Source organism: Mixophyes fleayi, chromosome 4, assembly GCF_038048845.1.
Source record: "Mixophyes fleayi isolate aMixFle1 chromosome 4, aMixFle1.hap1, whole genome shotgun sequence".
Taxonomy (NCBI): domain Eukaryota; kingdom Metazoa; phylum Chordata; class Amphibia; order Anura; family Limnodynastidae; genus Mixophyes; species Mixophyes fleayi.
The window spans coordinates 213,796,635-214,035,208 of record NC_134405.1 but is presented as its reverse complement, the minus strand read 5'-3'; the positions used below and the strand labels follow the sequence as shown (position 1 = coordinate 214,035,208).

The following is a 238,574-nucleotide window of genomic DNA, read 5'->3' as shown; positions in this document are numbered from 1 at the left end:
GTCCCCCATGGATGAGAGAAAGTGGAATTTTCATACTTGCATTAAAGCCTTGTCTCAGAGTCTGATGGGGAACACTGGTGTCCACCATTTACGCTCTGGTGTCCACCATTTACGCTCCTGTTCTGGTTCATTCTTCACTGTTCTCCTTGTTTAGGTTCTTGGACCTGTTGCGGTTAAAACCTTGTTATCTCATCTGCTTCATGTTCTGGTTCAGTCCCTGGGGCTTTATTAGAAAAATACTCAAGTCCCATGAGCCTATGGCAGTAGAGAGTAGGCCAAACTTGTACTTTTGGAGAGAAATTTAAAGTGCTCAAGCATTGGACTCCGAGAAAAGGAATCAATGCATGTGTAAAAATCCAATTTTTGATGGAGAGCATTTCTGGTAAGAATGATATATATCAGGCTGTTCTTGGGTTGTAGAAGACAATAGCTTTCATTGTTTTTGAGATTATGTCTAACAGAGCACCAGCTAGGAGCATGGATGAGAAGACAAGACAGGTTGAAATAATGTATTTGTTTTATACATTTTTACATCTGAGGATATGACATTTACAATATTTGATGTACAAAAAGTGCGCATTTACACATATACACACACATTTTCATCCCATATCATTAATATAAGTTTGCAAATTAATTTATCTTCATTTACATTATGGAGAAGTTACTCCGACTTCTGGTTTGCATGGCTTTAGTTATCTCAGGATATACATCCTTTTGTATTCAATTACTGGATACTGGGAGATTTACACTATTATTTCTATCATTCGTAATATTAAACTACACAAATTAGCTGTCCAAAATGTATTCCGTCCATTTACAAACAATGATAAATGGCTTCCAGTTCTCCCGTTTGTGGCTTTTTGCAGAAGGTGAAGCTCCAGATGTGCTTATTTTCCATGCATCTGTAAAGTGCTGCTACTGCCACAGTTATAAGTATCTGGGACTAAAGTGATCACTCTTCAGTGGGGAGTGCAATGCCAGTATCCAGTCCCTTGCTTTTACCACTTCTGGTAATTAACCATCCAAAATCAACATTGACAGATCAGAAATGTTCTAGAGCTCCATGGCAAGTTTCAAAGCAACATCATTTCATAACTGTCTCTGAGGCAGAGGAGATGACAGGAAGGTTGTCGTCGTTTGCTTTAGACATTAAAAAAAGAAAAAAAATATTAGGTTGCAAAAACGATTGAAAGACCCTTCACAAAAGTGACATTATATCAAAACACATTCAAAGTTTAAAAACAACAAAATCGCCTTGTGTATATTACTGTAAATGCAGAAAATGTATTACAATACTGACTTTCCCGATGTATAATGCCCCCAGCATGTTTGTGTGATCATGCGACACATAATCTGGCATGTTAATGGAGTCTGAGCCCATGTAGAGGGATGGTGTTACCTTAACCATCACATTATTTTGTGTGTATTTATGGATGTTCTATATGGACACTCATATATACAGACAGACATGTTTAAAAACGGTCCAAAACTACAGCAAATTCATGTGAACTGTATTTGTTTGTAAGTATGTTGCACACACCTTCCTTTTCTTTCTTCTCTAAATTTTCTTCAGCTGCCGTTTTGTCTGCTCGAAAGAAAATTCTTGCACTACTCAGTGAGAAGTAAAGAAATTCAAATTCCTAAAATGCAAATAAGACAATTTGTTACACATTAATTTTTCATTTAATTTAAAAACCTAGAATTTGATGCTGGGCAAGAACCAACCAGTCCAATAATGTGCTCATTACCATGCCTATTTTAGTTTCATCGGGTATTACATTTAAAGTCTCATCATACAAATAGAAATGGAGGTCATACAAATAGAAATGGAGGTCATCCCAACTCAAAAATCTACATCTGGTGCAGAGAGCTTGGGACGAGCATTTCATTTAACATAAAATAAGGTGATTTTTGTAATTATTGTTGTGTCCCTTTCTCGGTGGCTGTAGACGGACACAGCAGTGGGTTGTGATCTCCCCAAAGAAGGCAGTGCAATAAGGATGGGAAACAGACTCTTCCTCCCTGCTGCTCTTCCTTTTATAATTAATCCAGCAAGGAGTCAAAATAGAAATAGAGTAGAACAGAAACACATATTCCTTTTGGTCACTCTCTCTCTCTAAAGACTGAGAAAAGGGGCGTGGGTGCTCCCATGAGGGTAACTTTATCCATATATGGTGGACTTGTCCCAAACTCTCGAACTTCTGGGCCGAGATCAAACACCTGATCCAATCGATTATTCAGGTAACGATTCCATTTGAGCCTAAATTTTTCCTCTTGCCCCTGGGAGCGCCAGCGGCAACTCGGCATGAGAATAAGTTAGCTAGGCATATCTTATCGGCAGCTACCTGCCAAATAGCAGCAGACTGGAGGCAGCAAACTCCCCCTTCGCTTCAAGCCGTTATCAATAGAGTCTGGCAGGTCCACCGCCTGGAATATATGACCAGCATTATCATTAGGACATCAAGATCGTTCACTAAGGTATGGAGCCCATGGCTCTCATTTTTTCAGATTTATCCCCCTTTCACTTGACTCTTCTTTTACACATGTCCGTCCTCCTCCTGTAAACCCCTCTCTTTCTCTTTTCTTCTCTCTTTCCTTTCCTGTTCTCTACTGTACTAGTCTCTCTCCTTTTCTCCTCCTGCGTCATACCACTCTCTGTTGAGGCATTTCGCCCCCTCCCTTATTTCCTTAAAAATCCTTGGTCAACTACCACACACGCATATTGTTGCACTGATTATTTATATCTTTATACTGATTTTATGCTTTGTTACCTGTGATGTGCTTCTATTGCTTGTTTTTTTTTCCTACTGACAGTGCATGTCGGTTCTGTTTGTTACTTGACCATTCAAAAATAAAAATTATAAAAAAAAAAAAAGACTGAGAAAAGGATCTCTCTTTCTTGTTCAGCAGTAGGGGGCAGTGACAGTGGGATATACCAAAGCCAACCTCAACGGGAGAGGAATGCATAAACACAGCCTGCCACTTGGAGGCCCTTCCAACCAAGAACAGCCTCCACAGCAATATCCACGATGTATAATATTTAAAAACTGCAGGGAATGTTGTAAAACTCTCCCTATCTTTAGTCAATAGTTCACAACTCCTTAACCTCACCCCATGGCAGCATAATATCTGGTTTGACTCAAGGTACATGTCCCACACCAGCTCTCTCCTTTTTCAGACCGTTGTACTAACCAGACGTACCTGTTAAGCTGCATCGTTTTGTTTCAAATATGTCTTCCGCCAATATGTTTGTATTCCATGCTTATCTGTCTACTGTTAAACTTCATATTTCAAAATAAAGAGATTGAAGAAAAAAAAAAAAAACAAAAAAAAAAAAAAAAACTTTGCAGGAAAAACACCATGTGTTCATTCTACAAACCTGAACCGCTGATGTATAAAATGAAAAATGAAGTGAAAGAACGTCCAAATTGCTCAACTATACTGTGAGCCTATGGGGGACTAGTACCCCAGCCAAAGAACAAGTCTGCAATTCTGATCCAGCAAGCAATGCACAAAAGGAGGCACCTAATTCTTTCCCATAGATTGTAAACTTGCGAGCAGGGCCTTCTCATCTCCGTTTTACCCAGTTTATTAGTTTACTATGGTTGTCCCCAATTGTAAAGCGCTACGGAATATGTTGGCGCTATATAAGATGATTATGGTAATGATGGATGATTGATGATATGGTCCCAGTAGTAGACATGGCATCCAAACAATGGACTTCTGAGTCCTGGACAGAGAAACGCTGACAACGCACACTGCATCCAAGAAATGAAGCTGTGCTTTTTTCTTGGTGTTGTGAGGGCATTAGAATGGCACTGCCATCTGCTGGTTGATGTGAAAATTAGTGACAACGTGAAACAAGACAACCATATAAACATGTGTTTTTTTTTTGGAAAACCAATTATGGAGCTCAGAGACCTAGCCAAAGTAATACAATGAGAAAACAGAAAAAAGGGGTAGAAACACCATGCAAGACCTTCAGAACCAGGATTAGGTCCCACTGCGATAAAGCAGCACCAGATACCTTCACTTTGACAGAACTCCGAGACAGGCCATGTTCCAGGCTACTTGACCTGGTAAGATATGCAAACTATAATAGACATTGAAAGAAGTTTCTGTGCCCACAGCATGGTCAGAAAAATGGAGTCCGCAAGGCCATTTCAGTTAAAAATAAATAAAAAATAATGGCTTCAAGAGTAAAGCCATTAAAGCAAGTTAAATGATCAACTAATCATGCATACAATGACTCCCTGGGACAACTGGGGGAGATTAGTTAGGGATAACAGCCAGTGGAGTTGGAACAACCACAGATCTGACAGCACGTCAATGAGATGTGGCTTAGTAGCGACACATTTCCAGGGAATCCCAGGTCTGCAGAGAGTCCAAAATATTTTTTGAAAGAAAAGAACCACTAAACTGGGTCCAGGAATTGACTACTCAGGAAGTCTGCCTCCTTGTTGTATCCCCAGAACTGTAGGTTGTCACCAAACTCTCTAAATGTCTGGGTGCCGACAAAGCCCTCCTGATGGTTCCAGAAAGCCACCTCTGTGGCATAGTCTCTCTGGACCCCGACAGCATGGCCCTTAAATGGAGATGTGCAGGTGGTCAGGACCAAATAGATGACTTTGAGCTCCGGTACATCGATCATCAAGATGAACTGCTGGATTTGGTGATGTTGGAGAACCGCACCCCCGACAAGAGTCTGGCGTCCGCAGTGACAAAACCGGAACTGACAAGATTCTCCCTGAGATCAATCCGCCAACAAGGGATTATAAATAAGATCCCAATCACAAAAAAAAAAAAGTGGATATAGTTTCATTAAACACGAGTATACAAAACCTTAAAAATACAGCCGTTTTGTAGCCAGTTCACAAATGCCTAACTCAACAAGTTACTCTTAACAACAAGGAAAAAAGGTGGTCTTATTTTCACCAAAGCCAAAACATTTGAAATGTTTTTGGTATTTGACCTTTTGTGAATTTGTTGATGGCTTGAAGATCCAGTCTATGCCTGAAATAACCACCTTGCCAAGTCAACAGAAAGAGACTGGAGTAAAAGCCAATGATATGGGCAGTGCAGATCACTAAAGCCTCCAGCAGCACTTGAATGATCAAGTGGGAAATATTTCTGCACTCCGGGTCTCTGGGAACCTGAGAGAGGACTGACACTTTGGAGAGAGCTCTAAAAAGTACATCAGATGGTACATAGCCAGGGATCAGCTGCTTCTTTTCCCCTTGGGTCATAAACTTTACCGCTCTCTCGCATGGAAATCTAGAAAAGCTTATTTTTGGTCTCCGCTGCCCAAGACGAGGTAGCATAGGACCTCAAAAGGATTGTGTTGACGACTGATGAGCTTTTTCGGCGTAAGTTAGCTTGTTTTATTCTGCCATAAGTGCCATTTAATTACCTTTTTCAAATAGCGCTCAAAAGCATTGCAAAGAAGGGCGTTTTGGAAGTGTTGTCTAACAAACAAGATATGAGCCAGAGGATTAAAGAAATGGCTAACAAAGGTCTGTTTCCCCTGATTAGGACTATACTTACATGACATTGGAGACAAGGTGCATAAACTGCAACCTGGAAATATTCAAACCTTCCAGGATGAACCTCATTTGCCACTTTCCAAGACAGATAGAAAGATGATCCTGGAGCCATCTGTCCTTGTTCGGCAGCACCACTGTGTCCCCTAGAATACTGGACCTTTGGTGGTCGCTGTACAGGCGAAACAATGTCTGGAGATTGTAAGCAATATGGAGGCTGTCCCTTAAATTTTGTGTAAAAAGCAAAAAAAAATAAAAAAAAACACACACAAAAAAAAAAAAACCTGAGGAGGAACAGTAAGGAGTGACTGATTCCTCGCTCCAAGGAAGAAACATAATGCACCACTTGTTGCCCCCTTTTCTGCTGAAGGAGAAAATGTTTCCAAATAACCCTCTCCTAGTAGAACCACAAGGGACCAATGCTTATAAATTACAGAGCTTGAGTGGTTATCAGTGGAACCGATTGAACTCCCACTTCTAAAGGGAAAAGAAAGGTTATTAGCAAAACATAGCTCCTAGTAGAGTGACGCTTTAAACTCTTACAAGGCATTGCCAGTCAGTAGGTTCCAACTTGCTTTTGACTATATACAGTATCATTTTGGCCCATATTTTCAATGTATGCAATATAGATGTCAAAGTAGCAGAACTAATTACCTGGAGATAAATGTCCAGTCTCTTCTGTGTTAAGTTCATTGTCTGAAGCAGCTTTTCATCCTGATTATTTGTCTGTACATGCTGCTGCTTGGAGACTGCTCTCTTCTCCTTAAGGTACTTTTCTCTTACAGACTGGAACCAGTGTAAGGAGTCAAACTCTTGGTACTGGTCCAAAAGCTTTAGGATATAAGCAACGCCTGTAGGCAAGAAGACAAAATTATAGGAAAGTGGACTACTTAGAGCTAAAGTCAGACAAGGACCATCGCAATTACAACATAAGTTTCTTCATCTTAGAGACAATATGACAATATTGACGTTCACCAATACATTATTAAGGAGGATGCTTTGGAGAACTGAACACTCTTGAAATGGGTTGTCTTCAACAGAAGCACTTTAATTTCCAAAACAGGAAAATCCATGGTAAGAGAAGAACACAGCGGAGAGGCACACAGAGCTATGTATGAAGAACTAAAGTCTAGCTTACAGTGGGACCATGGTAAAGACTACATTACCGGGTCCCCAATGCAAAACAAGCTTCAGGGGAAAAATTTGTATTCCAAAATTAGTTGTAGTGTAGTATAAGAGGGGTTATTACATTTTTTAGGGCAGGATCAGAGATCTATTAGGGCTCAGGATAGTTTTCGAGCTTAAGCTTGGTTTATGGTTACAGCTGCAGTAGGCCTTAAGCAAGGTCAGGATTAAAAATTTGATGTAGGATTAGATTTGGGACTTTGTATGAGAACTTTTACACATATATTTGTGAATCCCTTTTCCTATTACTAAACTTTTCAATTAGTGTTTAAACATTAAAAAAACAGCTGTAATAGAATGTATTACAGTCAGTCTATTAGGTTCAGTGTATGACTTTACATCATCTATTGTTTTTCTCTATATACGTTAAGTCAACTGAATTATTGCTTTCATGTCACAGGGCAAAAATATACATCTTACCCATTGCAAACCCATCATCAGTAAAAGCAGCGCCAACCTTATTTTTCTTATTCAGCTTCTCCTTACAGTTAATAGAATGCTCAACAAAATTAAGTGTCTGGAAGAAAAAAAAAAAAGTTTCTTGAAAGCAAACTGCAGCAACATTTTATAGAAACACTCATCCCCCAAAATAGATGAACAGCCGGCCAAAAACCCCAACATTTGCCTCAAAGTTCTCTGACCTGTATAAAAAAAAAAGCACTGATACTTTTGTCTGGTCAATGAACTACTCACTGGCTTCTTTTCTCTTAACATTGGTAACCTGCCTCTACTGACCACAACCCTACTGGTGCTATTTGGCCACTGAACACTAACCTACTAAGTGTCAACAGTGCACCAATACAGTGTCCCCACTTGTAGAAGAGGAGTCGCTGCCGCCACCACCACACTCCTAGTGTAAAGTTGATACAAAATATATACAAATGTATTCTTCCCCTGCAGCGACTGTACTTTGCAACTAGTAAACATATTATTGTCTTAGCAATGGGTCAGTTGTAAGAGTTGTTCCAAAATATATTCCAAATATGTTTTAATGAGGTTGGAAATAAATCCAAAAGTCTTTCTTCTGTGATTACCTCTTGGCGATTATTATTACTATCATTATTAATGTATAGAGTGCCACAAAATATCCACAGCGCCACACAGGGTACAAACAATAGGACAGTATAAAGTAGAGCATTACGGTACAATGAAAATTTAACACTATAACTCAGGTAACTCAAAGCACAGCTAATAAGAAATGCTGAATGGGTGAGGGTAAAAGAGGGTATTCAGCACAAGCTGAAAACCTGTGCCCGAGAGTGTGGGCAGAGCTAACAGGTTATGAGCCACTGAAAAGCAGGAGTGGAGTCAGCCCAAGAGGGAGGTGAGCAGAGCAACTGGAGAGCAAAGTTAAAAGTGGTAGAAATAGGAGGAGAGAAGGTCCTGCTCAAAGGAGCTTATAATCTAATGGGTAGAGCAGATATACCAAAGACACAAGGTGTGCTACCCACCAGTGGTGGAACAATACTGTAAAAGTTCCGAAGGTGTATGTTCTTTATACTGCGAAACTCAGGAGCAAATACGTCCACAAGCATTTTGAAATACTCTGTACCTTCAGCTGAATTTCGTGTTAGATCGCTGAGAACAAAGTCAAACTGTCTGGAAAGGGAACATAGTGTTAATAGGAAACATTTAAACTTTTCTGTTTCAACAAACCTATTATCCAGATATAAAATTGATAACTGTCATGTTTATAGAGTGTACATTTAGATAATACGGTTTAAATAGTCAATTCGCTATTAGTTCACCATAGTCCTGCAAAGTTGTTACCTCACCTTGCAGCCTTTTGCGTTTCTTCGGACAGAGCTTCCTCTTTTACCAACTCTTCAAAATTGACTATGTCTTCTAGGTCTGGGACAAATCTGAGAAGGCAATTTTTGTTTGTTGTCAAACCATTGTAAATATACTGGGAATAACAGAGGCGTTTTGATACTGAAATACACCCACACAGCCATGGGGGAATTGATTAAACTATAAGAATTTAAAATCTTACATGGAATCATGTAATATCATAAGTTCAAACATGCTTTAACAGCTGGGGCACTTTAGGAGAACTTCTGTGGGTGTGTTCCTAGCCCAAATTGCTCTCTCCCAGTGTCAAAGCACAATGATGAGGTCTTGTGATGTAGAAGTGCAGCTGCTTCTGCACTTACACAGCAGGTGATCCAATACCCAGGAACCTCTTCTGATGGTTCCTGGTCAATGTAATAGGCAAAGTGCAGCACAATGGGAACATGAATAGGTAAGGTAGCAAGATGTACTCAAGTTCTATAATATTGGAACATAGACGCTCCTGCCAAGTAGTAAGACTAATGTGCCCTGGTTTACAAATTTTAGGAGACGACAGGTAGATGCTGGTAATTAAAAGCAGACATTTGAAAATGTGATCTGGGTCTGCCAGTAGTATTATGGTCCTACATCTTATTCTGCTTACTTAATGCCAGAAACACACACGCAGGATAATAGTACTCAGAAGAGTCAACATAAATTAACTACTTGTCTTTCCATATACAAGTTATCTCGGTCCTAAATACCTAAGATTATGTATTCCACTGTGTCTATCCGACAATATAATGTAGGTTCTTTAATCTTGTACATCATGCGATAGAACCAGATATAACTATGAACTAGAAATCAGCTAAACAGGAGTAACTGTCATACAAGACCATAGAAAATAGAATTTAAACTTCCCACTTAATGTGTCTCCCAGGCTGACAAGTATTAGAAAAGCCTCATCTCAAATATATGTATTTTCTAAACACTATAAAGTACAGAATATGAGTGATAAAACCTGTAACTAATTTCAGGCATTAGAGGCCTCTATATCTACTTTTGCTTTACTCAGAAAAATTAATGAATACCATTTTGTTTTGTTTTTTAAAGAAATTGCACTATAAATCCAATCATTTATACCTGATTGCATTACTACAGCAGTGAAGCCCTCCAGACCGGATCATCCTGACATAGCCCATAGCATTCCCTGCAAATAATACTTATACTGATCAGCATCAAGAGGAGATCAAAGGCAGATACAAGCATAGGAAAACTTGTTGCAATATGTCACAAGATTTAAAAAATATCTATGCACATTTTCCATTAAAGATTTATCTAAATAAAAGGATATAAAATAGGTGAATAGTTAAGAGCATTCTAAAATTTGGCAGGGGTCTCACTTAAATTTGTCTAGAACAGTTTAACCAAGTGACCTATTGTAATGAAAGCAGCATATGCAAGCAAGATCGATGTGCATATTGGACAGGACCAATATACACATAAGGGCCCATTTACACATTATATTTAGGTGAAAAATGTAAATTAAACTATAGCAACCAGGCACAAATTAGCACTAAATAGACAATAGCTAACGGCAGACTGTTTTTTGTGATTCAGTGAAAATAATGCACTTAAATGCAATGTTGGTAACTGATCCACATTGCCTCTAAGCCAAATTAGCACCAGCCAAAAGGAAAATCTAACAACATTGCATTTATTAACTGTTGCTCACCTATTTGGCTAATGAGTTGTCTGAACTGATCAAGATAGCTCTGTCCATCAGGCGTGAGGCCAAGCTTCCGAATTCCACGGTTAAATTTTTCTGCTCTTTCAAAAGGATACTATAGGAAAGTATCACACACAAAGATTATATTAATGACGGTTTTGAAAGGTTAGTTTTACCTATTGAGCAAGCAAATAAGGAGACCATTAAATGCAAACTAATAGAGAATCTATAGTCATATAGGCTGTTGACAGAGAGATGTAAGCACTGCGCTGCAATGTTGGGTATTGACGGAGAAAATCATGTTGGGTGGATGTGTCCGCGGGTGCAAGGGGGGGGGGGGGTTCAAAATGTTGCTACAGGGCTCAGTAGTATCTACATGTACCTGTGATATAATGCAAAGTAACAACAGATAAACACAGTCTAAGTCTAACACATAATATGATATCAGGGCAAGTCAATGTCAAGGGCTTAAGGGCTGACTAGACCATTTATTTTTGATGTTTTCAGTTACCAGTATGCCTGTCAATACAGCAATCATTTGGACTGTTACATATATGCTCAAATAGAAGTATTCAAATAGTCAGTGGCTCTTAAAGTAAGATATTTGACTTTTGACTACACTGACCTAAATAAGGCCAGTTCAGCAATGCATTCAGCCGAATTAATTTGTGATTTAATTTGATTAACATTCTGGTATTTTGTTTCGCTGGCAGCCATATGTCCCATAGCAATCTATTACCAATTGCATTGAAAAAAATTACAGAGCCAACAGAATATTATTAAGAAAGCAAATATAATAAAATTAAATAATATATACAAAATAATTACAATAGTATAAAAAATAATAAATGTATGACAATAGCTGTTCCTTTTAAAGGGCTATTAAATGGGCACATGGGAAAATTTGTAATTACCTTCTGATCATTTTGGTCCTTAACTTCTCTGAAATATCGAATGTCTTTGATCAATCTGGACTTTATGTGTTCATCATACATAAATTGGCTAAATATATAAAACTTCTTTCGCAGAAACTGGTATGTAAAGTTTACCTAAATAAAAAGGGAAAAAGTTTGTGATTGTTTATGATTGACTGCATAATAGCTTTTTGCAACACCATGTCCTTTTATCTATTACTTACTGATTTAAGGATAATGTCCTCTTAGTCCATTAGGGGGGACACTGTGATACAATGGGTTATAGTAGGTGGTCCTGGAGTCAGGGGAACGACAATTGAAAAGTGCGGGGAGGACAGATCCCCTACTACGCCCCGCCCAGCGGGAAGAGTCCTCAGTTTTTTTAATAACAAGAAAAACAAAAACAGAAAAAAAAAAAAACAGGAAACCAGCAAACAAGCAAAGCCAAGTGTGTAAACGCAGTGTTCCCCCAATGGACTAAGATAAATGGATTTTACAGTAACAAAAATCCTCTTTTCTCTGGCGTCCTATTGGGGAGACACTGCAATACAATGGGGACATTCTAAAGCTGCTTGTATGGGAGAGATTGCTCTGAAATGGCTCTATGCAAAACCTTGCGCCCAAAGCATGCTTCCTGAGATGCTAAGTCCTGTAACATACAGAATTTAGCAAAAGTGTAGACAGATGACCACGTAGCAGCCCAGCACAACTGTTTGGCCGAAGCACCGTGACGCACCACCTGCAGAGCAACAACAGCCCTGGTCAAATGAGCTTTCTGGCCCACCGGCATTGGCTTACTGACTTGAGTGTAAGACAACCTAATAGTCGAAGTGATCCAACGAACAAGAGGCAACCTAGAGGCCAACTAACCATGCTTGGCGCATCATACGGCACAAACAAATCGGTAGTCTTACAAAACAAAACGGTAGGGTTTACATAACACCGAAGAGCCCGGGCCACGTCCAAAAGCAGCAAGGACGCATCAGAAGGCTGTGACTGAGGAGAAAAAGTCTGAACAATGATCTCCTGGTTTCAGTGAAACCGTGAGACCACTTTAGGCACAAAGGAGGGTTTAGTGAAAAGCACTAAAGTGTGGAAACTATGTGCCTCACACCAGAGAGCATATACCATTCACACCCAGTAATAGTTTGCAAATAAGAATGTTTTCTAGACTTTATCATGGTCTGGAAAACAGAGTGAGAAACCCGTAGATCAAAGAATCAGGGTCTCAGTAACCACGCCGTCAAAACCAGATAACCTAAAGCAATGAAGTGGGTCGTGGATGAGAAGGTCAGGATGAAGAGGAAAGCAGAAGGGTGGGCCTATGGTCATCCTTAGGATGTCTGAGTACCATGCCCGGTGTGGCCAGTCTGGGGAAACCAGTTTGGCGGCTACTTTCTCCCTCTTCAGCTTCTTGAGTACCCACCGGAGCATGAAAGGAAACAAGTACAGCTGACAAAACCACCACGTAATTGTAATGGTATGACCTCCCAGATGTCCACCACTGGGATGAAGATTGCCGATATCACGGGAAAATTATATTAGGTCCAGGATATGATCCTCAACATTTCCTTCATGGCCATGGCACTACATGTTCTTCCCTGATGGTTCAGGTAGGATACCGCTGTCGCATTGTCCGACTGAACTTTCAGGGGATTGCCCGCCAGAATTCTCTAAGTCTGTATAAGCGCCCTGTAAATCACGCAGAGTTCCAGCACATTTATGGGCAGCATCGTCTCTAGAAGTTACCAGAGGCCCTGGACCCAAATAGCACAGACAACTGCGCCCCACCTGGACAGACTGTCATCTGTAGTGACCAGAGTCCACTTCCAACACTGTAAGGACTGACCCATGGTGATATGCGACCAATTAAACCACCAGAGGAGGGACTGGCAAACTGACACCTGATGAACTGTCCAGATAAAGAGGGGACTTTGATCACATCCGGAGAAGCTCCCTTTGAAAGGCTCAAGAGTAAAATGAAATCTCTCAAACATGGATACCATGGTTCCCAGCAGCTTCATGCAGCGGAGAAGGGACCTCCTTTCTTGCCAGGAGGAACTTGTTCTTGGTCAGAACCAACAGAACCTTGTTCTCTGGAAGAAATACCCGCCACCACCTGGTGTCGAAGCAGAGGCCCAGAAACCACATCATTTGCGTGGGAATTAAGGACGACTTGGGCAGGTTTAGGATCCAGCCACACGTTTCCAGAAAATACATCGTCAGGCAAAGTTGGCGGAGCAGGACAGAGTGACATTGGGCTTTTAACAGGTCATCTAGGTAAGAAACAAACGTGACGCCATGACAATTAAGGAGACCGGCCATGATAGTCATTACCTTTGTGAAAACCCTTGGAGTGGTAGCTAGGTCAAAAGGGTAAAGCCCGGAACTGACAAGGGCCTTGCAGACCAAAAAAGCAAAGTAGACGTTGATGTCTAGAGAAGAAAGTAACTCCCCCTGTCCCATGCTTGCATTGATGGACCACAGTGACTCCATCTTAAGGTCCAGGACTCAACGCATTTGTTGAGGATCGGACGGAATGTGCCGTCCGACTTCAGCAGCAGAAAGAGGTTTAGGTAAAAACCCAAACATCTTTCCAGAGGAGGGACCGGAATAATCACACCTGAAACAAAGATTTTCTGGATTGTATCGTGGAGCAGCCTGCGCCAGAGACTGCAGGATGGCAGACCCGTGTTAGAGAATCTGTGACTAGGAAAATGCACAAGGCAGATAACAACCTTTAGTGACTGCCCCTCAAATCCAGGCATCAGGGAATAATGCCATCCATATGTCCCGAAACTGCATGAGATGGACCCACACCACAATACCGTGGCCATGAATCCAGTCACGCGGATACCGTCTGTGTCGGCTTGGGCTTTCCAGGCCTGGCAGACCCATGACCCCTACAGAAACCACCCCTTGAGAAAGTGGGCTGTAGCCTGGTGGGAGCCCCCTGTGACCTGCTAAAGGGAAGACGGGACCGAAACCTGGGTTGTGTGGCCACACGTGGTAAAAGCTCAAAACCAAAGTGATCTGGTCCAACTGGGATCCGAAGAGTCTTGGCATTAAAAGGTAAAGATTCTAGCGTAAGCTTTGAGTCAGAATCCGCTAACCACGAATGTAGCTATAAAGAACACCTGGCCTCTATAATGAGTGCAGAAAGTTTAGAATTAACCGAGATCGTATCCAAGGATGGCTGACCCACAAAATCTGAAGCCTCTCTAATGTGATCAGCTTACACAAGTAAATAAACCCACGGACGATTTTCTTGTAAACCCTTCGGCAATTGTTCTACCTATGCCTAAATAGCTTTGTTTATCCAGGCAGTAGATATACCCGGTCTAAAAAGACTGCTCAACATCACATAAGCCGAGCGAAGAAGAAAAATCGCACTTCTTATTCACGGTGTCCCAGAGAGAAACACCACCCTGCACAGGCTTCACCTGACCAACCAAATGGGGTCTGAACCTGAAGAAAAGACAACCTCCCATTATCCTGTAAAACCAGTGTTAGATGGAGAGCACAGGAGGCTGCACTTTGAAAGAACCAAAAAGTGGAGTCTCAAATTGGAGCCAGGTAGCGAAAGAACAAACAACCAAGAGAGCCAGCACAGGGACATGTGAAAGCATTGTGATTAACACTAAGCGCTGTACAATTTCCAGACCAATGAGAATGGTGCGGAAGATGCTACACAGGCTGCATTCAATGTGCCCAGCAGCCTCCTGTGAAGAATCTCTTGCCTACAACCCTGGTTTCCAACACAATAGCACCAAGCTAGACAAGATCAAAAGAGTGGCAGGAGAGGCCCCTAAACTATAAGATCTGCCATTGGAAGGCCAAGGGGTGTTGTCAGCACCAGCCACCGAATGTATGAGAACCATGTTCTGCGAGGCAAACGAGGGTCCACCAGGTTAGCTGGAAGCCACCCCCTTTAAAAACTCTCTAGAGCTCATGAGAACATGAGACATGGAAGAGACCAGTACACCAGTCCGAAGATCCAGGTAAAAATCCTGGCATTGGAAAAATTTTACCTGAGGGTCTTACAATCCTAAGCATTAAAGGGTGACCTGAGAATTGAGTATGGACGCCCTGGACTCAGGCCATAACCTGGACTCCTCTCACATTTCCCTCATGCCACGTGTTCCCCGTTTGATTGTACAGATATGAAACAGCCGTGGAATTATCTGACAATGTCTAGAGATCTCCTGATTAGGAACAGCTGAGCCCGATGAAACACCTTGTGCAGCTGTGAGCTCCAAATCTCAAAGAACAGTTCTTTAGGGAGGTTCAAAAGACCGTGGAGCCCTGAGGATCCTATTAATCCACCTCCACCTAACAGACTAGCGCCTGTTATGACCAGGGTTCAGGCCCTGGTGAACGACTGACCTCACTCCTGACTTATTTTGGCTAACCACCACAAGAAGGATGTACAAGTGGGTTAGGACAGAGTGACAGGGTTAGGACTGTATGCCCAATAACACGGGAGTCAGAACCTTTCTGAAGAGCGTGCAAACGTTACTGCCTAGAACATTGGTACCCTGGTTTCATGAAGCCTCATGCAACTGAGAAGAGAAACTTCTGTCTGCGCCAGGAGCATCCTGGTCCTGCGCTGAAGTGAGAGGGCCCTGTCCCCTGGTAGGAATACCCTGTGAGTCACAGCATAGAAGATGGACCCGGAGTAGGGAAAGTCCACAGGTTGTCCACTCCTGGGGAAGTGTCCTTGAGCTAAACACATAGAAAAATTTTAAATAAAAGGTACATTTAAAAACAAAATGTAAACAAAAAAACAATCCAAGACAAGAACCCTAAAAGCATGCCAGACTTCAAAGGGTACTTAAAATAAACTGAGGACTCTTCCCTCTGGGAGGGGCATAGTAGGGCTGGAGCTGTTCTCTCAGCACTTTCCGATTGAAGTGCCCCTCACTCCAGGACCACCTAATATATCCCATTGTATCGCAGTGTCCTCCAATAGGACTAGAAAGTAGCAGCTCTAAAAACCTGAGCAGAGTACCTCAATGTGTTGAATAAAAAAAATACAAACAATAGACTTTATAGAAACGTCATGGGTCACCAGATGCTAAAAAGAGTAACATTTAATATCGATATATAAATCAGAATACAAGTGTAACTAAATATTAGACTAAAAACCAATACATACAAAAAAATTAAACAATGCTGTAAGACAATAAAACCAAACCAACATAAAAAGCCAGTGATTAGCTGTTCTTGTACATATAAACGCTGGTGATTCTTGGAACTCTTATGATGTTGATTAAAACAAAATATTTATTATTTTACAAGTCCATTTTAGCTGGAGGATGTTGCTGGTGTAACAGTGGTTACCTGTTAGATGTTGTGACTGGATCACTGATAAATAACTTCTGGTATGAATTTATTTAAGGGAAATAGCGCAGGGCCAATGCACTTATTTTTATTATTGTATATTTTCTGAGATAGGAAATCGTTACTTCTGAGACCAGGGTAGAAACTGGTTTTTCCTGTTTTCACCTTACTAAAGGATAAGCCTTATTTCTGATGCATATATCTGATACAATAGGCCTTTGTGGATGGAGGTCTTGTGTGTATTGGGATGTATTTAGTATGCAAGTGTCATTGTTTAGGATTTGTAAGGTTGCTAGTGGAAACCTCCAATTAGGCATATGTGCAAGGGAGTCTGATAGCAGGAAGTGCTAACAAAGTTTTGTGATGAAGTGTCATGCCTGCTCTGGCCAAAGGCCCAGCAGGGGGTCGTTATTGTGTGGCCTTTGTCCAGAGTAAATTTCATAGATAAGCGCAAATTTTGTTAGCTTTGCAATGCATGTAAATCCATGTGTGTGTAAATAGAGTGTATCCTGATGCTAAAAATAGCCTTGTCTTAACTGTATAAAAGATGAGCTCTGTGAGCATGTAATGTGTTATTCTGATTTCAACATTTGACCTGATCACACTGGTACCTCAAACCAGTGTGAGCAAATAAACATCTTGCTTCAAGACCTGCTTGAAAACATCTTCAATATTGCTGTATTCCTGTGATCTACAGATTAGACCCTAAATCTAATCCGTTCGCCGGCTGTCTGAGGTTTGGACTCAAGCTTTCCAGTACCACCGCTCTGCCTGCTACCCAGCAGTCCTGGTCAGTGTGATAGGCCAGGGGGGAAACCATTCACAGCAACCCGGATCCATAGTAAGAGGTCTGGAGTACCAGCCCAGGTACACCAGCAACGAGATACGCTAGCAGCGTCAGTTACCCAGAAGAAACCTAGTACTGGATGTCGGTAAGGAGTCCAGTGGTGGCAGCTCGTGTAAGCCTCTCCTACTGCGGCAAGAGGGCGCATTTGGGATAATGAAAGGTAACGGTAGCAAAGTAAGCCCAGCTGGTCCCCAGCAACAACAGACAGGGTGGCGTAGGAGGTCCATTCTGTCACAGATGTGGAATTTTAATTGCTCCCAATACAGTCTCAAATTTCAAAATCGCACTTATGTTCCAAACATGATTAAATTGTATTGAAGAGACATTAGAGCATAGATTGTATTGTTAGTATGTGGGGGTATATGCATTAACCCACTTGCAATGGAAGAATATCAACCAGCCGAATCCACAGGAAACTCTATTGCAATGGCTGTATAGCGGAAACAATATGCTGCACTGGCTGAGGTCTCTGCGAGGACCCACCGGCAGCTCCAATAAGATGCCAGAGAAATGTGACATTTACATTGTATCTATTTTGCTCTTCTGACATATTCCATGTATGAACAGCACTATACTATAAAGTAACATACACTGATTTATTCGGGTACAAGGTATATATTCTGGAATTGGCAAATATGCAATGGGTGTTTACCAGTGATATTAATTTACTAGTAGAAGATAAGTGAAGACTTACAGTTGTGCTCATGATCCCAGTGCCATGCGTTCGGATGGAGTTGGCAATGTGCCGGATATTGATGGTGTTCAGGTGTTTGTTGTTACTGGTCCTCTCTACAAAGATCTGCAGAGAAAGTAGTATAGGTACATTACACAAATCTTCATACAGCAGACTGTTGGACAAGCTGTATATGAGGATACACAAGTAATTCCTATACAGGAAAGGATAAAAGGATAAGTTCTGATGTCATTCCAATGTTACCTAGAAAAACGTGGGACATAGAAGGACCAATACAACTCTACTGTAGATTACAGATACTTTAAGTCACCTCTGATTACCATGTCCTATATAAAAGCACTCAACATGCATATCATTTACAGTATGGGATATATCAGCTCACATATAACCCAAGAGACAAAGTAAGAATTCTCATACCTGATTATTGAGATTGTACAGGTAGCGGGACACAAATACGTGAATATTTCTCATGATTTCCAGGACATCCAAACCCTGATATAATACAAAGAGAACAAATGAGTAATGCAGAGATCTGTTAGTTATTTTCTCCACAGAGGTAATTTTAGCCATGGTGGTCAGGTGAGATAGAAGCCATAACTAAAGTGATCTTGCTTATCTTAGTAGAATAATTCCCAGACAACAAATTGTCTTCTAAAGGGAGAGTGTTATATGGCAACCAGCAAAATGTGTGATGCATACCAGTTCCAATAAAATATTGTAAAGTTAGTGCAGTTGATTAAAGTTGATTTGTTTAGTTCGTATTGTGAGCAAATACAAGTAATTGAGATGTGGGTTAAAATGGCAGCTTAAATGTTCCTTTTAATTCACAGGATAGGAATAAATATTTAGAATGACTCTGGTAGAACACTATAGAAGAACCATAATCAGGAAACCGAGAAACAGCACCCACACACAAACATTTTCCATCAGTTTGCACCATGCAGCACTTCGATAAAGATGCTCTTGCAAAGATGACCCATTCATGGATTCTGGATGAGCCAGTCAGACCCTGCTATTCAAGGTTTATGTTGGCAGTTTGATGTGTGGTTAATGGTACTATATCAGTTTACAAAAGTAATCAAGCAGGGGTGGGTTTTGTGAGTTAGGCATGAGCTGCATCATAGCAAGATATGGGTCGTATTAAGGTGGGGTGTGTGTTTGGGGTCTTCGTAGCAAATTCCGACAATACCTGCTCCAAAGTTTGGCTTGGCAAATGAGGCTCCGTCATAGTTAAGCCATAGCGCTGGGTTGCCAAGTTTCTCATCTCACTGTATGTGGCCCAGTCATGCAGGGCTACAGTTGTCAGGTTATAGAAAGTTTTATCCAGATAATGTGTGACATAGGCTGCAGAAAAAAAAAAAAGAAAATCAACTATTATTACGTTTGCTATCCTACAAATAAAGGTAGTATAATGCTACCACATAAAAAATTAAATACAATAGGAATTATTCTGTAGGATTATACAAAGGACCAGATCACACAACTGTTTTAGGTAAATACTGCAATGGTCCAGTAGTTAATGCATTTGGGTTACTTGACATTACCTTTGATATCAATAAATCTGTCGAAGAAGCGTATTGGTGTCAATGAGAAGAAATAGGCCAAGTCCTTCATACCCGTTTTAAAAGGATTTCTTTCATCGAGCTGAAGGTGGGTGTGGACAGACAGCCGGAGATCCTTCTCTATTTCTTTACATAGCTTATCTAACAGATGCTTAAAACAAAAAAGGTCTTATATATACACAATTAAAATAGGAGTAAAAGTCATTATTATAAAAATACAATCACTATAAACTTTAACAGCACTTGTGTAAACCAGTCTACTAGGAACGTATATGGTGCCACCAACAACTCTGTATCCCTTGTTGATTTTGCCACTGTGTCTTAAGAAGATGCTCTGAAAGCAATTACATGATTTTAATGGCCCAAAATTAAATAAAGTAAGTGATACAGCAAATGCTAGAGTCAAAAACATAAAAGATACATACTAATACATATAGTTTACTTAAGATAAATAACAGCGCTTTACAGCATATGTTTTAAAATACTGTAATAAATAAACCAATAATTGTCTTTTTTGTGGGCACATGCATAGCAACTGCCAGAGTATGAGTCACAGTTGATCCCATGCCATCAATATATGTTGCAAAACATAGTGAGTTTCCAACAAATCTGTTTTAAACCCAGGATGTTACCATGTGCTTAAGTTCATAAAAAGCCAACTGCCTATGGAGACTTGGTTATGTGAGAAGTCAGAGGCATATTATTAGCACAATAAGAACATTATATTATACACTTTATATGAGCAAATTTTAAAAATTGTTTCTAGTAGAAAAAATATTTAAGAAGAAGAATCTCACTGATGACAATATGCCACATTGATTTATGACTGCAAGGCCTGAACTTACCTCTGTCAAAACATCCATGATTTCCTTGTTATAGCACTTCAGTAACACTTCATGGGACTCCAAGTGTCTGGTGTGCATCATTGCAGGGACACAGCTCCACAACGCACTGAACATATACTAAATGGGAAAAAAAATTGCTTTTGATATTTTTTTTTTTGATGGCTACCACCAAATTTATATACAGGATGGCTAGAAGAGGATGCGAGGGCACTGAATAATAAAAAGGGAAGAAACCGCTGGTCTGAGGGAAGATCTACCAGACTGAGATATAACCTAACATGAGCTGCACATAAACTATAGGTGGCTCCCCAGTGTGCTTTGTGGCATCATTTATTTATTTTTTACAATTTTTATTGTTATGAAACAGAAATCTACAAAACAAGAATGGAAAATCCACAACAATACTTAATCTCAACAATACTAAGGTACAATCAGGAAGCAAGCTACTAATAGCATAAAATTTGTCTGGACAGCCACAAAAGATGTTAGCTTGTATAATTCTATGAAGAATTCACCAACCTTTTCCAGAATGCCAGGGAGGGCAGACCAGATTAAAACACTGTTGTTTAAGTGGAATTAAGCACAGAAAATAGCATAAGGGCTACAAGAACGAGTATACAACCTTGTGGCCTAACCTTCCAACTCATCTGTCAGATATATATACCCTAGCATTCATGATATTATGAAGCATCAAAGTCTCTTCAAGAAAAAAACAAGAATAATCTTACAATAGTCTTGGATTTTATAGCACTACCACACCATGTGGAATACAGAGGCTTAGCTGTAGTTTGGGCACTTCAAATTTGGCACTAAAAAAGTCTGAACTCCTCTCACAACCTGCTGGAGACCGTTATTTTCTAACCAACCCCAAAGATCAGAATGAAATGAGAGGGAAAAAAACCCAACAGTATAAAAATCCGTCTCTCTCTCAAAACTGGCCCTATGGAAAGGTACACTTAGAAGATGCCGTGTTTAGCACTTTCTGTTGAAAGAGGACATGTTTGGATGCAAATATGATTAATCTGTAAAACTTTGTGGATGTGTGGACCATAGACCAGGTGGCCATCGACACAGCTGCTCAGCCGAGGTCCTGTGTGATGTCACCAAGGAAGAACTCACTGATTTGGTAGAATGTACAGTTACAATTGCAAGAACAGGCTGCTCTGCTCCAATGTAAGCCATAATTATCAAAGTAATCAACCTAGCATCGGTCTACTTGGACACGCTGGACAATTTTTTTAAGTGCATCACAGAGGACAAAAAGGTAATACACTCACATCATGGGTCTTATGAACATAGGTCCTCAAAGCCACAAAAAATCCAGAGACTGAAGAGAGCCCTCTTCTGCCAAAGAACAACAATGGTCTAAGGTCAGAATCACTATGTCCTGACTAAGATGTAACCTCGAAATCACTTTGGACTGAAAAGACGGACAGACCGGTCCTCATGAAAGATAAGATATGGAGACCTACATGACAGAGCCCCCAATTTCGAAAGTGTGTGTGTGTGTGTGTGTGTGTGTTCGACATCCCTGGAAGGAAGTCTGCACTTCAGGAAAAGTGCCAATTTCCTCTGGGGGGGGAAATCCAAGAGGGCTGAAACCTGAATTTTCAGGGAGCCAAGTCTCAAACATCAGGATCCCCCTGCAAGAATAGCTATACACTGTCCAATTGAAAAGAAGAGGCAGGAAAACCTTTTCCACAACAGAAAATATGTCTTCCACACCCTGCAAAATTTCTTGGGCGAAACTGCCTTTCTAGCCTCAACTATGGTCTCAAACTACCCTGTCGGAAAAACAGCCACACTAAACCTTGGTGATGCTAAGGGCCCCTAACGTAACAGGTCATACTGACTCCACAATGGGCCCACTGCTATTTTGAGAATATCCATGTAGCCAGTCCAGCGCTACCTAAATCACCTGAATCCTCTCTGATTTTACCATATGCCATCATGTCGACATCTGACTAACCATATTTTTAATAATCTATTGAAATAACATTGCCAGGGGTGTAGGGCATGCTTGTTGAGGTATGTCACCGCCGTAGCATTGTCTGTCTGGATTCTTATGGCAAAAGATACTGTCCTCTGACTGACTCTTTGAAACACCATGAACTTGTTCTGTTCCATACGGTTTATGACAGACTGTAAACACTCCATCTTGAACCTGTACACTTGAAGCTGAAGGACTTTATGTTCAAAATAGACCAAAATGATCAGTTTATCTGGACCAAAAAGAGATTTGAGTAGAAACCAAACTACTGAGGAGAAGAAGGACTTAATGGTTTACCATAGGGCGAAACATTTGGTCTTCAGGAAGCCTGGTGGTAAAAACAATCTGTGTGGGGGATTCAGGGAGATACAGAATATATATATATATATATATATATATATATATATATATATATATATATATATATATATATATATATATATATATATATATATATATATCTGACTTACAATCACAGTCATCCAGGCACTCGAGGTGGAATCAACCCATCAGTCCCAGAAAAGAAGCAGACGGGTTCCAACCATGGGAGTTCCCAGGTAAGCAACCTTTCTTTCATGCTGATGGCATGTATGAGAGCTTGGGAGCTGGATGTTTAGGTGCCCAAGCTTGCCTTCCTCTCTCCTGACCTCTGTGTGGAGTGGACCCTGAGTTCATCTCCCAGGTCCTAGTTCAGAGGGCAGGGAGTGCCAAGACAGCAGAGGCTGAAATCCTAGCCCCAATGAGCCCTGCATCTCCAGGTATTTGGACGTTTCACAGATGTGCTCATCCAAGGTTAACAAATCTGATCTGTGCCAACCTGGCTGAAAACCCTACGCAAATTGCTTCAATCACCTCCGGAAACACGAATTGTCAGGAGCGTCTGACTCTATGCTGTCCTGATTACTTATAGTATGCCATGACCAATAGTCTGCACCCCTTTCCAGCAGGAGAGGGAAGACACTTATCTGGTCACTGAGCCATTGGTGCGTGATCTGGTGCCTAAATAAAAGGGCCCAGCTGCTGCAGGTAAAAGTGCCAAAATTCCAGCTGAGCATCCCTATACACTCTGTGTTCCAGTGTCCCCCCTAGAATGAAAAAAGGAACTTAATTTCTATAGCTATCCTGCTACTACAGGTATGGAACAAGCACGCAAGAGTCCTTGAAGATAATTAACTTAATAAATCACCAAGGGCTGTGCAGCTTTTATATTCTATTGTATGGTATGAATCCCAGGCCGGACTTGATTCCTGCGTGTAGTGTGTTAAATGTTTTTATGATTTTATATTCACAGATGTTTCTTTTATACTTTTAAATAGCATGTCATCTAAGATTTATTTGTAATATGCCAGGCCTTAGTACAGAGAGTGCTTGCAATAACTTTCTATAGAGTTAGCACATTTTATTTATTTTAGATTGTCTGTGTTTATATTATAAAAGTGTTTTCCACTTCTTTCTTATAACAGCATCACCCTTTATTTCAACCATAAGGATTCAAAATAATTGACATTGCCCTGACACATACAACCTTTAAATATGTGACCACTTATGAAATAAAATCGAATCAGGAATACTAAGCAACTCAGGCAGAGCCTTGATGTACCATGAAAGAGAGGATTCGCATAGGCAGGCCCTAAAACTGCTTTCATATGGAGAATAAGGAAACATCAGCAAGTGAGCACTTCCAGAATTGGCTAATCCCTTCATTGACACCGCTTCTAATTGTTTTAGAATTATCCAAAGAAGGGGCTAGACACCAATGACCAAAAACTAAAATTCCCAGCTAAGAATTATAGTAAGAAATTATAACCCAGCATCACATGGGAGTTGCAAGGTATCAAAATGAGACCGGAGAAGAGCAAACCCTCATATAACCTACAAAATCGGTCCAAGGATAAACTTACAAAGAGACACCTTTGAGCTGTGTAAGAAATAAAAATATTGAGGTATCCTTTTTAATTTTAAATAAAAAATACCCCAACAAAGAATGGGTGGGACAGCCATCGCTTAGCAAGAGTGGCAAACATTGTATTTGCAGGTAAATGTTGTCTTCAGTATTAATCAGAGAATAAATAAATGCAAAATATTTAAACTCTGTAACCCATCTTATTTATATGCACATAGGTAGTTTGTAAGGTGGGACTGGAATCAAAATGGGGCACTAGATACTATTTTTAAAGGACACCCCAAGAACAGTGGATTAGAAATGACCATGACTGAACACACTAAATGAGAGATAAAGGTTGTCACTATTTTAAAAGATAGTGGTAGGGTTGGTTTTAGGTCACAAACCATGGCTAAGAGGAATATAACTATGGCTTTTAATATACCAGGTCCACTACAGTCTACTCTATTTCAGACTTCATGCAGTATATTGTGTAAACATCTAAGTTTTTCTCCTGCAATACTGGTAGGTTAATTGGCTTTTGAGAAAACTAACCCATGTGTATTCGTTTGTGTGGTAGGAAATTTAGACTGTAAGCTCCACTGGGGCAAGGACTAATGTGAATGATGTGAACTCTGTAAAAAGCTGCATAAAATATAGGTGCTATATAAATAACTCAATAAATAAGTAATCCAAGCAGGTCAAATTCAAGTTAATGGTATAGAGATGATTTTTCATATTAGATATATGGTGAAACTGTTCAAAACCAAATATTGTTTACTCACATGTAACCTGGATGCATCCACAGCATTTTCATATACATCATCCAGATAAATTGGGAATACTGCCCTATGCCAATACAGGAAGCAGCAATCACACTGTGCCCGCACTCTAGAATTAAAACACACACCGATTAGATGACCGACTACCCAAGGCAAACATTACCATGTGTCTATGATGGGAGGAACAAAATGAAAAAAACGGACAAATAATCAACAGAAATTCTGCTTTCTTTGTATCGATTTTGTCCAAGCTGAGCTATTGCATCATCTTCTCAGCAAAGTTTCTGCGGATATTTAACTTTCCGAGATACAGCAGGATTTGTTGTATTCATTTAGGCCAGGATTTAAAGCACGTCCTTTAAAAAATTCTGCCCAAAAAGCAGTTGTAAACGTTATAATCCAATTTCTTTACCTTTCCCTTAATTCACTTATGAGGTCCAGTTTCTTCATAACAAGCTGCATTGGTAAAAGCTCCTCATCTTTAAAGGTTTTCTATAAAATACAATAGTAATAGTTACAATGTGAAAGTCTAGCTATCTACTCTCTATTATTATTATCCATCTGTGAACATCGCAAAACATCTACCCTTCCTTTACAACGTTTCTGTAGAAAAGGGGACGAGTACAGATACATGTAGCAGACCTTAGATAAACACAAAACTGCGCATTCTAAATGAATGTCACTTAGAGGGACTGAAGTGAAGATACAGGTTCCATGACTAGAACTTTAAAGAACATGATGTAAAATAGAACTTGTTGAAGTCGTACATAGTTTTACGATCACAAGTGATAATATTTAAGATGATTACTAAGCAGAAAGTCAATATAGCTCAAAGTAATTTGAAAGTCAATAGTAATAAGCTCTTACCATCTGTGTTCCCACACTTAAAGCTAGTGCAACCACAAGCCTCCTCTGCCGTGTGCAAGGGCCATTTAGGGTATTCTCAGCAAGTACTAGGGCAGAGAGAACATCCAATCGCTGCTCACTGTATTTCTTGTCAGAAATGACTCTCTTCTGCATTAACAAAGCAAAAAACAATTCAAAATATGGGATAGGAATGAGTAACCACACAGCCATTAAAACAGTTATACCAGTAACACAAAAAAATCTAATCAATTTAAAAACAAGAACAAAAACATGTAACCTAACTACAGTGGTTGAACCAACCCTGGGAGACACATCATTCCTGACAAGTAGTCTAGAGAGATAATCATGAAGTTAGTGGAGACCATCTTGCTAGGCAAAGTCATCAACAAAACTGCACCAACCTACATCTCCTCACTTGTCTCAAAATATCTCCCAGCTCAATCCCTCTGTTCTCGCATCCACACTCTACCTGCTCCCATTCCCGAGTTACAGAACTTTTTTCAGGCTGCACCCACTTTGTGGAATTTTCTCCCTCGCACAAGACATTCCATTAGTCTTCAAACCTTCCCTGAAACCCCACCTCTTTCTCAACCACCCTCTTAATCTCCCTAGGGTTCCCCATTACCACCCTCTACACAGTTCACACACAACTTGCATGTATTCTTTTTATACTCAATCAATCTGACCCCGGACCGACATTGCTGTGTGATTGTATCATAATATAGCTCATAATGCACTTTCTACCTTCTTACTGGACCAATATACAATATGTAGTAGTTACCCTCATGTATCAAACTCCTCTTGTCGTATAGATGATAAGTTTATAAGCAGGGCCCTCTTACCTATCTGTTTGTAATACCCAAACTCATTTTTCTACACAGTGTTATTCCCAATTGGAAAGTGCTAAGCAATACGCTGGTTCTATATAAGTAAATGTTAATTATAATATGCATATAAGCTATATAATCTGTCACTCTGTTGTTTGGGCCATAGCACCTGCACCAATCATCTGAACCCACTACGTAGGACAAAGAACCAGCTTCAAATGTCCTGGCAGCCTGAAGTCTGCATTCACAGCATTGTCCTGGCAGCCTAGAGTGGGTTCTAAGGCTGTGAAGTTCTCTTTTCTAAATGCTGACGTGTGTTTTAAACAGATATGTTAGTATTTGGATTAAAAACAAAAGATTATGTTCATTGTGTTTCAATCAAAGAGCTTCTTCACACCACAGTGCTGGAGAATGCAGTGTTTGTGTTGGGCTTGCACCATAGGCACCACAGGCAGAACCTGCTCAACAAGTCTTTAATATGTCAGCAACACGAATAGGTTTTGTCAAAGCAATATAAGGATCTTTTATCCATTTCCTTTACGAAAAAATGTAGATAAGGGTGTCCTCAACAAATATAATACATATCAGGATGGATCCATCAACAAATATTGTTAACTCTCAAGCTGCAGGAGATCTGCATTTAAAGTTCTGACAGAAGCAGACAGAGGAAACGCTAAACACTTACTTTAGGTTTAAATAATATTACCTTTGCAACAGCAATGGCAGCAAGAGCTTGGTACTGGAGGTGCTGAGTGATATGGGACACTGAATCAGCAACCACCATACTCCTTCTGTGGAAAGTGTGCTCAATAGCCTGGACAACAAACAAAAACATTACTTTCCATGCAACCAAAAGTACACACTTTTCTATTTTTTAGGTTTTTTATATTTTTGGAATTCTATTGCATATGTTTAGGCCCTTGTGTTTATTGCTGAATCAATTCCAGCATTAAAAGGAATCTGTTAATGGGGTTGGAACATAATCACCCTTAAAGGAACTATGGAGGTCACCTTCTGACTGCATTAACAAATGTGCTAGATAATGGTCTGATCAATTTCAATTAGAGTATAATTGGGCACCATGGTAATATTCAGGTGATAAGTTGTGACGTTGGCCGAAAATGCACTATATTAGCTGTAATGTAGCACAGCATAAGATGAACATAACATACAATCTTTACTTCCAAGATAAAAAAGTTAATTATATATTAATAGCAGTTATATTTAAAATTTTACATAGGTCACAAAGACAAAAAAATACAGATAAAAGACTGCACCTTGAGGAGCTCTACAAGTCTACACAATGCTTTCACCGATGTTTTGGTCATAGGTTTCTGCATAGACATGTACAAGTTCATAGTGGTTTTGATGATGTTACTAAGGCCACAGGCATAAAGAAAACCCTGGAACAAGAACACATACAGAAATGTTGGACTATTAAATGAAACACAGAGAACTAATGTTATTTTAAAGGACAATGTTTGAGGAAAGGATGTGAACAATGGTACTATCTGGCCAGGTTCCAGACATTTCTCTCTATACACAATAGATTGTTGGTATCAGTTGCAGCAGTCCCAGAACTGAAGGATTTGGAAGTAAAGTAAAAAGTTTAACTATATTCTTGGACATCAAATGAATTCTTATAGCTAGACCATTATCAATTCTGATAATAAAAAATACCTGTACAAATATGTTACATCTGTTGGTCAGATCCTCAGCAAATTTTTCAGCCTTCTGCTCTTTTGACAAAATAGATTCCATTTTCATCATCCAAGAGCTTACCAATACATAATATGACTGAACATCTCTTGGAGAGACAGAAATATCGAATTAGTATTATGACAGTTTAAATTATTACCCCCTACATTTTTGGTACTTTTTAACAAGGCAAATGCCCGGGTGATTAACAGATCTGAATTTAATGCTGACCACACAAGCCAATAGGTGGCCAGAGCAGACACAACCTGGCTCTTTGGATCATCATTGGACTGTTAGTTGGGAAATCATACACAGATCAATAGTAGTCAGCCTCTGACTGTATTTACCAACATGTCTTATAAGAATCAACTAGATTTCTACTGGATTATTATGTGTCATTGCAGTTGTTTTTGGGCCACACTTGTTGTGATATAGTGGCAAAAGCCCAATAATGGCTGTGATACTGGTGTGTGCGACCAACATAAGACTACAGTTTCTCCATCCGATGGACATCCTTTCTAACATTAATCCATCTGCATGATTCTAATGTGTTCTTGTCAGTCACAGTGTAGTAAATATTGTACATAAGAAACTGTCCAATATTAAGACAAAATGTAATCTCTGTAAGATATGAATAAAGGGTCAGGTTCTCAGCACTACATTGAATATTGCTCTACTATAAATTATATTTAAAATCATGGAATATTTGGGAAGCACTTCTATAAGAGAGCAAAATTGTGTAGGGTTACCAAGTAAAGGCTAACAGTGTTTAGCAATTGTTTTCAAATCAACCTACTTGGTTAGAGATTGAGCCTTTGTTTGTAGATAGCTTTCCCTCTGAGTCTTTATGGAATGTAAACTCTTCCGATCCATTAATTTGGCAGCAGCTGGAACCTTCTGGATCAGAAAACTATCAGCATACCAAATTACATTGGCAGTTAAAGTGATTGCTGGCACCTAAAAGCAAAAATAGATTATAAGAGAGAATATAGAAACTACACACAGATAAGGCTCTGGTCGGAATCAAACCCATGACCCCAGCACTATGAGTAAGCAATGTAATCTACTTTGCTGCCAGTTGCATTTATGTTGAAAACAATGCAACTGGCAGACACCGGGGACATTGAGGTATAATGGTAGTGAGGTAGGCATGTGGCACTTAAAGAAAGTTGTTAGATAGTTCTAGCTCCTCCCCTCTATACCCCCCCCCCTTTCTGCTAGGCTCCAGTTAATGCATAACCAAGTCCCACAGTAAAGGAGACAATATAGAAAAACGAACAGAAAGGAAAAAACATTAACTTTTCATGAACAAAGACGACAACATGTCAAATTAAAAAAAAAACCTGAGCGTCAAGGGTGGGCGGCCCGTGTCCCCCAATGAACTAGGAAAAACGGATTTTATATCCTTTTCTCTGATTCCTTCTGGGGGACACTGCTTACCATGGGTTGTGGAGGGGAGCACGGGAGTTGGCACCTAGCTAGTTAATCTTTAACACTGCTGACAGACCCCTCCCCTCTACAATCCCCCTGCCTCTTCCTCCCCAGTTAATTAAAAAGCCCCAAGGAGATAGATCAATCAACCAAGAGCATACAGAGGAAAGGCAGAAGGGAGGGATCGCAGTGTCCCCCAGACGGAATCAGAGAAACGGATTTAACGTAAGTACATAAATCCTCTTTTCTCTTTCATCCAGTCTGGGGGACACTGCTTACCATGGGGACGTTCTAAAGCAGCCCCCTAAGGGTGGGACCGCTCTGAAAACCCCGCTCGTATAGCACTACGAGCAAAATTTGCATCCGCGGAAGCGAATACATTAAATTGATAGAATTTGGTAAATGTATGGACAGAAGACCAGGTGGCTGCCCTGCAAAGCTGGTCAGCAGAAGCCCCATTTCTTGCTGCCCATAACGCCCCTACCGATCTGGTGGAATGGGCCGTAAGTCTCTCTGGCACAGGAAGGTTAGCTCTTATGTAAGCCTGCCTAATAGTTGCCGTAATCCATCTTGCAATGGACTGTTTAGAGGCTGGCCAGCCTCTTTTGTTAGATTCATATAGGACAAACAGAGAATCGGTTCGTCTAATTTGAGATGTTCTTTTGACATAAATACGGAGAGCCCTAACCACATCTAACTTTTCCATAGACTGCAGATCATACCGAGAAGTAGATGAAAAAACCGGAACTACAATTTCCTGGTTCAAATGGAAAGAGGACACCATTTTAGGAACAAAAGAAGGGAGTGTTCTCAAAACCGCTCTGTCCTCGTGAAAAACCAGATAAGGTTCCCGGCAAGACAGAGCTCCCAATTCCGACACCCTACGTGCTGAGGCAATTGCCAAAAGAAAAACGACCTTCCAAGTCAAACACCTAAAATCTGCCACAAGTAAGGGCTCAAAAGGAGGCCCTTTAAGCATATCCAGTACCAGGTTAAGATCCCATGGTGCTGTAGGCGGAACATAGGGAGGCTAAATATGTAAGACTCCCTGAAGAAAAGTCCTAATATCTGGCAAATCCGCTAATTTCAGGTGAAAAAAGACTGAAAGTGCCGATACCTGAACCTTTAGGGAACCTAAATGAAGCCCTGCTTCCAGCCCATCCTGAAGGAAAGCCAATAAGCGAGGGAGACGAAAGGAAGACGGATGACCTGTCCTATCTTCGCACCATCTGATATAGGCTCGTCATATCCGGTGGTAGATGCGAGCTGAAACTGGCTTTCGAGCTTGCATCATAGTGTTCACTACACTGGGGGAAAAACCCCTAGACCTCCAGAGGCTGGCTTCAACAGCCATGCCGTTAAACTGAGCTAAGGTAAATTCTGGTGACGGAAGGGACCTTGAAGAAGGTCGTCTCGTGACGGAAGACGAAATCCTTGCCCTACCGCCATTGAGATTATATCCGCGTACCACACTCGGCGTGGCCATGAGGGAGCTACTAGAATTACCGTCAGATCGCCTTGCCTTACTCGTCTGAGCACGCGAGGAAGCATGGGAAACGGAGGAAACAGGTATCCCAACCTGAATTTCAATGACCGTCATTACGTCCACCGCTACCGCTAAGGGGTCTCTTGCCCTTGCGCAAAACCGTGGAACTTTTTCGTTGTGTCTGGAGGCCATGAGGTCCATATCCGGAAGACCCCACCTCTGAACCAGAGACTGAAATACTTCCGGATGGAGAGACCACTCCCCCGGCATCATTTGATTTTTTATTCCCGGAATGAATACTGCCGAGATTGCTGGAACGTACTGTTCTGCCCAGGCAAAAATCTGAGCTGCAATTTTCATTGTGGCTGCGCTCCTGGTTCCTCCCTGCCTGTTGACATATGCCACGGCCGCGGCATTGTTGGACTGAACTCTGACGGGGTGGCCCTGAAGGAGGGTCTGAGCCCCCCTGAAGGGCTAAAAGAATTGCTTTCAATTCCAACACATTTATTGATAAGGCTGATTCCTGAATTGACCAAAGTCCCTGGAGCCGGAGGTGCAGGATTACCGCCCCCCAACCTCTCAGGCTGGCATCTGTCGTGGCTATGATCCATGAGCATGGAGCGAAGGACCTGCCCTCTGACAGATGAACCTGATTCAGCCACCACTGCAGCGATTCTCTCGCCCTCAGAGACAGCGAGATCTTCTGCAGATCCAAGCGTATGTGAGATCCTGACCATTTCTGTAACAGATCCCACTGAAGCATCGGGAATGAGCCCGACCGAAGGGGATCGTTTTGAAGGAGGCCACCATCTTCCCAAGCAGACGCATGCACAAATGAATGGAGGGCTTGGGAGAGGACAAGACCTGAATTGTTGTAGCCCGGATTGAACTGATCTTCTCTGTAGGCAGGAATACCTTCTGTCGACTGGTATCCATGATGAGCCCCAGGAAGACCATCTGGGATTTTTTTAAGTTTATCAGCCACCCATGGCTCTCGAGGATTGCCAAGGTGAGTGATAAGTGTTGACGTAAGCCAATCTCTGAGGAGGATTTGATGAGTAGATCGTCTAAATAGGAAACGACCTGAACTCCTTGTAGGTGAAGACACGCTGCCATCACCGACATGATCTTCGTGAAGACCCTTGGAGCTGTGGAGAGGCCGAAAAGAAGGGCCCAGAACTGATAATGGGAGCTCCCTATCGTGAACCTGAGGAGGGACTGATGCTTGCTCCAAATAGGAATGTGGAGGTATGCATCTTTTATGTCTATGGATGCCATAAACTGATCCTTCTCTAGGCCATTTATCACTGACCTTAGGGACTCCATTCGAAACTTGTCCACTCGTAAGTGCACATTGAGGCTCTTTAGGTTTAGAATGGGTCGAAATGAGCCGTCCGGCTTCTTGACCAGAAAAAGATTTGAATAAAAACCTTTTCTTTTCTGGTTGTCTGGGACCTTGCAGATGACTTTTTGCGAAATAAGAGAGGCGACACAAGCCTGCATTGCCTGTCTTCTTTGGGGATCTCGGGGTAGCGAGGTTACAAACAAACGCTGAGGGATTGGTCCCATCAGATCTATCATGTACCCTCTTGAAATAATTCCCCGAATCCAAGGGTCTTGGGATGACGCTGCCCACTGTTCCTGAAAAAGAGACAGACGTCCCCCCACCAGCGCTACCTCCTGGGGAGTATGGGGGCAGTCAGGACGCAGCTTTTTCCTGAGTCTTGGAGGCCTGGCGTCTAGCTGCAAAAGAGGACCTGCCTCTGACGGACGAGCCTCGTGAATTCGGGCGTCTACCCTTAAACGACTGCCCTCTGGGTAAGGATGTACCCCGAAAGGGCTGACGAAAGGAACTAAACCGTGGGGTCCGACTTCTACCGGAGAAAACCGGCAAAGAGGTGCTCTTGCCCCCTGTTGCCTGGGAAATCATGTTATCTAACTCCGGACCAAACAGACCTGCAGCTGAAAAAGGAATAGATTCCATAGATTTCTTTGACTCAGAATCGCCTTCCCAGGATTTCAGCCATAATGTTCTTCTGGCTGAAACCGACGCAGCCTGAATAGAGGAGGACACAGATGCTGAGCTCTGAGCCGCCTCATAAATATATCCTGACGCTTCCTTTAAATGTAACACCAGATTAGCCAACTCTGGGTCCTGTAAGGACTGTGCTAGTTGCTCTGCCCATGTCTCCATGGCTTTGGCAACCCAAGCTGAAGCAAACGTGGGTCTAAAGGAAGAACCCGCTGCTACAAATATAGATTTTACCTGGGATTCCACTCTGCGGTCAGTGGGATCCTGCAGAGTTGCTGAGACAACAATTGAGTAGATTGGGAGACCATCTGTGCCAAAGAGGAAACCGACTGTGTCAGGGAAGCTACCCAGGCCGGTTCCTCAGTCAGTGGGGCTGGAAGGAGCTGGGTCTGTGCAGAGGGCACCTCTCCTTCACAGGCTGAGCAGAGCGCCAACGGGTCCTTCTGCCCATTAGGTAATTTAACTTAACATTTAGAACATTTTTCCATAGGGCCTTTTCCCTTTTCTGTCATTTTAAAAGGAAAAGCACACCAAACACACTTAGATAGATATCCTAAAAGATATTTTCTGAGAGACAGAGTTTATAACAAGAAACAGACTATTGTGTAATAAAAGCTGTACTTGTATGTGTGTAACAATTAAAAGATATATGTGCAAGTAAGAATATATTTACAATCCTACTAGCCTCCCTCCTGTAACCACATAAACAGTCAGTAAAAGGTTAAAGAAGGGTTTTTGGTACTTAGCCAAAAGGGCCACTCAGGGGAGAAGTCCAACAGCAGTGTCCTGGTGTCTGCTCCCTTGGAGATAAGTTCCTTCCCAGGCTTCTGTTTGGCGCCAGAGTCCGGACTGTACCATCTTTGCTGAGAGCAGGGGAGCTCTTGTGATAGTTCCCCCTCTGCAGCTTTCTGTCTCTCTTTTTTTTTTTTTAAAAAAGGAACTTTATCGATGAAATTTGGCAGAGTTATGGAGGCCTCTTAGAGGTCTCCTGCAGCGTTAGTACCCCGATGCCCCCTCCTATTCACCTGAGGGGGGATCTTGGTATGGCCCTGTTTTTTTCCTCCTTCTTTCCTGTATCGCCGCGGTCCTTGAAAAAAAATCAAGATGATACGATAGGCGGCGCTCTGTGCCTAATGGCAGCGCCGGTTATTGTGGAGCCTCCTGGAGTGACAGAGGTCCGGTGAGACCGCTTGTCACTCTATCCTGTGACCGTTAATGTTCTGCCATTGAGAGCAGTCTGCTCTCTCTGACAGAGTCCAGTCACCGCTGCCCAGTTTGTGTGAGTAGAACACACTCCCAGCTCTGCCCTAAACTGACTAAACTATAAAAATTTAAAGAAAAAATAAAGTTATATACAAAAATAAATAAAATAAATCACTAGCTATTTCTAATAAGCCCAACTCCTTTGGGCACCTAGAAAAAACTGGGGAGGAAGAGGCAGGGGGATTGTAGAGGGGAGGGGTCTGTCAGCAGTGTTAAAGATTAACTAGCTAGGTGCCAACTCCCGTGCTCCACTCCACAACCCATGGTAAGCAGTGTCCCCCAGACTGGATGAAAGAGAAATCCTATTTTTTTTCCCCATATCCTATTGGGGGACACTCCAAAGCCTCAGTTACAGGTGGGAACGCTCAAAAGAAACAGCACAAAGCACCTTTCTCCCAAAACTTGCATCCCCAGATGCAAACACATTGAACCTGTAAAACCGAGTAAACATGTGAACGGAAGACTAGGTGGCCGCCCGCCACAACTGCTCAGTCGAGGTACCATGCCGTACTGCCCAGGAAGCGCTCACCGACCTCGTGGAATGAGCCCGAAGAGGATTGAGAACAGGCTGTCTTGCCCCAGTATAGGCTTGTTGAATTACAGCCGTAATCCATTGAGCAATAGACACTTTAGAGGCAGGCCAGCCTCTCTTCTGCGCATCATAGAGGACTAAAAGATCTTCCGTTTTGCGCAAATGTTGGGTCCTACGAACATAAGTGCATAAAGCGCAGACCACATCTAAAGAACGAAGAGAAACCTAGTGCTCTGAAGACCTATATTTTGTAAGAGCAGGAATGACAATATCCTGATTGATGTGGAATCTAGACACCACCTTAGGGAGGAATGAAGGTTTAGTCCGAAGAACTGCCCTATCCTCATGAAAAATAAGAGGAGGAGACTTGCAAGACAAAAGCAGCAAGCTATGAAACTTTTCTAGTGGAAGAGATGGCCAAGAGGAAAACCACTTTCCAAGTCAAAAACTTTAATTCCACCATGTACAACAGTTCAAAAGGAGAAAGCTGTAAAGCATTCAACACCATGTTCAAATCCCAAGGTGCAACAGGAAGAACATATGGAGGTTGTACAGGAAGCACCACCTGAATGAAAATCTGAACATCCCAGCATCATAGCCAGACGTCTCTGAAAAAAGACAGAGCACTGACACCTGACCCTTAAGCAAACGAAGGCGCAAACCAGTGTCCAACCCATCCGGTAGGAACATAAGTAACCTGGACACCCAAAAAGAAGACATAGGATACCCCTTCCTTTCACATCAGGCAATATATGTCCTCCAGATACGATGATATATCTTGGCTGAACCCGGTTTGCGAGCCCCAATCATGGTCTGCACCATGCACTCAGACAGTCCCTTAAGCTCTAAGGATCATGGCATCATCAGTCATGCTGTTAAAGCCAGACGTTCTAAACCGTGATGATAAAACGGTCCTTGACTTAACAGGTCTGGTCGTAACAGCAGACGCCACGACTGTCCCCCCCCCCCCCCCCCATGGAGTACCAAGCTCTCCAAGGCCAATCTGGGGCCACCAGGATGACCAGAAGGCCCTCTCTCTTTACTTTCTTTATTACCCTCGGAGGCATGGCCATCAGCAGGAATAAGTAAATTAGGCGAAACAGTCACTGAACGGATATGGCATCCACAGAGAGAGCCAATGGATCCCTCACCTGGGCGCAGAAGAGCTGAGCTTTGTGATTCAACCGAGACGCCATCATGTTGTCGTCCGGTTGACCCCACCTGTATACCAATTGGCGAAACCCCTCCTTAGGGACCATTCGCTGGGATGCAGAGTCTGCCTGCTGAGAAAAATCGCCAAAAACCCAATTTTCGATGCCTAGAATAAAAAGATGGCCATGGCCACCTGAACATGGGCTTTGGCCCAACGAAAGATCCTGTGAGTCTCCCGCATGGCCAAGGGACTCTGTGCCGCCCTGGTGATTTAGGCATGCCACGGCAGTGGCATTGTCTGACTGAATCTTCACCATTCTTCCCTGCCACAGATGTTGCGCGCTGATGAGAGCACAGAACACTGCCCTTTGTTCCAATACATAAGTTTGGATTCTTTCAGGGTCTCAAGACCCTGAAACCAAGCGTGAAGACAGACGGCTTCCCAACCCCAAAGATTGGCATGCGTCGTGAACAAGATTCAATGCAGAGACCCCTGCAGAGGTTGTTTGTTTGCAACCACCACAGGAGTGACTGAATCTGTCTGGCCAGGTGTTCCGTCTGTCTCATCGGGTGCGTCAGATGAGATTTGTTCCATTTCAATAGGAGTTCCAACTGGAACTCCCGTTCATGAAACTGAGCAAACTAGACCACCTTGAAAGTCGATACCATCTTGCCCAGAAACCTCATGCCGAAATGTACAGAGGTCTGTTTGACAGCCAACAGAGATTTTACCATCTTCCGCAGGGCCAGAATCTTGTCCAGAGGCAAGAACACCCGCTGTTTTGGGGTATCGAAAGGGAGTCCCAAAAAAAAAAAAAAACATTCGCTGGTTTGGAGTCAACTTTGACTTCTTCAGGTTGAGAATCCAACCGTGGGATTCCAAAGTCCGAGTTACTAATTGAATATGAGACAGGAGTACCGCCGGAGACTCTGCCGTCAAAAGATCGCCCAGATAAGGAATGATCGTAATCCCTTTGGCCGTCATGATTTTGGTGAAAAAAGTGCCTGAAATTGGTAATGATCTGACTGAACCGCAACCTGACGAGGGACTGATGACCCTTGCAGATGGGAATATGCAGGTAGACATCCTTGATGTCTAAGGCCACAATAAACTCCCCCTGTTCCATACTGTGAATCACTCACCGCAAAGACTTTATTTTAAACCTAGGTACTCTGACCTGGGTGTTCAAACATTTCCGATTCAGAATTGTTCTGGAGTAACAGTCAGGTTTTGGAACAAGAAAAAGGTTGGAATAAAACCCCAAATCTTTTTGTGACTCTGGAACCGGAATGATCACTCTGGAAGCCAATGGCCTCTCGCAGGGCCAGACGCTTTCCCAGACAATCGGGAAAAAAACGCCTGCAAGTTTAACCGAGTAGATCAATCATGTACCCCCAGTCCATGACTCCTCGAACCCAGGCCCTCGGGATAGGAAACTGGACATCTTAGGAGCACCGACAGGAAGAAAAGTACTTTTTCCTCCTGTTGCTTGACTAATAATGGTGTCAAGCTGTGGTCCAAACAAAACACCCAGAGAAAAAAGGAGCGTTTCCAAAGCTTTTTAAGACTCCACATCGGCCTCCCAGGACTTAAGCCAAAGAGTCTGTCAACATGAAACCGCCAAAGCAGAGATCCACACCCCAATGAGTCCCGTGTCCAGGGATGACTCTCCAAAGAAATTTGTCGCCCTCTGAATCTGTTCCACCAAAGAAAGGAGTCCAGAACACGTGTGCACGGCCAACATACCCTCAGAGAGCTGCTCTGACCACAGTTCAACTGCCTTGTTGACCCATGCCAATGCAGGCTGCAAGGAGGACCCTGCTACCACAAAAATGGACTCAAGGTAGCCCTCAACCTTACAATCTGCATGGTCCTTAAGAGTCTTGCAACTGGAGTGCCCACACGTGAAAGCGCCTCTCATTTTGCAAGAACTTCAAGGGGAAAAGAATAACAAGACTGCAGTAGACACGACACCTGGAACTTACGATCCGGTGAAGACCAAGGCTCACAAACCAAATCTTCTAATTGGGAAGAAGATGGATAAGACAAAGAAGTCTTCGGCCACTTTGCAAAAAGAGAAAGCTTCGCTGTCTCAAGTACAACCGCCTCTGGAATCTCTAGCATCTGGCGTACAGCCTGAATCAAATCGTCCACCGCCTGACGTTTATAAGGAACCTGTTCCACAATGGAAGAATCAATTGCTAATTCATACTCTTCCTAGGAATAAGAGTCAGAATTTGACTCGCATTCCCGTAGGGGTGCCGCCACCCTCTTGCGCTTGCAAGAGGAGGATGGCGTAGCGAAGTGCAACATCCTCACCAAGGAGGAAGAAACTGAAACCAATCCCTGTACCGAGGATGCAAGACTGCAGATCCAGGGTGATTCCACAGAGTCCGCAAGCACAGGTCCAACCGGGCCCTGTCTTTACGAACCAGCATCAGAACCCACCCCACTCACTACAGAAGCAGGAGGGTCTGAGAGAGCAACGCCCATAGGCTGAGTTCGCACCAATTGGGCAAGCTCAACTACAGTACTGGACAGTGACCGAGCCCAGGCAGGTTCCGCCGAGTCAGAACCAGAAACCCTTGGCGCACACAGCAAGAGATCCCCTAACTAGCAGGCTGCGCACTATGCATCCGCGCTTGACCATCTTGATGGCAACTTGTGTTATACAAGGGACAAATGAACTTCATTATAGAAGTCACCCGAGCTTTAACTCTCAAGGGTCTCCCCTATCTGACATGCTACAAACAGATGGCACAAAACACAGTAATAAAACAAAGTGAAATCAAAGTTAATAAAACTAGCAGCACACAATCAACACAGAAAATGAGCCTGCTATACAGTCAAAGAGCCCCAACAGATTATGCATTGACGCGGCTGCAGTGAACCGCTGATGCAGTTCAAGCCCCCACTAAACAGCAGACACACTGGCAGTACGAACAGTAAAATATTATACTAAACAAATTAAAAATAAAGGCTGCTAGCTGCCCAACGTCCTACAACGCAGGGCACTTAATCTAAACTGGAGCCTAGCAGGAAGGGGAGGTATAGAAGAGAAGAGCTAGTGCTACATAACACGCCTACCTCACTACCACTATACCCCAATGTCACCAGTGTCCCCCAACAGAATGTGGGAAAAAGATATTATTCAAGTATTATAGACAATACTGTACCTTCTTACACACATCTAGGAGAGATTTGTAAAATTTCTTATCCACTGTACGAAAGATCTGGAAGTAAAGGACAAACAGTCCGCAAAGTCCCACATATCTCTCCCGCTGATCAATTTCAGAAGCTTCTCCTGTAGATAGAAAAGACTGATCAGCTAATGTAATCAGATCATACAACAGAAGTAAATATATTTTATTATTTGTGAGAAGAGAACTTACCAAGTTTGGCTTCAACATTAGAAAATATTGTGCGAATGGTATGTGCAAACTCTTCTGCAAATGTCCCATTCTTTGAGACAGAAACACCACCATTGGAAGAGTCAAACTGTTGTTCAACACATCCCTGTGAAACAGGCCAGAATACTTAAGTGTCACACCTATAAAATACTTAAGAAGCCGTTCACATGATATGCCAACTACAGAATTTCAGACACATTTTTACAGATATTCTGTAATTACTCATTGTATTCATGGTCTGCTATTGTACCTGGAACAGCATGCCATCAAGTAACTGGCCTTCTAGTTTTAAAAGTAGCTTCTCAAAGGGTTTCAGTTTGTCCTCATGAATCCCAAATTTCCCCGGATTATGATGCACCGATTTTAAAAGCCTTTAGAACAAGAATAGAAAGACTCAATTGGCTTATGAAGCAACAAAAAAAAAAAAATACACACATAAAGTTATGTGAAAAAAAATAATCAATCATTTCACATTGGGACACAATTTACAATCATCTAGTCCTCACCAAGTGCAACAATGAGATAAATCATATCTCGCATATATATATATATATTATATATATATATATATATATATAATATATATATATATATATATATATATATATATATATATATATATATATATATATGCGCCAACAAGAAGAAGCAACCTTCTCTTACATCATATTTCAGGAATTTTGGAAAACTTGGCTGTGACCTGGCCATTCTTCTCCCACCCCAATTGCTACAGTGCATTAGGGGTTAATTGTTCAAACTAGGATAATTGTCAAAGTTTCATTGTGTTAATGTATGGTGCCAAAGTGTAAAGTGCTTTTAAATTGTTACATATTAAAATATCACTCTGGTGGTCCAGTGGGCATTTGGGTCCACAGGCACTATTGTTGTGCTAGACCAAACAGGACTGCTTAGAGGAGCAGGAAGGCCTGAAAATCTGATAACTTCATGGCCACCAGAAAAACTTAACTATGTTTGAACTATATTTAACCAGATAACCAACACATTGATACTAATTGTATATTTTGCTTTTATTTTTATTAATTGTATTTAACCATTCATTACTCCATATTAAAAAAAGATTTTTAGAAATATATATGAAAATATAGAATGACTGTCACAAAAATGCATGGCGAAAAAACACTACTACTGCTATGAAGCAGAAAAAGGACAAAAAGAAAAAATTGTGTAAAAAAAAGTATAGTGATTTTTAAGACATTTTAAGAACAATTTCAGATTCATCCACTTTTATAAAATTTACCCCAATGTGTACAGACGAACAAACATTTTTATATAGAAGTTTCTATATGTATTACAACAATCGCCAATTTATATACCCCAATCTGTTTTTCGTACCATTGACAGTCATAAAATCAAACTTAACACAAGTTTGTTTATTTGCACACTAATGAGGAAATAAAAACTGTTACTACCCCTGCGTGGGTTTAGCTTTAGTTTAATGTTATTAAGGGGTTTTGTTTTTTTTATAAAAAATTTGTTTAGACAAAAAAAAAAAACAACAAAAAAAAAAACACACTTTTCCAGCTGCCATGACGACCCTGATTTTGAGCTGGTGCTCATATCTCCAGAACATTGAAAGACATAACAGGGAATGATTTTTAAATTCAAATAGAAATAGCTATGCATGACTAAAGAAATGTTAAGAGAAGATGGAGTTAGTATACAGAATGTTATCTCCGTTTAGAAATAATGCTTTAACATAGCAATTTTTGCTTTGTCATGGTTTTAAACCAAATATATCTTTCCAACCTTTTATACATGGTCCAGTGATCCTTCAGAGTAGCGTGGTTTTCTATGATTTCATCCAGGGTCAGTAGAATGGTTAGCAGCTCCCCTAGGTGCTTATACATAGTCTAGGGAAATAGAATAACATGGATTTTCAGGCCAATGGATGCCTCACAATTAAAATACAAGACTTAAAAAGGAAGTACCAGCATTCAGACATAAGTAGTAACATACAAGAGTTCACCGATAAAAACCAGGGGGTATATTTACTAAAATGCGCATTTGAAAAAGTGGAGATGTTGCCTGTAGCAACCAATCAGATTTTAGTTATTTATTTATATTTAGTGCATTCTACAGAATGACAGCTAGAATCTGATTGGTTGCTATAGGCAACATCTCCACTTGCTCAAATCGGCATTTTAGTAAATATACCCATAGAACTTGTTGCTTGCAGTTGCACAAATTTTCTAGCTGCATAAGCCCAGTTAACTGATGTGTGCAAACATTGCAGTTTTGAAAGCAGAACAGAAAAGGTGCTTTCCACACCCACCTTATTATTTTAAAGATTTTCATTTTTCCAGCAATATATTGATTGCTCAGTTGATCACATATATTCTCCATTCAACTACTAATATGGATTTTTTTAAGAGTTTTTTATAATTACATTAAATCTTTTTCTCTTATTTCATTGGGGGACACTGGAACACTGAAGTAGAGGCTCAGAAATGGAGTTTGGGCACTTTAAATTTAGGGTGGAAACTCCACCCCCTCTATACACCCACAGCCTGCTGGGATCTTCTGTAGTTTTTTTTTTGTTTTTTTTTACATAGCCTTAAAAAGGACAGAACAAAGGAGGAAGAGGGGGAGAGAAAAGGACACGATTCTTCAACAATTCTTAAAGCAGAACTTTTAACATGGAGAACAAGCATTAGAACTAGTGGGACTCCAGTGTTCCTAATTGACTAAAAAAATGGATTTTTCTACTTCCTTTTCTCTATCTCATCCTATGGCAGACCCTGGAAGACTGGGTATGTCACAAAGCTACCCTTACAGGAGGTTATGTTCAGAAGTTTCAGTGCACAGCACCTTTTATCCAAAACTGGCATCCTTGAACTCAAAAATGCATTAGAGGACCGAAAGGTTATTCATCCTGTGCACGTCACAGGTCCTATGAACATAGATTCTGAAAGCCGTGAAAATGTCCAGAGAGTATAAAGAGCCCTGTTCTTCCAGAGACCTAACACAGTCTAATGGTGGAATCACAATGTCCTGAATTAGGTGGAATTTGGAGAACACTTTGGGCTGAAAGGAACGTTTAGTACGAAGGACAGCCCTGTCTTCATAAAAGATGAAATATGGAGGCCTTCAAGACAGCTCCAAAATTCTCTTGGCTGAACAGATATCCAAAGAAAATGTTCCATTCCTGGAAGAGAATATAACTCCCGAATTCATCTCTAACCACCACCCAGACCCTCCTGCAAAATCAACAATAGACAGGCCAACTGAAAAGAAGAGGTAGGAAACACCTTCCTTTCACACCAGGAGATGCAAGTCCTCCACACCATGCTATAATTCCTGGGTGAAATTGGTTTTCTAGCCTTAAGCATGGTCAAACACTTAGTCACAGAAAACCTTAGCTCTAAGGATCATAGTTCCAACATTTAAAAAGGAAAACCCTGAAAATTGCAGCAGGCTGCGGGGCATAAAGAGAGAGTAGGGGTTTAAAATATTAGAGCCAAATATAAGTTTGAACATAGATCCCAACACCTCATCAATCGAGACAAAAGGTGCCCACAATGCTCAGGGGTTGGTAAAAGCTACAGGTATATTTGTGTGGATCACAAAAAAAAAAAAAACTCCAGGAACACGTTCATATATTAATAACCCTCAACCCTTTCTGAATAATTAAATATCTCACCATGCAAAGCAAATCTTGTGTTTCTTTGATCAGATACGTAGTCTATCAAAATAGCCTCTCCCAGACCAAATCCCATTATCCGACAAAGATATACTCTTTCAGCAATGAATTGCATTTTGCCATGTAAAGCCATGATCGGTCACATCAAAATAGCCAAATGAATGTGGAGATCGCTTTTAAACAATGTGTTTGGGCATTTCATCTACACCTATTGCCAACAGGTGTATAATATCAAGCATACAGCCATGCAATTTCCATAGTCAAACAGTAGCAGTATTATGGATTGAAGAGCTCAATGACTTTCAAAGTGGCAATGTTCTAGGATTAACCTCTTCAAACAGGTCAGTTCATCAAATGTCTGCCTTGCTAGAGCTTCCCCAATCAACTCTAAGTGCTGTTATTGTGAAGTGGAAAAGTCTAAAAGCAGCAGATCACACAAGCTCACAGAATGGGAGCGTCAAGAGCTGAAGCTCGTAGCATACAAAAAAAACAACCATCTGTCCTCGGTTCCAGCACTCACTACCAATTTCCAAACTGCCTTTGGAAGCAACGTCAGCAGGAAAACGGTGTTAGGAGCTTCATGGATTGGGGTTCTATGGCTGAGCACCAACACACCAGCCTCAGGTCACTAGGAGTAATTTCAAACGTACATGGAGTGCCGTCAAGCACGCTGACTATAGACTTTGGGTTTGGCGGATGCCAGAACACTTCCTTCCCGAATTCGTACTGCCAACTGTAAAGTTCAGAGGAGGAAAAATGGTCTAGGCCTATTTTTAATAGATTGGCCTTGGTCACTTAGTTCCAGAGAAGGGAAATATTAATGCTACAACATACAATGACATTCTATAGAGATTTGTGCTTCCAACTTTGTGGCAACAGTTTGGGGAGGCCCTTTACGGTTTCAGCATGACAATAGTCTTGTGGAGCCCATCGAAATATAGCTACCAGAGTTGTGTGTGGAAGAACTTGCCTGCCCAGCACAGAGTTCTGTACTCAATTCCAAAAAAACGCCTTTGCAATTAATTAGAACGAATACTGTGAGACAGGCCTTATGGCCAGCTATCAGTGTCCAACTTCACTAATGTCAATGTGGCTGAATGGATGCGAACCCCCACACCCATATTCCAAAATCTAGTGGAAAGTCATCCCAGAAGCATGGAGGACTTTATAGCAATAAAGGGGGAACCAATTCCATATCAATGCCCATGGTTTTGGAACGAGAGGTTCAACAAGCACATGTGGATTCACATAGTTTTGGCCATGAAGTGTATAAGAACAGTTGACCCAGTAGTGATATCCAGGTATCCAGTTCACTGCCGATCTGGACATTATTAAATTTTTGATAACTGCAGACAGTGGTTGAAGGCTGAAGATGGTGCTTTTATGCAGTGAAATGACAGTGCACTGCAATGCTTAAATTAGTTTAAGCTGCAAGTAAAACACTATTAAAAACTTGTGTTTCTAAAGCTTTCCTTTCTGAAATATTATTTGACCAAAGGTTATTGGTAGACACTGAATTGAAGTTATTCTACCATTTTATGTAATAATATGACTATAAGATGCAGAGTCTATTGTAGACATTTAAATTTCTCATGAATCGGTAAGTTATATTGCCACCTATGTTAATCAAAACAGATGCGCAGAGAATCACCCATACGACATAATACAAGATAAAAACAATCAATACCTATGAATAACTTTGGAATATTTTTTCTTTAAATTTAGTGCAAACTGCATAAAAGTTCCTTACCAGAAAATGAACTCCTGATGTTTCAATGATCTTGGTTTCATTCCTATAAAGACAGTAATGAAGGTCACGAACTATACAAAAAAAAAAAAATCTTACGTATAAATTATAACCTTCAACATCAAAACTGTTTCTTTTTCCATTTGGGGTATACAACAGACCACTAGCAAAATTAAGTAAGCAGGCAGGGCTTCTTTTATGCTTGCAAAAAGCTAAAACCCTAGGTTTCTCCTACCCAATCTTAAAAGGGATGTCACATTTTAGAACATTTGTCCTATTTTTAATGCATTTTTTCATGCTTTGTTAAAATGATAATGAAGTGAATAGGAATGAATGATTCCTTAAAACATTAATGTATGCCTTTGTTTCTGGGCTATATTTGCTTCAGACCTTGAGTAATCTGTACATATTTCAATTACCTATACCATGTATTGCTCAATCAAGTAATATACCAGAAATAATGGAGGTGTTTATAGTTAATATGAATAACAAATTTAGCTTCCGGTACTATCCATTTGGTGAAAGCAGATATATTGTACTTCTTCAATCCTCTACGGCAACCATTACAATGGGTAGGCTCCCTGTCCAGTTTAGATAGAGAAGGTTAAACATTTCCTCAGACAGTATATAAGACAGTTCTCTTCCTTTGCCCTATGTATTTTCCGATGTATAGTTATAGATAGGTCAGATAAGCAAGTGCTTACTTTCTCTGTGGTCCCACAATGCTCTATCTGGTGGTGTTAGCCAGAGACTGGGCTAGCTACCTGAGAAACAGCAGTCTACTACCTCCTGCAGCAGATCTGGTGTAAGGATTTAAACTTTGCAACATGTTCACGGACCTCACGGTCCTCGGTGCATGCCGTCATAAGTCACAGGGCATCAAGATGGAAGCCCAGGCTAAGGCAGGAGTATGAACCACTCTAAAGTGTCCCCTGTCCAGGAGAAAGGGTTTACTAAGTTTGTGGTCAGTGCAGTCCCTAAGTTAGGGTTTTTTTTATTGTTCATGGATTTCCTCTAGTTAGTAATACAAATATATTTACAGTACTCTTGTAAAGCCTGTGAAAAGAAACAATGAGAAAAAAGGACAACAGCATAGAGTCCGTGGAGCCTGTAATAAGCCTTTGTCAGAATTTTAGGGGGTTTTTACAATATACGCTTCTTAAACCAATGAAAAAAGTCAGGCCCCTGAAGAGTTTACATAGAATTTAACAGCAGATAAGAACCACTTGGCCCATCTAGTGTGCCCATTTTTTAACCTATGGTAACCTCAAACCCTATTTGCTCCTTAGTTCTTTGTAAGGATATTCTTATGTCTATCCCAAGCATGTTAAACTGCTCTACTGTATTAGCCTCTACCACCTCTGATGGGAGGCTATTCCACTTAACCACTACCCTTTCTGTGAAGTAAGTTTTCCTCAAATCTCCTCTGAACCTACTTCCCTCCAGTTTCAGTGCATGTCCTCCTGTTCTAATACTAAGAATCTTGCCATGAAGTGGGTTTTTATGTAGGTACAGGAGGGAAACCTATGATATATTTGAAAGTTTCTATCATATCCCCGTTTCCCTTCTCTGCTTCAAACTATACATATCAGGATCTTTTAGTCTTTACGGGTAAGTTTTGTGCTGTAAGTCATGCTCCTTTTTTGTGCCCTTCTTTGGAGTCTCTAATGTAGTTTTATCTAACGTATTTAAGGAATGTAGAGCCTAGATGAAGGAGTGTTTTGTGATCAAGGAATATCTGAGTGCTATACAAAGCTTAGAGAGAGCAAGGTCTCAGACATGAACGATAGGGGAATTTGTTAGAAGATGTACAATACTCCTCTAGTGATGAATCTGGTGAGATTAAGGAAACACCTAGGATGTTTAATATAGACCATGTGGAAATTTTGCTCAAACATATATAGAAAAGTCTGGGTATGGATGAGGATGCAAATGCCAGAGGCTCATAAATCCTGTTTTTGAAGATTGTATTAAGAAGAGTAGACTATTTCCAGTTCATCAAGGAATTAAAAAAACGCTTTATAAAGGAGGTGCAATGTATGTCTGACACAATGATGAAGAGTCATAGAAGTGGAGTTGGTTCCAAATGTTGCCATAATGTCAGCTAGAATTACTATCCCTCATGAAGATGGGTATCCAGTGAGCAAACCCATGGACAGGAAAATGGAGAGTTGTTTTAAAAAGCTTCATATATCAACTGGGACCACATTGAAATCAGACGTGGCCATGGCACTTAGATTGTGGGACACGACTGGAACAGGACAAAAGGTCACCGCATCCCATCAATCCAGATAAACACCATATGGAACAAACAATCTGTCAGACGAAAGGTGTATCAAGAACCAGTCACTGTGGCTCCATGGGACCTCAATTTAGTGCTCAACACTCTGATGTCTTTTCAACCACTAGAAGAGGTTTCTGCAAGATGGATAACACGAAATGCTGCATTTCTCGTGGTGGTTACGTCTGCTCGTAGAGTTGGTGCAACCTAATGATGAAAATGAAAGAAAACTGCACTCATTGGACTTAGTAAGGGTCCAATTTCCATTTATTTATCCAGGACAGAAGATTTTAGAAGTTTGGAACAACACACTGTGGTTCCTACAGGACCTATGAAAGGATGTGTCCCTTCTAAGCATGAGCTGTTCTTTATGTGGCCCTCCCTACCACATTGCTTCAGTACATTACACTTTACTGGCTGCTAAAGTGGACTGAAGAGGAAATATGTAAATTATGCTTACTGTTAATTCCTTTCCTTGAAATAAACCGTGGCAGCTCGGTTTCCCAACCATGCTGGATACGTTACATTTTTTAAAGAAAGCATGGGAAGTCCCTCAAAGACATAAGAGAACAGCAGAAGCTGCCTTATATACTGTCTGGGAGCATTTTTCAACCTGTCTCTACCTGAATTGGAAAGAGAACCTACCCACTATCATGGAATATTTGGAGGAAAAGGAATTAACGGTAACCATAACTTGCATTTATTACTGCGCAGAAGGCAGGATATATCAACTTTAAAACCATACTAATATTGTCAGGGAGAGAAAGGACATTCCTGAAAAGGATTACAAATGGTAAAGTTAAATATATTTCATGCAAAAAAGATTTTATGAAAAAAAATTTACACATAAGTATGGGTACGTGTTGTGGGAGCTTATCAGAACTGAATATATTTCAAATACATTTTTTTAATCATGCAGAGACATTCTTTCCTATGCTGACAAGGCCTCTGGAGCCTCAGATGATAGTTTAGAGAGTTGTTTGCAGTGTCCCTGGTAATGCTCTGTACAGATTACTAAATTTACACAGCAGGGCTTCACCTGGGTTGTCGCTTCATGTTTAAAGGAGAATAACCAACATGCTCTGCTACTGGTGTGTTTTACCACATATTCAATTTTCAGCCACTAGTTTATTATAGTGTTTGTAATACGCCATCATATTTTACTTTCTAACACTAATGAAAAGGAAGCCTATGCACTTTACCTTAAGTTCACATGAAAAAACGGTTTTGCTTGTTGTCCATTAATACTACTATAGTTTTATCAGTCACATTAACAAAGGTAATTCATTTTTGAAAAAACACTTGGGTAATTTGTATATTAAACTAATTGAAATTTTCCCTTTCATGTTCAAGTAAATATCATGGAAAAGATGATACCCTCTTGGGAATATTAAGAGACTACTCAATTTTGGCAAACACATCTAGATATTGTATGTTGATTTGTAATTATAAATATTCTCATTTCTGACCAACTGCTGGGACGTGCGCAGAAATTTGAAACGAGGGATGTAAACACTGCATAAAATCTCCCTTGCTAAAAATGATGTGCTGGCACACTATAGGGACGGAAAATAAAATGAGAAGAATTACCAAACATTTCTTCCTAAAGAATCCTAAAATGTCTTATTCAAATTTTAGGATGACATTCAGAGATTTTTTTTGTACACTGTTTGTTTATACTGAAATTATTAATAAAATATTTTTATCATTCTAAGTAATTTTAGTGAATTAATCACTTTACTTTAAAAGTTTGTTACTGAGAGCAGTACATCCATATAATCTTGCAAATATAAGCAATTTTAACAAAGGAAATACAATTTGTTCAATTTGGATTTCAATAAAGGACATTTGAATAAACTACTCGCAAAAAACATTTGTTAAATGAGAAGTCCAGTAATGCTCATGGTTTATGTTGGAAATACTTTAATTAATGTTTGTGAATTCTTCTAAATAGAAAAATCACGACAAACTAACACGTGTAGTGAACAGGGAGGAATTACAGTTATAAGGTTTAAAAAATAACATAACTGGGGGGCATAAAGCTTAATCATAACTGCATTGTAAATACTGAATATCAAATTGATCCATTGATAATTTGATCTTCTGGGTAAGCGAAGGTGCAAAATGTGAAGCCAGAAGTACTGGTATGTGTTTATTTAGTGGCTCTGCCCACCCAGGGCCGGTGCTAGGGTCCATGGCGCCCTAGGCAAAATCGACGGCCTCTCCCCCCCCCCCCCGCAAAAATCGGCGCCCTCCTCCCTCCTCCCCCCTCACCCCGTCTTTTCTTACCTTGTCTCACCACCGCCGCCTCTCTGCTCCGTCTCCTCCCCTCCACTCACTGACACTAGTGAGTGGAGGGGAGGAGACGGAGCAGAGAGGCGGCGGTGGTGAGCAATAGCCTCTTCCCCCCCTCCCCGTGCATCTGAATGCTGTGCGGCGGCCGTGACAGGTATGGTCAGCGGTCGCCGCACAGTTTTAAAATTAATTTCCAGTTCTGTGGCGCCCTCCAGGTGCCCTCCAGAGCCCGGCGCCCTAGGCAAGTGCCTAACCTTGCCTAATGGGAGCGCCGGGCCTGTGCCCACCTCTGTGTTAAAAGAGAAAAGTGTCAAGGAAAGCTGAGCAGCTTCAAAGACCTCCTGGGGTGAGCTTATGTTACATACATAGTTACATAGTTACATAGTTGATGAGGTTGAAAAAAGACACCAGTCCATCAAGTTTAACCTATTTTGGATCTCCTGCGATCCTGCACTTATATTTGTAATTAATCCAGAGTAGGCAACCGCCCATCTGTTTCAATTTTGAAAATCCCCCCCAGACTCAATATTGCAATCCAATTTTTACCCTATATCCACTACTATCCTTTATTTTAAATTAACGGTCGTATCCCTGGATACACCTTTCCGCTAAAAATTTGTCTAACCCTTTCTTAAACATATCTATTGAATCTGCCATCACAACCTTCCCTGGCAATGAATTCCATATCTTGACTGCCCTTACTGTAAAGAACCCCTTCCTTTGCTGGTTGTGAAATTTCCTCTCCTCTAACCTTAGGGGATGACCACGTGTCCTGTGTATGGTCCTTGGGGTAAAAAGTTCCCATGAAAGCTCTCTGTATTGACCCCTAATGTATTTGTACATAGTAATCATATCTCCCCTTAGACGCCTCTTTTCTAAAGTAAACATGCCTAAACTGGCTAACCTTTCCTCATAACTTAATGACTCCATACCCTTTATCAATTTTGTCGCCCTTCTCTGAACCCTTTCTAGTTCCAAATTATCTTTTTTATAGAGTGGTGCCCAGAACTGTACTGCATATTCAAGATGAGGTCTTACCAATGATTTATACAGTGGCAAAATTACACTGTCTTCCCTTGCATCTATGCCCCTTTTTATGCATGCCAATACTTTGTTTGCCCTTGCAGCTGCTGCTTGACATTGAGCACTATTGCTAAGTCTACTGTCTACGAGCACTCCCAAATCCTTTTCCATTATAGATTCTCCCAAATTAATTCCATTTAATTTATAGATTGCGTTCTTGTTTTTGATCCCTGAATGCATAACCTTACATTTATCTGTGTTAAACCTCATATTCCATTTAGCCGCCCAATCCTCCAGTTTATTTAAGTCTCTCTGTAGAGAAGCTACATCTTGCTCTGATTTTATTACCTTACAGAGTTTAGTGTCATCTGCAAAAATAGAAACTTTACTCTCTAAACCATCACCAAGGTCATTAATAAATATATTAAAAAGGAGTGGTCCCAGCACGGAACCTTGAGGAACTCCACTTAAGACCTTTGACCAATTAGAAAATGTTCCATTTATCACAACTCTCTGTTCCCTATTCTCTAACCAGTTTTCGATCCAAGTACAAATTTTGATTTCTAGACCCAGTTCCCTTATTTTGTAAACCAACCTCTTGTGTGGCACTGTATCAAAGGCCTTTGCAAAATCTAAGTAGACCACATCTACTGTCCTGCCCTGGTCTAAGTTCCCACTAACTTCCTCGTAGAAACTAATTAGATTAGTTTGACATGACCTATCCCTCACAAATCCATGTTGATTCCCACTAATAATTTTATTGCGTACCAAGTAATCCTGAATACTGTCCCTTAAAATACCTTCCAGTAGTTTCCCCACTATTGATGTCAGGCTTACAGGTCTATAATTCTCTGGTTGTGATCTCGTCCCCTTTTTAAACAACGGCACCACATCTGCTATTCGCCAATCCCTTGGTACTGAGCCTGATGAGATTGAATCTCTGAAAATTAAGAATAGCGGTCTAGCTATTTCCGAGTTTAATTCCATAAGGACCCTTGGGTGTATGCCATCTGGACCTGGAGCTTTATTTATCTTAATATTCTTCAGTCGCCTTTGGACTTCTTCCTCTGACAACCAAGTATTAATTAATGGCATGGTTTCATTTCCATTTTTATGTATTACTCCTGCCATTTGTTCCTCTCTGGTAAATACTGAAGAAAAGAACGTGTTTAATATCTCTGCTTTTTCCTTAGTATCATTTATCAATTCACCCATCTCACTTCTTAGTGGTCCTGGTATAGGATGGGTTTTGACATCTGTATAGACTTTCAGGAACTGCTCAACATGTCTTACACAAGGATGATGGTTTGCTATATTTTATATAGACAAATATAATTCAGTTTTTAAAATGCAACTTACGCGGAGTGTGTAACTGGGTAATTAAGTCATAAGTTTGCCACGGGCCTTATACGTAGCTGGTGGCAGTGCGGAGAGTTGTGGAAGTGTGAACCTGTATTGGGATAGGGACCAGTTAAATTTGTAGCCTAAGAGATAGGCGAGAGTGAGACTGGAATCCGTGTGCTTCCAAGTCACGAGTGCGGATTGTGACAGGTAAAGGTAATCAGGAGAGGTTTTCTGACAAAATAGAGGTGATATATTGTGTGACTGTTTGAATATATGATAAGATACTAGATCAGGGAGTGACTGAGGCTGTTATCCCTGACAACATGCAATAATAACTTTATTAAAGCCACTCATTGTCATTGTAGAAAATATTACATTAAGTATAACCAAAATGCAAGTTGGTATAATTTTTCAACAATTACCTGTTGCTTGTGTATAAGGCTGCTAACTGATGCACAACATTCATCGCTACCTCATAACATCTTGTAACAAAACATGACAGTTCCTGAAAAGCAAAAAAACAACATAATTTACTAACAGCAAGAAAGAGACAGTCTGCGCTTGTCAATAAAAGCCGTGCTACTTTAATATAATTGGGTAAAAAATGTATATAAAATAAAGCACACTGGTCTTTTCAATGACTGTACAACATGTAAGAAAAGGTTTTGGTATAGGAAGGCAATGAAAAAAGTAATAAGATAGATGTTCTCATAAAAAGGTACATAAGTAAAAGCAAGGAAAACGTGAAATGTAACTGAATGATATTAATGCAAGTATAATTATATACTGGTAACTTAATCAGCGTGTCTAGCATTTGTATTCTGATGACACAGGCATTTTCAATTTGTTAGTAATTACATTCTTGTAAAGCATTCTCTCTTATCTTATATGTTGTACTCCATTGCTTTCTGTTACTGAAGCCAATTATTTTCCGGTATCCCTACAAGCTATTTCTATGATCTTCAAAAGACAGTTACCCATCTCCATTTGTGTGTTTCCTACTCAGAAATGTGTTTTTGTATTAACTCTTAGATGACACCAAAAGGGATTTCATGCCTTCCTATAATATATGAAACGCGACTGCCATTTACGCTCTATAGTAGGTATCTTCGTGTATTTGAATTAACACCACAGCAATATAATTTATGCAGATCTCTAATTATATATGTACGACATGCTATATACTGTATCTCTCTCTGTCACACATACATGCTTAAGGATATATTATTACAATCAATATTAACCATAGCTGGATACTTGTAAGAGGATTTATTTATCACCAAAGTAGTTGGATTTATTTTGCAGGAATATAAAAAAAATGTAAACAAAAAATAATTTGACATTATAACAGAACCTGAAATACATGGCCTTATAATGTATTGGGCAATCTCAGCAGCTTTCAGGAAACAACTGCTCAAGAATGCCTTATTTATGCATATTTATTGGAAAGTCTGCCCACATACCAAGTAATTTAAATGCATATATTAAAAGGACCTGTTTTTAGCAATGCATGATGCAAAGGTCTATTGTTTAAACAAATTCTTCAATTTGCATCAAATTCCATAATTCCTCATAATATACTATGACCATGACTACTCACAATTAGCAAAAGCTAGAAATATGAAATTAATTCTAGAACGTTTATTACTTATTCATCACATTCAAAAGTCATTCACATATGAGATGTTTTAGCACCATTTTAATTCTTGTATGAAAATATACAATAGTGGTTAGCACTTCTGCCTTACAGCACTGGGGTCATGAGTTCAATTCCCGACCATGACCTTATCTGTGAGGAGTTTGTATGTTCTCCCTGTGTTTGCGCGGGTTTCCTCCGGGTGCTCCGGTTTCCTCCCACACTCCAAAACATACTAGTAGGTTAATTGGCTGCTATCAAAATTGACCTTAGTCTCTCTCTCTGTCTGTCTGTCTGTGTGTATGTTAGGGAATTTAGACTGTAAGCTCCAATGGGGCAGGGACTGATGTGAATGAGTTCTCTGTACAACGCTGCGGAATCAGTGGCGCTATATAAGTAAATGATGATGATGATGAATATAAAATTTGCTCAAACAGTCAATAAGAAGTTGAAAAAAGTGAACAACAGAGAAACTGAAGCAGAGCAAAACTATGAAACTGGGTCTAGTCGTACAGGTAAACCACCTCCAGTTGTGAAGGGATTAAATTACATTTCTTTATAAACATCATGAACCATGTGATATTGAAAATTATGACGTTCATAAATGTCAACAAGTATAAGTCCTAAAAATAGAACACGTATCAATATTAAAGTTTAGGCAATTATACCTACATATTGTTAAGAAAAAAAAAAGAAAATCCTCTACTTGTGTCCATCTTTAGCTTGGTCACCTGTGCAAGCATTTCCTCAATTCTCATTCTATTGCTAAACTGGAGAAGTGGCTTATGGGAGATTGGAACCACAGCCTCCATATATGTGATAAGTGATCTTGCAACCAACCAGAGTACCAGCTTCATGCTTTAACTGCCAGGCTGTGGAAGTTCATGTTGGAGGTTATTTTAACATAAATGTGCAGACATATGTAGTGTCCCAATACAAAAAAAAAGTTTAATCGTTCCAACGGTATAAAACAAGAGTGCAGACATTACAAGCTATAGCAAAACACAAAAATATTAGCCAGAAAAATGGACCAGACATCAGTCTCTTTTGGAGGGAAAGTTACCTGCAGGAACGAAACAAACCTTCCCATTTGGATTTGGGAATCGCCCTCCACAATGCTCGATTCTGCAGCTTTTGAAGGAATAAATAGTCAAGATAATCATTAATATATCGGTAACAAAGAGTTTAATAATTATCAAATTCTTAAAAGCATTTACGTGTATGATTGTGCACATGTAATATATAGCAAAATTTGTTTTCAAAAAGACATATCCACAATATGGTAAAAACTATACAGCTGTCAACGTTTAAAAAAATAAATAAAACATATAGCTAAACTGAACTAAACTAAATTAAATTAAATACTCCCTATAACATATTCACACATTTTTAAGTGATAAAGGGGGAATTTATAATGCTTTACAAGTAATAGGTTTTGTTAACAGAAGGCAGAATGATTGGAGAGTGAATACAGAAATCAAAGAAAATTCAAATGAAAATAGAAATGCTTTAGCCATTTTTTTATTGATCCAATATCCAGGTTTTTATTTAGCCATTAGTGATGGATGATGGACAAAATATAGGACGCAGTGCCCTCTTCTGAATAAATAAAGCCAGTTTGATATCTGATGAAACATGTCTGTGGGGGCTTACCTGGTTCCCCATAAAATAAAAGTCCATTATAGAACTTTGTTTCTGCCTGTTACACCAAAAAAAAAAAAAAAAAATTAGATTTGTAAACATAATATCAAATACATCAATATTAAAACAAATAAATACTTGTCACAACAAAATAGCAGGTTTTGTATTTCAGCATATAAGGCTAACCACTTTTGCTGAGTTTTGGCTATTTTTGTTAACTGTGCAAAATGAACCCTATTTTGCAAATATATTCATGTACTTGTAAAGCTGCTATACACACTCTAAAACATATAGCACATAACTGTACTACAGCTCCTGCCATCTTCGGGAGACTGGCTGTGGGGTCCTCTGCCTACAGACACCCTCCACCTTGTTATCCCATTTTAGAGACTTGTGAAAACCTATCCACACTATTTAGTTTAAACCTGATGATGTTGTGTATGCAGCAGAGGGGTCAGCAGTAAACAGACCTCACTACTGCCCCCTCCCAGAAGATGCCAGGCGCTGCAGGACATGTGCTGCAGGACAGGTAAGTGCTAAAAACATACATTATATAAAAGAGAGTGCATGTGTTAAACATTACAGGTAGCGTAGGGGTTATAATTGACACTCTTAAGGTATATTTTGAACATTTAACCTGCAATAGAAAAAAAACCACAAAAGTTGTTAACCTTTAAATAGCTAAGAACTTTGAGAAAAATATAAAGTGATAAAAGGTAAATCAATAATCATATCACACACAAAAAAAACAAAAAAACAAAAAAAGAGTAGTATTTCTCACATTCAAGTCCCAGTGGCCACAAACTGTTCTAGATTTCTCGATAACCTTCTCCATGACATTTAGGGGTAGACTCAATTAGCCACGAGCAAAAAAATCAGTAGTAGCGTCAATAATGCGCTGCCATTACCATAGTAACGGTAATAGTGCACAGGCCGCACGCGGCTAATTGAATCTACCTCAGACTAAAGTTAGCCATCGGTGAACATCAGATTTGTGCCCAATTGGGTTACAAACCTATGTGCCAAACTGAACACATCTGGCAGTTAGGCCCAATGTAAAGATTCCATAGAGTGTCAGTAGTGTGCTTGGCCTATGAGCAATCTCCGCCAACAGCTGGCTTCACTTTCAGCCAATTATTAAAATCAAGATGGGTTTCAATTGCTCTCCATCATCTTTGTTCAGTGGATGGCAGCTAACACATAATACATAATATGGTCATAACTAAAGAAATGCTGCTTTGCCCCACAGAATTCAGCGACAGAGCAGTCTGTACAAATACTGCAGTTAGCTGCAGAGATTTGTTGGTTGCTCTAATCTCACAGTTTCTGGACTCATTATGAAAATAAATTGAGAGTTTATAAAAATCCAAAGCTTTTAGTTACACTCCACCTTACAAGCAAGAAGATGTTACAGCAATTTGGCTAGAAGTGAATGTATGACTTAGGGAAATAAAGCCAAAAAGCAGGTTGGCAATACTTAAAGCAGACAATGTTCCATGTTTGACCAATGACAAAACTGTCACAGCGGAAATATGACTTACCTCATACTTCAATTTCTTAATCTCACAGCACAATGCAGCATACACAGTAATTACTTTATTTAAGACCTGGAGGGGACAAAAAATGCATATAACCACATAACACAGGAAAGTTTACTTAAAAATGCAAAGAAAAAGAAAACACAACAAAGCAGGGGAGTAAACATCAGGATACAAGTTAAAAACTTAAAATATAGCAGATAGTTTCAATAAATTGCAAACAATTAACGCACAAATTAAACAGACTGCGTGTTATCATTCCTAATCACTTCGAAAAACTATTTCAGAAGTTACAATGTTTCAAACTTTACAATTATCTTGTTTTCTTAGTACAGGATACCCACTTCATAAATGTAATATGCCCAGTAAAAATAACACTGTCAAGTTCTCTCACCTGTCAAGGTAAAATCTATGTTAAAGCACAATAGACAATCTATTGGGCATAATAATGTTTCCCCTCCAATATATGATATACGCAAACATATCAATGAATGCTGTTGCAAATGATCTGCTATAACATAGCAGATTGTAACCCAGATAGGCTCACAGGAGTGTTCAGCAGGTGCAATATTAAGTATTTACCTTGTTTTCAGTTTTGATGAGCTCCAGAAGAGAAGACTGTTCAAAGGGCACAAGCTAAAATAAGATGATAAAAAAGTATTAACTTCTAATTAGTGCAGCAAGGAAACAGAAAAATATTGTTCTAGAGCAAAATAAATAAAAATTATAGCAATGTGCTGCACAGTATAGAAGTCTCACTTGCTAATGTCTAGAATAAAACCATTACTTCAGCAATCAGTTATTGGCAAACTCCATCGTGGCAGTGATTTGCTTTTAAAACTGTGAATGTGGTAAATAAACGATAAAAGACCCATGACATTTTTAGACGCATCAAATAAATAGGCCCATACAGCTTCATTTCCCATGGCGTTTCTGCAGGCCTAACACTACATTAGAGAGGTCCTTCGAATGTTTTCAGACAGAGATTGGGACAACTCCTTAGACCCTATACTTTTCTCATCTACTCCTAAGAGCCAGACTATCACTATTCATTGTGGAATGATGAGGGATATGACTGATTATTCTGCTACACAAACAGGTATATCGCAGTGGCTGGTATATTTTCCTGATCTTACCGCAAACATATTAATCAATACTTTGTCCAAATCATGTAAATGGATATCAGCTAATATATAGGAGAAGTTTTTAAATTTGTATCATGGTACATATTTGACCCCCCAGAAGCACTTTAAAATGGGTCTCTTACAGTCCATCAACTTTCGATGTCATTCTGCTGATGCAGATTTATTTCATTGTTTGTGGGGATGGCCCTAGTTCGTCCACTTTGGCTTCAGGTAAAATGCTATGCGGAAAATTCTTTATTAAATTATGTTCCATTTACGCCTCAGTGGTCCATACTGGGAATTCTTCCGGCTAACCAAAAGATATCAAAGAGAGGTAGACAGTTACCGTCAGCCATCAATGCTGCTGACGTAACACTATCTTACACCTATGGTTGCACGCTGCGCCTCCTCCCATCTCCCTGTTCAAAGAAAAACTTAATTTCATAATCAGAATGGACTGGGTTGAGAAATTGATTGATAAAGAACATCAAGTTGAAAAGTTCTTCGACATGTGGGAAAGCTACATTAACACACTCCCTATTGCCACCCAACTTAGAATACGGGAATGTCTCCAAAAACACAGCTTGGTATAAACTCCGAAATGTGGGCAGACAGCCTCCTATTCTTGAAAAAATTAATATGTTGTATTGCAATTGATGTAACTCATTATATTCTCGGGTTAGGATTTGAGACAAGAGCGGTGGTCTGCCATGGGCCCTGTGTGGTTTAGGAATGCATATGGTTTCTACTGTATTTGATTTGGTTGTATAGCATGATGTCCATGATCTTGTGAATATGACTTTGCTTGTGTTGAAAACATGTATATTCTTATGCACTGTTGTATGTATATGCATGCATATTGTCACAAGTGAGATCAATCAAAAATGTTTTAAAAAACAAAAAAAACTGTGAATGTATTATTTTTCCTGGTAGAAGCAGTCATGTGACCAGGTATGACCAGCTGATTACTGCATGTTCACTTTCCAACAGGAAACTGATCTTATGTCTAGAAACGCACTTGACCTTAAAGAGTACATAACAAGTTTTTCAACCTTTTCTAAAGTACACATTTTGCCGTTCTGAACATGATGTCTTTCCAGCAACTATTTCAGAGAGAAACAGGCATTTACCACCTTCTGACATAGCACACAATAAGAGGGAACTAGTCTAATAACTTACTATTCAAATAGGAACAGCAATACTAAAAGATAGATAAGGCAGAAAGAAAAGATTGAATAATAATATAGTTCCGTTCTCCTCCCACATTCACTCTCTCTCAGTGGACACCCATACAAATGGGTGTTCTAAATCTTTTCCATGCCTGCATACAAAAGTAAATATAGATATAGGCATACAGAGAAATATCCTAGAAATCAAAAATGCTTTAAATCAATGTCCCTTACTTTCTCTGTCCCCAGGATATTGCTAGTTCTGAAAATACCCTGAAGACAATAAAATAGTAGGAATAATAAAAAAAGACATGAATCGCGTGTTGAGTAATATAATTATTAGTTACAGTTAAAAAGACATCCTTCGTCTCAATATCCAAATTTTATTCACCCATGTTTCTCGAGCTGAAAAATAGTACGTTCCCCATATTGAATTTGATAACCCAAACACATGATCACATCTACTACAAATACAGTACGCAAAAACATACTATCTATAAGTATTTGAAAAGCATAGTACTTAACCTTTAGTGCTATTGGATCCAGACTAAAGTCCCAAACATCACCGATAGAATCGTCCAAAGCATTTTCAATCCTCCGAAGCTGAGATGTATATTCCTCAAGAAATTTCCCATAGCTTTTTAGTTGCACCTCGGCATGAATTTCTGTAGAGAAAAATACTGTTATGGGAACATACATCCAGGATTAATGACATCTGTTTGCTCTTACACTTCAAGCCATAGGTAAAAAAAAAAAAAAATTAATGAACATAACTACATTTAGCTCTTTCACACACGTTCGGCAAGCACACATATTTAGCCTGAATTCCAGGTTTATAAATAGGAAAAAGGTGTGTAGTAAGTGTGTTCTCTGCACATTCATTAATCGTAGATCAGCAAGTAGTGAGAACAAGTTTACATACAAGTACAATTGTTGAAAAACACACATTTATGTTTGTAGTGCACTGAATAATGTGTATATTACGATGAGTACTTTTTTGAAAAACACCTGTTTATTCACTTGTGGAGGGGATCTCAAATATTCAAAGGCAATGTTCTGATCGCTCAACCCCTCCACTTAAGATAAAAGGAAGCTATTTCTTTCCATAACTTCACAAGTTAACATTTTCTTTTAGTTGCTGAAATTTAGCAAAACATTTTATATACTTTTTGAAATGCATTTCCAAATACACACAGATATGTTAAAAGTAGAAAATCTCCATATTACTAAATCATACAGAAAGCAAGCTAACAATTAATAAACTTCCATCAATGATCAGGAAAGTTTATTAAGACAGCAAAAAACTAAAACCTAACCATTCGGCTATAAAGGATAATAATATCATCTCTAGCTATATAATAAATCCATGTATCTGGCCAAGCAACCAGAGCACATTCAGTAATGTTAGTGCAGTCAGTAGACACTGGTCAACTTTATCACTAAAGTCAGCCAATTATATTTAGGTATTGCTCACATTTTGAGGCTAAATGCATGGCGATACCAGCTAAAGTTGTCTATCACTTCATGTGCAACCAGCATAAGTAATTTGATGTTCATAGTGTGCATTGGTAAAAGCCAATACCATGATCAATCCTTTATCACAAGCATCTTGTTTTAGACTTAGAAAACTCCTGGCGACTGAACTAAGTTCCTCTACATTGGATACAGTTTTGGTTTAACAGTTCTATCCGAGAACCAGAAACTGTTTCCAGCACTTAGCCCTTACAAATATAAGTCTCAGAAATGTGCATTGGCATTACTACATCCATGGCTAAGGCGAACATGCAACAAACTCCAGTGACTTCCTCTAAAAGTGACAGCATCACTGGCTGCAATAGCCTGCAAGCACTAAAAGCAGAAAGCCTATTTGAATATTTCCCAGCAGGTGCATAAACGGTGTAGTATTCACTTAAGATACAGGCTGGTGTGCAAAGATTTTGTGGGAGACACAGGCTGGTTTTTTAAACTTTGTGGGGACACCGGGTGACATGTAAAGCTTTTGTTGAGGCACAATCTGCCATTGCATCATCTGTGGGTCAAAGATTGGTTACATGTTAGACACAGGCTGGTGTTGTGGTATGGCATAATGTGTTGGGCACAACACAATATAAACTTATATATAGAATTCAAGCTATTTGGGCTGTTTAATATTTTCTTGCTGTCACCTGGCAATGTGCATATTTCCACTGCTACTAAACTTCTGCACAGCTCAAAAACTTGCAATTGAAAAACTGCTGGCTCCCAACTTTTGGACAACTATGTTCAGGCCTGATCTAGATTGCAGTTTAGGTTTAGTCCCTTGATCTCATTGCTATGTTTAATATACAGTTTTGTATTTTGTTTTACATTTCTATAGTTCCATTTGGGTAGCATGGCGACTTAGTAGTTAGCACTTCTGCCTTACTGCCTCTCAACCGTGGCTTTATCTGTGTGGAGTTTGTATGTTCTCCCTGTGTTTGCGTGGGTTTCCTCCATGTGCTCCGATTTCCTCCCACACTCCAAAAACATACTGGTAGGTTAATTGGCTGCTATCAAATTGTCCTTTGTCTCTCTCAGTCTGTGTATGTTAGAGGATTTAGATTGTAAGCTCCAATGGGACAGGGAATGATGTGAATGAGTTCTCTGTAAAGTGCTGCAGAATTAGTGGTGCTATATAAATAGATGATGATGATTTCTCAGCAAGCTGTAAATGTGTTCTGCTTTAAAGATGTTTGCAGGTGTGACTGAACACTGCTAGTGTAGGTAGCACCTAAGGTTACAAACATACCATGAAAACAAAACTTTAATAAAAATATATATATATATATATATATTAAACATGTGTCATAAAACAGCATTTAGCATTTTCTATGAATACTCAAATGTCCACTGGCCTAAAGAGCTATAATTAACAGGAGAAAATATTTGAAAACAAAGGGGAGTAGATAAACTTGCAAAGAAAGAAAGTGCTTGATTCCAACTGTGTTTTCCTGAAATGAAATCAGCAGTTCCTGTTTTTAAATTTGCCTTACTGAGCCTGACAAACAGATTCTGAAGCATAGTTTAGAAATGTAATTTTGATGGCAAAGACAATAAACACTTTTCAATAAAGAGAAGTAATGGAAGGTAGAATTATGTGTTTGACTGCTCGAACAATCATTACTCTACAATTATGTAATAAAAAAAAGTTCATTCCATCTGTGTGAACATATATATTCGTAAACTCTCAATGCACTGCTGATACGAGAATAAGTCCCACAAGTAGTTTAAACATGATGTGTCAAAGACAGGATTCCAATGAGGAGAAAAAAAATAAACAAAGTGCAGAAATTAAGATCCCACTTAAAGTAAACAGAAAAGTATCAACTGATAATGATTAAGCTTATTCATAAATCACACAATCCATGGTGTGGGACTAATGTATGTTAAGAAATATGTATGTCATAAAGACATACATATTTAGAATTTACGTGCAGCTTTAAAGAACATAGATAAAAGCATAATGAAGGATAAAAGATTATGTTGAGCAATAAATTGGTACACAGCACTTTCTCTACAAAGAAGTTTCTTTGATTGGGCTGATTGCTGCCATGCCCATTAATTCAAGCCAAGTAAATCTAAGAGACATGGAGCATCTTAATTCATTCAGTGTGACTTCTATTCACAGAACAGCTGCCTTACAGGAAGAATGGAAAGTATGGGAAAGCTCAGACTGTTTCAGTCTCACATTTGTCCCTGTGCGTTTTCATATCAATGTTTAATCCAGAATGGTTTTCTTATACTGTTCAAACATCGTAACAAAGACAAAATTGGAAAAGGTTTGTCTTTCCACTTGTAATGTACCATGTCAAATTGTATTGTATTTGTAAGAACACTATTTTTTCTATGGAGCAGAAAACATCACATAAATTAAAGTCCTAGGTCTTAAAAGAAAACATTGTCAAATGGGATTTATAGCTATAATCTAAGTCTAAATATGTGGATGATTATAACCTGGATAATAAGACATAGGATACACAAGTGTGAAGTTGAACACCTTGGAGACACACCACATACTACAGCCTTGCCTGATGCATTACAAGAGTATGGTAAGGATATTATGCTCCAGGGGTCAAGTCTCCGCGAGCATGCTGCTAGCATTGTTCAGAAGTGACAGTAAATGCCACTGATAACACAAGCAGGCATCCTTCTGCACAGGACAGCAACCATAGTTTATATACATGATATAGATCAGGTGACAGTGACCCTCAGTCCTACACCCCACTGGTTACAGACACTGCCCCCGCTTACTCTGAGAGCCGTCATCAAACCGATCAAATTCCCAGTCCGGGGAGATGGTGTCAGTAGTCGTCGCCATCGCTGTCCAACCGAGGGATGACCACAAACCCCACCCGCCTCTGTGTCCCCCGTGACTCCCGGGAGCACGTGACTTCCTGCCAGTGCACGCCCCTTGCTCAACCTCCAGTAGGCAGTCCCAGGGCGAGGCGCGTCCGCGGCCATTTTTACTACGGGCAAATACGGTAGACGTATAGTAGTGTACCTTATTCTTGTTTACTATTGTTCTTTTACGATTGATATATAATTACCTTTCATGACCTAGGGTGGCTTGCGTCTTAACCACCAGATTAATTTCCAATTTTTATATCAACAACATTGTGTTTTTAAAATGTTTTTAGTCTACCCAAGGGGATTTTTGCATTATTGTTTTTTATATTAACATTTGGGGGTTAGTACAATTTTATTTCGTCAGTGCTAATTTATATATTAAACACAGTAATCATTTTGAATGTATCTGTGATTATTAACATTTATTTATATGGTCAGCATACCTTGCAGCTCTTTGCAGTTGGGAATTAATGAACTCATTAATAAAAAAAAGTAGGTATTTGCAAACAGACAAAGAGCTAAGAGAGTCCTGCTCACAAGCTTCCAATTTATAGGAAAATTAAAACATGCTTGTTGACTATCCTGGAATATCTGGGAGACTCCCAAAATGGTGGGTAATCTCCCTGACATACAAGCAGTGGGCAGAACACAGCATGATGAAACTATTCACATTATCATTCTCTGCCCATACTTGCCTACTCTCCTGGAATGTCTAGGAGACCCCCAAATTTGGGTATTTCTCCCGGAGAGCAGGCCTTTCAACTGAATCTGGCCCCCTTTCAAGTGAGGTGGTGGGATGGCCTCTCCACTTCCGGCTTGATTATGCATTTATGGCATTGTGCCACTGCAGGTAAGGCCAAAATTATTCAGTTTGCAGCATCATGCCCACCCTACACTTGCCACTTGACCTAATTAAAAAGACGGCAAGTAGCAAGTTTTCATGTAGTACAGATCTTTATTCTGCTTGGTAAATGCGTCACTGAATTTAATTTATTCTATTCTATTTATGTTATGATCTGCCCCTGTCTGCAGTACATCATCTTCCCTGTGGATTCTGCTTTGCCTAAGCCAGAATCTGCCTGTAAGGGGTTAAGCTGTCACCGTTAGTTCTGGATCTGGATCCTGATCAGCTGTGTCTGGCTTTTAAAAGACTGCCTTTTCCAATAGACTTGTGCCAGTTCAACTATCTCTGCTGCTGGTCTCTCTGAGAAACACCTGTTTATCTGGTCCTGATTTGTCTCTTCAGATTGCACATTTTCTGAAGTCCCTGTTTTCGGCTTTGTTTGACTTCGCTCTTGTTTACCCCTGATACTATTGTGATCATTCTGGCTTCTGATCTTGGCTTGTCTGACCTTTTTCCAGTTAGATTCTTCTCTGGATCATCTCCTGCTACCATAGCTAAACCTGGACATTCCAGTATCCTGTATCTGCAGCTATCCATTGTGCTTGGTCTCCAGTAACTCCTACTTCTCAGCTAGACCTGGTAATTCTGGTTTCATGTGCCTGCAGTTCTCAATTTGTGCCTGTTATTCAGTTTCTCCTCCATTCTAAGCTAAACCTTATAATCCTGGTATCCCGTTATTTCTAAGGAAGCCCATCTCTGTCCCCCTGATTTTCCTCCGACCTGCACTACGCTGGCAGCGCTAAGATTAATATGAGGGGTGGGGGGCACACTCTTATTTATTTTTAATACTGTTTGCATTGCCAATTTAATGTACAGCACAGTAACATTACTATGTAATGGTATTTTATTTTATTTTTTACTTTTTTTTGTATTACATTTTTGTTTTTTAATGTATTACACCTGTGCTGTTCATTTCTCTGAACATTGAAGGTTTACTATTTTCCAGGGGCCCTGCACAGTTTTCTTTTTTTTTTGTTTGTTTTTTTAAGCATAGGGTCAGGAGTTGTCAAAGTCATATAATTGGATGAAGTAGGCTAAATTGATATTTTACCATGCGATTAATATGCTACATCTAATAACGCAATCGCACAGGTAAACACACACCCTTACATTCACACTTACATTTTGTGAATAGTACACATTTATTAAAGTTCCAATCCATTCTTTTATTAGTAAATGTATTTGATTATTTATACATGGATAATAATACAGTAAAGGTAATTATTAGAGATGCTCGGTTTTCTGAAAACCAAGCCTACTCGAACTTAGGGGATCCGAGCAGGGCCATCTTAACAATATTATGAGCCCCCGGGCAAAGCAGTGCACTGGGGACCCTACCTACACAACCACTCGCATGAATAAAAATGAAAATTATCGATTAAAATTAAGATTATATATATTGTTACCTGAAACAAAATCAGTGTTTAAACATTAAAAAAACATGCTGGTTTTGCTCCCCTTCTGTCTCCCGTATTTCACATTGTGCCCTTCATGCTACTTTTGCTCCCATTCAGGCGCCCCCATTTCACACTGGGCCCTCCATTATTCTGCTATTTGCTCTCCTTCACTTACATTTCTATCGCCTTCTTCTCTTCTTTTTTTTTTCATTTTTGTTTTCTTTCTTCCTTGAATGTCTGGTGCGGCTCCTTTAAGTGAACCCCTCACTGATAATGTCGGGCATGATGACATCTCGCCCGACGTTCAATGCAAGTGCAGCAGGGAGGGGGGGAACTGGATCGCCACCGCAAACTGAGAAGATTTTAGTTTTTCTTAATTCCGCGCCTTGCCCATGGGCCCCCCGGGCAATTGCCCAACATGCCCAATCGGAAAGACTGCCCTGAATCCGAGTAGGCTCTCGAGCCAGCTCTGTACTTTCGCACGTCCTTGGATCTGAATCGAAGCAAAGCGTCATTTTTGCCTTGTCTGATCTCGCAGGTTTTGGATTCCATAAGTACCTCCCTCTCCACGAGATTCAGCGCCATTGCTCACACAGAAACAGGGGTAGCAGTGTTCTTGTCACTTGACTGGAAATTAATGTTATTGAGGTTAATAATGTAGGAGCAAAAAATTGTGCCCTTTATAAGGAATATCAAGCTAAATGTAAAGTTCTCAGTCCTGCAGGATGAACTGTGATCTGCAACTCCGTTTTCTGATAATCCTCTGTCAGGCAGTGCTGTTAACTAAACCTAACCATCCTGACACCTACTTTTCTGGGACGATGATTTGCTGTGATGCTGTTTCTGAACTATAGACCCAATAAAATTCATGTGTGTTACACACCTATCTCGAATTACGGAATATGTTGGCGCTATATAAATAAATGATGATGATGATGATTATTATCATCGATTTGTAGTGTGCCACAGTGTTCACAGCACTGGACTGGAAAACAGGGCGTACATAAAATGGAGACATGCAAGGTATACGAAAAAAATGCAGACATGAAAACAAAGGGAAGGGAGTGCCCTGCTCATGAGAGCTTACATTCTAATAGAAGTGCACAGGTGAAACAAGAGGAGTAAGTGTGACTCAGAGTGGTAATTGGGAAGTGGTGAGGTTGCATTAGTGAGAGTAGTATAGGTGGCAGTGGGGTAAGATATAATAAAGAAATGGGTTTACAGAGAACTTTTAAAGTTTTGAAGGGTGTGGGTGAGTCTGATCAAGCATGGTAGGGATCTCCATTAGTGAAGAGCCAAGTTGTCTTGGAGTCAAAAGTGGTTACCAGAAATAAGGCGATGTGCAGGTCATAGATAAATCTAAGAGGGCAAGACAGAGTATTTTGATATGAGATTTGAGTGGTATGAAGGTATGGTGGTGTTGAGAGCTTAGTAGGTAAAAGTGAATAATTTGAGGACACAGGAAGCTAGTGTAGGGATCTGCAAAGTGGTGCAGCAGATATAGATGAGAGAGGGAGAGAAAGATTAGTCTTGCTGCAGCATATAATAGAGATTGATGCATGAATAGATGGGTGAAGGAAGTTTCAGATAAGGGGATGTTGCAAGAGTCATGAGATGATGACAGAGTGGTGAGTTGTGGCATTCTTTTGTGAGAATGCACATATGTTAAATAGAACAATGATATTATGCATATAATAGGATATTGGGAACATAATTCCTTTATCATATTGGGCCATTAGCATGATTTCTTTATGACTGTGAGACTATTTAAGCTTGGGGTGTGGCTCTGAGTAGCCAGTATACATCTGTATAGACTCTTATTGCAATACTAAACATGTATTTATACCAATGCTCTTCATACTCAACTGCTTTCTTCCAATGGCTCATGGATTAGATATCCTACCCTCATCAACATTATATAGCAGCATACCTATGGTGTCCATTGCCTAAAGTAGAGTTCCTCTCTACGACAAGATTTACTACCAACCTTAATAAATGTGCCCTGAGTAAATATGTAACCAGGTGCCTTAGGTACATTGTGGAAAATGGCTGTCTTAAGCCATTAGTTAACAAAGTCCATGGGGTAAATTTATCAAGCTTTAGGTTTGAAAAAGTGGAGATTCTAGCTGTCATTTTGTAGAATGTACTAAATAAATGATAACTAGAATCTGATTGGTTGCTTTAGACAACATCTCCACTTTTTCAAATCCGCAGCTTGATAAATTTACCGCCAGGCTTTGAATGAGGCCCCAGTGCTTTAAACAACACAGGAGGTGCTCTTGTCTTTGGGATTGACTGGACAGTATAAGAAATGTATCTATAGATCATATTTTTCCTTCATTGCAATTCATATTTGTTTAAAAAAACTCACTTAATAGTCATTTCAGATTGTTACCATAGGTAGGCTATCCACCAAACTCCATTATTGTCCCCGTAGATCAGCTTCCACCCTCCCACTGACCCCTCCCATATTCTCTGTTCCCTCTCTACCTCCTCTGTGTTCTTCCCTTGTCATCCCCCCTGACCCCCACCCCCCAAATGGATTCATGCTCCCCACTTCCATTTGGAAAACACTTTTTAAACTTATATATTATGCGATTCCAGACACAACAGAGGTTACTTCTAGCGATATTTCTATATTTTGATATGTATGTTATGTTGACCAGTGAATAAATAGAGTATTTAAAACACAAACTCAGCCCCTAACCACATTCTGTGCATTTCAGTGTCTCTATTTCAAAGTTAAACAGGTACTCTGACCATGTCTTTCAGTCCCCAAATTTAAGTCACCAAGGCTACAGAGCACTCAATATGAACTATGGAACAGAAAAAAGTCTGTGTGGCAGCATATTAGAATATGTTATTATAATATTTCTATAAATGATTTAATAGAAAAGGGTATGAAGTCTGATCATGCAAAAGAAGCAACTCTGGTAGGCTACAGTGATGGCGAAATAGGGGACATAGGGGTAGTTCTACCTGTGCAACATGTTCAGTCAAAATCACTGGAAAGATGCAAAATGACATTGAAATAAAATTAGGCAATCCATCTATTGAAGAAGAATGTTTAGTACCACTTCTACCTACAGTTATCTCATCCAAGTGAGGAAACAAAACCATTCCAGAGCAAACATGTCTTGTATGGTGCGAATAACACCACAACCTGAGACAGTCACTGCTGATGGAGAGAAATCACTCATCCCACTCCTGACTTGGGAGCTCTCAAAGATATGGCTTTATTTTACTGGGGGAAACACTTCCTCCTATTTAAAGTACAGTCTGGCACCATTAGAGAGCCAGAGTATTGGTTCACCCTGCTCAGGTGTTCCTGTCTTGTAACTATTGCTATTGGCTCCTAATCTTGGCTTGTTGTTGACCTTCCCTGTGGATTCCGTTTTTTGTACTGCTCTGCCCGTCCTGGTTTGACCTCTGGCTAACTATTGACTACTCTCCTGGTTATCTCCGTTGTACTGTTACCATTGGGTTGATCTGGACTGTCCTACCATCCCTGTCTCTGTCTTCACTGCACTGGTGACTATCTGGGAGAACCGCAACTTTTGCACCTCACGCAGAAAAGCCCATATCTCCTTGCGGGGATCCTGGTGAACACCGAGGGTGCATTAGACTCTGTGCCTCCTTGTTTAGTTGCGCTAATACAACTCAGTGGTAGTTCCAGTGTTAACTACGTGACAAGATGTATGTCAGGTGTACAAGTATGTACACTTAGGTCCCAAAGCTAGAGTAGAGAAAGCGCAGATGCTTGACAGTGTTAGTAATAAATGTTAAAGGTACATTACCCTATTTGTACTGTTGGTAGCCATTTAATCGGCACTGAGAATGCCAACACACTTTAGAAGGACAAAAAATAGCGAGTATAACAGCGACAACCTGGATATATCGGCTTACTATGTCATAGAAAGGCACTCTTTCCAGGACGTTTAATGACCTCCACATGTAAAATGTGACTTTGACAAAAATGTACAGTAAGAAATGACATCACTTGTAATGGGCAGACTGAAACCGGCACTTTGAAAGCGGCAATGGTGGGACCTGCCGCCTGCATTACATTATACAGGCAGCTGAAATTCAGTATGAAATCATATTAAACTACATTAAATTTAAATAAAATGAAAATTAAATAGCCGCTGTACCGTTTAAAAATGAATTGTGGCGGTGACATCCCCCCATGCATTTGGTCTCACTGTCTGATATTGCGCTGTTTATTATACTCACACTTTGAACTTCTTCAATAAAAAATAAAATAATTGGGAATCGTTTTTCCTGCAGTAGTGGAAATGTCAATTTAAATAATGCGCATAGATAACTTCATATAATATAGCTACAACGCTTATGATTTAAGTACTGTTAGAGGGAAGAGTCAATATGCAAGTAGCCAATCAGAAATGATAGGAAAGGCACCTCATCATCATTATCATCATATCATTGTAGCACAAGCCCTCCAGCATCCACAAAAGAAGTCTTACAACAGACCTCTGTGTGCACATCTACTTGAGCAGCAGTTATTTGAATACTCCCTTACTATACTTGGTTCTATGCTCGCCCACCCCTTCTCTCTTCCATTTTGTCTTTTGCCTTTTCAGGTGTAAGGAAATGCGCATTTCTCCAAAATAAACAAAAATATATGTCCAACGCTACATGAGCAATTTAATTCTTACGACTCTGATCCCTCTTCTGGATACTTGGGCTTCCCTCTTTATATATTCCTTTAGAAAAGTAATTGGCTTTCTTTTTTTTTTTTTGCGAAATCTCTGTCGATGATACCAAACTATAAAACTTTTTTGTTTTACACAATCAGATGATTAAAGTGATACTTCTTATAAAGGGTTTTGGACATTCCAGAAAAAAACTGGGATCCATCCCATAAATTGTCTGTGATTTTGGATTGATGCAGGCCTGGGAATTTATATATATATTTTTTTCTTTTAGTAAAGGATTTCCCTAGGGTGACTCTTTTAAGACACAAATCTTTTTCTTTTTAAAGCCTTGCCTATATATAACTTAGAGGAAAAGTAGCACTTATTATTATTATTATCATTATTTATATGGCGCCACAAGGTGTCCGCAGCGCCGTACAATATACAGTACAGACAGAATACAAGGGTATGACAGTACAGAGTAGAACAAGTATCACCAAGACTTCAATATCTCCAAGCAAAGCAAATAGAGTGGTGTAGGAGAAGAAGAAATGGTATTGAGACAGAAGGGAAGAGGGCCCTGCTTAAAGGAGCTTACATACTAAGGGGAGGGGAGACGGACAGCAGGCACAAGGGGAGTCAGAGGGGTTCAAGTACAAGAGTAGACGGGAAAGTGGGAGGAGATGAGAACGATAAGGTTAAGTGGAAGGTTGGAAGGCCTTAAGGAACAGATGGGTTTTGAGAGCCCGCTTGAAGGAGCCAAGATTAGGGGACAGGCGGATGGAGGAAGGGAGGTTGTTCCAGTGAAGGGGGGCAGCACGGGAGAAGTCTCGGACTCTGGCATGGGATGAGGTGATCAGTACAGAGGAAAGGCGACGGTCATTGGCCGAACGCAGGGAACGGGCAGGAGTGCGGATGGAGAGGAGATTGGAGATATAAGGGGCAGTGGAGTGGGAGAGGGCCTTGTAGGTGACAGTGAGGAGTTTAAAGAGGATTCTGAAGGGGAAAGGGAGCCAGTGGAGGGCAAGGAGGAGAGGGGAGGCCGAGGAAGAGCGGCGTGAGAGAAAAATAAGTCTCGCAGCAGCGTTAAGTACAGAGCGCAGGGGGGCGAGATGGGAGTGGGGGAGGCCGGTGAGGAGAAGGTTGCAGTAATCGAGACGGGAAATAATGAGGGCATAGATGATGGTTTTGGCAGCCTCCTGGGAGAGGAAGGGCCGAATGCGGGGTATACCAATGCTGGGTATACCACAGAGAATATACCACTTAAAGTGGGTTTCCAATTTCAGATTACTTCAATTTATTGGGTTGTACATGTGAGTTTTCCTAAATATATTCCTTTATTTTCTTGCTTTCTTCTGTACTTTTTAATATGTATTTATATCATGATATAAACTTTTCTTTTGTTGCCCAAACAATATGTTTGGAGTATAAACGCTTGTGTCTTTAGCTGATTGATTTGCCACGAAAAGTGAGTAAGCTTTCCTTTATCAATTGGTAGCTATATTTTGAAAAGACATAAAGTAGCTGCTTTTTTTATTAGAATGTTACGATACTTACCATTCCACGCTCCCCCGCCGCTCCGGACTTCCGGGTTCAGCGATCACGTGACCGCTACCTAGGGCGGTCACATGATTACCACCAGGGCGGGGAATTCAAATGGGACTCTGCATAAAAACCTAGCTCTGACACTTGGAGTGTCAGAGCAACTTACCAGTTCCTGGCTCCTGATTCCTGTGTCCTTCCTTGTTCCTGCTTCGTGTGTATTGACTCCCTGTGTACCGACCCGGCTTGTTCACTCTTCTGGATTCCGTTGTCCTCTGTGTACCGACCCGGCTAGCTGACCTCGCTTCTGTTCTTGTGACCCGTGTACCGACCCGGTTTGATTGACTCCGAGACTGCTTCCTGATTCTGTCTGCATTGCCTGCCTGTGTACCGACCCGACCTGTCCGACTACTCTCATCTTGCTCCTGCTCCGCTGTACTACACCTTGGGGCAAACCTGAGGACCGCGACCTGCGACTCCTGGCAGCAAAGCCCATCCCGCCTTGCGGCGGTTCTTGGTGAATATCGGGGAGATCGTTAGACTCCGCACCTCAGGTAAGCCAGCGCTAATCAAGGTTAGTAGAGAATCCAGTAAATCCGTTACATAGAAATGGACAAACAGTGCAATTGTAACTGATCATTTTTGTTTTCAGTCTAGGCTCATCATAAATATTAACTTGTATCATTAATAAAGAATAATGGCTTAGAACAAAAAATATGCATTTATGTGTACACAAGTGTCAACTCACAGCTTGAAATTCTACATTTAAGAGTTCACTATAGAACCTGACATTGTTAGCGTTATATATATGGCAAACAGACATCTTGCTTAGTATGTGGAATTTTTGGACAAACGTAGCAATCATCAGGTTAAAAGAAACTATCACTAAACTTAATAATAATAATAACTTATTATTATTATTATTATTTATATAGCGTTCATTATTTTATAGGCATTCATGTCAGTCCCGGCCCAGTGTAGCTTACAATCTGTAAACTCATTATTTTATCCAAACAGCTATTTATTGTGTAAGGCAAAGGCACCATATATTCTGTGTTGGCTTCATCTAGTCAAATATACATATATGTGACTGTGGAGTTGCTTGAGGTAGCAGCCAATGGACAGTTATGCTAAATTAAGATAAAATAAAACATAATATATTTTCTAAAGAAAATCTAAACACTATTTCGTATATTACATATTATGTCTTTATGTAAATATATCAATAATGTTTTGGTCACTAGGTATAAGATACTATGTTGGTGTTCTGTCCAATACAGGTTTGTTGTTCAAGTAGATATTTGTCTTTGAAAAATAGACCTTGGAATTTGCATATAAATTTAACAATGAACGTAATTAGCTCTACTATATTATTTCTTAGTGCTAATTTGTGTAAAACTCTGATTTTGTTTATATTTTCACTGTATAAATAGCTGTTTATGGATGTTTACATCTATATGAATACTTTCAATCTTTATTTTACTATAGAAGAATCTCAATAGTTGTTTCCAGTCTGGGATAGTGAGCTCTTAACAAGAATGTTAAAAGATAATAAGCCTGGCTTAAAATCACACTTAAGCTCCTCTCAAACGTCAAGCAATAACTATCCATTATGGTATGTTGAGAGTTTCCAAATCTGACGTCAACAATTTCACCAGATACTTTGTCCAGGTCATGTAAACTGATTTCTGCATAAGACATATCTTACCCCACTGAGACATTTCTGGATGGGCATTTTACAATCCAATAGTATTAGATGCCAAGCACCTGATGCAGATTTGTATCACTGCCTATGGGCCTGCCCACTAGTTAGGCCATAAGTGCAGCTGCATGTAAATCCATATTGCACCTTTTGGTTACATCACACAGCCTCTCCTATATCCCTATTCAAGGAAAAATTCAATTTTATATTTCAACTGGACAGGGTGGAAACATTGATTGATAAGGATCATCAGCTTGAGCTTGAGAAGTTTTTGATATGTGGGAAGCTACATAATTGCACTTCCTACTGCTTTCAAGTCCAGGATATGGGAGTGTCTGAGACACACAGCTTAGTATGAGTTACAGATGGTGGCTGCAGATCCTCCTATTCCTGATTGACACCTTCCTCTTATCATTTTGTTAGATCCTGACATTTTTAATGTTGGAACTGCGATGGATGAGGCATTGAGCTGCGAGTCTCGTGTGGTCTAAAGATGTATGTCTTCCTCCAGGGCCACCTTAACAACAGTATGGGCCCCCGGGCACAGCAGTGCACCGGGGCCCCTATATATAAATATATAAGTTAAAAAAAAGGATATATATATATATATATATATATATATATATATATATATAATGTTGATAGAAAAAACAAGTAGGGCGCCCATTGTGTAATATCAGATAGAAATGGGGACGGTGTAATAAACTGTGTACCGTAAGGATTCAAGGATCATGTAGTATGGTAGGAGTTCCTCTTCAGAAGTAATACCTCCCCCTCGCCCGCAGGATGACAACAATGTGGAAATATAAAAAGCACATATAGTTTGGTATGGTTGTATAATGTAACACCAATTGTGATGAATCCTCCACCAATATCAATAGTGGAAGCCCAAAAACCAATTGACTTAGTATTAAGTATACACCTCCAAATGGAAACAAAAAATCTGCGTACCAGAAATCCTGTTATGTAAGCGATGTTAGTATGCTCAAATTCAGCAATCCATCATTGTGAGATCGATCAGAGAGATATCATATGCATCAGAGAGATATCATATGCATACAGACTCCTCCCCAGGTCTGAGACCTGGGGAGGAGTCTGTATGCATATGATATCTCTCTGATCGATATATTTCCACATTGTCGTCATCCTGCGGGCGAGGGGGAGTTATTACCTCTGAAGAGGAACTCCTACCATACTACATGATCCTTGAATCCTTACGGTACGCAGTTTATTACACCGTCCCCATTTCTATCTGATATTACACATTGGGCGCCCTACTTGTTTTTTCTATCAACAGTTACCACAATTCCTCCGGATTAACCATCTGGACACAAGTCATCTGTGGCTGCCGCTCTTAAATTGAGCTAGGTGTGTTTTTCATTATGGGACTGATCATCTGGTACATTTTTATACCAATTATTTATAAATTGGTGGTTACAGTGTGGTTGCTAGCGCCTTATTATATTGATTTTGTGCTTTTATATATATATATATATATATATATATATATATATATATATATATATACCCAACTTAAACGATCCATACAATATCAACTATAAATGTAAAGTCATTTTTGATTTTTTTTTAATCCCCCTCTTAACTTACCTTTAAATCGTGATAAGTTGAATCCTCTTCGCTGTGCTCCTCCATGCTGTGCTCGCAGTGAATAACTGGCGGGATGACGTCATCACGCCCGACATTCACTGCGAGCGCATCACGGAAGAGAGGACCAGGGAGTGAGCCGGATCATCACCTGACCTGAATGGTCAGGTGACCGCAAAAGGTAAGTTTTTGGGGGTTTTTTTCTCTTTTTTTTTTCTTCTTTACAGGATTTTTTTACAGCAGCAGACCTGCCAGGGCCCCCTTTCCCCCTTGGCCCCCAGGCACCTGCCCATCGTGCCCAATGGGAAAGACGGCCCTGTCTTCCTCCCTACCATGGGGGGGGGGGGCAATAACCGTCAATGTACTACTATTACACTCTGAGATCATAAACATGTATTTTATACATAATTTGTGTTTTACTATACGTATTGTTCTTTATACCAATGTATATACCCGTGTGACTTGTTATCACATACAAGTTCAAAAACATGTGTTATAAAAAAAAAATCACACTTAAGCGTGATGTGTCCTGTTAGTAACTTTTAATTTTTACATATCATTATTTTTAAAATATTATTAACCACATATCTATATTTTTATATATTTTAAATTGCTTCTCCTTTAAGAACTGAAATGTTCTATGTACTTCAGAATAACAGAGTATCTAATTTCTAAACAATGTTTGAAATATCATTCATCTACAGCTGATTTGGTTTAATTGGGTGGTACAAACTGATGCTAAACTATTACTTGGTAACTGTTTTTCTTCTCTTTATTGTAAGTCTTAACCCCCTGACCTACTACTAAGAATTACATCATACATCTACTGTCATCTAACAGCTAAAGTAATAAACTGTTTTGTCTTGCTCTAATTTTTTCATAATATGTGAAGGAGGAGCTATTGTATTAAAAGCCCATGATCTTTGTGAAACCCTTAGAACAAATTTGACTACATGTGGGTGTGCAATTCTTTTTTCAAACCAACTGGTTAAATAAACTTTTTGTAGCCTCTCTGCCAAACAGAACGGCTGTTCTCTGCCATTGAGAGAATAAATAGTACACTATAGTCCAAATGCACCTCCTTAGGAATCAGATGGGATCCCAAGCAACACCTCCACATTGACAGGATTAATGATAGGCTTTTGATTGGCGTGCACTTGACAAAAGGATTACTAAACACACAGATCAAGTACAGATTGCTTTATTAGTGGAATGAAGCAAATTGCATTTACACTGGCCATGTAGTTAAATGAGCAAAATGAGTGCAGTCATGATCAGGATCACAATAAAGTGGTAGACAGTGTCTACATGACTTAGATAGGGGCTTTACATATGATCACACATATTTTTCTTTCATTTTTTTCTTACTTTTTCAAAATAATATTTAAATATTAGTAAACGTTATCGCAATGGACTTGATAAGTCATGAACTTGTGGAATGCATTATCATGATAAAGACTGAGAAATATTTATTACATAAGTTACATATATTACATTATACTACTATGGTACAAAAATAGGGGAAGGATTATGATAAAGACGTTGGAGAGAAATTGCTAGTGTATTTTATTCTAATATTTAGAACAGAATAAAAACATTTTGCTATTTATATGAAACAAAAAGCTATTTTTGACTATTCGGTTCCTATACCAGCCAGAAGTTTATTTATTGAGGAGCTATCTATAGGTTATTTATACATATACATCTTGTATGGAATGCAGTGTATTGATTAATTCCAATGACAGCATTAATTACTGTTATTCTATTTTTTTTAGGTATCTTTAACATGTTCTAAAAATAAGGATAAATATTTCTTCATTAGTATTTTCCAAAATATATATTTAGTTTTTATGTATTTTTTTTTTATAAATATGTTTCTGGGTATATATTGTATTTGAACTATATTCATAGAGTTTTACTCTGTATAATACTTTATTATGAATAAACTAAAGATATTATAAATACATTATAAATCTATGAGTACAGAGCACTGCTTTTTTTTCTTTTTTCTTGTTTTTACCACATCACTGCTTACTCTATCAGCTGAGGTGCCACAGGCTTCATCAGTTGCTACATACTTACCCAGTCATTCACTACAATCAGCCAATGACCAATGCCTACCATCCTCCCTTTTTACCTGTTTCTGTTCCTCCCTCCATGACTTCTCATGTGTTTACCCATACACTGACTGGATTATTCCCTGGAAAACACACTGTCGTGAACATAGAGAGCTTGCAGTTATTTATAAGGGATAAATCATAATTGCAGTGTAAATAGGTTATATCAAATGAATCCATTGATACGTTTAGTTAATGTGTCAAATGTGAAGTCAGAGAGTCTGATGTAAATGTATTTGATGGCTTTGCACATTCCAGTGTGAGAAGATAGGAGTGTCACCTGGGGCAGCTTCAAGGAGCTCCTGCTGTGAGATATAGCCTGGCTGTGACACCTGAATAGATGTTTAGGTACCGCTCAGCACGTGGTCTGGCTCAAAGAGGTCATGTGCTGACATAGGCTATATGTATTATACAAAAAAGAATTTAATTTTAAAATATGCCACTTAAAATCAATAAAAGTAGTGATCAACCACATAAGGGTTTAAAACATAGATACCAACTATACAGGGAACAGCCCTAGTCACATGTATTCAGGACAAGAGCAGATATTGTTGTAATCCCATCATATTTGGTATTTAAATGTGCGGGAATTTATGACAGGTTTATTGAAGGGAAAGTTATGTCGCTGGGATATATCTGAGAAAAGCTAAGACAGGTCAAAGCTTAGGAATAGTTTTGAACAAGCCCTAGGTGACACCCAAGGGACATTCCCGCCCCCACATTAGCATTCACACTGCCCTTGTGAATGCCGCCCCATTTAAGTTTGCTTAAAAGTCTGTGTTTTGAAGGAACAAGTTGTCAGCTTCTTGGGGATCAATCTAATTGAAGGACTGTCCATCTATTCTGCCTGTCCCAGGCATACAGATTATTATATGTAAGTGATGCTCTGCACTTTCATCCCATTTGTTTCATAACTGTTTGCAATTTTTTACTTGTATGTCAAATCTTTATCTAACTTTTTTTATTCTCTGTAAGCATTGTACTTTTTGTATATTAAATCTAAAATGTAATAGTTCTGTCTTTATTGCTCTAAACAAATCGAATGCCTGTTTAGAAGAGACAGATTGCTTGGCTGGATTAACTCTTTAGAAACCAGTGTGTGAAGGGTTATTTGTATAGCTACCAGAGCACAGAGTGTGCACAATTGGGTGATTAAGTCATAGGTTTACTACAGGCCTTATACGTAGCTGGTGGCAGTTGCTGAGAGGTGTGAAGCGTGCGTCTGTGTTGGGAAAAGGGACCAGCGAAATCTGTAGCCTTAGAGAGAGGTGAGTGTGAGATTTGGGTTGGAATCACGTGTGTTCCCTTACGGTAAGCTTCCAAGTCACAAGTGCGCAGAGGGTGTGTCACGGGCACTAGGAGTCTTTACCCAGTATCACCCGCTGATGGTCTTATCAGAGCAGTTGAGTTGGTATATGATACTCTGATGGCAGGGTGATAATGGAACTGGAAACAGCAGATGGTTAGAGAATGCTCAGAAAGTCTATGACTAGCAGCACTGGTAAACAATAGGTAACCGAACACGAGGATCTGGATGGACAAGGACACGTGAGGGTAGTCAGTGGTCTGCGCACGGCAAGTTGTACCACTGCTATAGTGAGAAGAATGTCCAGGAGTAATAAGGAGGTGGAAGTCAGCGGTCTGCGTATAGCAAGTTGTACCGCTGTCTGTAGTGAAGGAATGGAATCCAGGTGAAGGTAACGGGGAAGTCAGTGGTTTGCGAGTAGCAAGTTGTACCACTGCTTATGTGAGAGGATATATGCAACTGGTGACACAGGGAAACAGGAATCAGTGGTTTGCCTCTAGCAAGTTGTACCACTGAATATATATGTGAGGAAGGACACGAGGAGATAAATGCAATGCAGAGTCTACACGGGTACACTGAACTTGATCCCACGTTGAACTGCACACAATAATAATAATGAATGAACAGCACTGCACAGATAAACAAAGTCACTCGAATAGTCCAGCAAAAGGAAACACAGTCAATAATAGCAATAGTCTCAGAGGATGGAAACTCCGGAGGAGAACAACTCAGTCCAGATGGATATGCAATACACCAGCACAGTCAATGAGAAGTATGCATACCGTGGTTCAGATGAGCAGGCTGTTAGGGATAGCTGCAGGGATACCTGAGCGGCCGGGAACAGACGAGATGAGAAGTCCTTGCAGAATGGAAGCGGCAGGTAGGTGCAGCGCACTTGTAGGTAGGCCATCAAGGACGACAAATACTCAGTAAGCAGTAGTATATCGAATAGAACAGCAGGAGACCACGGGAGAGTTGAAGCGATGTAGCAGAGCTGGAAGCCGAGGAGCGTAGACTCGATGCACAGGCAAGTTGACACAAATGGACACACTGTAGAAGCAGTAGGCAGCGGGTCAGCTGACGGCAGGTAGAATGCAGACTGGAGCGCTGAGACGAGCAGGACTCTGTAGACACGCTGAAGTAGCTAACAGGAATCAGCTGGAACAGTAGCGATGTAACACAGGAGAGTTTGAAGTAATCTGTAACTGTAGATATACGGAGACAGCGGATAGGAATCAGCTGCTGGAGTCACGATGAAACACAGGAGAGTTTACAGTAATCTGTAACTGTAGATCCACGGAGGCAGCGGATAGGAATCAGCTGCTGGAGTCACGATGAAACACAGGAGAGTTTGTAGTAATCTGTAACTGTAGATCCACGGAGGCAGCGGATAGGAATCAGCTGCTGGAGTCACTAGGAACACGAGGAATAGAAGTGGTCTGGAAACCACAAACGGCAAACAGGAATCAGCAACAGCTGAACACACGAGTAGGCACTGGAACACCTTCAGAGACTCATGAGGAATGAGACTCCAAGATCAGGCAACGTGGTATTGTCCACAGGTGCTTAATATAGGGAGTGTTGCCTGATCAGCCAATTAAGTTAAAGGAACAGAACTGAAGGTTAAAAGGGACTGCACATGCGCAGTACCTCATAATAATGGACGGACACGGTTCCTAGCTACCTTAGAAGTAGCACTCACAGTCCGGTGAGTGACAGTACCCCCCCTTTTTAAAGGTGGGCACAGAACACCTGGAACCGGGTTTGTCCCGAAATTTGGTATAGCACTTTTTCAAGAGGGCTGGAGCGTTGAGATCTTCAGCTTTGATCCATGAACGCTCCTCAGGACCAAAGCCTTTCCAATGCACGAGGAAACGAAGAACTCCTCGCGAAATTTTAGCATCCAAAACCTGAGTAATCTCAAAGTCTTCCTCCTGATGAACTTAAAGTGGCCGAGGTGCTGAAGGAGGGACCGAGAAACGGTTGATGATGAGAGGTTTGAGCAAGGAAACATGGAAGGCGTTGGAAATACGAAGACTCTTGGGAAGTAAAAGTTTGAAGCAAACTGGATTTATAACTTGAATGATCCTATATGGACCAATAAAATGGGGAGCAAATTTCATGGATGGAACCTTCAAACGAATATTCTTAGTAGATAGCCACACCCGTCTCTTTTTGTCCGCAAAAGACTTATATCTGGCAGATGTCTTCTTTAAACATGTTTTTACCTGAGCCCAAATATTTTTGAAGGTTTGACACAAAGTCTCAACCGCAGGAACTTGGGTGGGCGGGAGGGCAGGAAATTCCGGGAAAGACGGATGGTGACCGTAAACCACAAAGAATGGAGTTTTAGATGATGACTCATGGTACATGTTGTTATGAGCGAATTCAGCCCAAGGAAGTAATTCTACCCAGTTGTCTTGATTGGCTGACGAGAACATCCTTAAGAAAGTTTCAAGATCTTGGTTGACTCTTTCAGTTTGTCCATTCAATTGGGGATGGTAGGAAGATGAGAGTGCTAATCGTATGCCCAAGGTCTTGCAAAGGGCACGCCAGAATCTGGAAACAAATTGTACTCCTCTATCTGACACGATCTCGGACGGACATCCATGGATACGGAAAATTACTCTAATGAAATGTTCAGCCAGGGAAGAAGAAGAAGGTAAACCAGACAAGGGAACGAAATGCGCCATCTTCGAAAATCTATCCACCACTACCCAAATGGTGTTGCAATTCTTACTAGGAGGAAGCTCAGTAACAATGTCCATACTAATATGGGTCCAAGGCTTAGATGGAATGGGTAGTGGCTGAAGCAACCCCGCTGGAGTTCTGCGGGGAGTCTTGAACTGGGAGCATAAATCGCATGCCGCGATAAACTCTTTGACATCTCTCCTCATAGAAGGCCACCAATAACTTCGAGAGAGGATTTCAAAGGTCTTGCGTTCACCAGCGTGTCCAGAGAAACGAGAAGAGTGAAACCATGAAAGGATTTTTTTTCTAAGAGCAGGAGGCACGAGGGTCTTCCCAAATGGTAGCACTTTAGTGGAAGAAGCAGCCAGAGAAACACATTTAGGGTCTAATATGAAGTGGTTAGGACTCTCTTCAACGTCTGAGGACGCCACAAAGGCTCGGTCAATCGGACAATCCCATGAACGATGAGGGGGAAGACGTTCAGACTGAGCTTTATCAAAGACGTCTGCAAATGAAGCATACTGAGGAGGAAGTCCCGGTGAGGAAGGTGAAATGGAGGTTTGCTGTATTCTACGAGGAACAACACGAGAAAGACAATGTTGGTGACATTCAGGTCCCCAAGACGTAACTTGAGGAGTGCGCCAGTCAATCTGGGGAGAATGACATTGAAGCCATGGAAGGCCTAAAACAATCAGACTTGTAGTAACAGGAAGGAATAAAAACGAAATTTCTTCTCGGTGTAGAACACCAATCTGAAGGGTCACTGAAGACTTACTTTGGGTGATGAGACCGTTGATAATACGTGATCCATCAGTAGCAGTCACCGTAATAGGAGTCTTCAGGGTAATCACTGGTAGGGACCATTGATTCACAAGGGATTCAGAAATGAAATTTCCCGCAGCTCCTGAATCAATCAGAGCTTGGGACTCAAAAGACTTAGTAGCAAATGTAATGGTAACGTCAAATGCACAGATTTTTGATTTCGTAGAAGATGGAGAGGACTCCAGGGAACCTAACTTCACCTCTCCAGAACTAGTTAGGGCCTGGCATTTCCCGATTTTTTGGGGGCATGACTGGAGCATATGTGTGGCATCAGCACAATAGATACAAAGTCTATTCTTAATTCTTCGATTCCTCTCTGCAGAGGTTAGTTTGGAACGTCCAATCTCCATCAGTATCGCCGGAGGTGAAGCAGGACGAATTTGAGAAGTGGGACGAAGAGATGTTTTAGCTGAAGTAGTTCTCTCAGAGTCCCTCTCACGAAATCTGAGATCCACACGATGACAAAGAGAAATCAAATCTTCTAAAGACGTAGGGAGTTCTTGAGTAGTCAGTGCATCCTTAATTTTGTCCGAGAGCCCCTGCCAGAAGGCGGCAATTAACGCTTCAGTGTTCCACTGAAGCTCAGAGGCTAAGATCCTAAATTGGATGATGTACTGTCCTACTGTACGAGAACCCTGTCGTAAACGAAGGATGCTGGAGGCAGCGGAAATAACACGACCTGGTTCATCGAATACACTACGAAACATGGAAATAAATTTGGCACTATCCTGTAACAACGGATCATTTCTTTCCCACAGAGGGGAAGCCCATGCGAGAGCTTGTCCGGAGAATAATGAGATGAGATAGGCCACTCTGGAACGATGAGTCGAAACGTTTTGAGGTTGGAGCTCAAAATGTACTGAGCATTGGTTGAGGAAACCCCTACATGTTTTGGGATCTCCATCATACTTTGACGGAGTTGGCAGGTGAAGCGTGGAAGCCGTAGACACCTGGAATGGCACTGGGGAAACGGAGGAAAGCACAGGAGCATCAACAGAAGCTGTAATATTCTGCCCAGACGTTCTTTGGGAGACTAACGTCTGGTAACATTGTAGTAATAGTTGTTGACGAACATCCTGTTGTTCCACACGGGTGACCAGATGCTGCAGCATCTCTTTAGCTGTGGGTTCCGAATCTGGGTCTGTCATGGCCTGATCTTACTGTCACGGGCACTAGGAGTCTTTACCCAGTATCACCCGCTGATGGTCTTATCAGAGCAGTTGAGTTGGTATATGATACTCTGATGGCAGGGTGATAATGGAACTGGAAACAGCAGATGGTTAGAGAATGCTCAGAAAGTCTATGACTAGCAGCACTGGTAAACAATAGGTAACTGAACACGAGGGTCTGGATGGACAAGGGCATGTGAGGGTAGTCAGTGGTCTGCGCACGGCAAGTTGTACCACTGCTATAGTGAGAAGAATGTCCAGGAGTAATAAGGAGGTGGAAGTCAGCGGTCTGCGTATAGCAAGTTGTACCGCTGTCTGTAGTGAAGGAATGGAATCCAGGTGAAGGTAACGGGGAAGTCAGTGGTTTGCGTGTAGCAAGTTGTACCACTGCTTATGTGAGAGGATATATGCAACTGGTGACACAGGGAAACAGGAATCAGTGGTTTGCCTCTAGCAAGTTGTACCACTGCTATATATATGTGAGGAGGGACACAAGGAGATGAATGGAATGCAGAGGGTACACGGGGCACACGGAACTTGATCCCACAATGATAACCACAATACAATAATAACTGACAAGCGCTGCTTTGAAGTATACAAAGTCACTATAGAGATCCAGGTAATAGGAAACAAAGTCAATAGTAACAATAGCTTCAGTAGATGGAAGACTCCGGAGATGAACACAACACAGTCCAGACGGATATGCAATACAATAGCAAAGTCAATGGAAAGTATGCATACCGCGGTTCAGGAGAGCAGGCTGTCAGAGAGACGTGCAGGGATACCTGAACGGCTGAACGCCGGCAGGAGGAGAGACCACTGGAGGATGGAAGCGGTAATCAGGTTGGTGCAGCGCACGGAAGGTAACCGACAATCAACGGAGCAATACTCAGGAAGCAGTAGTAAGTGAAACAGGAAACATGATGAACACGGGAGAGTTGAGGCTGTCTGGTATCCGGCAGTAGTAGCGGAGGCAGCGGAGGGAAGGCACGCTGAACACGGGAGAGTAGAGGTGGTCTGGAATCCGGCAGTAGTAGCGAAGGCAGCGGAGGGGAGACAAGCTGAACACAGGAGAGTAGAGACGGTCTGGAATCCGGCAGTAGAAACGGAGGCAGCGGAGAGCAGACACGCTGAACACAGGAGAGTTGAGGCGGACAGGAATCCGGCAGTAGTAGCAGATAGGAATCAGCTGAGTGCAGACACGATGAACACAGGAGAGTTGAGGCGGACTGGAATCCGGCAGCAGTAGCAGATAGGAATCAGCTGAGTGCAGGCACGATGAACACAGGAGAGTTGAAGTGGTCTGGAACACGGGAGAAATGGCACTCACAGTCTGGTGAGTGACACTCTTTTAATTTTCCCAACATATGATATTATCTCCCCTCTCATCACCGCTTTCGCTGCTTGCCAATAAAGGACAGGGTTAGAGATATGTTCTACATTATGCTGCTCATACATAGCCCATGCCGCATCCAATGTATTTCTAAATTGTTGTAATGAGACCAGACCAGAATGAAATCGCCACTGCCTATGTGAACCCACATTCGGGTTAATCTCAAGACTAAGCCAGACAGGAGCATGGTCTGACAGGCAAATAGGTTCTATTCCTGTCTCAATTACCCATTGGGTGATGGTCTTTGACACTAAGAAATAGTCTATCCTAGAAAATGTGTTATACACTGCTGAGTGAATAGTATAATCCTGGGTATTTGGGTGGCGCAAGCGCCAAATATCCGTGAGTTGCAATTGCTGTTCTATGTATTTTATTCCCACTTTATATTTGCGTGTCTGGCGCTGAGGCCCTATCTGCCTATCCAGCGTTTCCGAAGAAACTATATTAAAATCTCCCCCTAAAATTACCTGTGAGTCTATATGGGTATAAAGTTTATTAATTACTTTTAAATAAAATGATTTATGGTAGATCGCTGGTGCATATATGTTACAAAGAGAATACTTATTGCCCGCTATAGAAGCTTCTACACATACCAAGCGACCCTCCTCATCCATTTGTTTACTGTGTATCGTGATGGGCAAATTTTTACGCATCAGAATCACTGCTCCTCTGGATTTGGAAGAATGTGAAGAATAGGCCACAAACTGTTGGCCTAACACATTTAATTTCTCATGTTCAGAATCTGTAAGGTATGTTTCCTGCAAGAAAGTAATATCCAATCTCAATTTGTTAATATATGTCAATAAATTCCTCCACTTAATTGGAGAGTTTATCCCATGGACATTCCACGAGCATATCTTGAACATGCTCTGCATCTCACAACATATTTATATATATATAAATTGAACGGTTGTATAAGAAATTGTAAAAAGTATGCACAAACCAGCACAATTCACCCTTTGGTTCTTCATCGTTAACTTTTCCAGCCTCAGAGGTTAAAGGAAAAAAGAGGAGATAAATATGGGGAAAAGAAAGACAAGAGAAAAGAATAATAAGAAACATTTTTCGGATGATGGATACACGAGAAAAGGAGTGTAATCCACACCACCATATTCCATCATAAACTGAGAAAATCCTCATCCTCATGTTAGCAGAGTATGAGGATAAGCTATAGTCTCCGCCACTCCACAACTTGTAAATGGAAAACACCATATATGGTGTACGTTTAACTTATATAATTCAACAATGCATAACAACTTAATGTTTTTGCAAGGAACATAGCGACGAAATCAATGTGCTTCTTAAACTCTGAACATCAAGACCCCCTGGAAATCCTATCCAGGATAACTCGCTTTAGACTGTTTATCTAAACTTCAGGTTGGTTAACAGATGTTAAATAGAGGGAGGAGCTCAATGCTAAATCTGAAATAACCTGGTTATAACTTGTGTTTTAACTATTAAAGATTATAGTTTCTAACCACCAGTATCTTTGCTGTCTCCAGTTTCAGTAAGACTCAACAAGGTTACTCTTATTTATCTATCACACTATTTAAACTAGTACCAAACAATCAAAATATTCAACTCTCCATGAATCAGACATGAGAAATCGAGTCAAGGCTTGGCCTCTAAAGGATTCCGGGAGGCCGACTAGACGAAGGTTATTGCAGTGTGATCTGTTTTCCAGATCATCGATCTTATTAAGCATTTGCCTCTGTGTCTTGCATAACGTGGTAATAACCTGTTGCAAAGTGAAGATGTCTTGCATGTGTTCTATGCGTTGCTCATTACCTACCACTTGTTTATTTGTGGTCGTTAGCTGATCTGATAATTCTTTGATAGCATCCGCAAATTTATTCGCTTTGCAATCACAACAAGGGTTCCATGGTATCACGTATAGCTCTCACTACTTCCGAATATGATAGTGATGACCCTTCTGAACCCGAGACCGTTACCTCAGATTGCTACGAATTGGTTATCGACATACCAATGTCAGAGTTAGTCTCATTATTGGTTACATTTTTCCCCCGCCCTGACATAGTAGTGTTGTTTTCACCTTTTTTCTTTTCAGGTTTAGGTCGCTGCGGCTTATCCGTGGAAGAGGAAGTATTCACATATTTTTCCATCTTTAGAACCATTTAATGAATACAATGCAGCACTGTTGAATATTGTTGTGGTAAGTGAACAGAGACCATCCCCCTTGGTCTCCTACATAATTGAAAAAGTTTTTCACCCAATGAATTTTATCCTCTATCAAACTGCAGATATATTTAGAAGCAACAGATACAACAGTAATTTACAAAATCACCAGTAGATGGTGTTATTTGCTAGAGTCTTGATTAGCCTTCGGCTTTTGTATGCAGCACAGCCCATTAGCTAGAGCAGCAAGACAGATGTAAAGAGGATATCTTCACCCCAATATACAGATGAGACGTTTAGATGTTTGTGTCTCAATGTAGTCTTGTGGACGAGCCTACACAATAGAGTCCCTGTGAATTATTTACAGATGAAAGGTGTAATTACTGCTTTCTGTAATGATTTCCTTACGGGTGCAGGGACCCACGACCCGACAACTGTTGTACAGTAATCAGGGTTCTGTAAGTCTCTCGTGCAGTGTAGGTTTTAAGTGAGCCTCCAGATCAGATCTCTATTTGCGTTTGATGTATATTGTAGTTGCAGGTTTACATTGAGGGGGTAGCAGACTCTCCGATATCTTCTTCGCCACTAGGGTTAGATGAGTAGTTATCACAGGTCTGTCACAGACTAGCGGCTCTCTGAGTGCTGGCACTGATCTTTTTTATCCCAGCCTGGATATTCTCAAATAAGTATTAGTCTGTCGCCCGCACTTCTCCGCCGGGCACTGGGCTTTATAATCAGGCTGTATCTGGGACGTAACTGATCCGTCACTGCAGCCACTTTTCACGCCAAAACTTTCGGGGACCTCTAGTGCTGCCACAGCTCGGTTTAAAACCTCCAGCTATATTTTGATCCAGCCACTGGGGGATCCGCCGTCCAGATGTGCACTGCTCAGGTGTTGTTACCGAGGTGAAAGTTGTTTAAACCTCTGTCTCTATTCCCGTTCACAGGAGCAAGTGGAATCCACGTCCGGCCATGTTGGCTGCTAAGCCACGCCCCCCGTGTGCGCTAATGATTTAACGCCGGGGGTTGGTTGAAGTTTTCTAAATTTCATTTACCCATTTTTTTCTAGATACGGCATCCAACATTCCAGGATCCAGACAAGCAACAACTGATCTAAAGACACCAGCAGCCACAGGTAGTGAAAGTGACAAGAACAGGTAGGAGACAGCGGGACGGTCTGTCAACTGTTCTAAATATGGTGGGACAGTCCCGAATTTGGGTGACTGTCCCGCTTAGTCAGGATTTGGTCTGACTGCAAGGACAGTTCGGAAGTATGTCCCGCTTCACACTGTACTGCTCGTGAAGGCAGAGCTTTGTGCACTTAACAGTAGTGCACACAGTATTGCCTGTGTATTTGTGTAAAATGTGTCTAAAATGAAAACCATATTACCTCATAGGGCACCCCTGTCTTCAGTGCCCCGGAACCCCCAGAGCCTTAATCCAGCTCTGGGCCAGGGTGTCAGACTGACACCCAAAGCTCTGCTCAAGACCTATTGCTGGCAAAAACATCAGTTTTTTAAATCAAAAGGGCTTTTTGCACTTTGATAAATCAGCCCCTGTGTTCAGTAGTGTAATAAAACAATATTATATAATCTATTGCTATAATGCGATATAAATATATACCCCATTATAATCATCCAGTTATAATATTAAAAAAGGTGTTAAAGGGGGAAGGAACATATAAAATAAAATGCAATTTAAAGTGAAGTTCATTTTTTGTTGCATTATTTTCATTATTTAAGATTTATCATATATAATAACAAAGTAACACTGGGTTAAGCAACACCAAAATAGCCCCATTTTTTTATATTGATAAATATATATTTTATCAAAAACCACCCTTTAAGAATGGAAGGCTACTTATGGGCCAGTGCTATATGCTTGCGCCCCAGGCTAATAGTATGCCAGCCAGCCCCTGGCCTATGCTGCTGGCAGTGAGTGCATGCACACTTCCACATTTGCCCAACATGGTTCTATATTTGATCATGATCTTTAGGATGTTTATAAAACCAAATCAACAGATGTGATGTGTTTTGGTAAGATGAAGCATGATCATGGGAGCGTACACAAGGTTGTTTATCATATGATGCGTACGATGATTGTATCAGTTTGTACCCAGGTTAACCATACTTGCCAACTTCTTCTAGTTGGCATCCAGGAGCTGCCGGGGGAAGGTGGGCATGCGGGGGGAGCGGGGACCCGAAGTCGTGTCATTTTGACATAATGACGCATCATTTTACAGCGGGGGTCGGGGTCAAATGCCGCACTTGCATTTTGGACCTAATTCTGCCCACTTCACTAGGAAGTGGGCAGATGCGGGAGACTGCCATACACTCCTGAGAGTCCGGGAGACCCACCTGGAATCCGGGAGTCTCCCGGATTGGCAAGTATGAGTTTAACACACACAGACTGCGACTAGAACCAGTAAGTACAGAATATAATAAATTTCTAATCTCAACAAATCCATTTACTATGTTGCAAGCTTCAAAAAACAAAGTTTGTAATAAATAAGATCACTTGCTTCGTTCAGTTTTGGATCTGGGGTCTGGTCCATTCTTGGGCTGCAAGCCAATGTATTTCTAGGTATACAGGTAAAAGCATAACCCACCAGATGCAGTGTTTGTAAAATCCAACAAATGTAATTTATTTAATCTCTCATGTTCCAGAATAAATTACCTTTAAGTCTAATTCTGACTTTCTGTTAACAAATGTGCAGATTTCCAACACATACCAACATTGCACCGTACTGGACAAATATCTTCGAATGTGATTTGAATTTGTATTCTGGTTGTAATAATATGTACACCCGCCTCCCCGGCGGTTGCATCAGTCAGTGTACGGCGCAGCCAGCTCTTTCATAGGGGCGTGTTTACTGTGGGCGTGGTTTGCGTGTTGACATTACAAGGCGAGATGAAGGGGCGTGGTTTTACATACTCCTTACGGGCACTGGAAGGCTAGTGAGGATGTGTTCCACGCCAACTGTATGAATAGACAGTAAAGTGGGCGTGGAAATATGCAGGGGGTGTGGTCTAATTGGATCTGCAGGCAGCCAGGGGCTGAGAACTGTGGCTGATCATAGCTGCGTCTCTTTGATATCGGGGTGTTATTGTGTGACGCTCTGCAGACCACTTGCAAAAATGCTGTGGGCTGCCAATCAGTTCTTCAGGAAGTTCTCCACCGCAACAGTGAGTAACCTGGCACTGAACTGGCATGATCATTGGTTGGCACTCTGTCGTTAGGTTAATAATAATCCCTTCTGCCCTAGACGTTCTTGCCATGTGGGTGAATCAATGTAAGCTTCTGCCTACAACGGAATACTGCGAGAATGGCTTGCAATGATTTTTTGCAAAAATATAAAATCACTCAACCATTTTTCATCATCTTTAGCACTGAAATACTGGTAGCATAGTAATTAGACTTCGTGCTCACCCTGTGTTGGGGTTGACTGCTGGGTGATAGATGTTGTATAATGTTGTTTACAGTAGGGAAACATAGGTTTCACTGGATAGCACTGACATTGGGGCAGGCTATGCATAAACAAATGTGTATTTTAATGCATTGTGCCATTTGGTCCACCGACTGGCTTCTAGAAGTAAATGGGTCTTGTGGAAAAGGCTACAGTGTGAACAGCTGGCAAAACAATTGACTAGATTGCTACAGTATTCAAGGTTAGGTTGTTACTGTTGCCATTTGCATTTAAGTAGTGAAATTGGATTAGAAGAAACATTGCTTGACCCTGGGCCTCAGAGCTAACTATATATCTCTGCTCTGTGTGTATATCCATACTTACATACACAGAGCGGATATATAGGTATTTATTATGTCACTATTGTACTCACTGTAATATCTCGCATTCCTTTTCATTCTTCTCTCAACTGCGAACATTGTGAGCCTTATAACTAGTGGGACTCATTTTTATTTTTTTTGCTGGAGCATCAGATCACAATATCACAATATAAGATCTGAATTTAGACTGTAAGCCCAATGGGGCAGGGACTGATGTGAGTGATTTCTCTGTACAGCGCTGCGAAATTAGTGGCGCTATATAAATAAATGGTGATGATGATGATAAGATCAAAGCAACAGCAGGAAGTGTTCATGCAGCCCAAACATTAGGTTAACCTACAGCTGGCTAGTCAATATGGTGCAAAACATCAACATCCAAACACAGATAAACCTGCTATGTATACAATGTGTCGGCACTGTACTTCATTTGTGACAACATAACCACTAGGAAGAGAACCAAAGAGGGGAAATCATGCTGGTTTTCTGATGTAGGTCGATGCAGAGTGGAACGTACGCCAGTCTGTGTAGTGTATCTAGTGTGATATTGCTTCGCACAATTGGGTCATGCATGCGCGCCTATGCAGACTTGCGCAATTCTGGCATTTACACCCACCTGCACCTGGAGAGGCGGGAATGGGATGGGAAGCGGTGTTCTAACGTACAGCACGGTGGAGTAGTGGTTAGCACTTCTGCCTTACAGCACAGGGGTCATGAGTTCAATTACCGACCATGGCCTTATATGTGAGGAGTTTGTATGTTCTCCCCCTGTTTGTGTGGGTTTCCTCCGGGTGCTCCGGTTTCCTCCCACACTCCAAAAATATACTGGTAGGTTAATTGACTGCTAACAAATTGACCCTAAAGTCTGTCTGTCTATCTGTGTCTGTTTGTCTAGACTGAAAGCCTTATGGGGCAGGGTCTGATGTGAGTGAGTAGAGTGCTGTGGAATTAGTGGCGCTATATAAATAAATGGTGATGATGATGATTATAAAGCAATCTATGCACACCACTGTGTTATACAGACATTGTGAAGGAATACCTTAATTAGATCCACACAAGTATATACACATATACCTACAGTTATCATCATCATCATTTATTTATATAGCGCCACTGATTCCGCAGCGCTGTACAGAGAACTCATTCACATCAGTCCCTGCCTCATTGGGGCTTACAGTCTAAATTCCCTAACGTACACACACACACACAGACAGAAGGCTAGGGTCAATTTGTTAGCAGTCAATTAACCTACTAGTATGTTTTTAGAGTGTGGGAGGAAATCGGGGCACCCGGAGGAAACCCACGCAAACACGGGGAGAACATACAAACTCCACACAGATAAGGCCATGGTCCGGAATTGAACTCATGATCCCAGTGTTGTAAGGCAGAAGTGCTAACCACTAGGCCACCATGCATCATTATTATTTTTTGGTAGGACACCACAAAACTCTGCAGCCACAGACACTCAGAATTACAATTAATGCAAAATGCAAATAGGGAAGATAAACAGATGAATGAAGTACATACAAGGTTGACAAAGGAGGTGTAGACATGAGACAAAGGGTAGAGAGGACCCTGCTTGTGAGAGCTTAGAGCCTTGAGCGCAAAATATACATGTATGCATACAGTGGCATTGAATAAACATACAGCAGAATACATACAGTGGAGAATTGATTAAACTATGCACAGTATTTGAAGGAATACATTTTTATTAAATCCAGCACAAAATATCTCCCTAATTTTTTTTCCACATTTTATAATAATTTAAAAGTAACTTAATTGATTTTAATTATCCAACATTGTTCCCATCATTAGCAATCAGCATCCAGCTACCTTGCAAGTATCAACATGACTTAGAAGCAATGTGGTGTCCTTCATTCTTTGTGTGCACACGTTGGCTCAGGTGTATTCACTATGATAGCCACTCCCAGATGCAGGGCCTGATTAAGGGTTCTAGCCGCCCTAGGCTAATACGGCCGCAGCGCCCCCCCCCTCCTCCGAATATATAGGTGTATAGGAACACTCCTGAATATGAATGTTCAGGTGTATTCTCCAGCATTCAAATTTAGACAGATTGTGCCATTGTCTCTTACCTGTTCTTGCTCTTCTCTCTTGCAACTTTGTTATCCTCTCGCTGGCTTCTGGAAAGTTGGCGTCCTTTTTTAAAAATGCAAAAATGTATTATAATGCAAACCCTGAATGATTAGGCCCTTTAGTTAAAACAAAACACTCCGTTATGGCCAGCTAAAAGTACCCCATTGGACAGGCATATATAAGCAATATCTGAATATTTGTTGTCAATCAAATACAAACCTCTACCAGCCCCATCTCACTAATATTTAGTATTCTAGTGATTGCTGAGACCACCCATGTGACCACCACACAATCATGAGATTCTGCCCCCCAAAGCTGCTCTATTTTTTAAAAAGCCCCTGCAGCCATTTTCCTTAACCACAACCCCCCCCCCGCACAGCCATTTTCCTTAACCCCTGCTGCAGCCATTTTCTTTACCTCCCACCCTGCATCCATCCCCCTTGCAGCTATTTTCCTTACCTCCACTCTGCTAGCTAGCTATCCCCCCCCCCGTCACATCAAAACTCCCCCAGTCACATATATCAGCCCCCCTCCTCTGCCCTCCTTCATACATATCAACCTCTCTACCTCCCTATAGATTTTCATGGCAGCCCCCCCCCTCCCACCCTATAGATTTGTATGAAAGTCCCCCTCTCCCTCCCTATACATATGCATGACAGTCCCCCCTCTCCCTCCCTATAGATATGCAGGGTAGTCCCCCCCCCCTCCCTATAGATATGCAGGGTAGTTCCCCCCCCTCCCTATAGATATGCAGGGTAGTTCCCCCCCTTCCTATAGATATGCAGGGCAGTTCCCCCTCCCTATAGATATGCAGGGCAGTTCTCCCCCTCCCTATAGATATGCAGGGCAGTTCCCTCCCCCTCCCTATAGATATGCAGGGCAGTTCCCCCCCCCTCCCTATAGATATGCAGGGCAGTTTCCCCCCCTCCCTATAGATATGCAGGGCATTTCCCCCCCCCCCCTCCCCATAGATATGCAGGGCAGTTCCCCCCCCCTCCCTATAGATATGCAGGGCAGTTCCCCCCCCTCCCTATAGATATGCAGGGCAGTTCCCACCCCTCCCTATAGATATGCAGGGCAGTTCCCCCCCCCTCCCTATAGATATGCAGGGCAGTTCCCACCCCTCCCTATAGATATGCAGGGCAGTTCCCCCCCCCTCCCTATAGATATGCAGGGCAGTTCCCCCCCCCCCTCCCTATAGATATGCAGGGCAGTTCTCCCCCTCCCTATAGATATGCAGGGCAGTTCCCCCCCCCCTCCCTATAGATATGCAGGGCAGTTCCCCCCCCTCCCTATAGATATGCAGGGCAGTTCCCCCCCCCTCCCTATAGATATTCAGGGCAGTTCCCCCCCCTCCCTATAGATATACAGGGCAGTTCCCCCCCCTCCCTATAGATATACAGGGCAGTTCCCCCCCCTCCCTATAGATATTCAGGGCAGTTCCCCCCCTCCCTATAGATATTCAGGGCAGTTCCCCCCCCTCCCTATAGATATGCAGGGCAGTTCCCCCCCCTCCCTATAGATATGCAGGGCAGTTCCCCCCCCCTCCCTATAGATATGCAGGGCAGTTCCCCCCCCCTCCCTATAGATATGCAGGGCAGTTCCCCCCCCCTCCCTATAGATATGCAGGGCAGTTCCCCCCCTCCCTATAGATATGCAGGGCAGTTCCCCCCCCATCCCTATAGATATGCAGGGCAGTTCCCCCCCTCCCTATAGATATGCAGGGCAGTCCCCCCCCCTCCCTATAGATATGCAGGCGTTCCCCCCCCTCCCTATAGATATGCAGGGCAGTTCCCCCCTTCAATTACCTGTAGTTGTGCCAGTGTCGCTCCTCTCCTCAGATCAGCAGATAGGAAGTGAAGACGTCCTGCTTCCTGTCTGCTGCACAGCAACAGGCAGCCTGGCGATTGGCTGTGTGTTGCTAACCACTGACCACCAATGCTTTTGATCGTCGAGCCCTCCACCCCCCGTGGCGACCCCCCCCCCCCCCCCCGCGCGGCGATCCCCAGCGGCGACCCCCCCTCCCCCACCCCGAAAAAAAAAATGAATGAAAAAAAAAAAAAAATTTAAAAAAAAAAAAAAATACCCACAGTGCAGCGCCCCCCGGGACCCAGCGCCCCAGGCTGCAGCCTGGTCAGCCTAGTGGTTGATCAGGCCCTGCCCAGATGGTTGCTGCTGTCTTGACTATTAACAGTGACCTTTTAATTTCTTATTCCTTTCCTTATGGGAGGTGTTTCCCAGACTGTTACTATAGATATGTTCTTTATCTGGTGCATGCATCAAGCCATGCAGAATACGATGTGTGATATCATCAGTGCTTCAGAATTGAACAAAACAGACTAAAAAGTTTGCATGTGTTTGAATTGTTTAACCTGACACTAACTTTGTTAAATAAATAATTCATTTGAGATAATATAATCATAGTGGATGTGTATCTTCAAAAGAATGTTATTGGCAGCATAGATAATCAGACAGATGTTTTGTGATCAAAAACTATAACAGAATAAAGAAAATCTGGTTACAGATTGCCCTATTTAATTAAATTATTAATAATATATACAGTATGTATAATTTATTTTAACTGTGTCAGCTAGTATTAAATATCGGGCTCAAAGTCCACAATTATAACAGTAATGTATAGAGAAAATCAATCTGCACTTTGGGCTTCCATATTCAAACTCCTATTCTTTAATTTCAACCCACTAAAGGCATATATATATATATATATATATATATATATATATATATATATATATATATATATATGTATATATATATATATACATACCGTGTTTCTCCGATAATAAGACACTGTCTTATTATTTTTTTTGCCCAAAAAAACTGCATAGGGCTTATTTTTGGGGTAGGGCTTATTTTTATTATACACAATGTATTGCGCTCAATTGCCCAAAAGACACTAGTTAGTGCTAGATCATAGATATAATTAGATGTAAAGCAGTTCCTAATAGATCAGGAATATAAATGGGTATTGTATGAGACAGTATGGGGTGGAGAATGTTACAAAGGGTATTCAGATAGATGTATAGTGAATCTGTAAATATATAACTCGGTGAACATTAAGAGCCAATCCCAACGAGGATGTGATATAAAGGGGGATCGATGTAAATTGGTGAAGGACCAGATTTTAATTTAGACAGAGGGTCATACAAAATATTAAAAATATTAAATATTAAAAATACATCAATCACAAGATTGCATAAAACAATGCCAAATCATAACAGATAAAAAAGTTCAGGTTAAATCCACAAGGGCTTAATAAGCGAGTCCTGCTAGTGGAGATGATAAACTATAGTCCAGATATCGCAGAGAAATATCCAAGGATGGAAAAAAGTCTCTAATGAAAGACTAAGAAAAACATAAATCGGTTCCTCACGAAAGTCCAGGCCACAGATGGACGGATACAGGGTACCTGACCGAAGCGTTGGATTCTGGAGACCGCGGTCCCGATGTATACCAGGCGGTTGACTACAGATGGAGCTCATAAGATGTGTCGATTTGGGATGATCAAGCGGAGAGATCAGAGTGCGTTCCAAGATGGAACGCAGGAACCGGAAGTCCTATGACGTCAGCGGATGTGGGTGTACCCAGCGCGTTTCAGATTTCTTCAGTGAACATAGGGGGGGGGGCGGAGCTGGGGGCATAGAATTGACGCGCAGGGACCGGACAAAATATGGAATTAGGTAGGTCTTACTTTCGGGATAGGGCTTAATTTAGAGCATATGGAGAAAGTAGGGGTAGGTCTTATTATCGGGGTAGGTCTAATTATCGGGGAAACAGGGTATATATATATATATATATATATATATATATCTTCATCATCTTCATCATCATCAATTATTTATATAGCGCCAACATATTCCGTAGCGCTTTACAATTGGGGACAAACATAGTAAACTAATAAACAAACTGGGTAAAACAGACAAAGAGGTGAGAAGGCCCTGCTCGCAAGCTTACAATCTATGGGAATGCCTTTAGCTGTTGAAATTAAACAGTAGGAAGCCCAAAGTGCAGATTGATTTCCTCTATACATTAGTGTTAAACTTGTGGACATGAGCTAAAATAAATTATATTTATATGTAACATCCACATCAATGAAATATAAATCATCTGTAGGAATTCTTTTCAAACACACACTGCATATCATTTGTACTTTCCAAAGTGGCTGGATGTCCCGAAACGATCGTCGGTGACATGCCCACCACTCACTGCTATGCTCCGATGGTGTCAGTGGTATACATTGCTGAGAATTCCTCTTGGTGCAGATATTTTGTGGTGTTTGTTAGAAAGGATTTTCTACATATGATTTTTATTTCATTACTTTGGATGTTTTATAATAACTACCGTATTTTTATATTCAGTATGTAAGTAAATCTTGTTACATACATCTAAGAAACATTTGCAGAATATGCCCATATCTGACACAAGACACTACCAAAAAATTTAATTCATGCACTCATTATCCTGCATCCACTATCATCATCATCTATTTATATAGCACCACTGATTCCGCAGCACTTTACAGAGAACTCATTCACATCAGTCCCTGCCCCATTGGAGCTTACAGTCTAAATTCACTAATTAATATACACAGAGAGAGAGAGAGAGAGACAGACAGACTAGGGTCAACTTTGATAGCAGCCAATTAACCTACTAGTATGTTTTTGGAGTGTGGGAGGAAACCGGAGCACCCGGAAGAAACCCACGCAAACACAGGGAGAACATACAAATTCCACACAGATAAGGCCATGGTCTGGAATCAAACTCATGACTCTAGTGCTGTGGGGCAGAAGTGCTAGCCACTAAGCTACCGTGCTTACTATTGTAATACTGTTGCATCTAACTGTAGTACATGCAGCTTGCCCTTAGTGAGCAGTACAGTGTGAAGCTGTGTGAAGCTGGACATACATCCCAATTATCATTGCAGCCAGGACAGTCACACAAAATCTGGCTTTCCCCACCAGAATCAGGACATTTAGCAGACTGTGCTGCTCTCTCTCCTATCTGTTCTTTCAGATTACAGTATCTGCGGTTGCTGGTGTCTTAAGCTCAGATGCTGCTTGTCTGGATCCTAGAATGTTGCGTACCTGTTTGGGAAAAAGGGATCGTTACATAAAATATGGAAAGTCTAGCAGTACGCGAACCATTTAGACCTCCCCCCAACCAGCTCTAACGTGAAATCAATTGAACCGAAGTTTATTACTTAGGCTCCCTGCCTGAAACCCTGAAACAAGCCTCAACATTACATTAATAATATTCACATTTAATAAATAGTCCTATTTCCCCCAACATTAAATTAAATTAATAGCATTCAGAATTAAGAGCTAGATCCCCCCCCCCAATGTTCTCTAATATTAAATAATTAGTATTCCAAGTTAATAATTAAAAGTATTTCCCCCAAATTGCCAGAATAGTAAATAATTGGTATTTACTATTAATAAATAGCCCTCCTTCTCCCTAAACTCAGACCCACATTCAATTAATAATCCCCACTCCCATAGCATTAATTATATGAAGCAATTACACCACCTTTAATTAAATCCCACCCCCACCAAAAAATAAATATTTCTTACCCAGTATTAAATGATTAGCACCCATCCTCACCATGAAAGTAATACCCAGCCTTCACCCCCATTACACTTTCCTTCTACCATCTGGCTCTGTAGATTTCAGACACAATCACACTGTCTCTTTCATTGTTTTCAAACAAAGACAAAATAAATGTATCTACACACATACATCTCAACATTTAAAAATGCAAAATTTGCTACAAAATAGGCTCCACCCCAAATCCACCCAAATTCTGCCTCTTGTCTGCCCAACCAGAAACACCTATTATGGGGGCCACACTCACACTTCAGGTCCACAAGTCAGGAATTTTGGCAGGCATATACACACATGTCAATGCATGAGTTTGCTGTTTCTTTTTTTAGCACAAACAATAAATAAAAGTCATTTAGGATTAGCTGAATTTACTAAAAACCCAAAGCAAAGCAACTACTATGTATAGTCAAACAGCAACACAGCTAAACAATACTTAGGTGACCACAAACAATTATTTCTTACTTACTTTAGCAGCAGATAACTGGGCCTCAATATCAGGTATGCACTTGAGGGTAATAAGTATACAGAAGACCCAGCATGGAATTATCATCATACATACATATATAGGCCACTAGTGGCAGTCGGTTTTAAAACCAGATGTAAGCTACACTTCATACATTTGTATAATATTGTTAGTAAAATGTATTTCTGTTATCACTCTGTTTTCCTTTCCATTGTGAAAGCTTGTAACCTTGTAATCCGTCTATTTCTACTTACAGCTGATTAAGGCCTGCATTATTTTAACTAAAAAAGTGATAAGGTTGATTGATTCATCCACTAAAGCCAAACACTGTAAGGCACTGCCCTGGGTCTTTGTACAGTGCTGAGCATATTAGTGGCAGGGTGTGTAACTAGATATTTGTGAAACAGCAACATGTTGGAAGGGCCGCCATGTGCATTATGCACTGTGGCCTTCGCTACATCGGCAGAGGTGTGTGTCAGTCATTGGCCAAAGGTGAAAAAACACATACAGTATACACATAGGGCTTTGACATGGTAGGTGCCCCCTATCCCCAGTTGTAGGCCAAGTAATAGCTGCACCTCACCTATTTATACAAGTAAAAATAGAACAAGACATGTCTCTGATACTGTTGACTAATGTATTTGTTCCATTTGTATTACACTCATAAAGGAACAGCCTCCTTCTTCACATAGCCCCAAATTTTTTTTAGCTGAAGTGCTGACGCTTACCAAGCGGTCCTTGCATTTGTGTTCTTCTTTTCCACGTCCCTGGAAGTTTCATTTTTCTGAACTCTTTGTATGCAGCATGTCTTCCTATACAAGATCTACCGATGTGTATAGCAAATGATAGTAGGATCTGACAATAAATATGTTGCTTCTGGCACTCAGGGTCAGCCCTGCCTTTTTTTCTGCATTGCAATTTCTCTCACTGTATATGTGTCTTTTTCTGAAATAAAATTATTGTCATATTTTTACACTTTTTTTCTTTTGGATCAGCCATATTAGCTGTGGACTTAATAACATTATTATAACAAAGTATAAAAGATACTGAAAGTTTCTGTAGCTGCTCACTAGGAGCCTCATTGGCCACAAACATGAAGCCTTAACGTAAATGCATACATAGATTAATTAATATTGTGCGGCTACAAGCCCATAAGAAACCATTCTTTCTATTTTTAGTATGATTTTCAGATGTTAGCAGCATTAACAGGGGATATGTGTGAGCGAGTCTTCAATGTGTGCATATCATAGCTGTTCTTGAAGTAATACAACAGACATAAGCAAGGAAACAAGTACTGCACTTGCATAATACCAGGAACTTAATTTATTGAATGTGCCATCTGGTGTCCCTGTGTATTTCAGTAGTTGTTCTAACAACATGATGGATACACTTGGCATAGGCTTGAGGTGCATCTCAACAGGCCCCATGCACTGTACCAGTCACCATCATCGTCATCATTTATTTATATAGCGCCAACATATTCCGCAGTCTTACACTTTGTGTTAAAGAAACATGATCCATCTGTAGATCTACTACTGACTAAAGTGAATACAGTTTACAGCAAAATGCACTAAACTAATTTACAACTATTATTATTATTATCGTAGATTTGTAACGGAGCTATACAGTAGAGAAGACACAAGGATATACATAAAACGGTTATACAGTTATAAGGTTACCTCTAAAAAAAGAGATGGGTTTTCAAAGAGTAACTAAAGATTTGAAGGCTGTGGGAAAGTCTGATTGATCAGGAATTCCATAAGTGGGGAGCAGCACGGGAGAAGTCTGGTAGGCAGGAGTGAGAGGTGGTTATCAGAGATGAGACAAGGCGCAGGTCAGAAGTAGATCTAAGGGGGCGGGAGGGAGAGTATTTTGATATGAGATTTGAGATGTATGCAGGGGTGTTGTTATTGAGGGCTTTGTAGGTAAGGGTGAGTAATTGGAATTTGATTAATCTAATTTATGTTGTAAAGAGTAAGAATGGCAACATTTTATTTGCGACAAAATCGAGGTGTCCACCCCTCTGTGCCAGCAGATGATTTTCCCTAGAACATATCTAAGAAAGTATTGCTATTGTTTTGTGTTACAGGTCTACTATCAAAATAAACTAAGGCTAGCACTTATTGGACAGAGCGTCTTTGGTCAAGAGGTGTATAATAATCTACGTAAGGAAGGTCACAAAGTGGTGGGCGTCTTCACAGTCCCAGACAAGGATGGGAAAGCAGACCCTCTTGGTAAGTGCTGTAATCAGAAATTTGTGTACAATCCTGAAAAACATTAAAAAAAATAAAAATATATATTATTTATATATATTTGTGTGTTTGTATATACACTATATGGATAAAATGATTTGGGCACACCTGTTAATTATTGAATTGAGGTGTTTCAATTAGACCCATTACCAGAAGTGTATAAAATCAAGCACCTAGCCATGCAGTCTCCATTTGCAAACATTTGTGATACAAAATGGATCGTTCTGAAGAGCTCAGTGACTTCAACAAGTGTGGTACTGTGATAGGATGCCACATTTGCAGTAAGATGGCTCGTGACATTTCATCCCTGCTGGATATTCTGCAGTCAAATGTAAGTGATATTATTAGGAAGCGTTTAGGTACAACAAAAAAATCAACCACGAAGTAGAAAACCACATAAAATAAAAGAATGGGGTCAACGACTGCTAAGGTGCATGGTGTGTAAACGTTGCCAACATTTTCATTGGCATTAATGAAGCACAAAAGCTGTGTGGCGGGAGCTTAATAAAATGGGTTTCACCAAGACCAAGCGTTGGATGGAGTGGTGTGAAGCACACAGACACTGGACTGTGGAGCAGAGGAAACGTGTTCTGTGGAGTGATGAATCACACTTCTCTGTTTGGCAGTCAGATGGGCGAGTCTGGGTTTGGTGGATGCCGGGAGAACGTTACCTGTCTGACTGCATTATGCCAACTATGAAATTTGATGGAGGAGGGATAATGGTATGGGACTGTTTGTCAGGGTTTGGGATAGGCCCCTTATCTTGAGTGAAGGGCAACCTTAATGCTTCAGCATCCCAAGTCATTTTAGACAATGCTATGCTTCCATCTTTGTGGCAACAGTTTGGGGAAGGCCCTTTTCTATTCCAACATGACTCTGCCCCAGTGTATAAAGCAAGGACTACAAAAACATGGTTTGATGAGTTCGGTGTGAAAGAACTTGACTGGCCTGCACAGAGCCCTGATCTCAACCCCATCGAGCACCTTTGGGATGAACTAGAACAGAGATTGCGAGTCAAATCCTAATCCAATATAGCCTCGTACCAAAAGTGAAATAATTAGAAGCTTATCTGATGTATATAGATTCTGTAGGAGATGATTGAAGAGTCTATCTTCTCAGTCTCTCATATCACAGCACCAGGTCTCAGGAGGAACTAGAACTCAGAGAAAGGGGATACCATAGTGTAGTACGTCCTGATACAAATATACCTATACCATTCACTATCAATATAGGCGTACCAGAAATATATTAGACATTATGCATATAATAGAGAAGAGCTGCCAATAAGAATAATAATAATGCCTGTACATTATAAACATAAATTCATAGCTTATCTGAATCACTCCGAAGTTGTCCCAATGTAAAGAAACAATACCCTGGCCAAGAGGAGAGTCCCAATGCAGGAGATCCAGATGCAAATCATCAACGCTTTTCGACTTTTTCAAGAGGCCAGCAGTGATGAAATGGCAGCCCTCCATGGAAAGTTAAATAGTCCCGAACCTAAATAGTCCCGAACCTAATCAATACTGTGCCTCTTAGGACAAACAACTGATTAATAATATATGGCATGCAAACAATACAGCCGATTGAACTTCCGCCCCAAGCGCCACGTCTCTTCTGCTCACACTTTGCCGAAATGAGATACAGCCGATTCAACTTCCACCCTAAGCGGAATATCACTTTCTCCCACACTTTTCCAGGATACAATCCCGTCAGACAATAACTTACATCAAACCATTAAATTATGTCAGGGACTCATCCAAACAATAAATAAATAATAAAGATATATATATAACAAACCAGCATTTTCTTGAAGATTTACTAGATAGAAATATTGAAAACGTCATTTTATAGAAGCATCATAATTAGAATGGTGGTCGCCTTATTTTGGTGATCCATACATGAACTTAATACAATTTCAACTTAAATATTCATTATTACATCAATATAAAATCAATAATGGCATAAGTATTATTCAGTCATGGTCAAAAGTTTTGAGAATGACACAAGTATTGGTTTGCTGCTTCATTGTTTTTAGACCTTTTTGGCAGATGTTGCTATGGTATACTTAAGTAAAATTACAAGCGTTTCATAAGTGTCAAAGCCTTTTATTAACACACAGATAGTTCCCCAGGGAACAACCTCGGCGCTTGTATTCAGCAGATAACCCTCAATATGGAAATGTTCTCTGGGTAACCCTACAGCTTGGACCACGGTTCATCGGACCGTGTTATAAACAAAAATATACACCAAAATGTCCCGCGCTGGGAAACACCAAAATGTCCCGCACTGGGAAAGCCTTTTATTAACAATTACATTAAGTTTATGCAATGAGTCAATATTTTCATTGTTGACCCTTCTTTTTGAAGACCTCTGCAATTCGCCCTGGCATACTGTCAATCAACTTCTGGGCCACATACTGACTGATGGCTGCCCATTCTTGTCTAATCAATGCTTGGAGTTTATCAGAATTTGTGGGTTTTTGTTTGTCCACCCGCCTCTTGAGGATTGAACACAAGTTCTCAAGGGGATTAAGGTCTGGGGAGTTTCCTGGCCATGGGCCCAAAATGTGGATGTTTTGATCCCCAGAGCCACTTAGTTATCACATTTGCCTTATGGAAAAGGCATTGTTCACCACCAAACTGTTCTTGGATGGTTGGGAGAAGTTGCTCTTGGAGGATGTTTTGGTACCATTCTTTATTCATGGCTGTGTTCTTAGGCAAAATTGTGAGTGAGCCCACTCCCTTGGCTGAGAAGCAACCCCACACATGAATGGTCTCAGGATGCTTTACTGTTGGCATGACACAGGACTGATGGTAGCGCTTACCTTTCCTACTTCGGACAAGCATTTTTCCAGATTCCCTCTAACAATCTGAAAGGGGATTCATCAGAGAAAATGACTTTATCCCAGCCCTCAGCTGTCCAATCCCTGTATCTTTTGCAGAATATCAGTCTGTCCCTGATGTTTTTCCTGGAGAGAAGTGGCTTCTTTGCTGGCTTTTTTGACACCAGGCCATCCTCCAAAAGTCTTCGCCTCACTGTGCCTGCAGATGCACTCACACCTGCATGCTGCCATTCCTGAGCAAGCTCTGTACTGGTGGTGCCCCGGTCCTGCAGCTGAATCAACTTTAGGAGTCGGTCCTGGAGCTTGCTGGACGTTCTTGGGCGCCCTGAAGCCTTCTTCACAACTATTCAACCTCTCTCCTCGAAGTTCTTGATGATCCGATAAATAATTGATTGAGCTGTATTATTAGTAGCAGCAATATCCTTGCCTGTGAAGCCCTTTTTGTGCAAAATAATAATAACTGCACGTGTTAAAGAACAATGATTTCAAGCACCACCCTCCTTATAAAGATTCCGGTCTGTTATTCTAACTCAATCAGCATAACAGAGTGATCTCCAGCCTTGTCATCGTCAACATTCTCACCTGTGTTAATGAGAGAATCACTGACCTGATGTCAGTTGGTCCTTTAGTGGCAGGGCTGAAATGCAGTGGAAAAGTTCATTGTCATGACAAAGAGGGACTGAAATTAATTGCAATTCATCTGATCACTCTTCATGACATTCTGGAGTATATGCAAATTGCCATCATAAAAACTGAGGCAGCAGACTTTGTGAAAAATAATATTTGTGTAATTCTCAAAACTTTTGGCCATGACTATACAATATAACATCTTCAATCAACTCATTCTGATTAATAACACCTTCATTCATAGCCTTTTGTAGTATCCTCTTTAATCCAATACAAAAGGTGCAGTAGGATCTCCCTCCAAGACCCTATAAGATTCACTGTCACCCAGTAACCTACTAGCCTCAGATACATAATCAGCCCTTTTTAAAATAACAATTTCCCCCTTTATCAGCTTGCTTAATAGCAATCTTCTCATTTCCTATCAGAGAATCAAGAGCTACTTTCTCATGTAAAGAGATGTTTCTCCTATATCTGACACTACTGTCCTCCCTATATAAATCCTTTTTTACCAACTGATAAAAAACCTCAAGATTACCCCCTTCTAGGGGAAAGAATTTGGATGGCAATTTTAATCCTGATTTGGAGTTTCTCAAATCCTCAGTTTGACCCATGTTGTGATCATTTCCCTTTTTCAAAAAATGTGTTTTTAATGTAATCTGCTAATACACTTATTTAAATCCATATATAATTGAAATTCATTTAATTTATTAGTGCGGGCAAAGGATAAAACTCGACTCAATAATTTAATTACAGACCTCGTGGGTTCATGATCAGAAAAATTGAAGGTACCAAGATTCCTAAGATCATCCACATGTTCTAATAATTCCGACGGTTTCTTTCCCTTGGCTCCTTCTCGTTTACCTCTCTGTCTATCTATTTTCTTATATTCTCCCTTAGGCCTAATCTTTTGATAAAATCTACTTCATCTGGGGTAGGGATCGGGGATAAAAACCCTCCTCTACTCTTCAAAATGTTTCACGCTGTAATGGTGTTTACCTATTTCCAAGTATGAGTTGTGGGGGTGCATTAAACCTTCTAGTTGTCTGTGAGCCCTCTACATTATGAGATATATCTATCTCACAAAAGGCCATAACATAGAATAAATATGTCTTTTGTGTCTGATTGGTATGAAGTTATACATTTTGTAGCCCTCGTGTACAAATTTTTATAAGAAATTCAACTTTGGACCAATTGTCTATAGCAACTGGCAACTGGCAACAGCTCCTTTTTCTCCATTCCCAGAGTACTCAAGGCTATTTAAATATATACTATATATAATATCTTTTCAGCCAATGGTTATGACAGATGAAGAGCACAAATCTGAAAGTAACTCTTGTAAAATGTGTATAGTACACATGATTCGGCATGCTGATCGGGACTTTCAGTAGTTGGTAAAATTGTGAACGATATAGCACCGGGAGAAGTTTTCTGTAGTGTGTACCCAGCCTTAAAGTTGCATTGCTGCTTTCCATTTCTTTCTCTGAACAGTTCAGTCTTTTAATAAGATTATTGTTGTAGAGTATATGATATATGACTACTGCATTCCCAGACCAATTTTAAATAATAAAACCAGATTTACTGTTCCTGTTACACCTGCTATAGATAGTGACGTATATTGCTGTATTTACAGAGGCTGCTAATGGGTATTAGAGGTTAACAGCCACTGGATTCTGATCCTGTATGTGTCTATTGACAAACTCCTGAGGCCTTCCAATGCACCAGGTACTGCATGCCAGGAGTCAATGATTGACTGCATGATGTATTCCTAGTGGTCTCTGCCTCTGCTGCAGGAGAAGGTACCCTCTTTCATCTTGGAAACTGGTCCATCACCACCAGTTTTAAAATGAAGATGTGAAACTCCAAGTGGATCTGGAAAGAAGGTGGTAGCCGTAACCTGTATGCTGTGGGATTTGAGAACACTGACCTGTCCCATATACTCTGGTGTACAAACCTTTTTGGTTAGCTCCTGTCTTCAAATGCTGCTGAAGACTCCTACACACTCCTGCACATGATTTTTTGCAGAAGGAACCGGTCTTCCTAGGCATCTGAGAAAACACACTAGAAACTGCTCAAGGGATTGGTTAGCACAATCTGTCTGTTCGACTGGGGTGCCTGGACGATATGTACAGTGAAATTCCCAGTTGCTTGCAGAAGGCCATCCTCAGAAGGCCCTCCTTAGCCACAACTCCTTGGTTGGAGACAATCTCAAAGGGAAATACATGCAGCCAGAAGACCTTCTTGGTGAAGATCTGGGAGCATTGGAGAACCTTGCCAGATGGTTGAACGAACACATCCATCTTGGCAAATGATCAATTATTCAGAAGGCTCTTCAATGTCTCTTTCATGTGGCCGTGGTGTTCCTCAACAGTGCAGTCCATCAACAAGACTGATGCCTCCAGCAGGTCCCTTAAGAGGAAATTCACATATGCTTGTAAGATGCACTGCCACATGTCGTCTGTAGCTGGTATTGCAGTGGATCCTCATATTTTGCATGTTGCAGTTGTTAGTGTTGGTGGTACACTGCCACCAGTCATCTGTAGCTAGCATTGTGGTGGGTTCCCACAGTGTCTGAATTATTGAGCTTTTTCCTGGGATGGAAGAAATGTAGTGCTTAACTTGTGAATTTTTCAATTGGTCCAACTTGCAACCTCAGTAGATTGTTCTGAGAGCTGTCATGTCTTCAAATTCGGTGAGTTGCCTGTTTATCATGCTTGGGCCGGGGACGGAAGAAATGTGGTTTTTAGCTTCTAAATAACTGCAATGGTCCAACTTGTAGCCTCCATTGATTGTGCAAATAGCATCTTGCGAGGAAAAGTGAGACTGTGGGAGCAACCCCCTCAACCATGGCTTCACCCACAGTTGTTTCAGTGGTACACAGGTACCTGCTATGTTACAATTCTAAAGCATGTACATCACCTTTCTACAGTAATGCAGAAACTATAAATAGATTTTATGATGATTTTCAGTTTATCACAAATAATGGCTGTTGTAAAGTATGACTAAAAAGAGCTTTTCTAGTTACATCAGATCAACCTGTCTTTCTCCTCATGTCTTCCAGCGGTAGCTGCAGAGAATGATGGTACACCAGTGTTTAAGTTTCCCCGATGGAGACTAAAAGGGAAGTCTATTTCCGAGGTAGTAGATGCCTATAAGTCTGTTGGCGCCGAGCTCAATGTTCTTCCTTTTTGCTCACAGTTTATACCTATGGATGTTATAGATAATCCTAAACATGGCTCTATCATATATCACCCTTCCATCCTGCCCCGTCACAGAGGAGCTTCTGCTATCAATTGGTGAGATTTTTTCTGTAAAAATAAAACACATACATACATGGAATATTAACCTTAAATATATTATTAAATATACAGAGAGAGAAAGGGACAGTTTTCTCTTTACCTTACAAATTAAACAGGTTCTGGTTCCAGTAGTTGCAGCTTTGTCACACCAAGCCATGTTGTTATTCCAAGGGAAAGTGGGTATTGCCTCATTAGTGTCCACTAATGACGCACTGGTACATTGCTTTTCATTGAAATTCCTATTTGCTGTTGCTTAAAATATGCAATTTATTTAATGAGGGATTTGAATAGCATATGGGCAGAAATTCAAAGCTAGACGCACTCTGTGTTTAGTCGTAAATGGTGCACATTAAGGATTGTGAAAACTTTAAGCATTACATAGTTGTTATAAAAATTGTAGATGTATCTCCTTTTTAAATATAACATATTTTTAATTTATGGAACCTTAACAAAAACATGCTTCTCATATACATTGATATTTATCATTTGCAGGACTCTGATTCATGGAGATAAAAAGGCTGGGTTTTCTGTTTTCTGGGCTGATGATGGCCTGGATACTGGACCAATTCTGCTCCAAAATGTTTGTGATGTTGAGCCTAATGATACTGTAGATTCTCTTTACAACCGTTTTCTATTTCCAGAAGGTGTCCAAGCCATGGTGAGTGTTTATGTCATATATCACCTGTGCAGTATATAGCATATTGGATAACATTCACAGCTTACTAAGCTATAGAATAGATCTTATTGCTTGGTTCCTAACCAGACAGTTATGTAGTTCCTTCTGATAACTATGTGATGTCACTGTTCATATTATAGTCTAGAAGAAGTTAACTTTGTGACCCATGGGTTGTAATGCAGATAATAAAATGGTACTACCATCCATAGTGTCATATTTATAGATTTGTTCATAAAACTCCACTAAAGTATTATGGGCTCCAATAAATAACACTTACAAACTAAGCCTAAATAACATTTAGCCACATGCCCTATTACAGAAGCACAAATATTTAGAAACATTCTGACCATTGCTGAGGCCACGAAGGGAATGGTTTTCTCATGATTGGCTGGGGTTTTAGGCAGGGTACCTCTGTTAATCTACTAGTTGGGGGTTCTTGTATTGATTTACCCTTGGTTGGACATTTCCTTTAAGAGATTGCACATTTACACATGATAATCCATCACCTGTGCTGTGAAGATACTGAGTTTATCTGGCCCAATGTTACCCACTTCACGCTGGCTGGCCACCCATGGGTGCCTTCCTATGCCAGGGAAGTCTGCCCAGTACCTTCTAGGGTTCGTATGGTCACTCAGACAAATGCAGTTAAAAAAATACAACAGTACATTTATTGTCATACAAACAACACTAGAATATTATGTACACACAGAACTAAATGCCAGGCAGATTTACCATATCATCCGTCCCTTACCCCACTAGCTTAAGAAATAATAGTCACCTGGCTGTCCAGACTTCACGATCCATGGATCTCTCTCAGCTGCATATATAGTTAGAGAACGACAACTCAAAAGCTAGATATTGCACCTTTATGAATGAAATCCCAGAATGAACACCCTTCCCCTTGGAGTTGTTCCTTATATCACAGGTCTAATTTCCACAGTCTTTCCCCTCCCTGGATAAACCCCTGGGTCTATTCTCCTTAACATTGGTCAGTGCTGGACTAGGGGGGGTTGGAGAGGGGAGTGAAGATGAGCTGTCCTTCAACAGAACCTCCCCTGTTAGATGGCCTGTCTGGACTAGCCTGGTGAGAACAAAGGACACTAAATAGTTTTCCCACTCCAGCATCTTACAACCTCATCCCTACCCATAATACCCCTGGCTTCACTTTAAAGACAGTGAATAGCAACCTTACTGCAAGTCATCAATATACAATACACAATATACATATGTACACTGAACTACAATGTCCCCTTAGCCACATGTTATTGGACAATGCAGTTGTAGTTTGATGAGCTGGGGAACAAAAGCATGGGCTATAAAAAGAACTTGCTATAATCCACATTATGTGAGAAATGAGACACCGAATGCTCACAGGGTTATCACACTCATTTCGTCACATGTGCTAACATTTTTCAAACTTTATAGCGATACATCCACTAAAATAATATCAATTATTATATATTAATAACGTATATTGAAGCAAATAATGAACATAATACTTTTGAGGAATAATGACATATCACATCATATCATGGAGTGACATTAGCTATAAAAACCCTGCACCTACTGTCTTCAGTGCAGGAGTTACAGAAAAAATGAATAGTCAGCATCTTTTAATATTTCTTTGGCTGGTTAGGTGAAAGCTGTACAGTTGATTGCTGATGGTAAAGCACCTCGTATAGCCCAACCAGAAGATGGAGCTACTTATGAGGGAATTCAGAAGAAAGAGAATTCTCAGGTAATCCGTGGCACTGTCCTACAATACATGTTACATGTATGTGCATTGCTTTCTTCTCTTCACATTATACATTTGTAGCTGCTACTTTGAAGTATCGATGCATTATTATTATTATTATTATCATCATCATCATCAGTTATTTATGTAGCATGGAATGTATTCTCTAGCGCCATACAGTGGAAAAAACGGAGCATAGCACAAAAATGTACAGGGCCAACAAATGATGTATAGAAACAAGCAATGGCAAAATACAGATCATGCAAATGACATGATACAAGGACGTAGAGTTGGATGAGGTAGGAGTGATTGAGGCTTGAGGAGAGATGGCCTGCTTGTGAGCAGGGCCGGACTGGGACTAAAAATCACTCCTGGCATTTAAAGTACACAGGCACACCTCAGTTCCAGTAGGAAAGAAACTGTGTGCCGATGCTGCACCGAAAAGCGCGTAACCATATTGTGTTGTGGGTGTGGCCAACATGGGGCATTGATACATACATTATAATAAAACATTACATTTATCACACCCTCCCAGCCACATCACGCCATCCCCCCAGGCACATTATGAGACCCCGAGCCCACTGTACTTATCTATGCTTCTGGTGCTGCTGACATCCATCAGGTTGGGAACTTCCCGTAGAGTAAGCAGGGAAGCTCTTAGTCTCACGAAATTACCAAATCTGGTGAGATTTAGAGCTCCTCGGCTTGTTCTGCAGTCTGTGTCCTATCCAGGGACTGGGAGCAGCTATCAGCACCCTCCTGATAACCAGAGCTGGATTAACGCTCAGGGGGTCCAGGGAATGTAAAACAGGGGGCCCCTATTATGTAACATGTTTATCATTTTAGACAAATACACAGGCAATACTGTGTGCAATACTGTTAGTTACACGCAGCACTGCCTTCACAAGCAGTACAGTGTGAAGCGGGACATACATTCCAGCTCTCCTTGCAGTCAGGCAATCACCCAAATTTGTGACTTCCCCACCAGATTCAGGACAGTTGGCAGACTGTCCTGCTTTCTACTACCTGTCTTGTCACTTTCACCACCTGTGGCTGCTGGTGTTTTTTTAGTTGCTGCTTGTCTGGATCCTGGAATGTTGGAGGCCCTGTTTGGAAACAAAATGGGTACATGTAATTTAGAAAACTACAAACAGCCTTGGTGTTTAATCAATGCAACCAGTGTTTTATAATTAGGCCTCCCTCCAGCCCCAACATTAAAATACTAGTATTTACATTTAATCTAAATAGCTGCTGATGATAAATAAATCTATTTCCCTTCCTCCAAACAACCCCAGCAATAAATAAATAGCATTTACGTTTAATAAATATACCTATTTCCCGCAAGCATCACTGCCATTAAATAATTGATACTCACATTTAATAAATAGACGTTATTTTTTTCCCAAACAGCCCCACTTTCAATCAATAGCCCACAAACCACCCCAGCAATAAATTAAAGGTCCAATTACCCCTTCTTAAATTGCTAGGTCCCAATATTAAATTAAATTGACCCACAGCATCCCACAAATAAAATAGCACCAATTAAATAATTAGCCTCCACTAAACTCCACCATTAAATTAATAGCCTACCTTCCACATTATATTAACACTCTCCCTCTTCCCTCATGCCTGAGCACATGCCCCCAATCGATATTAAACCACCATAGAGCCCACAAATCATATTATGCCATACAGTTGTGCCCCCAAATCATATTATGTCACAATAGTGCCCCAGTTCATATTATGTCACAATAGTGCGCCCAAATCATATTATACTATACAGCAGGGTTGTCCAACCCGCGCCTCGCGGGCCGCATGCGGCCTACGACGCCTGTAAATGTGGCCCAGAAGGAGTTTTGGTTGTGGCAAGGGGGCAGCACTGTTAATGGAAAAAAAAATCCTGCAAAAACAAAGAAAAGAGAATACTTACCTTGCGGTCACGTCAGCTGGTACTCTGGCTCCCTCCCTTGTCTCCTCCTCCGTGTGGTGCTCGCAGTGAATGTCGGGCGTGATATCATCACGCCCAACATCCATTGCGGAGCGCAGCACAGAGGAGTCACCCGCGCGAGACGAACAATCAGCAGCACAGAATTGGAGAAAAGAAGAGAAGAGGACAGGAGAACAAGCCGATTAAAAGGTAAGTTAAGGGGGATTTTTTTTTATTATTTCAAGGGATGCTGACCAGTGAATAAAAGTCACCTGGTCCTGGAGCATCATGGACCTTATCTCCCTGCTACATACTTCTACTTGTATTACTAATGGGGCATTATATATTATTCTCTTTGGCCCATTATAAGTTGTTATCCCTTAACTAACATAGTTGTGTAATTAGCAAAACAGGTCACAATTTGGGGTCACAGTGATGTATATGTCAGGTACCGCAGGCCTGGTCAGGGCACCCTGATATAAAATGCCTGGCTTAAATGCACTTTATTGATATTGCATCGAAACAATACAAAAAGTGATTATAGTATAATAACTAGAGAGGATTTTTTGAACAGGGCGATTGAAAGGTAAGTATAGGGGGATTTGAAAAAAAAGTGATTTTATATATATATATATATATACAAGTTAACCCGTGCATGATACTCATGCATTCTAGTCAAATCAAGATACTTAAGGTCTTAAAAAGGTTCTTGTCATGCATTTGGGCCTAGCCCAGGCCTCCTCAGGGGAAGAGCGTTACTTCCCGACGCAAGCGCCCTTTTTAATGTGTGTTCATGAGGTAAAATTACCTCACGAAAATGAGTTTGACCCCTCAACTCCTAAATTTAGCCTTTACTACCCCTCCCACGGGGGGAAGGGGGGATGATGGAAGTTAACTGACTTGACTATTCTAATTTTTTTGTCAAATAATGTCAGTATACCAAATTTCAGGTCAATTGGATGAGCCCTTTCTGAGAAAATAGTTTTTTACACACACACACACACACACACTCTAACGCACGCCTCTACACATGTGTGTTCATGAGGTAAAATTACCTCACAAAAATGAGTTTGAGCCCTACCAAATTTCAGCCCTTTTTGAATTTTTTTTCCCACACACACTAAGAATTTAGTAGGTCAATGTATAACTCTGCCCAGCAGGTGGCGCTGCAACTTGGTTTTTTTTTTTCCACACACACACAGACGCCACTAAGCATATATATATATATATATTATATCACTTATTTTTCTCATATATATATATGTTAACTATGTTTTCTATGGTTTTTTGGATGATTAGCTATCGTTATTGTTAGTGTATCTTATGTGCGGCCCAAACCAACTCGTCGTCTTCCAATGTGGCCCAGGGAAGCTAAAAGGTTGGACACCCCTGCTATACAGTATAGACCAAAAATCATATTAATTTAACACCACTAAATTTTATTTGTATAAACTGAGTTTATATAAATATTCATTAAGAATAATTATGGATTTTACAGCAGAGCATACTAACTGCAATACTGCAATATACAAGCATATTAAAATATTATGGCTTGTGGCTTCTTTTATGTCATAGTAAGTCCCCCGTTTTCTGGGTGGCATCCTTTCTCTCCCCCCCTTATATTCTGTGTGGCATCCATTCTCTTCAGCCCCCTCACCTCCGTTTTCCGTGTGGCATCCTCCCCCCTCCGTTTTCTGTGTGGCAACCTTTCTCTTCTTCCCCCCCCCCCCCCCCGCCCCTCCGTTTTCTGTGTAGCATCCCTTCTCTCGCCCCCCCTCTGTTTTAGTGTACTTACCTTTTCAGCTTCTTTTCTCCTCTTGTTTCTGCCTTCTTCTCCTGTCAGCTAGTCTGACAGCTGCCTTGCAGGACCCGGGCAGATTTGAATGTGCAGCGCTGCGCACGGCACATGTAGTCAGGTGGCTGGTTCCTGGGGAGGAGCCAGCCACCAGGAAGCCTGGTACACTGACTGCCTGGTACCCGGACCATCTGACCATTGACCCATCTGGCATTTGCCAGCAGTGCCAGATGGCCAGTCCGGCCCTGCTTGTGAGCGATTACAGACATTTAAAAAAATTATTTCCTGACTTGTCATCTGTAGGTGTTTACTGCAGAAGCAGTAGAGGCATAGGATATGATCATAATATAATTTTCTATAATATGATCTGACCTCTAAACATGCTCATAATAGAGTTTTATATATATATATATATATATATATATATATATATATATATATATATATATATATATATATTAAATACAATTCTATTACACACCTCTGGACGTAATCATATGACATTTCTCTTACGGTATAAACATCGGACATTACACCAATGCAACAAATATATTATCACTAATATATTAAAATGATGATGATCCATTAAAATGATAATTTATAAAAAATACTATGGACATTGTACTTGCAAAAACAAACGGGTCTCAGTTGCTAAGGCCAAGCAATGCCCTTACTAAAGTGTCTATTTATATCACAGATGTTATTTTAATACAGACATATATAAACATTCTTTCTAGATATGTTGGGACAACTCTGCTGAGGCAATCCATAACTGGATCCGAGGTCATGATAAAGTGCCTGGAGCTTGGACAGTTATAAATGATCAGGTGTGTAAAAAGACCTTTAATCATATCTTATTATTCAGCAAGGGAGCCGGTGTCTTATTAATTGTGTTTAAATATGTTCGACCAGATGGTGACATTGTATGGATCATCTTTACTGGAGGGTGTGGTCCCTGCAGGTGAGCCGTTACATATTGATGGAGCCTCAAAGCCAGGACTTGTCACAAAAAATGGACTAGTTCTCTTTGGTAAAGATGGGAAAATGGTGAGTTATTATTTCTTTTTCACATTAAGCAATAGATTGGAAGCCTGCAATAAATTGTACTTTACATTTTCATAGCTAAGGTAGTACAGTCATTGCATTGACTAATGTAAGTGTATATGTTCGAGAGATTCCCCAGGTACAACCCACTTCCTGGAAATAGAAAACAGTGATGAGTTCCACAGCATACTGCAGGTATATGGGCCAGTGCAAGCACTACTTGACAATTAAAATATAATTAATGGTCGCATGAAAAGCACTTACATTTATGATGATTTCTATTGTTAGCCACTTATGCTATATACATTGCCTTTCAAGCTTATGGACAAATGTTATGCGGTTTCTAAAAACATTTTGGGGTAAATGTATCAAACTGCGAGTTTACGACAGGAGTGAAAAGTGGAGATGTTGCCTATAGCAACCAATCAGCTTCTAACTATCATTTTGTAGAATATAGTACATACATAATTACTGGAATCTGATTGGTTGGCAACACCTCCACTTTTCAAAACCACCCGAAACTTGCAGCTTGATAAATTTACCCCCTTGTGTTATCTTTGTTGGAGAATATAAAGACGGTAATCTTCAGGGGAAATAAACACCCTTTTGGGCACTAAAAATCTGTAGCTTTAGGGGTGTATAGATATATTTTATTATGAAAATAATAATATAGAGGTATGAAGGGGATAATCTGCTTCAGCTACTTTCAACCATTATGGATTCTCTAGAGGACAAATAGTCCAAGGAGGAACATTAAAGATCTGGATTCCTGAAGCTCCCAATGAAATGAAAAACATGTTCTATAGTATGAGGTATTACTCATAAATGATCAAAATGTTTTTTTGCGTTACAGTTAATAGTCAGAAATCTTCAGTTTGAAGATGGAAAAATGATCCCTGCATCAAATTACTTTTCAGTGGGCGATGTGACGACCTTGGAGCTAACAGAGGAGGAAAGGGCCATGGAATCTCAGATCAGGGTAAGATGTTATTTAGCTTTTAACAGAATTATTTTTTATTAGGGTATTTAAATGATAAGGGAAAAGGAGGGGAATGGGGAGGAGTACATAGTGGGGAGCAAACATAACATAAAATACAACAAAATATGAAATTACATTGGTACATAAAAGATAATAAGCGCAGCTCTTCAGACAGGTAAATAGACTAGAACCAAACATAATTTAACTTTCAATGAGTTTTATAAAACAAGAATATGAAAATGATTTTCAGTGATTTCTCTATTGAAAAGAAACAATAATTATTTTATATTGATATTGCATTTCTCTATTCACACAAGAGGCTTTTATATTTTACTCATCTAGGACATTTGGAAGGGGATTCTAAGCAATGTTGCTGCGGTTGAAGATACCACAGATTTTTTTAAATCTGGGGCAGCGTCTATGGATGTTGTCAGGTCAGTAATAAGGAAATTTAAGAGGTTTGGTGTAACTTTGTCTATGTCCTAGAGCAGAGCTACTCGTGTGTCATGATCACGATTTTAATGTGTACACATATGTTGATTCCTAACAGTTTTATTAAAATCATAATTCAAAAGAAACAGTAAACTACTGGAACAGAAATAAACTGTTATATAAAAGCAGATTTGAAGAAAGTGATAAATCTCTAGTTTACTGCGCTTAGTTCCCTGAAACATATATTACAAGATTTATACATAATGAAACGTGTTCAGGATAATGCATACTTACCAACTCTCCCGGAATGTCCGGGAGACTCCCGAAATTCGAGTTGGTCTCACGGACTCCCTGGAGAGCTGGTGATTCTCCCGCATCTGGCCCATCTGCCCACTTCAATAAAATTACAGCCGGAGAGTACGGGCGGAGGTGGCGGGGCTGTGCGATTCTCATCATTTTGGCCCTGCCCCCAGTGATGTAATGCTTGTTTGGGGTCTTTTTACACTGTAAAAACACCCAAAACAGGCATTACATTACCGGGGGGCGGGGCCAAAATCAGGCGAATCTTGAAGCCCTGCCCCCTCTGCCCATACATCCCTCCTGCCCATCAGGATCTCCCAGACCCGGCCAACATAAGGTTGGCAAGTATGGGATAATGTCAGAAATGTGCATAATGTTGAAACCATCCAAGTAAACATTTATTTCAGTATAATCCGAAACTAGACGTTTCAGATTATTTTAAATGTGGTTACAGGAGATCTGCAGTGGTGACGAATGGTAGGGCTGGGGCTGTTGGCGCAGTGTGATAGGGGCATATTCAATTGTCCGTGTTACTCGCAAAAGTAGCACAGCGTTAAAAGTATTACGGTAATTCTAAGCCGGATTTCAGCTCGTAGCTCCCTGAGCTGCGAGCTGATAGCCGGCGTTAAAGGTACCATTATAACGGTAATTATTATTGCGAGTAACGCGGACAATTGAATATGGGGCATATTCAATTCTTGGCGTTACTGCCAAAAGTAACGTGCTGCGCGCACTATTACCGTCACTACAGTAATAGTGCGCGTAAATACTGTTATTACGGTACATTTCTCGCTGGATTTCAGCTTGCGTCTCAGGGAGCTGCGAGCTGAAATCCGGCTTACTATTACCGTAATACCGGTAATAGTCTTTCCGCGGCGGAAACCGCAGAGAATTGAATATGCCCCTTAGAGTCTTAACTCCTAATATACTCATTTATTTTTTCCATTTGTCGCTATTTAGGGAAACCTAGTTATAATCAAAAGCGTAAACATTCATGGACAGTGTTGCCTTGAATAATAACTAAACGCTAAATGAGGCCTCTTTCACTCTCAATGATGTATTTTCACAGGTTGGTTGAGGAGATGAAACAGAAATGCAGTGGGATAGAGTTACAGAATGAAGATGTATACATGGCCACCACATTTCAAGACTTTATACAGATGGTTGTGAGGAAATTCAGGGGAGAGGATAAAGAAGAATTGGTTATAGATTATGTAAGTTTGAAATCAATTTGTAGAAACTAAATATAGATATGTGGTCATCTGAGCTTATAACTAACCAGTTTATCCTAGTGTGTTTCCTACTATAAAACATACTTGCCAACTCTCCCGGAATGTCCGGGAGACTCACGCATTTTGCGAGAGTCTCCCGGACTCCCGGGCGAGTGTGGCAATCTCCCGGATCTGCCCACTTTACTAGGAAGTGCCCCATCTCCACCGCAGCCTCCCGGAAAAGAAGAATATCAAGTTGGTAAGTATGCTATACAACCTGTACAGGGACCCCCGTTACTTTACAAGTCAGATGTCTTTTCCTCATGGTCAAAAATTGCAGAAGTCTCTTCTGAAATGGTTACTCTACATATTGTTCACAGCTCTTTGGGGTCTTCCCAGACACTGTTAAAAGTTATTCATTAATAAAGGATAATGTATTTTTTAAACAGACTTTGTCAGGGAACATTCATTAATTGACCATTAATACGTAAAATCTGTAGGCGGAATTAAATCACATATGTAAAAATTTACAGTAAATTAACCTTCTTTGCAGGGCTCTTCCAGGTGAAACCATTACGTATACAATACATACTACATATCACAGATAGCAATAGCAACAGCACCACTGCCATGCTTTGGAAGGATGTAGTTAAAAGCAAATTTATTTGTGTATTTATATACTTTTTTATATAAGCAGATTGTACCGTTTAATTTTTATTTATTGAAGCAATATTATTTAATTGGGGATCCTGACCAGAAGTGTCTATAAGGCAGGAGAGGGTAGGAGACGGTTATAGCAGGAGTCAGGGAGAAATCTGATAGCATAAAGCCCAGTCATTCGTGTCATGCTCTTAGCATGAGCAGAACAGCAAATAGTTCTTTGGCGGCAGCAAACATTTTTTCACTGGAAAGTGAAACATGAGAACGTGAGATTTAAGACAAATCATATGACCAGTGAAGCAAGCAAGTATTGCAGTCACAAATGTATATGTATGATAATACATTCTTGTTTTTGTTTACTTTCAGTAATTATCATTTTATTATAGGTATCATTAAATGTAAACAATATGACTGTGAAGATGCCATACCAGTGTTTTATAAATGGGCAGTTTTTGGACTCTGACAGTGGGAAAACATATGACACCATTAATCCAACAGATGGATCAGTGAGTATGGTTGTTTTTGTCTTTTTACATATACATTTAGTTAATGCCCACTTTATCAGTGCATTCACGTACATAAAATAAATATTGTGCAATTTTTATTTCACTGGTACTTTGTGCATTGTTTACTGTTATGTTATCATCATCATCATTTATTTATATAGCGCCACTAATTCCGCAGCGCTGTACAGAGAACTCATTCACATCAGTCCCTGCCCCATTGGAGCTTACAGTCTAAATTCCCTACTATAGACACACACTCACACAAAGACAGAGAGGGAGACAGACAGACAGAGAGAGAGAGACTAGGGTAAATTTTGATTGCAGCCAATTAACCTACCAGTATGTTTTTGGAGTGTGGGAGGAAACCGGAGCACCCGGAGGAAACCCACGCAAACACAGGGAGAACATACAAACTCCACACACAGATAAGGTCATGGTCGGGAATCGAACTCATGACCCCAGTGCTGTGAGGCAGAAGTGCTAACCACTAGGTTTTATGGTTTTATGGGACACTACAATTTTCTTTATGTATCTTCTTAAATTGTACTTTTTATGCAGTTGACTTATTTTTTGTATTTTTTTCTTCTTGGGTGGCATACTAAACTCCCCCCAATTTCCCATGACTTATTCACATTATCTTACTGTAAAATACATGGGATCAGAATCATCATCATCATTTATTTATATAGCACCAGCAAATTCCGTAGCACTTTACAATTGGGAACAAACATTTATAAGACAATACTGGGTAATACATACAGACAGAGAGGTAAGAGGGCCCTGCTCGCATGCTTACAATCTATCTAATGAATAGGGAGGGCAGGTGTAGTGCTTGACTATTCCTGCTAGGTGCCATTTTTATATTCCAGCGGCATTGTGGATCCCCGACCCAGCATGCCCCACTTCCTTTCCCAGGTCCTCCCTCTGTTCGCACATTGAACGCCACTCTAAAGCTTATTGTTCCACAATGACCACTGTAATTACGCTATAATATAATATAAGTAAGCGACAGGGTATATTTTAACAGCCCTAAAGTGAGACAGTGCTGTAAGAAACAAAAGACTGAAAATTAAATCAGAAATGTAAAAGCAACACAAGGATTATTTCAGTAAATGTAAAGTTTAGCTCAAATAAACGTGTGTGTGTGTGTGTGTGTGTGTGTGTGTATATATATATATATATATATATATATATATATATATATATATATATATATATATATGCATATATATATATATATATATATATATATATATATATATATATATATATATATATATATATATAGTAAAACAGAACTTAGACCTTTGTTGAGTTGTAAAAGTTATGTTCTTTAATTATTTTGGTGATAGTGTCCCATTAAAGTGACATAACAGTTTATTATAATTTATTCATTCTAAAAAAAAAGATGTAGCTTTGATATTGAACCGTTTATCCTGATATGAAAGTGATAATAATAATGTCTATCATATTTAAGTCTACCAACAATTTTTTTTTTTTAAAACATTTCATAAGGAATCATAAAATAAAATTCAAAGGATCATACAATGAAATACTCAGATTTGCCCTAGAAAACATTTGGAATTTTAATATAATAAAAACTAATAAATAAACAGTTAATGTAATAATATTTGCTCCCAGGTAATATGCAAAGTCTCCTATTGCTCTGTAGCAGACGTGGATAAAGCCGTGGCATCAGCAAAAGATGCCTTTGAAAATGGGGAGTGGGGAAAAATGAATGCACGAGATAGAGGGAGAGTACTGTACAGGTATGTATGTGCTAGAATGTCTAAAGCTTTCTACACTACTTTTGTTTTCATCTTTTTCCTGTAATGTTTTAACTATTAAAAAATTGAGAGCCAAGTTGTAACCATGACACACACACACACACACACACACACACACACACACACACACACACCTATGACTTTAGTATTTCAAGACCATCCGTTGAAATGCAGAAAATTTGTTTGCAACTACCATATATTGTTTTGTAATAGAATATTTACATTCTTGATCCCTTATTGAAATGTGTTCACTAAATCGTATCTCCCAACATTTAAAACAAAAAAGTGAGAAAAGATAAACCGTAATCTGCACAAGACCCATTCATTATCCACCCAAACACACTTCTCATTTTGCAGAAGTTTGATGGAACATCCATCATGCATTTGGGAACCAAAAATTAATTAGAACTTTGCCACCAAAAGTATAACTTTTAGTAGGTATGCAGTAAATTATTAATACGCATGTTTACTGCATATATTGACTTGAGGGTTTTATTTCCATGTAAGACTTTCAGATCTTATGGAACAACATCAAGAAGAGCTGGCCACTATTGAAGCATTAGACTCAGGAGCAGTGTACACATTGGCTTTGAAGACCCATGTTGGGATGTCTGTGCAGACCTTCAGGTACTTCGCCGGATGGTGCGACAAAATTCAGGCAAGAGAATATTTACTTGGGGGTGGGGAGTGGGGGTGCTCTCTCCAGTTCAGTTGTTGATCTCTTACACTAAAATCATCTTGCTGTGTTTCCTTTTTAACTGATCCTCTTTTTGGTTTGTTGTTTCATTGTAATGTCTGACACCAGATTTCCAGATAAAAAGATGGAACTATGTCTGATCTTCATCTATAGCAGTCCCTATCTCCAATAGAGCAATATGTGCTCACAAGGACTCAGTTGCCACCAAATCTAGTGTGCAATAATATCTATAATATAAATGTCTAGTGGCGTGTGTTAGTCTGTCTTTGTGTGTGTGGAAAAAATAAAACCAAGCTGCAGCGCCACCTGCTGGGCGGAGTTATACACTGACCTACTAAATTCTTAGTGTGTGTGGAAAAAAAAATTCAGAAAGGGCTGAAATTTGGTATACTAAGATGTTTTTAATTTGTTATAAAGATTAAAAAAAATATATATATATATTTCTTGAAGGAGAAGTGACAGTTGGGAGTGGTTGGTGGTTGCCGGGGGTGACAGTGGGGAGTGGTTGGTGGTTGAGGCCTGGGCTATGGCCCAAATGCATGACAAGAACCTTTTTAACACCTTAAGTAGCTTGATTTGACTAGAATGCATGAGTATCATGCACGGGTTAACTTGTAGGTTTATATTTAGGGGTGATGCATACAAACAGAAAAGTAGAAACTAGATCCATATGCAGAAATCAGGTAAAAAAAAACAACAAATGATCCAATAGTATAAATGGCAACAATAAAAAGAATCCAAAAATCGGGGGCCAGTGACTAACAGAATCATCGGGGTCACAAACTCTGGTCAGTGTGAGCGGCAGACAAGAAATACAACAAGTAGGCTCATCAATGAGCAGTCTTCAAATGGAAACAGAGCACAATGCTTAGGTAGCAAATAGTATATCAGGCAATGATTCAATGGTGCAGATTGCTTTATAAACCAGTGTATCAATCAGCACAGATAGTTATGCCAAGCTCCTGAGTAACACTGAAGTCAGAGAGATGCAATGAAACAACCAAAATATAAACCGTTTAAACCATACTTACCTACTTTCTTCAGCTCCCTTCCGGGAGCCAGCCAGTGGAGGGGGGCGTGAAGGGGCGGGGTGGCCGAAATCGCGTCATTTCGGCCCCGCCCCCTGTGACGTCATGACGCAAATTGCGTCATTTGACAGCGGGGGCGGGGCCAAACGCCGCGATTCACCGGGAATCGCGGCGTTTGGGATCTAATTCTGCCCACTTCACTAGGAAGTGGGGCACTTCCTAGTGAAGTGGGCAGAATTCGGGAGATTGCCACACTCGCCCGGGAGTCCGGGAGACTCTCACAAAATGCGGGAGTCTCCCGGACATTCCGGGAGAGTTGGCAAGTATGGTTTAAACAGCCCGATTGTCAGCATGCATTGGAAAATCTGAGTCTACCACTGTTTCTTTTCCAGCCTTTGTTCACAACCGTGATAGTCATATACACATACATATGCACATATATATAATTCCCAAAGCATTGGGGAAGGCTAGGCAGCTTCTAAGGAGCTCCGAAAAATAAATTAATAACTGCATGTCAAACACTCTTGCATTTGACATGTGGATTCACTGACGTATTAGTATTTTTACTACGTTTGTACTAGTGTTTTTTAATGTCAAAAAATGCCAATGGGTATAAGGCTTTTGCTTGCTGAGGAGAAGATAAAGAGCTCTCAAGCTGCCTCCAAAGATCCCATTGCAACTTGAATTAATACTATCAGGTGTTTGTCATATAGGTGCATCTTTCTTGTAGCAAAAATGAAGTGTGTATTTTATAGTTTGTAAAGCATCTAAAAAGGAGTAGTTGCTAATTGCACTTCGTAAGATCTTTAGTGAATAGAAGTTGAACATATTTTTTTCCTGATTATCTCTATATAAACATATATTAAACCATTACCCGCTATGCCAAATGCCATAGTTTTTGTTCCTAAAGCATGGAAAACTGGTTAAATCATTTAAGCAGGGAGCTTTATTGTATCTGACATGTTTGCCGCCAAAACTGATATAACTGCATAGTATCTGCTCACTCGTATACATTTGCAGAAAGGTAGTTACATAGTGAGCGACATATAAGCTACATAATAAAGTACAATACTTTAAACACCTTTGCATACATTATAACATTGTATATATATTATAAATAGTTGATCCATAATTATGCTTATTTTTATTAGGGTTCTACAATTCCAATAAACCAAGCTCGCCCCAATCGCAACTTAACATATACGAAGAAGGAGCCACTTGGGTAAGTGTGTGGTGCTCTGCTATTGAATATATACTCACTGTTTGTTATTGTTAAGGTATCCTGGAACAAAATAAAATATGGAAACTGTTTCACATACCTTTCATTGTGTCCCGGGGTATTCTTGACTTATTATTTATTAAATCAAAAGGAAGAACAGAATTTTGGTGTAAAAAGAGTACATTTCTGCTTTTCACTATTAAACTAAGTAACTTACAACTATTGACAGATTTTATTTGCAAACTGTATATAAATATGTGACAATCTGGGTATCAGGTACAGGAATGTAGAAGACTGGGACAGCGTCTTAGATACACAAAAACAAATAGTGTACGTATGAGGGCACCTGTAAGTTCTCAATAGGACTCGTATATGACTTGGGTTACCTGCAAACCAATTTCACCAATTTGAGAGAAACAGAAGAGATGTTGCTCCTGTTTGGATAAAAAATACTTTATGGAGTTGTGTAGATGTCCTACAAACCACTTAGGTTTACGGAGGGGCAGACATTTGCACCAGCCAATGGGAGGAGTTGGGCAGGATGAAGGTTTTCCTTGCAAGTTTTATAATCGTTCCTTGCTGTGCGCAGGGAGAAACGGCTATTTCCACTCCATAATAGAACTTGATTTTGGCCCCAGCAAAAATTGTTCTACAATTTTAATAAGACGCATCTTGCACCTTCCAGTTTGGTGGAGAAGCACATTTTTAGGGGCACTTTGCCCAATGTAAAACAAAGTGTCAAACACACAGAAGTGCCAAGTGTAAAAATGGCAGTTCCAATATTCCTTTACTTTTATGACTAATTTAAGCCTTAATTTAGGCTAAACCAAGCAGTAGTTAATATTTCAGTGCCAACAGAATAGGAGTTCTAATAATCCACCTGTCACACACCAGGCAGTCCGGCTGCCTACCCGATGCCCGGCGCACTTACCTGGTCCCCGCTGACAGTTCGCTCTGTCCCCGCCGCCACCATCTTCGTTTGTTTCATCTCCTCTGCTTGTTTCCTATTGGCTGACTCATTTTGGCTCCAAATTCAAAAGTCACCTCCTCCTGGTGTCTGATGCCTGTTGTTGAAGTTGCCTGCTAGGTACTAGAGGTGGCTCCATTGCTAACCTGTTGTCTGCAGAGCTGACCCTCATCCGTGTATCCCGCCACTATCCCAGTGGTAATCCGTTGTCCTCTGATCTGACTCTTCATCATTCCTGCATTACCTGTTATCTGCTGTCGCTGACCTCTCTTGTATATTCCTCCATAGGGTTTTGCCTGGTACTCTCAGTGAGGGCCGCAGCTAAGACCAAACCGCCTTGCGGCGGCCTCTGGCCTTATTTGTGTGGAGTTTGTATGTTCTCCCCGTGTTTGCGTGGGTTTCCTCCGGGTGCTTCAGTTTCCTCCCACACTCCAAAAACATAATAGTAGGTTAATTGGCTGCTATCAAAATTGACCCTAGTCTCTCTCTATGTCTGTCTGTGTATGTATGTTAGGGATTTAGAGTGTAAGCTCCAATGGGGCAGGGACTGATGTGAATGAGTTCTCTGTACAGCGCTGTGGAATCATTGGCGCTATATAAATAAATGGTGATGATGATGATGTACTAATAAAATATGCACACACTGTAACACTAACATCCATAATTCCTGCTTTTATAATGCAGGTGTAAGTGTTATGATGTTAAACTCAACAACAAATATTTGATTTATTACTTCCTTTTAAAAGACAACCTCTGTATCTCCCAAAATAAATAGAACCCCAAACTGCTTGTATGCTCTATAGCTCAGTATCGATTCTGCAAATAAAAGTCTGTGATATTTTTCTCTGGGTTTTACCACTATCTAATGTGAGGTTGTATTCCTGTGTTCTATCCACAGTGTCTGTGCAATTGTTATCCCATGGAACTATCCATTAATGATGCTTGCATGGAAAAGTGCAGCATGCCTAGCTGCAGGAAATACACTAGTTCTGAAACCTGCGCAGGTAAATTATGCTTACCTTATCCTACAACATGTATTCTTTCCAGATTTAGATTAGTGTTTATACTGTAATGAATTAATTTTAGGTTGCGATCTAAAACAACTCTCAAGAGAGAATGCACAAATTACAGTTGGTTAACCTATTCCTGGGCAAGTTATTTACACCTAAAAAGTGCAAAAGATAAAAAAAATTAACAATTATTAATAACCATGTAATTGCGATAAAAAGTTTGATCTTTGGAGTGGGAAATAGTAAAAACAAAGTGCTAGATCAACTGATATTATTAAATATAAGTATTTCACAAAGACCATGGGCTAGATTTACTAAAGGGCGGTTTGGTGAAACCATCAGTTTTCGGCGACTTACTAAAGCCCAAAACGCCATTAAAATGTCCAGAATTTACATTTTATAAAACCACCACCTTTCAAATCACCATCCTGATTTTAACAATGATGAACATACAAACCACCGGATTTACTAAGCAGGGTTTGCAAAACCGCTGCCAAACGGCCAAAATAAAAGAGGTGGTTGCAATAGGTGAGATTGCTCAAACTGCATGTTTGTGCTATCTTGCCATTCAGAACAAGAGGAAGCACAATTGACATTTAAATTATTGGGATGATCGTTATTTGTTGATTAAGGGGCAAAATTAATTTAAAATTAACTAATGGAGGAAAAATTTAGTTTTTTTTTATTTTAAGAGGACACTGTTATTGCATTATATTATTGGGGAAATGTGAATATTTAGTAATATTAACTGATTGTTAATGGTGGATATAATTTTTTATGTACACAATTTGCCATTACATAGTGTCCGAATAATATATAACTATTCAATAATTTTGCCCCCTTAATATAATGAAAATTAAAATTTGGCCCCATAAGTTAATTTTAAAATGACATCATGTTTGAGCTATCAAGCCATTTAGAGGTAGGTATTAAAACTGTCCTTTCCTGTCTTTTGGATGGCGGTTTTGATGGTGGTTATAGCCAAAGTGCCGGCGGTTTAGCTGTTTTCAATGCGCCACATATCGCCAGCTATCTTACAGCAGTCTTAAACCGCCCTATATTAAATGCGTCGGTTTGGACCACTAAACTGCCGGCGATTTGTGGCAGTTTAAAACCGCCACCAAACTCGCATCTTAGTAAACCTAGCCACAAGCAATTAAAAGAAATTTAGTGAATTAGAATTTGGCAAAAGAAAAGTATATAGTACGTACTCCCAGCAAGTTCATATTAAAAGCAGAGTTCTCATTGCAAAATCTGACAAATAAGAAATAACGTGTAAACCCTTAAAAGAGGTTTTACTTCTATGCCGTTATTTATTAACTGTAATTTTTATAGCATTTAACAGTGAATATTTAATTATTCACAGTCCCTGTCCCAGTGGAATTTAGAATATATATCATCCCCAATTGTAAAGCACTACAGAGTATAAAGGCGGTATATAAATAATAAATAATAATAACACATAATTTTCCCCAACAATATGGATACACTTTTGGGCTCATTTGGTCAGAAGGCAATTAACCTATTAATATGTGTTTGAAGTGTGAGAAAGACCAGAGCACCCGGAGGAAACCCACGTAGACTTGTGGAGAACATACAGACTCCACACAGATAAGGCCCTGGTTGGAATCGATCTCATGACCTCAGTGCTGTGAGGCAACAGTGCTTACCACTGTGCCACCATGACCAGTTTCACACATGGACATTTGTCCTTTTTTATTCTTTGTTTACATCAGTTTCTTTCATAAATAAAATCATAATAAACAATGTTAAATAAGTGACAGGTTTGTTCATATTTTTTTTTTTTTAAAGAGTAGTAGGGAACGGGCAGAAAGGTGGGAGATGGGGGAGGGGTTGAGATCAGGTGCATAACAGGCATAATCAATACGTCTTTCCCTCATATACCAAGGGGCCCATATGTCATTACATTTATATTGGTTATCATGCAGGTAATAATATGTGATACATTCCATGCTGAGAATGTGTCAAATAAAGTTCTTAAAAACTCTAGTGGTACGGGGGTCAGGGTTTTTACAGTTATTAGCAATCAGGGATTTAGCAGTTGCAAGGATGTGGGAGATCATATTCTGGGAGTTCCCATCTTGTGGGCGGCAGGAGAGGAGAAAGGTCCATGGGTCTATGGGGATTGGTTGATCAGACAGTGAGATAAGAATAGGTAATAATTTGTCCCAGAAGGGACAATATGGGGGAAAGTCCACTATACATGGAAAAGTGTTCTTATGTGGTCACTACTCCGCCACCATCCCGGGTTGGAGTTAGGGAACATTTTAGAGAGTTTGTTTGGGGTATAATACCATTTATAGTATAACCTGTACTCTGTTTTCTAAATTTGTGTTGAAATGGGACTAGTGGCAATTCCTTTTTTCATTACTTCCAGACAAGATTCATCCGAAGGGGGTCCCAGATCCCTTTCTCACTCCCTTTCGTGACGGCCCTGAGAGCCAAGAATACTAGTAATTAGCAAGTTGTAAATTAAAGATATCATGTTTTTGCAAATTGGTGACTGTAAACATAATATTTATAAGCAGAAGTGATAAATATTTTAATTTGTGTTTTTTCCACTTGAGATTAAGGGCTAGATTTACTAAACTGCGGGTTAGAAAAAGTGGAGATGTTGCCTATAGCAACCAATCAGATTCTATTTATCATTTATTTAGTACATTTTACAAAATGACAGCTACAATCTGATTGGTTGCTATAGGCAACATCTCCACTTTTTCAAACCCGCAGTTTAGTAAATATACCCCTAAAATGTGATTGGTTCATTTCCTTCATTAGCGGCAGGACAGGTAACAGCTTGAACTCAGACTTTGACATTTGTCTTTTGTGACTTTAGTTTTTACCACCTATTCTATTGCAATGGATTGTTGTTATTTTTTTCATACATGAATTACTAATAAATACATTTAGCCTAGAATAGTTGAGTTAGAAACAAAACTGGAGAAATGGGAGCAGACAATTGTCACCTAGGTGAAATGAGTCCTGTTGGTAGCTCACTGGGGCTAGTATACTTTTTCCTAGTTGAGTAAAACTACAATGTGGTAGAGTGTGTGACATTATTACTTTTATGTTTCAGGTTACTCCACTTACAGCTTTAAAATTTGCAGAACTTGCAGCTAAAGCAGGTGTACCGAAAGGTGTTATCAATATCCTGCCTGGTTCAGGTAACACTTATGTATATTTACTGGTTTACCATCTATAAATAAGTACAATATGCTTATGTTCAAATATGACAATTTTAAAGATGATGGGAGACATGATTTCCTATGTTGGGGAAGTGGTTGGAGATCTGAAGTATCTGTTTTATATGTTCTTATATTTTGGCCTGCGCTGGTCAATCTATTGTATATCAAGGTAAAAGTACATTGCTTATTGAAAGGTGTCAATCGCTGGTGCCTCAGCATTTATTACAACTCCGTATCGTACAAGCATTGTTTCAAAATCTGAGGTTTATCCATATGAAACAGCTGTTGGATGCTTTGTGCCTGGTGAACCTGTTTACTCAGTGTAACGGATTACTGGATACACTACTAACCTTGATGAGCGCTGGCTTACATGAGGCGCGAAGTCTAACGATCTCCCCGGTATTCACCAAGAACCGCCGCAAGGCGGGATGGGCTTTGCTGCCAGGAGTCTCAGGTCGCGGTCCTCAGGTTTGCCTCAAGATGTAGTACAGCGGAATAGGAGCAGGATGAGAATAGTCGGACAGGCCGGGTTGGTACACAGGTAGGCAATGCAGACAGATACGGGAGACAATCTCGGAGTCAATCAAACCGGGTCGGTACACGGGTCACCAGAACAGATGCGAAGTCAGCTAGCCAGGTCGGTACACAGAGATGGCAGATAAACGTGTAGAGGAAGGAGCGTCAGACAATCCGGGTCAGGAGCACAGGCAATCAGGAAGGTCAGCAAGCCAGGTCGGTACACAGGGGTAACAGAGTCCAGAAGGGTTAGCAAGCCGGGTCGGTACACAGGAGATCAATACACACAAGGAGCTGAGACCAGGAGGACACAGGAATCAGGAGCCAGGAACAGGTAAGTTGCTCTGACACTTCTAGAGTGTCAGAGCGCTGTTTAAATAGGAAGTCCCGATTTGAATTCCCCGCCCAGGTCTGGCGGTCATGTGACCGCCAAACCTGAAAGTGCGGCTTCCGGGTCCGACGGAGCGGCGGGGGAGCGGAGGAAAGGTAAGTATCATTACACTCAGAGTGATTTTACACATTTAAATATAACATTATTTATGGAACTGACTATTATACTTTTTTACTCTTCACCATACCAGCTGATCAGACTGTGAATTCGAATAACAGTGTATGAATATTGCACATTAAATATGTCAATAAGACCCAATAAGACACAATTCAAAAAATGTAGCCCCAAAGTTCTGACATTTTAAGTAACGTTTTGTATTTTAACATTATTTTCCATAACATAGAAACAACCATAGGGATACAGGCTAGGATATTGACTTATAAGCTAGTAGAATATTTTATGATATTCTAATTATTTTATCCTTTCAATAGTAAAACAATACTTTAAATTAAAAAATAAAAGTCTGTCTAGCTTGGGCAGACATATAATATCACATTGCCAAAGAAAAGAGCTAAAGGCTAATTCTATAATACAAAAATGGTTTTGACACTTCTGAGTCCACATTGATATTAAGAAATGTAAAACAAAATGATAGATGTTCAAAGAGAGCAATCAAGTGGCAAAGTAGTGTTATGTAGGTGTATAACCTGTTTTCTCTGTTTTCACTGCTGGAATGATCTAAGATTTTAAAACCTGATCAAACAGTATGAAAATCCACATTAGAGATGAAAGAAAGGAAAACACTTAAATATTAAGTTAGTTTTCTATTATATTGTAAATTAACTATTTAAATGTAATTGACAATAGGTTTCATTTAAATAATTGAAGGTTTCCAAAAGAGCTTAATGGCAATGTTACATAATTGTTATATTAAGTATTTATGTTCATTTTTTATTTAAAAGTGCATTGTCTTTCTAGAAAAGAATTTCCATTTGTTCTCTTGTGGAAATTTTTAATAATAAATAGATGCAAAGAAAAACCCCCAACAAAAAACAATATTATTTATGTTATGCCATTGGGGTGTTATGTTTTTACCTGGCATCACTTAGGTGCCGTTACAGGTTCTGTATTCTAACCAGGGTGTTATTGTATATTTGGACATATAGTTGCTGACTATTGCTTTGCTCCTGATAATTGTTCCTTGCCACCTGCATTGACATATGTCCTGTTTATCCATCTAGACCAGGCCTGTCCAACCTGCGGCCCTCCAGATGTTGTGAAACTACAAGTCCCAGCATGCCCTTCCAGCTATCAACAGATTGTCTATTGGCAAAGCATGCTGGGGCTTGTAGTTTCACAACACCTGGAGGGCTGCAGGTTGGACAGGCCTGATCTAGACTACCTCTGCTAGTTTTGTACAGCTAGTTTTGTACAGTGACTTGACTTGGCTGATTACTCTTGTTGTTGTGTTGCTTACTTAGCCATACTGGTCATTGACTATAGTTGTGTGCACAAGACCTTGTGTCACCTTGGAGAACCCATTAAATTCTGTAGCGAAGGCAACTGCTAAAAGTTTAGACTCTGGCTATAGTGTCTGACCTGCTAGTGTCACTAGTGGACATTACATAGATTTCCAAAAAACGAATATAGTATCCCTTTTTCACAAACAACAAAGAGGGATTCATGGATTAAATGGCTTTAGTCTTAGTGACTTAAATAGCAAAGGATATTATGTTTTTTCCATCTCAAATCATTGGTCATGCTCTTGTATTTAAATTCACTACTTTGTAAAGATTTTAGTAACTATATAGTAGATTGCATGACAATCAATCACACCTATGAAGCTTTAGGCATCTGTGTGATGACAAATCCTTAGCAATGCAAAATAGAGAAGCTATATCCCCTAAACAGCTCATCCACATCCAACACAAGCCACATCTTCAGGTTTTGTATCCTGGAAAATAAATCCAGTGAGTTTGAATGGAAGATAACTGAGGATAAATAAATAGCCTAGCCCTCAACTAATAAAGGAATTTATTAGTTGAGGGGATATAGAAGTTTAAGGTTAGTAGAAACATTATAATATATGTTGTTCTTCTAAATCCATAAAGATGCAAATCATTGCTTTTCAGGTTTAAGTTTTTCTTTTTGGCTCCTATAGGAGGTCTAGTTGGACAGCGATTGTCTGAACATCCAGATATACGCAAGCTTGGTTTTACTGGATCTACACCAATTGGAAAGCAGATCATGAAGAGGTATTATTATAAATTCAATGTGTAATGGTGCATGGTTCTGTATGGTATAGTAGATGGTTGAAACGGTTTTGCATTACATGCCTTGATGTTATTTGAGTTATACTAATGTATTGTTTATCCTGTTTAAAGTATTTAATGTTAACAATATTTCTATAGTTGGTAGAGGTTTGCTGGGTTACATACTCTGGAGAGAGCAACATAAAGGTGCATAGATGAGAAACAACAGCTTTAAAGGTCAATGCCAGCTGCTAAAGGGTTTAGCCTTACAATTTGTTTATTGTTCCAGTGAAGGATATGTTGATTGGAAATGGTAGTGTAGAAACATGTTGGAATTAGTGGTATGTGTTGTATAAGTACTCCATGCACGCTACATCCTAGAATGAATGAATTTATGATATTAGGTGGAAGGTGTAGTATTTGTTATTGAATGCCATTACAACATTTCATGAGAGCATAACAGGTGCTCAAACTTCTAGGTAGACTACATAGAGTGGCCTACATGATATTCTGTTGACTCATTGATGTTACATGTGTCTTTTGAATAGTATGTAGTGCTTTGCCACTCTAAGTCATGTAGAAGGTATTTGTTAATTGTATTGGTCCTCATTGGTAGGTGTAAAAGGCAGGCTCATAGCTAGATAAATATGCTAATGACCATTTAATAATTTAATAAGTAATCTCATTAACTATTCACAGAGGTAGTTTCCAGTTTACCCAGAATACACAGCTCTTTTTCTGCTTTGAGACACTTGTTGCATAGGTGGTACAATACATTATCAAGTTTCCATTTCCTCAAACTCTCTACATGTTTTGTATATGTTGTCACGAGATCAGTGTACAGACAGCATATCACGTGGTAGATGGGCCGCACAGCGGCCATAAAAAGTCACAGCAGTCCAGTGTTATAGTATAATTATCCTCAGCTAAAGAGGAAAAACAAAATAAAACAACAAAATAAATCCAGGCCTGTCTGACTATAACTAATACATTTGACAATCTAAATGTTAAAGGACCTATTGTCCAGTTGACAAACAACCAGCAGTAGGGAAGTTTTGTTCACTTATGAACAAATAGCCGTTTTCTCTCTCTTTATGGAGAGTGACTGAGCAAAAGGACACCCATTTAAACTACATCTTGCAGGAGCAACTATTAATCACACTGCTGTCTGACTAGCAGGTTGAAAGGCCTGAAATGGGCCTAATAAATAGAGGCCCTACCTCTCTCTCCATTCACTCCAGGGAACCCTTGAACTGGCTCTTATTTCGGCTCAAAGTTTTGGAAAGCTGTACTTCAATAACCAACAATTTTTTTACCTGGAGTTCAAAACACATAGGTCAGAAACCTGTAAGTGTGTGTTTTCCAGACTCCATTACAATTCTCATGGTAACAACATTAGTTCAGCTTTCCTATTTAACGCAGAGATACCCTAGTACATACAGCTTGCACTTGACTGAATTGTACTACTATTTTACAGATGGATCATCATCATCATCACCATTTATTTATATAGCGCCACTAATTCCGCAGTGCTGTACAGAGAACTCATTCACATCAGTCCCTGTCCCATTGGAGCTTACAGTCTAAATTCCCTAATATAGACACACTCTCACACACAGACAGACAGGGAGACAGACAAACAGCGAGGGAGAGACTAGGGTCAATGGATGGGTGGATATACCCCTAGTTAGAGGTTACCCAGGCCCAAAGCAAACAATTCAATGATCTATGACACATTTAGCTGTAATAATACAGAAACATGTACATGAATCAGTAGGGAGGGAATGCAGGGAAGTTATCTGTGCTGTAATTAAACAAATTGGGTACTTCATTCTCCATGCAGAACAACAAAACCAATAGTCCACGCCCCTCACATAGTCCATCAAATCAAGTTAAAAAATGAGTTGTGTGGGAACTGCCCTCCTACTCCTGTCAAGTACCCTTCCACTAAGCTTTGCTGTGCTCTAGTCTAGGGTACCCATTATGTGCTAGTATATTTAACACAGCAAGAAAGGCTTTCGTCATATCTAGATGTGCTTTGTCATCCTTCATTTACTACCATAATTCCATTGTAAAAACTAATTTTGGAGAGGAATAATATTACAATAATAATCATAATAATAAGTGTAATTTGGAAGGAGGAACATGTCGGTCCGTGGATGGTTTAAGTGAAGAAAAGGGTGGAACTGTTCACCCTCTCCTTCACTCCAACCATCCAGAATTAGCACACAGGATGTGAAAGGGAGTGACTGCAGTTGTTTTAAAGCAGAGTTATTCCTCTACTGAAACCATCTACAGTTGTGGTTTGTGGGGGTTTAAAGCTAAATTGAAAGAGGGAATGTGACTTGAGAAAGGGTAGTTTGTCCCTGTGCAACCCCCCTCTCCTTCACTCAGATAAATACACAGCTTGTGGCTACAATTGCTTTAAAGTAGCGTCAGTGATTGAGCGTCGCTACAGTTGTTCTAGTGTAGGGGACATGACCTAATAGTTTGTGGGCCAAGCTAACGCTATAGAGCCTCCCATCAGGGCTGAAGCTAGGGCTGTGCGACAGAAGAAACTACCCAGGGCGCAGAGCTGAAGGGGAAGGGTGCAGGATAATACATTTTTATTTAATTTCAATTGAAGACTAGGGGGCGTCAATTTTCTTTCTTCTCCGGGGAGCTAAAATTTCTAGTTATGGCTCTGCCTCCCATATACTACTAATGGATAGGGTAACTTGTATGTTAGATATTAATCCTTTAATATCGTATCATGTGTGTGCTGTTACCTTTGTTTCTATACAGCTGTGCTCTTAGCAATTTGAAAAAGGTTTCACTAGAACTCGGTGGAAAATCTCCTCTAATCATCTTTAATGACTGTGATCTTGACAAGGCTGTAAGAATGGTGAGAATATTCCAAGAGAATACTATATTCTCAGGTTATCTATATTGGTAGTGCATGTGTATCTTGCTATTAAATCAGGTCTGTCCAAAAATGTACAAGAGGACAGTGCATACTATACGTGTTACTATAACATGTATAATCTCTGGTAAACAAGTACAAAGATGTTATTTGCACATTAGGTGCAAAATACATACTCCATATGTGTGTGGGTGTGTATATATATATATATATATATATATATATATATATATATACAAGTTAACCCGTGCATGATACTCATGCATTCTAGTCAAATCAAGCTACTTAAGGTGTTAAAAAGGTTCTTGTCATGCATTTGGGCCATAGCACAGGCCTCAACCACCAACCACTCCCCACTGTCACCCCCGGCAACCACCAACCACTCCCAACTGTCACTTCTCCTTCAAGAAATATATATATATAATTTTTTAAATCTTTATAAACACTTTTAACAATTAACATCTTAGTATACCAAATTTCAGCCCTTTCTGAATTTTTTTCCCCACACACACTAAGAATTTAGTAGGCCAGTGTATAACTCCGCCCAGCAGGTGGCGCTGCAGCTTGGTTTTATTTTTTCCACACACACACAGACAGACTAACACACGCTACTAGACATTTATATTATAGATATGTATACATTTATATGTGTGTATATATATATATATATATATATATATATATATATATATATATATATATATATATATATATATATATATATATGTTGTTAAAGGACCTGTGGTAGCGCCTTACATGCGCACGCTATCCTTTAATTATATTCTTAGATACACTCGCTATAAAACTCACACTTTAATGCACTTTTCCTTACACAGTGTTGCCTTACTCAGTCTTTTGACCACACTAAATAACACAAGTTTTACAGAACTATTTATCCAATAATCACTGTATCTCAGCAGTACTTCACAGTATATATTCGTTATAAATAATCAATACTCACAACATATGTATGTATTTAAATCAAAATATTTTACTGTTAACACAGAAAAGCTTGTATTCACAATTCACACATATATCATAACGTTGTTCAACATAACATAGTATATAAATATAACATTAACCCTAGGTTCACCACCGTTATTCCTTACACTATCCTAGCTTTGCATATGTATCCTTAATAAGAATCAGTATTTATAATATTGATTTAACTATCACAGATATCAGATAATAGCTACTCAATTATATGTATATAAATAGTTAAACCACATTACAAATACACATATAGCTCTATGGATATATATAAATATTATTGATACTTATCAAGTCCTTGTATCCTCGGTCCGATTCTTATCTGCAGTGTATGGAACGTTCCTGTAGTATAGAATCCTTTCTTGTAGCTTAGTGTAATATATATATATATATATATATATATATATAGTAGTGTGTTGTAATCCTATAGATCTTTTCTGCAGTGTAGTGTATCCCTATTTGTATAATGTCCCTAGTATATTTTCTGCATGCAGTGTAGTGTATCCCTAGTGATAGAATCCTTTCTTGTAGCTTAGTGTAATATATATATATAGTAGTGTGTTGTAATCCTATAGATGTTTTCTGCAGTGTAGTGTATCCCTAGTGTAATGTATCCCTAGTGTATTTCCTGCAGTGTAGTGTAGAGCTCTTTGTCAAGGGGCAGCAGGCATGCAGAGAGAGCCAGGGGAGTCCGAGTCTGGACTTTTATAGTCCAGGCTAGCAAAACTCCCAGCCTGCCCAGCAGCCACGCGTGTGTGGTAATTCACCACACACACGTGGAGCTTCCTGTGCGTCCAGGGGTGATGATGTCATCACCCCTGGTGATTCTCCCCACTGTGTATGTGCCGACTTGAGTCGGCACACACAGTGGGGATTCTAATATGCAACTGCGCATGCCCAGTTGTACTCAGTACGTGCGCGCGCCCGTTGCGCGCACACACGTACTGCCCGTCGGCCCCCTTCACATATGTATACATATGTATATATAAAAAGCTTAACTCTAAATTGCAGTGTAGAAATAAAGTTGACCAGTATTTGTGTGCTGCATGCAGAAAAGCCCCAACAAATCCCTTGCATTGCATCACTCTTGCATTGGAACATGCTTTGTCCACATGCAAATTTGTACCCTGCAGCTGGATTTGCTCCTAACTCTAAATGATGCCCTATGTGTCTTTCCCCATCTAAAAAGAATGTAATAAAATAAATATAATAAGCAAAAACAATATTGGTAATATACACTGTTTGGTCATATCAACCCAGTTCCACTCATCCTCATTCCTATTGTGTTTACAGGGTATGGGAGCAGTATTTTTTAATAAAGGTGAAAACTGCATTGCAGCCGGCAGATTATTCGTTGAAGAATCCATACATGATGAATTTGTTAAAATAGTGGTAAGTCGACTATGTTATAAATAAGTTTATTCAGTATGTGAAGTCTACATAATGGAGAAATGTTAAGAAGTGTTCTTTTTCTGGTAAAACCAGTGAAGTTTTAAACCCACCATATTCATCAGGTGACAATAAATCTCAAAATGTTTTTTTTTCAACTTTTTTGAAAAATAATAATGCGATTTTAAAAGCAACATTGTCACTAACTGTTAGGATCACTTTTCTAAGAATTTAGAATTTTTGTGTTCCTCTAACATTTTTATATATTGTTTATATATAAATGTAAGTAAATATGATTTTGTGTATATAATATATATAACTATAATATATTTTCAGAAATACAAACATATTTGCAAACATAACAATTGTGTTTTCAAAATAATTTTACTATTTGTACCTTACCCTGCCTTTATTGAATAACACTCAAAATTATTTCCAGCATTCTGTCCCTACTATCTACTACTATTTTCTCATATCATAAGCCTATTAGGAACCACTCAATCCACCACTAACAGTAACTATCCACCAGTAATTATCACACTGTCATGCACATTTTAAAAAAACAGCTATCCTGTCCCTCTGTTGTATACCATTTATGCTGATGTTTCCATTTTTCCTTTAATATTGAAGATGACACATTACCAAGCTTTATGAATATTCTTTAGGTGGAAGAAATTAAAAAGATGAAGATAGGTGACCCTCTTGATAGGACCACAGACCATGGCCCACAAAACCACAAGGCACACCTAGACAAACTGCTGGAATACTGTGAATCTGGAGTGAAGGATGGAGCAACCTTGGTCTATGGGGCCAGACAAGTGCCTCGGCCAGGTAAATCATGGTACCTTAATATAATAATAGTTAACTCTTATTTCTTAATAGCATTGCTGTGGTACTCTACTAAAGTGATAGAAAGTGTTGAAAGAAAGTTTGTGAACCTTTTAAAATTTTATCATGAACCCGATTCCCGACCATGGCCTTATCTGTGTTGAGTTTGTATGTTCTCCCCATGTTTGCGTGGGTTTCCTCTGGGTACTCCGGTTTCCTCCCACACTCTAAAAAACATACTGGTAGGTTAATTGGCTGCTAACAAATTGACCTTAGTCTTTCTTGGTATGTGCGTATGTTAAGGAATTTAGACTGTAAGCTCCAATGGGGTAGGGACTAATGTGAGTTTTCTGTACAACGCTGCGGAATTAGTGGTGCTGTATAAATAGATGAACTGTGTCAATCCGCGGCTCGCTTCCTCCAGCTGCGTCCCGGCTGTCATAGCAACAGCCAGGACGTCACTTCCCCTCTCCTCTGTCCCGATCATTTGGGTCGCCATGATTTCTAATAAGTGCGGTGTCCCGGCAACAGTGGGCTGCCAGGCACATGCGCATTAAGTAAATAATAGCCTGTGGGCTAATTAATGTATTTATTAATTAGGCAGCCTTGGGTGTGTTTTGCGGGCAGGGCTCTGATTGGCTGCTTCCTGTATTTAAGGCAGGAAGGGCTTAGCCTCCCTGTCGGTTATAATGTCTCTTGAGGAATTGCTAATCTGCTGTGTTGTTGTACCTTGTGTATTCTGCTGATACTCTGGTTTGACCTTTTGTTGTGACCTCTTGCTTGTTATTGGAGCTTGCCTGTTTTCTGATTGCCCTGACCTCTGGACCTGTTTCTTGAATTCTCCTGTTTGCCGCCAGCCCTGATCTTATTGCCTGTCTTGTGCTTCCTTGGAACACTTTTGGTAGGTACTAACCACTGCTTACTGAAAACACCCCACAAGACCTACTGTTTTGGATATACTCTGACCCAGTCGTCTAACGATCCCAATTTGGGCCTTGTCAAAGTTGCTCAAATCCTTACACTTGCCCAGTCCTGCTTCAAGCACATCACCTTCAAGAACTGACTGTTCACTTGCTGCCTAATATATCCCATCCCTTGACACGTGGCCTTGTAACGAGATAATCAATGTTATTCACTTCACTTGTCAGTGGTTTTACTGGAGTGGCTGATCGGTGTATATTCCTGTAGTGACTTGACCTAGTAAGTGACCTGATCTTCACCTAAAATGAAAATAATCTGAGTAAACAATAGCAAACAAAGTATTGTATGTTTCATGTCATTATTGAACACCAACTTTCACTATCTTTGTTTGTTACTGTAGAAAGAGGGATGTGTTTTAATAAAGGCAGTGGAAATCACTGTGTCATGTTTTTACACTTTCTTAGGAGTTCATTATTTAATATGGTGTAAGGCCTTCATATTAGTTTTACCCTAGATTTGGAACATAAATATCCTGTTACCTGACTCATATAATCATTGAATGACATAAAGGAGGATAAATAAATTGGATTCTGATATGGGAAGTGCACATAGCAAAAATTAATTATCTTTAACATTTTTCAGGATTTTTCATGGAACCAACTGTATTCACAAATGTAGAAGACCACATGTACATTGCACAGGAAGAATCCTTTGGACCGATAATGGTCATCTCCAAGTTCAAGAATGGGTATGTATTTTTAGGGGATGCATGACATCCATATTTCTTCTCCAGTAGTAGGGGGCATGGATGGATGGTTATGTTAACCCCTAGGAGGCAGGACATCGAAAAGAACTGACTCCTCCCTCTGTTGGCTTCATCTGCTCCTTTTTGGATTGTCATCGGTTTTATTTATGGGTCTTTAATCAAGGTCATCGCCTCTATGGTGGCTGTTTATAATTTAAAAGAGAGGGGTGATACATCAAGAAAAAAAATCTCACACCCCAAATGTATTCCTAGAAGAGACTCCTAAAAAAAATACAAGTATGATAATCGCAAAAATGTAAGGTACTGTGCCTTTCTAGCTAGTTTCATATGTTAAGAACTGTTCAGTTGCTGGTAGAGATTTGTATGTCACTGCTTGTCAGGATGAAAGCATATATCTGATATGATGAAATAGAATATTAAATGTCAGGGCCCAAATAAAATATTGCATTGATACATAGAAGGTAACATGATTTTCTCCTCAGATAAAGGCTTGTTTCCTTTTTAAAATATTTGGTCAATTAGCCCAGTAGGAGGTAATTAGGTTGTGAGGAGACCAGCTTAAGATATGCAGATCCTAGACATCCATTGTTTTGATCATGTATTTCACTTCCTAACTGACTTCCTTTCAATAGGTATTGTAAACACAAATGAACCACTAAGTGTAAATATTGTATATCAAATGAATCCATTGATAAATTGAGCTACTAAAGTGTAAAATGTGAAGTCGGAGAATCTGTTGTGTGCATATTCAGTGGCACTGCACATCCCAGTGTTAGAAGATAACAGTGTCACCTGTGGCAGCTTTAAAGGCCACTGCGGTGAACTATATCGTGGCCTAGAATAGAATTTTGACACCTGAATAGACTTTTAGGAACCGCTCAACATGGTGTCTGACTCAAGGAGACCATGTGCTGACTTGGCTATAGTTTATATCAGTGTTGGCTAACCTGTGACACTCCAGGTGTTGTGAAACTACAAGTCCCAGCATGCTTTGCCAATATATAGCAGCTTATTGCTGGAAAGGTATATTGGGACTTATAGTTTCACAACACCTGGAGTGTCACAGGTTAGTCAACACTGGTTTATATAGACAAAAATAATTCAGTTTTAAAATATGCCACTTAAAATCAATAAAAGTAGTGATCAATCACATATTCCTCAATAGGATAATGAAGGGCGGTTCATATGTCAAATTAAAAACTGTGCCACACAGAGTAGTTGAGGAAATGAGCTGAACTGATACTGTGTACATAGGACTGTTTGGTATCAATAGATGGGTAAATTCATGGGGGATCTATTAATAATAAAATTGGGTGTCACACTGTGTGACACGCCACAGAAAAGTTAGGTCACATAGTAGAATTGGGTAGTAAATCAGGCAATATGCAAATGGTGATTGTAAAAAGTGTTATAGACCACAACTCCCTGGAGATAGGGAAAGATGTAAAGGTGTCTTTAAAAAGCTGAGACCAGTTACAAAAAAATGTCAGTCTTTTGGGAAATCAATCATTCATTGTAAGCTGTCCATCTTTAAGCCAGTTTTCCTTGGCTCAGAATATACCACTTCGATGTAAATTATGCTCTGAATTTAATCCCTTTCTTTTAAACTATTTTGTTTGTGTATGTTTTGTCAATTGTTTATTGTTTTTTTATTAACCTATAAGCATTGTACTTTTTGTATAATAAAACTACAAATGTAATAGTTTATGTCCTTATTGCTCTAAACGAATCCATTGCCAGTTTAGAAGAGAAAGATTGCTTGGCTGGGGTTAACTTTTTAGAAACCAGAGGGTGAAGGGTTAACTGTTTAGCTACCAGAGCACCAAGTGTGTGCAATTGGATAATTGAGTCATAGGTATGCTATGGGCCTTATTAGTAGCTGGTGGCAGTTGCTGAGAAGTGTGAAGCGTGTGTCTGTGTTGGGAAAGGGACCATTAAATCTGTAGCCTTAGAGAGAAGCGAGTGCGAGATTTTGTGCTGGAATCCTGTGTTTCCTTACAGTAAGCATCCAAGTCACTAGTGCGCAGAGGGCGGTTTGTGACAGATAAAGGGGTTCAGGAGCAGTTTCCTGACAAAATAGAGGTGATACATTGAATTCTGTTGGACTATATGATAAGATATTAAATCAGGGAGTAGTCAGAGGGGGCTTATCCTTGGCACTGCTCTTAGCTTTACTGGTCTGCTAGAAGCTCATCGGTACTGGGTAAAATAGATAGAGTACCTATCAGACTGGAGATAGGTGCACCTTAAACTGACCAGTATATTGTTTGACATGTATCACATTTAGATAGTGCTCATTTCAGTTCTTTTGTTTTGCTCACACAGTGATATTGATGGAGTTCTGGCACGAGCCAATAGCACAGAATTCGGACTAGCATCTGGAGTTTTTACAAAAGACATAAGTAAGGCCATGTATGTGAGTGAGAAGCTAGAAGCTGGAACTGTTTTTATCAACACATACAACAAAACCGATGTGGCAGCACCATTCGGAGGATTCAAACAATCTGGATTTGGCAAAGACTTGGGTAAATATTTCAGTTAATATCATCAACATCATTATACATTGAGGTGGCAGGATAGAGGGGGATATATTTAATTTTATTATAATATCTGCAGTTTTGAGTAATATGGTGGTGTTATATCAACAATAATATATGATATAAATGTGGCTCTCATGGTGACTTGCACCATCACTCTGCTCTAACGGATCTGATCATAGATCACCGATCTCTATGGGAAAAGTAGACTGTGCACAATGACATTTGTGGACCTAAATGAAGCTTGTGGGATTGTCTTCCATAAAGCACTTGCAACAAATGTCAGTGTTTACATACATAGAAGCAATGGCATATTAAGTCCATCTACTCTGCCCAGATTTACCTTAATGGTTTAGCATCAGGGCAAATCTGTTTCTCCCAAGCAGGTTTAATTAATTTACTGTTCTTTTCTTCACTACACCCACTGGGGTTTATTTCCAAGCATATACTTACTTACCTATTAAGTATAATCATATTGACTTGATACAATGCTAGTCAATAGAGAGGAGCTTCTAGTCTTACACAGCAGTGTCATTTCAGAGAAAGGTGTGTTTGTGTTATTTATATGTATCTATATCCCTCCGTGCACATTGCATTGGTGAAGTTTCTTAATCCAGCCTATTTCTTTACTTCAGGTGAAGAAGCTCTCCATGAATACCTCAGAACAAAGGCTGTTACAGTGGAATACTAAAATACAACAAAATACAATTTTCTTAATTCATTTTCATAAGTATGGAGAACTGCAGATGAAGATGATAAATGGATGTACTATAGATACCATGTGCCTATACTACCAGTTACTTAAGGAAAAACATGTTATATGCAATCTTTCAGTCATGGCAGGGATCATTCTGTACTGAGCCATTTAACAATATGTCAGAAAATGTAATAACTGTACAGTTACCAATAGGGCTTCTTTTCACAAAGTCTTAAATGCTACATTTACAATGGTAAGTAACAAACTTGGTTTATTTACCAACACAGTGCAAATAGTGCTATTGTGCTACACCCTCTTATCACCACTGATCAGTGTCATCATCATCACCATTTATTTATATTGCGCCACCGATTCCGCAGCGCTGTACAGAGAACTCATTCACATCCCCATTGGAACTTACAGTCTAAATTCCCTAACATACACACAGACACAGACAGACAGACAGAGACTAGGGTCAATTTTGATAGCAGCCAATTAACCTATTAGTATGTTTTTGGAGTGTGGAAGAAAACCGGAGCACCAGGAGGAAACCCATGCAAACACAGGGAGAACATACAAACTCCACACAGATAAGGCCATGGTCGGGAATTGAACTCATGACCCCAGCGCTGTGAGGCCGAAGTGCTAACCATTTAGCCACGGTGCTGCCCAGCCCACCGTGCTGTAAGTTAGACTTATTAGTTTAACTTTCATTACACTGATCAGGGGACACAGCACATGTGCACTATTTGCTTCGTGTCCATAAATACAGTGGTCCAAGAAAAATTGTGAACCCTTTGGAATTTTTGGAATTTCTGCAAAAATTGTGACCTTAAATGTGTTCAGATCTTCATCAAGTCATAAAAATAGCTAAAGAGAACCCAATAGATCAAATAATACACAAAAGAATACACTTTTTCATGCATTTATTGATCAAAATAATACATTACATTTCTTTGTCAGAAAAATGATGTGAATCTTTAGGATTATCAGTTCCGTTAAGGGGATAATCAATCAGATGTGAGTTTCGAAGGTCCTGCCCTCTTTAAAAAAACATAAACCTGGGTCTTCACTACCGAAATTGGTGAACGCATGCTATGCCTTAATTAACGGAGGTTCCTGAGGACTTCAGAAGAAGATTTATCCAAGCTCATTAGGCTGGAAAAGGTTACAAAACAATTACTCTCCCCAGGAATGGTAGTCTAACAAAAATCACTTCAAGGGCAAGGCATGTAATATTCTGAGAGATCACAAAGACACCAGGGTAATGTCAAATGATCTGCAGGCCTCTCTTGCACTGGCTAATGTCAGTTTTTAGGAGTCCACCATGAAATACTGAACAAGAATAATGTGAATGGCAGAGGAGGAAGCCACTACTCTCCAAGTAGAACACTGCTGTCTTTTTGAAGTTTGCTAAAAACCCACTCATACCACCAGCCAGGCTTCTACTCTACCTTGGTCCAGACACCATCCTGTCCGTTGCTCAAGTAGGACTATCTCCTCTAGTACTGTGTACTACCAAGACCCCTGCATCATCATGGCCTCAATATCTTGCAAAACTCTGCCCCATAGTGAGCCCCACTATGCCTATTGTCCCATAGACTACTTTTGATTTTTTTTGTTTTTCATTTCCGCCTCCTTTTAGAATCTAAGCTCTCACAGAGAGGGTCCTCTACCTTCTGTCTCTTCACTGCCTCCATCCTCCTTGATGTCTGTTTCTGTCTTTGGCTGAATTGTTTTGTATGCTATGCAATTTCGTTTTTGCAACCATGCATTTATTATTCTTCTTATCTGTAGCCATTACTGTATGTCATTTTGTTGTATGTTATAACACCCTGTGGACAGTGCTGTGGAAGCCTTGTAGTGCATTATAAATAAAAGTTAATTAGTCTAATATCCGTCCATGAACTGAAGCTCAACAGGACAACAACCCTAAACACGCATTTGGAATGGCCGAACCAAAGCCCAGACCTTAATCAAATCAAAATGTTGTGTCAGGAACTGGTGCCTGGGGTGTTCCTGAAAGAAATCCCACCAACATCCAGGAGTTGAAGCAGTTCTGCATGGAGGAATGGTCAGTCGCACATGTTACTGAAGGCGTAGGTTCACATACTTTTTCCAACAAAGAAATGTTGGTTCATTTTGATCAATACATACATTGACATGTATACCTTGTGTGTGCTATTTGATTTATTGGGTTCTCTTTATTTTTTTATGATTTAGATGAAACTCTGAACACATTTAAGGTCATATTTATGCGAAAATTCTAAAGGGTTCACAAGCTTTCTAGCACCACTGTAAGACTTTCTAACATTCTCTATGGCTTGGGAACCATCATAAGACATAAGTTGTTTTTTTAAAATTTTATCTCATCTTGCTATGTAGGCTTAATTATCATGAAATAACCTTGCAGACTTGTCTTGAGAAATCACATATATACATAGATTTATTTATTCTTACAGTATTGCAGCATAAAGGAAACAAAATGTTATATATCTCAGTATCCACTGTATTGGAAAGTGGATAAACCTGCCTGTGACATACAATTCATACCTCCCAACATTTAGCCAGATAAGAGAACAAAATAAAACCAGTCCTCAATCTGTGAACCACGCCCACTTTGGATCAATTAAGAGGTCTAAAATTTGCATCTACATGCAGTGTTCACTAGCATCTCTCCGTTTATAAAAGCATCAATATTTAAGAACATTTTTACTTTTGATCGGTGAGCATAAGTCATATACTTATTTCACTGACACTCCAGAGGACACGATTAATCCAAAACTAGACAAGTCACATATTGACATGGATTTAATAGGGAAAAAAACCACAGATCAATGTAGTTACAAGTTCACCCATGACTATGGTCATGGATCTATGAGAAGACTTATATGGGAAAAGATAAAAATACACCATTATTATGAAAATAAGCTCTGCAAAGTTATTCATTTGTGCAATCCAGTATTCTGAGAACTTTAGAAAATATTTTTCTATTATACTAAGAAAGAACAACCAGGAAAATTGCATATGCTATGGACAACTGGTACTCATATTTTGGCAAAATTCCCTCATGTAGTTTTAAAAAATAATTCCTTAATGGTGGATGGAAGCCTACCCACCTTATCTTTCAGGATTATAGCAATGCAAAAAATACAAAACTCAGATGGAATTCCAGGGTCAAGACTGGAGAAACATAGTTACTTGTATTTGTGTGTTTCAAACAGTAATTGATAAATAGCACAGAGAAGAGGTCAGACAAATCTACAGAACAGGCTCTTACTAATCATAAATGACTAATATAGTGCATTGGGAATGTAATGCATTAGCCAGTTGATGTTTAGTGTGTTGCTATAATATAAGGAAGTCTCTCTATTGAATGAAATCTCTCCCTGGTCCACAGCAGTGGCTTTTAGAATGTAACATTTTTACATCATTAAATCATGAAATCAACAATGTCAACATTAAAATTCTGTTTTATAAATTGTTTGTTTCTTCATTTATGTATAGGTTGCATAATTCAATCATTATAGTACTTTAAAAAAAACTCATGTCATTCTAAGTTTAAGTAGTCCAAGAATTTATCTTAGGTCAACAAACATTAATATGTAGATTAAAAAACTGGTGTATCAGTTACAAATCAGATACTGACTATGTTGGACAGTATGCAATTTAGTAAGATGAATTATCTTTAGACCAACACTACAATATAATTAGTTTATGAAGGGTTGGTCTTGATGGACTTGTGTACCAACTATGTAACAATCATGTGATTCACTTAAGTCATAATCCTCAGTCAGCAGATAGTTTGTCATAGTGGGAGCTACATCCAAACAACATCTGGATATATTCTGCATGGCACTCTGTTTATAATACTGGTTGCTGCCAGGTGAGACATTTTTTAAACAATGGCTAGATTAAATAATTAAAAATGTAAACATAATCAGACTCCCAACACGCCAAATCTCTCCTCAGTCTCATGAAATCCCACCTTCTCTATGACTCGTGGAGGGTGAAGGAGCCGGCTAGCCAAGAATACACGTTCTACTCCTCGCCCCACAACTCCTACTCCTGTATTGATATGATCCTGCTCAGCCACGATTTTGCTTTATTTCTCCAATCTGCCCATGTCCACCTGTTAATCTGGTTGGTATCCATCGATCTCATCGGCCTAACAACATGTCCCTGTGACATGGCTCCTTAATGACTGCCTACTGTATAACACAAACATAGTCTCCCAGCTCAAAACACATCTTGAAGATTATTTTCAAATTGAAGAATAGCTCTGATATTTCCAAGTCCACTATCTGGACGGTGCATTAAACGGTCGTGAAGTGACAATTGCTCAGCGTAGCTTCTTGGAATAAAAACGCTGGCTGACCTCAATATGGCTAGCAGAGCTTAATCTCCTTTTCTGTTAACAGGTGGCCAAACGCCTCAAATAGCTTTATCAAACCTTCTATGAGGAGGAGGAAAAAGCCGATAAACTTCATGACTCAGAGCCGATAGGACACACAAAAATATTGGCACAGTCCGTGATTCGTGTCACCATCTGATTTATGACCCCACAAGACATAGAACTGCGTTCCCAAACTTCTATACCAATCTCTACAACCTGCACTCTCCGTCCACTACCTCAGTTCTCCCCCTAAACTCCAAATGAATTTAGTCACTGCATCCAACTTCCCAGAACTCTCCTGTCAAGCCCTTGTGCACCTCAACGAAGAGATTCCAGAAGACGAAATCGAGAATACAAGGAACAAAAAAAGGGAAAACCCCTAGCCCAGATTAATGGAACACCCTCTAACACAGACTCCATTGCCAATGGTACGAGAAAGGGCTGTCCATTATCCCCATTAATATTTGCCCTTCTGAATAGAAGGGCATATTACATATCAGAGCCAACCCTGATATTTGGGTGGGGTGCAGGTGGGTAACATCAACTCTAAAGTCTTGCTTTTTGCGGATGTCATCCTGCTCTCACTATTTTACCTGTTGATTACCCTCCCCAACCTCTAGGACGTCCTGCAGACCTATAGTGCCATCTCAAATTACAAAACAAACTACTCAAAATCGGAGGCCATGCTGCTCCATGTCTCCCCTCAGGAAACCATGACCTCAACTCCAACTTTGGTTCAAATGGCAGCTAAGGAAACTCAAATATTTAGGGGGTCTTCTTTACGTCACGCTATGACCTTCTCTTCCACCTCTATTCTACAAAATGCAATCCGATTTGGTCACCTACAATAAATTTATAATCTTGTGGCTGGACAGGATGATAGTCAAAATGAGCATCCTATCCAAGTGGCTTTACCTTTTTCAAACCTTACCCGTAGTTGTCCCCACATCCCTTCTCAACAACATCCAGAAAACCTTCACCCGCTTTATCTGGAATCAAAGGCCCCTTAGAATCTCTGCCAATGTTCTGAAGCGGTCGCTTCCTGGAGGTGGCTGAGGCCTTCCTGACATCAAAACTTACTATCTGGCCTCTCACTCCTCTCAAATTGTTTCCTTGTATGCCCCTCGTGGCTTGATTTGGAATCCATCTATGTCAAACTACCCGACTAAACACCCTTGTGGGGCCACGAAACTCCTACCCACTGTCAAACTTGCCACAAAGCTCTGGGATTTGTATTCACACAAGCTGAAGCTCAACACAGCAATATCTCCCTTGATCCCCTGTCATAATCCAGTGTTTCCTCCTGGATTCTCCGCCGGTAGATACCGTAGTTGGGCTCAGGCAGACCGTAACTTCCCAGATTTCTTCTGGTGGTGCCAAGGGCGGTCCCTGGCAGATCTCCAGCAAGCAAGCATCCCCTTCGACACTTTCTAGGTACACCCCCCCCGGTACACAGTCTACAAGACCTCACCCCTTTCGAGAACATTTGTAGACAGCATCTCCTGGCCAAAGGCATGATTTTGCAATTATATAGTATCCTTCTCGATTCTGTCCTATCCTCTGAGACTTCACCAGGTTGGGTGGGAGAGGGATCTCGGCCCTCCAAACGAGGAGGCATGGGAGGACATGGGGATAACAAAAAGCTCTATTTCTACCAAAATAAAGGAAACCTCATACAAAATTTACTACCTTTAGTACTACACCCCAGCGAAACATCAAAAGAGGTTTCCTTCCTCCTCCCCCGACTACTGTTGGACTGTGTGGCCATTGGGGCACCAAGTTCCACATGTGACGTACCTGTCCGATTATGGCTCCCTTTTTGGACTAAGATTCAGTCTCTTGAAAAGCCTCTCTGAAGTCCCAAAGGCAAAAGACCCATGGATTTTCATGCTATATTATCCTCCCCAGCTCTTGATAAATTCTCCAGAACATCATTGGTACATATCCTGGAGGCCACAAAGAATCTCTTAGCATGGAATTGGAAACCTACCCCACCCACGCCATCCCATCGCCGCACTCAAAAAAACAGATGTGTCATGTAGCAACCATGGAAGAGAACCTACTGTCTGCACAATAGAGGTCACATTTTTAATCAAGTTAGGCACTCTGGCTATTCACAGACCAAAGCCCTCAAACACCCCACAGCCGACTCCTGGACCTCCCGGGGCCCTGTGTGCGGCAAGAACTCTTCTTCCAATATACTCATTAAGCACCCTCCAATATTTCCTCACTTCCCATCCTGAGAATTCTCATCAAGCTCTTTCTTGTGGTTCCCTATCCCTGTTCCGTTACCCCCTCAGCCCTTTTAATCTTATCTCATACTACATTACTGCCGACTGTTCACATTCGTAAAACTGGTCGCATTAGTTGGTACATGTAGGACAACCTCTGTTTCCATCATACACTATTTTTATATGGAACTCCGCTCCCATGTGATGTCTGTTAAGTGTTATTTGTATATACCTGTCCCATTACTGTTTAACCTGTATCTCCTGTCCACCATGTAAAAGAGAAAAAAATAATAAAAAAAAAAAAAAAAAATGTAAACATGGGTTGAGACTAGTCCTTTTATAATGGATGTGAATTTAAATATTTAATTTCCACAGAATTATTAGGCAATAGTCAATTAATCATTCAAGAGAATGCTACAATGCTCATCTAAAGACCAATTCATTTTCTTTAATATAGTGTAAAAAGTACAATCATAACTAACTCTAATTAGGATGGCAGAAATTAACAAATATCAAACCAGATCAATAACAATATTTTATTAAGAATGACAATCAATATGCTACAGTCAAATTCTGTTCGCACTATATCCCATATATTTATTTAGAATTAGCAAAACTTGTACTTACAGCAAATTTATGTAAAATAATGCATTTAGTCTGAATTAAAGAAACCACTGTGGTGTAAAGGTAAGCTTAGCAGTCTTATACTTTTATAAAAAGCATACAGTCATTTCAGTAGTGAAATGGTAAGAAAATGAGATAGTACTCTTAGGGGCATATTCAATTCCGATCCCGATCCGCGGGATCGCGCCGGAACGGGCCGCAAACTTAATCCACAGTACCGCAACAACGTGGATTTTCGTTCGCAGCCCACAGGGCTGCGTACGAAAATCCACGTTATTGTGGTACCGTATTGTGGCAATAGTGCGCATTTTTCACGGTAACGCGCGTTACCACGGATCGGGATCGGAATTGAATATGCCCCTTAAAGTGGGCCTGTCACCTACACACCATGGACTCATCCGTTGTGTGGGCTGAATCAGTTTGCAGCCTATCAATTTGCTAGGAACCAGTGCCATCACTGAGGCATTGCCAGGCTAATATTCGCGAGGCCTGGCTTATATTAAACAGGTACCGATTCCTAGTGTATTGACTGAACATGAGCTTATAGCCAGATGCAAAACAGAGGTTTACAATGTGTGCAGATAACAGGTCCATTTTAATAATATTTTACTAAATAATTCTCAAAGTACTGATAATATAGAGAATAAACACACTTTGGAACATTCCCACCATTATTTAGAGGATATATTCACAAGACATATTCCTCACACAGGGTTCTCTCTAGCAACACTTTCTATGCAAAAACACAGTGCACAGACCTGAGAATCACAAGTATACAACAGTGATGTGCCGAATACTGTTCATTACTTTGATCCAACATTTAGGACTTTGGAGCTAAGACTTCTATTTTGCCTTTCTTTACTTTTTGTCTCAATTTGAGGTTGTGTTCAGTCACTTCTCCATCTGGGTCACTGTCAGAGCTTTCATCTGAACTGCTTTTCTCCTCTTCGCTAGAGTCAGAGCTGTTCAGTTCAACTAAGGCTACATTCTACAAGAGAATGGAGATTCAAGGTTAGTGCCACATGTAATATTCTTCAAGAAAGACACCAAATTGCAATTATTTTTGAAAGCATGAAGGTAGGGGATGTGTTTGGTAAATAAATCACAATTATGTAAAGGAATGATTACACTAACGAAAGTATGCACTCACGTTAATATTCTTTCATATTGCCATTTGAAATGAAGACTTACTGATCATTTCTTTTCCATTAATTGCATATATTACAGCACTGACCAGATGATTTCACCTAGTTTAACCTGGACATCAAACAGAACTATCTAAAGCTGTACTTAAATTTTTCCTTCAGGTAGCCCCTCCCCCTAACCATCTCACATTGTTCTTCCTAAGGCTCCTCCGTTTCTCAGCCCTGGCAAAAACAAAAAACACCCAAGTGTGGGGGCGGGACACCTCCCACTGGACCCCCACCCCCACCACCATCTAAAGATGGTCGACAAAATGAAGTTGCCGCTTCTGTCTTACATTTTTCCTAAGGTGGCCCCTGGTTGGAGCCTTGGGGGCTGTTATAACCAGCTGTTTTTTTGCTTTAGGAGATAAAATGTTTTGTTTTTTTCAAAATCAATTTTATATTATGCTCTCATAAAATTACATTTTACAGATCAGTTCCCAGAAGGCATATTAGAGCCTTAAAATCTACAGGAGTTTTACCTTTTAATATAGGATTTGTACAAAAGTCATACAGTTTTTCTTCTGTGACTTGGGGCTAGATTTACTAAGCTGCGGGTTTGAAAAAGTGGGGATGTTGCCTATAGCAGCCAATCAGATTCTAGCTGTCATTTTGTATAAAGTACTAAATAAATGAAAGATAGAATCTGATTGGTTGCTATAGGCAACATCCCCACTTTTTCAAACCCGCAGCTTAGTAAATCTAGCCCCTGGATTCTATATCTCTTGAAACATTCAGAAGACTATTAGGTTTTTGCGACTTGAAATAGCGATAATCACAAAACACAAAAAGTAAACAATAAAAGGCAGTAGTGACCACTAAATCAAACCCACTATGCCTGTAGCAGCTTCTAACATGGCAGACCGTCTGTTAACTCTGGCTTCACAATCACATACATAGAAGGGACACAATCATTTAAATAGGCCATCCGCCTGTTCCTTTCAAAGCACTTACTCGAAGGCTCCATTCCTGCCCCGTCTAAGACACATACAGCATCCTACGCGTGATCTTACAAATGTTTTGGGGATTTTGCTACACAGACCCCAGATGTAGGTGGAGGGTCTGGGAAGTTATGACTGTGTATGCAAGAACTTGTATCATCATGGGCCAGCACCAGCGATCAATTGGAGAGTCTGGTGTTCTAGAAACATGAACATTCTAGCGCAGTGTTTCCCAAACCTAGTCGTCAGGTACCTCTAACAGTGCATGTTTTCCATATCTCCTTGCTGAAGCACAGGTGTAATCATTACTGACGACACATTTTGAAAAATCCACAGGTGATATAACTATTTTAGTGGTGACCTGGAAAACCTGCACTGTCAGGGACGCCATGAGGACTGGGTTTGGGAAACACTGCTCTAGCATTTATTCGCCCCAACACCAGCATTGCCAGGCACAGAACACCAGCAGTTGAGGAGTTATTCACCAAGGAATCTACAAAAGAAAATAAAAACAAACCTAGTTGCCTACTTAGTTCAACATGAAGATGGGAACGGAAAGACACTGTGTATATGCGGGCAAGGGGAGGGCTTAAATGTTTCCTTTATATGTAAAAAGTGAGAGTCATCTCTCTGCTCGGTGCTGTTGGGAGGTATAATGAATATAAATATTATTGACAATTTAAAAGGGCTTTCTTTCTAGTGAAATACACAGACTGCACAGTTACGTTTATACTAAATGCTGTGGTCTACCCTTTAAATATATACTATATTTCACAAACAGTTTTGTACACAAACTAAAGTTACAGTTCAGATTTTACAAATATCTAAAGTATGATTCTTGCCATTTCTATTATCTTTTCCTCTTCCTCAATGTTTTCTATGTCAAAGGTTCCAGCTGGAGAGGATTCAATGTCTCTGCTGAGATTCTCATTGGCTTGTGCCATTTGAGGCAGGAAATTATGTACTCTGTCAAGTACTGTAAAGGCAAAAAAAAAAGAAGATACATTTATTTTCATACAAAATTATAGTATTGTACTTAATTCTCAAAAAATTCTTTGTATCCAAATATATTCAAACAGTATCTTTTTGAATAAACGTGATCTTAATTATAATGAAAGCTATAGGAATATTAGCATCAATTGTAAAAGAGACATTAGGAAGGAACATAATATGTACTTTGACAACCACTGAACCCCGAAATTGAAATTTTCATATATGAATCATAAAGGGAAAATACACCCGCAGCTCTTAAGAAAGTATTACCTCCACATTACATTAGACATGTGCAGCTACTCAGACATCTTTAGGACATATGATGATGGAAGTTTACACAGGTCCAAAATCTGAGAATTGTTTGCCGTGACATAACCAGTCATGACCGTTTATGAATTAACCAGCCCACTGTACATCTCTGCCTAGCTGTCACCTATTGTCTGCTTATTTTGATAGACAAGCAATTCCCTCCAAACATGCTGCAGAGAAGTGAACAACAGCATACATATCAAGTAATAAATACAGCCTTTGATATACATTAATATTAAATGGTTGCTTTACTCACTCTAAGTGAATACGAGAAAGTGGCAGATTAAAAATAAATGTCTGCTTGCAAATTAGCTCAGATCTGATAATTCAGCTTTTACCAATACCAAATAGTCAGGGAACTTATGTCTAAAAAGGCATAAAGTGAGACAGTGTGTAATGGACCAGGATAGTTTGATATTTATAAAAGGATATTTTATCACAAATTATTGTTATTGTTAAACAACCAAATGTTTAACAGAAAATATATTTAAGTAGACTGATCACTTGTACACTGAAAAGAAATATCTAAACAAATAACTAAACTTATGTTTCCAAATACTAGTGTAACAGCTGTATTGTTTCTTCAATATTTTTAACATGTCAACATGGCGTTCACTATTTTCTGGGAAGCTATGAATATGAAGGAGTGTTATGGAGACCATGAACAGTCCATGCACAGGAAGGAGTAGGGGTTGACAAGCATACAAGATAGACCTGTACAGTACAACAATTGATCCTCATGTCCAAAATTAAGGATGGGTCACATCCTGTACACAAAATGTATTTGACAAAATGCAGCTGATCAGACTTCACCCCACGCGCTATCACGCATGCGGTTATTTGCTTTTACTGGCTCAGAGTCCCATTCTGACAAGCAGCATTTCAGTCCAGGACAGGATGAGTGTTTCAGAAAGAATGAAAATTCCATTGAGCGCAAGAAAATTGTGTGTAACATTAGGCCTACCCAGAAAGGAAAATGCATAGTATACTCCAAAAGTACAGTAAAATACTTATGAATATACTTACTGCTACTCCTCGGCATTTTAACTATTGGGGAACAGGATCCGCTTTTATTATTCTGCTTTGAATTTAAAAGTAACTTGCTATACAGGCCTTTAGAAACAAAGAAAAATGTAACAATGAGAAATACACAATAAGTGTCTGAACTGTATTTTACATACAATAAATCACCACAGAAAAGTATTTATAAAATGTTTTCAAAGTAGCAATAATAAATTCTTCATTCTTATTTACAACCTGTTGCAAACCAAACTTGCAGACTTTTATTGTTGTATCGGAGAGCTAACAAAGTTGCATTGTAAGCTTTGCTGGCTACTAGGTATACTCTACTGTGACACTTTAGCATGTACCTAACACATATACAGCCCTATTTCTAAGGGGTAAACAAGTAGAGGCTATTACACATATTAGTTTAATCAAATTCAATCAAAAGGGAACCAACGGGATGTCTTAAAAAGAAATAGGCACATCCCTTCCTGTATGTTTTATTGTATACTGACTTTTATATCCATATCACATGAATGATCGCAGAAATTTGCATACGGTCTTTAACACCTCTACTGCTCATGTGCCACAAAGTTGTCGAGCTTGATAAACAGACTACTGACACTTCAGTGAAATTATAAAATATGTTACAATACAAAAGAAGTATGGAAACTTGGACACAGTGTGAGGGGCCTGATCACACGTTAGAAAACACAAGTTAGGCGCAGACAGAACTTAGATGAAGGCCACTAGGGGGGTTGGGATCAGTATGTCTGCTACTGACAACTGCTAGATCTCCACATGTATGCTACTGGTGGGGACAGTGCACAGTCAGATCATTACCTCCTGAGGAGCCAACTTCTAGCAACTCTCCAGACCGGACCGGCTTTATGTTCTGTTCCCCAGTAGCTTCCATCTTCCACCATGCAGATTAGTACACCAAAGCCTAAGAACGAGAGAGTGCATCAGAATAAGAAGCCAGCAGCACGTCAATTACGTCACGGAGCGCGAAGCCATTGGTAGCCATACTGACTATGGGCAAAAAAATATACACGTTACACATCTGCACTCCGCTATTTGTGTTAAATACCCCATGTACAGAAATGCATATCACTATGTTATTACTACTCAGGTAAACGTGGTTAACAATTATCCACGTTAACAATGAGACTCAATGGGGACCTCTGCTGGACAAGTATATTTACTGCAAGCCTCCATAAATGTCGCCAATATTTGAACAGGAGATGTATTGCAGGCCATGCTAAATCTATAAACGTTATTTACTAACATTGCTCAAAGATGTAGATCAGCAATTACTGGTACTTGGTGCTGGTTAGACAATAAAATAAATGTGTGATTGGTGGTATATAGTATACTGCAGATACGAGTAACCTTAGTAACACTCATTATCATATGATAATAGTTGGGGTGGGGCTGGCGTAGCAGCTGCCAGGTATATGTACGTCCAGTGTCACTTACATGGTAGTAAATGCACACACAAGGCACCGGTAACAGAACACAGCGGACTCATCAGTGACGGTTCCGTGTGACGTATACAATGGTTACCGGGATACAGAAGCCCCGCCCACACGCGCGGATCAGTGTAACGTAGAAGCGGTCTGGTGACATCACCAGGTGAACACGCCCAGTGCTCGGACGTCTGCGCAGAGCTAAGGCGGAGGTCCAGCTGGCTGCTCACCGTAAGCGGCGTGACACGGGGCAACACGGCGCCATGGAGCGACAGCAAGTGCGGACAGCAGCCAGGTAATGCTCTTACTAGCGGATCTTACGTACAGTCATACTAACAGTGTGTGCCATAGTGTCATACACTGGAGCTGTCACCTGTTCTCATACCAGTACTAGGCATGGTAGACCTGGCACCTATCTCTATGTCACTAGTGGTGAGAGAGCCTTCATCTATTCTGATGCCAGTAATCTTGATAGTTATGTAATATTTTGATGCCAGTAGTAATGGTAGAACTGACAGGGCAATCCTCTAATGTCCCATTGTTACATCACTAGGTCAAGACCTAGAGGCAAGTTGGTCTAGGTACAAGTAGAGGAGAACAGGTTAAGGTTTTATCTGCCAACCTACACTGATGGTAAAAGATAACCATGTTATTTACTTTTTAAATCCAGCTACAATGGAATTATTAGTGCTGGTCAGGGTCCCATTATATTCAACTATGACTCTTCAAGTACTCCTATGTTTTATTTCTTTAAAGTAAAAAGGGTTTTCCACAGAGTGTCTCTGTGGTATTCAATCACATTGCATCAGATCTCCTGCTAGAATGCCAAGCAGTTGTGGATTAATTGTTTACCAACCAATTTATTTGATGTCACTTTAAGGTTGTACAAATAACAAAAGGTTCTAGTTACCTTGTGTTTGTTTCCTTATGACTTAAAGTGGATGTGTCCTACAAAATAAGCTACGTCTGTTAATCAACATATAAGGGTATTTTGGAGGTTATTGGCAGGGTCCTCATGCATACAACGGATGCTGGGAGGACTGATATTATGATGGATGGGGATTTAGTATATTTAAAGTGGGAAACCTGTTGAAAAATAAATATGTAATAATTTGTACCCTGTAACATTGTTAAATTCACGTAGCAAATGTGAAAACTGGTTTGTAAGTAGTTAATATATGCTGTTTAAATATACCAGAAAAGTGTCATTTATTTCAGTACATTGCTAGTGTCGGATACTACATGCTATTGCTGAATGTAAAAGTTTTGTTTGTTAAAAACCATAACTTGAGCTTGCAGGCACAAGAACCAATCCTGCCACTCGGCCTAAGATCACATTCCACAAACGGATGATTTGGCAGCATGCTGATTTTGGAACAATTGTCTGACGTTGCAGCTTTTAATTAGTTGTACAATAACTTACAATGTTGGAAGTACACTCATGGACAGCAAAAAAAATCTATTTGAAATATAAATGTTTTTTTAAAGTGATACTTTATATTTTGTCCAGTTCACCTGATATTTAAGGGTATTTTTCAAAATACTGTGCAAAATAATCTTTACCTGCAAATTGAGTCTTCAGAGGGGACAGAGCTAAAGTTAAATTGCTGTTATATCAAATGTCAAAATTAGTTATTCGGATTTAGTATAAACAATCTAATCTTTGCTTGGCTATTGGAGGCGCAGACACAACCTTTCTACATGGACACACATTTGCTTAATATTCTACTGTGCACAAACATATACCCTACAATTTCACACAAAATAAACAAATGTCAGGTAGTGTGGATTTGCAGAAACAAACTCCTCGAGGCTATAGAAGTACTAGATTAGTTTGGCAGCATTAGATGTCTAGCATATGGCGTGTTCTCTCCAGTTTTTTTTTTTTTTGTCTTGTTTTTTTCTTTTTATACAAAAAAGTGTTTGAGGCTTACATTTGATGTTTCATATATCATATGTTTGTGCATCAGAAGATCATTCATGTGTTGTTAACATACAGTATGGAGTTGTTAGACAATTTTGCGTGGCAATATTTCTATTATACAATATGTTTTAATTAGAGATGAGGGCACTCGGAATTATGAAATCCGAGCCCACCCGAACGTTGCCGATCCGAGTCGGATCCGAGACAGATCCGGGTATTGGCGCCAAATTCAAATCTGAAACTGAGGCTCTGACTCATAATCCCGTTGTCGGATCTCGCGATACTCGGATCCTATAAATTCCCCGCTAATCGTCGCCATCTTCACTCAGGCATTGATCAGGGTAGAGGGAGGGTGTGTTAGGTGGTCCTCTGTCCTGCTATATCTCGTGCTGTGCTGTGCTGTGCTCAGTGCAGTGGTGCTGTGTCCTGTGCTCTGTCCTTCTGAGGTCAGTGGTGCTGCTGGGTCCTGTGCTGTGTCCTGTTCAGTCCAGTGGTGCTGTGTCCTGTGCTTTGTGCTTCTAAGGGCATAGTTATTTCCCCAATATTCCCCTGTGTTTAAAAAAATAAAAAAAAGTTATTTAAAAAAATACCAAAAACTAATTTAATTTTTTTTTAATTACCACAAAATTTGCACAACCAATCCTGCAGTATAAGCCCATTGGTACTGCAATATTACCAAGTTCACACATTCAGCAGTAAAAGTCCAGTGGTACTGCAATATTACAAAGTTCACACATTCTGCAGTATCAGTCCAGTGGGGCTGTGTCCTGTGCTCTGTCCTGCTGAGTTCCGTAGTGCTGCTGGGTCCTGTGCCGTGTCCTGTTCAGTCCAGTGGTGCTGTGTCCTGTGCTCTGTGCTTCTAAGGGCATAGTTATTTCCCCATTATTCCCAAGTTTTTTAAAAAAAAAAAAAAGTAAAAAAAAAAATAAAAATAAAAAATAAAATAAAAAAGTAATTATAACCAAATCTGCAAAACCAATCCAGCAGTATAAGTCCATTGGTACTGCAATATTACCAAGTTCACACATTCTGCAGTATCTTGTGCTACATATAATTGAGACCAAAAATTTGGAGGATAAAATAGGGAAAGATCAAGACCCACTTCCTCCTAATGCTGAAGCTGCTGCCACTAGTCATGACATAGACGATAAAATGCCATCAACGTCGTCTTCCAAGCCCGATGCCCAATCTCGTAGTACCGGGCATGTAAAATCTAAAAAGCCCAAGTTAAGAAAAAGTAGCAAAAAGAGAAACTTAAAATCATCTGAGGAGAAACGTAAAGTTGCCAATATGCCATTTACGACACGGAGTGGCAAGGAACGGCTTAGGCCCTGGTCCGTGTTCATGACTAGTGGTTCAGCTTCACCCACAGATCTTATCCCTCCTCCTCCTCCCCCCCTCCAAAAAATTGAAGAGAGTTATGCTGTCAGCAACAAAACAGCAAACAACTCTGCCTTCTAAAGAGAAATTATCACAAATCCTCAAGGCGAGTCCAAGGGTGTTGGTGGTTGTCAAGCCTGACCTTCCCATCACTGTACGGGAAGAGGTGGCTCGGGAGGAGCCTATTGATGATGTAGCTGGCGCTGTGGAGGAACTTGATGATGAGGATGGTGATGTGGTTATTGTAAATGAGGCACCAGGGGTGGAAACAGCTTATGTCCATGGGATGAAAAAGCCCATCGTCATGCCTGGTCAGAAGACCAAAAAATGCACCTCTTCGGTCTGGAGTTATTTTTATCCAAATCCAGACAACCAATGTATGGCCATATGTAGCTTATGTAAAGCTCAAATAAGCAGGGGTAAGGATCTTGCCCACCTAGGAACATCCTCCCTTATACGTCACCTGAATAACCTTCATAGTTCAGTGGTTAGTTCAGGAACTGGGGCTAGGACCCTCATCGGTACAGGGACACCTAAATCCCGTGGTCCAGTTGGATACACACCAGCAACACCCTCCTCGTCAACTTCCTCCACAATCTCCATCAGATTCAGTCCTGCAGCCCAAGTCAGCAGCCAGACTGAGTCCTCCTCAATACGGGATTCATCCGAGGAATCCTGCAGCGGTACGCCTACTACTGCCGCTGCTGTTGCTGCTGTTAGTCGGTCATCTTCCCAGAGGGGAAGTCGTAAGACCGCTAAGTCTTTCACAAAACAATTGACCGTCCAACAGTCGTTTGCCATGACCACAAAATACGATAGTAGTCACCCTATTGCAAAGCGTATAACTGCGGCTGTAACTGCAATGTTGGTGTTAGACGTGCGCCCGGTGTCCGCCATCAGTGGAGTGGGATTTAGAGGGTTGATGGTGGTATTGTGTCCCCGGTACCAAATCCCGTCGAGATTCCACTTCACTAGGCAGGCGATACCAAAAATGTACAGAGAAGTACGATCAAGTGTCCTCAGTGCTCTAAAAAATGCGGTTGTACCCACTGTCCACTTAACCATGGACATGTGGACAAGTGGTTCTGGGCAAACGAAGGACTATATGACTGTGACAGCCCACTGGGTAGATGCATCCCCTTCCGCAGCAACAGCTGCATCAGTAGCAGCATCTACAAAATGGCTGCTCGTGCAAAGGCAGGCAACATTGTGTATTACAGGCTTTAATAAGAGGCACAACGCTGACAACATATTAGAGAAACTGAGGGAAATTATCTCCCAGTGGCTTACCCCACTTAGACTCTCATGGGGATTTGTGGTGTCAGACAATGCCAGTAACATTGTGCGGGCATTAAATATGGGCAATTTCCAGCACGTCCCATGTTTTGCCCACACCATTAATTTGGTGGTGCAGCATTACCTCAAGAGTGATAGGGGTGTGCAGGAGATGTTTGCGGTGGCGCGCAAAATTGCTGGACACTTTCGGCATTCAGCCAGTGCCTACCGCAGACTAGAGGCACATCAAAAAAGCATGAACCTGCCCTGCCATTACCTCAAACAAGAGGTTGTGACGCGCTGGAACTCCACCCTCTATATGCTGCAGAGGATGGAGGAGCAGCAAAAGGCCATTCAGGCCTACACAGCCACCTACGACATAGGCAAAGGAGTGGGGATGCGCCTCAGTCAAGCGCAGTGGAGACTGATTTCCGTGTTGTGCAAGGTTCTGCAGCCATTTGAACTTGCCACACGAGAAGTCAGTTCCGACACTGCCAGCTTGAGTCAGGTCATTCCCCTGATCAGGCTGTTGCAGAAGCAGCTGGAGAAAGTGAGGGAGGAGCTGTTAAGCCATTGCGATTACACCAAGCATGTAGCTCTTGTGGATGTAGCCCTTCGTACGCTTTGCCAGGATCAGAGGGTGGTCACTCTTTTAAAGTCAGAGGAATACATTCTTGCCACCGTGCTCGATCCTCGGTTTAAAGCGTATGTTGTGTCTCTGTTTCCGGCGGACACAAGTCTACAGCGGTGCAAAGACCTGCTGGTCAGGAGATTGTCCTCTGAAGAGGACCGTGACATGCCAACAGCTCCACCCTCATTTTCTTCCACATCTATGGCTGCAAGGAAAAAGCTCAGTTTTCCCAAAAGAGGTGCTGGCGGGGATGCTGATAACATCTGGTCCGGACTGAAGGACCTGCCAACCATTGCAGACATGTCTACTCTCGCTGCATTGGATGCTGTCACAATAGAAAAAATTGTGGATGATTACTTTGCTGACACCATCCAGGTAGACATGTCAGACAGTCCATATTGTTACTGGCAGGAAAAAAAGGCAGTTTGGAAGCCCCTGTACAAACTGGCTCTATTTTACCTGAGTTGTCCCCCCTCCAGTGTGTACTCGGAAAGAGTTTTTAGTGCAGCAGGGAACCTGGTCAGTGAGCGGCGAAGGAGGTTGCTTCCTCATAACGTTGAAAAAATGATGTTTATAAAAATGAATAATCAATTCCTCAATGAAGTACAGCACTGCCCTCCAGATAGTACAGAGGGACCTGTGGTTGTGGAGTCCAGCGGGGACGAATTGATAATGTGTGATGAGGAGGAAGTACACACTGTAGGGGGAGAGGAATCAGAGGTTGAGGATGAGGACGACATCTTGCCTCAGTAGAGCCTGTTTAGTCTGTACAGGGAGAGATGAATAGCTTTTTTGGTGTGGGGGCCCAAACAAACCAATCATTTCAGCCAAAGTTGTTTGGTAGGCCCTGTCGCTGAAATGATTGGTTTGTTAAAGTGTGCATGTCCTATTTCAACAACATAAGGGTGGGTGTGAGGGCCCAAGGACAATTCCATCTTGGAACTTTTTTTTTTGCATTATATTACCAATCAACAGTCGTTTGCCATGTTCAAAAAGTAAAACCAAATTTAAACAAATTCAAGAAATTAAACCAAAAGTAAAATGCCCTGTCATAATTTAAAACGAGGTATTGACGTGCTCTAAAACTACTGTATTGTTTATATTTTATAAACACTACACTTGAAAGCTTGAGTCTTGCAATGAAAAAGTAACTGTCCATTACACGAATATTTGCAACAGGGACAATTTTAGGGTTAAAAAAGTCAACTAATAACACTTCGACGCTGTCTGTCTTTATAAACACTACACTTGGAAGTTGGAGGAGGTATTGTGGCCCTGGCACCAAATTTACTACCGGGGCCACTCCACTGTGCAGTCCATATTTAGGTGTATCAGATATTAAACAACGGTGACAGTTGATGCCCAATTTTTTAATTATATTGTTGGCGCTGTAAAAAATTGTGTTCCGGGCTCACCACACTACGCAGTCCATACCCTTTTTTGGTGGAATTCTGACCCATGGAGGGCTTTTTAATTATATTGTGGCCTCGGTACCAAATTGTGTATCGGGGCCACCACACTACGCAGTCAAGATAGATAGATGCGTATCATAGATAAAGTATATTCAGTGGTGTGGGGCAAATTGAAAAATATTCAAAATGCACTGTCATTATCAAAAACAAGAGGTTTTCACACGCTGAAACTCCAATATGTATATGATGGAGAGGATGGAGGAGCAGCCGTATGTGCAGTGTAATGCAGACCTGTTGAAGGTTTTTTTATATATTTTATTGTGGTGCCCACTACTCTACGCAGTCCAGATACTATTTTTGGGTGTAATTCTGACCTGTTGAAGGTTTTCTATATATTTTTTATTGTGGTGCCCAGTGGCCAGTCCTCTATGCAGTCCAGATACTATTTTTGGGTTTAATTCAGACCTATTGAAGGTTTTCTATATATTTTTTATTGTGGTGCCCAGTGCCCACTACTCTACGCAGTCCAGATACTATTTTTGGGTGTAATTCTGACCTGTTGAAGGTTTTCTATATATTTTTTATTGTGGTGCCCAGTGCCCACTCCTCTACGCAGTCCAGGTACATTATTGGGGCGAATCATACAAGTTCAGGGTTTTTAATTTATATTGTGGTGACCCACTCCTCTACGCAGTCCAGGTACATTATTGGTGCGAATCATACAAGTTCAGGGTTTTTAATTTATATTGTGGTGACCCACTCCTCTACGCAGTCCAGGTACATTATTCGGTGCGATTCATACCAGTTGATGGTTTTCTTATTATATTGTGGGGACCACTCCATTACGCAGTCCAGAAAGATAGCTCGTTGCAACGTTTTGGACTAAGAACTATATTGTGAGATGTTCAGAATACACGGTAAATTAGTGGAAATGCTTGTTGTTGAATGTTATTGAGGTCAATAATAGCGTAGGAGTGAAAATAAGCCCCAAAAATAGATTTTTTAACTTTTTATGCTTTTTTCAAAAAAAATCCGAATCCAAAACCTTAAATCCGAACCAAAACCTTTCGGCAGGTGTTTTGCGAAACAAATCCGGATCCAAAACACAAAACACGAGACCTCAAAAGTCGCCCGTGCACATCCCTAGTTTTAATATATTGTACTGTGAAAACAGTTGGGATTATTTACTAGGCCAAATACATTAAAGTATATGTACATAATTTAGAGATGAGCGGGCTCGGATTCCGCTAATCCGAGCCCACCCGAACAGTGCGGATCCGAACGGGATCTGAGCACTGTTCGGATATTTACGGCGGGCAAAAAATGAAAACGAGGCTCTGTCGTCCAAGTCTCGCATCGAATCTCGCGAGGGGTGGGAGGGAGGGCCCAGAACAATTCCATCTTGTACCTCTTTTTTTGGCATTATGTGCTCAAGCTACCTCGGTGCAACCTTTTGGCCTAAAAACAATATTGTGACGTGTTCAGAATAGACTGGAAATTAGTGGAAATGATTGTTATTGAATGTTATTGAGGTTAATAATAGCGTAGGAGTGAAAATAAAGCAAAAAACTTGTTTTTAACACTTTTTTTATGTTTTTTTTCAAAATAAATCCGAATCCAAAACCTTAAATCCGAACCAAAACCTTTCGTCAGGTGTTTTGCGAAACAAATCCGAACACAAAACCTCAAGCAAATCCGAATCCAAAACACGAGACACCAAAAGTGGCCGGTGCACATCCCTAACATAGTTAAGGGAATAATCATTACCCCTGATATACCACACATTATAGTTCCTTTTAACTGTAAAATTAACCTTTGAAACGCTCCAATGTGGACCTTACGCCAGCCAGGTATACAGAACATTTTGACTAGTCAGCGAAGACATATGCACGTTAATTTGAATTTTGCCTCATCATTTTACACCACATCATTATGACTCTTCTATGAGATTTGATTGGACAGATAATATTATTTGTCTTCTACACATCAGACATTTATTTTTAATCAGTTTGAAGGCTTGCATTGATGTGTCTTTACTCAGCTGAACTGTTCTTTCCATGGTCTATTTTATCTTGACCTGTAAAAATACTTTTAGTGGTATATTTACTAAACTGCAGTTTTAAAAAAGTGGCGATGTTGCCTATAGCAACCAATCAGATTCTAGCTGTTGTTTTTTAGAATGTGTTAAGTAATGATAACTAGAACCTGATTGGTTGCTATAGACAACATATCCACTTTTTCAAACCTGCAGATTAGTAAATATGCCCCTTAGTGTGCATGCTCACAGTTTAATTATTGTTCCATTTGCGTGCATTTGCTGTATGTCAAGGCATTAGAAAGCATTCAATCCTCTCTAAAACACTAGCAAAAATGCATATGTTTAGTAGCATGATTCCCATGCTAAGGGTCAGACAAATACAGGTAAGGCAAAACAGAATCAATGTGAGCCAGCCAGAAGTTAGGGAATATGACAATACTAGAAATATATAGTATAACAGATAAACAAGCAAGCTGTTATCATAGTTTTTTCACAGACAGTCTTAATTCTTTGTATATGGGGTATATTCAATTGTTCCCATTTTCCGCCGCGGAAAGAAGTATTACCGTTATTACGGTAACACTAAGCCGGATTTCAGCTCGAGCAGAAATCCAGTGTGAAAGGTACCGTAATAATGGTACTTACGTGCACTATTACCGTAATGACGGTAATAGTGCGCCCACCGCGTTACTTTGGCCAGTAACGCCAACAATTGAATATGTCCCTATGAGTGGGGGTTGCATTTTGTTTACTTTGAAAATTTAAAATGAAATTCCATCCATAACACCCAAACAGAACCATGCCTAGTTGACAAATTATATTAAACATTTTAAATATTTGCATGTTCTTTTTCCTACTATTAACATTTTTTCAAAATATCTTATTTTAGGGCTCTTATTTAACTTGAGTAGAGAAGATTGTTTTGAAAATATTCCATTAAGATGCATTGATAACACATATATCACTAGTAACCTTGTAGTGCCGTATCCTGTATAAAAGTATCTGACCTCAGTGGTGTATTATAATTATGTTTGGAGCAATAGCTCAGGGCCTGGAAATCTCCCATTCAAAATCTGGTGCAAGCAGGGCTACCATGAGGGAAGGGGGTAATATAAGTTACACAAGGCTGCCTTGAGGGACAGGCCCTACCTCTCCAAACTTTTTGCTTGTGAGTCACATTTTGTGTTACAACAGTGTTGTCTCTTAGTATTTGTACCTGGCTCCTTGCTTTTGGAGACATTTCTCCAGGTCTCTATAACCCAATAAACTTGAGGAGATGTTCTTGCCTTTTATTGCAAAATAGGTGAATTATTGCTGTGTGTTGTAATGAAAATTATACAGAATGTTACAACAAGCTAGCAAACGCTATTAAAAGCGGCAGTTGGTATGTTGACACTAGAAGTAATGGATTCTTTTGTCAGACCTGGATACATCTGGTTTACTTGCATTAAAAATGTTAGTAAAACGCACTTAATAGACACCAGTAGGTATAGGTCCTAAAATGGGGACCATGGTTTGAGCACCACTCAGAACCGATTGTAATTATAATCCATCAATGCTTCACCTGCAGACAAGTGCTTTTAGTTAACTGTGTGTTAACCATTAAGCATAAAGAATGACAGGGATGTTTGTGTGGGTTTCCTCTGGGTGCTCCGGTTTCCTCCCACACTCCAAAAACATATGGTAGGTTAATTGGCTGCTATTAAATTGCCCATAGTCTCTCTCTGTCTGTGTGTGTATATGTTAGGGGATTTAGATTGTAAGCTCCAATGGGGCAGGGACTGATGTGAGTGTGCTCTCTGTACAGCGCTGCGGAATTAGTGGCGCTATATAAATAAATAGATGATGATGTGACCATTTACCAGTGTTGTCTTGGAAAACCGCTGTCCAGTACCGTATGGAGCTTTGAGTGTAATTTCTTTTTGGCCTAATTTGCTTAGATATGGTTTGTTTTCTGTTTTTTTAAAACATATTTTATTTGATTTTTTTGATAATAATCAAAAGGGGGGAGGGGTTTTCAACAGGTAAGGAAATAGGCTCATGTTACTTAATATGTTTACTGATCACTGAAAATCGCTGGTCTTAGTCATGCTAATAATATTTAAGGTATGTTCATACCGTATGTCTAAGGACAAGTTATGATGGAAAGTGTGAAAGGCAGTTTAACATGAGAATATTTACCCATCTAATGGGAATAAATTTGATCCATATGCTTATATTTGGTATATATGTTTCTTTAACTTATTTTAGTGCTGCTTCCATATTAATAGTGAAATAAGATTTTATTTTTTTACTAATTAATGGTGTTTTGCACTTTACTAGATAAGTAGCTGGCTTAGTTGAACTTGTAAACACGAATAACCAGTCATTCCAGAATACTACATACAGCTTCTGATCAGTTGCACATGGATAGATAAGGATAGTCTCCAGCTCAGCAGCAGACATGACTACAGGATTTTGGGCTCTGTCGCTCATTAAATGTTACAGTCAGGACTGATCCATTCTCTAATGTCGCCTAGTTATTGGAAATGCCTGCATGTTGGGTTTTGTGACAGTTCAATGCTTTGGAAGTGTTTGGAGTGAAAGAGCTGAGGACTAATATGTAGGTAAGAATTCAGACATTAACGAGTCTGTAATTTGCAGAGCAGTTTTTTTACATGTGTTAAACAAGGAGCAAGCTGTTTGGCTTACAGAAAATCCTATAAATAATATAGTTATCTCATTAATGGTAAATAAAGCCAGTGATGTTTTTAAATGTATGTCTATATGTCACTGTCTATATGTTCTTTGTACAAATATGAAATGACCTACCAGCTAATGGAATGGGATCATAAAAGCAAATATCAATGGACACTACTAAGCATATTAGTGGGTGTATCATATATACGTAATAATGAGCATTGTCTTAATTTCATTAGTCTTTTGCAGATGTCAGGCAATGAACCCAAGCGAAGAAATAGATCATAAGTATTGTGATTGGTTATGTTAGTTCTTTATGTGTTGTAGGTGTAATTGTTAGTATAGTTATGGTCTTGCAAGGGTAAATACCTATTTTAGTAGCAGGAGATTTGGATGAATAAATCTCATGTCAGTAGTGATGAGAAGTTAGTTGTTGCTTGACCTATTGAATATAGAAGATTGCTTTCAGAATGTGTTGGTGTTGTGGGTGCTCTTCGCTGTTCTAGAAAATGTAGTTTGTGTATGTATGATTTGTACTTTGACTAAACAGTGAAAATTTGGAACTCATACTATCTGCATGAAAGTAAATTGAAGAATCTGTAATATTTATAATGTATATAGCTCTGTGCAGATTCCAGCGATAACAGGTCAAGCAAGCCCTTGCACCATAAGTGTTTGTCACACCGTTCTCTGGAATTTCTTGTTCTTGTTAAGCTCTGTCATCCATACAGAAAATAACACAATTTTTAACTTTTCATAATGTTTCTGTCCATTTGAAATTACAAGTTTGTTTGTCACTAACAATTGACAACATTGATTAATAGTTGAGTTTCAGGATTTAGTTTTTTTGGGGGGGATGCGAGTTCTGTGTGCGTGATTTGTATTTAAACCTCTGTCTATTGGAGGTTACGCTTAAAATGGGGACTTAAGTTGGTTACCTAATGTTGGACACTAATTTAAAGGAGAAGTGATTCTATAGTGTGCAATCATCATAATTGTTTATAAAGTAGCACAAAACCCTGCAGCACCAGTCAGTTTGTATAGCAATAATTATATGAAGTATAAATTTTACATAGAAATAGAACAAGGCCATGTGAGGTTAATGGAGAAAGGGCCAGCCGTGATACAGAGGGTAGAGAGGGCCCTTTTTATGTGAGCTTCAATCAATTGAATTGTTAGACAATCAACTGACTTATGAATGAAGACTGGTAGATGGCTCAGCATTCCCATACAAAAATACTTAGATGAGTTATTCAGTATACAGGGCATATATACACATGTAATATAAGTGATTGATTACAAAAGGCAGCTTTGGAGGATCCAGATTCTTCCAGAGGCCCAAGACTTAAATAATTGTCTGAGTTCGCTACTGGAGAGGGATTTTGTAGGATGTTCAGGGTGTATCTGGGTGAAATTTAGTGCTAGATTTTTGACATGGGCTGATAATTGTACTACTTTAGGGCAATCCAACAATATACAAAGACAGAATGGTATAAAAGGTCCAATATTTCACAGTGAATAAAACCGTATCCAAAAGTATATAGAATAACTGATATGTAATTGGAGAAAAGGGGGGTTTGTGAGCACAACCAACAACAGTCAGGAGAGTTCGGGAACATGAGATTGTTTTTAGTACGGACACAGTACAAGTGATATAGTAATTTATAAGCATTCTCTCTAATCATCATCATCAACATTTATATAGCGCCAGCAAATTCTGTAGCGCTTTACAGTTGGGAATAAACATTAATAAAACAATACTGGGTAATACAGACAGAGAGGTAAGAGGGCCCTGCTCGCATGCTTACAATCTATGGGACAATGGGAGTTTGAAATACAAGGGCATGTGCTACATCATATTGCACATTGGACCAGCTAGAATGCAAAGGTAAAAGTATTGAGTGGGCTGTGTGATCAGTCACACAGCAATGTTGGTCAGAGGGTTGTTGTCTTGTGTTAGCTGTGTAGAGGGTGATGATAGGGTAACCTAGGGAGATTAAGATGCTGATTGTGGAATATCATAAGCTTCTCTGAAGAGGTGGGTTGTATACATATTGAGCTTTTGGATACCTTTTCCCAGATATCAGACCACTCCTCAGAATTTTGCTCCTACTCTAAGTTGGCTTCCATTTTGTTTCGAGAGTGTTTGCCAGAGTACTTTGGAACGAGCACTATATTATTATATAGAGTGAATATAAGGCCTTTAGATGTTGTTTTTTGTGAGACAAATTGTTTTACAGATAGTTAGAGGCTTGAGGTAAATGATCTACTTGAGTGGCGGAAATGCCTAATCTGAAGGCATTGGCAAAACTTGGAACCAGAGAGATTGAATCTGTGTTGGAGGTCCCCATTGGGGAGGAGGCTACCTAGTAGAGTGAACTCTAATGTTGCTCTTCAGCCAGGGATTTAATTCTTGGGGTTGTGTTTACCTGAGGGTAAGAGAGGGCTATTCCAGATGGGAATCAAGAGAATGAGAAGGGGCAAGCAAGTAGGCTTTGTTATGTTTATCCAAGACCCAGAGTGAAAGAGAGATCACCTGGGGGCCTTTCTGTAAGGAAGGCCAAAAGATATACAGTACTGTGCAAAAGTTTTAGGTGTGTGTGGAAGAAATGCTGCAAAGTAAGAATGCTTTCAAAAATAGAAGTGTTAATAGTTTATTTTTATCAAATAACAAAATGCAAAGTGAATGAAAAGAAGAGAAATCTAAATTAAATCAATATTTGGTGTGACCACCCATTTCCTTGAAAATGGCGTCACTTCTTCTAGGTACACTTGCACACAGAGGGGGTTGTTGATAAAAAATAAACTATTAACACTTCTCATCAAGTGCTGTCTGCTCAGTATGGAGATAATCCTTACTGTAGGTGCTGTCATGATATGAGATGGTGCACGGTATGATTTTCACAGACACTGTGATTGTACCTTTCTATTCATTACAATGCTGAAAGTGATTTTGGAAAGGAGATGGGGTCTACCCTGCAATTTGGTGTTCTCTGCAAAGAGAGGGGGATTTGTGTGTAAGGGCGCAGCGTGATGTATATGAATGCCGCAGCCTGGAACATGTTGCTCTCTTATTGCAGCAATGATCAATCTTGTCTATTGGGTTGCTGTGGAATACCAGATGGTCAGGAGAGTGAAAACTACATTTCAGCAATAAATTCAATGCTTGAGAATGTAAGAATACAAGAGTTATTGTTGTTGAATTTTCTATAATCAGGCTCGTCATCTTTTGGAGTAAAAGAGCAACCAACCTGCATTATCTAAAATGCCATGATATACAAACTCTCCATTAAATGCCAGATCTCGCTGTGCTTTTAGTTTGACTTTAAATTCATAAGCCAGTGGGCGGTTGAGGGAAGTTGTAGTTCAGCATCACAGTGCTAAAGGTTGTCCATTCCTCATTCATTGACTCCTTTCCTGTGCCTATTACGTGTACATTGAAGGAAGCAGTAAACAGCTGTAACTCAAGGTGGACTTTGGAATAGAATTTTATGTCAATGAGATGAGTTTCTCACAAATGGATTACTGTCATTTCTTATCATAGGTTATGGGGTAATTTCTCCAGCAGGTCATATCTAAAGTGCAAGGTTTTAGTACCATTAATTCTCCATGCTTTCCTTCTGTACATACAGTATGTTCGATGTCCCTGTGCGAGAGTTTGTAAGGTGCTGTGGAAAGTACCAGTGCCTGTGTGTCTAGGTAGGTCACTGTCTTGTAATGCCTGTGTGTCTCGGTAGGTCACTGTCTTGTAATGCATGTGTGTCTAGGTAGGTGACTCTCTTGTAATGCATGTGTGTCTCGGTAGGTCACTCTCTTGTAATGCATGTGTGTCTAGGTAGGTCACTCTCTTGTAATGCATGTGTGTCTAGGTAGGTCACTCTCTTGTAATGCATGTGTGTCTAGGTAGGTGACTCTCTTGTAATGCATGTGTGTCTAGGTAGGTGACTGTCTTGTAATGCATGTGTGTCTAGGTAGGTCACTCTCTTGTAATGCATGTGTGTCTAGGTAGGTGACTGTCTTGTAATGCATGTGTGTCTAGGTAGGTTACTGTCTTGTAATGCATGTGTGTCTAGGTAGGTCACTCTCTTGTAATGCATGTGTGTCTAGGTAGGTCACTCTCTTGTAATGCATGTGTGTCTAGGTAGGTGACTCTCTTGTAATGCATGTGTGTCTAGGTAGGTGACTCTCTTGTAATGCATGTGTGTCTAGGTAGGTGACTCTCTTGTAATGCATGTGTGTCTAGGTAGGTGACTCTCTTGTAATGCATGTGTGTCTAGGTAGGTGACTGTCTTGTAATGCATGTGTGTCTAGGTAGGTGACTGTCTTGTAATGCATGTGTGTCTAGGTAGGTCACTCTCTTGTAATGCATGTGTGTCTAGGTAGGTGACTGTCTTGTAATGCATGTGTGTCTAGGTAGGTGACTGTCTTGTAATGCATGTGTGTCTAGGTAGGTGACTGTCTTGTAATGCATGTGCGTCTAGGTAGGTTACTGTCTTGTAATGCATGTGTGTCTAGGTAGGTGTCTTGTATAGTGCATTGGTTTTTTTTTATTTTCCACTCTTTTCTGCATTAGTGAGAAGTGGTATGATTCTACCTGATGAATACTGGATATATAGTACTCAATGCCTGTTTTCAGCACAATCTGACATAGCTCCCCATAATTTGTTTCCATATATATGTTCCTCCCTGTCAATATCTCTGTTTTTTTATTTTATTTTGTTTTTGAAAAATAATTAACTGCAATTTGTGACTTATTTAGTTGATTGCTGAATGCAGTTTGTATATTTTCTTACTGTGTGTGCTGTATAGGTCTGTTGAAGGGGAATGGTTAACTGAATTTGATTGTCACCATGCCACATCCTTGATCATTGAAAACACTATTAACAGTGTAATTGTGCTGTTGTGCTAGTGAATCTATGTAAATAACTCATATTAATGAATTTACTACTGAACATGATTTAGCATTTATCAATTAAAGTCCTGCATTCCTCAAGCACTTCACTTGTTTTGTTTTTCTTAATCTGGGAAATGCTTTGATTGTTTAGCAGGACTAATAGATCGATTGTAAACTGGATCTCATAGTAAGTAGTATGCCAGCTTCTACATAAGATCCAGTTTACACATGGTAACGCTGGAAGTACAGGGGAGAACCCTGACTCAGATCTCTCTTAAGCCAAGTAAGCCATGGTGATTACACTCCAGAGTCCAGCAAAGGCAGTTCTTGCAATAATTGTGCCCTCTGTAGGAGAATAATTGCCCATTTTGCCTCTCTCTCTCCAAATGCTGACCATTGTACATGTATTTCACAATGCATCCTGTTTACAATACAAGTGCTTGTGTTCTATTCATACTCTCATACAATCATAGAGTTGCACTCACAGAAATAAACCACTGCGCCGTAAATGTACATGGAAAATACCATTTTGCCTTAAGCCTCCATTTTAGAAGTATTCCATTCATTTTTTAATAAAGCGTGGAACTGTCTAAACAAAACAGTCATGTATATCTACCCTATAGGCGAAGAAGAATTGTATAAGGAGAATAATGCCACAAATTCAATTATATGTAAATCAAAATCATAATGAACAGTGCAGCAACCATAACAGCAGGGTACAAATAACAAAATGTTTCTTTCATGTAATTATAGTAACTGATTCTTATTTTTTAGCATGCTGCTTGAAACCTTTTTATATCCCCATTGATTTATGTAGATCAAATTATTATTTTTTTTTCCCCTTTTTAACTTTTTTTTTTTTTTTGAGCAACACAAGTGTATAAATACTGCAGCTTGTTATGTCAGTCGATCACCTGTTCATCTGTTTTCTTTTGTTGAGCCGGAAGTAACTAATAGAGTACTTTGAGCTTGCCAATAGCTTGTTTTTATGCAAAGACCTCAGTCTGTAGTCCATCTACAACTGAGGTTTTAGGCAGAATAAGAGGGCACGCAATTGTGTAAAAAAGATATAATGTATACTTTACTTTAAAACCAGCCCAACCCAGATCCACCAGTGTCTTCTGCATTCTTGCTATTCCATATGCTTTTGCTATTCCATATGCTTTGGAATATAAACAATATAATATGCATGGCAGCAGTTTGAAGAATAAGTAAACACACTATTCCTATATGTGGTACAGATTAAAACAACATGTATCAAAAGCTGTATTACACAAATTAAGTAATCCTCACCACTCCCCATAATTGTGTTTTTCTGTTTCCATTTACTTTGCTGGAGAATCCAGTATCAATTAAGCAATGTACAGAAAATTGCAGCCCAGTGTTTCCATGGCGTTTTCTTGCCTCTCTCATATACTCATATACCTCAAGCATACTGCTGAGCTTCTTCCAATCCCTGCTCTCTTCTGAGTGGGGGCTCTCAATACAAGGCGGCATATTGCCCTCCTGCCGCGCTCCTGGGCTTACCGTGTTCAGCCGGCCTTGGTACTGCATGTGCTAGCGCATTACAGTTGAACTTTGCACGTCTAGTGATCAATCACTGCACAATCAATAAACTATCTTTTTCTGTCTGATATGTCTGAAACATCTCATGTTTATTTTATGTACATTTTTTTCCTTTGCTGATTTTCCCACTGATGTTACCAGTGAAAATAATGAAAGGTGAGTCTTGGATAGGAATGCGAGAGCACATATGGTACTAATTTAGAGCATATGGACTCGCAATGGATGGGGCAGTGTCCTTTCTTTATGCAGACCTGCACATGTATCATAATGCGTTGTAGGCATACCAGAAAGGTAGTAGTAAGAACTTTCACTGCATTACAAATTGTGTCTAGATTGAATAAATACTATATGAGGCCCAGGTAGGGTTTTAAAGGGGCTTCAAAGATGTACTCATTCACAGGTTATGATTATAGCCTGACAAATTAAATGATGATCGCTTCCCAATAATGGTTCTTTGATCCCCTGGAACCTTCACCATACACTCAACAGGGTCCTGGCATGCAAACAGTCAGGGCCTTTTTTTACCCACACCCAGTGCTGCTCACGTCTCTCCATAGCAGAGATCAGACAGAGGGGCACTTATTAAAGCCTTAGAGTTGCTGTGTTGGTGCTCCCTCTCTATAAAGAGAGCACTAATGGTGATCACCAGAGGTCCTGGCTATATATACATGCAGAGATCTTGCTAAGTAGCACAGATGATGCAGGCACCAGATGATGGATACTGTCACGATCTAAATAAAGTGAAAATCCTTTTAAGGAAGAGTAAATAGAAAGGAGTTTCCATTCAAATATAAAAATGTATCTAAGACAGTAATTGAACCCAGACCCACTACAATAAACACTGCAGTATAATGGTCCAGGCTGTTAACATAGTTACAGAACATCCATAAATATGTTTTCTTTACAAGCAGACAGCTCCTGAATCAATATTTCAAGACCTTGGGGCTTATTAAATATGAGGGTACAAAGAGCAATAATATGTTGTAAAACCCACAAGAACAATCAAATATCTGTTTTTGTTGTAACATAAGGAAAGCTATATAGCTATAGTGTTTGATTGGATGTTACATATGTTCTATGTTTCCTACTAGGAGTACATAAGTGTGTTCCGTATATAAGCACTCTTCAGTTGTCTATTATATTAACTTTCTCTCTTGTACTTTTTATTGTTAGGGGCCAGCTCAACAGCATCTCATTATTCCTGAAAGAGGAACTGGAACATTATGAGTGACCAATATGGGAGGACAAATAAGATAGTTACGAATGAAGATCCAGTAAAGTGGAATGTTAAATTTACTGCAATTCAGTCTGACAAGTTCTTATCTCTACTGCTGAGCATGGTTCCTTTAGTGTGCCACAAGGGCCAGGAAGACAGACTGAAGAAAATCAATGCATCGTCACCGACGGGCCATGGTTTTAACATCCGACCTGACCAGCACCTTGAGTACCATCACTTCTCGGAGCCAAGCTATCTTGGAAATGGTGCGCACTGCTCAAACATTTGCAGTACGACTTATGACTATGACAGTTATGATTACTGTGATGGGAGGGATGTATCAGAATCTGATGCAATGCTGCAAGACAGTCGGACCCCTGGAGATGGGGACACAGATTCCCTTATTGAGGGGAGCAAAAAATTGCCAAAAGAATCTATCTTTAGCATGGCACTCCAAATACTTGTGCCATTCCTGTTAGCGGGGTTTGGAACAGTGTCTGCTGGGATGGTTCTAGACATTGTACAGGTCAGTATGAAACTGTAATCTACATGATGGTGACTAATTTATGTTTTCTTTAAGGATTTATACACACTTAAAGCCTTTTTTACACAGATTCCTCTGATGGACGTACGAAAGAAGAAATAAATATATATTCTTACAATAGTCCTACTACACATCTTCCCATAGTTTCTGTAAGCAGCTAACAATAAAAAGACTTTCCGCAAGGGTTTTTGTAGCACCACCATTGTTCTTTGTCTGATTAGACTTGTACTTTTTTCTGTGTCTATTTAATACTTCCTCCCCCTTTCACAACCTCCTTCAGAGCCCTTCACAACTTATTGCAGACATATGAAATCTGGATCAGGTACACGGGAACCCAGGAGCCAATAGAACAAAAAAATATGTCTGACAGCTTAGTGTAAAGATAAGGATGTATATTTACTAAACTGGTTTAAAAAAGTGGAGATGTTGCCTACAGCAGCCAATCAGATTCTAGCTGACATTTTGTAGAATGTACTAAATAAATAACTAGAATCTGATTGGTTGCTATAGGCAACATCTCCACTTTTTCAAACCCACAGTTTAGTAAACATACCCCAAGGTGTCTTTTAGCCCTGTACTTATTGGTTAGACACACAACAAAAAAAGACGGACTTTTAACCCATCCTGACCTGTGCAGACTACAATAAAAGCCCAAAGCTGACACCAGTGGCTTTATACTTTATATTCAGTTGGTTTCCAGTCTGAATTATCATCAAAAGTTTAGTGAAACGAGTTAATATAAAAATATATATCTTCCAACTGCCCTCCCTTGCCTCATATAGACCCCAGCATGTTGGTGTTAGGCAAGTTCCTGGCACTGACAAATAGCCAGTACCGTTACCGCTCAACTCTGGCGCTGCAGGATACATCTGCAAAATTAAAGCCGTCCACAGACTGCAGGACTTATTGCTAAGTACAACAAATAGTGGAGGTGCTATGGAGATATTTGAGGGAAGGGGAAACCATAATATATATGTGTTTGTATATGTAATATTGTGGATAATCCTTTTAAACATGTTATTGTACATGTAACTTTGTTTTATTCAGCAACAAGTGAGATAAGAAATGTATATACAAATTAACATATTATTTACTAAAGAAGTGCAAATGTACACATAGCCACCAATAATACATTTGCTTTAATTGTTAATTTGCACTAGTTGGATCAAAGCTGATTGGTTGATAAATTACTACATCTTTTGCCTTTAGTATTAGTAAATAACCCAGTATTGGTTGTTTTTTGTTTTTTTGTTTTTTTTTTACCCAGTAGTATGTTCTTTTAGTACAATAGAAAGCAAAAACTTCATAATAACAGCGTGATTTTGTTGTTGTTGTTATCATCATTATTATTATTATTATTATTATTATTATTATGATTATTATTTTAGCCCTGTAGTTATATTTCGAAAATAATGGTGGATAAAGGTATATGGAATTGGAAATTGGTAAAATATGGGAACTGAGTTTGGGGGTTGCACCCAATGAAATTTAAGAGCCAAAATTGTCAGTGCCATGGCTATCTGCTCCTTGGATTTCTCCAGCCCTTTTTTATCAAATTTTATGTACCTATTGGAGAACAGTGAAATCATGGGTCTTCTGGTAACTTGTTTGTTTATGTAAATTGGGTTGTTGATAGTCTTGGTATTATATACCACAAACATGATCATAAAACAGATGATTGTTTACTCATATTTTTATTTCTCTACTAACAGCATTGGGAAGTGTTCAAGAATATTACTGAAGTGTTCATCTTGGTTCCTGCACTTCTGGGCCTTAAAGGAAACCTAGAAATGACTTTAGCATCTAGACTCTCAACTGCAGTGAGTGAATATCTATTTGGAATTTAAGAACTTGCATATGAAATCAAATCCAGTCCTACTCATACCTGTAGAACACTTATAATAATAGTCTGTTACCCTTAATAGTAAACACAGTATGACTGAATTACTGTAGCATGTTGCAAGTCCCACCCCAAGTTATATTCTCATCCTTAGTTACTGTGACACCTTTCGTAGACTATTGTATGACCTGACTTTTAATCAGGTTTGTTTTATGTACTGTATATGTAGCTTCCCTATGAAATGTATTTAAAGCACATACTATATACATGTGAAACATGGGGTAATTGTTAAGATTTTGTAATGTTCATGGATTGCAAGTGTTCTAGCCACATACATACAGTACACAGTGTCTATTCAGCTAGCACTCTAACTGATGATGACCTCCTGTAATAGGGTCTGGTATAGTTATAACATCTGTGCATTTTTTGGGTTGGTATTGTGCAGTATAAAGAGGGTAGTTTCCTTTTGCAGGGCTTTCATTCAGTATAAAGAGGGTAGTTTCCTTTTGCAGGGCTTTCATTCAGTATAAAGAGGGTAGTTTCCTTTTGCAGGGCTTTCATTCAGTATAAAGAGGGTAGTTTCCTTTTGCAGGGCTTTCATTCAGTATAAAGAGGGTAGTTTCCTTGTGCAGGGCTTTCATTCAGTATAAAGAGGGTAGTTTCCTTTTGCAGGGCTTTCATTCAGTATAAAGAGGGTAGTTTCCTTGTGCAGGGCTTTCATTCAGTATAAAGAGGGTAGTTTCCTTGTGCAGGGCTTTCATTCAGTATAAAGAGGGTAGTTTCCTTGTGCAGGGCTTTCATTCAGTATAAAGAGGGTAGTTTCCTTTTGCAGGGCTTTCATTAATTTTTTTGATGATGTGAAAAATTAGTTTGTGTGTCTGTTACATAGGACACAGGGATAGTAACATACACGAAATGGATATGAAAGAAGTCTATTCTTAAAGGGGTCTCCTATTAAAACCTTCTCATCTTTCCCCTATTCTCTTTAAAAAATGTTATGGTTGTAGAATTATGTCCCAATACTTGCCTATCCACCCATGGAGAGCTGACTGAGAGAAATTAGATTTTGACAACCGTAAAATGGTGATATTGCATGTGGAGTCTTCTGTTCCACTTACCAATTTTTACTTCATGTTTATGTTAAGCCTAGTTATGTAAAACCATTTAACTAGTAGTCCTTCCAGCATTTTAATATCTGTAACAGTACAGAGAAGGTTATGAAGAAGGACTTGGCTAAATGCTGTCCATGCTAAATGACAAAATTAAATTACATATCCATACATGATTTTAGTGGAGCTGGTTGTCAGGGCTAATCACCAAATTAATCTCTATCCACTTTTGCCACACAAATATATGGCCAAATTTGCTAGCTCTGACCTCAGCATTTGTGCCAATTGATTAGATCACACGAGACTCCGCAACAGTGTTTCGTCTGCCAGGAACAATAAAAGTCTGGTTAGATTGTCATTCTAGGCCAGGCATGGCCAATCTGTGGCTTTCCAGGTGTTGTTAAACTACAAGCCCCAGCATGCATTGCCAGTAGTTAGCCAGCTTATAGCTAGTGGGATATGCTGGGACTTGTAGTTTCACAACACCTGTAGAGCCACAGGTTGCTCGAAAAGACCTGGCCAATCAGGAAAGCCCCACATTTGGAGAATTCAGACCAATTCCACTAATTTAACCAACTAAAACCACACTTGCATTGGCTTGCTTTAACCTTAGAGCCTGTGACCTTACTACCTCACTTTTAGCATTGTTATATATAGAGTAATGTATTGGTTTAATACAGTGTGCTCAGGAAAGAGCTACGTTCAGGCCCTCAGGAGCTACATGCAGCAAGCTGTGGGTACAATAACATCTGAATGAGCTTTTAGTGTTATGTCAGCCTCTGCTTCACAGGGAGAGAAAACTGATTTATTCAAGGTCACCCTGACAAAAGCAGGCATTGTGGATTGAAATTCAGAGGCCAGCAATTTAATCATAACTCTGCTTCCCTTCTGAAACCGCTCAATGTTAACACAATGTTATGAATGTGTAACATGATCCTGGCAAAATGTTATTTGTGCAGTTTTTGTGGCAGATATATATCGCAGGGAAAATCAATGCTAAAATAATTACTTTCAGGTAACAAATGTTTGCAAGCTCATTACTCTTTGTAAAGATTATGCACCCAATCTTCTATAGAAAAAAATGTGTCCGCCCAGAAAGTTCTAATATGGAAGCTTAAATAAAGACTTCTGTTTTGTGTATGGTTGTAGAAATATCTGAACAAAGGACTCCACATCCTAAAGAAAATAATCAATTAAACTTTCATACAACTGTGGAGAAGAGAACAATAGAATTCATTACTGAAACTAGCATTACAACAAATATATTTTATGTAACATTTTTTTTGTGGTTTGCAGCAGGAAATGTGGTTTTAAAAGCATCCTTAAGTTAATTGTGAAGCTCACCCGGCTGTGATGCTTTGCTGATGTGGGTTAGAGATGTGCATGAAATATATGAATAACACTTTAGCGCAGATTATTTCTTTAGCCCTTATTGGCTGGAAGTTCTTTATATGTTTGATCAAACTTGTTTTAATATTTCTACAATCTGTTTGCTATAGAACTGAAGTGTATAACAAAGTATGAAATGTATTGAGATATTCATTAATAGAAGTGTATTCTATAAAAAATAACAAATATTATAAGGGTTTGAAGTATGTGTGCGGTATTCTTGATAAAAAATAAATACATAAAAACAAAGCAGGAGTATCTGGTATCTTAATAAAGAGGCGCTATAATGATAAAAGTGTACTATATCAACATGTGCACAGTGTCTCTAGAAGAGCCTTGTATTGCACTGGTCTGGCAGGAAATGTGGTCTCACTATGATTTATTGCAACAATTGGGCCCCATAACATCCAGCTGTTCATCTGATTTTTGGTCAGATCTGTGTAAATTTGCGTGTACATATGCGATCCTATTGCTCAGTGCTTTTGACAAGTCTGCAAATAAACTTGCACATAATTAAAAATTCTAAACAAGACCAGTGTTTCTTAAACCTGGTCCTCAGGACCCATAACAGTGCATGTTTTCCATATCGCCTTGCTTTAGCACAGGTGTACTTATTACTGACTGACTCATTGTAACGGATCCACAGGTGGTATAATTTATTTACCTTGTCACCTAGAAAACCGGAAAGCTCTTTTTAGATTAAGGGGTTGATTTACTAAACTGTGGGTTTGTAAAAGTGGAGATGTTGCCTATGGCAACCAATAAGATTCCAGCTGTTATTTTGTAGAATGTGCTAAATAAATAACTAGAATCTGGTTGCTATAGGCAGCATCTCTACTTTTTCAAACCCGCAGTTTAGTAAATATACCCCTAAATCTATCCCAAACTGATTTGTGTCTGATTGCATCTAATGAGGATATCTCAGATTTACCTTCAGATCTGTGCTCTTCATCTGACACTTCAACATTTGCCGTAACATCGTTCATAGTGATTTTTAGTCCATTTATAAAATCAAGTCAAACAACATGCCGTGCTTTACACACTAATGCAATATCGGACCGAACAGTCGTTTATCGCGTGATTGGCACGATAAATGGTTGAAAAACATGTAGTGTTTACCCAGCTGTACACCGGTCTGTAGACATTGTCTGTTTTACCAGTTAAACAAGATAACTGTTTTATATTTTTTCTAGGTTAATGTTGGGAAGATGGATTCCCCTATTGAGAAGTGGAATCTGATTATTGGTAATCTAGCTTTAAAACAGGTAAATATATTGTGGTAAATCATGCTCTGTCATTACACAAAAAAGTACAAATATAACATGTATACTACTGACATTGTTCCTTTTGAAATTGGCCTTGGCTATGGATATTTATTTATTTTTCTAACAATGGCAGATCCAATTTTTTGCATTTAGTTTTGGTAGGAGGTGATACTCGTCTATTGGTGTGTTTTTTTTTTTTCTTTAATAACTATTGTGTTTTTTTATCATGGAAACTTTCATAATGTATGCTACAATACAAATAAGTGGGACCTGTCTTAAAGAACCAGTAAATGCAAAGTTAGTAATCCCCTTGTCATAATAGTAGTCACCCCTGCCTTCTTCCTCGTCCCCCTCCCTTGTTGTGTCTGGCCTCAGGGTGAAGCTCTGTTGTGGTAACTCTGTTATCCCGTAACAACATTTCCACATGCTGGACTGAGCAAGTTGGAATGTCTTTCTTCCATTTATTTTTCAGAACCTTGGGGATCGTGATCAGTGCACTGCAGGACTTTTCTGAGGGAGTCCTGCAGCTTATAATCACAGCTCATGTTAATCATTCTAAAAAGTGCTGCAGAACTAACCCCTCTCCTCTTGGTAGAAAACTTATATTAGGGACTTGCTGCATTCACCCATTTGACCTCACAACATACCCATCTCCTCTATTCCCCATCTGGGATTACATTAATTTCTCTCTGGGCTCTTCAGCAATTCATGCACACTTATGAAAGAACTTACGACAGAGCTTAAGTTTCATAGGTGAGCAACGTGGCAATCTATGGACTCCTTTTCTGAGGCATATGTTACAACCAAAGCTATTCATTTTTTTTTTTTTTTTGATAAATACTGTTTTATTAGTCAAAATAACATACAAAAATACAACAAATGCATGAAGACAGATGACGCATAACTGCAATGATGCAAACAGTCAAAAAAACATTCCAATGCTGGTTTATGGGGAAACAGAAATAAGGGTGAAGGTAAAGAGGGGAGATATATTCAATGATTCAGGAGAAAAATTATTTAACTGAGGACAGGGTTATGTCTGACAAGTTGCAAAGAAGGGACGAAGGAGGTTTAAGGAGGAAGAGGAAAGTCGCTGAGGAAGATGGGAAGTGATAGAGTAGCAATATTAGATTACACAGTGGAGGTTCCATGCCATAATCATAAACCACTGGAATACATCTCATAAAGATCTGAACGTTAAAGTTTGTATTGAAAAAGGCACATTAAGAATATGGAACTTTTTTGTTTTTCTTTACTGTTTCATCCTATTTTGCATCATTAACGATTAGAGGTCACTATCTAATCTCTTCCCACAAACCTCATGCTATTCCTTCCCATAGTTGTTATTTTCCTTATTTATATGTATTGCTTTTTGCACCGGAAATTTGAGAAGCGATCCATCTAGCTTTACCCTAAAATGTTCAAAATCACACGCCAACATGTAAGAACACACGTTCTGATGGCAATGTTAATTTATTTTCAGTCCCTATTTAATTTAGTTGACTAATACTTATTTGTCTCTGTAGGTACAAGCAACAGTGGTTGGTTTTTTGGCTGCTGTTGCAGCAGTTGTATTAGGCTGGATTCCAGAGGGCAAATACCGCCTTGACCATGCAATACTTCTGTGCTCCAGCAGTGTAGCTACTGCCTTTATAGCATCACTTCTTCAAGGTAAGCTTACTGGTACTGCATAACCTCGATGGCCTTTGTATCACCTCAACACAAATACATCCTGTGGCTTTTACAGACTGAAATAAAAAATAACCAGGTGTATGGTCATGTCATGGTCCCTGGAACATCTGTCTATGCCTAGTTTTGCGGACACATGAAAATGCACATGATCTAAAGAATGAAATGCCATTTCAAAGCCCTGCCTACTACTTTAGGACCACTGCTGTTAATTTAAACGCTTACCGTTTATCCTAAAATACTAGGAAGAAAAGGGGATGGTGTGGTATCATGAAAAAGGCCTTATATATGGCTTAGCTAGTCTCCACACTGGAGGAAGACGACAGTGTAGAGGTAGAGGGTAAATCCTGAGTGGGGTTTTGGGTGTAGCAGGGACGGTTTTGACCTTTCTCTGAAGAGCAAGGGGGACCATAGTTGGTTGAGAAGATCTGGTCTATCATGGAGATGGTAAGTAATTTGCTCCTTGGATGCAACATGGCAGATGTGGTGTTTAACCACTGAAAGATATTGATCTGCCTGCTTCCAGTGGGGGACAATCATGGATTTGGCCGCTGCTAGTATATGGAAGACCAGTTTTGTTGAATGCCTAGATAAGCTTTGTGGAGGATAGGAAAAGAGGAAGACAGATGGGTTCTTAGCGGTCCAAGATTCCATCATAGACTTGAAGATTCTTTTGGATCTTGCCCCAAAATAAAGATATCCTAGGGCAGGTTCATTAAACACGATAGAAGGTTCCCTCTGGGACCACCGTTCTTCCAGCAAGCTGTGTCTGCATTTGGGAAAATTTTATTCAGCTGATCGGTGGTATTATACTACTGATAATAGATGTTAGATGTTATAATAAAAGGTTATCCTCCTCTATTTGGATTTTTATTGCTTTCTTGACAAATACACATATTAAAGGTTTATGCACACACATATGTGGTGGGAAAATGGGTAGCACACAAGAAAACTAATGTGCCTGTAGATGCATATTTAGTGATTGATTTAGTGAAGCATGCCTTTACCAGTACAAACTGTTGTACTGATAGGAAACAGTGCATAAGAAACAGGTTATGCCACGTTCTAAAAGTCTAGAACACAATGTCAGGAACAAGGCCATAAAACATCATTCATCCTATTTTGAATGTGGTTTTCATGTGTTTGTTATCAGTTGAAGAGAACGAGTCCTAAATATATGGCATATTGTCTTTCTTAACACTGTTCAAACTGCTTATAAATATTCTTTCTAAATAAATAATAAAGATAATACTTAAATTTGGTGATGACCACCCTCCGATTCTTATTTCTCACAAGTATTCATGTGATCATGGAACAGAGAAAAAAAGGACAATATAGTGTAATAGAGTCCAATTAATATATATAATAAAAAATAAATAGTTCAATAGACACAGAAGATCTTCTCTTATATGTAGACACCCCCTATGGTGGGGTACTCACAAGAGTCAGATGAAATATGGGCTCATCAAAAGATAACTTGTCTTTTCTTTTCATATAGTCTCCATCCATGGGATATTTCCATTGACACGAATTTTAGATGTTTCACCAGCATAAAAAAGAAAATAAAATATCTCTAGTGTGATATTGCTTGGATAAAAATTTATTCATATAATCAGAGATATATAGTATAAAAACAAAGTATATCTACTCATACCAGATAGATGAAATATTCAGGCAGTTGGTAAAGGTTCCACAAAGTTTCCAAACTAGTTCCCATGCAGAGTACACCAAAACATAAACATCCATTCAGTGTAAGAGATATTAAAATCAGCAATAAACAAGCTCCAACATGTTTCGACCTGAACTGGTCTTTTTCAAGGTGCACCTTGAAAAACTATTGAACTATTGTGTCTATTGAACTATTTATTTTTTATTTTTTGTTATATATATTAATTGGACTCTATTACACTATATTGTCCTTTTTTTCTCTGTTCCATGATCACATGAATACTTGTGAGAAATAAGAATCGGAGGGTGGTCATCACCAAATTTAAGTATTATCTTTATTATTTATTTAGAACGAATATTTATAAGCGCCTGTAGGTCTTCATATTATTGTAATTTGTCTATGAATTGTTGGGAAGTTGTGTATATTCCCTTTGAATTCCAGCGGGCGGCTGTTAAAAGTGAAGCGCTATTTGGATTTCACATTCCGTTTTTACACTGTTCAATCTGCAATAAGGGCATTTTTGCTTCTCTGCGGACCTCAGCTAATATAGTTAATTGTGAGGTAGGTCATAAGCTGGGATCTAGTAAGACAATATAACATAACCTCTATCTTTACCAATGCTAGTTTCTATGTCCAAATGCCTGTCTATATTATATATTGTATATTGTACATACACATACATTGTGTGTCTTGGGTCATATAACTAAAAAAAAATTTCTTGCCATAATTTAGGTGTAATTATGGTAGGAGTGATTGTTGGATCAAAGAAAACCGGAATAAATCCAGACAATGTTGCCACACCTATTGCTGCCAGTTTTGGAGACCTTATCACACTTGCCATATTGGCATGGATAAGTCAGGGCCTTTATAGCTGCATCGGTAAGATGATTTTATTTTCTGATATTTGCCTGTGACAAATTATTGGATTAAATAGTGATCTGAATTTATCATGTCAGTAGTAGTGATTATCATTTTTATATTTGAAAATAGCTTTGGCTGAGAAGTTTGCTAACAACAGTTTGTTAAAATCTTATTGCACATCCTCTTTAAAATGTGTCATTTTATTAACTTAAACTTAAAATGTTAAAAATGCGACCTTTATAATCCTATTAGTAGAAACCGTTTTTTTCCCCTTCTGCTTTAAGACAATATGAAATTTCAAAGCAGAGAAAGGATGGGCGCTTCTGCTGATGAACATGGTGGTGACAGATTGTGTCTAGAAAATAAACTGAGTGCAGGAGAGGGGAGAGAGGCATCAATCAGGCTGTAGAGTCATTAGTAAAATAACTGATGTAAATGTGGGTGAGAACCTAGCGTCCACTGACCATCAAGCAGTATGGTTTAGTATAAAGACAGACACTGACTCATACCACACAAAAACAAAGGAATTAGATTTTAGGAAGGCTGACTTTGTAGAAAATGTGTAAGTGACTCTTTGGCAGAGTGAAGGAACCTGAACGGAGTGCAATACTAAAAGCAAACAGACCTTTGTATCAGAAGGGTTAGGAAAAGCACAAGGAAAAGGAAGCCAGTATGGTTTGCAACAGAAGTAGCAAGTATTGCGAGAGCAAAAAAAATTGCTTTAGCAGACTCCGAATAAGACAGAGTTATGTCTTGTTAGACAGAAGGAGGCTAAGAAGGTAATCGGATGTTCACAGGCAGAAGCTGAAGAGAAAGTGACCCAGTCAGTAGGTAAAAGGGGCAAAACTTTTGTTCGGTATATTGGTGAAAGGAGGAATAATGAGACTAAAGACAGAGCATGAGAGCCTTGTTGAGGGAGACGAGGTAAATGCAGATCATCTTAATAATTATTTTTACTTCTGTGTTCACTACAGGAAGAGAGGGAGAGGGGCAACAGTTAAGTTTTTCAAATATATTCATAGAAATGAGGTAGATCCAAATACATTTACAGAGAAGAAGGTCCTAACAGAGCTCTCAAAATTGAAAGTGGATAGATCAGTGGGGCCAGATGGGATACATCCAATGATACTAATAGAGCTTAAAGGGCTGGTGGTAACACCATTAACAGGATTGTTTAACCAGTCACTAGCTACAGGAGTAATTCCAGAGGACTGGAAAAGAGCCAATGTAGTCCCACTGCACAAAGGTGGAAGCAAGGAAGAGGCGAGCAACTACAGACCAGTGAGCCTTACATCAGTAGTAGGGAAATTGATAGAAACACTCTTAAAAGAAAGAGTTGTAGAATATTTCAAATCCAGTAACTTCCAGGATCCCAAACAGCATGGATTTACTGGGGGTATCTCATGTCAAACAAATCTTAGTAATTTTTTTTTTGACTAAAGTCAACAGGGTTTTTAGATGTAGCTTATCTAGATCTTAGTAAGGCATTGATGTCCCACATCGCAGACTTAATAAACTCGAAAGCTTGGGATTGGATTCTTAAGTTGGTTGAATGGATACGATCTTGGTTGCTGGATAGAAAACAGAAAGTTATATTAAATAGAGCGCATTCACAGGAGGGTAAGGTCACCAGCGGAGTACCCAGGGATCCATACTTGGACCAGTGCTTTTTAATATCTTTATTGGTGACATTGCAAATGATATTGAAGGGAAAGTATTCCTTTTTGCAGATAACACACAGATATGCAACAGGGTAGACACACCAGGAGGGGTAAAACAAATGATTGATGCTCTAGGTAGACTAGAGAAACAGTCAAGAGCGTGACAACTGCAAAAAATATAAAATCATGCAGTTGGATCTCAAAAACCCAAAGGCTCAATATTGTATTAACGGCACTATAATGGAAACTACTGAGGAGGAAGGGGATTGTCACAATTTCAGGTGACATAAACTCTGGTAAGCAATGTAACAAAACAATGTGAACGGCAAGGCAGATGCTTGATTGCATAGGGAGTGGGGAGTCTGTAGTAGATAGAAAGAAGTAATAATGCCACTGTATATAGGTCATTGGTACGGCCTCCTCTAGAATACTGTGTTCAGTTCTGGAAACCATGTCTCCAGAAGGATATAATATATTAGTCTGTACAAAAAAGTGCAACTAAAATGGTGCATGGCCTACAGCACAGAGCTTACGAGAGACTAAAAGATTGTAATATGTACAGTTTGGAGCAGAGAAGGGAAAGGGAGGACATGATAGAAACTTTCAAATATATCAAGTGTTTTAACAAGGCGCAGGAGGGAAATATTCTTCAATGGAAGATAATTATTATAACATGAGGACATGCACTGACACTGGAGGGAAGGAGGTGCAGAGGAAATTTGAGGAAAAACTAATTCACAGTAAGGGTAGTGGGTAAGTGGAATAGCCTCCCATCAGAGATGGTAGAGTCTAATACAGTAAAACAATTAATAAATATGCTTGAAATAGACATAAGGATATCGTTACAATGAACGAAGGATCAAATAGGAATTACCATAGGTTAAAAAATGGGCAGACTATATGGGCCTGGTGGTTCTTATCTGCCGTTAAATTCGATGTTTCTATGTAAATAGATTTAATGAAACTGAAGATGAATTTTTTTTTTTATATTTGATTGTTTAATCGTTGTAATGTTAAAAATAAATACACTTTAATTTGTTGGCCTAATTTCTACCACTAGAGGTCTCTTTAGTCCATAACACACTTAAAATGGTGCAGAAATTAATTAATGGAGCACTTACATTTTAACAAATGGAAACAATCACAGTATACTGTCTTGCATGGAGCAAGTTACTTCTATACTATCGGACAAGTTAAGTTCCATAAGAATATGTCTCTTAAGATCCTTTATAATATTAAATATGGTATTGTGCCTTATTCTTTCCATTAGTTATATACATCACTATCAGTTTTTATACTTTATTTATAGAACACTTAGTGATGTTTTCTCCAGCGCTGTACTATAGAAACGTTCTGTATTTGCATATATAAGAGATTACATATTAACTTGCACCTACTTTAGACAACCAGAGTTGTAAAGGTTCTCGTAGTCCAATTGCTCCAAATTCTTTTAGGGGCATCTCCTTATGCTTCCTCTTGGAACAGAGATGGCTATATAGTTTATGTAATAAGTTCCCTAGGAAGGAAAATTAAATCTTATCTGCTACGAGAACCAATTCCTAGGGTGCCAAGTTTTGGTGTTTGTCTAAAACACTGAATCAGTGACATATCACTCATTCAATGTTTTATTTTCCTTGCAGTGCTGCAGCTGACATGGAGAGACAACAGCCAGCAGCTTCTTTACCTGTGAAGCTGCTGCTCCCCCATGTTGGTGATGGGCTGGGAGTGAGCTGCTTGAGGAATTCAGTTCATCACCACATTGTCTGGTTTAAGGGCAATGCTATACGATGTGACTAGTGCATACATTCAGATGGCAGGTAATACGATCAGATCTCTGTGATCTAGTGACGCCACCTTCATAACAAACTTAAATTATATCTCTCTCCATACTTATCATCCAGTGTCTTGGCATCATCTTCTCACATCGTTTTAACAGCATTTCTAATATGGACTAAGCAGATGAACACAATGTACAATATAATCTATTTCTGAAGCCTGTATCTAGCACAGGGCACACACATCCTTCTGTGTCTTCTTCTTTTAAAAAAAAAAAGAAGTAAATTAAAGTGACAAACCCGCCTAGAAGATATTTATTTTTTTTCTTATTTCTTTTTCTTACTTGGCAATTTAAGGACCTTTTTAAGCATGCATTTGATAGTAATTTGTCTCAGCTATCCTCTTACAGATCATTCTCTTTTCAAAAGCTCTCTGGTTGGCAAACAAAAATGGCTGCCAGACAAAGCCAGTCTGCTGCACAGAAACAGACTTGCAGCTCTCAGCATATTATGTGATGACAGAGGGGGTGAAGGAGGATGTCTCAGTGCAGACAGAACTCACAGGGGTGTTCCAAAGCCCTGCTTTATATATCATGTGCCATGTGACTGTGGCTGCCATGGTAGTCCAGAAGCCTAAATCATTCATAGCATCCTAAAAAAAAGGGGAAATTGTAAATGCCACCATTCTTCTTATAGCCGACCACAGTGGTTTATATTAAAATAACACCTCATTTTTTTTCATGGGATTTTTGCTTTAAGTCGTTTTCAAATGTACCCCATAGTTAAGCTAGCAAGTTTCATACTACACTTTCTATGTGAAATTAATAGAACTCCACCTCTCCCAGTGGATTGAATCCGCTACTCATCAGGATGGCCACTGCTTGATCTGGTTTTTTTCTAGACTATGCTCAGTTTCTCATTTCCTTAACACTCCTTTCCCCCTCTCGGATCATCACCTTATTAGCTACTCGCTCACCCCCAGTTCTTTACCCTCCCTAGTGTCGAACTCTTCCAAGCCTCCTCGTACCCGCAGGAATATCAACGCTATTGATTTTCAACAGTTTTCCACCTCTCCAACACCTTCTCTCCCCAATTTCTACATTCTCTTCCCCTGATCGGGCAGTACCCCATTTTCATCAAACCCTAGCAACTGCCCTGGATCAAGTAGCTCCAGCGACACTACATACTTCACGTAGAATTCGTTGCCAACCGTGGCACACTACAGTAACACGAACTCTACAAAAACTTTCTCGTAAAGCAGAACATCACTGGCGTAAATCTTGTGCCTGTAATGATTTCATCACATATACTGGTATCTACCACTCCTACAGAAATGCTCTGGACACTGCTAAACAAGCATACTACCAATCTCTCATCTATGCTCAGGCTTCTAACCCCAAACGCCTCTTTAACACATTTAACTCACTTCTGAATCCTCCTGCCCCAAATCCTCCAACTAACGTCAGTGCACAGGATCTTGCTTCCTATTTCAAGGACAAAATAGGTAAGATCAGGCTTGAAATGGTATCTCCCTTGACAAGCAATCTGCTCAATTCCTTTATAGCACCTTCTGACACTCTCTCTTCATTTGATCCCACAAATGAAGAGGAAGTTTCTACTCTCTTCTCATCTTCCTACTCTACCTCCTGTCCTCTTGATCCCATTCCCTCACAAATTGGTATGTCCCTGTCTCCTGTGCTCATTTCCCCTCTAACTAAAATCTGTAATCTCTCTCTTTCTACTGGTATTTTTCCATCACTATTCAAGCATGCAGTGACTACTCCCATTTTAAAAAAAAAAAACAGAATTCTGACCCTAACTCTCTCATGAATTACCGCCCCATCTCCCAGCTCCCATGCCTCTCCAAGCTTCTCGAGAGAATTGCCTACACTCGCCTCACACACTTTCTTACAGCAAACAACCTATTGGATCCTCTTCAGTCAGGCTTTCGCTCTCAACACTCCACAGAGACTGCGCTGACCAAAGTTGTCAATGATTTGATCACAGCAAAAAATAATAACCAATACTCTCTTCTAATTCTTCTGGATCTCACTGCTGCATTTGACACTGTTGACCACTCTCTCCTCATACAAACGCTACAATCCCTAGGTCTTGAAGGCACTGTCCTATCCTGGTTCTCATCCTACCTATCTAATCGCTCTTTCAGTGTTAATTTCTCTGGATCCACCTCTGCTCCGCTTCCTTTATCAGTTGAAGTACCACAAGGCTCAGTGCTAGGCCCTCTGCTGTTCTCCATCTATACCGCTTCTCTTGGAAATTTAGTAAGTTCTTTTGGATTTCAGTATCATCTCTATGCGGATGATGCACAAATCTATCTATCCTCTCCTGATCTCTCGACATCTGTGTTGTCTCGCGTTACTGACTGTCTTTCTGCCATTTCATCTTGGATGTCTTCTCGCCAACTCAAACTCAATCTTTCAAAAACGGAATTAATAATATTCCCACCCAAAAACAGAAGCTTCCTGCCTGACATTTCTATTTCTGTCGATAACATGACCATAAATCCCACCCCGCAAGCTCGTTGCCTAGGTGTAATCCTTGATTCACAACTGTCGTTTATTCCCCACATCAACTCTATATCTAAATCATGTTACATACACCTAAAGAACATTTCCAGAATACGCACATATCTGACACAAGACACCGCAAAAACATTAATTCATGCACTCATCATCGCCCGCATCGACTATTGCAATTCCCTCCTTACTGGTCTTCCCAAAGTCAGACTTGAACCCCTACAATCTATTTTGCACGCAGCGGCTAGACTGATTTTCCTTACAAACCGTTATTCCTCTGCTGAGCCACTCTGTCAGTCTCTACGTTGGCTGCCTGTATTTCAACGAATCCAATATAAAATTCTTCTACTAACATTCAAGGCCATCAACAAAATTGCACTGACATACATTTCCTCACTTGTCTCGAAATATCTCCCTACTCGACACCTCCGTTCTGCACAAGATCTGCGCCTCTCCTCCACTCTTATCACATCCTCCCATTCTCGGTTACAGGATTATATCCAGGCTGCACCTACTTTGTGGAATTCCCTCAAACGCACAGTAAGACTTTCCTCTAGTCTTCAAACCTTCAAGCGTTCACTGAAAACCCACCTCTTCAGACAAGGTTATGATATTCCTCAACCATCATCTTAATTTCCCTAGATTACCCTATTACCATCCTCTACACTGCTAACACAAGACAACAACCTTCTGACCAACATTGCAACACACACACCCCACTCAATACTTTTACCTTTGCAGTCTGGCTGGTCCATTGTGCAATATGATGTAGCACATGCCCTTGTGTTTCTAACTCCCATTGTCCTATAGATTGTAAGCTTGCGAGCAGGGTTCTCTTACCTCTCTGTCTGTATGTATTACCCAGTATTGTCTTATTAATGCTTGTTCCCAATTATAAAGCGCTACGGAATTTGCTGGTGCTATATAAATGTTGATGATGAACTCCCCACAAGCAAAATTGAAAATAGATTATTACTTCTAAATACATAATATATTACTATATTTATGATTGATATATCAAAAATTAATAAAGCCACTCCTATAAATCCTATAATTTATACTGTAGGTTAATCAATGTCTGAGAGGTTTATATTACATTGAAGTGATCACTCTAATTTTCAGTACATGCATCACCAGCAAAACAGGAAATGGCAGCACTTCTAATGCAGCTTAGTACAGTATAGGAGGAAACATCCACACCATACCCACTGTAATGGCTTAATCGTGTAGTAAGTACATACATCACCAGCCGGTCCAATGCACAGCCTGCCATTGTTGTAGAGTCTTGTGTATAAAAATAGAATATGAATATTTTTCATCTACATACTTATGTCGGGAAAGTGGTAATTTCTCCTGGTACAGACTTCAGCTATTTGCACAGAGAGTTTTCTGTTCAATCTTTCAGGGTCTTTTATATATGGCTTTCCCCGAGAGCTTGAAAATGGTTATCGCAGCTATAAAAACATAAGGATGTTGTCTTGGCTGTAAATTGAGCTGGTTTTATAACCTTGTGAATTGCTAATTAGGAAAATGTGCAGTTCAGCTACATTGCAATGACATTTGCATTGATTCATTTGAATATACACAACATATTATACTGGCCTGCATCAATAGAACAGGAGATTTGAAAAGCACACAGCTGTTTGCATCCCCCCACCTGTTGTAGTGGATCTCTGGAGAAGATCCATTGCAGCACTTACAGGGGCAGCATTCCAGAACAACATATGTTAGTGGTATGGGACACCCACCTTTTTGTTAGTTGAGGGGAGGTGGGGTGGTGAGTACAACCTAATTTGTCACTGGACATATGCCTTTACATTTTTAATTGAATATTTTGTTTTTGCAAAGCAAACTGTTAAGTACAAAAAAAAGTATGCAGAGCCTAAATAGTATTAACAGGCAGATGTTGGGGCAGTGGTGAGCAAGAGGCGACGCGCCAAACCTTCACCTACAGCCACCCAGCTGGCTGCTCCCTTTATTACTGAGGCAGCCAACTTCCTCATCACGTGACCTCCTCTACACATAGGTCACGTGGCATACTCAGAGGAGGAGAGGAGTGCACTGTGTTCTCCCTTCTACCTCTGTGCAATCCCCATACTTGCCAACTCTCCTGGAATGTCCAGGAGACTCCCGCATTTCGGGTGAGTCTCACGGACTCCCGGGAGAGTATGGCAATCTCCCGCATCGGGCAGAATTTGGTCCAAATTGCCGCGAGATTCATCGGGAATCGCGGCATCTGGGGCCAAAATGATGCGATTTTCGGAGCCCCGCCCCCTGCACGCCCACCTTCCCTCTGCTGCTCCCGAATCATACTTGCCATAAGCTGACAAGTATGGCAAACCCTTCAAAGGTACCTTTTCATGTTGCCCCTCACTCCACCTAAAATTGAACATTCAGATCACAGAATATTACTTTCCTGGGGTCTGGTATTCAACATTATCCATTCAAACCTCTGAAGCAGGTTGCAATTTTAGAAGGGAGGCTCATTTATAACACTGCAGAAAGTGACAGCCTTGCTTTGCAGAAATGCACAGTGTGGATTGGTTGGATTGTACACATGGGCCCAGTCAGTGATGTCAGGCAGTTTCAGATTTTTGTCCTATGTCCGTAATCATCAGGACACTGTCCTAAAGATGTGGGAGAAGCTTCAGCTGCCTGTAATGGTGTGAAGACATAGTATTTTCTGTCTAACAGAGCTCTTTATCATTTTCTGTCCAACAGTGGACAAATCTTAAAAACCTGGGATTGTCCCTGGAAATTAGTTGCAATTGTGAGTTTAGTGGTATAACATGATTGCTGCCGATACACAAAAATGGTGAATTTAAACTTTTGCCTCACAGGTTGCAGTTAACCCAGTTTAGAAAAAAAAAAACCTTTGACAAATGCCATCTGTTCATGGAACCTGCCATCCAAGTTTAATTATGGATCAGAGCCTGAAGTCTCTGGACACTACATAACTTTAACTTAGCATTATTATTGATTAGACACAGACAATGCAAAACATTAATAGTGCATCATAATCATCTGTGCGAAGCTCGCACTGCGGAAACCTATTCTCACTCCCCTAGCAGTTCACATATTGATCATGTGTAAGTTCACTGCTAATAACGGCCAAAACACTGCTCTACTCTGAGATGTACTAATGACTTTTATTTAATTACATACATATGTCAGGATTTTCCTGCTGAGGAAGGTACATGTGTGAGACACAATTACCATTTATTTGCAAATGAAAACTTCCACTGCCAGCGAATGCTCCTGTCTTCTGGTCTGGTTTTATTTTATTACTTTTTTTGAGATGGTTTCACAGAAGTTTTTAATTGTGATAAGGGCCTAAAGTATGCATTGTAAACACTATTACTTTATAGATTGGAAAAAAACCCTGTATACAATGGACAAAACGCATCCGTGTTCATTTTGCTATTCATCTGCATGATATAGAACAAAGTTACATATAACCTATTGTATTTAGAACCATTCATTTTCTGGTACCTGTTTCATCTGATCTTTGCTTTTCTACTGTCATAGATGTCAATGTAACTTTGGACAACCCTCCACTTTCTCTCATATTCCCCTTTCCCCATGTAATAAACATGACTCTATCCCCAAGACCTCCCACTGTAAGCTGTAGCATGTTAGAAGTCTCAGTCACTCCATTCCTCTTCGCTAGAGCTCAATAGAAGTGCCCTGAGCTCCAAATCCTGGATTTAGCTTGTGGCCTTTTGGATGCAAAAATCTCACTTATTATATTTCTCTTTTCTAGATTCATACTCCTTTGTTTCACCTTTGGTTGGTTCTTTCTTCCTGGCACTAACTCCAATATGGATTGTAGTGGCTTCAAAACATCCAGCAACAAGGATTGTTCTGCACTCTGGCTGGGAGCCAGTCATTACTGCGATGCTTATTAGCAGGTAGGAGGGTTTCTGCTCATTTCTTTGTATACCTGTGTGTATGTTATTATTGGTGATATAATCAGTTGTAGGGAAGAACAAAATAATATAGGACATTTCTTAAAACTAGTGTACTTTATTGCTGATGTTGCCCATAGCAACCAGACATTTCCTTTAATTTCTCAAACTGCACTACTCCAATGACCGATATAATCTGGTTGCTATTGGCAAGAATACAGTTTTATTCACATCTTTTAACTGAAGACATGTTTATGTGCAATAGAACAACAAAATGTAGACAGGTAAAACTCAACTAGGCCCAGGAGATTGCCTTGATTTCAAGGATGCAATTACATCAAGATGGAAAATATGTAGGAATATAATGAAACATTAATTAAAATATGTCAAAACATTGATTCTCTCAGTGGGAAAAAAATGCTATCCTGATACTACACATGTCCTATTTCTTCTGTCTGTATTCGTCATTTTATATTCTATCTATGGATGATTTATCTGTTTGGAGACAGAGAGTACCTTTACAAACGGCAGGCAGACATCCATGGCCTTCCTTGGTCCCTTCTCCTTTCCTCTCCTTCCCACCCTTCTCTCCTGTAGTCATGTCACTGGTAAGAAAGTAAAAGCACATCTTCCTCCACTACTATAAGTGGAGCAGACAAAGGTCCTTATGGGAATTTTTAACATGCGTATATAGAATAAAGTCTATTTAAAAATAGATGAGAACAGCAGCGGTAGAGCTTCAAATAGACTATCTGCTGATCGTAGCAAGCACTGTCACAGAATGTACAAAAACCCTTTCTGTACCATTTGTTATGTTCTTCCAGTAGAGTAATTAAGTGACAAAGCTTTACAAATCCTAGCATGTGCTATTGTACACTTAATTTACACTATATGGACAAAAATATACAGATGCTTGACTGTTACACCAACAGGGACTGTAATGACATTGTATTCAAATACATACAGTCAAGTCCATAAATATTGGGACATCGACACAATTCTCATATTTTGGGCTCTATACACCACCACAATGGATTTGAAATGAAACTAACAAGATGTACTTTAACTGCAGACTGTCAGCTTTAATTTGAGGGTATTTACATCCAAATCAGGTGAACGGTGTAGGAAGTACAACGGTTTCTATATGTGCCTCCCACTTTTTAAGGGACCAAAAGTAATGGGACAATCGACTCAAAAGCTATTTCATGGACATGTGTGGGCTATTCCCTCATTATTTCATCATCCATTAAGCAGGTAAAAGGTCTGGAGTTGTGGGGGGTAAATGTATCATCCTCAGATTTTTTTCAATTCGCCGGAAATCGGCGACTTTGCAGGTAAAATTTAAAGCAGCGAGTTTGCCTTTACAAGCCATCGCCGCTTTAAATTTTCAATGCAAAGTCGCTGATTTCTGGCAAATGGAAAAAATCGGAGGATGATGCATTTACCCCTAGGTGTGACATTTACATTTAGAATCTGTTGCTGTCGACTCTCAATATGAGATACAAAGAGCTGTCACTATCATTGAAGCAAGCCATCATAAGGCTGAAAAATCAAAAACAAACCCATCGGAGAGATAGCAAAAACATTAGGTGTGACCAAATCAACTGTTTGGAACATTCTTAAAAAGAAAGAACACACCGGAGTGCTCGGCAACACCAAAAGACCCGGAAGACCACAAAACACAACTGTGGTGGATGACAGAAGAATTTTTTCCCTGGTGAAGAAAAACCCCTTCACAACAGTTGGCCAAATCAAGAACACTCTCAGGAGGTAGGTGTATATGTGTCAAAGTCAACAATCAAGAGCAGACTTAGGGCAAGATTTACTAAGCTGCGGGTTTGAAAAAGTGGGGCTGTTGCCTATAGCAACCAATCGGATTCTAGCTGTCATTTTGTAGAATGTACTAAATGGCAGCTAGAATCTGATTGGTTGCTATAGGCAACATCCCCACTTTTTCAAACCCGCAGCTTAGTGAATATAGAGGGTTCACCACAAGATGTAAACCATTTGTTAGCCACAAAAACAGGAAGACCAGATTAGAGTTTGGCAAACAACATCTAAATAAGCCATTTCAGTTCTGGAACAACATCCTATTGACAGATGAGATAAAGATCAACTTGTACCATAGTGCTGGGAAGAGAAGAGTATGGAGAAGGAAAGGAACTGCTCATGATCCAAAACATACCACCTCATCAGTGAAGCGTGGTGGTAGTGTCATGGCGTGGGCATGTATGGCTGCCAATGGAACCGGTTCCCTTGTATTTATTGATGATGTGACTGCTGACAAAAGCAGCAGGATGAATTCTGAAGTGTTTCGATCAATATTATCTGCTCATATTCAGTCAAATGCTTCAGAACTCATTGGACGGCGCTTCAAAGTGCAGATGGACAATGACCCAAAGCATACTGCAAAAGCAACCAAAGAGTTTTTTAAGGCTAACAAGTGGAATGTTATGCAATGGCCAAGTCAATCACCTGACCTGAATCCGATTGAGCATGCATTTCACTTGATGAAGACAAAACTGAAGGGAAAATGCCCCGAGAACAAGCAGGAACTGAAGACATTTGCAGTAGAGGCCTGGCAGAGCATAATGGCGGAAGCCCAGCCATCATTTGGTGGACTTCCGTTGTCCATTCCTAGCAATAATCTGGGAGAAGAGCAGACTCGCGCTACAGAGCAAGAGAAATGTCATCCATAGGCACCAGTAGCCAGACGCACCGGTACAAAAAAATCCATATAGAATTGTGAAGATACCGGGTTTATCTGGCCCAGTGCTACCCAGTACCTTCTAGGATTCGTATGGTCACTCAGGCAAAATGCAGTTATAAAAATACAACAGTATATTTATTGTCATACAAACAACACTAGAATATTATGTACACACAGTAAATAAATGCCAGGCAGATTTACCACATCATCTGTCCCTTACCCCAATAACTTAAGGAGATATTGTCACCTGCTGTCCAGACTTCATGACCCATGGATCCCTCTCAGCTGCATATATATACTCGAGTTAGAAAACGACAATTCAAAACTCCATTTTGCACCTTCCTGAATGAAATCCAAGCATGACCACCCCTCCCCCCTGGAGTTGTTCCTTATATATCACAGGTCTAATTTCCACAGTCTTTCCCCTCCCTGGGCAAACCCCTGCGTCTATTCTACTTAACCATTGGTCAGTGCTGGACTAAAGGGGGGGGGGGGTTGGACAGGGGAGTGAAGATGAGCTGTCCTTTCAGAGAACCTCCCCTGTTAGATGGCCTGTCTTGACTAGCCTGGTGAGAACAATGGACACTAATTAGTTTTCCTACTCAGGCACATGGCAACCTGATCCCTACCCATAATCCCCCTGGCTTTACTTTAAATACAATGAATAGCAACCTTACTTCAAGTTATCAATATACAATAAACAATATACATATGTACACTGAACTACAATGTCCCCTTAGCCACATGTTATTGGACAATGCAGTTATAGTCTGGTGAGCTGGGGAAACAAAAGAAGGCTATAAAAAGTATTTGCTATAATTCACATATCACACTCGTTTTGTCACATTCCTCCCCTACTTTTTTTTAGCCCTTGTTTCCCAGTGGCTCCCTAGCCCCAAGTAATCATTTCTTACAAGTCCAAAGTTTCTGGCCTGCTGTGGTTTCTCCTGGGTCTGATGGTAAGGTAGATAGCAGTAAACAGTTCATCTTTCTCCCACCAGGGTCCCATGGCTGCAGGCATATCTTCCCACCCAGCTGGAGTGGGGGTTTATGCTGTCCTGTGTCATAAGATGAGTCAACAATAAAACTGGGCCACTCCTGTGCACACATCCATGGTAGGAGAGTTGTAGTCCACCATCCCTTGGGTGCCTTGTCCACCCTTAATTGCCCAACTGAAAATAGTCCCTTGGCCTGTCCTTTGTTTCTGGAGGCCATGCTCCCCTCCCCCACATATCCGAGGGAAAACTGCCAAGTGGCAGGAAAACTTTCTGGCACCTTGTCCGTTTGTTTCTGGCAAAGATCCAATCCCCCCTCCCCCAAACACTCAAGAGACAACTGCCCAGTGGCAGGCAAGCGTGGGGGCTCCATTAATTCTTTGCTTATGGGGAATCCTCTGTCCCCCTCCCAAACCACATGTGGGTGCCCCTGTAAGTATGTTGGTGTGCATCTCCCCTCCCCTGCTACCACATCCAACTGTTGCACTACTTCCCTCTCCTCTGGCGCATCGGGGTAGTGTGAATCCTCATTGGACACAGACTTGTCCTCCTGGCAGCAAAACAAAGTGGATGGTCCAGTGCAGGCCTCTGGTATTGGGTCCTGGATTCCCAGATTTGGAACTGGAGTGCGATGCATCAAAGCTGGTGGGGCTGGTGAATCTTGCTGTACTGGTGCCCTCTCAGACACCCACTCAGTCAACATCTCCTCATCTGCCAGTTCTGCATAGGGGAAGGCATAAGTGTAATTTTCCCAGGGCCCCATGGTAGTGGCCTCTGACATGACAATTCCTTTATCCTCTCCCATTAATTCTGTCCTACAGTCTGTAAACATGATTTCTGCTGAGATCATATGTTGTGCAAGTTTATGATTCTCTTCTGTCACAATTGGGTACAGCTGTACATCACTTGCCCCGGAGAGCACACATGCGGTATCCTGCGTTACTTCATTAAACAAATTCTTTTCAGGCACAACAGGGATGGATAACTGATCTTTTCTGTAATTCTGTTCTAACTCAGACACAGTCTCAGGTTCCAATAACACTGGCAAATTATCAGAAGATGCTGCTACATGGTACTTACTTGGTAGCTCTTTTCGATCCAAGTCACCAAATGGGAGAATTTCTCCTAATCCTTTCTGAGTAGTCGGAGGTACAACATCCTCACCAAGCAGTTCTTCTACAGTCTCCCCCAAGATAGTAGCTTGGGCAACTGTATTTAATCCACTGGGATGGACCTCCCCCTGATTAACAGACTGAGCAGCCATCTTTTTAGAGTGTGACAAAAGATATTCCAATTGGCATTTTTCAGTATTCACTCGATAACACTGATCCTGCCACATTTCAGTGTCTGTAAATCCTTGCCGCCATACCTCATCCTCTGCTTCTTCAAAACTCTGTTGCAGACATTGCATTTGTTCCCAGAGAGGTATGTGGGGACCTAAAGTGAGCATCCATTTTCTATAAACACTAAAGGCATTGATGGGATTCTCCTGATCTTTTAACAAACGTTTCAGGATATCCATGTGTGTGCAGTACAGGTAAGGTACACCCCGGATCTGGCATTCCACTATCAGCTCCTCCATACTCATTGTCTCTAGTGGATCTGTAGAATCTGCTAATGGGACAGATTCTATTAATACATTTGCAGGGGATTCATCAGGCATGTCCCTGTGCTGTAATAGTCCCTTTACGTCTTGTTTGTATTGCTGATTATTGTTGTATCTGGATTCTCCCTTGGCCAGATTCTGCATAATACAAATAACTTCATGTGTAAAATCATCCCATGCTGGTTCATCCCGAAAATTACAGGCACTTGCCTCCTCTTTCAACATTAGGAACACATCCAACAGGTTCTCCAATTTCTCCTGTAGACTGGCTCCTTCCCACATAATAATCTTTGGGCACTCCTCATCCCAATAATCCAAAATGTGCTGCATTGTGGTGGGGTGGTGCAACACATCCATATCCCCATCCTGCAGACACTGCCACAGTCCTTCATCCCAGTACGCCTTTCTCCTGGGTGTACTGGACTGCTTCATCCCTTCCTTTGGGAACTTTTGCAACACTGGGCTGTGACCTGCTCTCTTGTTCCTAGAGCTCACACCCATTTTACTTCCAGGGATCACCTCACTGTGATTTCCTCTCTTTGAGACACGGTTCCATCTTCTGCTCTCCTCTGGCGGGGTGCGCTTCCCCTTATCAAATCGGCACTTAGACGGCATCTTCCCTCGCCTAAAGCCCACAACGCTTTTCATGACACTTTCTACCATAAAGCCTTTAGGAGTAAGTTCAGGATAATGTGGTAACTGGTTTCTAGTGCTAACTGCTTTGCAGAGCCCTGGAATGTATCACGATACAGTTCCCCTGCAGCTCTACCCAGATAGGACCTGGGACTGAGTGACCCCACTGCTTGCCACCAAAATGTGAAGATACCGGGTTTATCTGGCCCAGTGCTACCCAGTACCTTCTAGGATTCGTATGGTCACTCAGGCAAAATGCAGTTATAAAAATACAACAGTATATTTATTGTCATACAAACAACACTAGAATATTATGTACACACAGTAAATAAATGCCAGGCAGATTTACCACATCATCTGTCCCTTACCCCAATAACTTAAGGAGATATTGTCACCTGCTGTCCAGACTTCATGACCCATGGATCCCTCTCAGCTGCATATATATACTCGAGTTAGAAAACGACAATTCAAAACTCCATTTTGCACCTTCCTGAATGAAATCCAAGCATGACCACCCCTCCCCCCTGGAGTTGTTCCTTATATATCACAGGTCTAATTTCCACAGTCTTTCCCCTCCCTGGGCAAACCCCTGCGTCTATTCTACTTAACCATTGGTCAGTGCTGGACTAAAGGGGGGGGGGGGGGTTGGACAGGGGAGTGAAGATGAGCTGTCCTTTCAGAGAACCTCCCCTGTTAGATGGCCTGTCTTGACTAGCCTGGTGAGAACAATGGACACTAATTAGTTTTCCTACTCAGGCACATGGCAACCTGATCCCTACCCATAATCCCCCTGGCTTTACTTTAAATACAATGAATAGCAACCTTACTTCAAGTTATCAATATACAATAAACAATATACATATGTACACTGAACTACAATGTCCCCTTAGCCACATGTTATTGGACAATGCAGTTATAGTCTGGTGAGCTGGGGAAACAAAAGAAGGCTATAAAAAGTATTTGCTATAATTCACATATCACACTCGTTTTGTCACAAGAATATACACTGACAGAAAAATACCCACGAGCACCAAATGTCCACAAATGTGGACACTTACTATTTACTTTGAATTGAATAGACACAATACAAAAAACCATTACGTGAATACGATCACAATTCTTAAACGTATCTAGAGTACATACCTGTTTTTTATTGTGCAAAATTTTAATTATATTATGTTGAAATAATACACCTTCATATGCTTTACTGTTGCAAACTGTTGAATATTTGTGAATGTGTCCCAATCAAATGCACAGAAGTTGTAAATGCGTTGTCTGTAAATAGATTTCAATAATTATTATATTGAATAATCTCGTTCTTAATAGAATTTCAAAAAGTTTTACCTTTTTTTTTTTTTCTTGGTTGTACTGCTGGAAGGAAACATTGTGACAACACAATATAACGACAGCGCGACAAAGCAACAAATCTTATTTTTTAAATGCCATTTTTGGTCTATATTTACCAAATAATTTGATAATATATAAAAACTGCTGCACATTGCACATCTCACCCGCACAACGCCGGGTGAATCTGCTAGTTTTTAAATAAAAGTAAACTTACACTTATGTGCCAGTATTCCTGAAGAGGTTAAAATATTTTTATACCCATCACAGTGGCTATTCAACCATCTTGATAAAGCAGTGGAATGAGTCTTCTGTGGTTTTTCAGTGAAGGGGAAAATAAGTACTGTATAACACTTTATAACAATCCTGCAGTGGCTAGTTGCGGTAACGCTGAACCCTGTGCTTTCTATCCCCGCTGTGTTCTGGATTTTACCTATATTTAACCTATTAAGTTTTCACTGCAGAAATAAACCACACAAGTCTGTTAATAATGTGGTATATTTAACAAGAGCCTATTTATCTTTAACTATTTTTCTCTTGATGCATTTTGACTCTTTCTACCCCCTACCCTTGCCCCAAATTTGTGTTGCACTTCTTGTTTCACAACAGACCAGCCATCTTATTTTGCTATGATGCTAAATTATATGATAGTAGCCGCAAGAAACGTTTTCCCCTTCCTTGTCATCTTATCTAGGCTTTATTCTGCTGTTAATTAAGTAGAGGCCTGCAGCCACTCGCACATCCATGCGTCTTGCATCTGGTTGCATTGCAAGTCACAAAATCTCGAACTCCCAAAAGAGAAGCCATGTTATCTGAATTCCTAGCATTTTTCAATTAAATCAGGATGTTAAATAAAAGATTAGGTACCTAGGCATTCTGCTTCATTAAATGAATACAACTTATTTTTCAGCGTTGGTGGCCTTATACTAGACACAACTGTATCTGACCCGAATTTGGCTGGGATTGTTGTGTACACACCAGTAATAAACGGTAAGCATGAAACTTTGTGTTCTTTATTGCTAATAAAGTTTTCAGTCATTATACCAGTATAGTTACTAATAATGTGGTGTTCTGTATATGATGTGGTTCCCACTTGTCACGTATGTGTTTTTATTTAAGTACCTGTAATATGTGCCTTCCAAAACACACACACACACACCTAAATTACAAGCCTCCCACCCACATGCATAAAGATAACATTTATGTTACAGCTGATGAGGGAATTTTCATAACCATGCGCTCCTTGCCGCCCTGCACTGATTATTTACTTGTACGGAGCTAAAGAAAAATAATAATAATAACCAAAGACTGCAAATTATTTTGTTTCCATACTGGTTAACTGGATTTTATATGCAGGAAATTGACAATATTTTAATATTTCACATTTTACTGCAGATTTGTTAACCGGAGTCCTTTTTGATTCCATTTGCAATTCACAATATTGCTTACTGAATCCAAGGACATCATACTTTAGTTTGGAAGCCAGGGACATATGAAATAATTAGAGGACCTGTGTGCACAGGATTACTGCTTTTATTCATACCGCCCCCCCCCCCCCCTCCTTCTGCCATATGCATACCACTCAACATTTTTTTTAATGAAGGCGGCATACGCACAAGAAAAAGATTTGGTCACCCTACCCTTCCGGAAGACAACTCTTCAATGCTGTGCCGGTATACATGCGCTAAGTGGGAATTATGTCCCAACAAGGTAGTGCAGGACAGTCCCCTTAAATTAGAGCTTGTGTGATTGACTTGCTCTGTAAGTGATGCAAGATGGAGAGAATGCACCATTTGAAGGAATTGCTTGAAATCCCTTATTTCTGTAAATGATGAAACAGACATTTTGCTGGATAGATGTAGTTTAGTATAAAGACATTGGTTATTTTTCCAAATATAAGGGTCCCTCTTTATACCAACCCTTTTATAAAGCCACCCATTTATTTTTGGTGTGTTCTCTGCACATCAGTGCATTAAATGTATTCTGTTATTCTTAAAACCCCTACAGCTTTTGCCTTTCATTTTAATTGCTGTCCATTTCAATGCGGTGCCCCCTTGCTGTAGACTGCAGCCTGCAGCCCTGCTCTGAACTGGCCGGGTATGTTCTCACTTTGTCGGGGACCACACTCCGCAAGGTTCCCCCCCTGTAAATGGTAAGAACTGACCTAGCTTATATAGCAACTGGTTTCCACTCTAGTCGTGTGACCCTCGATATCACTGTTTTAGTGGAAACAGCCCAGGCTGTGTTGATGAATTTTAGTCATGGGGATGGAGTACACCGCCTATTGTTTTGTTTGTTTTAATATAGATTTTAGTTGCACATTTCCATTAATTTTTAAAGTAAATTTATTACAGCTGGGTTTCTGCATGTGGGGCACACTTGAAACTGTATTCAAATTAATGTCCATTGAAATGAATGACTTTTTCTTCAATTAACTCACTGGTTTGCAGTTGAGTGTCTGAAACCAGGTAGTTAATTTTTGGCATTCTTTTAAGGAGATTTATTAATCCGCTATTTAATAGATTTTCCACTTTTTATGTTCTACAGTTGCTAAATCAATGATTTATTTGATTCTGAGATGTCTGGCACTTTTTATAGATTCCCTCTGGATTCCCTATGTGCTAAATTCGTGCATGCCATGTTTTCACTGTGTGTGCATTATACTGGTTTGGGATATTATCATATTGTGGGTCTGACAACTGTGCCTGGGTCAGTGAGATTTACAGGGTGTCGCTTCAGGACTTAAGAACCACGTTCTTCACCTACAGTATCGTTACAGTGAGTACAGCAGGGCCAAGGTTTTAGACTTGTCTCAGACTCAAGCTAATGCAACAGACCGTCCTTTATTATTGAACTGCACGCCTGGGCTGACCCCGCTCCTCTTCTCCTCATGTACCTAGCGTTCTGAGTCCATGTTCAATCCTCTATTTACATTAATTGGCTAGGGAGGCATGCAAGAGGAAAATGAGCATCAGTTCTTCATTGAGTTTTATTAGGTAATATGCCTGCAGACTTCTGTTTGCTCAAATGTGAGAGTAAACGCTGCAGACTGCTTTGAATTTAGGAGGTGGTTATTAAGCAACATTTCCATGTGTTGCTGGTAAACATGGCCAGCAATTACACTGTTGTTAGGACTGTAACCATTCTATTGAACCTTGTCAAATGACATGAGGCAGTCCACAACACAGCACAGGGGCAAGAGAGCTGCCAATTATTTAAAAAAACTTATGTAGCTCAACTATATATTATATTAACGGCAATTCAGGAAGAGTTAGTAGGTCTGACACATGCCCATTAAGTGGTGAGCATTTACAATGTACAGGTTTTTTTTTTTTTTACAGCCTATTAGCTATCCGGGAACATAAGCTTTGCCGGGAAATATTGCATAATGTTCTGCTAATCTGTAGTATTTGTCTGGATCAATGCTCAGGTCACCCACATTTGATCGCCAAGTAAATATTTGAAAGTAAATCTCTGATATGTGAACTAAATGTCAGGGCAACTGAAGCATTACAAGAGATTTGCATCTCTTCTGGTCCTTTATGTCCTGCTGCCATATTGAAATGTTTGACTTTCAACCAACCTCTTCACTGATTCCTGGTACAAGACACTGCTTATGGCTTGAAATGCAAAGTCTCTAACAACTCCAGATATAATCTGATTTCACTTTTCCAATGACATCTCTTGCCTAAATCTGGCATTGATAATCATGCAGAAACAAGGTTCTAGGGCTTGGCAAAAGAAACATCCCTAGATTGACAGGTGTCAAGTATTGCTGAGAAGCTAGCTGCATACAGTCAGAGCCCTGTACAAATGTTATTTATGATTTAAAGAGATTTGTATTTTTATTTTTTTAAATTAATTTCCTGCTTCTCAAATGAGAACAAAAATGAGACTTGGCTTCTACAGACATATGTACACAATAGTTTCTGATTTTGACATTATTCAAGTTTCAAGTTTGACTATGCCCAGAGCCTGGAAGATTATCACCCTCTACAACTGGTGAATTTCATTATAGTTACTTAATAATTTAGAAGTGTCTCATTATTGCACTACACTTTTAGTTAATTGTACAACTACTTCAGCTACTCAAAGTAAAATGAGGATAGCTCTTTTTGTAATGTGCACCAATGTTTAGGATTTAGGTGGTGCTATCTGGGCAATCTAACTTAAGGTAGTTGGGCAGACGTTGGTTCTACATATATTAGTAACATAAAGTGTTTTTTGCACCCATTCTAGATGCAAAATACTGCATTTAAAGCAGCGATTTAACAGAGAGCACAACTAATTCCTGTGTCTGCAGTCACTAGCTGTGCTGAGAGATTGCTTCATTTTGCGTTCTGTTTGGAAATATGCTAAACTAGGCTCTATGGCAGGCTGCCAGCCTATTTATTTAGGCTACTTCGTGATCTAGACCCAGCATTGGCCGATGACCTATATGAGAGAGGATAAAAAGCTTAGGATGACAGCAACTAATAAAGCTCTTGTTTTTAGCATCAAAAGGAGTGTATTTGCTATCTGTACATCCATAGATGGATGCCTTGCATTGTGGATTAAAAGAAAGGTGTTTAAAATATAATTTGAAGCCCACTTTGTTCTTTCATATTATCCCACAGATATTGGCAGTAATGAGTAAATCCGTATTATTTAATTCCTACTGAAGACAGTAGAAGAGTGAAACATACTAGTATCCCTTTAGGGCACTCTTAAAAAGAAGATAAAAGCATGTTCAAAATAGGATGCATGTATTGCGTTGTAAAACGTGGCACAACCTGTTTTTCATGGGGGTAACTCACAATACCTGTACAAAAGGTTGTAAAGGTAAAAGCACTGCATGAAAAGCTCCTGGAAGATGTAAAAATGCATTGCTAAAACACACGTTGGTATTCATGCAGTGTGTGTATACCAGCCCTTAAAGGCATAGTCTGAAACAAACTGCAGTCTTTGAGTGCAGAATCTTACTATGGTCATAGTAATTGTACTTCATGCTAGAATATCATCCTCCTTTCCAGATAGCTTCAGATAACCACACACTGGTTTTAATAGGTCATCCCTACTAAAGCACTTAAAGCGCAGGCCAGACACAGTACTTATCCAGACATAATTGACGTTTGTTATCTCGACCCAGGACTATGCATGTAGTAAATGAAATGCAATTTGTGCATAATATCTCTAGGTTTTATATCTATATTTTTCTTTCTGCAATGCCAGTGTTTTTAAAAGGAACTTACTGGTAATAAATAAAAGTGTACATAATGGTTTGAAGTGATTTGAATAACCTTATTTTCCCTGTAATTAAATATTTTTCTGAAAGCGTTCAAAATAATAATATTGGATTTAGAACTGGATATCAAAGCTACTATTCTTCTACATATATGTCTGGCATAAATAGAAACTACACATTGATTGCATTGCCATGAATGCCCAGTAAACAGCCACAAGCCAATAATAGGTATGTTATACATTGCTCTCCCCAGCACCTATGTCCTGGGTGCTCCACCCGTTTGTTTTTACTTCACTCGGCTCTTGGAGCCCAACAGAGTCCTATTATAACAGAATAAATTATTATTTCTCCTATTAGATCAGACACTATATGACCACTACAGCCAGCAGTGTGTGTTATACTACTGACCACCAGTCTGACCAGTCCTGGCAGGTGTGGGCATTAACCTCCAACATTTGTCATTTTCTTTTGCAAAGTATTACAATTGCCCCCATCCGGCTACTTTTTCTTGCCACCCGGCTGGCATATTTTTCTGGGGAGAAGACAGCTATATAGGGACACTGCACAAATTGCAGATAGAACCACTACCGGTTTCTTAAGCTGACTGCCGTCATGACTGAAACCAACTACCCAGAGTAGGACTGGCCATTGCAAGCACTACGGACCCTTGGTTTTGGTGACAAGGAAAGCCACAAACCTTTTAAAATACTAAATGTGCCTCTAAATACCATGCCCACCGTTATATCATGTTTGCTTGCAGTCCGTACTACTGTACAAATTATATATATTCCCTAATTTCCTATGTTTTACATGTTTTTGTTTTCTTTAGGTATTGGAGGAAACTTAGTAGCCATACAGGCCAGCAGAATTTCTACCTATTTGCATTTACACAACATTCCTGGAGAGCTGCCAGAGGAGGCTACAGGGTGTTTCCATCCTTGTAGGACCTTCTGTGGAACAGGTATATTGTGCTTCTTCTTTATTTATAATTAAATCTGACATATTTGTCTTGTATTTTACATTTATTATTTAGTCTTGTGCTGCTATACTTTCCCTGTTTTTGTTATGGAAGAAGTGTGTTAATATTGAGATATACTGTGATATATTATTATTACATTATTATTTAAGATAAAATATCACATGTTGCGCTGTTGTATTTCTTCTATTTTTATTTTTAGCATGAACCATTGAGATGTAGAAATGGCAGCCCTTACCTTTACTGGCAGCGACTCTCTGCACTCTGACTGGTAGTACATTTCTGAACCCCAAGCTTTCTGCTGCCTATATGCTTGGCTTTAATGTACAATGACTGAGTATAATAACACAGGGCTCAGAGACTGCAGAGTTCCTCCTTGCTACCAGTAAGGAACAGAAAGCCCTTTCTGCATCTCATTATGTACCTACTGAAGCTAAGTGCAGCTAAACCAAGGAAAATATTGTGGTACAAGTTAACCCGTGCATGATACTCATGCATTCTAGTCAAATCAAGCTACTTAAGGTTTTAAAAAGGTTCTTGTCATGCATTTGGGCCTAGCCCAGGCCTCCTCAGGGGAAGAGCGTTACTTCCTGACGCAAGTGCCCTTTTTTAACGTGGTTTTGTCCACATGTCACCACCTCATCATTCTTCTCCATCACCTCATCCTTCATCTTCATCAAGCTACTTAAGGTGTTAAAAACTCCCCACTGTCACCCCCGGCAACCACCAACCACTCCCAACTGTCACTTCTCCTTCAAGAAATATATAGGTCAGTGTATAACTCTGCCCAGCAGGTGGCGCTGCAGCTTGTTTTTTTTTTTTCACACACGCCACTAGGCATTTATATAGTAGATAATGTAGTGGATGGTGAACTGAATTGTTGTTTTGTTTCTTGAACACCAGAACAGAAAATTACCTAGACATTGCACAGTGTATACTGCCATATTTCTGGGTGATACCATCTCATATTCTAAGTCATTGATTTTAAATATACTTCCTTTTTTTGTTACCTCCTTTACCTGTTTACCCAGCAAACTTTCAAAAAGAGCATATGAGTAGTTAAGAAACCGCAAGATGCAGCTAAAAACTCATAAGATTGCAAACCTGATTTAAGTCTATTTAAAACACTCCATTTATCATTTCCACATTTAGAAATAGAGCACTCATACATGGATTTTTATAATGTGTGCTTTTTTATGTTCTCATTTTTGTTCCACTTTAATGTTCATTTGCAAAAACAGTTAATAGTTTAGCAATATTCATGTAATAGCAACCTATTACATTCACTGGGAACCAATGTCTTATGAATATTTGACTTTGAAGTGTCTCTGTGATGTCACTGGTTTCTTTTGAATTAATGTACTGTATTCTCATGAATATTAGGCCACAAAATGGCTGTCTCCACTGTGTATAGCTGGCAGGTATTTTTTTCTCTCATTATTTATTTATTATTATTGTTATTATTATTATTATTTATTATTATTATTATTTATTTATTAATTTTAGTATTTATTGAGTTTGCAATATGTAATTATAGGAAGGGTATAGAATAGCAGTGGTAAGACTGAAGGGGTGACCATTACATACTTTAATGAGCACTAGTCTTAGGTAAGCTACTGTCTAGGTCTGATTGATTAGTTTTATAGGGGTAAAAATAAAGGGGGGAGGGGAGTTTGAGCATTTGCAGGAAAGGAGGGGGAAATTGGAGTTGTCCTGCTGGTGTGGCTATCTCAAGAGTTTAGGTCACTAGCTAAGTTGTAGAGGAGGTGGAGCCCTGTAACACCCCAGGTTGTCATATGTGACGGGGTTGAATTGATCACTTGTCATCTTGTATGTGTGTGTGACTTGCAGTGGAATGAGCAATCTTCAGCAATGCAGCTGTTACTGACTGAGCTACTTGGAGTCTTTACAGTTGAGCCACAACAGATGGATTGCCAAAGGTTGTCGATTACTGATTTAAACAGTCCAAAACATGCTGTTTTATCACTACTTAATGATTGATGAAAGTGAACACCAAAACTAAATTATTGAGCAGGATTTCATTAAGTTAATGACTTCATGACCCATAGACCCATAAACACAATCTGTTTTTTTTCACAGGAGTGAATAAGAAATCCGCTCAAGTTCTTGTCTCTCTTGTCATCCCTGGACACTTAATTTTTTTATACACCATCTATTTAATGAAAAGTGGTCACACATCCCTGACTCCTATCTTTGTTGTGGTTTATTTATTGGCTGCTCTACTACAGGTAAGAACTATCCCTGCAATGTTTTGACTATAAAATGCTGTGTACTGTGTCACCCCCCCCCCCCTTCTGTTCAGTATGCCATATTTCTGCAATCAATGGCAGTGTGTCTGTCATGTTGTAATACAAATTGGGTAATGAAAAACAGAGTGTTCCCATTTGTTTAATTAATTGCTAGCAACAACATCCTTGGTTGCCTAAATGTCTCACATGGTAGTCATAAAGGGATTTTATATATTGGAATTATAATGAATAGCGGTTGAACTCTCAAGCAGAAGCTATTATAAGCCAGCGAGTAATATCAAATTCTGCCTTATCTTTGGAAAATATATGTATGAAATGTTGACTCAAAGCTAATTTATTCACTTGAAATAGCCAGATAAACCTATTGTTACATATACACATCAAATCTAAAGGAACGCTAAGGGAAGATTTCGAATCCACTGTTTCTTCTTTATCAGAAGCCAAATAACTGACCAGTATGCGTTTAGGTTGTGGGAGGAAACTCACACAAACCAGGGACAGCATACAACGCTGTGAGGCAGCAATGCTAACCACTGTGTCACTGTTAGGCTATAATCGGTTGCATTGGGTTACAACAGATTTGGACCTTATTTACCAATATAGTGAAAAGTGCACAAAGACTGTCTGTAAAATAGAGTTATCTGACTTACACCTTATTCCCCTAGGTGGCAAAAACATACTCATCCCTGTGAGAAATGCTAAGTGCTCGGAAAACAAGTCCAATCGTACTGCTGTCAAAAAATATTCACACCTTACATCTAAATATATTTGGATTTTATGAATTCCAGTAAAGAACAAATTTAGTAGGAGCAGCATTGAGCAGGAAGGGATATTGAAGTCAGTTAGCCTTGTCGTGTCAGAAGCAAGACTCATTCACTACTTTAATGGTTTTCATCTCCAAAAAAGAAAGCCTTAAATGAAAAAGAATAACTATAATGATACAGAGCTCAGTGCTTTTTCACTTGGGTACGCCAAGTACTGCACCAGTTATATTGGCCTTTAGAGACTTGTTTTCTTTATTTATAAGCGGCACCTGGGTTCTTGGGCCTTTTATCTTGTTTATTATTCAATATTTTATTTCTCGTTTGCCAGGGAAAGCAACCTCAGTGTATTAATTTGACAGCACTTGTTTAGCTGTCTATTTACATATGCAAGTTCTGCAGAATTGTGACTTGAAAACACAGAAGTCTTTCTTCAGCTAGTTATCTATTTATTTTATTTTCTCCTTTTTACATTTTGCAAGTACTAGGAGCAACACATTATATCATGGATTTAACAGTGGTGACAAGTGACCTAGAATGATGTGACTATAAACCTAATAACTGGTAAATGTTAGTAACATGAGATTGACAAGACTTAATAGACATTAGAAGGGTAAAATCCCATATATGGTTGATTCCCAAGTTTAAATCCCAGTTGCAAATGTATGCAACATGAAAACATAGAATTTGACAGTAGATAAGAACCACATGGCCTATTTTTATTCTTAAAAATGAATTCTATATTTTTTAGCCTGTTTAAATGACACTGCCATATTTGCTGGTAACACCTCTGTTGCAAGGCTATTTTAATTATCCTCAGATTTTCCCCTAAATCTGATACCTTTCAGTTGTAGTGCATTTATTCTTATTTTAATACTGCTTCTCTGTAGTATGCTTCCTCCTATATGTTATGAAAAGCTTTGACAGATTTCAAAGCTTCTGTCATATCCCTTCACTGCTCCAAGCTATACATATTGAGGTCCTTTTATTCTTTTCTGATACATTTTGTGACCATTCAACATTTTATTAGCCCTAGTTTGCACAATTTTGATTTATATAATTTTGGCGATATGGTTTCCAGAAATTAACACTATTTTCTAGTTGTGGTCTACCAATAACCTTTATAGTGACATCACCACTTCTCTTTCTGCTACTAAATGTAACTTAGCATCTGAATTGCCTTTCTTTGCTTTACTACCTTGACTGCTTTCCTTTAAGACACCTAAAATAGTGATCCCTTTCTTCCTCTGTAGTTGCCATCTTTAGTGCCTACAATTCTGCCCTTGGATTTTTGAGACCAAGTGCATTTGCATTTTTGGCATTGAAGAGTAGTTGTTCTACTCTTGATCATTCCTCTGATCTACCTGGATCATCATTCATTTTGATCGTCACCTGGTGGTCCACCCTGTTACATATCTTTGTGTCTACAAAAAGGCTTGCTTACCCTTCAATCCCTGTAGTTTTGTTACCAGTAAAGATATTAAAGAGGACTGCTCCAGATCATTGGCCTACTCCTCTGACATCTACGTTTTCTGATTGCATTCAATGTATTACAACTTTCTGACTATCCTTTAACCAGTGTTGGATCCACTCGACCACCTTTGATGCCAATCTCAAGCATTCCCATTTATATTTCAGTCTTCAAAGTGGGACTGTATCAAAGGCCTAGATAAGCTACATATACAGCTTCACCGTGATCTACTTTTGTTTACTCGGTCGAAAAATTTAATCCAAATTATTTGACCTTAACTCTCCCCAGTATGTTCATGTTGCTTGGGATCTTATACGCTGAACAATTCAGTTAATGGTGTAACCATTTAAGCTCTTTTAGCACTTTTGGGTGTATGCCATTTTTTGTTTGATTTATCTACTTTCCGTTTTAAGCGTTCTGTTAGGAGTCTCTCCTCTGTAAACCCATTTTTGCATCAATATTCCTGCTCCTTTTGTTCTCGTTGTAATATAAATACAGAACAGAAATACTTAATTATACCCCATTCATACTGCATGAAAACCCGGGTTTAGGTGCAGTATGAATGGTGTTGGTGAAAAATCCCGGGTCTGAAAAGCTGGGATTTAGACCCAGGACTTTTGGTGTGGGTAATACCCGGGTCGCCTGCACTATGAATGGTGAGACCCGGGTTTTTCAACCTGGATCTCGCCAAACACAATTATAAAGTTGGAAGGAAAAAAAAAACACATCACAAGAGGAGCCAATCAGAGCTCCTCTTGTGATATTGCCATGGAGATCCGGGCAGACCCGTGTTCAGTATGAACAGGGCCTACCCGGGAATTTCTCTCCGAGGGAGCCTCTGTCCCCCAGCAATATACCCGGTTCACATACCCAGGATATTGCCGGGTCGGCAGTATGAAAGCGGTATTAGATGATCAATTATATCCTTGTCTCCCTCCACAAGACTTTCTCCCTTCTTTACTATACTTTTTTATTTTTCTCCTTTCACTTATACTGTGCATCAAAAAAAAAAAAAAGGTTTTGTCCTCTATTTAAGCTGGGGTACACATCATCCAATAATTGGACAAATCAGCCGACATCCTACCGTTTGGTCAGATATCGTGTGAGTGTGTATAGCGACACGGTCTAAAGTCATCCCAAAGTGCCGATCATCCTTTTATTTGGTTGGTCATACTGTTTAATATTTTCCGACTAATCGCCTAACGATCATGTAGTGTGTATGCACTCATGCTCACAATCTCTTTTCAGCCGATGTTAGCACTGAATGTCAGTGAATAAATGTAGAGAGTGCTGTAGAAGGAATAATTCATTTGTTCGTTCTGAGACATAATATTTCATTTCAGAGTCACAGATGCTAACGAAATTCGTTAGGACATGTGGATAGCTATAACAAGACGGTTTTAATCAGTGTGACAGTAGTGAATGAATATTGTGCTGTCATTCTCCGGACTAGAGGACCAGATGAAGATCATAGATCTGAAGGTAAATCATGTTGGTGTGTACCCATGAATCGCCAGGCTGATCGGACTTTCAGTCGTAGGTACAATCGTTTGAGATAGCACATCGGTCGGAAAAATTCTTCAGTGTGTACCCAGCGTTACTGACTGAACCATTTTCTTTTCTGGCCGAGCATCTGCCCGTCTGATTTCATTTTATAGCCTTGTTAACCAGATATACTTTTGAGAACCAGATTGTTTTTTCTTCTAACCTGTCTGTTGGTACAAATATTTAAAAGTTGTACAAAGCGAAGTGGTGCTGAGCTGCAGAGACCCTTGAGCACAAAGTCTCAAAGTAGGTAAAATAAGTATTACTTAATCAATATTTCTGTATTTAACAGATGTGTAGATGTTGATACTAGCATCTACTAGGGCTAGTGTAAGTGTCCAAAACCTCTTGGAAAGGAATCTGCAAAGTCCCCGATATGCACTGGCATAAAAGATCAAGCCAGCAGAGATCCAAGGTGAAAAGCAAGCAATTGTATTCAGGATTGTTAGTGGTTCGTGTAAACAGTGCTGAGCAGGTCTGGAAGGCATGAAAGACCATGTGTAGGACTTCGGAGGCAGTTGCTTTGGAAATCCGGTAGAAGTAGTACTCCAAAGGTTGTAGAAGGTTATTTTCAGTGACACTGACCCTAACTGGCTGACCATCATCATCATCATCAACATTGTGAGGTAATAAAATGGTATCACATGTATATTTCTCTAACTCGCATCACCAGGTCCTGTATATTCAGGTGGTGGTCTAGTAGTTTTTTCTGATGGAACAAAATGCCCTTTTCTCAAGGACTGTGCTCAAGCCTCCATATGGGACAAATAACAATTGTGAGTTGCAGCTAAATCTCATAAAGTTCTTAAGTATAATATAAATGCTTTACTGCTTTCATTGGATGACTGCAAAGCATATAAAGAGCAGTGAAGTTTCTGGGCAAAGAAAATAATTTTGTGTCGGGTTGGATTACATGAGGCATAAGAGGAGGTGCTCTTTGCAATGACAGTACAACATAAATTTAAAATAACTGGTGCAGAATGGGACACACTGCTGCTTTATTGGGAAGCTTCATCTTTCACTGGAGTAGAATTGCAATGACTGCACTGGCAGTTAGTCCTGGTGGCACTATAGACCAGAAGTATATTTAGTGTCAATTGAGGCTGTTCTGTGACGTCATTTTGTTCTGAAATCTACTAGGATGTCATGTGCCACGCTATTCCGCTCAGAAGTCATTAGAAAAAACTATTTGGGTTAAGTTGTGATCTGCTTCAAATAATTAACCTGTAGAAATTTGAAAGGGAGGAAGGTGTGACATCTCAAGTTGGCATGTGAGTGGTTATCTGTGAAAAATGCCAAATCACCTGCTCTCTATACCTGGCACCCCTAACCTAAAAATGGCAATGATGTACTGCTGTGGTGGTTATTACAACAGCCGGACAACTTGTTTAAATAAAGGTGGTGAGTAGTGAACTATTACATGCTAGCAGCAGTGAGATTATTTGGTTTTAAATGATCTGTGAATGCCCTTGCATACATGCATTGTGGTGGTTATTAGTACATTTTGTATGTTTGTGTCATCCAGGGATAGTTTCCCCTCAAGTGTCCTTAATAAATAAATAAATAAATATATATATATATATATATATATATATATATATATATATATATATATATATATATATATATATATAATATTTTGTGGTTGAGCTTATGGAGAGACGAGGCACATGGGAAGACTATATTGACTTGTTTTTTCCACACCAGGAGCGTGATTTCTTGCAAATGGAAAAAGCCTGCTCCCTGACTAATTTAGATTGGATAGCCTTGGTAAATGGGGCTTTACTTAATTATAACATCTCTTAAGTGGGCAGAGGCTGTCCTAAGAAACGTTCCCATGTTTGGGATCTCTGGCCAGACTGTAAGGCCCTTCTCCAGACCAGTCCGCCTCTGCTAAGGTTTGTTAGTTATGTAGTATTTTATTTATTTAGGTTTCACAGTACAATATTATAGAAGTAGAACTATCCAAAGTAACCCAAAAAAAAAAAGTTAATTGCTATATTAGGCAATGTGACAAAATTCAACATATGTGCACTGTTAATAACCGGATTGTTTTTATGAATAGAGGTGAATTGAAGTACAGTGTTTTTACAGTAAGCTGGAAGCTGTCCATTGCTTCTGGCTAGCAACATTGTTTCAGGTCTTCCAAAGCCATACAAATGATAAACACTGAAGATAGCCTTTTATATTATAACAGCCAATTTTTGGTGTCAATTGTATACAGCATGCAGTCATGAACGATTGTTCACTTGGAGATCTCTGTACAACTACTGTGTGCTATTTTTTCCTCCCACACTCCAAAAACATACTAGTAGTAGGTTATTTGTCTGCTATCAAAAATTGACCCTAGTCTCTGTCTCTCTGTCTGTGTGTATGTTAGGGAATTTAGACTGTAAGCTCCAATGGGGCAGGGACTGATGTGAGTGAGTTCTCTGTACAGTGCTGTGGAATCAGTGATGTTATATAAATAAATGGTGGTGATGGTTATATTGGATAGCCGTTAATTGTAATGGTTAAACATTAAGGGAAACTGTTATTTGAATATACATAGTTACTGGGTATGTGAGCTGTTTATTGTAGTGAGCATACTACAATACACTAAACTACCTTCCATTGCACTCTGCGTTCTGAACAGAAGCAAAACAGAAGGTTTATTAAGGCTATCAGTCACAGTCTTACATTAAGAATAGTAAATTGTACGGCCATCAATTTCTATGGAACATTCAGAACTAATGCATTGTTGATTAGTGGGTATATGCCTTTTGCCAATTAAGTGTTTAAAGCAATAGTTTACTATTACTGTTTTGCATATATCCTATACAGAAATATTCATATATAGGAAACCTTTTTAAGAGTGGAACATTAAAATGATAAAGATCAAATTCAGAGGTGGTGTTTCAAAGACTGAAAAATACATTCATTGTCACTAGATAAACAGCAGGTTTAGCTCACGTAAAGCTTTCTCCTGTAAACAGGTCTTCTGTTTTGTTCACAATGGCTATTGAACGTGGCTGAGCTGTATCAATCAATATTAAATGCCACATTTGACGTAGATGCATCAATACAGTGCAGGAATAGTTTGGAAATGCGGTTTTAATCTTCTTTACAAATTATCGAAGCTGTTGAGTGTATAGGATTGATTATATTGATGTGCGTTTCGAAGATGATTTAAACAGTGCTGTCTAGAATAGATGGGATCCATTATTCCTTGCTCTAGTACACTTTCTATTCCAGCATCTTAGATCTTCGTATTGATTATAGAAGATCTTCGACTCAGGAGTCACTTGGAGATTCTTTCACCTTGAGAATAAGAGCGTAAATAACATCTACATTATTAAAATAAACTACTACAGCATAGGTCATGTAGAGCACCATATTAGACAAGAAAACTAGAGCTCAGTTGTTCAATCCAGAAAACCCCCTTTATGCTAGCATGATGTGCATAACTGTAAATGAACCAGTTTATTTGAAATATTCTTTTAATCACATGATTAAATGGAAACTTGTCTGTGAGCTGTGGTAATGCATTGGATGTTTGCTTTCCCAATCTGGGATAGATGCACACATCCTTTTAAACTACAATAGCAATGATAAAATCTCCATGTGGTTTGATAGGTGACTGTGTGAATAGTGGGGTGAAACTTCTGTATCTGGATCCATGTTATCTAATATGTGCCTTGTTGTAGATCCAGGGCTGCCAAGAAGAATTCAGGGCCCGGGTACAACAAATTCATGGGGCCCCCCTCATATTCAAGTAAGACCCAAAATTTTTTTGCGACGCCTTACGGCGGCGCAAAAAAATTTAGGTGTGTGGTCATACATTCAGGGGCGTGGCTAGCCAAATGGCGGTGCAAAAATTTTGGGAGGTGTGGTCATGCATTTGGGCGTGGCAAACGTGCCATTGGGGCGTGGCTAACATAAAAACCACTAGGCTCTCAATTCGCCAGAGCGTCACATATGTTCAAGCACTCCTGACTTTCAGGACATCTACCACCACAGTGTAGTATACAAACAATGCAGTGTGTACACAAACAGTTCAGTCTTGGCCTACACCTTACATTGGGCACAACATTCACCAAAAATTGGTATTGTCCTTACTAGAATCACAACATTTCACACACTGTGCTGCTCTCTCCTACCTGTTCTTCTCACTTTCTCCACCTGTGGCTGCTGCTTTCTTTAGTTGTGGCTTGTCCGGATCCAGGAATGTTGAAGGACCTATTTTGAAAAAAAAATGGCTACATTTAGAAAATTACAGCCAGCCCCGGCCTTAAATCAATAGCACTCACGATTAATAATTAGGCCTTCCTCCAGCCCCAACATTAAAATAATAGTATTCACATTTAATAAATAAACCTATTTCACTTCCTGCAAACAGCCCCAGCAATACCTATTTCCCGCAACCATCACTGCCATTAAATAATTCATAGTCACATTTAATAAATAGACCTCATTCTCCCTAAACTCACCCCAAGATTCAATAGCCCCCAAACCACCCCATCTTAAATTAATAGTCCCTACTATTAAATTGCCTCACCATCACCCTACAAACAAAATAGCGCCCATTAATTAGCCGCCACCTACCTCACACACACTACATTGCAACAAGCCCCCTGTGCCATCACACACATTACTGTGCCCCTTCATCACAACTACACTGTACCCCCTTATGCTCACACTGCGACCTCCATGCTGCTTTTCCCCCTTCTTTTTTACTTTGTGCCTCTCTCCCACTTTTTTTATTCCTCTGTTCCTCTCTCCCACTTTTTTTCCTCCTCTGTTCCTCTCTCCCACTTTTTTTTCCTCCTCTGTTCCTCTCTCCCACTTTTTTTTCCTCCTCTGTTCCTCTCTCCCACTTTTTTTTTCCTCCTCTGTTCCTCTCTCCCACTTTTTTTTCCTCCTCTGTTCCTCTCTCCCACTTTTTTTTCCTCCTCTGTTCCTCTCTCCCACTTTTTTTCCCTCCTCTGTTCCTCTCTCCCCAATTTTTTTTTATTCCTCTGTGGCTCTCTCCTTTTTTTTCCTCCTCTGTTCCTCTCTCCCACTTTTTTTCCCTCCTCTGTTCCTCTCTCCCCAATTTTTTTTTTATTCATCTGTGGCTCTCTCCTTTTTTTCCTCCTCTGTTTCTCTGTCCCCTTTCTTTATAGTACTGTCCCTCCCTGTTTTCCTCCCCTAGCCTCTCCGTTTCTTTACTTACCTTTTGTCAACTTCTTTCTTTTCTTTTCTGCTCTTCTGTCTCCTCTTCTGTCTTCTTTCTTCCTGCTGGCTGCGGCGCTCCTCACTGACTGACAGGCGTGACTTGATGACGTCACGCCCGGCAGTCAGTGTGAATGGAGGAGAGGAGGGACACGGCGCCGCGCGATCACGTGAGTATTTTTTTTTTTTATTATTTATTTTTTCTTACAGCTCCCAAGAAACCCAAGACCCCCCCCCCCCCCCCCCCCCCCCCCGCGGGAAAAAAAATAAAAAAAGTTAAAAAAAAAAATACCGCAAGAGAGAAAAATAAAATAAGAAAATAAATAAATTTTATTAGCAGCATGGCCGGGCCCGGGTAAACTGTACCCGCTCCCCCCCCCTCTCGGCGGCCCTGTGTAGATCTATGGAAGTAATAATCCTTTCTGATTTCATACCAGCAAATGAATGACTCCCTGTATCAACACATTATCATATGTTTGTAAGCAAATTAAAACATGCTCTTGCAGAGACAGTTTAAAAATATATTTTTAGAATAAAATTTCTGAGAGTATTTTAAGGCATAAAAGATTGGTCACTTGTTTGGAGTGAGGAAGGGAGTTTCAAAGTATAGTTGGTGCTCACCTAGTGGTGAGAGCTTGCAATCTTTCTCCTGAGAGTTCAGTTACATATGTGCGTTTTAGGTGACCACCCTAAAAAGTTATTGTATAACAAAAATAAAATATATTAAACGCATTTGTGTTTTTCATAATTTTACCAGGATGCTGTTCAATTGCATTAATGGAAAAACATGCCTTAATGTAGTTAAAAAGCCAAAGCAATGCAATATATGGCCAACATAAAAATGAGAATTATTAATTTCTAAAACTTGAATTTATGATGGAATATTAACAAGCTGTATATAATCATACTGCAAAAAAATATAAAAACTCTGAGCTAGGGGAGGAGATAAAGGAAGCTAAAAAGGAGGGTGGTAAAGAAACGTGTGGGCTTAGAGGCAAGAGTGCCAACTTCAGCAGCACCTACAGTCAGACTTTCATAGCATAGAGCATCATTAAGGTTTGTAATAGTCCTATATAGCATGAAAGATCCATCTCATTGTGCAGGTGTGTGGCCATTTGTTTCATTTTGTAGACACATTTTAGTCTTAATTGAATATTATAGCATTCATTTTTGTTCCGGACACTTCCAGTGCGTTAAATAAACCACAGGGCAGATATAAGCCTGAGATTTATTAGGTTTTGTGCAGAATTCGAGATACCTGGTATTGGATTTGCAAAACTATGTGCTAACTGTTTCACAGCAATATCCTAATGTATGTGAGATGGTGGACTAATGATGTAAGATTATGTGTTGTATTTTCCATGCATTATTCTGTTTTTGTGTGTCTGTAATGCATTTTTGTGGAACTAAACCTATTTTGATATGTTTTATAGAGGAGGGTAAATTGTTCTGTTATGTCTTTCCTTGAATACCAAATACATCCCTAGTCACTGGCTTTTACCAATACATAAACTGTTAACAGCAATGTATGCTATGGATGATCTCTTTATCTTTACCTCTTGTGCCAGAATACTTTTATACCATGGCCGTCCAGCTTATGTCCCACAGGTTCCGGGTTACCCACTACCCCTTCCCAGGAAGTTCCATAGACCCTGTCTGATGATCTCATAATTGGAATAGTATTTGGACGCATGTAAAACACATGTACATGGACCTTTTCCTAGAAATCATTGTTTCTAGTGATACTATATCCACAACCTTTGCTTTCATTGTATTTTTGGAACCCACCTTATTGCCTTTTTGCATTTACGGCAGGTAAACCTATTGAAAATGCCTACAGTGAACTTTTTAGTACAAAAGCATGTCAAACATGTTTTATAGGCCTTTTCACAGGCTGTAAAAAGATTGCAGACATCCGGGATGCATTTAAAATGCCATGATAAGCCGTACTGTTTGTGGTGAAACAGGTTATTTAATAACAGATTCCTATTTTTTTTAACATTGTTCTGCTTTATATGTGAACATTTTATTTGTTTGTAATCTGTTGTCCATTTTTAAAGCTCTTCTTATTTTTACTAACTCTATGTTGTATAAGGAGTTCTTTGTGTCTGATTTAGTTATTAGCATTGAGAAGATGAAGCTTCCAGGCCTTCCTGGATCTAGAGGTTCGTAATAAAGATCTATATAGCAGAGGCTCCCATGGCGAACAGCTATTTAAAATGATCTTTACATAAATATAGTGTTTGTTGGCAAAATTGTTGACAAGGTTAATTTTTAAGTTTTGACATCCCTTTTTTTGTACTACATGTATGTCCAATGTTGTCAGCATTCTAGTTGTGGATATTACGTTCACGTCTATTGTTTGGTTATCAGTATTTAGTCAGATTTTACTACGTCTGTTTTGTAAGCGTCTGGAACATGACCACCAGTCCACAGGATCCAAGAAAAGGCCATTTGATTTGAGAGCCGTGCAGTAAGAACACAATGTTCATAACCAATTCACTATATCTGGGCCAATGCCCAGAGCGTTCCGCATGCATTTTATGTCGGCAAAGTATATTCTGTCGAAGGCTTTCTCTCCATCCGATGACCTCAGCATCATGTCTGCTACGGATCAAATGCCGTGTTCTGGTGGATGTTATCTGGTGGTGACCATTCTTCTAATCACAAACTTTTCCCTATCTTTCTATAATGTTCCCTCCAGCTTATACAATCTGCTATTTGTTTGTTTTAAGGAAGGGTTGTAGGAAGCATTGAGAAGAAAATAATCGACATTACAGTGATGAAATAGAAAAATTGCAATATTGTGACTTGCTCTCTGCTTTAAATTGTCACCAAAATTACACAGTCTGAATTGTAAAAATGTGTGTTACGTTGTTTTGCGCTGATAGCATTTGCATATTTTCATGCCTTTTTTTTTTCCAGCTTAGCATGTCTCATTTAGAAACCGAAAAGATAACTAGGACACTGGTTTACAAAAACTATAACAAGCATACCAGTAACTGCGTAGTAGTGGCCACATGACTAAAGAGTAGTCTTACATACTGTATAATACAGATGGTAACTTTCACAATATGTAAAACTGGAACTATATAACTGGATTAGACCCTTCGTTAAATTAAACCCTAAGTATTTAATATGAGGTGGGTGCCACATGAAGCAGAATGAATGAATGTTGTAATCTATCAATGCCAGTGGCGTCTTGATGTTAATTGCCCCAGACTTGGCATAGTAAATTTTAAAGTTTGTCATACCTATGAAATTCAGGTTGGGGATAGAGACTACTGGAATCATAATAATTATGAGATCATCAGCAAATAGTGCAGCTTATATTCCTTGTTCCTCAACCAGAAGCCTGAGCCATTGCTCTTTCAAAAGCTTCCAGAAGAGGAAAGTAATAAGGGATAAGGGGCAGCCCTGCTTCGTTCTGTTGGAGATAATTAGAGAGTTGGAAAGGGAGTCGTTTATTCTGGACCCCTGACGGATAAAGATAGTTCGTCTTCTCATTTGCCTTTTCGGCATCGGTTGTCCATGCATGCCTCTTCCCCTTGCAATGAGATGCATTGGATCAATTAGTTAGGTATGAGATGGAAGTGTATGTGGCCTACAAACAAATAATCTATTCTAGAGTAGACTGGATGGGAGAAAGAGGCTTAAAGGCTGAAGGAGAAAGCCCAATGATATCTAATGTACCTTTTGTGCAGCTCATCCAGACTGTGTTGTCTACGTTATCACAAAGTGGACCACGAGAGGTTCTGAAATATCTGGACTTAATTTCAGTCTGTCAATCCTGTCTAAGTGTTGGACTTATTTTAGTATCTCCTCATTTTGCGTGTAATAGTGTAAATGACAGATTATATTCCTGGGCTTTTCTATCTGGAGCTCCCTTGGGCAAAGGGAACAGTGGCCCTATCAAAGATAGTTTCTGAATTAGTGTCCTGAGGCAGCAGCACATTGAAGGTCTTTCTGTCTTTCTTTAACACATCTATTATCCCTGTCACAGGTATCTCTCTTGGGATGCCTTTCACCCGCAGATTATTTTATTGCCCTCTCTTGTCCAGGTCATTTAGTCGGTGAAACATCTTTTTCAACTCCAATGATTGTTGGAGAACAACCTCATTTTAGGAGCAGCAGGTAAATTCTTTTCTAAGCAGTGTATTTTACTGCTGCTGTTGTGCAGACAATGTTACTGTGTTTTCTTGCAGTAATTATGGTCACATCCTTTATAGAGCATCTGGGGGCTTATCTTTACCTGATGATAACTTAAATATGAACCTGTTTAATTCAGAGCTTTCTGGTTATAGTGTTCACATGCTAGAATTACTGTGCTCCTCTTCTGAATCCTGTCAGCTTACTGATATCTGTCCTTTGCTTGTGACCCTGATTATCCTGGTTGTTGCCGGGACTGGACTTTGCCTATTCCACGTTTATCACTGCACTGCTGTTTGTTCCATTCTGTGGATTCTGCACCTCCTTGCACTGTACACCTTGGTTATAGACTGACGCCTATCTGTCTCTGTGGTTGCTATATCATGATCAGTATTGGTTAACATTTTTCTTCTAAGAATGTAAGTCTCCCAGCTACACTGGAGATTTCAGATTGGATAGACATCTTCTCTAATGGTTTCCTGTAACTGCCGTTCCAGCTTTTGGAAGTACTTTTTTTTTTTTCCTGGTTGCGAGAGTCCTTAGATCTTGTATGATTTCATTCACTCCACCTGTTCGATCAGATAGCTGGGGATGGTCTTGGACGTTGCAGAGCAGGGAGCTCTGCCCAAGGTTAATGAGCAGGTGTAGAGGTATGGACAGCGCACTGGTTAGCATTGCTTTCTCATAGAGCTAGGTTCATGGGTTCTAAGTCCCTTTCAATGTGGAGTTAATAAGTTTTCCTGCCAGTGATCCTGATTCCTCCCACAGTCTAAAAACATACTGGTTAATTAACTTTTGTCAAAATGGACCTGTGTGTGGGGTAGGGAATTTAGAATCTAGGCTCCAATGGGACAGGGCTATTGTAAATAATTACATGTTCTACAGTATAATAAGAACAGCGCTGTATAAATAACTAATAATAATAATGAGAGCCGGTTGCATTAGAGATGCCTGTGATTTTCAAATATTGCCTAATATCAGAGTGAGGGGAGGTCCAGGACTGATTTGAATAATTACATATTCTCTGTACAGTGCTGTATAATAGAAATGGCGCTATATAAATAAAAAAAAATCTTAATTGTCATGAGGCAATATATGAAAATCACAGACTCATACAGCGTGAGGGAAGGGGTCTCTTGTCTTAACCGATTCCTTTTTGGGGGTAATCTCTTCTTTACCCATTGAGGTGAGGTCGGTTGTCTTTCTTGGAAGCTTGGATATCAGTACTGCTATTTATCACTTGTGGGGTATCACCAACCAACTCCCCCAGTTATGATTAGGCCCACATAGGGGTGATTTTGGTGCTTATGCCATAGCATTAGATGAAAAGTCTGTGGGGCAGATGAGTTTATGTAGTCACAGATTAAACTCTCCCCTCAGCCCACTGTATCTCAGCCAGCGAGGTAATGAGGAATAAGAGCAGTTCTTTCCGCACACTTTCTTTTATCCACAGGGTGGCAGCAGAGCCCCACTCACAATGCTTCCTACTGAGTGATAACTGTCTTGGTCAGAGCAGCGATGGATTTCAAAGCAAATAGTCACACAGAGTGAGTTGGCCGGCGCAATCCTGGTGGTGGATTATTGGGGGTATAATCTATAGGAGAGACAAGAGAATGTGGGGTTATGACCGTAAGAGGAGGGTGTCGTGGGATGTCAAGGTGCAGTGACTAGGTATCATCTGGGAGGGGCCTTAAACCAATTGAATGCAGTATTTTGTGGGGGAATCTGGAACAAAATGCTTTCTGGTTTAGACATTGGTGCCCTGCAGAGAGGAGGAGTTTTGCACTGGATATGTGGTGCCTGCTCCCAGTCTGATTATGTGGGGGCCGGTCTGGTGCAGGATGCTTGAAGAGAGAAGTGAATCCCCTTGGGGAGAATGGATGGCCCTATTTGCAGGTACACATCACTGTTGGCTCAGGTGAAACAGTAGCTATTCTGCAGGACTCGTGTAAGGATGCGCAGGGAGCCGCAAGACCAGTCCGCAAATGCTAAGTCAGTTGGCCACAAGTCCAATTTCTCCGTTCAAGCTATGAATGCGGAAACTGCTCACTTCTAGAAATAGCCCAAAATCTACCTGAGCTTTTAAGCAAGGGGTGCTCAAATCAGATGTGAAAGTCTGCCGATGGAGTTAGATTTTAAGGCGCAGATTCAATTCTAAAAAAAGCGCTGTGTAGTGTCCCGGAATGCCTACGAGACACTGGCGTTTTTTTGGGGAAAGCACTGCTCACTTTTGGTTGCACCTCTATGGGGTGCGAGCCAAAGTGAGCGTTACTTTTTACCACATAAACGGTAATAAAGAGCGGCTGCGATGTTCTGAGGAACATCGCGGCCAATTGAATCCACTCCTACCTATAATCGGAGCTATGGCATTTATCGCAAATGGCTGCCAGGCCAAGCCCCCCATTCTTCTCTGGGTATGCCACGTGACTTCCCTGCACTGTGCAGAGGAGATCACATGATCCAGTGGTCAGCTGCCCCTGTTCTGTCTCATTCTCTGCTTATTAAGCAGATAATAATTTCAAGAGCAGCCTCCTGTGTGAAAGCTTGGTGGGCCGCCTGTTGCCCACCACTGTTATACGTTAGCATGCTGGATTTTCATACAGCATATATCGGTCCAATCAATTTTCTGAAAGCATGAAAAGGTAGCAGAACTGCTCTGCACAGATTGCTAGTTTTATTTACATTGGCATCACTGTCATGCTCATGAACCCACCAAACTGTTCTTTAGCAATTCAGATATTTGTTTCCTATCCGCAACCATTTAGTCTTTTATTGTGATTGCATTTCTGCTTCAATCTGTCACAAAAAATACCTCTATCCGAAATGTAGAAATGTGTGTTAGCAGGTGCTTATGTCTCACTTAGAAATGAAAAAGATAACGCAAACACGAACAAAAACTGCAGTAAGCATATAATTAACACCGTAGTAGTAGAGTTTACCATTAACAGGTCTAAAGGAAATCCCAAACTTGTCCTGTATATTGTATAACGCAGGTGTTACCTTTCGTACTTGTGGATATATGTTTGCAAAAATCACCGCACTAAGTTTATCAATGGTATCTATGATCAATAACCCCTATATAACTGAACATTAGTTAGTTCCTAAATTAATCTATATTAAGTAGAGGGTGCACCCTTACACTGATAGTTTAGGAGTATAGAACAAATAGAAGAGTGTATCTAGGGGCACTCTGGGGTATAGAGTATTAAAATTACATGTTTTATTGGTATTCATTAAAAATTTGAGTATCTGGATACAACTAGCGAAATATTGGAATAAAAACAAAGTGAAGGAGGTGAAAAATAAAATTGCAGTTACTACTGCAAATCGCTTGTATTCTCACTAATAATATATTAGAATGATAGGTATTAATATAACAGTAATGGCTGCTGTAGTAATAAATTACTCAAACATCCTGGGGGTCATGGCAAAATAAGACCCTAATGATAATAAATGCCTTGGATGAAAATGAGTTTTAATACACCTTAGTGTGTTAGACAGTATCTCACATTTGTGAGATACTGTCTGTTAAAATATACCTAGTTCAATAGAAGCAATCATACTTGGTCTGATAAATCATTAAAAATGCTGAATGCATTATTTCAGATGACTTTGCCATTACCTCATAAAACTACATTTATTTTCACAATATCAAAAAAATATCTTTATATTACAAAATATTGAGCAGTTATAAAAAAGTTAATTTTTCCTTAAACCTAGGTATAAGGGCAACCTTTTAACGGGGGAAGTGTATGAAATTGAAGTGTAAATTGCGGCCGTTGTTACTTGTATTTTATTACTTTGCTTCTCAGGCATTTCTCATTATGGCACTTTTGGGCTCATGACATTGACCTTAATATCAGTAATTTTACTTTGCAGTACCCACACAAATTATGTATTTAAATTAGCATTTTAAGAAAATACCAAGACCGGAACACAGTAGATAGGAGAAAGTGGCATTTATTTACTAAACAAAAAAGTTGGGCAAACAGTTCAAAAAAGGGAATTGTCATGCTTTCCTGAACAGCTGCAGGTCTCCTGATGAGAATGGTTCCCCATTTGTATGGATCGACTGTCAGATTGTTTGTTTTAGTCCTGGCAAAAGCTACGCACCTACCACTGCAATTTGTTGGTTTTTTTTCTTCCGAACTGGCTTAGCTTAAAGTGGTACCCAAAGTGCAAATATGCACCTAATACTTTTGGTAAACCTAAAAACATTAAGAGACAATTAAATAAAAAGAGAAATCATTATTGTTGTTTTATTATTATTATCTAATTTATAAGGCGCCACAAAGGGTCCGCAGCACCGTACATGACATGCAGAAAACTGTGACCCATGACACAACATGATAAAGAAAGAACAAAAAAAATGAAGACCAAAAATACACACACGTAACATGGTAATGCAAATTAAATTATTTCTGGGACAATGAGTGAAAGTGATGGTAGAAATCAACGAGAAGTAGGCCTAAGCTTAAGGCAGGCCAAGAGGTACAGAGGGTGATGGAACAGTAGAAGGAGCACACAAGGAAAGAGGGCCCTGCTTCTGACAGCTTACATCCTAAAGGAAATGGGGAGACACCAATAGGGTGGTACTAACTGGGGGAGAGAGCTGGGACAAGGGCTTTAGGAGGACTGATAGACTTGAATAAAGAAGTGTCTTAAGGGCACGCTTGAAGCCTTGAGAGTAGATGCTAGCCTGATGGAACGTGAAAGATCGATCCACTGCTGGGGCACAGCCTGGGCAAAGTCCTGGAGACGGGAATGAGAAGAGGTGATCAGTGAAGTAGTGAGGCGGCGGTCACAGGCAGAGTGGAGGGTGCGGCTAGGGAGACAGCAGAGAGAGTGCGGCGGGAGAGAAAAATGAGGCGGGCAGCAGCATTGACTATAGACTAAGAGGGTCAAGGTGAGAGTCAGGTAGGCCAGAGAGAAGGAGGTCACAGTAGTTAAGGCGAGAGATTGCGAGTGAACAAGTGTTTTCGTAGCTTCCGCGGTGAGAAAGGGGTGTATCTTGGATATATTCCAAAGGTGGAAGTAGCAGGAATTTGAGAGGGACAGAATGTGAGGCTTAAAAGAGAGGGAGGAATCAAGGGTGACCCCAAGGCATCGGACTTGAGGAGCAGAAACGAGGGTAGTGTTAACAGAAATAGTGAGGGGGGAGAGTCCTGGAAGGGAGGAAAACGATACGTTCAGTCTTGGAAATACTAAGTTTAAGGAAGCATTGGGACATGCAAGATGAGATGGCCAAGAGACAGCAGGAGACACGAGAAGGGAAGGGGAAAGGTCAGGGGATGAAACATAAACTTTGGTATCATCAGCATAGTGGTGGTACTGGAAGCCAAAGGAGCGGATGAAGACACCAAGGGAGGAGGTGTAGAGGAAAAAAATCAGGGGGCCAAGAACGGAACGTTGAGGAACACCAACAGATAAGGGAAGAAGGGGTGATGTAGAGACTGAGAAGGGGCGGTTGGTGAGGTAAGAGGAAAAGCAGGAGAGGACAGTGTTACAGAGGCCTATAAATTTGAGAGTTTGCAAAAGGAGTGCATGTTCAACGGTATCGAAGGCAGCAGAAAGGTCAAGAAGGGAGTAGTGTCTTTTGGATTTAGCGAAGAGAAGGTCACTAGTGACTTTAGTGAGGGCAGTTTCAGTGGAGTGAAGGGAGCGCTTCACTACACAAATGGGGGAGACACCCCCTTCTATTTACATAAATATTATTTGTCTGGTGACTATGATCAGGAGGCAAGAAATAAAAATGGACAGCCTAGTTTGAAAGAGGAGGCTCACCTCTTTCAAATTATAGTGCCCCCATTTATTTCAGAGTGGGGTTGAGATCTGAGCCCTCCTATTTTTTTTATTTTTATATATATAAGTAACATTTGGGAGCAAGATTAGTGACTTTAAAGAGCCCCTTGCCTCTCCCTTCTATTTTTTTTTTTCTAAATTTATATTTATTAAAATTAAAGAAGGACACCATCTTTCAAATTGTGTTTGTTTCTTTCCAGGCCAGGAGTGCAAGATCAGAGTATCCCTCCCATTGTCCCCCTCCTTTCTTAAAAATACTTCAATTCTGTTTATATAAAAATAAAATAAAAAAAGGAGCTTGCTTGTTTGCAAGGGAAATGTATTCTTCCAAAAGAGGATGCCCTCAAATTATTTTTCTAATCGCAGGATAGGGATATTGAGGTTCTATCCCTGGCAAATGTGGCCAAGTAGTGACTTGAGCTAATAGGGGAGAACCTTTTATTTGCTACATAGCAGGGAAATATATTAAGGGAATATCGGAAAGTGTTCTCTTGACCTATATGCCATAGTGGAGTAAATGTTCCTGAGTGGATTGTCAAAGGAGAAAATACACTCTCTTAAATGTGCATTTGGTTGTAAGTCAACACACCTACCTAATAGATGCATAGTGAGTTGGGTGGTGTGTGTTAGTCCATACATATGGCTAAATTATGTCAGTTTAAAAGCAGAATTGTGCTAATCAAAAACAAAAGGTGTGAAAGGAATAATCCAGTACATATACTAGTGTGGCTAAAAAAAATAACATGTCTCAGGACAGTCTTAATGTACGTTATCACACAAGTATGTGGACACCATGGATTACACAGAAATCCTCCTTTGGCACGGTGTGCCTAGATTTCCACCAAGGAGCATGGGTTTTCAGAGGAGAAGTGTGCACTGGCTGGGGTGAGAAGCTGGGCTAAGAGAGTGATTTAGGTACAGAGTAGATGCATCTAGATTGCGGAGATGGGTAAAGATGAGATTTCTCTTTGTGGAGTAAGATTATTGATGTAATATAAAGGAGTGGAGAGGGGTGTATTTTATGGGTGTTCTGTGCAGTGCTGAAGGGCACACAACCAGTTCCACTATGCAGAAACACGAATGATTAAGCCATAAATGAGGCTAAACGCAGCAGTATTAATAAGTAGATAAATGGAAAAGTTTAATTTTCTGATAGGGGTGATTCTAAAGGGGCAGAGGGTTGGACTTTAATGTGCTGCTTATAGTTATGCACAGGGCCGTCCTTCAAGATTTCTACCTCCCACAAGCTTAGACACCCTCTTCATAACAGAGGTCCTATGAACCTATTTCATAACCTCAGATGTTTGTGAGAGTTTTAAAAGGAAACTGTTGTTTTTGTTTTGGGGGGTGGGGGGGACATGGTTATATCTCCAATAGACAATATTTGTACATTCTTATTATAAGCTTTTCTGGTGGAAAAATAAGGACACATTAAAGTTATTAAACCACCTACCTATCTTCTTGTGCTGAGGATTTTAGACAACTCTAAAAAAAAACAAAAAAAACTCTTGGTTATGTTTTTTTCTTTAGATGACTTTGTTGTATTTTTTCAAAACTGAGATTTCTAGAATAATCCCCCTTTCCCCCCAGCTACTGTGACCACAGTGATTTCCATGCCTCTTGGTTTGTAAAATAGTCTCCCCAGCGCCCAAACAGCCATTCAGTTAGTTGCCATTGTATAAAGCGTATTACAAACTAAGCTCTTCTATTTGGGGGAGGGATGGTGTGATGGTCCATGTGAGATGTTTCCTGTGTACAATTTTTGTCAACTGGGGGAGAATTAAATTGAATGAAGAATGAAAATGTACATGGAATAGTAAGCCATTTATTGCGTAATGACAGATCTATTACAATCCATAATCTACAAAAGATAAGTCATTCGGTTTTGATATTTAAAAGTGATTTTATAATTTCACAGTGTGTGTAACAAGATTACCATGAAGGCTGCTTATTAACTAAAGTATTAATATTTTATAAAACGAGTTGCATTATTGTTTTCTTTTTCTTTATAACACAACATTAAAAAATAATTGAATAAATTGTTGTGTAGAACCACTACTATAATTGGATAAACTAACAAAGATTGTCAGTACTGTGTGCTTATAACAACTGGAATTATATATATATATATATATATATATATATATATATATATATATATATATATATATATATATATATATATATATGTATATATATGTATATATATATATATATATATATGTATATATGTGTGTGTGTGTAATAAATATATATATTATAAAAATGTAGCATACATTTAAAAACGTAGATGGCTTATGTAATATTTGTGCTTTTATCTACTCTTGAATATATTGATGTATGAATATAATATACATATTTCTATTAATTGGAGTCAGATTTTCACTTAGCTGAACGTTTTTGTTTTATTTTTATAAGTGACGTTAAAACACCCAGTTTCCTACCCACGGAATGCTTTCCGTTAGACTTTCCCCCTACAAATAATGCACAGCTTGTGTGCCATAATCCAGGATCTTTCCATGGGTAAGCCTCTGGAATGGAACGTACATTCAAAACATTCTGTTTATTCAATGACTTATCTCTTTCAGGTATTTTCTCTGCTGTGGATTGCAGACTGGATGGTGCATCACATTTGGAGAAAGGGGAAGGACCCAGACAGTTTTTCCATCCCTTATCTTACTGCATTGGGAGACCTTTTAGGAACTGCTTTACTTGCCCTCAGTTTCCATATTCTTTGGCTTATTGGGGACAGAGATGGAGATGTTGGAGACTAATACATTTTGGATATCCAGGTAGATGCGCTCAAGAGTCCACTACCTGGAAAATCATTCCTAAAAACAACTATGAAAATAAAATAAATATTTCCATGAAAACCAACGAAACAACGAGAATTAAATTTTTTCAGGTTTTAGAGTGGATGAAGAACCTTGTGTTTATACAAATTTCCATTAATTAGTAGCTTTCATGATCGATAGACAGGGGAATTGTGTATTTTGCTAAAAGCACTTTATATATGCACATTGTATGGCTTTATAATTTAATTTTGTAATTTAATTTTCATGTGTTGTCTATTCTGTGGTTTCAGGGTGGTTTATTTTTCATTATTTTATACCAACTTTTTTAAAAATTAATTTTAGTAGCATGATAAGGTACTTATGAGTTTATCTTTTTTTGACATTAGAAATTTGTTTGACTTTTTCATTTGTATGTATTTGACATTACATTCAATAATTTATAGTGTGTTATGTTAGGGTATACCTACCTCTCCAACATGAAATTGCAAAATGCACCTATTCATAAAGTACTAATGTATTGCAAATTTACCACAGGTGGGCATTGCTCACAAAATGTTTAGTCAAATCAAAGATTGCAAATCTTATAACCTTTACACCCAACTTCTTAGATATCCAGCCAAATGAATGTTTCTAAATATTATATATTTTGTACATAAACATTCTTGAAGTTCCGGTGCTTTTGCCATTAAAGTGTTATAATGCATTGATTTACATTTCGTACAATAGACCCTTAGTGGGCAAATATAATTGTATAAACTATTTTTGTGACTTGTTCTGTGAAAAAAATGAATCGGTACTTCAGATAAATATACATTTTGCTTCAATGGTACTTGATATCTATATAAGAAGGGACATTGACAAATAAATACAGCTAAGATCCTGCACGCTAGAGTACAAATCTGTACAGTGGGAAAAAGTAGGGGTTTGAATCATTTTCCAAAACTTGCGGTTCAAGTGGTAAAGCAATTACTGTTGCATGGTAGGTTATTTTGCAACATAGGGAACATTTTTTTGCATAGATACTGTACATGTTTACCTTTTTTAAATCCACTTTTATTTCACTGTTTAAAAATGTATACATGGGAATGATGTGTCAATATGGCATTACCTTAACTGGCATGAATTTTTCCTTTGCCAACTGTTTTTTGTTTTGTTTTTTTGACTGACCCTTTTATACACTACAGAAAGGGGCTAAATTAACACAGTGGAATAGATAAGTGATCATCACAGACTATACTGGGCATTAATGTCAGAAATGCCCATTTCTAACTGCCAATAAAGTTCTGTGAACACATTGAACATTGGGTCTGTTTTTTTCAGTTATGTGTTTTATCACACAGCTCGCTCATATACTGTATATGTAAGCAATGTTGCACTCTTCGTGATGATAGACAATGTATTCCTCCAATGCACTGTGACTAAAGCAGCAGTTTTTTCAGATTTTCATGGTCAGTGGGCGGGACTTTAACGAGAATTGTTAAATTAATTTAACAAGGCAAAAGATCAGAATGAAGTTAGTACTAGCTATTTTACATGCCCAGAATGTTTTTTTTTGTTTTGTTTTTTTTTTTACTTTTAGTTTTTTTTAAAAGATTTGTTTGGGTATGGAAAAAGAGGGGTAGAAATAGGTATTCAAGGGGGGTAATAGTTCTATTGCTGTGCTATGGCAGCAATATGGATATGACCAGCTACATAGGAAGCATAATAATATTCGTTCCTGTTACTTGTGTGGTTAGATTGGATACTTTTTCCTATAGGCAGTCCCAAAATATATGAAATGGATCTCCTATGGAACCACACTTCCTCCAGTGAAATATAGAGTGAATTGGGAAGATCTTATGAACCTTACTGTGTGTATAGACCAGTGTTTTTTACTTTTGTGTCATGGAAGAATAGCCAGAGCAGTTGTCCCACATGATAGGTGGCAGTGTAGATCACCAGAGGAGGAATAGAGATGACAGTTGATCTCAATGAGTCCAGTACCTGAACTGAAATGGTAATCAGTTGATGTCCTAAGCACTACCATGTAATTTCCCTCTGCTCAGCCTTCCTCATAATAATCTTCTCACAAATATGGAACATTTAAAATATCTGGAGGCAAAGTGCAGCTATCTCCCATGAATATAGACTGATAATTCAAGGAATACTTACAGCTAATTGTGCCTATTTGCCATGTTTATATAATTGATACACACACTCATTTTGACATAATTAAGGACTACTGCATTTATGCATGTTTAGAATCGTGTTTCTTAATTATACTAATGATTACGTTACTATGACAAGCTATTATTTTAATGTGAAGTCTTGCATAATGACCTTTCTGAGGTAGGCTTCTAAAAATACTTTTTATGTTGGATATCTTTTTTTTTTTTTTGCAACACAGCAGCACACCAGGCAGATGATTTGTTCATGGAGTAATTTAATACCTCGGTTGTCTTTTTACAATCTAGTATTCTTCAAAGACAAAGAAGACAGTTTTAGGGTATATGTCTGGTTACTGACTGTAGGAAATCATTCAGCAAATGCTAAAATATGAGTCACCTGCTTTAGCTCATGTCTGTGAGTAAGCAGATCAGAACTGTGTGTCTTCTCATTACATTTGGTTTAAAGATGTGTATTGTGAAGGACCTGTTTTAGTTTAGGATTATTTTCACCAATAGATTTTTTTTAATACATCACTTTATTTAGGTTCTTTTGTAAAAGTAGTACAACATACAATTAGATCATGGAAATCGTAAGGTTACATTGTTAAAACAGATAACCCAACATACCAACTTCATTGTGAATGAGCGGTTTAGCTACAGTGCTCAACATTCTATTGGACTTCATCCTTAAATAGTCTATGGTAGGAGAAGAAGAAAAAAATGGGGTTAAAGGTGTGGGGGGGAGGATTGGTCTAGAATTTTCAGCTACACCACCAATGGTCTTGCTCCTATTGATGTATGGAAAAGTGAGTTCTAATTAAACAACTATTCTTAATTTTTAGGGAAGATCTCTTGTCTATAAAAATGACTTCACTATTGTTAACATTACGACCTCAAGCTACCAGTGTGGTATGTTTGAAACACTCTAAAAAAAACAAACAAAAAAAAACAAACATATTGGTCTGTAATGCCTGCGGGGAACAGGACAGATGCACACAGATGAACTTACCTTACATGGTCACCTCCTGTCCGCTTCCGATGCACCCCAGCCGCTGTCCTATCCCAGCAGATCAGCAACCGAACCTCTGTCGCCTCCAACCACTTCCCTCTGAGGAAGAAACAGAAATTACGTCCGTGCCTACCATAAAAGGGCTGTCCGAAACCACGGCAATGACTTCCGGTCCCTACTATCCTGCTCCTTCCCGACACCTGTGGATGACAAGCAACAAAACAAAACCTCCCTCTACTCTGCCAATGAGGCTAGGATGTACACCCACAGAACTGCACTAACTACAACAGGCGACCTGACCCTAACAACTATCTAATGGCCGGTAACGCAACTTGACTATATAATTATAACGGTGTAGTGTACTACCTGGACCTACTCACTCTACTTTACGGGGAACACCAGCCGGTGTTCACGGTCTATTCAGGAGGGCTGTTCATAACACCCTCACCCAGGTCGTACCGAGAAGACTGTCTTCTTCCTATGGGGAATTCTAAGGACCGGTTGCACAAGGCCCGAAAGAGGTTCACTGGAACAGCACACCACCGTTGTCAACTGCCGCACGGAACAGCCAGTCGTCACTGCAAGGAACTCGAAAAGACTGCCTTCACGCAAGCGGAACACCTGTCCCAGTCCGGAACCGCCAGAGAACCTACCGAAACTGAGGACTGGAACACTCAAACAGAACCACGGGCCGCCCCTGGACCTCAATAGAGCTGTGCCGCGCTGCCAGTGAGATACTCAATCACCACCTCTGGAAACTAGCGTTACCCCCAGGGACCTACGGGACGGAAAAACTACTTTGTGTTCTTCCCTGGCTATGTGTAAGCTCTTAACTACACCTTGTCCCCACAGTACAGGTTATTGCAGGAAAACAGTCAGGAAACAAGAGCCTACCTTCAATGGGGGCCTGACGTTTTGAACCTGTAAAGAAACACACAGCACACCAAAATCAAAGCACAATACAATATTTGCCGCACAAGCGGAATAATACCCTGCTTCTGTACCTGGAAGCTGTCATGTAGTACACACACCTTAGTATACACTACGCATGGGACCGCACCCTACTCTCTCAGGGCTCTCACGCCACTGCCTACAGCCATGGTCTTATGCCCAACACCATGGGCCTCTGACTACAGGGCCTTGTGCCCTGACTATGGGCCTTAGCCCCCTCTCTGCCTTGGACTCTGAGCCCACTAACTAGGGCCTTGTGCCCTGTCACCTTGGAGTACTAACCCCTAACTAGGCCCTGTGCCCTTACCTGACTATGGCCTCTAGGCCACTAACTAGAGCCTTGTGCCCTTTATGCACTTTTGGGCTTTAAGCCCACTAACTACCTATAAGGGCCTTGTGCCCGACTTAATGCTGAATATACTTACCTGCTCTGCGCAGGATACTCAGCTTGGCCCTGCAGTCTTCATTTCCGGGTCTTCCAGACCCTCCAGCCGGCGGCGCCTCTTCTCCGCTTCGGCGCGCTGTCTCCCGCAGCTCTCTGGGCAGGGGCGCTCTCAGCCCCTACAAGGGCTCCCCGTCAGCTTCTCTGGCAGTGATAGTCAGTGGCAGGGTAGCTACTTACCCTGACAAGGGCACCCTGCCACTTCCAGCGTCTTCGTCTTGATCCGACGCTACGGACGTCCTCTTCTCACTGCTCCACCGGACTTGTGAAGTAATGGCACCGCCCGGCGGCTTCTATAACTGCTGGCACGACGTCATCACTGGGTGATTGACTCACTCATCCGGCCGCCGATTGGCCAGCGGGGGAAGGTGAGCCCTGATTGGCTCATCCTCCCTCCGCTGCCAAGACCTGCGGAAAAGAGGAAATACCAACGCTGGATCGCAGGAACGGTAAGTAAATCTCTTCGCCCTCTTCGTGGGCACAGAAACCAGGGCCATCTTCTGTCTCTTCAGCGGCAGTCTCCATCTTCGCCCACTTCATGGGCACTGGATCCGGAGCTATTGGGCACATCTCTACAGGTCATCTCCAGGACTATTGCCAGTTTGCACAGGATGAAAAATCTGGTGCACTATTTTTTTTTTATGCAAGTTTTGGATAAAGTAACCCATATGAATGCTTGTAAATTGCATAGTCCCTTTCTATAATGTGATAGAGGAAAGAAAAAAAAAAAAAAAAAAGCAGCTCAAATACTTTTACCACTGTAATCACTCTCACCACTCAGTCTGGCACACATGTTTCA

The 238,574-nt window shown here is 39.9% G+C and overlaps 4 protein-coding genes across 6 annotated transcripts; 2 read left to right on the top strand and 2 right to left on the bottom strand.

The window, feature by feature from the left end:
• Positions 1 to 499: 499 nt before the first annotated feature.
• Positions 500 to 63,649, bottom strand: WASHC4 (WASH complex subunit 4). Its single transcript, XM_075209316.1, has 33 exons — positions 63,514 to 63,649; positions 59,770 to 59,909; positions 57,534 to 57,587; positions 56,955 to 57,020; positions 55,426 to 55,471; positions 54,836 to 54,903; positions 52,559 to 52,641; positions 45,197 to 45,239; positions 41,553 to 41,656; positions 40,036 to 40,156; positions 39,768 to 39,891; positions 39,552 to 39,679; positions 29,275 to 29,435; positions 28,461 to 28,587; positions 28,058 to 28,183; positions 27,487 to 27,594; positions 25,954 to 26,100; positions 25,499 to 25,578; positions 25,090 to 25,195; positions 20,433 to 20,549; positions 19,570 to 19,738; positions 19,215 to 19,369; positions 18,443 to 18,517; positions 18,026 to 18,130; positions 11,142 to 11,276; positions 10,234 to 10,342; positions 9,642 to 9,708; positions 8,504 to 8,590; positions 8,180 to 8,327; positions 7,149 to 7,245; positions 6,198 to 6,394; positions 1,544 to 1,643; positions 500 to 1,143 (listed from the first exon to the last, which is right to left on the bottom strand). The coding sequence occupies exons 1-33, from the start codon at positions 63,578 to 63,580 to the stop codon at positions 1,088 to 1,090; spliced, it is 3,516 nt and encodes a 1,171-aa protein (XP_075065417.1). The 5' UTR covers positions 63,581 to 63,649; the 3' UTR covers positions 500 to 1,087.
• Positions 63,650 to 90,059: 26,410 nt separating this feature from the next.
• On the top strand, positions 90,060 to 146,819 carry ALDH1L2 (aldehyde dehydrogenase 1 family member L2). Its single transcript, XM_075209315.1, has 23 exons — positions 90,060 to 90,233; positions 101,100 to 101,244; positions 107,793 to 108,027; positions 108,523 to 108,688; positions 110,343 to 110,444; positions 114,901 to 114,990; positions 115,076 to 115,210; positions 116,061 to 116,186; positions 116,529 to 116,620; positions 117,988 to 118,132; positions 119,176 to 119,295; positions 120,937 to 121,064; positions 121,590 to 121,740; positions 123,959 to 124,029; positions 125,892 to 125,997; positions 129,101 to 129,188; positions 132,218 to 132,311; positions 135,093 to 135,192; positions 137,494 to 137,592; positions 138,255 to 138,420; positions 139,981 to 140,086; positions 142,430 to 142,629; positions 143,277 to 146,819. Exons 1-23 carry the CDS (start codon positions 90,186 to 90,188, stop codon positions 143,330 to 143,332), a joined length of 2,769 nt encoding a protein of 922 aa, XP_075065416.1. The 5' UTR covers positions 90,060 to 90,185; the 3' UTR covers positions 143,333 to 146,819.
• A 3,663-nt stretch (positions 146,820 to 150,482) lies between these two features.
• Positions 150,483 to 156,604, bottom strand: NOPCHAP1 (NOP protein chaperone 1). Of its 2 annotated transcripts, none has more exons than XM_075209313.1 (5): positions 156,501 to 156,604; positions 155,865 to 155,967; positions 155,043 to 155,129; positions 153,557 to 153,690; positions 150,483 to 151,577 (listed from the first exon to the last, which is right to left on the bottom strand). In XM_075209313.1, the coding sequence occupies exons 2-5, from the start codon at positions 155,935 to 155,937 to the stop codon at positions 151,410 to 151,412; spliced, it is 462 nt and encodes a 153-aa protein (XP_075065414.1). In that variant the 5' UTR covers positions 155,938 to 155,967; positions 156,501 to 156,604; the 3' UTR covers positions 150,483 to 151,409. The 2 variants fall into 2 exon arrangements, with proteins under 2 accessions (XP_075065414.1, XP_075065415.1); XM_075209314.1 differs by lacking the exon at positions 156,501 to 156,604 and adding an exon at positions 156,310 to 156,328.
• SLC41A2 (solute carrier family 41 member 2) lies at positions 156,582 to 234,525 on the top strand. Of its 2 annotated transcripts, XR_012691355.1 has the most exons (12): positions 156,582 to 156,785; positions 175,463 to 176,031; positions 177,762 to 177,869; positions 181,581 to 181,652; positions 183,179 to 183,323; positions 185,743 to 185,889; positions 195,608 to 195,755; positions 203,951 to 204,030; positions 209,094 to 209,225; positions 211,341 to 211,489; positions 215,086 to 215,224; positions 233,020 to 233,106. XR_012691355.1 is itself a non-coding variant. In XM_075209312.1 (11 exons), exons 2-11 carry the CDS (start codon positions 175,513 to 175,515, stop codon positions 233,203 to 233,205), a joined length of 1,686 nt encoding a protein of 561 aa, XP_075065413.1. In that variant the 5' UTR covers positions 156,587 to 156,785; positions 175,463 to 175,512; the 3' UTR covers positions 233,206 to 234,525. The 2 variants fall into 2 exon arrangements, 1 of the variants encoding a protein (XP_075065413.1); XM_075209312.1 differs by lacking the exon at positions 215,086 to 215,224 and having other exon boundaries at positions 156,587 to 156,785; positions 233,020 to 234,525.
• Positions 234,526 to 238,574: the final 4,049 nt, after the last annotated feature.

Coding starts and splice junctions, on each gene's coding strand:
- NOPCHAP1 (XM_075209313.1), bottom strand. CDS start 155,937: ATGGAAGCTACTGGGGAACAGAACATAAAGCCGGTCCGGTCTGGAGAG. Junction 155,130..155,864: donor AGAAGTTGGCTCCTCAGGAG/GTAATGATCTGA, acceptor TTGTTTCTAAAG/GCCTGTATAGCAAGTTACTT. Junction 153,691..155,042: donor TAAAATGCCGAGGAGTAGCA/GTAAGTATATTC, acceptor TTGCCTTTACAG/TACTTGACAGAGTACATAAT.
- ALDH1L2 (XM_075209315.1), top strand. CDS start 90,186: ATGCTGTGGGCTGCCAATCAGTTCTTCAGGAAGTTCTCCACCGCAACA. Junction 108,689..110,342: donor CAGAAGGTGTCCAAGCCATG/GTGAGTGTTTAT, acceptor TTGGCTGGTTAG/GTGAAAGCTGTACAGTTGAT. Junction 116,621..117,987: donor GCGTCTATGGATGTTGTCAG/GTCAGTAATAAG, acceptor GTATTTTCACAG/GTTGGTTGAGGAGATGAAAC.
- SLC41A2 (XM_075209312.1), top strand. CDS start 175,513: ATGAGTGACCAATATGGGAGGACAAATAAGATAGTTACGAATGAAGAT. Junction 209,226..211,340: donor TAGGACCTTCTGTGGAACAG/GTATATTGTGCT, acceptor TTTTTTTCACAG/GAGTGAATAAGAAATCCGCT. Junction 211,490..233,019: donor TATTGGCTGCTCTACTACAG/GTAAGAACTATC, acceptor TATCTCTTTCAG/GTATTTTCTCTGCTGTGGAT.
- WASHC4 (XM_075209316.1), bottom strand. CDS start 63,580: ATGGCGACGACTACTGACACCATCTCCCCGGACTGGGAATTTGATCGG. Junction 59,910..63,513: donor GTTTGATGACGGCTCTCAGA/GTAAGCGGGGGC, acceptor TTTTCTCTACAG/AAATTCATGCCGAGGTGCAA. Junction 40,157..41,552: donor CACTGGACCATGTATAAAAG/GTTGGAAAGATA, acceptor CTTGTTCTAAAG/GCTTTTAAAATCGGTGCATC.